The 288,358-nt window shown below is 43.2% G+C and overlaps 8 protein-coding genes across 11 annotated transcripts; 4 read left to right on the top strand and 4 right to left on the bottom strand.

Annotated features, from left to right (window-relative positions):
• Positions 1-5,020: 5,020 nt before the first annotated feature.
• On the bottom strand, positions 5,021-17,857 carry LOC139571032 (acyl-CoA desaturase-like). Of its 2 annotated transcripts, none has more exons than XM_071393511.1 (6): positions 17,728-17,857; positions 17,225-17,507; positions 15,632-15,762; positions 13,245-13,450; positions 9,130-9,362; positions 5,021-7,420 (listed from the first exon to the last, which is right to left on the bottom strand). In XM_071393511.1, the coding sequence occupies exons 2-6, from the start codon at positions 17,454-17,456 to the stop codon at positions 7,221-7,223; spliced, it is 1,002 nt and encodes a 333-aa protein (XP_071249612.1). In that variant the 5' UTR covers positions 17,457-17,507; positions 17,728-17,857; the 3' UTR covers positions 5,021-7,220. The 2 variants fall into 2 exon arrangements, with proteins under 2 accessions (XP_071249612.1, XP_071249613.1); XM_071393512.1 differs by having other exon boundaries at positions 17,225-17,502; positions 17,728-17,839.
• A 5,185-nt stretch (positions 17,858-23,042) lies between these two features.
• Positions 23,043-40,846, bottom strand: LOC139571030 (tRNA (uracil-5-)-methyltransferase homolog B-like). Of its 2 annotated transcripts, XM_071393508.1 has the most exons (3): positions 39,870-40,846; positions 37,503-37,742; positions 23,043-25,136 (listed from the first exon to the last, which is right to left on the bottom strand). In XM_071393508.1, the coding sequence occupies exons 1-3, from the start codon at positions 40,527-40,529 to the stop codon at positions 24,516-24,518; spliced, it is 1,521 nt and encodes a 506-aa protein (XP_071249609.1). In that variant the 5' UTR covers positions 40,530-40,846; the 3' UTR covers positions 23,043-24,515. The 2 variants fall into 2 exon arrangements, with proteins under 2 accessions (XP_071249609.1, XP_071249610.1); XM_071393509.1 differs by lacking the exon at positions 37,503-37,742 and having other exon boundaries at positions 24,364-25,136.
• Positions 40,847-40,900: 54 nt separating this feature from the next.
• Positions 40,901-53,830, top strand: dnajb12a (DnaJ heat shock protein family (Hsp40) member B12a). The gene is made up of 9 exons (XM_071393510.1): positions 40,901-41,090; positions 41,673-41,829; positions 42,179-42,324; positions 48,261-48,440; positions 48,702-48,784; positions 49,730-49,839; positions 50,330-50,502; positions 50,750-50,893; positions 51,491-53,830. Exons 1-8 carry the CDS (start codon positions 40,958-40,960, stop codon positions 50,869-50,871), a joined length of 1,104 nt encoding a protein of 367 aa, XP_071249611.1. The 5' UTR covers positions 40,901-40,957; the 3' UTR covers positions 50,872-50,893; positions 51,491-53,830.
• A 29,163-nt stretch (positions 53,831-82,993) lies between these two features.
• LOC139571049 (testican-2-like) lies at positions 82,994-144,652 on the top strand. Its single transcript, XM_071393531.1, has 10 exons — positions 82,994-83,308; positions 109,214-109,262; positions 132,279-132,393; positions 133,162-133,267; positions 133,739-133,850; positions 134,109-134,246; positions 134,708-134,926; positions 137,079-137,141; positions 142,457-142,594; positions 143,594-144,652. Exons 1-10 carry the CDS (start codon positions 83,120-83,122, stop codon positions 143,719-143,721), a joined length of 1,257 nt encoding a protein of 418 aa, XP_071249632.1. The 5' UTR covers positions 82,994-83,119; the 3' UTR covers positions 143,722-144,652.
• A 13,355-nt stretch (positions 144,653-158,007) lies between these two features.
• On the bottom strand, positions 158,008-176,665 carry LOC139571048 (small COPII coat GTPase SAR1A-like). The gene is made up of 7 exons (XM_071393530.1): positions 176,587-176,665; positions 165,275-165,347; positions 164,593-164,712; positions 163,595-163,660; positions 163,364-163,467; positions 158,790-158,921; positions 158,008-158,257 (listed from the first exon to the last, which is right to left on the bottom strand). The coding sequence occupies exons 2-7, from the start codon at positions 165,330-165,332 to the stop codon at positions 158,141-158,143; spliced, it is 597 nt and encodes a 198-aa protein (XP_071249631.1). The 5' UTR covers positions 165,333-165,347; positions 176,587-176,665; the 3' UTR covers positions 158,008-158,140.
• Positions 176,666-177,229: 564 nt separating this feature from the next.
• Positions 177,230-197,158, bottom strand: LOC139571047 (inorganic pyrophosphatase-like). The gene is made up of 11 exons (XM_071393529.1): positions 196,718-197,158; positions 195,850-195,914; positions 183,535-183,588; positions 182,495-182,614; positions 182,120-182,206; positions 181,645-181,771; positions 181,176-181,303; positions 178,760-178,845; positions 178,411-178,486; positions 178,185-178,224; positions 177,230-177,578 (listed from the first exon to the last, which is right to left on the bottom strand). Exons 1-11 carry the CDS (start codon positions 196,776-196,778, stop codon positions 177,547-177,549), a joined length of 876 nt encoding a protein of 291 aa, XP_071249630.1. The 5' UTR covers positions 196,779-197,158; the 3' UTR covers positions 177,230-177,546.
• Positions 197,159-206,731: 9,573 nt separating this feature from the next.
• Positions 206,732-214,354, top strand: LOC139571029 (eukaryotic translation initiation factor 4E-binding protein 2-like). Its single transcript, XM_071393507.1, has 3 exons — positions 206,732-207,087; positions 212,623-212,808; positions 212,995-214,354. The coding sequence occupies exons 1-3, from the start codon at positions 206,949-206,951 to the stop codon at positions 213,024-213,026; spliced, it is 357 nt and encodes a 118-aa protein (XP_071249608.1). The 5' UTR covers positions 206,732-206,948; the 3' UTR covers positions 213,027-214,354.
• Positions 214,355-244,621: 30,267 nt separating this feature from the next.
• Positions 244,622-250,659, top strand: LOC139571046 (small ribosomal subunit protein eS24). Of its 2 annotated transcripts, none has more exons than XM_071393528.1 (5): positions 244,622-244,763; positions 246,693-246,758; positions 246,981-247,190; positions 247,442-247,555; positions 250,576-250,659. In XM_071393528.1, exons 1-5 carry the CDS (start codon positions 244,761-244,763, stop codon positions 250,576-250,578), a joined length of 396 nt encoding a protein of 131 aa, XP_071249629.1. In that variant the 5' UTR covers positions 244,622-244,760; the 3' UTR covers positions 250,579-250,659. The 2 variants fall into 2 exon arrangements, with proteins under 2 accessions (XP_071249629.1, XP_071249628.1); XM_071393527.1 differs by lacking the exon at positions 250,576-250,659 and adding an exon at positions 248,671-248,691 and having other exon boundaries at positions 244,672-244,763.
• The last annotated feature ends 37,699 nt before the right edge of the window (positions 250,660-288,358 follow it).

Raw genomic sequence — 288,358 nt, 5'->3', positions numbered from 1 at the left:
GCTAAAGGGCAGAGCTGCCACTTTCAAGGTGCGGGACTCTAACCCGGAAGCTTATAAGAAATTCTGCTATGCCCTCCAACAAACCATCAAACAGGCAAAGCGCCAATACAGGGCTAAGATTGAATCGTACTACACCGGCTCCGACTGGCTCCGTCTTATGTGGCAGGGCTTGCAAACTATTACAGACTACAAAGGGAAGCACAGCCGCGAGCTGCCCTGTGACACGAGCCTACCAGACGAGCTAAATCACTTCTATGCTCGCTTCGAGGCAAGCAACACTGAGGCATGCATGAGAGCATCAGCTGTTCCGGACGACTGTGTGATCACGCGCTCCATAGCCGACGTGAGTAAGACCTTTAAACAGGTCAACATTCACAAGGCCGCGGGGCCAGACGGATTACCAGGATGTGTGCTCCGGCCATGTGCTGACCTACTGTCAGGTGTCTTCACTGACATTTTCAACATGTCCCTGATTGAGTCTGTAATACTAACTACCAATACTGTTTCAAGCAGACCACCATAGTCCCTGTGCCCAAGAACACTAAGGCAACCAGCCTAAATGACTACAGACCCGTAGCATTCATGTCCGTAGCCATGAAGTGCTTTGAAAGGCTGGTAATGGCTCACATCAACACCATTATCCCAGAAACCCTAGACCCACTCAATTTGCATACAGCCCAAACAGATCCACAGATGATGCAATCTCTATTGCACTCCACACTGCCCTTTCCCACCTGGACAAAAGGAACACCTACGTGAGAATGCTATTCATTGACTACAGCTCAGCGTTCAACACCATAGTACCCTCAAACCTCATCACTAAGCTAAGGATCCTGGGACTAAACACCTCCCTCTGCAACTGGATCCTGGACTTCCCGACGGGCCGCCCCCAGGTGGTGAGAGTAGGTAGCAACACATCAGCCACGCTGATCCTCAACACTGGAGCTCCTCTGGGGTGCGTGCTCAGTCCCCTCCTGCACTCCCTGTTCACCCACGACTGCGTGGACAGGCACGACTCCAACACCATCATTAAGTTTGCAGACAACACAACAGTGGTAGGCCTGATCACTGACAACGACGAGACAGCCTATAGGGAGGAGGTCAGAGACCGGGCCGGGTGGTGCCCGAATAACAACCTATCCCTCAACGTAACCAAGACTAAGGAGATGATTGTAGACTGCAGGAAAAGGAGGACTGAGCACGCCCCCATTCTCATCGAGAGGGCTAGTGGAGCAGGTGGAGAGCTTCAAGTTCCTTGGTGTTCCACCAAGACAGTCGTGAAGAGGGCACGACAAAGCCTATTCCCCCTCAGGAAACTAAAAAGATTTGGCATGGCTCCTTAGATCCTCAAAAGGTTCTACAGCTGCAACATCGAGAGCATCCTGACTGGTTGCATCACTGCCTGGTACAGCAACTGCTCGGCCTCTGACCGCAAGGCACTACAGAGGGTAGTGCGTACGGCCCAGTACATCACTGGGGCTAAACTGCCTGCCATCCAGGACCTCTACACCAGGCGGTGTCAGAGGAAGGCCCTAAAAATGGGCAAAACCCCCAGCCATAGACTGTTCTTGGGCGCATGGCAAGCGGTACTGGAGCGCCAAGTCTAGGACCAAAAGGCTTCTCAACAGCTTTTACCCCCAAGCCATAAGACTCCTGAACAGGTAATCAAATGGCCACCCAGACTATTTGCATTGTGTCTCGTCCCCCCAACCCCTCATTTACACTGCTGCTACTCTCTGTTTATCATATATGCATAGTCACTTTAAACATACCTACATGTACATACTACCTCAATTAGCCAGACTAACCGGTTTCCCCGCACATTGGCTCCCCGGGCTATCTGCATTGTGTCCCGCCACCCACCAACCGCCAACCCGTTTTACGCTACTGCTACTCTCTGTTTATAGTATATGCATAGTCACTTTAACCATACATACATATACATACTACCTCAATTAGCCCGACTAAGCGGTGCCTGTGTATAGCCTCACTACTGTTATTTTTCACTGTCTTTTTACTGTTGTTTTTTACATTTCTTTACTTATCTATTGTTCACCTAATACCTATTTTTTACTTAAAAATTGCACTGTTGGTTAGGGCCTGTTAAGTAAGCATTCACTGTAAGGTCTACACATATTGTATTCGGCGCATGTGACAAACTTTGATTTGATTTGAAATAGCTGTGCAGCAACACTCCCAATCTGACCTGACAGAGCTTGAGAGGATCTGCAGAGAATGGGAAAAACTCCCCAAATACAGGTTTGCCAAGCTTGTAGCGTCAAATCAAATCAACGTTTATTTGTCACGTGTCCTGAATACAACAGGTATTTCACTTTACAGTGAAATGCTTACTTACAGGCTCTAACCAACAGTACAATTTCATTATATATATATATTTTAAAGGAATTAGGTGAGCATTAGGTAAGTAAAGAAATAAAAACAACAGTAAAAAGACAGTGAAAAATAACAGTAGCAAGGCTATAACAGTAGCGAGGCTATATACAGGCACCGGTTAGTCGGGCTGATTGAGGTAGTATGTACATGATAAACACAGAGTAGCAGCAGCGTAAAAGAGGGGTTAGGGGGGGCATACAATGCAAATAGTCTGGGTGGCCATTTGATTACCTGTTCAGGAGTCTTATGGCTTGGGGGTAAAAATCTGTTGAGAAGCCTTTTTGTGATAGACTTACCGCTTGCCACGCGGTAGTAGAGAGAACAGTCTATGACTGGGGTCAAAATCAAGAAGACTCGAGGCTGTAATCCCTGCCAAAGGTGCTTCAACAAAGTACTGAGTAAAGGGTCTGAATACTTATGTAAATGTACATTTCAGTATTATTTTTATTTTCATAAAGGGTATCATAGATCAATTTGATCAGGGGCTTGTGGGGAACAATGTAATACCATCAAAAGTTTGCTACGCCAAAGTGGAAACATTTTTCCACTGGCCCATGGACTACATCGAATGATCCTGCAAATCCCCTCAGTATGCAGTCCAATCATAATAATCTAATTCTATAGCCTACACTTGAGACACTTGTAAGACTAAATTATATATATATATATATATATATTCATTCATAATACAATTTTAAAGCTAACAGCTGGCAAGAAAATCTTAAGTTAAAAAATGGCTGATTGTCTAATATTCTACCAGTGCCAACTGTCCTGCAGTAGGCAAGATACCCTGTTAAGAAACAAATACATAAAAAATACAAAAGTTAGCCTAGCCTATTTTCTAGGCTAATATTGCAGCCTAGGTCTAGTGTCCAGCAAAGCAGATTAGCGTTTGACAGTGCAGGGCTAAAACTGTCAGCCTGATGACCACACAAGCATTACATACAGAGTAGTGGAGTGGATGGTCTGACACCAGGCAGCCAATGGAGAGAGGGGTGATGTCGCTGGGAGCTGGCCAGCTCCCAGACAGACAGCGGTGCTGTAGTGGAGACACCCACTGGAACTGGACAGACAGACCTGGCTTCAAGCACTGTTTAAATTATTTCAAAAACTTTATCTGTACTTCATTGAGCTTGCCTGCTGCAATGAAACCAATAGAACATTCTCAAAAGTACAACCCCCACCTACCTGGCACTCTAGGCAGACTAAAGCAAACCATCAAAGTATTTGAAAGATTGCAAATACTATTTGAACCCAGGTCCGGACTAGTCAACCTGTTGCAACTCTGACACTGTTTGCATAAACTAAGTCTTCACTGTCTAGGCACAAACTGGCCATTTGGAATTAGCCAAAAATATTCTGTGTACTTGTAAATTGTTTTGTAATGACAGAGTAGGAGAGGAATGTTAGCTAAACAGACCACTACCCAGGCTAAAATATTGGTACAACATAAGAATGAATTAGTCTGTCTATATTTCATTAGAGTGAAGAGGGGTCATTTTCAGTGGTGGTTATTCTTGGCTTGAAACATTCCCCAGTAGGTGGTGCATATGCGCTAGCTTTCGAAGAGACGTTAGTCAACAAACTGAAACCGGTATTTTAGCAGTATATCAGAATGTTTCATTCAACTCGCGATCAGCCAATGCACTTAAATGAACCCGTAAAGCAAAGGCTCAAGACAAAAACCATAGATAGACCAAGACCCTGGCACACTGACGATGACCAGAGAAAACAGTAAAACAGTGTCTTGTTGCTGCCATTCAGTGTTGGTCAGAGAGAGAACACGCATAGCAATCTCACATGGTCTGATTGTGCGCGATAGGCCAGATAGGAGAACGTGTCAAGCATGACCAGCTCAAGATTGAACTGATAAGCAGATGGCTGTGGAACTAGTGGAATGTAAAAGAAGTTGGTAGCAAGCACACTATGTCCAGAGAGATTGAGATAATCAGTTACAACCTGAACAGTCCAGGGAGCCTAGGGGACCAACACAAAAACTTAGTTTGGCGCTTGGAAGTGATGGCATTTGACTATCAGCAAACAAGGTCAAGTTCTGGAGAAAAAAAACGTAAAGCCGACCGGTACATAGTGTCCGCATAGACGCCGTTTAAATGAACTGAACGGTTTGTTTCAGATGCAACCCTCATGTTGTGTTCAGGTTATGAATATGCAATGTAAATCAGTAAATGCCACATTCAAGAGAGCTGTTGAAGTGTTAGGACTTTTATTCTACTTGGTGTTGGGTTTGAGTGTAAAGTTTAAATTCTAAAATACCATGACACAACCCCCATATGATGATTCAGTGAGCAGTACGGGGAGGTTGTGAGCATAGGCCAGAGAATAGCCTGGGGACAAGGCCCGTCAGAATGGCTTTCTATGATAGCTGCAATGTGTTTCCCTAAAATGATTTAATATTAATGGGGAGAATAAATGCTGCTTACCACCTCAATAACATCACCAAGGGTGTATTCACTTGGAACCAAACAGGGAGGAACTAACCTGAACTTGTCCAAATAAGAAAACAAAAAAAAAGGTGTTTCCTGTTGCAAAACATTTATGGTGTGCACTAATGAATACACCCCAGTCACTTTGCAGAAAATTGTAGACATTGATGCAAAAGGACAAGTAAATGGTAAGACAATGACTTGTCTTTTATTCAATTAGAAATGGAGAGATTACAGAATTACAACAAACAGACAGCAGGACATGCTTTTCAACATGTAGAAAATTTGGTTTATTTACGGTACATACAGTGGGTAGAACATTCTTAGAAAAAAATGCTGCAGTTTTTTTTAAGGCATTCAGACTTCAAGAAGTTAACACTGCACAAAATAATTGCACTGAGAAAGGTAGACCAAAGTGTGACAAAATACATAACTAATCTGGAATCTTGTTTCTTCAGAGCCAAACACCACATTTGTTTAACTATTATGCAAAAATGTGTTCTTAATCCCTCAGAATCTGATACTGTACAGAATATCCCAAGGATGCAAAGCACATGGTCTATCCTTTTACTTTCGAGTTAAATAAGTTATTTCCATTACTTTCTCGCCAATATAGCTATTAAGAAATTCATTAAATAACTCAACCACAGCTCCAAAGCAAATATTCAAAATGCCATTTTCCCCCCTCAGTACTCGGAAGTAGAATTCCTATAGTTTCCCCCCTCACTCCTAGAGTGTTAACTTTCAATTGATGTACAACCAAATTAACTAAACCCCTGGCTGTCCTTTCCCTCCCCTGTCGCATCCATCTTTTTCTAGACATGTCCACATCTACTAAGCGCGCAAAGTACATAACATTACTTCCATAAGGCATCTTGGGCAAGAGTCGACTAAATGTAATTCAAGATACCGAGACGACACGTATGCAAATGCTCTCAAAGCCTCTTTCACCTTGACCTATTGGAGACCGAAGTCCCTTACTTTTAACTTCAGCTGCAGTAAGAGTAAAAAATACAAACAACTATTATTTTGTATAATAAAGACTGATCAGAGTTTGCGTTTTAACTACGTTTCAGTGCAGAAGTGTTTCTGAAGCAGGATGGAAAAAACCCAACCAACCAGGCTTCTGTTCGACCATCCGACTGTAGTCACAGGCACCGTCGCCCCCACAAAATATCCAGAGGTATAAATCGTGTTATACACAAATGAAGAGACCTTATGTACGTCCCAAATGGCACCCGATTCCATATACAGTGCACTACCTTTGACCAGAGCCCACAATGGGCCCTGGTCAAAAATAATGCACTACAGGGAATATATGTGCAATTTGAGATCTGATACCTTCCTTCATCCTCTTCTACAAGAGGAACTAATCTCCTGTGAAGAGCAACTTGGACAGGAGTCAACAACTGGTGCAATAATATGTAACGCTGCCGCATAACTGCACTTCTACACCAGCCTATATGGAATATGGTCTGGTATATAATGACAGCTCAACAGTATGTTGACTTAGAAGTAAGTAGGGCTGTTTCAACACAGCAGCTTATAGTAAAATAAGACTGAAGTAGGGTGGCTTAATAACAGCAAATCATGTTAAATATAAAACTTACATTTCATCTTAAACGTAAATGTAAACTTTTGACAAAAGGTAGACTTCCCCCAGGATTTTAAAGAATTTTAACTACTTCACACTTAGGGAATGAATGTCAACAAAGCGTGACTGATAGAAAGATTTGGATCCATATGTCAGGATCATTCAGCCCGAATTGAAATCGACACATTATCAAAACAAATTTCACCTACTTAGCCTAAAATGTGAAGAAACCTCAAACTTTTTTCACAATTTCAAAGGTGCCAGATGGTTAATTAATAATAGCTCATGAATAAATTAGAGGTTAACGTCCTACCATCTTCATTGTTGGTGCAGATGGCACAGGCAGGTAGTTTGGTTGGTGTAATAGTGTCACGCATTACAGCGTCCATCGCCGCCACACACTTCAGGTTTCCACCAATAGTGACTTACTCTTTAAATTTCTGTGCTAACATACCTAGCTTAGCCAGGCCATTAGATCACTTTCCTTAGTCACCTCACACATCATTCATTGGAGAGAGAAAAAAAAATAAAAAAAAATAGAAACTTTACTGAAAGGTCTAGGACCGATTTTAAAGCCAATATTAGTCTGAGGAACTCAAGTATAGGTTTTTAACTCATAACACAGAAGCAGACATCAATGGACCATGGTTTGATCACTACTAACTGCAGCACTACTAACTCCATCAATACTGCAATTTACTACAGCTACATTCTTTCATTGGTTTAGCCTGTTTTATCGTATCTGGCATCGGTCGCATCAAGTCCGTAACGGTTTGAGACAACATTACTCAGCCAGTCTTGTGGCTGCCGTCACCTGTTCGCTGGGCGCGGGCCGAAATGAGGTCGTGGGACACCCTCTTGCAGTCCTTGGCCAGGCCCAGAAAGCACATGAGGTCTATGAAGGCAGTGGTGATGTTCATCTTAATGCCGAACTCACTGGTGGCGTAGTCAAAGGGGAAGGTGTGGTGGTAGTTGTGGAAGCCCTCGCCTGGCAGGAAGGATACAAGGGGACAGGAAAGTCAGGTTAAAACCATAAACCAATAGCCAGTCACAGGTGACAGCAAAGTCTAGATTGAGAGAATAAAAAAAATAAGAGCTGGAATCCCCTTTACTCCATGCACCTGGTAATACTATAGGTGTGCATCTATGAAAGTTACAAAAAAAAAAAAAAAAAAGGATTCAAAACAATCTGATCACCATAATCGATATGTAAACTAAAGCACTGAGTCTGAAAAGTGCTACAATATGGATGGCTAACTTGAGTCCTGGAGGGCTGCTGCGTGCAACATTTTGTTCCAGTCAAGCATTCAAATACATGATTCAACAAAGTTAATTATGGTCACCAACTTGAACCAGAGCACTCAAACCTGCACAAACTACAGCAGCCTTAAGTCAAGTGTTGCAAGTCCCTGAGCCATATTCGTTTATAGATTGAACAAAAATATAAAAACGCAACCATTTCAAAGATTTTTTTACTCAGTTACAGTTCATAAGGAAATCAGTCAATTGAAAAAATAATTAATTAGACCCTAATCTATGGATTACACATGACTGGGAATACAGATAGGCAACTGTTGGTCACAGATAGCTTAAATGTTTTAAAACATTTTTATAAATTGGGCCTCAGGATCTCGTCATGGTATTGCCATCGATAAAATACAATTGTGTTAGTTTGTCCGTAGCTTATGCCTGCCCATACCCCCCACCACGGGGCACTCTGTTCACAACGTTGACATCAGCAAACTGCTCGCCCACATGACACCATACACGTGATCTGCAGTTGTGAGGCCTGTTGGACATACTGCCAAGTACTCTAAAATGTTGGAGGCGGCTTATGGTAGAGAAAATAAATTAAATTCTCTGGCAACAGCTCTGGTGGACCTTCCTACAGTCAGAATGCATATTGCATGCCCTAGACAACTTGAGACAGGTTGTGTGACAAAACTTCACATTTTAGAGTGGCCTTTTATTGTCTCCAGCACTAGGTGCACCTGTGTAATGATCATGCTGTTTAATCAGCTTCTTGACATGCCACACCTGTCAGGTGGATGGATTATCTTGGTAAAGGAGAAGCGCTCACTAACAGGGGTGTAAACTAATTTGTGCACAAACTTGAGAGAAATAAACTGTGTGCATCAAACATTTCAACTCATGAAACCAACACTTTACATGTTGCGAGATATACACACTGTAGGCTGAGACAATAACATCGCTCCATGGTAAAAAATAAGTATGAAAGAAGCACAACTGTATGCACTCACTACCATAAGTCACTAGATAAGTCTGCTAAAGGACTAAAAATGTAAAAATTACAAGTTCCACTCGTTTTAAGCTATTCAACTAAAACATGATGATTTTCACAGCTGACAAACAGGCAGCTATACAGACGAGTTTATAGTAGAACATGCAATCAGTCGGACCGAAGCTCTGATTTCACACAAACAGCAGGATCTCTTGCACAAAGTAAACACAGGCCACTGGATTAGCGAGTTCCGCCTACACTACACCATGCCAGGCTGCATCAGCAAGGATACAGTACAAGTGTGATGGTGGTTAGACACAAAATGGCATATTGGCTTTGTCCAAAACGGCAAACAGCCTTTTCCTATAGAGTGCAAGGCTCTGGCCAATAGTAGTGTTCCAGACAAATCCCCCCCCCCACCTTAAATATATATATTTTTTAAGTCAGATCCTTACCGATGGCACTGAAGGCCACGAAACGGTTCTCACTGGGGTTGATGTTATGGTCGTAGGGTCGGTTGCCCCACATGTGAGCTGCAGAGTTGACCAGCCAGGTAGAGTTCAGCACCAGGGTGTACCGCATGAGGACCGGGACGAAGTAGCCCACCCACAGGGACTCACCCCACAGGTACCAAGGCACCCACATGGGCACCAGGAAACACAGCAGAACCACAGAGAGCTTGTAGTACCTAGAGGGGACAGAGAGGGAAGAGATGAGGAGACATTGGTTTGGTGTATGTCAAATACAAAGAAAATCTATAGAGCTCCACCATTCATTTTTGGGGTGGGTGGGTGAGATTAGTACTGGAATTTATATGCGTCAAACAAAAGTAGCTGTGTTACTCAAGAGTTTGTAAGTAGAACTGGAACCATTCTGTTATGTTGAATCTAAATTAAATTTAAGTTACTAAAGCTGGGGAAGTGAACACCACCCCAAGCACCTAGATTCATAAACAGAGTTTCTAAACCATGGAAGGTCACACCTAGTTCAGTACATGTTTTGAAGAATTCTATTCAGTTGATTTAGTCTTCCACCAAAAAGTTAAAAATGACCCATTTCTGTGGTGCTACTAGTTTGGGACTACGTACACGAGTACCCACTGCCTGCTGATAAATGGCAAGCCAGTCACTGTACTTTGTGTGGGTATGGCTCAATCGAGACCCTGGCAGAGATGGCAGCTCTTATCAATAGATCAGTCAGCCAGCGTCGTCACGGACACCACAACCTATAGATGTAGGATCTTAATTTGATCTATTATTGTCACAGCAAAATAATCCTGAAGCAACCGGATTTTAACATTTAGTCCATAATGCTGCTTGATTGGTAAGGCTATTAGCTGGCTAAAAGTAAGCTACATGAAAAGTGCAATACTGTTAATATAACAGTGTGATACTGTGGGCTTTCATTGAATTTATGTAAATTAAAACGACAGCAACCCTGGAGCAATTGGGGTTAAGTGCCTTGCTGAAGGGCACACAGATTTTGTTCACCTTGTCAGCTCAGGGATTCAAACCTGCCACCCTCCGATTTATTTTACTATGTCTACGTTGTAAATGCTTTGGTGCCAAACTGCTGGCAGTTGTGAAAAAGTCAATAATTGGAAGAATTAATAAAAATGCCATTGTTGATTAGATGCTTTTTTTCAAATGATACATGTGTGGAGCATGCATGAGGAGAAATGTGGATATTTTTGGGACGTGAACAGGTGTTTGACCTGACAAAGATCCGTTTCGGATGGAAACGTTGTCAATAAAGCAGTGAATTGGGAGTGTTAACGGTGTGCGGGCTTTCTTGTTCTATACTAGTATTCTTTATTAGCCCAGCACCTATGTTTAAGGATGTGAGTATGACCAAAGTTTTCTATAGACGGTACTTTCTTTTCATACAGCAAGACTCCATTACGCACCGCCATTTGGGTGTCGACCAGAGATGGCAAATCCAATTGAAGAGGATGTTAACCTCCATAAGACATTTGAATTCACAACTGAAGACAATGCCCGTATGACAAGAGACTGTTTGACAATCATGTTGAAACAACGGAATCACTACAAGAGACTGAAACATCTATGCATCTCCACGCTGTCACTTTGAGCGACTATTTGCGCAAGAAATTGATCCCACAAAGCCTTAGAATCCAGAAGGCACCCACAATCAGCAGAGACTGAGAATCTGTGACCAGTGGTGCCAAATTACAAACAAATGCTCATTTGATCTGATGGCTCTTATTATCCAGGAAATAGCTGAGCAACTGGGTTGAATACGTGAGAAGATACAAGCGGTGCGATTACAACTGGGTTGAATACGTGAGAAGATACAAGCGGTGCGATTACAACTGGGTTGAATACGTGAGAAGATACAAGCGGTGCGATTACAACTGGGTTGAATACGTGAGAAGATACAAGCGGCGCGATTACAACTGGGTTGAATACGTGAGAAGATACAAGCGGTGCGATTACAACTGGGTTGAATACGTGAGAAGATACAAGCGGTGCGATTACAACTGCATGCAGCAATAACTGACCCTGAAACTCAAATATGGAGAGCACACTAGTGACTGTCAAACAAACCGACCATCTGGATTAAAGTTTCAGACAGCGGGGTTACCCAGAGGAATGGCTGCATGACGCAAGGGAATGTTAAAAAAATATGACCCACGATGACAGCCTCACGCCCAAACCTCCCCGCCATCCTGACCAACGCTTCCTTCTGTACCCCCCACTTGGTAAACACTGACCACATCATTATAAAAAAAAACGTTAAACAAAAAAACTAAACAGGTACATCTTGAGCACTGATCCACAACTGGAAAAGACGTTTAAAGAACCCTGTGGGTAGTCTTCAGACGCACCCCCAACAGCAGCCAAATGTTGGTGAGGTCTGATCTTCCACCAGTGCCAAGCAGTACCTTTCTAGACAACGTGCCGGAAGGTAACTATAGATGTGGCGGATGCACCCAGTGTAACTTCACGAACAAATGCAATGTCCAATAACCCCATTACAGGCAAGGCCATTAAGATTAAGGGCATCATCACATGTTCCACAAAATGTGATATACCTGATCAAATGTATTTGTGGTCTATGCTATGTTGGAAAAACAAAACGAGCTCTGAAAACAAGGATAGCAGAACACAGGAGTAATATCAGGACCCTTGACCAGAGAAACCCTGTGGCTGCACATTTCATGGATGCTTGTCACAACATTAGCTCTGAGATACATTGGCATCGAACATGTTAAGACTCCTAGGAGGGGCGGAGATACTGATAATCTATTATTGAGAATAGAATTGTTTTGGATTCGATGTCTCAAGAGCTTGATATCAGACCATTTTGTACCTGAATGTTACTATACTTTGATTCGTCTTGCCTTCCAGGTTACCCATTTGGTAATTATGTAAATATATATTATGTTCTGGAACCATTCCATGCACCCATCTCATTGTTATTTAATTATTAGTGATATGTAAATGTTTTTTGCACCCACCATGCGTCATGTGAGGTGAAATGTGGATATTTTTGGATGTGAGCACTCAGTGTGTTTGACCTGACAAAGATCCGTTTCAGATGGAAACGTTGTCAATAAAGCGGTGAATTGGGAGCTTTAACAGTGTGCGGGACTTGTTGTTCTATACATATGTGGCGCACTCAGTTTGGTTTACTTTAGATAGTCACGTATAGAAAATCAATTCAAATGAAACCTCAATATTGTCACGTCACTTGTGCTGGTCTCGTGGAACATACGTACAATGATGTGGAACACACCGGATTTGGTTGCTTGATTATTGCAGTGATAAGATCAATGTCTTATGTCCAGTGGCATAGCTGATGGTAGAGAGGAAATGCAAAACTCAATGTCATCTGATCACCAGTCACATGCAGTCCAAAACGTGATGTGCCATTAGTTCTCTAACCGTTGGTTTATATGGTGGATAGGATTTTATACAGAGCTCTTTCAAGTGTACAATGACTAAAATTGCCCCTTTGTGGCACATTCTGTGCATGCTACTGCCAATGGAGGTTTGTGCAACTGCCTCGTTGGGACAGGCTCGTAAGCAAACACTTCACAGTAAAGTCGACACCCGTTGTATTCAGGCATGAGACATTTTTTTTATTGATTCGGGGTAATGTATAAAAATGCCCAGTTGCCCATTATTTTGGCTACCATGGCTAGAAAATATCTGTGACTTTGAAAGAGGGGTCTCAACTGAGCATAGGGGGTTTTAAGGGTGTGGTTGTGTCAGTCACCAGATCAACCCAATTGAATACTTATGGGAGATTCTGGAGTGGTGCCTGAGACAGCGTTATCCACCACACCAAATTATGGAATTTCTTGTGGAAAACAAATTGTTGCATCCCTCCAATAGGATTCCAGACACCTGTAGAATCTAGGCCAAGGCACATGGAAACTGTGCTGGCCCAACACCCTGTTAAGACACTACGCTGGGGCCACCCATCCAAGTGGCTTATACATGCTCTATAAGCCACTTTCGATAAAAGCGTCTGCTAAAATGGCATATAAGAGAAGACATCAGATATGAAGGACTAGACAGGGCAGAGACCCTTCTCTACTTACTTTCTCTGGAACATGACGACTTTATCTGCCTTCAGGTCCGTCAGCTCCAGCTTCTTGCCCTTCTCGATCACGTCAGGGTGCTTGCGGACGAGCAGCCAGCCAATGTGAGCGAAGAAGAAGCCCCGCAGTGCATTGTGGGGGTCCGCATCCGTCTCGGAGTACTTGTGGTGAACCCGGTGGTCCCTCGCCCACTCGTAAATGTCATTCTGGAGGAAACAATAGAAATGTGGTTGTTTAGGAGGCACTTTATCCAACAATAATAACAGCAGCATGTACAGTAGTACAGCTAGGTGAAATGGGGAGAAGGAAAAAAATATATACACATACACACAAACTACTGTGATGGTTGTAACCAGGGTCAGCTGCAGACCACCACACTGGCTAATGATAGGAACTGGACCAGGATTGATTCCCTTTCTGCTTCAAAATACAGTTTTCCCTGATTAATTTATACATGGGATTGTTGTTGTAGCCTATAGCAACAAAAATAGGCGAAGACAAGCGTAGGGGAAATACATTTGGCCCTTATTGGGTTGTGCCGTGGCGGAGATCTTTGTGGGCTATACTCGGCCTGGTCTCAGGATGGTAAGTTGGTGGTTGAAGATATCACTCTAGCGGTGTGGGGGCTGTGCTTTGGCAAAGTGGGTGGGGTTATATCCTGCCTGTTTGGCCCTGTCTGGGGGTATCATCAGATGGTGCCACAGTGTCTCCTGACCACTCCTGTCTCAGCCTCCAGTATTTATGCTGCAGTAGTTTATGTGTCAGGGGGCTAGGGTCAGTCTGTTATATCTGGAGTACTTCTCCTGTCTTATCCGGTGTGAATTGAAGTATGCTCTCTCTAATTCTCTCTCTCGGAGGACCTGAGCCCTATGACCATGCCTCAGGACTACCTGGCATGATGACTCCTTGCTGTCCCCAGTCCACCTGGCCGTGCTGGTGCTCCAGTTGCAACTGTTCTGCCTGCGGCTATGGAACCCTGACCTGTTCACCGGACGTGCTACCTGTCCCAGACCTGCTGTTTTCAACTCTCTAGAGACAGCAGGAGCGGTAGAGATACTCTTAATGATCGGCTATGAAAAGCCAACTGACATTTACTCCTGAGGTGCTGACTTGTTGCACCCTCGACAACTACTGTGATTATTATTATTTGACCATGCTGGTCATTTATGAACATCTTGGCCATGTTCTGTTATAATCTCCACCCGGCACAGCCAGAAGAGGACTGGCTACCCCTCATAGTCTGATTCCTCTAGGTTTTGGCCTTTCTAGGGAGTTTTTCCTAGCCACCGTGCTTCTACACCTGCATTGCTTGCTGCTTGGGATTTTAGGCTGGGTTTCTGTACAGCACTTTGAGAGATCAGCTGATGTAAGGGCTATATAAATAAATTTGATTTGAGTCACCCACATTAGCAAACTTAGTTATTTAAAAAATTCACATCTCTTGTATAGGCGACATACCGTAATCAATGATAACAGAAAAATGCCTGTGATAAGTGAGCGGTATGGTTGGTGACAAATGTGTTTATTGTCCCAGCTCTATAGTACTCTATACAGTAGTACACGAGACCCATGGTGAGGGAATCTGGGGCCGTATGTATCAAGTGTTTCAGAGTAGACGTGCTGATTTAGGATCAGTTTTGCCGTTTAGATCACAATAAAATGAGTCTACATGGACAGGGAGAACCGGATCCTAGATTGGCATTCTTACTCAGATGCTTGATACAGTGCATTTGGAATGTATTCAGACATTTACTTTTCCACCTTGTTACATTGCAGCCTCATTCTAAAATGGCTTAATTACATCCCCCCCCCCCCCTCAATCTACACACAATACCCCATAATGACAAAGCAAAAACAGGTTTAGAATTTTTGGCAAATTTGTAAAAGAATATAAACCTTATTCACATAAGTACACAAACACTTTGCTACAAGACTCGAAATTGAGCTCAGGTGTATCCTGTTTCCATTGACCATCTTAAGACATCCCCATCTAACCTGACAAAATCTGCAGAGAAGAATGGGAGAAGCTCCCAAATACAGGTGTACCAAGCTTGTAGTGTCATACCCAAGAAGACTGGAGGCTGTAGTCACTGCCAAAGGGTACTTAAAGTACTGAGTAAAGGGTCTGAAAATATTTATGTTTTTAATACACTTGCAAAAATGTCTAAACCTGTTTTTGCTTTGTCATTATGGGTTGTGTGTAGTTTGAGAAAAAAATGTAATACATTTTTTGAATAAGCTGTAACAAAATGAAGAAAGTCAAGGGATCTGAATACTTTCCAAATGCACTGTGTGATACCCACGGTATGTATCCTATGCTGGTTACAAATACAATCCTCTCTTGAGGTCAATAAAGATTATTAAATTCAGAGATTTTGTTTGTTTACCTGGAAGGCCATGGAGTTGGCAAGGGCCAGGAAGACTCGCAGAGGGGTGGAGGCCTTGTAGGACTTGTGACTCCAGAGGCGGTGGGCCCCCGCAGTTATACCCAGGGCACTAAGCAAGAAGCACACAACAGCTACGGGAGGGAGAGCAAGAGGGATAGGACGAGAAAGAGATAAACAGACACCCATGTTTGGCACACTCACACATGTGCACAGAATCATGTCAAGCACAGATTTGACTCCCAGTAGATACAGGGGACATCATATCCCATCCCTGCCTTGTTGCTGTCGTGAGTTATTTCTGTTTGGGAGCTGGCAGTGGGAGTAGGTATGCATGTCTACTCCACTCATGGTTGTTGTTGTAAAAGTACTGAATGTGTAGCCAGACAAGGCTGCTTAGGATGTGAGAACTCTGGGCTGCCGAACAGCCCAGGCAGCAAAGATATTCTGTTTAGGTGCCATGCAGCCTCTCACAATGGAATGTCTATTGGAATGGCAATTGTTCTTCGTCTCACCCAGTGGAATAATATGCAGTTCAGCACTGCACACAGACAGGGGGGGATATGCAACAGGGGAAACAAAGTTTGGGTCGTTCCGTATAATCCAGGTCATGCGTCATCTGGCCAACTACCTATTCCAGCTATTCTTCCGCAAAAAAACCTGCACATATTGTCTCTGTCTAAACAAGCAAACAGATTGTTTCTTCATCAGAAAATAGCTACACCATTGTGAACCGAGGTGCCTCAAGTCTAGCCCAAAGGCCGGCAGATGGTGATATTGAGTCTCAATTTACCATCCAAAAGATGCAGGAAAGCCGACATACAGGAACACCCCGAATTGTGGGTGGCAGTTGCACACGTTTGTTGCCAGCGCATACAATGCGCTTGGACGGTAAGACCAAAACTACCCAATATCGCCATCTGCCGGCCTTTGGGCTACCTCAGGCCACTCATTTCAAAACATCTAGTTCTCCCTCTGCACCACAGTAGCCTGCCTATGAGCGCTTCAGTTGATAGGTGCATGCATGGTGTGATGATCAGGTGATAATGGTGTAGCTCAGGTTTCCCAAACTTGGCCCTGCCCCCTGTGCACGTTTTGGTTTTCCCCCTAGCACTACGCAACTGATTCAAATAACCAACTCATCAAGCTTTGATTATTTGAATCAGCTGCGTTGAGTTACGGCAAAAAAACAAAACGTGCACCTGGGGGGGGGGGAACAGGACCAAGGTTGTGAAACCCTGGTGTTAACTGTTAGGCTACATATTCCGTTACATATGACGAGAGAACTCATAGGTCCTATAGTATGAATGTGTTTATTATTTCCATGGGAAAAAATATTAAGTGGTTGTTCCTCAAATTAGATTTACCAACATTCAACACTATTCTCAGAGGGCAAGCAACATGTCGGTGTAACGCCACCAAACGTATCACCCAGATTCACCACATTCTGTTTTCTAATGTCGACCGGATTTTTTATTTTTTTTAACGCCGGATTAACTATACTGCGTAGTCAAACTAAAAATGGCGTAAACCCCCGATAAAAGGCAAAAATAAAAGGCAAATAAAACGGCACATTAAGTAAATGGCGATACTTACTCCAAGCCAGAGTTAAGGCCGAGGTGGAGGGCACGAGCATCAGTCCGTAAAGCGCTCCAGCATGTAATAAAACCATTAATATGACGTTTCTCCACACCAGTCTCATCCGCGGTTTAGGGCCCTCTTTTGCTTTATAACTATCATCAAAAACATCATCTCTCGTAGACGTTTCTGCCACCACAGCATCTCTGTTTTGTTGCTTGTTGGGGTTTCTCGTCTCCGTCGCTGTCATTTCTGCTGTGGGAGTCTGTAGTTAATACGCCGTGTTGAGATGAGATCTGTGCTAGAAAGAGGACAGATAGCTATTCAATTAACATGACAAACACGGGCATCCTCGTTCATCCCACCAAGGAATCGAGCAACTTTAACGTTAAGTTAAAGTGCGTGCTCGATTTCCTGGTGCAACGCTAGGATAGCATAGGCTACTATCAAATATGCACACAAATTGCTATCAACTGGCATCGAATACATAATTTACAGCGTAGAATGAAGAGAATCGTTACAATGTATCAAAAGGCGCACAACGACGAGATAGCTTCTTCGGGCGAACGTTGCGCAGCTCTACTCGTGATGATGATTCCGCCTCCCTAGCTAAGCCTGCTGCTGAGTTTCTTGTTCAGACGTCGTTTTAAAGACTCCAATTGGTCGAGGAGCATTTGACGCCACCTCTACCCTGACAGTTTCATTGGTTGCCTGATTATCTGATGTTTAACGTTTTACAACCCCTGACTGAAATGCTGAAAGTCATCCAGAAAAAGTAAAAAAAATAAAATAATTTTACAGTCACACATTATTTCACACTCCTTATGTATAAAATTACGCAACTTGTGTCAACGTGGTTGGATAGCTGCTGGTTAATAGGCGTAGTCATCTTTCCAGAGTCAGTGACCAGCAGTAACCTTTAGGCCCATAATTGGGTCATACTCATTACAATAAGGGACATTGCATTCTGTTGCTCATGGAGAGGATGTGGGATGATGGGAGTTGACTGAAACAATCCAACATTATGATTTATCCTGTTTGCTTCCAACACATCACTTGGACATATGAGTATAGGCTAGGCCTACTAATATAATATTGCAGCAAGTAATAGGCTAGGATATAAATATAATAACTATTAATATAATCTCATATACATATTCCAAATGTTCATTATTAAACTTGCTCCGGTACCGCTTTCCGTGCGGTAGCAGAGAGAACAGTCTATGACTTGGGTGGCTGGGAGTATTTGACCAATTTTAGGGCCTTCATCTGACACCGCCTGGTATAGAGGTCCTGGATGGCAGGGAGCTCGTACGCACTACCTTCTGTAGCACCTTGTGGTCAGATGCCAAGCAGTTGCCATACCAAGCGGTGATGCAGCCAGTCAATATGCTCTCAATGGTTAGCTCTATAACTTTTTGAGTCGTGCCCTCTTCATGACTGTGTTGGTGTTTGTGGACCATGATAGATCCTTAGTGATGTGAACACCGAGGAACTTGAAGCTCTCAACCTGCTCCACTACAGCCCTATTGAATGGGCGTGTGCTCTGCCTTCCGTTTCCTGTAGTCCACGATCAGCTCCTTTGTCTTGGAGGTTGTTGTCCTGGTACCACACTGCCAGGTCTCTGACTTCCTCCCTATAGGCTGCCTCATCATCGTCGGAGATCAGAGCTAGCACTGTCGTGTCGTCTATAAACTTAATGATGGTGTTGGAGCGGTCAAGCAGTCGTGGGTGAACATGGAGCACAGAAGGGGACTAAGCACGCACCCCTGCATTCTTTCATTGTTCCCCTCTAATCAGGGACTGATTTAGACCTGGGATACCAAATGGTTAATTAACAGGTAGAACAGAAAACCAGCAGGCTCCGGCCCTCGTAGGTTGTAAGAGTTGAATACCCCTGGTCTACAGCTTATCATGAGGTATTCGAATTCAGGCGATCAGAACCTTGAGACTTCCTTAATATTATATATTGCGCACCAGCTGTTGTTAACAAAGAAACACACATCTCCCCCCTTGAGTTTACCCGAGGCCGCCTTTCAATCCTGCCAATGCATAGAAAAAACAGCTAGATATATATTATCCATGTCCTTGTTCAGCCACGACTCTGAGAAACGTTTGTTAACAAGAAATTTGTGGCGTGGTTGAAAAACAAGTTTTAATGACTCCAAACCTAAGTGTATGTAAACTTCCAACTTCAACTGCACATGGAATTTACACTCTTGGTTGGATTTTAACCTGATATTTTCTGGTTGGTTTTTAACCATGTTCACTTGACTAAACACTGGATCTTTGGAAGGTTAACAGGCGTAGGTGTACACCTTTTAGCATAGAAAGCTTCACAGTGGAAGGCACATGTAATCATCAAAGAGTGGCCCATATTTGTCCTCTGAAAACTGCACATGTCAGGGCCTGTATTCATAAGGAGTTTCTGAGTAGAATTGTTAATCTAGGATCAGGGGCTTTAGGTATGAGAGTAAAAGTGCTGGTTTAGGATCAGTTTTAAAAATGTTACATCACAATGAATAAGATTACATGGACATGGGGTGACCTGATCCTAAATCTGCTTGAAACATGATTATAATAACTATGAATATAATCTCATACATATTAAACAAATAAAATATTTTAACTATCATGAAATCTCTTGAATCAATAGAATCCTCAATAGACTATTTTCTATAACAATATTGCTCATCCTGTAGCCTAGACCCATGTTTATATAATAGAGTAATTATGAATGAAATGACTTATATTTCAACAGGTGTTCAGGATCAAGCAAACACACCATAATAACACACCATATTTTACCTGTTAAAACATGACCTCAATACTGCAATGAGTCAACCAACCTTATATAGTTTAGACTACACTGCACTACAAATAAAGCAATTAAATAAGATCTGTAAAAGTACACAATAAAGTATATGGAAGCATCAAATATATTTTCCATATTGCACAAGTAGAGCACAATTGCTGTACATGGAGTTTCCTGCCTGGTTGAACTTTGACCTAGTATTTTCATATGCCAAAACCGGATCCTTGGAAGGAAAAAATACACCATATTTTAGGCTACCTGTTGGACCATGACAAGCCTTTAACTGCCCCTGCAATGCAATCCTAGAATACTTCCTTTATTGGTCCATTTACATGGCCCTAATGTATGTTTTGTGGTCACAGTACCCAACCTGACACATAACACACACGGGAGCAGCATAATTAAGGGCAGCTGGAGCAATTAGGGGTAAAGTGCCTTGCTCTAACGCACAACGGCGGTAAGTAGCATATGGGATGTTGAAATTCGGGACCCTCCGGCTGCCGTCTCATTCTTTGGAGATTTCCCCCCAGTCAGCTCCAGGATTGAAACCGGCAACCCTGAAGTTACCGACCCCTGTCTCTAATTACGAGGCTACCGCAGCCCGCGAGGTTGGTTGTCTCATGGCATGCAGATACACTGCAGATACAAATCTCATATCGCTGCTGAAAAGTACTTTTGTAATTACAAAGTACATGATTCTGTATTACAGAGCACAACCGTCATACATGAATTTTCCCTGCTGGTTGAACTTCAACCTAATATTTTCAACTTGCCAAAACTTGATCATTGGAAGGATCAAACACACAATTATAATCATGCTTCATATTTTACCTGTTGCAACAAGTCTTCAAAACTGCCATGAGCCAAACAATCTTACAGGTCACAACTCTTTGTAGGTAGAAAGAAACATACATTCTCTAATTCCATAAAGTAAACATACCTTTTTACTGGTCAGTTTGGACTGTCAGAATAAGGCCTTCAAGATAGGCTTGAATATCCTATAAAGTACAGTAAACGGTTGGATAATGAACTCTTTCTGTATTGAACAAGTAGGATAAACACAGCACACCCTTCATACATATAATTTACACAATTGGTTGGAATTTAACCTGATATTGTCTGGTTGGTTTTAAACCATGTTCACTTGCTCAAACACTGGATCCTTGGAAGGTTAACAGGTATAGGTGTGCCTGCACTGTGGAAAGCACGTTATCAAACAGTGGCTCATAATTGTCCTCTGAACACGGCATGTCAGTAAGATTGCTAATCTAGGATTTGGGGCCATATGGAAGATCTAAGGCCGTGTCTAGACTTGACAGTTCATACAGCTTTAGTATTCTGATGATAGATTTCTGATCATGGGAGTTCCAAACCCGTCATGTATCTACACACACCTACATTTAAATGTGTCTACCGGATTCCCTATTCCCGCACTGTATTCAAATGCCAGTATGCATTATACAAACGGTGGAATAGGTCAAATATGATACAAACACAACAACTGATGGCAGTAGCTAACTACTGTATGAGGCCAGCAAACACATTCCTCACATGCTAGGAACATATTTCCTCCAACGTTGTAATGAAAAAGTGCCTCTCGGTCCCAAAACACACGTTTTCTGGAGACTTGTAGGAGGGGTGCTGACATCGCCCACTGTATGCGCTTTCGGTAGCCTGATTGCTTTCGGTAGCCTGGTAGCCTGATTGCCAACCTGGCACTGTCCTCCTGAAGTGGTCAGCCAGATCGGAATACAATCAGACCACAAGGGGGGACCTGATCCTAGATCAGCGCTCTTACTCAGACACTTGATACAGCCCCAGGTCCCCCAGTACATTCATTATAACCTAAAAGGCTCAACTGATCCTAGATCAGCACTCCTACCCTGAGACACTTTATGATTACAGCCCTGATGTGATGTTGACTAATCAATATATTAGAGAACATTCTAGAAATGTTATCACTCTGCAATCTGATTCAAGTTTGATGCAAATCTAGCAAACAACCAGGTAACTCCCCTTGTAATACAAGTCATATACGTGGCACTGACTGGTACCTACGCCATAAAGATAAACAAAACATGCATGCTCATCTTGACCCTCTGGAATCCATTTATCTCTTTTTCAACTACGTTTGACCATGTGGTCATCTGTCTCGCCAACCTGTCACTCTTCTACTAGCCTGGTCCCAGATCAGTTTGTGCTGTCTTGCCATCTCCTATGGTCACTGTCACAAGACAGCACAAACATATCTGGGACCAGGCTACTTATCTCCTGGCTTAGGGGCCAGTCTGTGATTAGCCCTACTGGTCAGCAGCTCTGGTGGTCTAGGTCTGGCATGACATCATCCCTCTGACCACTTCTGGGGAGAAAAAAACACACGCTGTTGTCAGGCATGCCAAGGAGCACATTACGACACATGAACAGCGTAACCTCTGTAGCTCAAACAGGCGGTTTCTCCTACTCTGTATTTGAAACATTATTTGCACATTACGTGCAATAAGTCAATGAACTACAGTGGCAGTGAAGTACAGTGAACCAGTACCTTCAACCACAGCTCAAATTGAGGGGTTAAATTGAGGGGTTTCATTGTTAATGAAAATGGCAAAAAGCACACCTTTTAAGCTTAAGATTTTGAAGGGGGAAAAAGATATCCCTTTTATAAGCGTTATAAAAACATCGCTTAACTCTGTAATGCTTTAGGCTATAAACAAGCAGCAACTTTCATGAGAAAGGCGTGATTCTGATGCATATGGGGATATATTTGGTTCGAGGACTCAAAGCAAAGCAAAAATCGACTTTTCTTGGGAAGTAATCTAATGTGTGACTCTGTCAGCATCTATTGAGCGAATCTCTTTCTGAAGAATATGTTTAACTAATATACTTGATGGTTCATGTTAATTACAATATTATTATCATCATGAAATAGCCTACCCAAAATATGCCATGAGTCATGTTACAAAAGCCTGGGTAGAATTGTAGGAAATTTGCTTCTAAACCACAAAAATGTACTAGAGCAACCAATTTTTTTGGGGTGTAAAAACGTATTTATTCTTTCACAATAGCTTGTCAGTGGAACAATTATCATTCCTCACAATGGGCTACATATAGGGTGATTAGTGTGCTTCTGTCAGCAAGAACAGTATTGTTGTTCTCCATACTTCTATTATTCCACTTCTTCACAGTTTTGCTAGTGCTCCTACTTACTTGAAGCCTGACATACCTACTTGTGCCTTTGAAAATAAATCTAACGAGGCCAACATTTTTGTAGGCCTTTTCATCTAAGCTATGTCCTGGACAGTGCTGATTGTAAGTCATAAAAAATGAGAAAAGGCTATATTGAAATGCTTCTTGCCTCAAGTGTCTTGTTTTGTCCTTTTAGTACTTCAAACCAATTTGTAAAGTTGTGAATGTATATTCAACTTTTAAAGCATCTTAAATACATGTGATTTTATTTTAATTCCACCTTGGTCATAGACCTACGCCTCCCAGGAGTCCTCAGAACTGACCAATTAACAGCTGCTATCTATATGCATATGTCATAAATGATATATAAAAGGTGACATTGTCATTCCCACTGTAGAGTGAATTGCGAAATGTGACATAACGCAGTGTTTATACACCATTGATAGAATATGCGATACACTTATATGATTTGTGAAGCATTTATGTAGTGCTTATGAAGCCTTTATGTATGCTAAACTTTGTGAGTTGTATTTGGTTTAAAGCAGGACTGAAAATTGCTTACTTCCTGCATTGATCCCAAACTTGTCAAATATGTCCATGATTTATTTTGTTCTAAGTTTGTTATATGTTAACTATGGGTTTTTAGAAGGGAGAACTGATCAAATACTGTAGATTCCACCCTAGTTGATCAAGTTTATGGGTACCTTCTGTCTTGTATGTCAGCAATAATGGAAGATGTGTACCATACCTGAAGGCTACACAGTATAAGTTAACAGTTGGACCATTGGACTCCACAGCACCACCTAGTGTAGATATATAGACTTTATGCCTACTCAGTTCAGGCATGTAATGAAGTAACAGGAAATACAGCATGTGCATATGCCTCATTCAAATACAGAATACAGGAAGATAGTGTAGAATCTATACTTGCATTTTGTGAGCAAGCAACCCCAAACACACTTCCCCTGCTCTCCACTCATTTTCTACTTTTGATCCATTCACAAAAGGCAGGAAATGTTTTGCTTCACTGCTGCTGCAGGATATAGGAACACAACCCCCTCATTAGACTTGCATCTGTCTCTGAATAACACAACTTTCATTCAACATTCTACATGACATTGAAAAGCTCTCAGCATTTAAAAAAATGTAATAATCACTTTCCTTTTTGAGAGGATTTTGGAATTGAGTTTCCACTGATTTGACTGTTTTATCTCTGTAGTCATCACACAATCCAGAGGACACCATTCACTATGTGTAAAAATTCACTATGTGTAAGAAACTTGATATGGAAGTTGTAGTGGTAGTAATTAACTATCTTTCAAAGACCAGCAGCAGTTCGCAGTGTGGCGTGTGAGGGAACATATCCACAGGCACAGCCACAGTCGGCCTGAAAGCCTCGCCTGTCAGCTTCCTATGTGGGTCGGGACTGCAACACAGCTCCCTGAAGTTCCTCATGGCCTCTCCTTCGGGTTTGCAGGAAATATAGAGCAGCCTGCGGATGGATGAGTTATTCCTTAGAGCCCGGATCACACGATAATGCAGGCCAGCGCGGGCTGGGTTCACCACAGCCGTGAGGGGGCCTCCAGAGTCAGTGGTGGAGCCCAGGACCTCCATGAGCCCAGGAAGGACAACCTCGGCTTTCCCAGGGAGGAACTCACAATTCTGGATCTGGTTGAGGGCTGCGTTGTGCCTGGCGTCTTCCACGGCCTGCTGGATAAGTTCTATCCCGATGACCCGGTCCGCTCTGGGGGACATGGTGATACCGATGGCCCCCGTTCCACAGCACACATCCAAGAGTGTGCCCCCTCCTCCTCCCTCTCGAGCTCCATTCGGGAGGCCCATCTCTCTCACTGTGCGGTACAGCGAATCCGCCGCCCCTTGGTTCACCTGGAAGAAGGCGTCTGCCGAGATGCGGAACTTGAACCCCAAAATCTGTGGATGATATAAGTGCATGATAAATACATCTTAGGGATGCACATTTCTGTCAATTTTGCTGCCGACTTATTTATCCTCAATAACCGGTCAACAAACTGTACATTTTTTTGCAAACAATAAAATGAAGTGACCAACAGAAAATACTACCAGAGATCTGTGTATAATGACGAGATGCTTATGTTCTCGCCCTAACAATGGGAGTCGTCCCAAGGCGGGAAGGCAGGCGACAAGCTTAGGCCCAAAATAAGCCCATAGAAACGTATTGGGCTTATTTTGGACATATTTTGGCGAGAGAGAAACCTCGTTTTGCCTCATCCTCCCTGATACTATGCATTCATACAAGGACCGGATATTTTTTATTAAGAGCTAAATGAAAACATGCAACAATAGCAAGCCTATCGTCTTACAGTTCATACGGCTACAGCCTATTATTGAACATACAACTCCTGTAATGAAGCAGCTAACAAAAAGCCGACTCCAACGTCATTCTAGAGGATTTGGCAGTACGTCCAACCGGCCTCACAGCCGCAGACCACGTATAACCACGCCAGCCCAGGGTCTCCACATCCGGCTTCCTCACCTGCGGGATTGTCTGATACCAACCACCCAGACAGCTGATGAAACTGTGGGTTTGCACAACCGAATAATTTCTCCACAAACTGTCAGAAACGGTCTCAGGGAAGCACATCTGCGTGCTCGTCGTCCTCACCAGGATCTTGACCTGATTGCTGTTTGGCGTCGCTACCGACTTCGGTTGGCAAATGTTCACCTTCGAACTATACCGGCCAGATGGCAGACAGTGTGTATGGTGTTGTGTGGGGGAGCGGTTTGCTGATGTTAACATTGTGAACAGAGTGCCCCATGGTGGCAGCGGGGTTATGGTATGGGCAGGCATAAGCTACGGACAACGAACACTATTGTATTTTATCAATGGCAATTTTAATGCACAGAGACACCGTGACGAGATCCTGAGGACCATTCTCGTGCCATTCATCTGCCGCCATCACCTCATGTTTCAGCATGATAATGCACAACCCCATGTCGCAAGGATCTGTATACAATTCCTGGAAGATGAAAATGTCCCAGTTCTTCCATGGCTTGCATATTCACCAGACATGTCACCAATTGAGCATGGTTGAGATGCTTTGGATCGACGTATACGACAGCGTGTTCCAGTTCTATCCAGCAAATTCACACAGCCATTGAAGAGGAGTGGGACAACATTCCACAGGACATAATCAACAACTCTATGCAAAGGAGATTTGTCGCGCTGCATGAGGCAAATGGTGGTCACACAAGATACTGACCGGTTTTCTGATCCACGCCCCTACCTTTTTTTCAAGGTATCGGTGACCAACAGATGCATATCTTTATTCCCGGTCATGTGAAATCCATAAATTAGGTCCTAATGAAATTATTTCAATTGACTGATTTCCTTATATGAACTGTAACTCAGTAAAATATTTGAAATTGTTGAATGTTGTGTTCATATTTTTGTTCAGTGTAATAGTAACAACTACACTCTTAGAAAAAAGGGTTCCAAAAGGGTTCTCCGGCTATCCCCATATAAGAACCCTTTTTGTTTCCAGGTAGAAACCTTTTATGTTCCATGTAGAACACTTTGGAGAAAGGGTTCTACATGGAAACCAAATGGGTTCTACCTGGACCCAAAAGGGTTCTTCAAACAGTTTCCCTATGGGAATAGCCGAAGAACCCTTTAAAGTTCTAATACTACTATGATTGTGCCTTTGGATGATATGAAAACATATAGAACAGGAGAGAAATTCTGGTTAATGGCATGAGGAAGTCTTTATAAAATACACTATATATACACACAACATATCGAAAAGTATGTGGACACCCCTTCAAAATAGTGGATTTGGCCATTTCAGCCACACCTGTTGCTGACAGGTGTATAACATCTAGCACACAGCCATGCAATCTCCATAGACAAAACATGGCAGTAGAATGGCCTTCAAAGTGGCAGCGTTATATGATGTCACCTTTCCAACAAGTCAGTTCATCAAATTTCTGCCTTGCTAGAGCTGCCCCGGTCAACTGCGATGTTACTGTGAAGTGGAAACGTCTAGGAGCAACAACGACTCATCTAAGAACTGGTAGGCCACACAAGCTCACAGAACTGGACCGCTGAGTGCCGAAGCGCGTAAAGATAGTCTGTCCTCAGTTGCCACACCATTATTCCGAGTTCCAAACTACCTCTGGAAGCAACGTTAGCACAAGAACTGTTCATCGGGAGCTTCATGAAATGGGTTTCCATGGCCGGGCAGCAGCACACAAACCTAAGATCATCATGTGCAACGTCAAAAGTCAGCTGGAATGGTGTAAAGCTCACCACCATTGAACTCGGGAGCAGTGGAAACGCGTTCTCTGGAGTGATGAATCACACTTCACCGTCTGGCAGTCCGACGGACGACTGGGTTTTGAGGATGCCAAGAGAACTCTACCTGCCCCAATGCATAGTGCCAACAGTAAAGTTTGGTGGAGGAGGAATAATGGTCTGGGGCTGTTTTTCATTGTTTGGTCTAGGCCCCTTAGTTCCAGTGAAGGGAAAACTTAACTCTACAGCATACAATGACATTCTAGACGATTCTGTGCTTCTAACTTTGTGGCAACAGTTTGGGGAAGGCCCTTTTCTGTTTCAGCATGACAATGCCCCCGTGCACAAAGCGAGGGCCATACAGAAATGGTTTATCGAGATCGGTGTGAATAACTTGACTGGCCTGCACAGAGCCCTGATCTCAACCCCATCAAACACCTTTGGGATGAATTGGACTACTGACTTCGAGCCTAATCACCCAACATCAGTGCCCAACCTCACTAATACTAGTGGCTGAATGGAAGCAAGTCCCCTCAGCAATGTTCCAACATCAAGTAGAAAGCCTTCCCAGAAGAGTTATGGCAGCAAAGGGGGGACCAACTCCATATTAATGCCCATGATTTTGGAATGAGATGTTTGACGAGCAGGTGTCCACATGCTTTTGGTAATGTGGTGTAATTACCTCCACGTTTCTACGGTTGGATTTTCGCAAGGCTACTTTGAAGCAAGGTTAAACATGCCTCATTATTTGAAGGAAAGTAAAACGTTCAGGTTTCAAACAATTATACTGCCTCAAGCTCACATTGCAAAGGGGTGGGTGAAACACTGATATGTCAACGGTAGGCAGGCTATAGCCTATACACCCGAATGTCGATTGGGAGGCGCGTTTTAATTAAGAGTTGAGATATGATAAATAAAAATAGCTCCTTTTAATCCAGGCCACCAAAGTTAACACGCAATTGCATTTAGAATTGTTATTTGTTGTGCAATGACTGGGCTTACAGAAGCAGGTTTCACTCCAGTAGCCTACAGACTTTATGAGGAGCTACTCTCGCGCTGTCTGACAGGTGGTAGGCTATTCTACTTCTCAAACTAGGCTCTGTATGCTGTGCACGTTTGATAAATAATATGCATGACGACTAAGAAAATACACTTTAATTTAATTCCACACAATTATGCAGATTACCCTACAGACCGATAAGCATGACCAGTCAAATGTATTTCCGGCGGCTAACCGATTAATGATTAACATCCCTAATATATCTAATTTATAGTAATGACCTTTAAGCAAAATAGATTTAGAAATGTCACTGTCCTTCTTCCACAATAACCTACACTGCTAAACTCTATCAACATGTAGTTAAAAAGCACTATGGTACTTTTTAATGGTACATTTACAAATATAAATTATGATAGATTTGGGTAATTGGTGAAATAAGTATAGCCAGTTATAATTGTAATGGGTTAATAGATAATAAGAAAAGACAAACAATATTTACCTTCAACGCTGGTCCGACCAATCGGATTCCACACTTCAAGATTGCTTCGATCACGTGGACTGTGATATGTTCCGGATAGCCTCAGAAAACAACATTGATGTATACGCTGATTCGGTGAGCGAGGTTATTAGCATGTGCATTGGTGATGTTGTACCCACGGTGACTATTACAACCTTCCCCAACCAGAAACAGTGGATTGATGGCAGCATTCGCGCAAAACTGAAAGCGCAAATCACTGCTTTTAATCATGGCAAGGCGACCGAAAACAAGACCGAATACAAACAGTGTAGCTATTCCCTCCGCAAGGCAATCAAACAAGCTAAGCGTCAGTATAGAGACAAAGTAGAGTCGCAATTAAACCGCTCAGACATGAGACGTATGTGGCAGGGTCTACAGTCAATCACGGATTACAAAAAGAAAACCAGCCCCGTCGCAGACACCAACGTCTTGCTACCAGACAAACTAAACAACTTCTTTGCTCGCTTTGAGGACAATTCAGTACCACTGACATGGCCCGCTATCAAAACCTGTGGGCTCTCCTTCACCGCGGCCAACGTGAGTAAAACATTTAAACGTGTTAACCCTCGCAAGGCTGCCGGCCCAGACTGCATCCCTAGCTGCTTCCTCAGAGCATGCGCAGACCAGCTGGCTGGTGTGTTTATGGACATATTCAATCAATCCCTATCCCAGTCTGCTGTCCCCACATGCTTCAAGAAGGTGACCATTGTTCCTGTTCCCAAGAAAGCTAAGGTAACTGAGCTAAACAACTATCGCCCTAACCCATCTAGACAAGAGGAATACCTATGTAAGAATGCTGTTCATCGATTACAGCTCAGCATTTAACACCATAGTACCCTCCAAACTCGTCATTAAGCTGGAGGCCCTGGGTCTCGACCCCGCCCTGTGCAATTGGGTCTTGGCACCTCCGTACCTTCAGGCTCTGATCAGGCCCTACACCCAAACAAGGGCACTGCGTTCATCCACCTCTGGCCTGCTCGCCTCCCTACCTCTGAGGAAGTACAGTTCCCGCTCAGCCCAGTCAAAACTGTTCGCTGCTCTGGCACCCCAATGGTGGAACAAACTCCCTCACGACGCCAGGTCAGCGGAGTCAATCACCACCTTCCGGAGACACCTGAAACCCCACCTCTTTAAGGAATACCTAGGATAGGATAAAGTAATCCTTCTAACCCCCCCCCCTTAAAAGAGTTAGATGCACTATTGTAAAGTGGTTGTTCCACTGGATATCATAAGGTGCATGCACCAATTTGTAAGTCGCTCTGGATAAGAGCGTCTGCTAAATGACTTAAATGTAAATGTAAATGTCTTGGACTTTCTGACGGGCCGCCCCCAGGTGGTGAGGGTAGGAAACATCTCCACCCCGCTGATCCTCAACACTGGGGCCCCACAAGGGTGCGTTCTCAGCCCTCTCCTGTACTCCCTGTTCACCCATGACTGCGTGGCCATGCACGCCTCCAACTCAATCATCAAGTTTGCAGACGACACTACAGTGGTAGGCTTGATTACCAACAACGACGAGACGGCCTACAAGAAGGAGGTGAGGGCCCTCGGAGTGGGGTGTACGGAAAATAACCTCACACTCACTCAACATCAACAAAACAAAGGATATGATTGTGGACTTCACAAAACAGCAGAGGGAGCACCCCCCTATCCACATCGACGGGACAGTAGTGAAGAAGGTGGAAAGTTTTAAGTTCCTTGGCGTACACATCACGGACAAACTGAAATGGTCCACCCACACGTGATGAAGAAGCCGCAACAGTGCCTCTTCAACTTCAGGAGGCTGAAGAAATTTGGCTTGTCACCGAAAACACTCAAACTTTTACAGATGCACAAATCGAGAGCATCCTGTCGGGCTGTATCACCGCCTGGTACGGCAACTGCTCCGCCCACAACCGTAAGGCTCTCCAGAGGGTAGTGAGGTCTGCACAACGCATCACCGGGGGCAAACTACCTGCCCTCCAGGACACCTACACCACCCGATTTCACAGGAAGGCCAAAAAGACCATCAAGGACAACAACCACCCGAGCCACTGCCTGTTCACCCCGTTATCATCCAGAAGGCAAGGTCAGTACAGGTGCATCAAAGCTGGGACCGAGAGACTGAAAAACAGCTTCTATCTCAAGGCATCAGATTGCTAAACAGCCATCACTAACATTGAGTGGCTGCTGCCAACATACTGACTCAAATCTCTAGCCACTTTAATAATTAAACATTGGATGTAATAAATGTATCACTAGTCACTTTAAACTATGCCACTTTACATAATGTTTACATACCCTACACTACTAATCTCATCTGTATATACTGTACTCTATACCATCTACTGCATCTTGCCTATGCCGTTCGGCCATCGCTCATCCATATATATTTATATGTACATATTCTTATTCATTCCTTTACACTTGTGTGTATAAGGTAGTTGTTGTGAAATTGTTAGATTACTTGTTAGATATTACTGCACGGTCGGAACTAGAAGCACAAGCATTTCGCTACACTCGCATTAACATCTGCTAACCATGTGTATGTGACCAATAAAATTTGATTTGGCTTAAAGAGAAAGAACATCATATCTATTGTTTACAGAAAACTCATTCAACAATTTTAGATGAAGTTGTGTGGAAAAAGGACTGGGGGGTGAAATATATTTCTCCCAGGGGCAAAGAAACTCAAAAGGGGTGATGAAATAAATTAACAGTAATATTGATCCGAATGTGCAAAATTGTCCAAACAGATCCGCAAGGCAGATGGATGATATTACTTATGTTATTGGACCATAAACAGATATGGCTCATTAACCTTTACATGATGAGCCATGTTTCTTTGAAAATATAGATAATACATTATCAACCCTACAAGCAATACAAGACGCTATTATTATGGTGGGAGATTGTAATACTGTTTTAAATACCTCGATGGACCATAAAGGAAATCACACTACAAACTATCACCTTCATGCTCTTAAGGAAATCACAAATGTCATGGATATATTGGAACTAGTGGATATATGGAGGCTTAAATATCCTGACCTAGTGAGATATACATGAAGGAGGCTCAATCAAGCTAGTCGTCTTGACTACTTACTGATGTCATTCTCGTTGGCACCAAAAGTGTTGATAGGGGAGAGAATGCGGTCGAACTATCAGATAACATTACTCTTACTGAATTTCCACATGGGCGAGGATATTGGAAATTTCATAAAAGCCTATTGGATTATAACTTTTTTTATTTTTTAAACTAGGACAGAGGAATGTTGAACTAAAACGTACAGTTGAAGTGGGAAGTTTACATACACTTAGGTTGGAGTCATTAACACTAGTTTTTCAACCACTCCACAAATGTCTTGTTAACAAACTATAGTTTTGGCAAGTCGGTTAGGACATCTACTTTGTGCATGACACAAGTAATTTTTCCAACAATTGTTTACAGACAGATTATTTCACATATAATTCACTGTATCACAATTCCAGTGGGTCAGAAGTTATGAAAGAAATAAAAGCTGAAATAAATCATTATCTCTACTATTATTCTGACATTTCACATTCTTAAAATAAAGTGGTGATCCTAACTGACCCAAGACAGGGAATTTTTACTAGGATTAAATGTCAGGAATTGTGAAAAACTGAGTTTAAATGTATTTGGCTAAGGTGTATGTAAACTTCCGACTTCAACTGTATAACTAAAATACAATTTGATTTGAACTGAATTTTACCAACATAACATAGGTACAGCAGATCCCCTTATTGTATGGGACACTTTTAAATGTGCCTTCAGGGGCCATGCAATTCAGTACTAAAACAAAAGCAATTTAGGTCAAGCGTCCATATTAACAAAGGAAATAGAAGGTATAACAGAACAGATAGCAATAAAAAATGTACCATAGAGGCTCAGAATAAGTTAGAGGAAAAACAAAAATAAATGGAGGAACTTATTCAAGAAAGATCAAGTGTAATATATTATAAAAATAAAGAAAACTGGATGGAATATGGGGGAAAATGCACCAAATAATATTTTCATCTTCAACATAGAAATGCTACCAAAAAGAAATGAGTTAAACTTGCTACAAATGATGGAGTCACCCATGATTCACCAAATGAAATTTTGAAAGAGTAATTTAAACATATGTTTTTGTTTCAGTCTCCATCTCCTCTAACCGAAGCTAATCGTATGGATTTTATTCTATTAATAATGTAAAATTAACAGCTGTACAGAAATAATCATGTGAAGGTGAAATTACAGAGGAGGAACTTCTTGATGCAATTAAAGCCTTTAAATCTGGGAAAACTCCAGGGCTGGATGGCATACCAGTTGAGGTATACCAAACTTTTTTTTTTATATACTCAGAGGACCGTTATTAGCATGTTTTAACCACTCCTATGTAAATGGTAGATTATCGGACACTTAACAAGAAAGTCCGATTTAGGTATTCATTAATGAATGCATAATTCTTTGCAGCAATTTGGCAATGAAGGCCTCTATACAGTTGATGTTGATGTGTCTGTTACTTGAACTCTGAAGCATTTATTTGGGCTACAATTTCTTAGGTTTGTAACTCTAATTAACTTATCCTCTGCAGCAGAGGTAACTCTGGGTCCTCCTTTCCTGTGCCGGTCCTCATGAGAGCCAGTTTCATCATAGCGCTTGATTGTTTTTGCGACTGCACTTGAAGAAACTTTCAACGTGAAATTTTCAGCATTGACTGACCTTCATGTCTTAAAGTAATGGACTGTCTTTTCTCTTTGCTTATATGAAATGTTCTTGCCATAATATGGACTTTGTCTTTTACCAAATCTATCTTCTGTATACCACCCCTACCTTGTCACAACACAACTGATTGCCTCAAACGCATTAAGGAAAGAAATTCCACAAATTAACTTTCAAGAAGGCACACCTGTTAATTGAAATGCATTCCAGGTGACTTGTTGCTTATTTGAGCTGTTCTTGCCATAATATGGACTTGGTCTTTTACCAAATAGGGCTATCTTCTGTATATCACCCCTACCTTGTCACAACACAACTGATTTGCTCAAATGCATTAAGGAAAGAAATTCCACAAATTACCTTTTAACAAGGCACACCTGTTAATTGAAATGCATTCCAGGTGACTACCTCATGAAGCTTGTTGAGAGAATGCTAAGAGAGTGCAAAGCTGTCATTAAGGCAAAAGGTGGCTATTTGAAGAATCTCAAATATAACATATATTTTGATTTATTTAACACTTTTTTGGTTACTACATGATTCTATATGTGTTATTTCATAGTGTTGATGTATTCACTATTATTCTACAATGTAGAAAATAATGAAAATAAATAAAAACCCTTGAATGAGTAGGTTGTGTCCAAACTTTCACTGGTACTGTATATTTGCAAAAAAATATATGGGGGATTTGGAAATGATGCAGACAATTACATTGATGGAAGCTACAATCTATCTGCAATATTAAAGCTGATCTACCCCCTAAAAAAAATATATATATACAATAAATAAAAAATATACATAAAAAGCAGCTACTATGTAACTACATGTTAATACAATGTTGTTCTTGCATTTTTTACTGTGTAGTTTAATGCGTATAGTGCATTCGGAAAGTACTCAGAACCCTTGACTTTTTCCACATTGTTATTTTACAACCTTATTCTAAAATGGATTTAAAAATCCATCAATCTACACACAATAGCCCATAATGACGAAGCAAAAACAGTTTGACATTTTTGCAAATATATAAATAAAAGAACTGATATCATATTCACATAAGTATTCAGACCCTTTACTCAGTACTTTGTTGAAGCAACTTTGGCAACGATTACAGCCTTGAGTCTTCTTGGGTATGAAACTACAAGCTTGGCACAACTGTATTTGGGTAGTTTCTCCCATTCTTCTCTGCAGATCCTCTCAACCTCTGTCAGGTTGGATGGGGAGCGTTGCTGCGCAGCTATTTTCAGGTCTCTCCAGAGATGTTTGATCGGGTTCAAGTCCGGGCTCTGGCTGGGCCACTCAAGGACATTCAGAGACTTGTCCCGAAGCCACTCCTGCGTTGTCTTGGCTGTGTGCTTAGGGTCGTTGTCCTGTTGGAAGGTGAACAGTCGCCCCAGTCTGAGGTCCTGAGCACTCTAGAGCAGGTTTTCATCAAGTATCTCTCTGTACTTTGCTCTGTTCATCTTTCCGTTGATCCTGACTAGTCTCCCAGTCCCTGCCACTGAAAAACATTCCCACAGCATGGTGCTGCCACCACCATGCTTCACCGTAGTTTCCTCCAGATGTGACGCTTGGCATTCAGGCCAAAGAGTTCAATCTTGGTTTTATCAGACCAGAAAATCTTGTTTCTCATGGTCTGAGAGTCCTTTAGTTGCCTTTTGGCAAACTCCAAGCAGGCTGTTATGTGCCTTTTACTGAGGAGTGGCTTCCATCTGGCCACTCTACCATAAAGACCTGGTGGTGCTGTAGAGATGGCTGTCCTTCTGGAAGGTTCTCCCATCACCACAGAGGAACTCTGGAGCGCTGTCAGAGTGACCATCGGGTTTTTGGTCACCTCCCTGACCAAGGCCCTTCTACCCTGATTGCTCAGTTTGGCTGGGGGGCCAGCTCTAGGAAGAGTATTGGTGGTTCCAAACTTCTTCCATTTAAGAATGATGGAGGCCACCGTGTTCTTAGGGACTTTCAATGCTGCAGAAATGTTTTGGTACCCTTCCCCAGATCTGTGCTGACACAATCATGTCTCAGAGCTCTATAGACGATTCCTTTGACCTCATGGCTTGGTGTTTGCTCTGAAGTGCACTTTACCACAGGCAGACTCCAATCAAGTTGTAGAAACATCTCAAGGATGATCAATTGAAACAGGATGCACCTGAGTTCAATTTTGAGTCTCATAGCAAAGGGCCTGAATACTTATGTAAATGTGATATTTAAGTTATTTAAGTTCCTTATTATTTATAAATGTGCAAAAAAATCTAAACTGTTTGTGCTTTTTCATTATGGGGTATTGTGTGTAGATTGAGGGGGGAAACGATTTAATCAATTTTAGAATGAGGCTATAACGTAACAAAATGTGAGAAAAGTCAAGGGGTCTGAATATTTTCAGAATGCACTGTACATCCTGACCATGTTTGGCTTCACATACAGCTGTGAATCAGCCTTCCCCACAATTAACTTTATTCAAAACAAATACCGCACCAGGCTCACCAATGAACACCTGCACCAGTGTCTCAGAGTTGCTCTCATACCGTTTGTGTCAAAGTTCAAAGCATTGGCAGGAGACCGAAAGTGTAATTTCTCTCATTAATGTAGGTCAAGGCCCTGGGTGACATTCTGTGCATTCAGAATATTATTTTTGTTCAACTCTCCTTTGTTCTCCAGAAAACATGCACATGCCTCCATAAAAGTAAAACCTGGTTTTACTTTTATTTTATTTTTTAAAATAAAATAAAAGGCCTCCCAGGTGGCGCAGTGGTCAAAGGCACTGCATCGCAGAGTCTCTGTGCCACCAGAGACTCTGGGTTCGAGCCCAGGCTCTGAGGCAGCCGGCCGCAACCGGGAGGTCCATGGGGCGACGCACAATTGGCCTAGCATCGTCCGGGTTAGGGAGGGTTTGGCCGGTAGGGATATCCTTGTCTCATCGTGCACTAGCGACTCCTGTGGCGGGCCGGGCGCAGTGCACGCTAACCAGGTCGCCAAGTGCACGGTGTTTCCTCCGACACATTGGTGCGGCTGGCTTCCGGGTTGGATGCGCGCTGTGTTAAGAAGCAGTGCGGCTTGGCTTGGTTGGGTTGTGTTTCGGAGGACGCATGGCTTTCGACCTTCGTCTCTCCCGAGCCCGTATGGGAGTTATAGCGATGAGATAGTAACTACTAACAATTGGATACCACGAAATTGGGGAGAAAAGGGGCTATTTTTTTTTTTTTAATAATACAAACAAAAAAATGGTTCACAGTGCACTTTTTGCATAGACAATTATGCAACCACTTTTGTTCTTCAGCAATGTTGCACATGTTTACATTCGAAATAATGTAATTAATTAAAATTCTTAGTCTCATTTAATGTAATTAATGTACATTTTATATAACAACATGTTTCCTAAGTCGTAGACAACTATGTTTGTTACTACGCTGTACCACAGCGCCGATAAAGGACGATATCCATCCGGACCTTTGCCACCCTGGAAGTTTATGTCACTGAACCTTCTCAAATAGTAGTTGAGTACCCCTGCTGTAAGCAGTCTATGGACAAGGTATGATGACAGCAATCCCATGCTTTGGTTTTATTTACCTGGCCACTGCTTCCAAATGCTAAATTCTAATCAAATGGAAGTAAAATGGTATTGATTTTAGATTTTTTTGCAATTCATGTTCAAATCATGCTAAAGTATGAAAATGTATTGTGTAGCTCAATTAAGTTACTTATTGATGATTTGGACATGAAGCGTGAAAAATTATAATATCAGTACCATTGACTGCCAATTTGCAGAGGAGTACAGACTGCAGTGATATTGTATTGCATTGTATTGTATTCACCTCCTCGTGTATGTGTGGCTGGCCATGCAGCAGCTGGTAGGGGGATTCCTCGTGGCTGCAACGGGTCATGGAGCTCTCCTGGAAGTACAGGGAGTCTAGTTGGCAGATGGCACCAGGCCCCTGGGTGAAGTACTCCACCAGGGAGGACTTATGGACCTCTATCTCCTCCGGGGTGAGCCTCTGTGGGTGGAAATAGACGATGGCCATGGTGTGGCCTGCTGCGTTGGTCCTCACTGTCACCTGTGAGTGTGTAATAATTTATAGGGTTCATGTGTATACAGCAGTACTGTGTCGAAGACAATTTACCACCCCCAGGAACAATAAAGTATCGGCCTATCCTATCCCAGCCTTTTTCATTGGGGCGGCAGGTAGCCTAGTGGTTAGAGCGTTGGACTAGTAACCGAAAGGTTGCAAGATCAAATCCCCTAGCTGACAAGGTAAAAATCTGTCATTCTGCCCCTGAACAAGGCAGTTAACCCACTGTTCCTAGGCCGTCATTGAAAATAAGAATTTGTTCTCAACTGACTTGCCTAGTTAATAAAGGTCAAATAAAAAATCACAGTCCACCAGCAGTTCTATATATTTGAAGTATTCCAACACAAGAACAGCTGAAACACCTGTACCATTGGGCTTGTTCGACATCTGACTGACTTATCTACGAATCACCTTGCGTCATAAATAAACGACTAGTTATTATTTGTAGATGAGTCAGTCAGTCACAATTTACCCACAATGCATCATGGATTTGACACTCTTGAACACGGCTGTGGCGGTCATGAAATTTTGTCAGCCGGTGATTGTCAAGAAAATAACTGCCCGTCTAACAGTAATTGACCGTAATTAACTAAAACACATTTAGCATCTCCTGTGCCTAGCCTACAAGCCACTGATGAAGACCTTTGGAACATCTACATTTTAAAAAGTCGAATAAATCCATTTAATATAGCCTACACCCCTCAAACTCAACTCTGGACCTTAAAGCCAGTTTCATTACTTTTTTTCATTGATCTGGGACCGATTTAGACCTGGGACACCAGGTGTGTGCAATGAATTATCAGGTAGAAGAGAAAACCAGCAGGCGCCGGACCTTGTAGGGTAAGAGTTGAGTGGCCCTGGCCGACACTATCACAATAAAAAATACAATTGAACATAGCTGAATAAAATAGAAAGGATATTTTCTCCAAACGATTTCCAAGGAAGTGCACACATGCGACTATTCTGTGTTGAGCGGTTTACAAAGAAACAGCTCTTCCTATATGCTTAATTTAGAGTTATGTATGCAATTTTAGTTGTGATACAAATGTTGGGCTATATGTTAATACATTTTAAGGCTGCGTGATGCGACTCTAATGATGACTTGAAAAAAGTTGCATGAAAGGCATGAGCTCTGATTTGTTTGTATTGCAGGCTGCAATCTCAGCAGGCCTCGAATTTCCCGGCGGCATCCCCTTTGTGTGGCCGTAATGCCCCCTAAAAAAATCAATGCCTTCTGTGGCCGTTGTGCCCTTGGGCTGAATATAATAATTCCCTTCTCCCGGCTGCCGTGCTCCGAAGCACCTCTCACTCACATGGCTATCTCAGATATCTCATTAGCCAATGCCCATCACGTGATTGGGTCCTTCTCACAGGCATCTCAGCTGAGAAGTAGGCTACAAGTGAATACATGACACCCACCCTGTATTGAAGAACATGTTATGTCTAAACTGATGGCGGGCACAACTCGAAAACCTCAGATGAGCTAAAAACTACGAAATATGTGAATATGAAAAAAATCTGAATTTCCACTTTTTTTGATCATTGAGATTTAGGGGGGAAAGAAATGTAAAAGACAATTTATATGTATCAAAAAATTATCAAGAATTTATCAAATAGTTGACGACCCTGTTTGTAAGGTTTTAAAATATATCAACCTCAACCGTTTACATTTTCCAGTGATGAAGACATGGATGTCTCATGGTATGGTGGGTATGCAAAATAGGTCAACTTTGAGCACCTTTATCTCTTGAATGTTTTGGCATTCATGTCCAAAAAGTCACTTTCTGAGCACCATTATTATTTGTAGATCAGTCAAGTCAGTTAATTTACCTAAGATGCATCACAGTTTTGATGCTCTCAAAAAGGGCCGTTGCATTGCATCAACCAATGGTTGTTTGCCACTTCATCGACTGCACAGTCGGGCATCAGATTGCTTGCTATATCATATGATGTGGTTAGCTGATATGTTAAACACCTATACAAGTGTTGTGAGATCTGATCAAGAAGGAATGCCACCACTATTAATATGAATCAGTTGTGATGGTGTTAGGATACATCAAATATATGAAACTACTGGTGGGCCCTCTGAACTGGGTTTAGATACTATCCTACCTCCCTCCAGTGGCCTCCGTCGTGGAACAGCAGACAGGGCTCCAGGGCTGAAAGGCGGAGGAAGTCCTGGTAGCACCTGGCCACCAGCTTATGTCTCTCGGGCATGTTGAGGAGGTGGTCCCCGTTCACACACACAATGTTTCCCACCTTTCCCGTTCCCACGTAGAACCCCACCGTCTTAGGGTTGCCATCCACGCCACGGTTGACCGAGAAGGTAGACTTGTTGCGGTAGCCGTCCCTGACAGGTGACGGTAAGATAGGCAGCAGAGGGAAGCTGAGTTTGGTACTCCTGGGTGGAGAAGGACATTGTGTCAAGGCCTTATGTTGGGTCGACTCTCCACATAAGAGCTGATCTGAGAGCTGTAGTAGGATCCTCTCCTGGTGCTTCTGTTTCAGCTGGAGTTGATCGTAGTAACTCAGCCGCCACAGAGGAGTGACAGAGTCGGCCAATCTCTCCTCCCAGGGCAGGTGTTCATTTGATGCAGGCTTGTTCCTTAACTTCTTTCTCCATTTCTTCTTTGATAATTTTGGTGGTTTCCCTGGGTTGGTGGTGGTATCATCATCATCCTTGGCTCCCGAGCATAGACATGCCTTCACCAGAACATTTACTATCTTATGTTTTAGTAATGCTGGCCTTAAACCTGCTAGTATTAAAAGCATGGCAAATGGGGGACTATATGATTAAACTATACACAGGAACACACACGTTTTAATGGCTGTTGTACATACATTGGGATTATTGATCCTTGGACGCCTCCGTTGATCAGTTAGCTTGAACGAAGCTAGCTTTTTTTTTTTTTATTGTTTAGCCACTTATGTTACAATACATGTATTTCTGTATTTACAATTTGACAAATAGCTTAGACCACCAAACACATAAAGAATGGGTATATCGCAATGTATCACAATTCGCAATTTGAAGCCAACTATGTTAAAATGAATTAGTCACTGACCCTGAATGTACACATGTACACGGAGATTGAAATTCAATGACGTATTATTTAAGTTCCAAGTTTTTTTTTACCTTCCCGGTGACGCCATCATAGAGCGACCAGCTGGCGAGTAAACAGACTAGTTCCGCTGTCGCGATGGAATCAAACAAGGACGAAGCTGAACGGTGTATAAAGATTTCTATAAGTGCGCTCAGTAATAACCAACCAGACAAAGCTAAGAGGTTTCTAGAAAAGGCACAGCGTTTGTTTCCAACCGATCAGGCCAAAAGTACGTTGATTATCTATTTTTATGTGTGCAGTATTACCTGTCAGTTGGTGGTGGGCCAAAGTACACTCAGAACCAAATCTGCTAACTTTTAGCTAGCATGACATCGACCTCAGTTTTTGGAGAGGTGGTACTTGTAGTTCATTTTGTTATCAACAACTAATCTTTGTTATGGCATGTTGAGTGATTTCTCATGTTAATGATAAACATCTGAGATAGCTAGCAAGCTAACAACAAGCCTGTTAACGTTAGCTATCGACCCCGTTAGCTCTCGAGAAACCCATACCCAGCCCACCTAAGGCGCTTGCATTACAGTACATGAATGGCCAAGCTAGCTAGTAACTACTTCCCTAACTTTCTTGCTTGTGATATGCTGACACAGGTGGCACCACCAACATTGCTGTAATGTTGCATAGTTACAAAATAGTGTTGGAGATAAAATGTAGGCCTTACTGTACTGTGATGCACGTCTTACATTTGCCTTAGTTATGGGGAGAGAAGTGTAAGTTATATGGCTGCAGTGACATGCCAACGTTATCACTTATCATCTGCAGCTGTCCCGTAAACCTATTCCTATCCACCCAGGTTTACTAGAGTCCATCGAACAGAATAGGAAACCACCGGATGAAGAAGAGAGGCCTATGAATGGGGATGGTTCTGGAGTGAGACAACGTAGCCATGGAGACGAAGCCACAGACTCAGCCAAACCATACACATCAGATCAGCTGGATGCTGTTAAAAAGTATGTCTGTGTGTACTTATTACGTTTAACAGAGCCAGAATGAGTTCCCTAACCGCTGGTCCAGGATTTGGTATTTGTTTATCCTCTCTAATGGTTAAGGTTTGGAATCAGGATTGGGGTTGATTCAATTATCCTAGATCTGTGTTTAAGGGGAACATCTACTTTGTATACTTTGATAATTATAACCTCTGTCTAAATTATGTTTTAACACGCATACTTTAGAATGATTCAAACAACCTGAGATAGTGCTACATGGTTCATTGTTTGTTTCTTGCTCATTGCTCGACTAATTGGTTTGCTTCACTGACTTGTTTACTTTCTCTTTGCTTCTCTTATGCCATGTGTGTAGAATAAAGAGTTGTAAAGACTACTATGAGATTCTGGGAGTTGAAAAGGACGCCGGGGAGGAGGACCTGAAGAAGTCCTACAGGAAACTGGCCCTGAAATTCCACCCCGATAAAAACCATGCTCCAGGAGCCACAGAGGCATTTAAAGGTAACCTATTTTCTGGCAGTTGAAATTTCACTGCTTGCTAATAAGTACACAATGTCATATCTGAAGTATACCATCATGGCAAAGTATGTTTAAGTTCTTACGGCTGAGATCGGCTGAGATCCCGTTAACGGGATCGACTTGACAACAGCCAGTGAAAGTGCAGGGCGCCAAATTCAAACAACATTTTAATTAAAATTCCTCAAACATACAAGTATTTTACACCATTTTAAAGATAAACTTGTTGTTAATCCCACCACAGTGTCCAATTTCAAGAAGGCTTTACGACGAAAGCACACCATCTGATTATGTTAGGTCAGTACCTAGTCACAGAAAAACACAGCCATTTTTCCAGCCAAAGAGAGGAGTCACAAAAAGCAGAAATAGGGAAATCACTAACCTTTGGTGATCTTCATCAGATGACACTCATAGGACTTCATGTTATACAATACATGTATGTTTTGTTCGATAAAGTTCATATTTATATCCAAAAATCTGAGTTTACATTGGCGCGTTATGTTCAGTAATGTTTTGCCTCCAAAACATCCAGTGATTTTGCAGAGAGCCACATCAATTTACAGAAATACTCATAATAAACATTGATAAAAGACACAAGTGTTTCACATGGAACTTTAGATAAACTTCTCCTTAATGCAACCGCTGTGTCAGATTTCAAAAGAACTTTACGGAAAAAGCACACTATGCAATAATCTGAGTACGGCGCTCAGACACAAAAACAAGCCATACAGGTACCCGCCATGTTGTGGAGTCAACAGAAGTCAGAAATAGCATTATAAATATTCACTTACCTTTGATGATCTTCATCAGAATGCACTCCCAGGAATCCCAGTTCCACAATAAATGTTTATTTTGTTCGATAAAGTCCATAATTTATGTCCAAATACCTCCTTTTTGTTCGCACGTTTAGTTCAAAAATCCAAATTCATGACGCGCAGGACAGACAAAAAGTCAAAAAATTCCATTACAGTTCGTAGAAACATGTCAAACGATGTATAGAATAAATCTTTAGGATGTTTTTAACATAAATCTTCAATAATGTTTCAACCGGAGAATTCCTTTGTCTTTAGAAACGAAAAGGAACGCAGCTACCTCTCACAGGGGCACGCCTGAGTGAGCTCATGGCACTCTGCCAGACACCTGGTTGAAACAGCTCTCATTCCCTCATCCTTCACAGTAGAAGCCTGAAACAAGGTTCTAAAGACTGTAGACATCTAGTGGAAGCCTTAGGAAGTGCAATATGACCCCATAGACACTGTATATTGGATAGGCAAACCAACAAACCTCAGATTTCCTACTTCCTGGTTGGATTTTTTTCTCAGGTTTTTGCCTGCCATATGAGTTCTGTTATACTCACAGACATCATTCAAACAGTTTTAGAAACTTCAGAGTGTTTTCTATCCAAATCGACTAATAATATGCATATCTTAGCTTCTGGGCCTGAGTAGCAGGCAGTTTACTCTGAGCACCTTATTCATCCAAGCTACTCAATACTGCCCCCAGCCATAAGAAGTTAAAACTAAGCTGAAGTTTTTAGTTTTTAGTTTTTTTCCCCCCCTCATCTTTATTTAACCAGGTAGGCCAGGTGAGAACAAGTTCTCATTTATAACTGCGACCTGGCCAAGATTAAGCAAAGCAGTGCGACAAAAACAACAACACAGAGTTACACAAAAACAAATGTACAGTCAATAACACAATAGAAAAAGCTATGTACAGTGTGTGCAAATGTAGAAGAGTAGGGAGGGAAGGCAATAAATAGGCCATAGAGGCGAAATAATTACAATTTAGCATTAACACTGGAGTTATAGATGTGCAGATGATGATGTGCAAGTAGAGAAACTGGGGTGTAAAAGAGCAAGAGGGTAAGTAATAATATGGGGATGAGGTAGTTGGGTGTGCTATTTACAGATTGGCTGTGTACAGGTACAGTGATCGGTAAGCTGCTCTGACAGCTGATGCTTAAAGTTAGAGAGGGAGATATAAGACTCCAGCTTCAGTTATTGTTTTGCAATTCGTTCCAGTCATTGGCAGCAGAGAACTGGAAGGAAAGGCGGCCAAAGGAAGTGTTGGCTTTGGGGATGACCAGTGAAATATACCTGCTGGAGCGTGTGCTACGGGTGGGTGTTGCTATGGTTACCAGTGAGCTGAGATAAGGCGGGGCTTTACCTAGCAAAGACTTATAGATGACCTGGAGCCAGTGGGTTTGGCGACGAATATGTAGTGGGGGCCAGCCAACGAGAGCATACAGGTCGCAGTGGTGGGTAGTATATGGGGCTTTGGTGACAAAACGGGTGGCACTGTGATAGACTACATCCAGTTTACTGAGTAGAGTGTTGAAGGCTATTTTGTAAATGACATCGCCGAAGTCAAGGATCGGTAGGAAAGTCAGTTTTACGAGGGTATGTTTGGCAGCATGAGTGAAGGAGGCTTTGTTGCGAAATCGGAAACCGATTCTAGATTTAATTTTGGATTGGAGATGCTTAATGTGAGTCTGGAAGGAGAGTTTTCAGTCTAACCAGACACCTAGGTATTTGTAGTTGTCCACATATTCTAGGTCAGAACCATCCAGAGTAGTGATGCTAGTCGGGCGGGAGGGTGCGGGCAGCAATTGGTTGAAGAGCATGCACTTAGTTTTACTGGCATTTAAAAGCAGTTGGAGGCCACGGAAGGAGTATTGTATGGTGTTGAAGCTCGTTTGGAGGTTTGTTAGCACAGTGTCCAAAGAAGGGCCAGATGTATACAGAATGGTGTCATCTGCGTAGAGGTGGATCAGAGAATCACCAGCAGCAAGCGCAACATCATTGATAAATACAGAGAAAAGAGTTGGCCTGAGAATTTAACCCTGTGGCACCCCCATAGAGACTGCCAGAGGTTCGGACAACAGGCCCTCCGATTTGACACACTGAACTCTATCTGAGAAGTAGTTGGTGAACCAGGCGAGGCAGTCATTTGAGAAGCCAAGGCTATTGAGTCTGCCGATAAGAATGCGGTGATTGACAGAGTCGAAAGCCTTGGCCAGGTCGATGAAGACAGCTGCACAGTACTGTCTTTTATTGATGGCGGTTATGATATCGTTTAGGACCTTGAGCGTGGCTGAGGTGCACCCATGACCAGCTCAGAAACCAGATTGCATAGTGGAGAAGGCACGGTGGGATTCTAAATTGTCGGTGATCTGTTTGTTAACTTGGCTGTCGAAGATTTTAGTAAGGCAGGGCAGGATGGATATAGGTCTATAACAGTTTGGGTCTAGAGTGTCTCCCCCTCTGAAGAGTGGGATGACCGCGGCAGCTTTCCAATCTTTGGGGATCTCAGACGATACGAAAGAGAGGTTGAATAGGCTAGTAATAGGGGTTGCAACAATTTTCGTGGATAATTTTAGAAAGAGAGGGTCCAGATTGTCTAGTCTAGCTGATCTGTAGGGATCCAGATTTTGCCGCTCTTTCAGAACATCAGCTGTCTGGATTTGGGTGAAGGAGAAGCGGGGGGGGCTTGGGCAAGTTGCTGCAGGGGGTGCTGAGATGTTGGCCGGGGTAGGGGTAGCCAGGTGGAAAGCATGGTTAGCCTTAGAAGAATGCTTATTGAAATTATCGATTATTGTAGATTTGTCTTGGTGACAGTGTTTCCTATCCTCAGTGCAGTGGGCAGCTGGGAGGAGGTGCTCTTATTCTCCCTGGACTTTACAGTGTCCCAAAACCTTTTGGAATTAGTGCTACAGGAAGCAAATTTCTGTTGGAAAAAGCTAGCCTTAGCTTTCATAACTGACTGAGTATATTGGTTCCTGACTTCCCTGAAAAGTTGCATATTGCGGGGGCTATTCGATGCTAATGCAGAACGCCACAGGATGTTTTTGTGCTTGTCAAGGGCAGTCAAGTCAGGGGTGAACCAAGGGCTATATCTGTTCTTAGTTCTACATTTTTTTGAATGGGGCATGCTTATTTAAGCACTTTTGAAGAGCAACCAGGCATCCTCTACTGACGGGATGAGGTCAATATCCTTCCAGGATACCCGGGCCAGGTCCATTAGAAAGGTCTGCTTGCTGAAGTGTTTTAGGGAGCGTTTGACAGTGATGAGGGGTGGTTGTTTGACCACGGACCAATTACACACGCAAGCAATGAGGCAGTGATCGCTGAGATCCTGGTTGAAGACAGCAGAGGTGTATTTAGAGGGCAAGTTGGTCAGGATGATGTCTAAGAGGGTGCCCATGGTTACGGATTTAGGGTTGTACCTGGTAGGTTCCTTGATAATTTGTGTGAGATTGAGGGCATCTAGCTTAGATTGTAGGGCGGCCGGGGTGTTAAGCATGTCCCAGTTTAGGTCACATAACAGTACGAACTCTGAAGATAAATGGGGGGGCGATCAATTCACATATGGTGTCCAGGGCACAGCTGGGGGCTGAAGGGGGTCTATAACAAGTGGCAACGGTGAGAGACTTCTTTCTGGAACGGTGAATTTTTAAAAGTTGAAGCTCGATTGTTTGGGCACAGACCTGGATAGTATGACAGAACTCTGCAGGCTATCTCTGCAGTAGATTGCAACTCTGCCCCCTTTGGCAGTTCTATCTTGTCGGAAAATGTTATAGTTGAGAATGGAAATTTCAGGATTTTTGGTGACCTTCCTAAGCCAGGATTCAGACACGGCTAGGACATCCGGGTTGGCGGAGTGTGCTAAAGCAGTGAATAAAACAAACATAGGGAGGAGGCTTCTAATGTTAACATGCATGAAACCAAGGCTTTTACGGTTACAGAAGTCAACAAATGAGAGTGCCTGGGGAATGGGTGTGATGCTGGGTGCTGCAGGGCCTGGGTTAACCTCTACATCACCAGAGGAACAGAGGAGGAGTAGGATAAGGGTACGGCTAAAGGCTATAAGAACTGGTCGTCTAGTGCGTTCGGAACAGAGAGCAAAAGGAGCAGATTTCTGGGCGCGGAAGAATAGATTCAAGGCACAATGTAAAGACAAAATTATGGTAGGATGTGAGTACAGTGGAGGTAAACCTAGGGATTCAGTGACGATGAGAGAGGTTTTGTCTCTAGAGGCACCATTTAAGCCAGGTGAGGTCACCGCATGTGTGGGGGGTGGAACAAAAGGGCTAGCTAAGGCATATTGAGCAGGGCTGGAGGCTCTACAGTGAAATAAGACAATAATCACTAACCAAAACAGCAATCGACAAGGTATATTAACATTAGGGATAGGCATGTGTAGCCGACTGATCATAGGGTCCAGTGAGTAGCTAGGTGAGCTGGAGACACGCCGATTCAGACAGCTAGCAGGCCGGGGCTAGCAGATGGAACGTCGCAATGGAAGAGCCTGTTGAAACCCCCTCGGACGGTTACGTCGGCAGACCAGTCGTGATGGATCAGCGGGGCTCCGCGTCAGCATTAAAGGGTCCAGGCCAATTGACAGAAGTGGTATTGTAGCCCAGGAATTGGCTGATGGATCGATAGCCACTCGGATAGCTGCTAGCTCGCTGCGATGATCCGGTGTAAAGGTTCAGAACTTGCGGTAGGAATCCAGAGATGTGGTAGAGAAAAAGCAGTCCAATATGCTCTGGGTTGATATCACGCTGTGTAGATTGGCAGGGATTGATCGGGCTGAGGCTGGCTGATGTCCGAGTTAAGGGTGATGACCGCTAGCAGTGGCTAACTGACTACTAGCTAGTAGCTAGTTAGCTGGCTAGCTGCTGATGGGGTTCCGGTTCTAAAGTATAAAAATAGCAGATCCGTACCACATTGGGAGAGGCGGGTTGCAGGAGAGTATGTTCAGTCCGTAGATGGAAATTGGGTTATTGAGAGATTGAGATTAAAAATGTAAACAAAATATATATGAAGAAAACGATATATACACGGAACAAGACAAAACAGACGTCCGACTGCTACACCATCTTGGAATAATGGTTACTGTGTGTTTTTTTTGTTCCCCAGCCATTGGCAATGCCTACGCTGTACTCAGTAACACAGAGAAGCGGAGCCAGTATGACCAGTATGGTGAGGAGAGAGCTCACCCTACGAGACAACAGCACAGGCACCAGCGCCATGACTTCGAAGCCGACATCTCGCCCGAGGACCTCTTCAACATGTTCTTTGGAGGAGGTTTCCCATCACGTGAGTTGGGTCATATTATTAATTAGGCACCAAACGAAAGAAAGAAAATGGACTGAAACAGGGAGGGACTTCCTGGATTTCCCCAATAAGAAAAGCACATTTTTGTTTTCTGTGGCAAAATGTTTTGAAACATTATCGGTTGCATGCCCTAATGAACACAATCTTGGTTGTGGACAAAAATGTGGTCTAAATGATGTTCTGCTGGCCTGGATGTTTGGATGCTAATTGTTGTTTTATACTGTATGTTCTTCTCTCTTCCAGGTAATGTACATGTTTACAGAAACGGCGGAATGCACTTTGGCCATCAGCATAGAGCAGGACCAGAGAGGCGAGAACAGCGGGATGTAAGTGAAATCTGTAGACTCGTTTTTGTTGATCAATGGACACATTTCTTACATCCTCACTTCATGACAGAATGAAGGGTACTGACCATGACAATAGTCAAACTTATACAGTAGAAAGAGGAGGAAGGGAAGCGCTACTAAGGTACACAATAGTATATGTTGGTAGATAGAAGGTGCTCTTTGGTAAAAGGGGTAAATTGGTCATCAAAAAGAAAGGAGGACCAAGGCACTCTTCATATAATTAATTAAAATGCCTTTATTAGTATGGCATATTCAACAGAATACAGTGTTTAGTTATCTAGCTTATTCTGTGACGTGTGCTGAATTCAAAATGGAATCACCTGACCTCAACCCAATTGAGATGGTTTGAGTTAGATGAGTTAGACCGCAGAGTGAAGGAAAAGCAGCCAACAAGTGCTCAGCATATGTGGGAACTCCATAAAGACTGTTGGAAAAGCATTCCTCATGAAGCTGGTTGAGAAAATGCCAAAAGTGCAAAGGGTGGCTACTTTGAAGAATCTAAAATATATTTTGATTTGTTTAACACTTTTTTTGGTTACTACATGATTCCATATGTGTTATTTGATAGTTTTGATGTCTTCACTATTATTCTACAATGTAGAAAATTGTAAAAAATGAAGAAAAAACATTGAACGAGTAGGTATGTCCAAACTTTTGACTAGTACTGTATGTGCTGAATACAAAATCAACCCCTATCCCTAGAGACTTCATGTATATTTGAAAGCAATTGTTATAGTTCCATCTTACCCTCTGTCAGGCAGGTTGAGGTTCTGCCAATCCTTTCAGGTCTGCATAAACACCTGAAAGAAGGAGTAGGGGCTAGGAGTCAGTTTGGAATTCACATGGGGAGTGCTTGAGCAGGGTTGACTCTTATCTCACTCTCTTTCTCTCTCTGTATCTCTTTCTTTCTCTGTTCCCCTATAGGGAGGTTTTGCCCTGTTTGTCCAGCTGATGCCCATCCTCATCCTAATCTTCGTCTCCGCCCTCAGCCAGATGATGGTGACCCCTCCCCCCTACAGCCTTAGCCACCGCTCGTGAGTCTCAGTGTCCTCCTTTACACACTAACACTACTACTACTCACTTATAAAATAGTTATACAAACTTCTATACAGCTCTGCTACTTACTTATGATAGCAGTGTTTGACAGACGTTGTGGATCGTGACCCAGCATTTTCAGCTTGGGTCACAGCTTCAGAATAGATGAAACGTTAGTTTTGTCACAAGGAAATTTGAAAGGCTTTAGTTGAGTCAGTGTAAAAAATTATATTGATGAACAACATCTAAAGCATTTCTTGTTATTACTTTATCACATATAATTTATTACATCTGAGGGTATCAGTTATTACAACAGTTTAGCTTTTCTTGTGCTCGTAAGGGACCTGTGTGTCAAGATTTTGATTGTATGACTTAATTTACCTTTTTTTTCTTATAATTCTTTATGACATGATGTCACTTAGGAAGTTGAACCACCCTGTTTGTCACACTCTCACATCCTCTTTTATCACTTCCTGTGCTGCCCTGCAGAGGTGCGGGCCACATCAACCGGAGGCAGACACAGACCCTGAAGGTGTCTTACTACGTAGGAGCTAGCTTCACCAAGGAGTACTCTGGAAAAGACCTAAGGAATGTGGAGAGGAGCGTGGAGGAAGACTACATCTCCAACCTCCGGAACAACTGCTGGAAGGAGAAGCAACAGAGTAAGTCACAGCCCAACATTAACACAACACACATGCAAAGTTGGTACCCTTTTCACTGTATCATGCCATATTGTATTGTACTTTACTTTACTGTACTGGCTTGGCTATTTTCCTCTCACATTGTCCTCTCCAGCATTCTAGCAACTACTAACCAGGCCAATGCAGTGAAGTTATGCAGAAGGTAGCTATTTTTGATCATTTGCGTGATTATATTTTTCAATATATTGGATACGTTTTTGTCTTCCAGAGGAAGGCTTGCTGTACCGTGCTCGTTATTTCGGAGACTCTGACTTGTACCAAAGGGCTCAGCGGATGGGTACGCCTAGCTGCTCACGACTGTCGGAGATTCAGATCATGCTACATGGATAAGAACCCACAAACAAACAGAATGGTAAATTCGATATGATATCAATATCAATTGATACCGTTTTGACTTCGATATTGTTTGATATCGGTTTGATATCGATATGAGCAAGGCATATCTTGATATTGGTTTATCCTTTCTGTTAACCTAAGCTATTATGTAAAAAAGCATACATGACTGTTCCTCCATGCACAAAACCTTCTCGCAGATGTTCTCACATGCTCTCAATTTAGCATACTTAATTGCCTGCTGATGGGTTATCGTCGACAGTGGATGGGCTTTCCATTGCATTCAAACTGGTTGAGTAAGTTAGGCTCCCAGAACATTCACACCTGGCCCAATGGGCAACCAGTTGCCTAGACTTCACATAGCTGTGGAAGTGAAACGAAAAGTGAACTTTTACAGTTGCAATGTATTGTATTAAACCAATGTATAATTATTCTTTTTTTTACTGATATAGATTTTCCATTATCGATGCCCATGATTAATCGTTATCCTATTTGATGTGTGCTTGCATGACTTGCTGCCTGTATACTCTGATTTAAACCTCGATCTCAATGGTTTTGCTGTTGGAGATCCATTTGATGTTTTATTAATTGCTCCATACTTAATTTTCCCCCTCAGATTATTTGGTACTTGAATCGAATGAGAAGAAATCAATATACAACGCCCTATTCAAGCCCACACAAAAATTGGAGCAGCAATTTGAGAGAAACTGCCTTAGATCCATATGGTGGGTTGCAGACAGATATGGCCTGTCGGGGGGACCCCTCTCTGCACACTCCTGTGGTCAGTCTTAACTTTCTATAGAACTGTGAAACAGACGGACAAGGTGATAGCTGGTTTAAATACAAAAACACTTCAAGGCTGGCAGAACTAGACGGGTGTCATGGTTTTTTGAAAACGAGAGATTAAATGTATTTTTGAATGGTGCATTGCCTTCAGAAAGTATTAACACCCCTTGACTTTTCCACATTTTGTTGTGTTACAGCCTGAATTAAAAATGTGTTAAATATTGAGTCAATAAGTATTCATCCCCTTTGTAGTGGCAAGCCTAAATAAGATCAGGTGTAAAAAGGTGCTTAACAAGTCACATAATAAGTAATAGTGTTTAACATGATTTTTAATGACTTCCTCATCTCTACCCCACACACAAAATTATCTGTAAGGTCCCTTCAAACACAGATTCAACCACAAAAACCAGGGATGTTTTCCAATACATCGCAAGGGCACCTATTGGTAGATGGGTAAAAAATAACAAAGCAGACATTGAATATCCCTTTGAGGATGGTGAGGTTATTAATTACACTTTGGATGGTGTATCAATACACCCAGTCACTACAAAGATACAGGTGACCTTCCTAACTCAGTTGCCGGAGAGGAAGGAAACTGCTCAGGGATTTCACCATGAAGCCAATGGTGACTTTAAAACAGTTACAGAGTTTAATGGCTGTTTGCAACAAGGCACTAAAGTTATACTTAAAGAAATATGGCAAAGCAATTAACTTTTTGTCCTGAATACAAAGTCTTATGTTTGGGGCAAATCCAATACAACACATTACTGAGTACCACTCTCCACATTTTCAAGCATAGTGGTGGCTGCATCATGTTATAGGTATGCTGGTAATCGTTGAGGACAGGAGTTTTTTAGGATAAAAAATAAACGGAATTGAGCTAAGCACAGGCAAAATCCTAGAGGATAACCTAATTCAGTCTGCTTTCCATCAGCCACGGGGAGGTGAATTCACCTTTCATAAGGACAATAACCTAAAACACAAGGCCAAATCTACACTGGAGTTTCTAGCCAAAAAGTCAGTTAATGTTCAAGTGGCCAAGTTTACAATTTTGACCTAAATCTGTTTGAAAATCTATGGCAAGATGTGGAAATGGTTGTCTAGCAATGATCAACAAACAATTTGACTGAGCTTGACGAATTTGAAACAATGATTAATGGGCAAATATTGTACAATCAAAGGTGTGCAAAGCTCTTTAGAGACTTACCCAGAAAGACTCACAGCTGTAATCGCTGCCAAAGGTGATTCTAACATGTATTGCCTCAGGTGTGTGAACACTAGATTTCAGTTTTTAATTTTCAATAAATGTGCAAACATTTCTAGAAACATGTTTTCACTTTCATTATGGGTTACTGTGTGTAGATGGATGAGAACATGTTTTTATTTAATCCATTTTGAATTCAGGCTGTAACACAACAAAATGTGGAACAGGGGTATGCATAATTTCTGAAGGCACTGTATACTGCTAAAGCTGCTAAAATAAAGCTTCCTTTTCCCTATTATGTTTTGATAAATATTTTGAAGAACCAACTCAAGGCCTTCTGTTATAGACATCTAAACCAATAATTATTTTTATATATATATAGTTCATACTTGTATATACTATACATCGTAATTTTTAACAACACAGTGTAGATGGCGTTAAGAAGCTAATGTCATTTACTATATCATTTAATGAACCCTGTGGATTTGCTTGTAGCTCATTGGATTATGGAGATGACCATTGAAAATGATTGCACAAATGAAAATCTGTATTTATTAAAATTTAACACAAATCAGTCTCTTCCTTTTATAGTCACAATTATGACTTAATGTGGTGCCACTGAAATATTACAGAGACAAATATTTGATCCATTAACAAAGTACTTCATGTGGATATTTCATTAGAAAAATTATTAATTTCTTTATTAATTTTAAAGTTCTTGAAGGAAAGTACAAAAAGCAGTACAGATTAACAGGTGAATATTTGTGTATCAAAGAAATATGTCTAATCAAATGCATGGTTTAAAAACAGCAGTTTTGCATTGTAATGCCCATATCTTACATTTGATTGTCCCTACATGTCAATTGATGTGGAAAAGCTGCCATTAACAAGATACAGTATGTTCCCTTAAACATTCAAATGTTTGGTTTAAGAATAAAAAATAAACTACATTTGATGCATAGTAAACATTGTTGCACAATATTTTCTTGCCCCACTATGGGAATAAAAAGAGTATCCACTTCAGGGTTTGGCTATATGATGTCTAACATCCTCAAAAGTGGAGTGAGTTCTTTTTAGGTACATTGGTGACCACATTGGTACAGTATTTCTGAATTCATTTCTGCTATCACACAGAGGAATACAAGGCTTATCTCACTGTAGTTGAGTCCTCAGTCCAGAGCTTAGTCAATGCATATCAGACCAGAGTCAATCTATTGAGGTGCGCTTGATTTGCACTTTTGGGACCATTACATCAGATCCATTTTACCGGGCAAACCAAACAAAGCACAGCATATTAAGTATATCAACATATTATTAGACCCAAGTCTGATATATCTACTACACCTATAGCTCTGGCCATGTCAGCACTCTAATGAACTATACAGCTTTCTTTTGATGGCTCTGAACCCGGTACTGAGCCTGAGAGTGTGTGGGTGTCTCCCATTCTGCCTCTGGGGGGACCCAGGCCCTAAAGAGCCTCTGCAACTTGGGCCACAAACCCCCCCCCCACCACCACCTCTGGCCGTAACACCAGGGTGAGTTGGAAGGTAGGAACCAGGTTAGGGTCAATGATTATATTCTCCACACTACACAGTCATCCCCTGAATTCCCTTTGTTGGTCCCCCTGCTCCACACACAGGTCAATGAGCGCCCTCTTCAGGCCGCAAGGCTCATTAGCGCTAGATGGGGCAGCTCCTGGCTGATGTTGGGCAGGAGAAGATCTGGTAGGAACAGTGCAGGACAGTGTCTGTGGCATCAGAGAGGCTCTCAACAATGGGCTGACTACAGCCCACTGTCAGATTCTGATATCACGGAGATGTCTATGACTGATCCTGGAACAGAGAAGAAAACAATAGGGTTACTTTTAATTCATTGTACAGTGCTGTTACAAGCGAACTTAGGATCAATTTCAAAATGAGATTTCATATGAAGCCTGTGGATAAGCAACTATTGGAAAACTGTACATGCAAATGTTTTTGGCAAAAGTGTTATGCTTTTCAGATCTATTTTGAATCAATATTAGACTGACTATTGCTGCATAGCTTTTGTGTGATACATTATTTTGTAACTTTGTAGCAACCTTCCTAAATAAAGCAAAGACCGTACTCCTCTCTCAGTGAGACAAAGGGCTGCAGCGCTACACACTAATTTCACTGTTGCTACCGCAATAATGGCACCGGAGGAGATGGCTGCCATTTTACGGTCCCCTAACAAATTGTGCTATTGTGTGTGTTTTTTGTGTTATTTGTAACTTATTTTGTACATAATGTTTCTACCACCGTCTCTTATGACCAAAAAGAGCTTCTAGATATCAGGACAGCGATTACTCACCCCGTACAGGAAGATTTCTTTCTTTAACAAGTCGGACGCGAAGGATTTACTTCAGACGCCCGACAAGGCCCTGATCCTCGTCATTCATAGGAGAAAGAGACGGAGATATTGGGAACGTAGGTCTGGGTGCCTTGTAAGGATCCAACGGCGAGTGGGTAATCTGCCTTTACCATCAGTCCTATTAGCCAACGTACAATCATTGGATAATAAAATAGATGAACTACGAGCACGTATATCCTAACAACGGGACATTAAAAACTGTAATGTCTTATGTTTCACCGAGTCGTGGCTGAACAACGACATGAATAGCATACAGCTGTTGGGTTTTACGCTTTTTCGGCAGGATAGAACAGACGCCTCTGGTAAGACAAGGGGTGGCGGTCTGTGTATATTTGTAAACAACAGCTGGTGCACAAAATCTAAGGAAGTCTCAGGGTTTTGCTCCCCTGTGGTAGAGTATCTCATGATAAGCTGTAGACCACACTAATTACCAAGAGAGTTTTCATCTATATTTTTTGTAGCTGTCTATTTACCACCACAAACTGATGCTGGCAATAGGATTGCACTCAATGAGCTGTATATGGCCATAAGCAAACAGGAAACCGCTTATCCAGATGCGTCGCTCCTAGTGGCCGGGGACTTTAATGCAGGGAAACTTAAATCAGCTTGCCTAATTTCTACCAGCATGTTACATGGGGAAAAAACTCCAGACCACTTTTACTCCACACACAGAGACGCGTACAAAGCTCTCCTTCGCCCTCCATTGGGTAAATCTGACCATAATTCTATCCTCTTGATTCCTGCTTTCAAGCAAAAACTAAAGCAGGAAGCGCCAGTGACTCGGTCAATAAAAAAGTGGTCAGATGAAGCACATACTAAGCTACAGGAATGTTTTGCTAGCACAGACTGGAATATGTTCTGGGATTCTTCCGATGTCATTGAGGAGTACACCACATCAGTCACTGGCTTCATCAATAAGTGCATCAATGACGTTGTCCCCACAGTGACTGTATGGATTACAGGCAACATTCGCACTGAGCTAAACGGTAGAGCTTCCGCTTTCAAGACTCTAACCCGGAAGCTTATAAGAAATTCCGCTATGCCCTCCGACGAACCATCAAACAGGCAAAGTGTCAATACAGGACTAAGATCAAGTTGTACTACACTGGCTCTGGCGCTCGTCGGATGTGGCAGGGCTTGCAAACTATTAGACTACAAAGGGAAGCACAGCCGCGAGCTGCCCAGTGACAAGCCTGCCAGACGAGCTAAATAACTTCTATGCTCGCTTCGTGACAAGTAACACTGAAACATGCATGTGAGCATCAGCTGTTCCGGACGACTTTGTGATCACACTCTCCACAGCCGATGTGAGTAAAACCTTTAAACAGGTCAACTTTCACAAGGCCGCAGGGCCAGACGGATTACCAGGACGTGTACTCCGAGCATGCGCTGACCAACTGGCAAGTGTCTTCACTGACATTTTCAACCTCCCTGTCTGAGTCTTTAATACCAACATGTTTCAAGCAGACCACCATAGTCCCTGTGCCCAAGAACACTAAGGTAACCTGCCTAAATGACTACCGACCCGTAGCACTCACGTCTGTAGCCATGAAATGCTTTGAAAGGCTGGTGGCATGGCTCACATCAACACCATTATCCCAGAAACCCTAGACCCACCCTAATTTGCATACTGCATCAACAGATCCACAGATGGTGTAATCTCTATTGCACTCCACACTGCCCTTTTCCACCTGGACAAAAGGAACACCTACGTGAGAATGCTATTCATTGACTACAGCTCAGCGTTCAACACCACAGTGCCCTCAAAGCTCATCAGTAAGGTAAGGACCCTGGGACTAAACACCTCCCTCTGCAACTGGATCCTGGACTTCCTGACGGGCTGCCCCCAGGTGGTAAGGGTAGGTAACAACACATTCGCCACACTGATCCTCAACACGGGGGCCCCTCAGGGGTGTGTGCTCACTTCCCTCCTGTACTCCCTGTTCACTCATGACTGCACAGCCAGGCGCGACTCCAACACCATCAATAAGTTTGCAGATGACACAACAGTGATAGGCCTGATCACTGACAACAATGAGACAGCCTATAGGGAGGAGGTCAGAGACCTGACCGTGTGGTGCAAGGACAACAACCTCTCCCTAAATGTGATCAAGACAAAGGAGATGATTGTGAACTACAGGAAAAGGAGGACCGAGCACGCCCCATTCTCATCGACGGGGCTGTAGTGGAGCAGGTTGAGAGCTTCATCATCTTGGTGTCCACATCACCAACAAACTAACATGGTCCAAGCACACCAAGACAGTCGTGAAGAGGGCACGACAAAACCTATTCCCCCTCAGGAGACTGAAAAGATTTGGCATGGGTCCTCAGATCCTCAAAAGGTTTTACAGCTGCACCATCGAGAGCCTCCTGACGAGTTGCATCGCTGCCTGGTATGGCAACTGATCGGCCTCCAACCGCAAGGCACTACAGAGGGTAGTGCGTACAGCACAGGACATCACCGGGACCAGGCTTCCTGCCATCCAGGACCTCTATACCAGGCAGTGTCAGAGGAAGGACCTAAAAATGGTCAAAGACTCCAGCCACCCTAGTCATAGACTGTTCTCTCTGCTACCGCACGGCAACTGTTACCGGAGCTCCAAGTCTAGATCCAAGAGGTTTCTAAACAGCTACTACCCCCCAAGCCGTAAGACTCCTGAACATCTAATCAAATGGCTACCCAGACTGTTGCATTGCCCCCCCCTCTACACTGCTGGTACTCTCTGTTATTATCTATGCATAGTCACTTTAATAACTCTACCTACATGTACATATTACCTCAATTACCTCGACACCAGTGCCCAACACATTGACTCTGTACCGACACCCTTACTTTTTTTGTTGTTGGTAGTTTTGTGACTACCTGGACCTACCAACTGTTTTTTAAGTATTTAAACCAAACCATATGGATTTAAATTAAACGTATTTGAAAGAACATGAAAAGGTGAATGTAAGAAGCGAACATAATTTCAAATAGGATATAAGTCATATTAAACAGCATATAAACACTCTAAATAGGTCAGGAGCCAGACTAGGAGGAACGAAAATGAATTATTTAGACTATATTATTTAAATTATTTCAAGGCTATAACCTACAAAGAAATACATTGTGAAGCATTTGCCAGTGCGACACAATAGGCTGGTAGGGACATAAAGTGCTCAGCGGTTAAACTACATTTTGTTGTATTAAATCATTACAGTCTATAAATTGCGCATATAGGCCGTGACTTACTTATAATTAATTTACAAATTAAACGAAAACTGACTTATTAGTGCATTTGAATTCATTTTAGAAACACGATTTTGGCCAGTCTTGTGATGGTGCCTGGAGAGCCGGCCGGCAGCAGAGAACACTTGCAGAGCCACTGGGGATGCTAAACACTCTTTTGGCCACTCTTGCCAGGCTGGGCAGAGATGCAGAGTTGTTTATTTGTAACAGTTTAACTTTAGACCGTGCCCTTGCCCCGACACGGGCGCGAACCAGGGACCCTCTGCACACATCAACAACAGTCACCCACGAAGCGTCGTAACCCATCGCTCCACAAAGGCCGCGGCCCTTGCAGAGCAAGGGGAACCACTACTTCAAGTCTCAGAGCAAGTGACGTCACCGACTGAAACGCTGCTAGCGCGCACCACCGCTACCTAGCTAGCCATTTCACATCGGTTACATATAGGTAGGCATAAAGTGTTTTAGGCAAAATAACCCAATCAAAATGTACAGCTCCTTAAACGTGGGAATATGCCAGGCCTATTGGGCCAAAATCAATTATGTTCTATTCTATAGATAACAGAATGAAAATGAACAAAACCTTAAAGAGATCAGATTTTTTTGTTTATAAATACTTTGCTACAATGACACACTTAGTTATCTACCCACCTCGTTCCTTTCTTTTAGCATGTGCACGTAGCATGCTTTTGGGATACATGGCTTTTCAGATTACACAATGGTTATTTATTTGTGAACACTACATCACCACACTCCCTCTCTTGCTCTTGGTCCTAATCTTTGTAAATCACCTTGATTTAGCACCTGTGTGTTTTATCAGTTTATTTATGAACATTATTAGGGAACTTCGTGACAGTAGCTAAAGCAAGGGGCTATCGCAGCAAACAAGTAAATGCATGCTGGGGCGGGCATTCCCTGAGTCAGTGAAGTGAGCGCTACTGGAGCGAAATTGGAGTGGGCGAGAAGGCCGAGGCTCCAGCCTTTGGGAATCTCCCTCCACGCTCCAGTCAGATTGGGAACCTTCCACTTCTCGCTCCGCTCCAGCTCAGCTCTGCTCACATACTCTGGTTGGGTTACATTTGCTACTGTAGCTAGGTGGGACAACCACATCACAGTCATAGTAAGTCAATATTTTCTCAAAATAGCCATCAGCAAAGTCAGAGCTAGTAAGCGATGAAAAAAGTCAAGTGTGAGTGTTAGTTGACAAAAAAATATTTTTATTGGGAGGGGTGAGGAGGAGAGGGTGGGTGCTGTTTTCTTTGAAGAGGTAGGGTTTCAGATGTTTTTCGGAAGAAGGGGCTGGGATTCTGCTCTCCTAGCTTCAGGGGGAACCTGTCCCACCATTGGGATGCCAGGACAGAGAAGAGCTTGGACCATCCCGTAGGGGTGGGAGGGTCAAGAGACCAGAGGTGGCAGAACGTAGTGCTCGTGTTGGGGTGTAGGGTTTGAGCATAGCCTGAAGGTAGGAAGGGGCAGTTCCTCTTGCTGCTCCGTAGGCAAGTACTATGGTCTTGTAGTGGATGCTTGCTTCGACTGGAAGCCAGTGGAGTGTGCGGAGGAGCGGTGTGACATTGGAGAACTTTGGAAGGTTGAACACCAGGTGGGCTGCAGCATTCAGGATAATTTGCAGGGGTTTGATGGCACAAGTGCTGAGCTCAGCCAACAGCTCGTTGCAGTAGTCCAGACGGGAGATGACAAGTGCCTGGATTAGGACCTGCATCGCTTCCTGTGTGAGGTAGGGTCGTACTCTATGGATGTTGTAGAGCATGAACCTGTAGTAGCGAGTCACTGCTTTGATGTTTACAGAGAATGACAGGTTGTTGTTGAGGGTCACGCCAAGGTTCTTTACACTCTGGGAGGGGGACACCGTGGAGTTGTCAACTGTGATGGAGAGGTCTTGGAGCGGACAGGCCCTTCCCCGGGAAGAAGAGCAGCTCCGTCTTGTTGTGCTTGAGGTGGTGGGACAACATCCACGCTGATATATCTGCCAGGCACAGACATGATTGTCGCCACCTGGGTGTCAAATGGGGGAAGGAGAAAGGGCTAGAAATTAACAGTAGAACAGACAGTTCACCTTTTCCATTGACCTGTAAGCTACTACTGTACGTCTGAATACTGTCATTTCTACTCAATGCATTATAAATTGCCGCCGAGGATGATTTCATCAAAAGTGCATTGCAGTGGCTTGGAAATACAATGGCATTTCTAAAGGAGGCAAATAATTAGTAGGAAAAAACTTTTTTAATCATTTTAATGTCGCCAGAAAGACTTTAGATGCAGTATAACGTTCACTAGCCAGCTAAGATTGAGGGGGGACCACCGGATCTTAGATAGCTAACGTGAGCATTGCTAGCTATTTTTGACGCCATCTGTCTACAGTACATTTGACGACATGATAATGATGACAAAGTTGTTTCCTACTAAATATTTGCCTACTTTAGCAATGTTATCATATTTACAGGCCACTATTGTGTAATTTAGACAAAACAACCACTAGCCCCCGTTCAGAATGACTGGGTTTATTACGACTTTTGGGCACCACTATGGCAGAGGGCGGCTTGAAAGCATTCATAACAATGGCTTGATGTGACCGAGTGGCGGAGGTGCAACCTATGAATATACTCCCATCTGTATTTATTTGGACAGCCAAGTTAAAACTTCTTATGGCTGCAGGGGCAGTATTGAGTAGCTTGGATGAAAAGGTGCCCAGAGGTGCCCTGAGTAAACTGCCTGCTCCTCAGTCCCAGTTGCTAATATATGCATATTATTAGTATTGGATAGAAAACACTCTGAAGTTTCTAAAACTGTTTGAATGATGTCTGTGAGTATAACAAAACTCATATGGCAGGCAAAAACCTGAGAAAAAAATCCAACCAGGAAGTGGGAAATCTGAGCTTTGTAGGTTTTCAACTCATCGCCTATCAAATACACAGTGGGATATGGGTCAGTTTGCACTTCCTACGGCTTCCACTAGATGTCAACAGTCTTTAGAACCTTGTCTGATGCTTCTACTGTGAAGTGGGGCCGAAGGAGAGGGGAATGAGTAAGGTCTGCCATGACCTGAACATGCACTGACCATGCGCGTTCATGTGAGAGCGAGCTCTGTTCCATCGCATGGAATTGGAATTCTCCGGTTGGAACATTATTGAAGATTTATGTTAAAAACATCCTAAAGATTCATCGTCAATACATCGTTTGACATGTTTCTACTGACTGTTACGGAACTTTTTGACATTTTGTCTGCTTTTAGTGAACGCGCTTCGTGACTTTGGATTTGTTTACCAAATGCGCTAACAAAAGTAGCTATTTGGACATAAATGATGGACATTACCGAACAAAACAAAAATGTATTGTGGAAGTGGGAGTTCTGGGAGTGCATTCCGATGAAGATCAGCAAAGGTAAGTGAAGATTTATAATGCTATTTATGACTTTTGTTGACTCCAGAATTTGGCGGGTAACTGTATGGCTTGCTTTTGTGGCTGAACGCTGTTCTCAGATTATTGAATATTGTGCTTTTGCCGTAAAGCTTTTTTGATATCTGACACAGTGGTTGCATTAAGAACAAGTGTATCTTTAATTCTATGTAAAACATGTATCTTTCATCAAAGTTTATGATGAATATTTCTGTTATTTGATGTGGCTCTCTGCAATTTCTCTGGATATTTTGGAGGCATTTCTGAACATGGCGCCAATTTAAACTGAGGTTTTTGGATATAAATAGGAACTTTATCGAACAAAACATATATGTATTGTGTAACATGAAGTCATTTGAGTGTCATCTGATGAAGATCATCAAAGGTTAGTGATTCATTTTATCTCTATTTCTGCTTTTTGTGACTCCTGTCTTTGGCTGGAAAAATGGCTGTGTTTTTCTGTGATTTTGCTGTGACCTAACTTAAATGTTTGAATTTGGCACTATACTCCAGCATTTTGGATTTGAGATCAAATGTTTCATATGAAGCGACAGTACAGAAGGTCACCATTTTATTTGAGGGTATTTTCATACATATTTGTTTTACCGTTTAGAAATGAAAGCACTTCATCTATCTAGTCCCCCCATTTGAAGAAGTCATAAGTATTTGGACAAATTCACTTATAATGTAAAAAAGTAGTCAGGAGTTAAATTTACTCAGACAGAGTTAAATTAACAGTCATTGTGTAAAATAACCCCTGTGTTGGTGTTAATAACCATTGTTTTACACAGTGGAGAGTGAAACAATCCCATCAAAACCACACCCGTCATTATCATATTTCCCAGCATGCTATGAAGGTATATATTTTTTTCAGGATTGTTTTAATATCTGTGTTTTTGAATGTACATTGATTGATTTAATCTTATGCTACACAAAGTTAAATAAAACAATTCTAAACGAATCCAATCAGTTAGTTAGATTTATTGCACCCGTTACTGAAATGGTTGTTCCCATTTAAATAGTTTAGTCTCCTGTACCAAAGATTCTAACCCTGGATGTAATTCTGAATGCAGGTTGTGGTTGAATATAAAATTCCAACTGTTGGATATCCTAACTCTGACAGGATTCCAAAAGGAATTACACATCAATTTGCCAGCTATTATAATGTGAATTGCAGTCCTGATGTGGCCTGTAATTTGTAAACCAGAATTTTCCAAACACCACTGTGTTAGGTTAAAACAAAGCCAACAAAGAAAGGACTTATGATTAATTGCCATAAAGTTATGAAAACATTTCCTTAGGTACTCATTTGGTGGAAGCCACAGGCCTTTAAAAGGAAATAATTCAACAATCATGTCTCTGTCACAAACAAAATACAGTCGGTAACTTTACAATTCACTCAAAGAAAAGGCACCATGGGAAATATGCAAACACCATATAGTGTTAAAACAACACTCAAAATCACTTACTGAAACAGTGTTTTTGCATTATACTAATAGGAATTAACTCTGGATTAAAGGGATACTTCGGGATTTTAGTCAAACATACACTATTCTATGTATTTATCAAAGTTAGTAGACAAGACACACTGCTTTTATTTTTATTTTGACTCCAGTGGGACACAATGACCACAGAGAAACAATCATAAAATTGCAACCATTGATGGCCACCAGATTTATGCCATTGCCCAGTTTTTGAAATGTTTTCATCAGAATCAGAATGATCAGGATTCTGTAATCCTCTTTTTTTGTGTGAAAATAATCGGATAGGATCATTCTGATCCAGATACCACAATATCAAATTCCATAATACAGATTTTCAGTGCTTTGAACAGGCCTACACCATGCCATTGTTACGAGACAGATGATGTACTATTTCTACACTGTCATAGGGAAACAGAAATTAGCAAACCACATGAATAAAGGTACCTAAAATAAAACATAATAGAGCCTGCATTTACAGTTGAAGTCAGAAGTTTACATACACCTTAGCCAAATACATTTAAACCCAGTTTATCACAATTCCTGACATTTAATCCAAGTAAAAATTCCCTGTTTTATGTCAGTTAGGATCCCCACTTTATTTTAAGAATGTGAAATGTCAGAATAATAGTAGAGAGAATGATTTATTTCAGCTTTTATTTCTTTCATCACATTCCCAGTGGGTCAGACGTTTACATCCACTATATCAGTATTTGGTAGCATTGCCTTTAAATTGTTTAACTTGGGTCAAACGTTTCGGGTAGCTTTCCACAAGCTTCCCACAATAAGTTGGGTGAATTTTGGCCCATTCCTCCTGACAGAGCTGGTGTAACTGAGTCAGTTTTGTAGTCTTCCTTGCTCACACACGCTTTTTTAGTTCTGCCCACAAATTTTCTATAGGATTGAGGTCACGGCTTTGTGATGGCCACTCCAATACCTTGACTTTATTGTCCTTAAGCCATTTTGCCACAACTTTGGAAGTATGCTTGGGGTCATTGTCTAATTGGAAGACCCATTTGCGACCAAGCTTTAACTTCCTGACTGATGTCTTGAGATGTTGCTTCAATATATCCACATAATTTTCCTTCCTCATGATGACATCTATTTTGTGAAGTGCACCAGTCCCTCCTGCAGCAAAGCACCCCCACAACATGATGCTGCCACCCCCGTGCTTCACGGTTGGGATGGTGGTCTTCAGCTTGCAAGCCTCCCCCTTTTTCCTCCAAACATAACAATGGTCATTATGGCCAAACAGCTCTATTTTTGTTTCATCAGACCAGAGGACATTTCTCCAAAAAGTACGATCTTTGTCCCCATGTGCAGTTGCAAACCGTAGTCTGGCTTTTTTTATGGCGGTTTTGGAGCAGTGGCTTCTTCCTTGCTGAGCGGCCTTTCAGGTTATGTCGATATAGGACTCGTTTTACTGTGGATATAGATACTTTTGTACCTGTTTCCTCCAGCATCTTCACAAGGTCCTTTGCTTTTGTTCTGGGATTGATTTGCACTTTTCGCACCAAAGTACGTTAATCTCTAGGAGACAGACCATGTCTCCTTCCTGAGCGGTATGATGGCTGCGTGGTCCCATCGTGTTTATACTTGCGTACTATTGTTTGTACAGATGAACGTGGTACCTTCAGGCGATTGCTCCCAAGGATGAACTAGACTTGTGGAGGTCTACATTTTTTTGGGAGGTCTTGGCTGATTTCTTTTGATTTTCCCATGATGTCAAGCAAAGAGGCACTGAGTTTGAAGGTAGGCCTTGAAATACATCCACAGGTAGACCTCCAATTGACTCAAATTATGTAAGCTTCTAAAGCCATGACATCATTTTCTGGAATTTTCCAAGCTGTTTAAGAAAAAATATTTGTCCAGTTTGAGGTGAATAATCGTTGTTCTGATATCCAGAAGCTCTTTTCTTCTGGAATTTTCCAAGCTGTTTAATGGCAGGGTCAACTTAGTGTATGTAAACTTCTGACCCACTGGAATTGTGATACAGTGAATTATAAGTGAAATAATCTGTCTGTAAACAATTGTTGAAAAAATTACTTGTGTCATGCACAAAGTAGATGTCCTACCGACTTGCGAAAACTATAGTTTGTTAACAAGACATTTGTGGAGTGGTTAAAAACTAGTTTTAATGACTCCAACCTAAGTGTATGTAAACTTCCGACTTCAACTTTACCTTAAGTACATTCATTTATTTATTTGACACTTCTCAATATAAAAACTGACCTCATACCTATACTTCAGTTAATTTACCATAATGAACCTTTGGTTTTCAGATGTAATAACGTTTTTTAAACCTCACCTTAGTTACATGGACATTTCTTGTTTGTAGTGCCTTTCACATTTCTGAATCTACCCTTGCAGTGGATCAAGATTATCCAGATTTTTGGCAACAAAACTATCCTAATCACTACTTTTGAATGAAATAACAAAAACAACGCTTCTAGAAACGTACCGCAATTGAGAATCGATTCACATTTAGATGGAGTATTTGGCGGTTTTGGCTTCCAGAACCAATTCGCCTTTTAACAGAACATGTAAGGTCTTAAGGAGTAATGTTAGGCTCCTTTAGTCCAAAATTGGGCTATGTGCAGGGGTATCAGGTATTTGAGGAAAATATGTACATAAAGGCAGGGCAAAGTGACTAAGATAGATAATAATAAAAGTGAAGTAAGAACAGAGTTGCAGCAGCATAGGATGAGTGTGAAAGTGTATGTGCGCGTATGTAGTGCATGTGAATGTGTCGTTTTTGTGTGAGTGTCAGATCCATCATGTAGACTACCCTAGCCGCAGTCTATCTGCGAGCTGTTGGCTAGAGCAACAGTTTTTGTACGCTACTGGTAGGGAAATGCTGCGTATTTCATAATGCAAATGTTAGAATAGTCACATAAAAATCTATCGCCAATTGGATGGGAGGTTTCCCATCTGACATTTGGAAGGGAGCTATAATCCAGTTATAATAAAAATAAACTGTGTGTCGTTATTGTTCGAAATCAAGTTTGGCTGCACTACTTTCCGTACCCCGCTCCTCCTCGCACACGTACATTTAGTTGAAAACGGCAGTGCCACTGTCATGTGGATCGATTTGTAGTCAGAGATGGCAGATAAATGAAGATCGTTCACTCTCAGCCCTTTTGCCACTGAAAATAATTCAGTTCCGGTAAATTAAGGGGTTGGCTCTCCCATGGACACCAATGCGATATCAGCTGTGTCTAGTCTACTTAGTTCATTAACTTCCATTGAAACAGAAAAAATAGGGTGTTGGATGTCTATTCTTTTGTAACTTTTTTGAGTAATGTTTACTGTTCATTTCTAATTGTTTATTTCACTTTTGTTTATCTATTCCACTTGCTTTGGCAATGTAAACATTTTTCCCATGCCAATAAAGCCTTTTGAATTTAATTGTTTCCCTTCCTCTTCCATCTATTTTGTGAGAACCTTGGACAACATCAGAGATTCCTATTTTGACTGTAGAAAAACAGGAATCTCTGAAGTTGTCCCAGCTGAGGCAGGCATGCAACGGAGGTGCAACTGCAAAGACGCAGGGAATCGTTTTAAGCAAAGGAACAAGGCCTTATTCTTGTGGGTTTTTTGGTTGCAATCAAATTTGCTTTCGCACGCATGTGCATGTAATCTCCCATTCGTAGGGTTGTAAGAAATCCAGCGGTAATGGCAAAGATGGTGGATAATGAAGATGTCGTTTACCATTGATAAAATTGGTCAATGTTCTTGTCTGTAAGTGGGCGTTCCTTCTCGCGCATGAGCATGTGTTCAAACATCCTCAGATATGGTCACACGAGAGAGGGAATACCCAGAGGCAATGGGAAACTGCCCAATAACAGCTGTCTGCTCTTATTATTCCGTCTCTGATAATGGCTATGTTCGAGAGCATCACATTCATGATGCATTGTGGCTGAATAGTGACTGACTGAATGATCTACAAATAATAATGAGTCGTTATGATGCAAGGTGATTTGTAGAATAGTCTGCCTGCACTGTCGGTTGGAATGTCGAACAAGCCCATTGCATAGCACAGAGCTACATTGGTTGCAATTGGCCACTTGCAGTATGTCTCTACTTGGAAAGTCGACCATTTGCAGATTTGCATGCCCCATGTAATACTGGATCTGTCCAGAGGATGGCCTCAGTTTATCACTGCACCACCTTTGCATTGAACCCAATTTAAACATCCGTACCTGGTTGGACTGCAGTTTCCGATGCCTTGATCCAGGACTCCAAGGCAATCCTGTCAGAGTGTCAAATCCATGGAGATTTAACACTGATCAGTATATATATATATATATTTCAAATTAAATTAATTTATATAGCCCTTATTACATCAGCTAATATCTCAAAGTGCTGTACAGAAACCCAGCCTAAAATCCCAAACAGCAAGCAATGCAGGTGTAGAAGCACGGTGGCTAGGAAAAACTCACTAGAAAGACCAAAACCGTCTGTGCCGGGTGGAGATTATAACAGAACATGGCCAAGATGTTCAAATGTTCATAAATGACCAGCATGGTCAAATAATAATAATCACAGTAGTTGTCAAGGGTGCAGCAAGTCAGCACCTCAGGAGTAAATGTCAGTTGGCTTTTCATAGCCGATCATTAAGAGTATCTCTACCGCTCCTGCTGTCTCTAGAGAGTTGAAAACAGCAGGTCTGGGACAGGTAGCACGTCCGGTGAACAGGTCAGGGTTCCATAGGCGCAGGCAGAACAGTTGAAACTGGAGCAGCAGCATGGCCAGGTGGACTGGGGACAGCAAGGAGTCATCATGCCAGGTAGTCCTGAGGCATGGTCCTAGGGCTCAGGTCCTCCGAGAGAGAGAAAGAAAGAGAGAAAGAAAGAGAGAATTAGAGAGAGCATACTTAAATTCACACAGGACACCGGATAAGACAGGAGAAGTACTCCAGATATAACAAACTGACCCTAGGCCTCTGACACATAAACTACTGCAGCATAAATACTGGAGGCTGAGACAGGAGGGGTCAGGAGACACTGTGGCTCCATCCGATGATACCCCCGGACAGGGCCAAATAGGAAGGATATAACCCCACCCACTTTGCCAAAGCACAGCCCCTACACCACTAGAGTGATATCTTCAACCACCAACTTACCATCCTGAGACAAGGCCGAGTATAGCCCACAAAGATCTCCGCCACGGCACAACCCAATAAGGGCCAAATGTATTTCCCCTACGCTTGTCTTCACCTATTTTTGTTGCTATAGGCTACAACAACAATCCCATGTATAAATTAATCAGGGAAAACAATGTGTATTTTGAAGCAGAAAGGGAATCAATCCTGGTCCAGTTCCTATCATTAGCCAGTGTGGTGGTCTGCAGCTGACCCTGTGCCTCTCAACCCTTGTGTGTGTCTAGGAGTGTATTGATAAAGGCACAAGACTAAGAATTTCCACTCTAACCAAATGGATGATGAAGTATATTTTATTGTATATTATTCTATTGCATCCTATTCTATTTGGGTGTAGAGAGCCAGCAGTGTGGTAGTGGTTTGTACTGTTGGCGTATAGTGCCTGGGGTAGAGAGTTAACTGTAATGTTACGAAGGAGAGGAAATCAAGAGTGACAAGGCTTGTGTTGTTCTTACAGTCTGCTAGCAGGCCTGTGAGGGATGTTAGGCTGCTTTGGACGGCCCCAGGTCAGGCAAGCCATGAATAATAAATGATTACACTGGCAAACGGATGGTTAAGTATGGAAAAGTGTTCTACATCAAGGTACTGGGAGTGGTTAATTGTGGCACACTGAGCTGAGCACTCCGTGTGTACATTAATTACAATAAGCTATTCAGAACAGCCATTGGCATTCAAACAATCTCTCTCACTCTCGCTCTCGCTCTCTCTCACTCTCTCTGTCTCCTTTAGTTGATACAGTAACTATTGAGCTCAGATATACAGTATTTGCATTCATTTGGATCCCTGGTCTCCTAAAATCAAGACCTGTACTGATTTTATCAGCATCACAAGCAGGAAATAGACTTATGGCCAATGATGTGCATAAACCCTGGATGACTGACCATATTTTAGCATATAGCATATTGAAATACGGTAGAATTCCATTCATTCCTATGGAGGACTGCTCCTACTGGGAAGTGCCAATATGACTGACCGGTGGATTCAAAGCCACTGATCTTTTTGGCCTTCCTGTGACATCGGGTTCTGTAGGTGTCCTGGAGGGCAGGTAGTTTGCCCCCAAGCGCCTCATCTGGAGGAAACCTGGCACCATCCCTACAGTGAAGCAGCATCATGCTGTGGGGATATTAATCAGCGGGTGGGACTGGGAGACTAGTCAGGATAGAGGCAAAGATGAACTGAGCAAAGTACAGAGAGATCCTTGATGAAAACCTGCTCCAGAGCGCTCAGGACCTCAGACTGGGGCAGGACAGCGACCCTAAGCACACGGCCAAGGCAACGCAGGAGTGGCTTCAGGACAAGTCTCTGAATGTCGTTGAGTGGCCCAGCCAGAGCCCGGACTTGAACCCGATCGAACATTTCTGGAGAGACCTGACAATAGCTGTGCAGCAACACTCCCCATCCAACCTGACAGAGCTTGAGAGGATCTGCAGCGAAGAATGGGAGAAACTCCCCAAATATAGATGTGCCAAGCTTGTAGAGTCATACCCAAGAAGACTCGAGGCTGTAATCGCTGCCAAAGGTGCATCAACAAAGTACTAAGTAAAGGGTCTGAATACTTATTTTTGCTTTGTCATTATGGGGTATTGGTGTGTAGATTAGTGAGGGTAAAAAAACAATTTAATCAATTTTAGAATAAGGCTGTAACATAACAAAATTTGGAAAAAGTCAAGGGGTCTGAATACTTTCCAAAGGCCTGTGCATCATTGTTTACAGCATAGTTGGCCGTAACCATAGAAATCCCATACTTTTGTGGAGTGAGGGCCTCCAGGTACGAGAAGGGCAATGGTTGGAAAATGATGACTGTGGATGTGTTTTAGAATTGAGGTGTGCTGTGTTGGATGGGAGTAATATAATGTATTGTGTTTACTTGTTTTGTTTAAGCATGTTTTTAACAGAATCTCCCCCTCCATTTGGACAGTGGCAGCAATACTTGGAAAGTCAGGGGTGTACTTAGCTTAGGCTGTCCCAATGCTGGCTAGCCTAACATTGCATAACGCTGCAGATAGAAACAGAGTTTACAGATTGGATATGGTTCTCTCCATGCTACTATATCTGTCTGTAGAACATTGCAGTGTTCAACCAATTAGTTTCATCCCAAGTTCTCCTGAAAGAGTTTTCTCTTCACAGTAAAATACTTATGACAAAAGGATTATAACAGAACATGTATGCATTCCAAATGGCACCCTTAGGGCTCTGGTTAAAAGTAGTGCACTATTAGGGAATAGGGTGGTTTGAATTACCAAGTATAAACGTATAAAATATTGCCATTGACTGCCCAGGGTTTCCGTTGGGAAAATGTGGCGCTGGACAACGTGGCCGGCAAGATTTTAATTGACCAAACATTTGAGAAATTTACCGGACATCCATATCCATTGGGTGCTTAACGCATTAGGACGTCCACCTACGGTGCTGAAAATCACATTTAGATTATTCTAATTAATCTTAAAAGAAATAGAAATTAGCCTGTAAAGTTGTAATAAAATAAAGTAGAACGATGTTCTTATACCAACATGAAAGGTTTTATTGAAAAGCAAAACATTGCCTGTTGCATCTTCATCATAAATTATAACTGAATATCATTAAAAAAAACATTTAAAAAAACATTTAGCCTAGAAGAACAAGTCCCCTACACAGTAAAAAACACAACTTCAAAAATATAATATTTGTATAATATAATTTGCTGTTGGTATGAACATTTTTAATTAATAAGTAACAAAACACAACTGTTTTCTAGGCATCTCTAATTGAATTTAGCCTAGGCATGATCATTTTAATTAGGCCTAATAAATAACAAAACATGGCTGTCTACAAACACCAGGACCGGCCCGCCCCATTCCCCATTCCCGCTGCGATTCAGCACCACAGCAGTGGAAAGAGTGCTGAAAATGAAGAAATGAAGAAAATGAAGAAATTGTAAAGGCTGGTGCATTGAGAGAAAGATTATTTTACAATAATCCTGTGAAACGAGGCCCGCCCATGCATTTATGAAAGCACTTGTTTCCAAAGCTCAAATTATATCAAACTCTTTTTACAGCTGTACTGGAAGATGTTAATAAATGTTCTGTTAATTGTAATTTATGATCTACGTGGCTTATTGATAACTCTGGTTCCTACAATAGGCAGTTGGCTGCCTAGAGATTGCAACATTGTAACTCTCCAATGTGAATAGTTGGCAACGATGTTTCGTTTCCATGTGCTACTGAATAAGCTCATCTGAAATGCACCAATTGCGCATGATTGACATCATTACTCTACTCTAGTTTATCAATCCATTCCCCCAAACTATGTTTTACTATATATCCATTCCCCCAAACTATGTTTTACTATATATGACACAGGCGGCATATGCTGATCTTGTCTGGTGCAGCAGCAGAACTGCTAGGACTGGGCCTGACGAACACAATGATTTGCCTCATATTTACTGCTCAAAGGGAGCCGCTGCTGTTGTGAAGTTTAAACTGTCCAACTCCTTGGAGCAACTTGTGACGCGCATCAGCCTCCTTTGTCCTCAAGAAGGTGCGATCTTGAGGCCGTCTTTACACTGTTTCGGAAGAAACAATCCCCTCTCAGCAGGCACACTGGAAACGGGGATAATCAACACAATCATTGCCAATTTTGCCCAGTCGGGGTAGCTGAAGTCCCTTATGAGGACCTCGTAAAAATACAAACACTCATTTCCAAGCAGCTTGAGGATTTGTCAGCCTGTGAAGTATATTTGCCTTTTAAGTTGGATCACATCGACAGATATCTCCATCAATAAATAAAATGATTATTTTGTAATGGATTACATTTTTCCTGACAATTTGGCCGGCACAATTTTATTATAGACTTTTTAATTTTAAAAAATCGGCCAGAAGCCTGCATTTACATGCTAAAGGAAAGCATGTAACTGCCATGCTTTCTTTACCAGATAAGATTTGTTTTGATAAGTGAACACCTAGGATGGCAACAGTTCAAGATATTAACCCCTAAAACGAGTCCAGTCCAGAATGCCCAGATAGTCTCCAATTACTATACATTAGGATTAAAGCGCACCTAGGCTATATCTAAAGTTGCTGTGGGCAGTGTAACACAGTGTTGTGGTGGGATAAAGAACAGTGGGTCTCAGCAAGATTCGCCAAACATCACAGTTTCTCCTGTCCCCCCAGGGAGAGCAAAGCAGATTTGTTTCTGCCTCCTCAAGCAATAAATCACACAACCCTAAATGGTGCATTGCCTCCACTCCAGTCACAAAGGCAGAGGCAGAGTCAGACAGATTCAGAGTCAGACAGAGGCAGAGGCAGACAGAGGCAGAGGCAGACAGAGGCAGAGGCAGAGTCAGACAGGGGCAGAGTCAGACAGTCAGACAGAGGCAGACTAAGGCCGAAAGAGTGACTTTTGCTCTGCTCACGGCTACAATATTTTTTAATTGAGGATTGCCTCTGTTCCAAACTCCAGATAATTCCAGAGGAAGAGACAGGGAGACAGGGAGACAGGGAGACAGGGAGAAAGGGAGAAAGAGAGAAGCAGTGACAAAGACAGAGGCAGACAGAGGCAGAGACAGGGAGACAGGGAGAAAGGGAGAAGCAGTGACAAAGACAGAGGCAGACAGAGGCAGAGACAGATATTTTCATAGTATTACTACACAGACATACCATGTCTGCATAATATATTCCCTTCAGATGTTTTCTCCATACAATGTCTGTGTAATAATACCTGATCTGTCCCTTCAAGCCCTAGGCTTTATCTTATATAATTAAATGGGTCTCTTCAGTACTGAGTCATGCAACAGGAGCCCAGAGGATTGTCATGGACTGAATTGTCCTCATTATTAGACCTTGAGAGAGGGAGGCTTTGTCTATTTGATCACATAACAACTGTCTCCTGCTTAGTTCCAGTTCATTTCGACCAGATATTTTTGACTATTTTCAGATCGAGGACTTTTCTATGACCGTATATTCTTCATAGAATCAGTAATACTGTATGTACAGTATGTGCTGAGAAATACATGGGTATGGGAAATGTAAATTCAAGACAATTTGTAAAGGGTTAATATGTGCAAAGGGTGTGACAGTACACTGTGTCTTGCATAGCTCCCATTCATAACGACAAGAAATGTATTTCAGACGTGGAACTTTTGAATTTAATAATACATTATATAAGCACATTTAATGCGTAATGAGCTATGCATGTTTTATCATGTTTCATTTTTCTCATAATACATTTCTCACAAAATAAGTACGATGTGCCGAGAAATACATGGGTATAAAATAGATCACTTCGGGACAACTTTCAGTGTAAATGGATCAAACCTGGGTTCAAATACATGTGTATTGGCCTCTTGAGTGGCACAGTGGTTTAAGGCACTGCATTGCAGTACTACAGGTGTCACTACAGACCTGTGTTCGAGCCCAGTCTGTGTCACAACTGGCTGTGATTGGGAGTCCCATAGGGCGGCGCACAATTGGTCCAGCATTGTCGCACTCTAGCGACTCCTTGTGGTGTACCGGGTGCCTGCAGGCTGACCTTGGTCGTCAGTTGAACGGTGTTTCCTCCGACACATTGGTGTGGCTGGCTTCACGGTTATGCGGGCGGCTGTTAAGAAGAGTGGTTTGGCGGTGATGATGTGTCCAGTGTCTGTGTTCTTTTGGCCATCATAATCTTTTATTTTTATTGGCCAGTCTGAGATATAGCTTTTTCTTTGCAACTCTGCCTAGAAGGCCAGCATCCCGGAGTCACCTCTTCACTGTTGACGTTGAGACTGGTGTTTTGCGGGTACTATTTAATGAAGCTGCCAGTTGAGGACTTGTTTTCTAATGATAAATTAGCCTTTTAAAATGATAAACTTGGATTAACTAATACAACGTGCCATTGGAACACAGGAGTGATGGTTGCTGATAATGGGCCTCTGTACACCTATGTAGATATACCATTAAAAATCATCCGTTCCAAGCTACAATAGTCATTCACAACATTAACAGTGTCTACATTGTATTTCTGATCAATTTGATGTCATTTTAATGGACAAAAAACTTTGCTTTTCTTTCAAAACAAGGACATTTCAAAGTGACCCTAAACTTTTGAACGGTAGTGCACACACACACACACACACACACACACACACACACACACACACACACACACACACACACACACACACACACACACACACACACACACACACACACACACACACACACACACACACACACACACACACACACACACACACATATACAAATATGACTACACCTCCTGGTCTAAAATAGCATTAAAAAAGTAAAGGTATGGGGTCCATCTGATGAATAACCTTCTATAACAAAATGATTACATCATGACACCAAGCCAGTCACAGCAGCAGTCATTTGCGTTGATTGATTTATCTCTGAGAATATATTATGAATGTATCCAAAAGTAGTGCACTATAAAGAGACAATCCTATATTTTAAATAATGTATAGGTGGTGCTGAAGAGAGAGACGGCATCATGGAACAGCTTGTGCTGTTCGAAGCGAGAGAGAAGTCAAGGTAAGGCTAGCTGCTTATAAATTATGATCATCATCGTTTTCCTTCCTGTCCTTGGCCTTGATGTCATGCTGCTAGCAGAGCTCGCTACATAGGCTACAGTACAGTGGGGTGTCTTCCTCTCTCCTCCCCCCCCCCCCCCTCCCTCTCGCACTTAACACCTACAGTAGCTTTTTCCTCTTTACTGACATTGATTCAATATCAATGACTCACCCAACCTAACAGCTCTTCTCTTCTAAGCAGGGAGGAAAGGGCTGTGTGTGTCGTGCGTGGCTGTGTGCGTGCATGCGTGTGTGTTTTTCCCTCCTCTCAGCACTTCTGAGGGACTGCACCAACCGACCTCCGTGTGACTTTTTCGAGACCAGTTAAATGCTGCAGTGAGTAGAGTAGCCTGCCAGCTAGTTCCCACACATTAGTTTTACAGTGCTTGATCTGATAACTGTGATGATGTGGCTCAGTTGGTAGAGCATTGCGTTTGCAATGCTAGGGTTGTGGGTTCGATTACAAATAAGTACAGTACAAATAAGTATAAGTATGAAAATATATGCACTCACTACTGTAAGTTGCTCTGGATAAGTGTTTCTACTGAAAAGGAATGATGAATAAACACATTTCAGTTTTCACATAGAAATAAGTTACATTTGCAAAGTATTTTAAAAAATCTGGAAAACATATATAAAGCAAGTGTTTTTATATTCCACAAGTATTATCAGATTAACTGTTTTGTACAGATAATTATCAGACTCAAGTTACAAATACTGGTAAACAATACAAATACATTTAGTTTAAATTGCTTCACAAAAGTAGTGCACTGGGCCTTTCCTAGTCTTGTATTAGCAGACTGATATACTGATATAGACTTCTTCAATGCAGGCAATTATTATTTTTTGCATTCCCTGTCTGCAAAAATAGATCACAGCAGCCCACCCTCAAACTACTTCCTGCAGCTATGGTAGAAGCTATAGAATTAGAGATCACATCCTTACCTTTGGGGGAGCATTTAACCTACTTCAAGTACAGTCTGTTAACATAAAATGAGTTGTCTGTTAATGACTTTTTGAGGTCAACGTAACTGGGCCTAATGCATTAACTGTCTTACCTTACCTTTGGGACTGCTTCCTCTAATGGCTTACATGGTTCCTTTAACACGCACACACACACACATTGCTAATTCACATGTATTAATTTGTTTATTTCTCAGAAACCAAGTGTATGTTCCAAATGGCAGTCTATTCCCGATATAGTGCCCTTGGGACCTGATCAAAAGTAGTGCACTACATAGGGAATAGAATGCCATTTAGGATAGCGGCATTGTAATGGGGACTCACTGAATATACCTAAATAAACAACTAATGAAAAACACAATGAAAGAACACTGGGATTAAAACCACTTAAGTGTCAACAATCACTCTTAGAGAACTCTCTGCATTCATTTCTGATACTGATTCCATTGGTTGCCCATGGCTACAGTTTCAGTACTGACCATAACTCATATTTTCATAGGAGGCATGTTGAAGGTCTTGTTCATCATGAAGTACATCCAGGGCATGTTTTTTTAATAAGCCTCATTGGATCTCCGGATTTCACATCTCTCGACCCTGGAGCCGAGCAGCATTCCAGTTATTCTCCCTCTCCTTGAGAAAGAATGGGACCCGAGGAAACTGGAATTGCAGGGATTGTCATCATGATCGCAGCCATTGAGAGACAATATTTAGTCCCATCTGCTGTAAGGAGGGTATACTTGATCTCCAATCTCCCCACCCTGAACCCAAGCATTCCCCCACCACCATCAGTTTCTCTATCTCTCCTTGAGAAAGAATGGGACCCAAGGAAACTGGGATCACACGATTGACCATGTTTATTATTCCCAGCTGATGTACTAAGGAGGGTACCTGAAACTGAGACCAGGATTACTCAGCCTTTTCTTCTGGCTGACTCCTCTATTAAATAAGAGGATCATTCCTGGCCTATCAGTCGTCTAGGACATAGAAATATAATTACTAGAATAGACGATAATGCCGGTCCACCCATCATGAATTGAATGGGGATATCCGTTCTAGTAATTAATTTCTATGGTCTACGCCTCTTCTTCTGTTCCTACTTCCTATTCTCTCTGTCTGTGACATCTATTTCTATGTCTAGGCCTCTCTCATATCCTCTACCTTTCGCATTTAATCAGTCCAGAGTCCTTGAATGCAGTACAGAGTGGTTACAGGAGGCTAGGCCTGTTTTCCAACCATGTGTGTTGGGTACAAGGACCATACAGCAGCGAGTAAGTAGGTGGTGGATGCAATTTAGAAAATTCTAATATTCTACATGGATGTATACTGAACAAAAATATAAACTCAACATACAACAATTTCTAAGATTTTGCTGAGTTACAGTTCGTATAAGGAAATCAGTCAATTGAAATAAATAAATAAGGCCTTTATCTATGGATTTCACATTACTGGGCAGGAGTGCAGCCATAGGTGGGCCTGGGAGTGCACAGGCCCACCCACTTGGGAGCCAGGCCGACCGACTAGGGAGCCAGGCCCAGCCGATCAGAAAGAGTCCCCCCGACGATCTCACAGGTGAAGAAGCCGGATGTGGAGGTCCTAGGCTGGCGTGGTTACACGTGGTGTGCGGTTCTGAGGCCGGTTGGATGTACTACCAAATTCTCTAAAATGATGTTGGAGGTGGCTTATGGTAGAGAAATTAACATTCAATTATCTGGCAACAGCTTTGGTGGACACTCCTGCAGTCAGCATGCTAGTGTAACGGATGTGAAATGGCTAGCTAGTTAGCGGTGGTGTGCGCCAATAGCGTTTCAATCGGTTACGTCACTCGCTTTGAGACCTTGAAGTAGTGGTTCCCCTTGCTCTGCAAGAGCCGCAGCTTTTGTGGAGCGATGGGTAACGATGTTTCGTGGGTGACTGTTGTTGATGTGTGCAGAGGGTCCCTGGTTCGAGCCCGGGTATGGGCGAGGGGACGGACATAAAGTTATACTGTTACATTGATGCTGTTGACCCGGATCACTGGTTGCTGCGGAAAAGGAGGAGGTCAAAAGGGGGGATGAGTGTAACGGATGTGAAATGGCTAGCTAGGTAGCGGTGGTGCGCGCTAATAGCGTTTCAATCGGTTACGTCACTCGCTTTGAGACCTTGAAGTAGTGGTTCCCCTTGCTCTGCAAGAGCCGCGGCTTTTGTGGAGCGATGGGTAACGATGCTTCGTGGGTGTCAGTTGTTGATGTGTGCAGAGGGTCCCTGATTCGCGCCCGGCTCGGGGCGAGGGGACGGACTAAAGTTATACTGTTACACCAATTGCACACTCCCTCAAAACATGAGACATCTGTGGCATTTTGTTATGTGTGGCCTTTTATTGTCCCCAGCACAAGGTGCACCTGTGTAATGATCATGCTGTTTAATCAGCTTCTTGATATGCCACACCCATCAGGTGGATGGATTATCTTGACAAAGGATAACATCCTCACTAACAGGGATGTAAACAAATTTGTGCACAAAATCTGAGAGAAATAAGCTTTTTGTGCATATAGTATAGAACATTTCTGGGATATTTTATTTCAGCTTATGAAACATGGGACCAGCACTTTACATGTTGCGTTTATATTTTTGTTTAGTGTATTGCATTTGATGCTTCCTTAAAACCTAGAAGTACTGTATCCCTAGATCCATAAATGCCTTGCCTTTTTACACCTCACTCATTTTGTGACTTGTTGGTCTAGCATCCTCAAGTAGGCAACCTTATTACTAGTAGATGTATCCTTATCATTCTGTATATTTGAGGTACTGTTGTTAAGATTCAGTTACTTGTTTGATTGATGTATGGTGTTGATCACTGTACCAGTAGCAGTGCGTGGGTAAAATCACTGTGGAGGCCAAGCCCCCCCAATAAGAAGACATAGTGGCAAAATAAATTCTACCACACCTTTTGTTTTTATCACAAAACCGGATAGCAACCTCTGTCCAGTGGAGTCCACAAAGCATATTGCATGTACAGTAACAGACAGTTACATGACCTACAGCATGGTCAAGCAAGTTAATGTTTCTGACATTTTTGGACCACAAAACAACTATTGATTTAGAACCACCAAGAGTTACCAGGACAGGATCTGCCATCACTATTCCAGCACAATTTCAACTTCAACATTTCAACATCATCAATTCACCTATGCTTAGTCTAATACAGTGACAACTAAAAAAATCCCCAAAACAATATAGTCCAATCAACGTAAGCTAAATATGTTCACCCACGACTGCGTGGCCATGCACGCCTCCAACTCAATCATCAAGTTTGCAGACGTCACAACAGTAGTGGGCTTGATTACCAACAACAACGAGACAGCCTACAGGGAGGAGGTGAGGGAACTCGGAGTGTGGTGTTAGGAAAACAACCTCTCACTCAACGTCAACAAAACAAAGGAGATGATCGTGGACTTCAGGAAACAGCAGAGGGAGCACCCCCCAATCCACATCGATGGGACAGCAGTGGAGAAAGTGGAAAGTTGTAAGTTCCTCAGCGTACACATCACAGACAAACTGAAATGGTCCACCCACACAGACAGTGTGGTGAAGAAGGCGCAACAATACCTCTTCAACCTCAGGAGGCTGAAGAAATTTGGCTTGTCACCTAAAACCCTCACAAACTTTTACAGATGCACCATTGAAAGCATCCTGTGGGGCTGTATCACCACCTGGTACGGCAACTGCACCACCCTCAACTGCAAAGGCTCTCCAGAGGGTGGTGCGGTCTGCACAACGCATCACCGGGGCAAACTACAAGCCCTCCAGGACAGCTACAGCGCCTGATGTCACATGAAGGCCAAAAAAATCATCAAGGACAACAACCACCCGAGCCACTGCCTGTTCACCCCACTACCATCCAGAAAGCAAGGTCAGTACAGGTGCATCAAAGCTGGGACCGAGAGACTGAAAAATAGCTTCTATCTCAAGGCATCAGACTGCTAAACAGCCATCACTAACACAGAGAGGCTGCTGCCTACATACAGACTCTAATCAATGGCCACTTTAATAAATGGATCACTAGTCACTTTAAATAATGCCACTTTAAGAATGTTTACATATCTTACATTACTCATCGCATATGTATATACTGTATTTTATACCATCTATTGTATCTTAGCTATGCCGCTCGGTCATCGCTCATCCATATATTTACATGTACATTCTTATTCCATCCGTTTAGATTTGTGTACAAGCTTTCTTCTTTTCACCCTGTTATTTAGGTTAGTATTATAGAGTAACTACAATGTTGTTGATCCATCCTCAGTTTTCTCCTATTACAGCCATTAAAGGTGCACTATGCAGAAATTTCTCCAACATCTGGTTGCTAAAATTCGAATAGTTCGCCTAATTTCAATTTATGTGACAAAACAAGCAAGTATAGTGTAGAGAATCATTGTACCATCTAAACCGCTGTAAAATATATTTTTCATATCCAAAAACATAGTATTTTCAGCCGTTTTAAGCTGGTGTACAAAACCGAAAGTACAAGATGCAAAAACTAAATTTAAACGGAAAAAGTGCACATAGAACATATCCACCTCTTCTTAGACTTGCTTTCAATGAGAATGACAGATCTATAACTCACTTTTCTATGTGAATATTGTAGCTTTAAACTCTACCTGTTTTAATGTCACCATTGGCCTCATGGTGAAATCCCTGAGGATGGATCAACAACATTCCTCTCAACTGAGTTAGGAAGAACACCTGTATCTTTGTGGTGACTGGGTGTATCGATACACCATCCAAAGTATAGTGAATAACTTTACCATGCTCAAAGGGATGTTCAACTTATGTGACTTGTTAAGGAAACCTTTACTACTGAACTTACAGTATGTAGGCTTGCCATAACAAAAACACTGAATACTTATTGATTCAAGACATTTCAGCTTTTCATTTTGAATAACATTTGTACAAATGTATAAAAAAACATAATTACACTTTGACATTATGGGGTATTGTGAGTAGGCCAGTGACAAAAAAAATCTCAATTGTATCTATTTTAAATGAAGGCTGTAACAAAATGTGGAAAAAAGGGGTATCAAATCAAATCAAATTGTATTGGTCAATACACATGGTTAGCAGATGTTAATGCGAGTGTAACGAAATGCTTGTGCTTCTAGTTCCGACAGTGCAGTAATATCTAACAAGTAATCTAACAATTCCACAACAACTACCTAATACACAGAATAAAATATTCCAGAACATGCATCCTGTTTGCAATAAGGCACCAAAGTAAAACTGCAAAAAAAATTGACAAAGAACTTTTTGTCCTTAATACAAAGTGTTATGTTTATGGAAAATCCAACACAACACATCACCGAGCACCACTCTTCATAATTTCAAGTATGGTGGTGGCTGCATCATGTTATGCATATGCTTGTCATTGGCAAGGACTGGGGAGTTTTTTAATATAAAAAGAAACGGAATAGACCTAAGCACAGGCAAAATCCTAGAGGAAAACCTGGTTCAGTCTGCTTTCCAACAGACACTGGGAGACAAATTCACCTTTCAGCAGGACGATAACCTAAAACAAATATACACTGGAGTTGCTTACCAAGATGACATTGAATGTTCCTGAGTGGCCTAGTTCCAGTTTTGACTTAAACCGGCTTGAAAATCTATGGCAAGACTTCCAAATGACTGTCTAGCAATGATCAACAACCAACTTGCCAGAGCTTGAAAAATGTGCAGATATTGTACAATCCAGGTGTGCAAAATATATATTTTTTTTAAATGTTAGAACTTTTCTTCCACTTTGACGTTAGAATATTTTGTGTAGATCATTGACAACAAAAATTACAATTAAATCAATTAAATCAATTTTAATCCCACTTTGTAACACAATAAAATGTGAAAAAGGTAAAGGGGTGTGAATACTTTCTGAAGGCACTGTAAGTACTTTCCCTCCACTTGCAGTTTGTGATGAATGTGAGACATGCAAAGTCTTAACAATAAAGACAAACCCGCGATAGGCTATATGTAGGCCTACTAGTCAGTCACAATTCCCATCTGAATTCAATTTAGCTCTGTGTACTCGTGTGTGCGTTTTCAATCTAAACGATTTTCTCCCCCCTCGCTCTTTTGCTGGAAAACTGATTGCTTTCTGTGGAGAGATTAGATTATCCCCTTCGAATACTGCCTTTAGAGAGAGGAGCAATAAAATGGTATATTCAGTGAAGGAATAGTAAAGACGGCATCCGTTAATCCTGTATTATAATTACAGCGCGTCTACAACATAACTCCCTTGGGGCTGGCTAGTCCCACCTAGCTCAGCGATATGCAGGTAGGAAAGTGATAGAGGAAATTAAATAGGCACGATAGTAATAGATAGGAGACTGATATAAAGTGATAAGCGATTCCCAGCTGTGAATTATTTGCACAGACTCATGATCTCTGTTACATCTGAACATGACCAAACGGGTATTGGGTTGTCCGTGTACCTCGAGAGTGACTGTGTTATCCCACTGAGCTAAAGCAAATGGCAGTGGCACTGTCTTTTCTGATAACGTCTTTATTGAGGAAAATGTACTTACTACGACTGTGATGTGGTTATCTTCAGATGAATGCACTACCTGTAAATCGCTCTGGATAAGAGCATCTGCTAAATGACTAAAATGTCAAATGAGTGGTTACAAGAGGACGTTTTAACTGAATGATGTATTGCTTTCTTTAAGACAAGTGGTATATCTAGATCATAGGCTACAATTAATCAGTTAAATGAGGTAAGATATGATTACACCATCCACCATTTATCAATTGGTGCATGTGTAATGTCCTTATATAGGTCATATTCAATGGGAGCAATGGGGGGAAATGTCATAACAGTAGACATTATTGTACCTTTAATGCGTAACCTCGCCAGGTGCTATACATTTCGTAACACATGAAAGCGTCCCCCCCCCCCCCCCCCCCTCTCTTTCTCCCTCTACCCTCTCCTTTTCGCGGCAGCAGTAGTACGAAGGCGCATCTCCGCAAACAGGTCACATTTCCCTCTAGTCGCATCCTCGTCTTCTTCTCCAGAAGAGAAGCTATTATCGAGTGCCGCGCGCCTACCATGGTGATAATGACCGAATTGGGGGTCCTTCTCGTCCCGGTGATGATGCTGGTGGGATCCACCTTGCAGGCGGAAATTAAGAACGGGAAAGAGGCTGAAAAAACTGGGAATTTCATGGAAGACGAGCATTGGCTGTCCACCATTTCACAGTACAGCCGCAAGATCAAGCACTGGAATCGCTTCAGAGACGTGAGTCGCTGTTTTGGTTGTTTGAGAGATCCGCGGTAATGCGGTAAGCTGTGTTGATAGGGCAACGGATGCCAGCGGTAGGATTCCGCCCGAGGCACGTCTTTATAATAACCATGTAGTTATTCAAAATATCGCCTAGTCAGACTATTATTACTGTTCCAGCTAGCTGATATGCTTTATTATAGGTAATGTTAAAGGGATTCATCGGGATTTTGGCAATGAGGCTTTTTATCTACTTCCCCAGAGTCAGATGAACTCGTGGATACCATTTTTATGTATCTGTGTCCAGTATGAAGGAACTTAGAGGTAGTTTCGCGAGCGAATGCTAACTAGCATTAGCGCAATGACTAGTTGATGGGTATCTGCTAACGTGCTCATTTGCAAACAGGGACAGTTTCGTTGCACACAATCCACACTGATTTGGCATTGGATAAATGATAAGATTAACACAGGCATATATCTCTGTCCATTCTTAGCCTGTAATTTCAGTAATTTGTGTGGTATAAAAAATATTCTGCTTGTAAAATTATGTAGAATTGCATGAAATGTTTATAAAAGGCAATTGTTTTCTCTGATCGGCAAATACGATGATTGATGCTATAATTTTACTATAAAGGAGCTCTATCCACCCCTACTCTTGTCCATGGTGGTCTGTGAACCCGCAACCTTCTGGCCCGCAGCCCTGTGCGAAATAAAAGTTCCTGCGTTCACATGTAATGCTGACAGGACGAAGAACAGTTTCTTAAACTGCATATCTAAGGCTCTAGTCTGTCCAATAAATTAGGGTAAATGGTAGACGTTCTCTGCTGTCCACTTTGTTTACATTATTATTTTGGTTATAGGGGAGCATCACTTGTTTTGTTTTTCAAGCGTTCGGGGAGGGTTTAGGTAAAATATTTCCCTGATTGGGGGCGCCATCCATTTTCATTTTTGAGAGGTCTGATTTTCTCCAGGTAACCCTTATTATAAATAACGTTCACTCCCCAACCTTTAATTAGCATACTTCTTCAATTCCCTACTTGGAAGACAACAGGTATTCTAAACTTCCACACAGAATTCGGCACAGAATCTGCAATTCTCTTGTAGTGTGATATGTGCAACGACAAGTAAAAAAAAAAATAGTATTCTGAACTAAAATATAAACGCAACATGCAACAATTTCAACGATGTTTCTGAGTTACAGTTCATGTAAGGAAGTCAGTCAATTGAAATAAATGTATTAGGCCCTAATATATGGATTTCTCATGACTGGGAATACAGATATGCATCTGTTGGTCACATATACATAAAAAAAAGGTAGGGACATGGATCAGAAAAACAGGCAGTATCTGGTGTGACCACCATTAGCCTCATTCAGCGTGACACATCTCCTTCGCATAGAGTTGATCAGGCTGTTGATTGTGGCCTGTGGAATGATGTCCCACTCCTCTTCAATGGCCGTGTGAAGGTGCTGGATATTATCGAGAACTGGAACACGGTGTCGTACACGTCGATCCAGAGCATCCCAAACATGCTCAATGAGTGACATTTCTGGTGAGTATGCAGGCCATGGAAGAACTGTGACATTTTCTACTTCCAGGAATTGTGTACAGATCCTTGCAACATGGGGCCGTGCATTATCATGCTGAAACTTGAGGTGATGGCGGCGGATGAATGGCACGACAATGGACCTCAGGATCTCGGTGTCTCTGCATTCAAATTGCCATCGATAAAATGCAATTGTGTTCATTGTCCATAGCTTATGCCTGCCCATACCATAACCCCACCGCCACCATGGAACACTCTGTTCACAACGTTGACATCAGCAAACCGCTCGCCCACACAACGCCATACAGCATGTCTGCCATCTGCCCGGTACAGTTGAAGCCGGGATTCACCCGTGAAGAGCACACTTCTCCAGCATGCCAGTGGCCATTGAAGATGAGAATTTGCCCATTGAAGTCAGTTACGACACCGAACTGCAGTCAGGTCAAGACCCTGGTGAGGATGACAAGCACACAGATGAGCTTCCCTGAGACGGGTTCTGTTGTCTGACAAAACTGCACAGTTTAGAGTGGCCTTTTATTGTCCCCAGCACAAGATGCACCTGTGTAATGGAGAAATGCTCACTAACAGGGATGTAAACAAATTTGTGCACAACATTTGAGAGAAATAAGCTTTTTGTGAGTATGGAAAATGTCTGGGATCTTTTATTTCAGCTCATGAAACATGGGACCAACACTTTACATGTTGAGTTTATGTTTTTGTTCAGTGTAGAATACACCAGGTGCAATTTTGAAATGTGGTTGTGCATCATCAGTTTTTCTCTTGTTATGTCAGGCACTGGTAGTCAGCTAACAATTTTTTGATCGCAATTTGTTCCCCTTTAAAGCACTGCACCCACATTCACCCCTTATACGGTTTGTCACGTCCACTTTCTCACAATATGCATTCTGGCCTGCTGTCATCCTGCTATTGACTCAGCCAAGTGTTTGCAAATGATCTGTTACAAACAGAATAGGCACAATGCAATAATGCAATTATAATACAAGTTCTGATCATTGATTACCAAGGTAATGCAGTTAGCTTCAAACTGAATCCGGCTGTACCGATACAATTTTAGCCTAAATGGCATGTAGATATTGCTTTGTCTACGAATATTTTGTGTGTGTGTGTGTGTGTGTGTGTGTGTGTGTGTGTGTGTGTGTGTGTGTGTGTGTGTGTGTGTGTGTGTGTGTGTGTGTGTGTGTGTGTGTGTGTGAAATCCTGCCTCTATCCTGCCTCAATATGATTACCAACAATCACAGCATGACTTGGACGAGAGGCCTGTTGGATTATACACTGAGTGTAGAAAACATTATGAACACCTGCTCTTTCCATAACATAGATTGACCAGGTGAATCCAGGTGAAAGCTACAGTATGATCAACTCAATATTATGAATGTGTTCTTAATGTTTTGTACACTCAGATTATTTTCAATAATTATATTCCCTCAGAATCCTGTTGTTTTAATTGATCCCATAACTAGGTTGAGGGATTATGTCTTAATTGGAGCATACAACACAATACCAGCTTTTTTTCTCTGAGTTAATTATTGCAAGGAAATGTGTGGAAATAGTCCTTATTTCTGTATTGAGGAGATGGTTGGCCCCCTCCATGTCCAATATAATTAAATAATGTGTCATTGTAAAGGGCAATTCTAACATTAACGGAATTACGCTTTGACTCAGACTTTCCACTTTAAAATCTCTTAGATGTAAGGTCCCCTGTTTAGGGTACCTCCGTGGTTCTGGTACCGGTTCCGACTGACATTTTTGCTTATAAATCGATCGGTGGACACCATAGATAAAAATGGCTTGGTTTGAGCGATGTCCGCGGGAACCAGGGCTATCAAAGAAAGCACCAGAACCACGGCGAAATCAATGGGATCTCGCATTTTGCAACACACGGTTTGAAAAAGCATGTGATCAAACAAAGCTTCGGACATCATTGATGACGACCTTCTGATAAAGTGATACACGCATCTGCACACTGCTTCAAAGTTAGCTGCTTACGCTTCGATCACACCGACAGCGTCCTTGTGCAAAATAGTACGCAGCATCATCTGGTTATGTATGCAACAAAAGTAAAAAATTCACCTTCTGCTACCATTTCTGTCAAGAGGTTTATGCATACAGTTTAACACATACGTTCGATAAATCCAACGTATGCACCGAGCGCACTGCAACTGCCTCTGCAACGCAATGCTGCAAGGCAAACGCAGCGTTTCATTGGAAATTTATGTAATTCTGGTGTACCAAAATGCAAGACCCTGTCGGTGTGATCGAAGCTTTAGCGATTTCGATGCAAGCCTTGGAGCTCCGGTATCAAACGTAATATCACTAGCCAGCATCCCATATGCCTAATGTTTGAAGTTATCTCTGCCACGGGATAAGATAGTATCTTCCCCAGTTATTTAAGTTGAAGTTATTGCCTTAAAGGTTGACTTAGTGAAATGACGTTGCCATGAGCAGCAACGCAGATGTTGAGATGAGCGAGATGCAATACTTCGCTCTCACACATAAACACACTATCTGCGCTTGTGCACATGTTCACAGCGTGTTAGCCAGGGCACCAAAACAGCAGAGAAGTTGAACCTTGCGCTTCAACACTTAGTTGTTGCTGAAATTGACCCACTATGCCAGGGGTGTCAAACTCATTCCATGGCAGGGCTAGTGTCTGCGGGTTTTGGGGTTTTCCTTTCAATTAAGACAGACAACCAGGTGAGGGGAGTTCCTTACTAATTAGTGACCTTATTTCATCAATCAAGTACAAGGGAGGAGCAAATAATGTGCAGATACTCGACCCTTTGTGGAAAGAGTTTGACACATGCATTATGCTGTTTACTTTCTGCATCTAGGTCATATTGCTGAGTATACCTTTAAAAGGGCCAGTAGTTGATTTTGAAGGTTTGCCATGTTTCTTTGAGTAAGAACATCTTTTGGGACCTGAAGGTTCCCCTAGCTACCTGTCAAGCCTTTTGAGTTAAATAAATCCCAATTTGAGAACGGAATTGCCTTGTCTGACTCTTGGTTTTGCACTACCACAAATGTGACACAGTCCTCCACCTATGGAGTGGTGACACATCTTTGAACAGAAATAAATGGAAAATGCAAACAATTGGAAAACGAGTTAAAAGGCAGTTTTTCAGGAAATTACTTGGTTATTCTATGAAGGATCACCCATGACACTGTTAAATAAGCCAAATTACTCAAATGAATGCTGACCCTCCTTTGAGGGGCAGAAAGTTTAATATTAATGCAACAATGGAAAGCAATAATTATAAGCAGATCATAAGAACATGCACACACAGTATATACACACAACCACAAAAACATACATGAATATTAAATATGTATTCTATTTCAAAATTAAGACCTACAGTATGCAGAGCTTGCAGAGCTTGCATTGGATTGTTTGCGGCCGACGGCTGTTTCGCATTTGATAAAATCTCATCCCCCAACTCTAAATAGACTTGATTCTTGTTCTTTCTATATTCCTGGTATAGTCAGTGTCTTCTGTAACCTAGCGTGATTCACGGTTGAGCCAACATGCTTTATCCCCTGGCCTCCTCTTCAAATGGCCATTGTGATGATGAAACAGTCCATTTGCACTCAATTAGTAGTCCATGTTCAATTTGAACTCTTAACACAAAGCAAACGGACACTGAAAGAGGCTGTTGATCCAGCAAATGAAATTGTATTGGTCGCATACACATATTTTGCAGATGTCATCGCAGGTACAGCGAAATGCTTATGTTTCCTCTTTGTCTCAGACTCCATTAAATGTCTCAAACTCTCCTTTTCCACCCAGGTTTCACAGTCACACAAACTGGTTAATATGGTAAGATGTTCAATGAGACTCCATTATAGGGGTGATGAGCTATGATTGCTGTTATTACTCTATCAACCGGGATCAAATTCAGATAGGCTCATCCGATGAGTCCGGCTATGTCTTAAATTGCACCCTATTCCCTATGTAGTGCACTACTTTTGACCAGGACGTATAGCATTATATAGAAAATAGGGTACTATTTGGGGTGCAGCCTCCATCATTGTGTAGCAGCTTACCAGTCAAGCCACCATCTTATCCATTCTTGTTATAAAAATAAATTAGATGACACTGCATTATTGAAATTGCAGTCATTCTGCACGTTATGCATAATTGATCGGATTTAGTCTCTCTGATTGCAGAAGCCAAATCAACAGTGAATACAATTTTATGCTCAACTAACTTCCCCTTATTAACGTCACATTGTGAAGTCATACTTTCGAATCAGTCTGATCAGCATTGGAGACAGTGGTCTTGTCCCAAATGGCACCCTATTCCCTACATAGAGCACTACTTTTGGCCAGAGCCCTATGGTGTTTTCTATCGTTGATGATGACATAGAATAGATCAGTTTAGAATGTTCATCAGACTGCTAATGAGACGCACCTGTGGGAGAGGATCACACATACTCATTCTTTTTAGGAGAGTGTGTAGTGTCACCGAAACACACGAATGCACTCACACAGTAACACACTGTTGGAATAAAAACAAGCAGAGCTGACCTATCCTTAGGTATCTCTCTCTCTCTTTCTCTCTCTCTCTCTCTCTCTCTCTCTCTCTCTCTCTCTCTCTCTCTCTCTCTCTCTCTCATCAAATCGGTTCAATCTGCATTCCCCCTCCAACAATTCTTCCCTCTTTCTCTCTTTATATCCTACTCCTCATCACCCCTCTCTCTCTGTGCTGGTTAGAAGTAGCAGTAGTTCTAGCTCGTTAGAGCGCAGCTCTCTTCCACAGCAGCGGGTCAGGGCTGTGCCACTAAGTCCCTGCCTGCACCTGTTCTTCTCCTCCACTTCAATTTTAATGAACAGAAAACGTTCTGTGCATTCACACAAACCTCAGTCCCCATGCAGTCGATGCCAGCCAAATAAAAAATTCAGGATGGCTGGGCACGCAGGTAGGTGGGTGGGGGGGGTGTAGACAGTTTGGTTGTCGTAGCGACGCTCATTATGAAGATTCAGTTTGCCAGCTTGATCATCAAATCATGTGGATGTCGTTTCGCTTGTGTTTGTGAACCGTTAAAGCTAGAAAGCAATGCAAGCAGTTGGCTTGGTGGCTAAAGCAATATAACCTGCTACATGGAGCCTAGCGTTCACCTGGGCTCCGAGACAATGATCTTTATGTCAGGGTGGTTGCATGACACATATAGGTTGCTCCCAAATGGCACCCTATTCCATATATAGTGCACTACTTTTTACTAGAGCCCAAGTACGGAATAGGATGCCATTTGGGATGCATCCACACACAGTCTTGGACGAAACAAAACACACACAAAACAAAGGTTGTTTGATAAACGCCAACCATGGCACCTGTTCCTCTTTTTGTCTGATGTTGGCACAACAAACACCCGCCCCTTCAGTCCCCCAAACAGAAATTGTTAAGACCACACCGTAAAATTGAAACAGAACCCATTGGCCTTATTCAAATACTTCAGAAATGCATCCTTCCTTGAGGAATACCACCTTATTACTTTCACCAATCCAACCAAATGAGATCTGTGATTACTTCAAGGAAGGATGCATTTCTGAAGTATTTGAATAAGGCCAATGGGTTCTGTTTCCATTTTACAGTGTGGTCTTAACAATTTCTGTTTGGGGGACTGAAGGGGCGGGTGTTTGTTGGTGACAGTGCAGCCAAATACTCAATTTAAGATGATTCAGGAGATTACTGTGTGGGTGATGTCAGGGAATTATTACTGTAGCCTACTGTACCAGTCCTGGATATTGCCCTTGATCGGAATGTCACAGAGAAACTCTATGCATACTTTCCCTTTAACAGCTGTTTATTTAATTATTATTTATTTAAAGTATGTTTATGTTTTTAGATTGAGATATGTCATGTACTTCCCTCATTTGGTTAGTATTTACAGCTTTGTCAAGAAAGATCCCCTCACCAACATTTTGTTGTCTTGTGAACATAGATCAGCAGGCATGGCGTAGTAGATAGTGTGCCTAAATCAGCATCTAGATAGCGCTGTTGGGTGTTTTGGCCCAGCACCAGAAGTTGTGGGCTCTTGGGAAGTCTGCGTAGATTGAGTGCACCTAGATCAGCAGGCATGGCGTAGATTGAGTGCACCTAGATCAGCACTGACAGAGAGAGGGGTTGAGAGCATCATGCTGCTCTGTGGGGTGTTTAGGCTCGGCATCAGAGGTTGAGAGCACAGTGCTACACTGTGGGGTGTCTTGGCCCAGCACGAGAGAGATGGGTGGGATGGAATTGAGTGAGAACAAAACAAAATATCCTTTCATCATCCTCCACTATGCACTCCCAGACAGCATTCCAAATGACAACCTATTCCCTGTATAGTGCACTACTTTTGACCAAGGCCCATAGGGAAAGACACAATAATTATTGTGAATTGCTGTAATTTCCTGGAAAGACACAATAATTCATAATAAGTGTCCTAGTCGGTCTCTGAAATGCCACTGAAGTTGTTGTGTTGTTTTGCCTTGAGGCACTTGGGCCCTGGTCAAAAGTAGTGCACTGCATAGGGTACAGAGTACCACTTGGGAGACAGCCTGTGTGTTTTGTGGAAGACAACTGCACTGAAATATTCACAAAAGTCAATATTTCACAACTGGATTAACCAAGTATTCTTGTTTGTTCTACTTGTCTTTAATCTCACTATACTACCCTCTGTCACTATTGTAGCATTAATGCAGTGACGGGTCATACACTCCTATGAAATGGTATCAGGCCTGATTAGATGTGAATCACTTTAATTCCCTTGCTGAGTCCAGAAAGGGTTCTAAATTCAGCAGTATTTAGGATGGCCTACCCGGCCGAGGCTGCAAGCAGCAGCAGCAAGACACGCAATCTATAATCAATTACAGCTGGATACTGTGACAGTACTGTGTGTGTGTGTGTTTGACAGCACTAGGGGACATTAATAACACAGCATGGGGGGAAATGGAAACACTTAGAGGATTTAAAATGTTCAATCGCTTTCTGCTCTTTTCTTTTTTTCTTTTTTTTCTCTGGTTCTCCTCTCTCTTGCTCTACCGCTCTTTCTCTCTCATCCCTCTTTCTCTCTGTCTCTCTCTGCCACCCTTCTTTCTCACATGCTCCCTGTCACTCATTCACCCTCTTTCTCTCTTCATCTCTCCTTTTCCCACTCTCCCTCTGTATTCTCTAAGTCCGACTCCCCCAGAGGTACTGAACACCTCTCACCTCGCCGCTCTGACAGCTCTCATATAGCCCTCTCTAGCCTCTTCTCTCTACCTCCCTACCCTCCCTGCCATCCCTAGCCTCTACTCTCTACCTCCCTACCCTCCCAGCCCTCTAAGCCCTCCCATGATCAGCAGCTTCTGAGCTGGATCCCCCCACACAAGACCTGACCCTGCCTCCCTACAGCTGCTTACACTTCCCTACAGCCAGAGGGAGGTGTATAGATGTATATATTTTTAATTCCATTCCTTTACTTAGATGTGTGTATTGGGTATATGTTGTGAAATTGTTAGATATTACTTGTTAGATATTACTACACTGTCGGAGCAAGAATCACAAGCATTTCACTACACCCGCAATAACATCTGCTAAACACGTGTATGTGACCAATAACATTTTATTCTGATTTGATTTGAGAAGAAGAGTGTGCTGGTGATGCTGCTACTGCAGTGTGTGATCTGCCTCCATTCACTCCACACTTTTAATCTGGAAACCCCTGGTTGGAAACGAGGGAGACCCCTGTGTCCATATATACACACATCCATGCATATCGACCAATTAGTAGGCTCTCGTGATCTTTAAAAAATATATATTGATTTTAGATCACAACAGAATCACAACAAAATATATATACATTTACATTTAGGCTCTAGTGAGCAAATCCGTGCTTCACAGCTCCTGTGAACAACACACTGCTGACATAGCAACACACTGCTGACATAGCAACACACTGCTGACATAGCAACACACTGCTGACATAGCAACACACTGCTGACATAGCAACACACTGCTGACATAGCAACACACTGCTGACATAGCAACACACTGCTGACATAGCAACACACTGCTGACATAGCAACACACTGCTGACATAGCATAACACTGCTGACATAGCATAACACTGCTGACATAGCATAACACATTGGAGGAGAGAAGAAAGTATACAATGTTCTGGAGTCCAGAGAGGATGTCCCATGTGTTCTCCTCTTGGACCATGACTGATTAGATCCACAATCAAAGGGGGGAGTCTGTGTTACTTATCGTGAAGAGTCTGTGTCTAGTTCTCAGGAGACTAGAATATAAGAACATGATGTAGCACAAAGCCTGTACATATGTAGCAAAGCAGTACTGCAGTAGAGGCTCCTACAGATGGAACTGAAGGTTTGGTTCTAAACTTTCATCTATTATCAAATCAAATCAAATTTTATTGGTCACATACACATGGTTAGCAGATGTTAATGCGAGTGTAGCGAAATGCTTGTGCTTCTAGTTCCGACTATGCAGTAATATCTAACAAGTAATCTAACAACTACCTTGTACACACAAATACACACAAATGTAAAGGGATGAATAGAATATGTACATATAAATATATGGATGAGCGATGGCGTGCGGCATAGGCAATATGCAGTATATACAGTTGAAGTCTGAAGTTTACATACACTTTAGCCAAATACATTTAAACTTTCACAAAAAATATTTCACTTTCACAATTCCTGACATTTAATCCTAGTAGAAATTCCCTCTCTTAGGTCAGAAATTTACATGCACTCAATTAGTATTTGGTAGCATTGCCTTTTAATTGTTTAAGTTGGGTCAAACGTTTCAGGTAGCCTTCCACAAGCTTCCCACAATAAGTTGGGTGAATTTTGGCCCATTCCTCCCGACAGAGCTGGTGTAACTGAGTCAGGTTTGTAGGCCTCCTTGCTCGTACACGCTTTTTCAGTTCTGCCCACAAATTTTCTATAGGATTGAGGTCAGGGCTTTGTGACGGCCACTCCAATACCTTGACTTTGTTGTCCTTAAGCCATTTTGCCACAATTTTGGAAGTATGCTTGGGGTCATTGTCCATTTGGAAGACCCATTTGCGACCAAGTTTTAACTTCCTGACTGATGTCTTGAGATGTTGCTTCAATATATCCACATAATATTCCTTCCTCATGATGTCATCTATTCAGTAAAGTGCACCAGTCCCTCCTGCAGCAAAGCACCCCCACAACATGATGCTGCCACCCCCGTGCTTCACGGTTGGGATGGTGTTCTTCGGCTTGCAAGCATTCCCCTTTTTCCTCCAAACATAACAACGGTCATTATGGCCAAACAGTTCTATTTTTGTTTCATCAGACCAGAGGACATTTCTCCAAAAAGTGCGATCTTTGTCCCCATGTGCAGTTGCAAACCGTAGTCTGGCTTTTTATGGCGGTTTTGGAGCAGTGGCTTCTTCCTTGCTGAGTGGCCTTTCAGGTTATGTCGATATAGGACTCATTTTACTGTGGATATAGATACTTTTGTACCTGTTTCCTCCAGCATCTTCACAAGGTCCTTTGCTGTTGTTCTGGGATTGATTTGCACTTTTCGCACCAAAGTACATTCTATCTCTAGGAGACAGAATGCGTCTCCTTCCTGAGTGATATGACAACTGCGTGGTCCCATGGTGTTTATATTTACGTACTATTGTTTAGAGGTCAACCGATTAATCGGAATGGCTAATTAATTAGGGCCGATTTCAAGTTTTCATAACAATCGGAAATCGGTATTTTTGGACACCGATTTGGCAGATTTTTTTATTATTTTTTATTATTATTATTATTATTTTTACACCTTTATTTAAATATTGCTGTTACATTGTACAATCTTCAATGTTATGTCATAATTATGTACAATTCTGGCAAATTAATTACGGTCTTTGTTAGGAATAAATGGACTTCACACAGTTCGCAACGAGCCAGGCGGCCCAAACTGCTGCATATAACCTGACTGCTTGCACGGAACGCAAGAGAAGTGACACAATTTCCCTAATTATAAGAAATTCATGTTAGCAGGCAATATTAACTAAATATGCAGGTTTAAAAATATCTACTTGTGTATTGATTTTAAAGAAAGGCATTGATGTTTATGGTTAGGTTTGGTGCAACGACAGTGCTAAATCATCACCCATTTGCCGAAGTAGGCTGTGATTCGATGAGAAATTAACATTTACATTTACATTTAAGTCATTTAGCAGACGCTCTTATCCAGAGCGACTTACAAATTGGTGCATTCACCTTATGATATCCAGTGGAACAACCACTTTACAATAGTGCATCTAACTCTTTTAAGGGGGGGGGGGTTAGAAGGATTACTTTATCCTATCCTAGGTATTCCTTAAAGAGGTGGGGTTTCAGGTGTCTCCGGAAGGTGGTGATTGACTCCGCTGACCTGGCGTCGTGAGGGAGTTTGTTCCACCATTGGGGTGCCAGAGCAGCGAACAGTTTTGACTGGGCTGAGCGGGAACTGTACTTCCTCAGAGGTAGGGAGGCGAGCAGGCCAGAGGTGGATTAACAGGCACCGCATCGATTATATGCAACGCAGGACACGCTAGATAAACTAGTAATATCATCAACCATGTGTAGTTAACTAGTGATTATGTGAAGATTGATTGTTTTTTATAAGTTTAATGCTAGCTAGCAATTTACCTTGGCTTCTTGCTGCCCTCGCGTAACAGGTAGTCAGCCTGCCACGCAGGCTCCTCGTGGAGTGCAATGTATGGCAGGTGGTTAGAGCGTTGGACTAGTAACCGGAAGGTTGCAAAAACTAATCCCTGAGCTGACAAGGTAAAAATCTGTCGTTCTGCCCCTGAACAAGGCAGTTAACCCACCGTTCCTAGGCCGTCATTGAAAATAAAAATGTGTTCTTAACTGACTTGCCTAGTTAGACTTAGGGATGCCACCCATTAGATAAAATACGGAACGGTTCCGTATTTCACTGAAAGAATAAACGTTTTGTTTTCGAAATGATAGTTTCCGGATTCGACCATATTAATGATCGTATTTCTGTGTGTTATTATGTTATAATTAAGTCTATGATTTGATATTTGATAGAGCAGTCTGACTGAGCGATGGTAGGCAGCAGCATGCTCGTAAGCATTCATTCAAACAGCACTTTAGTGCGTTTGCCAGCAGCTCTTCTCAATGCTTCAAGCATTGAGCTGTTTATGACTTCAAGCCTATCAACTCCCGAGATTAGGCTGGTGTAACCGATGTGAAATGGCTAGCTAGTTAGCGGGGTGCGCGCTAATAGCGTTTCAATCGGTGACGTCACTCGCTCTGAGACTTGGAGTAGTTGTTCCCCTTGCTCTGCAAGGGCCACGGCTTTTGTGGAGCGATGGGTAACGATGCTTCGAGGGTGGCTGTTGTCGATGTGTTCCTGGTTCGAGCCCAGGTAGGAGCGAGGAGAGGGACGGAAGCTATACTGTTACACTGGCAATACTAAAGTGCCTATAAGAACATCCAATAGTCAAAGGTAAATGAAATACAATTGGTATAGAGAGAAATAGTTCTATAATTCCTATAATAACTACAACCTAAAACTTCTTACCTGGGAATATTGAAGACTCATGTTAAAAGGAACCACCAGCTTTCATATGTTCTCATGTTCTGAGCAAGGAACTTAAACGTTAGCTTTTTTACATGGCACATATTGCACTTTTACTTTCTTCTCCAACACTTTGTTTTTGCATTATTTAAACCAAATTGAACATGTTTCATTATTTATTTGAGGCTAAATTGATTTTATTGATGTATTATATTAAGTTAAAATAAGTGTTCATTCAGTATTGTTGTAATTGTCATTATTACAACAACAACAACAAAAAATCAGCCGATGAATCGGTATCGGCTTTTTTTTGGGCCCTCCAATAATCGGTATCGGCGTTGAAAAATCATAATCGGTCGACCTCTACTATTGTTTGTACAGATGAACGTGGTACCTTCAGGCGTTTGGAAATTGCTCCCAAGGATGAACCAGACTTGTGGAGGTCTACAATTTTTTTTCTGAGGTCTTGGCTGATTTCTTTTGATTTTCCCATGATGTCAAGCAAAGAGGCACTGAGTTTGAAGGTAGGCCTTGAAATACATCCACAGGTACACCTCCAATTGACTCAAATGATGTCAATTAGCCTATCAGAAGCTTCTAAAGCCATGACATCATTTTCTGGAATTTTCCAAGCTGTTTAAAGACACAGTCAACTTAGTGTATGTAAACTTCTGACCCACTGGAATTGTGATACAGTGAATTATAAGTGAAATAATCTGTATGCAAACAATTGTTGGAAAAAATGACTTGTGTCATGCACAAAGTAGATGTCCTAACCGACTTGTCAAAACTATAGTTTGTTAACAAGAAATTTGTGGAGTGGTTGAAAAATGAGTTTTAATGACTCCAACCTAAGTGTATGTAAACTTCCGACTTCAACTGTACATATGAGATGAGTAATGTAAGATATATAAACATTATTAAAGTGGCGTTATTTAAAGTGACCGGTGATACCTTTATTAAGTCAATTTATTTAAGTGGCCAGAGATTTGAGTCTGTATGTTTGCAGCAGCCTCTCTATGTTAGTGATGGCTGTTTAACGGTGATGTCCTTGAGATAGAATCTGTTTTTCAGTCTCTCGGTCCCAGCTTTGATGCACCTGTACTGACCTCGCCTTCTGGATGATTGCGGGGTGAACAGGCAGTGGCTCAGGTGGTTGTTGTCCTTAATGATATTTTTGGCCTTCCTGTAACATCGGGTGCTGTAGGTGTCCTGGAGGGCAGGTAGTTTGCCCTCGGTGATGCGTTGTGCAGACCTCACTACCCTCCGGAAAGCCTTGTGATTGAGGGTGGTGCAATTGCCATAGCAGGCGGTGATACAGCCCGACAGGATGCTCTCGATTGTGCATCTGTAAAAGTTTGTGAATGTTTTAGATGACAAGCCAAATTTCTTCAGCCTCCTGAGGTTGAAGAGGTGCTGTTGCACCTTCTTTACCACACTGTCTGTGTGGGTGGACCATTTCAGTTTGTCTGTGATGTGTACACCAAGGAACTTAAAACTTTCCACCTTCTCCACTACTGTCCTGTCGATGTGGATGGGGGGGTGCTCCCTCTGCTGTTTCCTGTAGTCCACGATCATCTCCTTTGTTTTGTTGACATTGAGAGAGAGGTTATTTTTCTGACACCACACTCCGAGGGTCCTCACCTCCACCCTGTAGGCCATCTCATCATTGTTGGTAATCAGGCCTACCATTGTAGTGTCGTCTGCAAACTTGATGATTGAGTTGGAAGCGTGCATGGCCACGCAGTCGTGGGTGAACAGGGAGTGCAGGAGAGGGCTGAGAACGCACCCTTGTGGGGCCCCAGTGTTGAGGATCAGCGGGGTGGAGATGTTGTTTCCTACCTTCACCACCTGGGGCGGCCCGTCAGAAGGTCCAGGACCCCAGTTGCACAGGGCGGGATCAAGACCCAGGGTCTCGAGTTTAATGACGAGTTTGGAGGGTACTATGGTGTTAAATGCTGAGCTGTAGTCAGTGAACAGCATTCTTACATAGGTATTCCTCCTGTCCAGATGGGTTAGGGCAGTGTGCAGTGTGATGGCGATTGCATCGTCAGTGGACCTATTGGGGCGGTAAACAAATTGGAGTGGGTCTAGGGTATCAGGTAAGGTGGAGGTGATATGATCCTTGACTAGCCTCTCAAAGCACTTCATGATGACAGAAGTGAGTGCAATGGAAGATGAACTAAGGGGTACGGTTACAACCTCTACTCAACGGCTGGATCAGTGTTAAACTGGGACTGTATGTTATCATCAGTGATAGAACATGAGAGAGGGAATGAAAGAGGGGAAGAGTAGTTTGAGATGCAGAGGAAGGAAGATGGGAATTAAGAAAGAGGAGAGGGGGATGGAAGAGAGGTGAAAGGGGATGAGATAAAAGAGAGTGAGAGAGAGAAACAGAAGGAAAGAGAAGACAGAGAGCATCACATATAGAGAATAAAACCGAGACGGCGAGAGGAATGGAAATGAGGACAGTGCAGTCTTACATGGTCTAAAATCATCTTTGTGCCGGCGGTCGGGTGCCAGGCGAAATGAGAGCTGCCCAGCAGGTAGTGTGAAGCAGCAGGGTGGAACTGAATTTAGTCTGAACCAGAGAGGCAATGCAGAACTCACTTTATTTTCCTCTCTCTGTCATCTCAAAGGGTAATAGCTTCTATAAAGAAATAACCCCCATTTACCTCAATGATGAGCGGTTGTAGACTCAGTTGGTAAGAGTGTGGTGCTGGTAACCCCATGGTTGTGGGTTCACTTCCTGCAGAGAACAAATACACATACTGATACTGCAGTCCGTCATTGAGTAATGTTAGAAAGGAAGGTGTTGAGAAGGTCATTCCCTATGAGATTAGTGTTGCTAATTGCTCGTGTTTTAAATGCCTCCTCTGATAAATTACTGATGTTTTCTCCTTCCTCGTCTACACATGATGGAAGATCTTTTGGATCACCAATAGTGTATGGATAGTCATGCATACATAGATTATCATCAGAGGTGCATGTCCCACTACCTTCTGTTTTGGTATTGTGATCCACCCCATCCCCAGTACTTTCTTTGGGACAACTGAACAGGATACAGCATGTGACAGCTGACGTCTACTTAGAAATACCTGTCATTCACAGACTAACATGTGCACGTGAGCACATCCACACACACAGGCTGAGTCTCGTCCCAGTGATATGAGGGATTATAACCTGTCAGTCAGGGTGTGGATACACAGCAAGGGGTGGAGCTGTCTGCCATGTCAGATACTGAGACACCCAAAGTTAAGTGGATTCCTGTCATATACATGTAGCTACTCCCCCCCCCCCCCCCCCCACACACACACACACAGAGAGAGTAGACATCACTGAGGGATTCTTACATGACATCAGGTGTTCGGCCCATTCATTTAAAATGGTTCAAACTGACAGTTTTACTATATCCCGCTTTCAACAGACTTGTGATACGAGTGGATTTTTGTCATAATTGTGGATTTTGTGTTAGCTGGATGCATGCATATGCATCCTTGAAGATTGGCAGGCATTTGCATACCAGAATGATTTGTGATATCGTGACCCTCTTTCACCCTTTTGACATTGCCTAGTTGCCACAAACTGCAATTAAACCTTGTGACATTTCCCCAAATGATAATGTCACCTTGCTACCGTGTGAACTTAAGCCACTATATGTGTGTCGCAGTCGATGTCCATGATACATGTACACAAAGTAATACATTCTCCCTGAATAAATGTTTTGTAGCCTTCCCTTCATAAAAGCATTGATTTCCACTTCTTGACAGAAGGACACCTATTACACTGGGCCTGGCAGAATACCAAAAACCACACACACACACACACACACACACACACACACACACACACACACACACACACACACACACACACACACACACACACACACACACACACTTTAAATAATGCACGAGCTGCAGCATCAATAACAAGAACATCAGAGGTGTCCGATTTAATGGTTGGGTCATAAACTCTGTGACACACACAAGGCCCAGCTAATGTGTGACTCCATCAGGTCCGGATAAGGTTAAACTACGAGAGCCAGAAATTCACAGAGCCAAACAGCAAAGGTAGATTTAAAGGCAATGTACAGTCAAAATCATGTTTTTCATGAAATTGGATGATATTTAGATGAAACCAGATCAAAGTATGATGACCAAAGTCAGAAAAATGACTGTTGCTTCTACATTGATAAAGTTTGTTCATAAAGTTACTGGTCCGATCCCCCGTGTCAAACACTTGGATTCAGGAGGCGGGATTGTTAAGAGGATAGGATGGCATGACCTTAACTCTCATTTTAATACACCAATTGTAACATGCGTGTTTGCAAAGGGGTGTGGTTTATATAGCTAGATACAGTGCATTCGGAAAGTATTCAGACCCTTTGACTTTTTCCACATTTTGTTACATTACAGCCTTATTAAAAAATGTATTACATTGTTTCCCCCCCTCAATTTAAACACAATACCCCATAATGACAAAGCAAAAACAGGTTTAAAAAAAGTAAAAATAAAATGATATCAAATTTTATTTGTCACATGCGCGTGTAGACCTTACAGTGAAATGTTTCGTTATAAGCCTTTAACCAAAAATGCAGTTCAAGAAATAGAGTTAAGAAAATATTTACTAAATAAACTAAAGTAAAACATTGTAACACAATAAAATAAAAGAACAATAATGGGGCTATATACAGGGGTACCGGTACCGAGTCAATGTGTGGGGGTACAGGTTAGTCGAGAGGGAGGGGGGGGGGGGTGGTGTCAATGAAAATAGTCCGGGTGGCCATTTGATTCATTTTGCAGCAGTCTTATGGCTTGAGGGTAGATGCTGTTAAGGAGCCCTTTTGGTTCTAGACTTGGCGCTCCGGTACCGCTTGCTGGAGTATTTGACAATTTTTTGGGCTTTACTCTGACACCGCCTAGTATATAGGTCCTGGATGGCAGGAAGCTTGGCCCCAGTGATGTATTGGGCCATACGCACTACCCTCTGTGACGCCTTACGGTCAGATGCCGAGCAGTTGCCATACCAGGCGGTGATGCAACCGTTCAGGATGTTCTCGATTGTGCAGCTGTAGATCGTTTTGAGGATCTGGGGACCCATGGCAAATCTTTTCAGTCTAATTTCATAAGTATTCAGACCCTTTACTCAGTACTTTGTTGAAGCACATTTGGCAGCGATTACAGCCTTGATTCTTCATGGGTATGACGCTACAAGCTTGGCACACCTTTGGGTAGTTTCTCCCATACTTCTCTGCAGATCCTCTCAAGCTCTGTCAGGTTGGATGGGGAGCGTCGCTGCACAGCTATTTTCAGGTCTCTCCAGAGATGTTCAATCGAGTTCAAGTCCGGGCTGTGGCTGGGCCACTCAAGGACATTCTATCAGGCTTGAAGGTAAGACCCAGATGTAGACTGTGTCGGAGTAACAATGTTTATTACAGGCAGCAGGGCAGGCCAACGACAGGTCAAGGCAGGCAGGGGTTGATAACCAGAGTAGTGGGGTAAAGGTACAGGACGGCAGGCAGGCTCAGGGTCGGGTCAGGCAGAGGTCGGTAATCCAGAGGTGGGGAAAAGGTACAGGATGGTAGGCAGGCTCAGGGTCAGGGGCAGGCAGAGTGGTCAGGCAGGCAGGCTCAGAGACGGGACAGGCAAGGGACAAAACCAGGATGGCGAGAAAAAGAGAGACTGGGGAGAAGCTGGAGCTGAGACGAAAAGCTCTGGTTGACTTGACAAACAAGACGAACTGGCAACAGACAAACAGAGAACACCGGTAGAAATACACAGTGGATAATGGCGACACCTGGAGGGGGGTGGAGACAATCGCAAAGACAGGTGAAACAGATCAGGGTGTGACAATACCCCCCCCCCCCCCCCAGGGGCCTGGCATCCTACCTGGGCGCATACCTGGTTGACCGGGGTGCCAGCAGTGGAAGTCGGCGATGAGGACTGGGTCCAGGATGTCTCTAGCGGGGACCCAGCACCTCTCCCTCCCAGTCAACCAGGTACTGGAAACCCCTACCCCACGGTCGCACAATCAGGAGGCATCTCACAGTGTAAGCCTGTTGGCCGTTGATGAGACGGGGGAGAGGAGTGGGCCTAGAAACAGAAGACAAAGGTCTGTGAGACATGGGTTTAACTCGGGACACATGAAAGGTGGGGTGTATACGAAGGGTACGGGGCAACAGAAGACGAACAGCAGAGGGACTAATAATTTTAGAAATGGGAAACGGCCAATAAACCGGGGGGAGAGTTTGGATTTTAGCCCTGATGTCCTTACACAGCTCTCTGGTCTTGGCCATTGTGGAGAGGTTGGAGTCTGTTTGATTGAGTGTGTGGACAGGTGTCTTTTATACAGGTAACGAGTTCAAACAGGTGCAGTTAATACAGGTAATGAGTGGAGAACAGGAGGGCTTCTTAAAGAAAAACTAACAGGTCTGTGAGAGCCGGAATTCTTACTGGTTGGTAGGTGTTCAAATACTTATGTCATGCAATAAAATGCAAATTAATTACTTAAAAATCATACAATGTGAATATCTGGATTTTTGTTTTAGATTCCGTCTCTCACAGTTGAAGTGTACCTATGATAAAAATCACAGACCTCTACATGCTTTGTAAGTAGGAAAACCTGCAAAATCGGCAGTGTATCAAATACTTGTTCTCCCCACTGTATATATTTTTTTATTACCTTTTTTTGCCAAATTTGGTCTTTAATAAAGAGTAGACAAACAAGTTCCCTACCTTCTTCCACTTGCCTCCTCCATTTTTGCGGTAATGCTGCAATCAGTTGGTTGTAATTTTGGATAGAGCAAACATTTCCATATATTTTGGTTAACTGTACATGTGACATTACTCCACCTTTTCTATTCATAATATCATTAACAAAGATAGTTCGTGATTTTTTAATGTTTCCATAAATAATTTTAAAAAATTCATCAATTAGTATATTTGAATGTAATATTTATTTTCTGAAGGATGAAACTGTAATTGCAACCAGCTTTGTATGACTTGTTTTACAAATGGCGATAATTTAAATATTTTCAGATAACTGAAAGTGAGAGGTTGTAATCTGGTTAAAGAGAAAAATACCGTATTTGAACAAGGGGTGAGCCATTCTTACTAATCTACTGGAGAACCAGTTTGGGTTTAAGTATAACTTTTGTATGCTTTTAGTGAGAGGCTTAATGCTTTAATATTTAATCACTTTAGCCCCCCAAACTTACTATCAGTATATAAATAAGCATGTTTAATTTTCTCTTGCTTTCCGTTCCAAGTAATTAAAAAAAATCTCAAATAATTTAAAATGATAAAAATCTGTCGTAAATAGGTAAACTGGGATATATCTAAGTAATTAATCAGGGTGATTTTCCCATAAATAGACAAGTATTTACCTTTCCATGGTAGCAAGATCTTAACTATTAACTTCCTATTAAAATGAGTTGTACTACGTTCCTTTATTTCTTTAAGGATATGAATAACTGTGTCTGATGTTAGCTAGTTACAGGCTAGAGGGGTCTTCAGCCAGCATGGAACAAAGGGGGGGAAGGGTCGTTCAAAACTCAGACGCGGTTGTCAAGTCAACACATCCATCAGTGCTGCTGTGAACCACATCACATTTTTTACATCATTAGCTAGGTTTCCATCCAATTTGTGACAGATTTTCATGAGAATATTCAAAAATCTGCATAAAGAAAATATTTGCATTTTACCACCCAACAAACTTGTTGTGGATAACAGTCAGTGCGTGATGACGTAGTGCACACAAAATGTACTTTTTCTCTTAAGTTTTCATGTACCGAATACATTTTTTAAGTTCAATGTGTTTCCAGTGCATTTTCAACTCAACCTATAGTTTTTTTCACAAAAACTGTTGCATTAAATAGAACATTTAAGCGTTTCCACCACCATTTTTTGCATAATTCATTTTACAGACACAAAAAGATCCCACCATGTAGAATTAACAAATGATCTGTCCGCATTTATAAAATTGTACCGAAACAACATGTTTTTTGTACACTTTTATTTATGATTTATATATTTTTTTATACAAAACATCCACATACAAACTACAACATACAGAGATACACAAACATTCACAACATCACCCCTGCCCAGATTCACCTGCTCACACCCCCATCTCCATCGCCCGTATCACTCTCTGCCTCAAACTGCACCATGTTGTTTCTCTCCGTCGCGCTTGCACTTTCAATATTTAGATAATAAAACCTTGACCTTTCCATTGTGTTAACGATGGAGGATTGGTTGATTTCCAGTTTTTATATATACTTTAAAAAAAAAGTAAATTTACATCGTACTACTTCTGACAGCCAACTTTCTAACTTTGCCCATAACTTTTGAACTTTATAGCATGCCTAGAAGGCATGGCTTATTGAGTCAGTGTTTTTTTTTTTATACGGTATGACTTTACTCACATAAAAACTGTGGATGGAAACGTGGTTAGTGATGCAATTTCAATGTTGATTGAGTAGCTTTGTGTACCATCAAATTAGCTTGAGATGATTTTACTGCAACATTGCTCACTGCATCCAAGTTACTTGGCATTTGAAAGATCTGTCAGTCAAGGCGAGCTCATGAATATAATCTCCCTGCCCACTCAGCCTGTCTTTTCAAACTTTCTGGTACTTAGCCATGAGAGAAAAAGAACAAATTCTCAAATTTTGAGCACTTCTATCCAAAACAAATATTATTTATGATGTTTTAGTCACTCAAAAGGCTATTTTACATGTGCATCAGGATGACTGTTTTGAGACTTTTAAATTCAGTTCCTCCCCTTGTCAGAGACACCACCCAGTTTACTGTAAGTACTCTGGCTGGGACTGAGGAGGAGAGAGGGATGTGGACAGATAGGGGAAGAGGAGAGAAATGGGTTCAGGGAAATCAGCTCATTCCCATTGGAGGGAGAGAGAGAGAACAGTAGTGTTGTGGTCTGGGAGGTTCTAAATGGCAGAGTTGAATCTCTGCCATTAGCTAGGTTAACAGATTTTCATACCAATATTCTAAAATCTGCATAAAATAATATATGTGCATTTTCCCACCAGAGATGTGATTCCATTAAATTGACTTGTTGCGGATAAAAGCCTGTGCGTGATGACGTAGTTCACATTACATTTGCGGTTAAATTCCCATGTACCAAAAAAAAAAAGGTTAAATGGGTTTCCATTGCATTTTCAAATCTGCTGATGGTTTTGTCACAAAATGTTTTGCATTATATAGTGAATGTTCCCACTCTGGTATTGACACATGCGCTCTAGCCAACAGCTGGCAGATACAGTGCGGCTAGGCTCTACAGGCAGTGTTGCCAACTTAGCGACTTTGTCGCTATATTTAGCGAGTATTCAGACCCCTCTAGCGACACATTTTCAAAAAATCGACTAGCGACATTTTTTGGAGACTTTTGGAGACTCTGACATGAAAGCACGTATCGTTCTTACTCTTGTCAACGAGCAGCAGGTGCTGCCGTGGGCCCCATCCCCGTCCCAAAGCACTCACAGGCGGCTCAGTCCTCGCGCCCCTCCGCGTCCAGACTGCAAATGAATCGCGCATGCGGGAAGCCGCCGCTGGCTGATTCCTGGCTTACATTCAAGGCGGGATGTAAATGTAAAATGTTCTTTGTCTAAAATAAATCACTGCAAAAAAAATCAATCACTGCATTTGAGTCACACAGCCTCAGTCACTTACTCACGTTGTCCACTGTGTGTGTGCCTCTCTGTGACATAAGCTAAACATCTAGCTGGCTAGCTCATCATGTCTGTCTAAACTGTACACTCAAAAATACAGAAAGGAGTGGGAATCAAACCCTGAATTCCAAAGGCTGGTTGAAGCCGTTTATTGGAGATGATACACGGCCATACTGCCTGTATTGTAAGGCTGATTTCTACACCAAACTTAGTGAAGTAAAAAAACACATGACAACTCAAAAACATACTCAAAAGGCAAAGCCTTATAACAGTTCCACCCAAAACAAGCTGCCATTTATGGTTTAAAAAATTGACTCTGCAAAAAACACTGAGGCCACCATGGCATTAGCTATCGCTGAACACTGTTCCATGCTGGCATGTGATCACATTGGAGAAGCATGTAGAGCTGCTTTCCCAGACTCCACTGCTGCTACCCACTTGAAAATGCACAGGACAACGTGCACAGAAATGATTAATGGTGTTCTAGCACCATACTTTCTGAAAAAGTTGGTCGCAGATGTGGGTGATCAGCCTCCTGCTTGATGAGTCCACGGATGTAAGTGTTTCTAAGTACCTGGGGGTTGTGATAAGGTACTTTAGTGACACCAAGCAGACAATTGTATCAACATTTCTGGGGCTTGTTGAGTTGTAGGGAGGAGATGCCAAATCTATAGCCCGTGCTGTTGTGGCTTTCCTCGAGAAGTGTTGTCTTAAAAAAGAGAAACTCCTGGGGATAGGGACTGACAATGCCTCTTTTATGACGGGGATTAACAATGGGGTCCATAAAGTGCTGAAGGAGGAGTATGGCCTCAAATATCTGGTTCATATTCGCTGTGTGTGCCACTCTCTGCAGCTTGCTCATTTGTAGTTCTAAACATATTTAGGGTGTTTTTTACTCACTTTTTGTCTCTCCCAAGACGTTATTCCTTTCACCTACAGCGTCCATCACAGTTACATGCACATGGCCAATTATGCAAATTAGGCGATGACGTCATTTAGAGACTTCTAGCGACTTTTAGGACAGCCAATAGCTACTTTCCTTACTGAGGTGTTGGCAACACTGTCTACAGGTAGGCTAGTCTACTTGATGAGATTATTATCGATAAGAGCTAAATACTTTTTTTGTCAAACAGCAGCCAAGCATCGATCATCATGTCACCAGAATAAGACCCTTAATATTTATTGAAATCAGCATCAAGCTCATCACCCTGTGAAGTTCATCACCACTTATTTCATCTGTAGCCTAATAAACTGCATGCTTTCACGAGTCGTCGTGGGAGGACCACACAACATATCATCGCGTGACTCCAATTTTACATCGATATGATGGTTAATATATCAATATTTGTTCATAAAAGCAATTCCACTGCCATTTCTTGCATATTTAATTTTACAGACACAAAAAGATCCCACTTTATATAGCATATTTTGTTTTGCTGTTTCCATCAGACCTGTCGTGTCATTTGTTATCCGACATGTACTTTACTCTCATAAAAAGGTTGTATGGAAACCTGGTTATAGACGGAAAATATTTACCTCCATGAAAACAGCCCCAAGGAGCAGAGAGGGAAGACCCCAGTATGCCTTTATGAGGGTGTCACGCTTTATGGCTTCCATTGGGAGCTTTTTGGCACCTCTTCTTCCTGTACAGTAAATGTTTATGGTGATGTTTTTCCTACGGAGTATACCATCGCTAAGGAGGGAGACCATATATTTCACCAAATGGCTGCTATTTACTGTTCTGAGGCCAAGAGATAGGCCTAAGCCAATATGCTGAATTTCTTTGCTGTTTGCTATAGAGCATATTCACAACCAAATAGATACAGGGAGGATATCACAATGTAAATTTGTGTATATTTATTGATACTGGGGAAATATGCTTGCTCTTTCTTTTACTTCTGTTGTGCATTCCGTTTTATGAGGATACAAATGCTTTGAACAATATTGTTTTTTCTCTGCCTGTTGCAGAAGCAATTATATGTGAAGTCACTGCTAACAAAAGCTGGTTGTTATTTATTGTGTCTTTGTGGAGACCTTAGCACGAATCAAGAGACGCTGTATACTGAAGATGGTGATGAATGTTGATTAATACACTTCGATATATTTGATGTTACACTTCTTATCCTCAAACTATCCCTCTGTTTTCTTCTCTTTTGCATCTCGTTCCACCAGGAAGTAGAGGTCAGTTTCTTTTTCATCTATATTCTACTCTTCCCGTTTTCTTTTGTCTGATGTCTTTAAAAAAATACTTGTAACTCACTTTCATTGTGTCTCTGTCTCTCTCTTTATTGCAATTTCCTCACTCTCCCGCCCGCCCTAGACACGTTCTCTCTCTCTCGCTCCTTCAATTTGTCAATTTTAATGAGGATGGTTACTGTTGTAATGAAAGGAAAAATCACTCCACAACTATCTTTTGGTATTTTTTTAATTAGTCCACTGTTGATACAGTCGCAACATGTTTTGCATGTCAGCAACGACATTTTCAAGATATAGGACTTTCAAAAAGCAAATTGTCATTTGCCGCATCATCATGATGATGGAAATGACTTCATATGATGCAAAACGCATCATTATGATGATGTGGCAAATGACAATTTGCTTTTTGAAAGTCCTGTATCTTGAAAACGTCATTGCTGACATGCAAAACATTTGGGACTATATCAACAGTGGACTAATGGAAAAAATACCAAAAGATAGTTGTGGAGTGATTTTTCCTTTCATTACAACAAGTATAAAAAGTAAGGATTACAATTCAAAGCCCGCTTCCCCCTGAAGCCATATGTTCCACAGCCATTGGATGCATACCAAATGCATCCAGACTCCATTCCCTATATTGTGCACTACTTTTGACTTTACACAAGAGCCCCATGGGATAAGTAGTGCGTTATATAGGGAATAGGGTTCCATTTTGGACACACAGTGTGTGCAAGACTATTCTGGTGAATTACTACAGGCTGCCATGCAGCTCCTTAAATCCCCATGCAGACCCATAGGGCTCTGGTCAAAAATAGTGCACTATATACCGAATAGGGTGCCATTTGGGAAGCAACCATTGACTCACTCACTCAGTTAATCATGATGCTTATTTTACTGTGGGTTAACTTGGAACTCTCTGTCTCTGCAGGATGACTATGTGCGGACCTTGGATGAGAATCAGGGAGGCTCTAATGAAAGTACGTTTCACCTAAGTTCTTTCAAGTACCCTTTTATCTATTACAGTGCCTTCAGAAAATATTCACACCCAAAGATTGTTGTGTTACAGCCTCAATATAAATGGATTACATTTCGATTGTGTGTTCCTGGCCTACACACAATACCCCATAATGTCAAAGTGGAATTATTTTTGGGGAAATGTTACAAATTAATTAAAAATGAAAAGCTTAATAAGTATTCAACCCCTTTGTTATACCAAGCCTAAATAAGTTCAGGAGTAAACATTTGTTTAACAAGTCACATAATAAGTTGCATGGGCTCACTCTGTGTGCAATAATAGTGCTTAACATGATTTTTGAATGACTACCTCATCTCTGTAGCCCACACATACAATTATCTGTACACAGATTCAACCACAAAGACCAGGGAGGTTTTCCAATGCCTCACCTATTGGTAGATGGGTAAAAAAAAAAGCAGACATTGAATATCCCTTTGAGCATGGTGGTTACTAATTCAAATCAAATCAAAGTTTATTTGTCACGTGCGCCGAATACAACAGGTGTAGACCTTACAGTGAAATGCTTACTTACAGGCTCTAACCAATAGTGCGAAAAAGGTGTGTGTGTGTGTGTGTGTGTGTGTGTGTGTGTGTGTGTGTGTGTGTGTGTGTGTTGTGTTGTGGTGTGTGTGTGTAAGTAAAGAAATAAAACAACAGTAAAAAGACATTTGAAAATAAGAGTAGCAAGGCTATATACAGACACCGGTTAGTCAGGCTTATTGAGGTAGTATGTACATGTAGGTATGGTTAAAGTGACTATGCATATATGATGAACAGAGAGTAGCAGTAGCGTAAAAAGAGGGGTTGGCGGGTGGTGGGACACAATGCAGATAGCCCGGTTAGCCAATGTGCGGGAGCATTGGTTGGTCGGACCAATTGAGGTAGTATGTACATGAATGTATAGTTAAAGTGACTATGCATATAAGATAAACAGAGAGTAGTAGCAGCGTAAAAGAGGGGTTGGGGGGGGCACACAATGCAAATAGTCCGGGTAACCATTTGGTTACCTGTTCAGGAGTCTTATGGCTTGGGGGTAAAAACTGTTGAGAAGCCTTTTTGTTCTAGACTTGGCACTCCGGCACCGCTTGCCATGCGGTAGTAGAGAGAACAGTCTATGACTGGGGTGGCTGGGGTCTTTGACAATTTTTAGGGCCTTCCTCTGACACCGCCTGGTGTAGAGGTCCTGGATGGCAGGCAGCTTTGCCCCAGTGATGTACTGGGCCGTACGCACTACCCTCTGAAGTGCCTTGCTGTCGGAGGCCGAGAAATTGCCGTACCAGGCAGTGATGCAACCAGTCAGGATGCTCTCGATGTTGCAGCTGTAGAACTTTTTGAGGATCTCAGGACCTATGCCAAATCTTTTTAGTTTCCTGAGGGGGAATAGGCATTGTCGTGCCCTCTTCACGACTGTCTTGGTGTGTTTGGACCATTCTAGTTTGTTGTTGATGTGGACACCAAGGAATTTGAAGCTCTCAACCTGCTCCACTACAGCCCCGTCGATGAGAATGGGGACATGCTCGGTGCTCCTTTTCCTGTAGTCCACAATCATCTCCTTAGTCTTGGTTACGTTGAGGGATAGGTTGTTATTCTGGCACCACCCGGCCAGGTCTCTGATCTCCTCCCTATAGGCTGTCTCGTCATTGTCGATGATCAGGCCTACAACTGTTGTGTCGTCTGCAAACTTAATGATGGTGTTGGAGTCGTGCCTGGCCATGCAGTCGTGGGTGAACAGGGAGTACAGGAGGGGACTGAGCATGCACCCCTGGGGAGCTCCAGTGTTGAGGATTAGCGTGGCAGATGTGTTGCTACCTACCCTCACCACCTGGGGGCGGCCCGTCAGGTTGTCCAGGATCCAGTTGCAGAGGGAGGTGTTTAGTCCCAGGTTCCTTAGCTTAGTGATGAGGTTTGAGGGTACTATGGTGTTGAACGCTGAGCTGTAGTCAATGAATAGCATTCTCACATAGGTGTTCCTTTTGTCCAGGTGGGAAAGGGCAGTGTGGAGTGCAATAGAGATTGCATCATCTGTGGATCTGTTTGGGCTGTATGCAAATTGGAGTGGGTCTAGGGTGGTGTATCAATACACCCAGTCACTACAGAAATGCAGGCGTCCTTCCTAACTCAGTTGCCGGAGAAGAAGGAAACTGCTCAGGGATTTCACCGTGAGACCAATGGTGACTTTAAATCAGTTACAGAGTTTAATGTCTGTGGTAGGAGAAAGCTGAAGATGTATCAACAACATTGTAGTTACTCCACAATACTAACCTAAATGACAGTGAAAAGAAGGAAGCCTGTTTGCAGTAAGACACTAAAGTAAAACTGCAATAAATGTGGCAAAGAACTTAACTTTATGTCCTGAATACAAAGCGTTATGTTTGGTGCAAATCTAACACAACACATCAATGAGTACTATTTTCAAGCATGGTGGTGGCTGCATGTTATGGGTACACTTGTCATTGGCAAGGACTAGGGAATTTATTTAGGATAAAAATAAACAGAATGTCGCTAAACAGAGGCAAAATCTTAAAGAAAAACCTGGTTCAGTCTGCTTTCCAACAGACACTGGGAGAAAGAAATCACCTTTCAGCAGGACAATAACTTAACACCTATGGCTAAATTTACACTGGAGTTGCTCACCAAGACAACATTGCATGTTCCGGAGTGGTATAGTTACAGTTTTGGACTTAAATCTGCTTGAAAATCTATGGCAAGACATGAAAATGGTTGTCTAGCAATGATCAACAACCACCTTGACAAAGCTTGAAGAATTTAAAAAATAATAATGTGCAAATATTGTACAATCCAGGTGTGCAAAGCTCTCAGAGACTTACCCAGAAAGACTCACAGCTGTAATCCCTGTGAATACTTATGTAAATGAGATATTTCTGTATTTAATTTTCAATCAATTTGAAAACATTACAAAAAACATGTTTTCACTTTGTCATTAAGGGGTATTGTGTGTAGATTGGTGAGAATAGTTTTAAATTCATGCTGTAACACAACATAATGTGAAATAAGTCAAGTGGTATGAATACTTTCTGAAGGCACTGTATGTTTGTGTGCTGTCCATGTAATTTACTATGAACTTTATTTAGGATGATGCATCGCCCAATCAGTTTTCTTTTTCTGAATCAAAAAGGGGCTTCGGTGGTGGGCATGGCAAGGGTGGTCAGCGCAGTTACATTATTGAGAAAATGTTTGAATCCCCCATCTGGGCAGTGTAGAGACATTTTTGCATGTACAAGCCAATTTCCTGTAATTCTATACATTTTGCCATGCAGCTGCGAGAGAACTTTGCAGTTTTAAAGCAAATTTCCTATGATTCTACATATTCTGCCATGGAGATGAGAGAACATTTAGCAGTTGTAAAGCTATTTTCCTGACATTGTACCATGGCTAATGCTGTGTTCTATTGATCAAACATAATAACATAATTTATACTGGTAAATGCATTTATTTTGTTATTTTCCCTGAATGTCTATCTTTTTATTTTGGTCGTTGTTTTGTTCTCAAAGATTATATTACTAAAATATATATAGGTCCATTATCTTTTCTACATACTTTATATCTGTTTTTAGTTGTTTAAGTTAACACTGAAAGTGTTTTTCCATCCCAAAAAATAATTTCAACCCCCCCCAAAAAAATATATACTGTATAGTGCATTCGGAAAGTATTCAGACCACTTGACTTTTTCCACATTTTGTTACGTTACAGCCTTATTCAAAAATTGATTACATTCGTTTTTTCCCTCTACAATCTACACACAATACCCCATAATGAAAAAGAAAAAAATGATTTTTAGAAAACTTATTGTACATTTACATAAGCACTCAGACCCTTCAAGCTGTGATTGCAGCTTGAAGTCTTCTTGGGTATGACGCTACAAGCTTGGCACACCTGCATTTGGGAAATTTCTCCCACTCTTCTCTGCAGATCCTCTCAAGCTGTTTCAGGTTGGATGGGGTGTGTTGCTGCACAACTATTTTCAGGTCTCTCCAGAGATGCTCGATCTGGTTCAAGTCTGGGCTCTTGCTGGGCCACTCAAGGACATTCAGAGACTTGTCCCGAAGCCACTCCTGCGTTGTCTTGGCTGTGTGCTTAGGGTTGTTGTCCTGTTAGAAGGTGAAGCTTTACCCCAGTCTGAGGTCCTGAGGGCTCTGGAGCAGGTTTCATCAAGGATCTCTCTGTACTTTGGTCCATTCATCTTTCCCTTGACCCTGACTAGTCTCCCAGTCCCTGCCGCTGAAAAACATCCCCACAGCATGATGCTGCCACCACCATGCTTCACTGTAGGGATGGTGCCAGGTTTCCTTCAGACGAGACGATTGGCATTCAGGCCAAAGAGTTCAATATTGGTTTCATCAGACCAGAGAATCTTGTTTCTCATGGTCTGAGAGTCGTTAGGTGCCTTTTGGCAAACTCCAAGCAGGCTGTCATGTGCCTTTTTACTGAGGAGTGGCTTCCGTCTGGCCACTCTATCATAAAGGCCTGATTGGTAAAGTGGTGCAAAGATGGGTTACCCATCTCCACAGAGGAGCTCTGGAGCTCTGTCAGTGACTCTCGGGTTCTTGGTCCAAGGCCCTTCTCCCCCGACTGGTCAGTTTGGCCGGGCGGCCAGCTCTAGGAAGAGTCTTGGTGGTTCAAACTTCTTCCATTTAAGAATGATGGATGCCACTGTGTTCTTGGACTTTCAATGTTGCAGACATGTTTTGGTACCTCGACACATTCCTGTCTCGGAGCTCTACGGACAATTCCTTCGACCTCATGGCTTGGTTTTTCTCTGACATGCAATGTCAACTGTTGGACCTTATATAGATAGACAGGTGTGGGCCTTTCTAAATAATGTCCAATGAATTGAATTGAAATTGACTCCAATCAAGTTGTAGAAACATCTCAAGGATGGTCAATGGAAACAAGATGCACCTGAGCTCAATGTCCAGTCTCATAGCAAAGGGTCTGAATTCTTATGTAAATAAGGTATTTCTGTTTTTATTTTATTTTTATAAATTAGCAAATATTTCTAAAAAACAGTTTTTGCTTTATCGTAATGGTGTATTGTGTGTAGATCGATGAGTAAAACATTGATTTAATCAATTTTAGAATAAGACTTTAACGTAAGAAAATGTGGAAGAAGAGAAGGGGTCTGAATACTTTCCAAATGCACTGTATTTACACCGTTTGGACTTATGCGACCCCAAACAATGCTTAAGTGGCCTGACAAAGGATTTAAATGGCAGGAAAAAATCCTGCCAACCACTCTTGAGAGCTGACTAAATCAGTGTAGGCTAGCTAGCTAACCATCTGAGAGACCGTTCAGCAACATCACAAGGACCAGTGCTGGGCAAGAAACTGGGGGTTGAAGATCACTGGGTTTATCAGACACGACACAGTACATAGGAATGAGAATCAATGCACCACGACGCGCTCAAGCCCAGGTTGGATAAAAGGGAGCAAAAAGGTACTCAACTGAGGAACGAAACGCTACTCTGGTGTATTAGACACAACAGGGTGAATGTTTGTTTACAATCCCATTTGTATTCTTGGGTCAGATGTTGTCCACACGTGTAGTGGCCGCTCAGTGAAAAGTTCAAGTGATGTTAGAGATGTAAACTCACTGTAGCAGCAGCCGTCTGACTGTCTCTCTCTCTCTGTGGAGGTTCTGAGCTCTGCTGTCGACCACCTACCAATCAACATTGAGTACACTGTGTTTTCTCTACTCCTCTGTCTTTAATTCAGCCACAGGCAGATAAAGTCATGACATCCAGGTTGCATCCCAAATGACACCCTATTTCCTATATGGTGCACTACTATGGGCCCTGGTCAAACATAGTACGCTATATAGGGAATAGGGTGCCATTTGGAACATAGACTGAAATCATGTCCATGACCATTGTCTTGATTTGCAGCTCAAATAAAGTAGTGGGAATGAAATGGCTGAGTCCATTAGTACTGCTATATCTCTCCGAGCTTAATTAGTGGGTAATTATGACTTCCTGTAGAGGGCTGGAGAGAGAAGGGGAGAGGGAGAGGAGGGAGAGTGGAGGAGGTAGAGGGGGAGAGAGAGATTGTCTTGCTGGAGTCCATTTTGTGTCCATTGTATTTTATTATAATCAATAATTGAAATATCAAACGATGCTGTAGAAATTGTTGGAGCTCTCATCTTAATAATCTATTGATAGGCTTTCCTCTAAGGCTGGCTTAATGAGGCAATGGAGAGAGGGATAGAGGGGGAGAGAGAGAGGGAGGTAGAGAGAGAGAGAGGGGAAGAGAGATTGAGATACAGAAAGAGTGAGAGAAGTGGAGAGGGGGAGAGATTTTGTCCCTCAGACATCTCTAGAGTCAGTGTGATGTCTTCACTGTAGAGCCAGGCTGATCAGACACCATTTCATGCCTCGTTAGTCTAAACCCAGAGAGGATAGACAACCAATCCCACTCAATACTGTCACACACTCATGGTGTTTACACAGATTTTTCTTCCATAGGCCTATCCTATCTTTTTTACTGACTGTCCACACGGAGTTTTACATTTGACCTATTACAGATTTGCTCACTCAAAAGATGTAGCATGTGAAATAGCATACAGACGCTATGCTCATTTCTTGTCACTGTTCCTTTAAATGTTGAGGGGGTTGTCTTGGTAACGGTAGGTTATGTGCAAAAACAAATATGCTTCATAGCAAAAAAATCTGATCTGAGAATCCAGACAGAAGTCACATGTGGAGGATCGGGTTTGTATCAGGATTTAAATCCACATATAGAGGTGGTATAAATCGTCAGTAAAAAGATCAGATTCCATGTGTTTTTTTTGCTGTTTACACATTAGGGAAAAGATCAGATAGGTATCAGATATGCAAGTAATTGGCAAAATAATTGGGCTGACTGTGTAAACACAGCCATATGAATGTAGTATAAATCGCAAGTCAAAAGATCATGGAATAATTGTTATTTAGTAGACTCAATAGACACAACTATTGTAGAGAACGCAACACTGTCACAAAAGCAGGAAGGCACTGCCAGGTCACAAATAACATTGTTTACATATAGGCTCCAGTTATACACATAAATAATATCACCCTAATACATCCCTCCATGCAACAAATACAATACCTATGGCTTTTTCATCAGTGTTTTCGTGATCATGTGTCAGGCTTTTAAAGCTGGAGGATTCATCCAGTCCTCTAGGTTCCTGATAGCAATTTGCTTATCTTTGTTTACTCAGCAACTGGTTTGACCCAGGGAGGACAGGTGAGCCGACGTTCACTCTCTGACTAATCAATGACCTTGAATCAATTTCCTCAAATCAGTGACGGTGAAACAATTATGTACTCTAAGGAGGTAGGGAAACTAGCTGACTCTGCAGCCCCCAGGTCTATAGTTGAATACCCCTGCTATAGGGACTGTAGGGTATCGATAAGGAGGCAGGTCATGGTGTATGTGAAGGCTGCTTAGAAACACACAACCATGGTTGAGTGCTGTGTCTTTGTGTGTCTGTGTGTGTGTATTTCTATGTGTGGTTCTGTGAATGTGCGTTTATACACGCACGTGAGTGAGCACACACTGTGTGTGTTCATAAACTAAAGATATCTGAGTAATAGCTCCGTTTATCTATTTCCAGGAAAAAGCAATATGCAGTAGCTGATGACATTAGTAGCAGAGAGTTTGTAAACAGAGGATGAGAGATGACGATGAGGCAGTGGACTGAGCTGAGCTCCCCATTCTCCAGCTCCAATATGCAGGGATTAGCCTGATGATAATCTGTATTAGGATGGATATCCACATACAGGGCCTAATTTGGGGAGTTTATAGCAGCACACTCTTATGGTATAACAAGGATAGAGATGGAGAGCGATGATGGGAAGAGGAGTGAGAGATGATGTGAGGAAAATACAGAGGGAGAAGGGTATAGAGTGTGAGACTCGGGATGTAAAAGAGACTGTTGAGAGAGACCATGATAAAGAGAGAGTAGATGTGGAGACAAAGAGACAAAGGGAGATGGTTGTTTAAAGAGAGGGAGCGTGGGAGGAAGAGGAAGGGGGGGACAGGGGGTACTGAGAGGGAGAGAGTGAAAGAGAGAGAGAGTTCTCAGTAATATAGCAGATTGAGCTGCAAATCACATTCAGTCCAAAAACTAGACCCCCATCAGACCGCAGTGCACAGAGCCTGTTGCTATGGAGACGTCATCGTTGTGGTGCAGGCACTACTTTAATCCATGGAAGCCTGTTAAATTATCACTGGGCTAAGGCAACCACCTTATGCTATTGTACAACACACAACGCAACTCCAAGCCTGCCAGCGCCAGTATTGTGGCTGCTGCTATACCAACAAGATTTATTTACAAATGTTTTCTATAAACATTACGAGGATTGTCTTTTCTATTTGCATGTATTTTCTTATTTCTTTAGCTAAGGTTAAATCCTCGGGAGGGAGGGAGGGAGGGAGGGAGAGAGGGAGGGAGGGAGAGAGGGAGAGAGGGAGAGAGGGAGGGAGAGGAATGACCAGTTGATGACAGACTGAAAGGGTGATGATCTTGGTCATTTTGTAAATATATATTATTTTCTGGAACTACTACATTTACCCAACTCATTGTTATTAAATTATTAGAGAAACCCATTGTTTTTGCACCCACCATGCGTCATTTCCGCAATGGTCATGTGAAGTGAAATGTGGATATTTTGGGATGTGAACACTCAGTTGGTTTGTTTGATCTGACGAAGAGCCGTTTCAGATGAAAACGTTATCAATAAAGCGGTGAATTGGGAGCTTCAACAGTGTGCGGGCCTTCTTGTTCTTTACAGGATGGATCTTCACCAAGACTCGTCTGTGGCTCTGACGTGTGCACATGCATGCAAGTGTGAGGCACAACAGGCCCGTGGCGGGCGAATAGGGAGTGTATTGTTTTGGATTTGCTTTTCCAATCTGATCTGTGGGTTTGCTCTGATAATCTACAATCTGCTGCAGAACTCTGTTTTACTGATTTAGTCTTCTTCATCCTACAATGCCATAACATGAGATGATACCGGTCACCACAGGCATAGATATAAGATGACTATGTGTACATGTGAATACAGTATGCCTCTGTGCATCACAACATCTGCTCTAACTGTGCCATAAGAGCTGATTTAGAAGAGAAGAGAGAACAGCAATTCTGTTATGACAATGATCGAGATGTGAGAATGAATATAAATGTCAAGGGATTTAAGTCTTGCTAATTGATAAAGCACTAAGTGGTATTGTTTTGTAAGGACCCAGTTGCCTGCAGTAGCCTAAGGTATTGATGGATAGTGTGGCTGAATAGAGGTGGGGGAGGGAGAGAATATGTCATCCGGTTCAGGATTTGGTGGGCTTGGTAGTTGCATACAGTGGTAACATATAAGTGTGTGCGTCATCCGGTTCAGCCTCGGGGGGCCTGTTAGGAAGACGTGTGTGTGTGTGTGTGGTGCCGACACACAGCCACTGGCGTACCGGACACTCCCACAAGGGGGTTTGACCTTTACTGGTACACAATAGCAAGTACACATTCTTGGTCCCCGGCCCCAGTATGCCCACATGTGTTCAGAGAAAACAGTGCTCTGCTCACTGAGAAAACAGTGCTCTGCTGTCTCTGATCAATATGATGCACACTTGGGTGAGTTTGGTTACATACACTGCATTTGAGACGCCTATTGCAGTCTCTTGTGCCCACTTGACAAGCAACCAAAACAAATTCCCTTTTCCTTTAGGAAACCAATCTTCTCCCTGTGGCTCCTTTTCCTAAGTTGTGGACACAGCTCCAATTTGTGACGGCCGTTACACAACAGACGTGTGATGTGTTGGGTTTGGGTGGGTGGGGGGGGGGGGGGGGGGGGGGGGTTGCTGTGGTGATGACATGCTGGTAGCAAATCTGCTCCCTGTGTATTTGTGAATAGACGTGTGAATGAGCCTCGACGTTTGGCCTTTGAGTCTTGCTTCTGGATTGTATAGGATCTATTCTCACCTGTTTTTCCATGAACAGGATGAGATCAAGTAGTCCAGCACGCCTGCTCCTGTAACTCACAAGCAACTGACCTCCACCTCTCCCTGACTTTGTAGGGTAATTACAGGATGATGTTCTTTAAGCTGGAGGCCAGATCCATCTCGTCCATATCTACCATTGCATTACAACAACCTCTGAGCATTTCGCTACACCGGCCATAACATCTGCTAAATATGTGTATGTGACCAATACAATTTGATTTGATTTGAGGTATAATGCATAGGCCTGTAATGCCTTGTGGTCTTCGGATTTGATGTTAGGCCAGCTAAAAGCCTTCTCCATGCATTGGCAATCTTGTATTCATTACCGTAGTTCTCCTTTAATAAGCCCTTGTCTTTCTGATAGCCTTATCTGGAGCCATATGTTGGCAGCTCCTAACCAGCTCTCGAGGCTGCACTCTGGTTTACTGTTCGAGGAAGTGTCGTTTGTGTTGACTAGTTTGGCCTATATACCATGTTCTAATGACTGAATGAAGGACCTGTACTGTAAAATGTCACCATCAAAAAGAGTAATTTCTCTGGGTGGCAGAACGGAATGATGTTGCTGTTTGACTAGCATAGCAGTAACCTCATTCTGTCTTTGGAGAATGGTGATGAGAGGGTTTTCAATGTTTTCCTGTGAAATGTCCTGTGAATTGGAAAGTCTTGACTGTTCTCCCCATGGCACTCTATGTGAGTTGGTCAGCACAGAGGGGCCTTGTCCTGTATAGGCCTGCAGACTTGGGTTTGAGTCTTGTGCAGCAGTGTGCTCTCCATGAGCTGCTGCCTGAATCACACTGTGTCCTGACTGTTCTGATTGAGCTGAAACACTGTGAGCCTGGGCTGATTGAAGGTCAATGTGCTCAATGAATTGGGGTCCTTCTTTGGGACGCATACTTGGTGCATGCCTGGCAGAAGTGTCCCTCTGCCCTGTGTGAAATTCAAGGTCATAGATCTTGTATCTCTCTGCCGTTTCCTCAAAGTAGTCATTCATGCCATCTATTATTGAGTTGGCCTTTCTCTCCCTACAGATGTCTAGACTATGAGCTTTGCTGAGGCAGCTGCTATTTCAGTTTGCAGCTCAAGAGTCTCCCTTCTTTTCCTCAGTTCCATCTTTTGTTGGTTTAATTCCTCCTCCCTATTCTCTAGAAGGTGTTTGAACTTGAGAGCAGCAGCCTTTGTTATTAATGCTGCTCTGTCGGCCTCTGGTCGGATGCAGGCTGAGGATGTGGAGGATTCACCTGAGCGTGAACTCCTGTTAGACCTGCGGCTGGAGGTTTGGCTGGAGGTTTGGGACACACTGTCAGTAGGTTTAACATCTTTCTCATCAGTGCATTCATCAGGTTTCTCTGGTGCTGGGGCTGCACCTGCAATCCGTTTCAAATCAAATCAAATTGTATTGGTCACATACACATATTTAGCAGATTTTATTGCGGGTGTAGTGAAATGCTTGTATGTTGGACACAGAACTAGAAATGCGTGAATATGCTGCCATTTGGGTTCCAATTCAGCATATCATTTTTTCTTTCATCCTCAGGTATCATGTGATGATAGGAATGAATCAAATCTTTGAATCCATTCAACATTTCATTGAACTGAAGCATGTTTTGTTTTTTTACAACTCAGTCATCAGATCAGTAACAATGTTCATTTTTCTAGTCAGCATTGCCAGTTTACCCCTTCTGGACTTGCACATTTGGGAAACGTTCTCCTTCAAGGCGTTTTCTGATAAAGGCTCCTCCATTAGCGCCATATCGCCCCCATACACAACTCTATCTGCAGTGGTAGAATTCTCTTCAGCCATATTCCATCAATAGGCTATCACAGTAATATCTATATCAAGAGATGCATATGTGTATTCCCTGTCATGTGAAATCCATAGATTAGGGCCTTATGAATTGATTTCCTCATATGAACTGTAACTCGTTAAAATCTTTGAAATTGTTGCATGTTATGCTTATATTTTTGTATTTCCCCTAATGTTATTAGTCTACCTCCACTTTCTCTCTCTAGTGTTGCTTCATTCCTTCCTCACTCTCAACAGTTAAATGAAATACGTTTCGATGCCCTTATTTTCATCATTCTAATGACATCCTTTAATAATATTGGACTAGAATTAGATGCAGAAGGCTTTCACTTCTCTTCAAGAAGAATGGTTATGGGTCTGAATAAATAACTGCTATAGCCTTCCGCCATCACGCGTTCGCTCTTCTTTCAAACTACCCGTGAGCTCTATTGGCTGCTGTATTAAACATTCAGCAAAAAAGAGCTTGCGTCCCTCTTCGAATAGTCTGTTGGTAGAAGAAATACTAAAAAAAAATAAAGTCCAGCAAGCTATTCTAGTCTAGCTTTTCCTGCATTGGACTTGTTGTAACGGCGTTCCTCCTCCTCTTCATCCGAAGAGGAGGAGCAGGGATTGAACCAAACTGCAGCGTTGTATTTAGACATAATGAATTCATTTAAGTGTAGACGAAAAACACGAACTTCACTTGAATACTTACAAAACAACAAAACGAATGTAGACAAACCTGAACATACGAACTTACATATAACACGAAGAACGCACGAACAGGAAAAATGACTACATAAAACGATGAACGAACGAAACAGTCCCGTATGGTGCAAACAAACACAGACATGGAAGACAACCACCCACGCCAAACAATGTGACAACACCTACCTTAATATGATTCTCAATCAGAGGAGATGAAAACCACCTGCCTCTAATTGAGAACCATATTAGGTCACCCATTAACCAACATAGAAACAGAAAACATAGACTGCCCACCCAAACTCACGTCCTGACCAACTAACACATACAAAAACTAACAGAAAACAGGTCAGGAACGTGACACTTGTTGTGTTGTGTTCATCACTGATTGTCTAGTATAGCATCCATGATTCGTATCATTGATTGGACAGTCTATTTTGTTTATATGTTTTTTTTATCTGAAATGACTAGGTGATTTGGTGGTCCTATTTACGTTTTTTTTTTTAGATGCTACTCATTGAGATAAACGTCAGCTTCAACTGAGAACAAGTGTTTATTTTTTTATCTTTTTTAAACATAGCATTTGGCGAAGGTGGATGGCTGAAAGTATTTCTACAATATCTCTACCAGTTCTTTCCTCACGTGGGTGAACCAACAATCCCATGGGACAGATGGAAGTTGTTGTTTGAGACGTACATGCTACCAACCGGACTGGATGTGGTTAGCCCTGAGAGGAAAAGGGCCATTCTTCTCCGCTGTCTCGGCGCCGAGGGCCTGCACATCCTCCAAACGCTCAGGGAAGCACACACATATGATGCAGCTGTTGAACTTTTGGATGGACATTTAGCAAAGAAACTCTTCTTCTGAAGAGGCTGAATTTTCGGTAGTGCGCACAGCGTGTGGGTGAGTCGGTGACCTTAAAGGGCTAGCGCAGTCATGTCCGTTTGTTTATCTTAAAGATGAAATGATCAGGGACCAGTTCATTGAAAGATCCTCCAGCTCACCCGTGTGGGAGAGGCTTCTCCTTGAAGATGATGATCGGACTTTAGTAAAAGCTGTAGCCATAGCTTCCCAAGTGGAATCAGCAGCTCACTGTGCAACTAAGATCTCTGAGGCACAGACACGTGCTTCCATGTTCAAGCTGTGCAGCAGTCTCAGTGCTCAGACTGTAGATGTCACTCAGACATATGAGTGCCTCAGTGCAGTTAATGAGAACCCAGGGGCGTCAACGGTGTGCCAACTGTGGTTCCAATAGACACAAGTCGCGTGCCCCTGACTGCCCCGCTCGTGGACAGACATGTAGACGATGTCAGAAACCAAACCATTTTGCAAAGTGGTGTAGGTCAGCTCCAGCCCCCCGTGCACCAACGCTCACACCCCATGGACACACCACCTGCTGTCAGTCACACTGTTGGCTCAAACCCAGCTGGGTTTTCCACCTGTGCTGTATACCTGGGTGACTCCTGCATTCCTCTCGTGCTAGACACAGGAGCAAAGGTGTCGCTCTTCAACATGGCTACCTACGAGCAGTTCTTGTCCCACCTGCCACTCCAGCCACCCAGCCTTAGCCTGTACGGATATGGGTGCTCTGTGATTGATGTTATCGGCTTTATATACTCACCTGTGCAGTATGGCAACAAGACCTTCACAGTTCCCCTTCCACATCACACGGCAGGGCACTAATATCTTACGTTTAGACCTGTTCACCAGCCTGGGGTTCTCTCTGTTGGCAAGAGCAATGGCCCACCCTCTTCAATGGCGTAGGTGTCCTGACAGCGTTCACACATAAGCCCTTCCTCGTCCCTACCGTGACTCCAGTCATTCAACCTCTACGCCGTATTCCACTGGCTGTATATGTGAGGAGGTCACTAAGGATCTACAGAAGCAGCTGGAGGGTGGATTCATCGAGCCAATGGATGCCTCCCCATGGTTGTCCAACTTGGTCATTGCTAAAAATAAGTCTGGAGAGCTGCGGGTCTGCTTTGATCTAGCCAACAAGGCCATCATTCCTGATCGGTACCCACTGCTGACTATGGAGGAACTGACCACTCACTTCTACGGGTCGACGATCTTCACAAAGCTGGACCTTCGCAAGGGCTACCTCCAAGTTCACCTACACCCAGAGTAGGAACCTGACAGCCTTCGTCACTCATAATGGGGTGTTCCCCGACACCCAGAGAGTAGGAACCTGACAGCTTTCGTCACTCATAATGGGGTGTTCCCCTACACCCAGAGAGTAGGAACCTGACAGCCTTCGTCACTCATATCAGGGTGTTCCCTGACACCCAGAGAGTAGGAACCTGACAGCCTTCGTCACTCATATCGGGGTGTTCCGCTACACAAGGATGCCTTTTGGTCTCAGTTTGGCCCCCAGCTGTTTCCAGAAGATAATGACCACCATCCTTGTTGGGGTCTCTGGAGTGGCTGTCTACTTGGACAACATCGTCGTCCATGGTAAACGTCTGCAAGCAGCCTTCTCGGGACTCGGGCAACACAACCTCACACTCAACACTGAGAAGTGCCTGTTCTGAGTGCCAGAGATCGACTTTGTCGGGTTCTGCGTGTCAGCCTGAGGTCTCTCACCGCTGCAGTCAAACGTGGAAGCCATCCATCGTGTCCCAGAACATACATCTGCTACACAACTTGCCTAATTTCTGGGAATGACGGGTTACTACATGCGCTTCCTGCCCCAGTACTTGGGAATCACTTCCGCTCTGCGTCAGCTGTTGAAGAAGGAGGTGTACTGGGCCTGGACACCCGACTGTGCACAAGCTGTCCACTCTCTCAAAGAACTGCTGACCACCTTCTGTCCTGGCCCACTTTAACCTCACCAGCCCACCTCTGGTCACCTGTGACGCGTCAGCTGCAGCAGTGAGAGTGTAACTTTCTCAGCTTCAGGACGGTGTTGAGAAACCAGTGGCTTGTGGATCTCGCCCCACTGAACAGAAGTACTTCGTTCAAATCAAATCAAAGTTTATTTGTCACGTGCGCCGAATACAACAGATGTACACCTTACAGTGAAATGCTTACTTACAGGCTCTAACGAACAGTGCAATGTCTAAGTAAAAAAAAAAGGTATTAGGTGAACAATAGATAAGTAAAGAAATAAAAACAACAGTAAAAAAGACAGTGAAAAATAACAGTAGCGAGGCTATAACAGTAGCGAGGCTATGTACAGGCAACGGTTAGTCGGGCTGACTGAGGTAGTATGTACATATATGACAAACAGAGAGTAGAGGGGGTGGTGGGTTGCGGAGCACAATGCAGATAGTCCGGGTAGCCAATGTGCGGGGGCACCGGTTGGTCGGGCTAATTGAGGTAGTATGCACATGAATGTACAATTAAAGTGACTATGCATATATGATAAACAGAGAGTAGCAGCAGCATAAAAAAGAGGGTTTGGGGGGCACACAATGCAAATAGTCCGGGTAGCCATTTGATTACCTGTTCAGGAGTCTTATGGTTTGGGGATAAAAACTGTTGAGAAGCCTTTTTGTCCTAGACTTGGCACTCCGGCACCGCTTGCCATGCAGTAGTAGAGAGAACAGTCTATGACTGGGGTGGCTGGGGTCTTTGACAATTTTTAGGGCCTTCCTCTGACACCGCCTGGTGTAGAGGTCCTGGATGGCAGGCAGCTTAGCCCCAGTGATGTACTGGGCCGTACGCACTACCCTCTGAAGTGCCTTGCAGTCGGAAGCCAAGCAGTTGCCGTACCAGGCAGTACCAGGCAGCTGTAGAACCTTTTGAGCATCTGAGGACCTATGCCAAATCTTTTTAGTTTCCTGAGGGGGAATAGGCTTTGTCGTGCCCTCTTCACGACTGTCTTGGTGTGTTTGGACCATTCTAGTTTGTTGTTGATGTGGACACCAAGGAACTTGAAGCTCTCAACCTGCTCCACTACAGCCCCGTTGATGAGAATGGGGGCGTGCTCGGTCCTCCTTTTCCTGTAGTCCACAATCATCTCCGTAGTCTTGGTTACGTTGAGGGATAGGTTGTTATTCTGGCACCACATGGCCAGGTCTCTGACTAACTCCCTATAGGCTGTCTCGTCGTTGTCGGTGATCAGGCCTACCACTGTTGTGTCGTCTGCAAACGTAATGATGGTGTTGGAGTCGTGCCTGTCCACGCAGTCGTGGGTGAACAGGGAGTACAGGAGGGGACTGAGCACGTACCCCTGAGGGGCTCCAGTGGTGAGGATCAATGTGGCAGATGTGTTGCTATTTACCCTCACCACCTGGGGGCGGCCCGTCAGGTTGTCCAGGATCCAGTTGCAGAGGGAGGTGTTTAGTCCCAGGTTCCTTAGCTTAGTGATGAGGTTTGAGGGTACTATGGTGTTGAACGCTGAGCTGTAGTCAATGAATAGCATTCTCACATAGGTGTTCCTTTTGTCCAGGTGGGAAAGGAAAGTGTGGAGTGCAATAGAGATTGCATCATCTGTGGATCTGTTTGGGCGGTATGCAAATTGGAGTGGGTCTAGGGTTTCTGGGATAATGGTGTTGATGTGAGCCATTACCAGCCTTTCAAAGCACTTCATGGCTACGGACGTGAGTGCTACGGGTCTGTAGTCATTTAGGCAGGTTGCCTTTGTGTTCTTGGGCACAGGGACTATGGTGGTCTGCTTGAAACATGTTGGTATTACAGACTCAATCAGGGACATGTTGAAAATGTCAGTGAAGACACCTGCCAGTTGGTCAGCACATGCCCAGAGCACACATCCTGGTAATCCGTTTGGCCCCGCGGCCTTGTGTATGTGGACCTGTTTAAAGGTCTTACTCATGTCGGCTACGGAGAGCGTGATCACGCAGTCGTCCGGAACAGCTGATGCTCTCATGCATGCCTCAGTGTTGCTTGCCTCGAAGTGAGCATAGAAGTAATTTAGCTCGTCTGGTAGGCTCGTGTCACTGGGCAGCTCGTGGCTGTGCTTCCCTTTGTAGTCTGTAATAGTTTGCAAGCCCTGCCACATAAGACGGAGCCAGTCGGAGCCGGTGTAGTACGATTCAATCTTAGCCCTGTATTGGCGCTTTGCCTGTTTGATGGTTTGTTGGAGGGCATAGCAGAATTTCTTATAAGCTTCCGGGTTAGAGTCCCGCACCTTGAAAGTGGCAGCTCTGCCCTTTAGTTCAGTGCGAATGTTGCCTGTAATCCATTGCTTCTGGTTTGGGTATGTACGTACAGTCACTGTGGGGATGACGTCCTCGATGCACTTATTGATAAAGCCAGTGACTGATGTGGTGTACTCCTCAGTGCCATCGGAAGAATCCAGGAACTTGTTCCAGTCTGTGATAGCAAAACAGTCCTGTGGTTTAGCATCTGCTTCATCTGACCACTCTTTTATAGACCGAGTCACTGGTGCTTCCTGCTTTAATTTTAGCTTGTAAGCAGGAATCAGGAGGATAGAATTGTGGTTGGATTTACCAAATGGAGGGCGAGGGAGAGCTTTGTACGCGTCTCTGTGTGTGGAGTACAGGTGATCTAGAATTTTTTCCCTCTGGTTGCACATTTAACATGTTGATAGAAATTAGAAATAGAAATCCACTCCGTTGGAGAGAGGGAGGCACTAGCATGTGTCTGGGCCTGCAAGCGGTGGCAAATTTACCTCTACGGACGTTCTTTCACCCTTAAGCACCGGCCACCAGGCACTCACAACCTTGATGTCTACCTCAGGGTCGGGTCACAAGCCCCACCGCATGTACCGCTGGTCAGACCGCCTCCAGCAGTATAACTTTAATCTGCAGTTTACGCCGGGCAGGGACAATGTGGTGGCCGACCTCCTTTCGTGCTCAGTTCCCTCAGACTCTGCCCAGGTTAACTCCGAGGAGGACCTAATCCAGCTCCTACACTCACCTCTCCAAGATACAGTGTCGCTCAAGGAGCTGACCCAAGAATCAGCCAACGACCCCACCTTCACGACCTTACAGTAATACGTAGCCAATGGCTGGCCTGCACAGCTCCCGTCGGAACTCCAACCATATGCCAAGTTCGAACATGAGCTGTCATGCTGGAATGACATATGTCTGGGTCGTGGAAACTGCACTCTCATACCAAGCAGCCTCAGAGGACGAGTGTTGGCCATGGCTCATGAGGGCCACCTTGGCATTGTGAAGCTAAAGTAGCGCTGCCGGGACCTGGTGTGGTGGCCTGGCATCGATCATGATATTGAAGGGCTAGTACGTGACTGTGCTCCGTGCCTTGTCAGTGGAAAGACAGGCCCACCTCTGCCATCACCACTGCAGACACTGGCCTGGCCCTCCCGTCCATGGGAACATATCCAACTGGACATCTGTGGTGATCTCAGCCCAGTCAAAACTGTTCGCTGCTCTGGCACCCCAATTGTGACAATACAGAGGCGGATGCAAGATGCAAGCAACGATGGTTTAATGAATACAGTTTACAGCAGCAACAGGACAGACAGACTGTACTCAGACGGAATCCGACCCAGGGACTAGGGCGCATCTTCCGATGATAGCGTGCTGAGAAATCCAGGGGAGTGTGTCCGGATGGGTAGGAAGGAGCACAGAAGATAATCCACACAAGGGCGGCGAGAGAATGAGCACGGACACACAACACAACCTCAGGGAAGTAACAACGATCTGACAACAAGAAACACTGGTTACAGAACATATAAAGGGAAGATAAGTGATTCCAGCTGGCGCAGACAATCAGGCCGAGATTGGGAACCACGCCCACACAAACACGGGAGAGAGAGAGAGAGAGAGAGAGAGAAAAAGAGAAAGAGAAAGAGAAAGAGAGAGGGAGGCAGTGGATTCATGAACCGTGACACCAATGGTGGAACAAACTCCCTCACGACGCCTGGTCAGCGGAGTCAATCACCACCTTCCGGAGACACCTGAAACCCCACCTCTTTAAGGAATACCTAGGATAGGATAAAGTAATCCTTCTAACCCCCCCCCCCCCCCCCCCCTTAAAAGAGTTAGATGCACTATTGTAAAGTGGTTGTTCCACTGGATATCATAAGGTGAATGCACCAATTTGTAAGTCGCTCTGGATAAGAGCGTCTGCTAAATGACTTAAATGTAAAATGTAAATGTAAATCTCTACAATGTGCCACATCACCAATGCTTCCTGGTGGTTGCGTATGACCTACATTCAAAATGGCCAGAGGTCACACCCATGGGTTCTGTCACATCAGGGGCCGTTATAACCTTCCTGGATATGCTCTTTTCTATCTGGGGACTGCCTGCAACTCTGAACACGGACACTGACCCCTCAGCTGGTAAAGGCCGAGTTCAGCACTTACATCCAAAGCAAGGGGATCAAGCACATCAGAACATCCTACTCCCTCCCCCAGGAAGAGGTTCAATCAAACCCTGAAAAATGAACTGAGGGCTCACCTAACTCAGGGTTGCTCCTTCACTGAGTCCTTGTCGCAAACTCTGCTGCACTATAGAGCTGCTCTGCACCTTCTTGTCAACACCGTGTCAAGTTCGACGTCAGCTGGGCCCAGCAACATTTCAACTGACTGACGGCTCTTGCTGGCATGCCAGCCGACTGAGGAAGGTGCCACCTCCTGCATGTCCCCACTCTGCCATTGATGCCACCTTGAGTGGTTCACTACCGGTGGCAGACGTTCCCTTGGCCCCACAGGCACCTGTTGCTGTCGCTGCAGCACCCGTTCTGAAACATCTAAGGGTGCGCTCTAGACCTGTTCACCTTCACTTTATCACCTCCTTTCATGCCTAGTTTAAAAGCGGTGGGGATCACTGATTGTCTAGTATAGCATCCATGATTCCTATCATCAATTGGACAGTCTATTTTGTTTATATGTTTTTTATCGGAAATGACTAAGTGATTTGGTGGTTCTATTTCTGTTGTTTTTTGAGATGCTACTCATTGAGATAAACGTCAGCTTCAACTGAGAACAGGTGTTTGTTTGTTTAAAAAAACCATAACAGGACTTGCTAAGGAGCGTTTTGTAAGGAGAGAGGCCAGCGTGTGTATTGTGCAAGAGACATAGGCTGTACATTAGAAGCTTATTATGCATTATATTACTGTAGAATAGGCTATGCTGCAGCAAATGTAGGCCTACCTGTCACAAGGAAAAAGGTTACCATGATGAGATAGCTCTACATGCATTGTGAACTGCGCTCCATAGGGAGATGGGCTGTCTGTCCTCACCCTGAGCGTTGATCATTCATCATGCAGAGAGAAGGCCGGGGAGAAGCCAGATGTAGACATTGCATATCATTTAACAGTTCCCTTTCATGTCATGCTGTTCATGTAAATCATTTATTATAATTTACCGATTTCTCTCAGTTATTTATCCCGGGAAAAGGGAGTGGTTTTGGGTGGTAAATCTCGGCAACCAGGTTCAAGCTATTCAACCCTAGTCTGGTCAAAAGACTGTGCTGCCATTCCAGTCCCTCCCAGTAGGCCTTGGAGTATTTGTATGTTTTATTTCAACTTTATTTAACCAGGTAGGACAGTTGAGAACTAGTTCTCATTTACAACTCCGACCTGGCCAAGATAAAGCAAAGCATTGCGACACAAACAACACAGAGTTACACATGGAATAAACAAACGTACAGTCAATAACACAATATAAAAGTCTATATACAGTGTGTGCAAATGAAGTAAGATTAGGTAGGTAAGGCAATAAATAGGCCATAGTGGCGAAATAATTACAATTTAGCAATTAAACACTGGAGTGATAGATGTGCAGGCCTTGGAGCATGTATTCATTTTAACAGTTTTCTCCATTGGCCTGTAGAGGGGGTACATACGCTTGACAGGGGATTAGTGGCAAACACACATACAACTGAAATTCATCATGAATTGGTATAATTGGACCAATTTAACCTATTTGGCTCCTACACCGTTCACAGCACAAACAAAATGGTGCACTCATAAGTTTAATGCAACAGCAGTAATGGAGTTTATAGAAATGGAAATGTTTATACTTGGCAGGCATGAATGGAGAATGGTGGTTCAACGTGATTAGAGAGCTTGTATCATCACACAAGCCGTTGTTTATAGGGATTATATCTGTCTCATAATTGGCCTGGACTATTGTTTGCATTCAAGACCAGGTCGTTTTTATTGCTCTGTTTGTCACTGTCAGAGTAGCCACTCATTTCTGTTAGTTGTGTGGTATTAAAAATGATTATGCTAATGTCATCTATCATCCATCATGTAAAAAATTAATTAAATCCAGACCCTGCACATTTTTTTTTAAATGTGGAAATCCTAGAAACTTGCCTGCTCAACTGTATTCCACTACGCAAATGCAATTATAGATGCATGCAATGCTTTATTATGGGCATTTTTTACACCCCTCTGGCAGCACCAACCAACTCTAAATGTCTTCCCTCAGCCATGCCAGGGGACTTTCCTCTTTTGTTCTCTTTTGCTCCTCTGTTGTTCCTCAAGTAGGGGGGGGGGGGGGGGGGGGGGGGGGGCAGATCACGGATTCCCATCAGACCAACTCCTTGAATGCCCTACTCCTTGAAGTTTGAAGTTGTGTTTAAAAAACACTATTTTGCTCAAAACATATTTTTTTACCCTTTAGTGTGTGTACTTTACTGTATTTATACTTGGGATATCGCTTTTCAACAGGAAAAGTATAAAAATCGCTGGAGGACGTCTTTTAATCCATGAGATTCAGCTGGGTTCCCTCACAAGCCAGCTGGCACGCACCTTTCTGATTACTTCTAGCTTCAGGTGCAGGTGAGGGCGTGGATATGAAGTTGCTACCCCTCACAGCACCACAGGTAGAATAAATACCATTCTAGACCATCTACAAAATCCATGTAGGCCCCTTGAAGAAAAAACATAATTGGGCCTAGGTCTTCCTCTACATAACATACTGTCTAGTCTCTATACATGCAATGCTCACCTACAGAGGAAGTGTTAAATGCATGGTTTTAGCATTGAACCACATGCTAATTGTCACGTCAGAACACAAGAGCAACACCACCTGGAACAGACCCATTGACAGAGCAGAGCAGAGGGGGCCTATAATTGACAGCGTCTGGACCTGGAAGGCCTGTTGATTGGCTTTATCTACTGGGTAGTGACGTTGATGTCCATGTCACTGTAATGGCTATATGAGGAACCTTCAGACATGTAAATATTGCCATTATTTGCCAAATGAATGAATAGTTATGTTGAACTGCACTTAGACTACCACCATCCGACATACAAATGCTTACATTGTTTTTCAACTAGTCAGTTAATGGAAGGAAAGTAACTTAGAAAATAGAGATGGGGAAGGGAGGGGTGGAATACAGAAAGAAAGAACATGGAGAAAGTGGTCACAGCAGAAGGTTTACGTCAAGTTTGGAAAGAGGCAAGCAAAGAGCGAACGAGAACTGGATAGTCACAGGAAGAGAGAGCTGGTGAGAAACATACATACTGTAGGAAGAAATATTGCTCTTCTCGTTTCCTCAGAAAAGGGCACGGAAAATGAGATGGGTAAAGGGGAGGGAGAAGGCGAGAAACACCAAGAGATTTCTATCGTCTGATCTCCTTGTCTGTCCATAGATGTTGACACCACCAAGGACCCCTGTCAGAAGGTGAAGTGTAGCCGACACAAGGTGTGTATCGCCCAGGGATACCAAAGGGCTGTGTGTGTCAACCGCAAGAAGCTTGAGCACAGGTGAGTGTGTCTAGCCCGCAAGAAAGATGGTTGATGAATTTGACTTGCCATGCACTCAAAGAGATAAATGTGTGAGCGCACACACACATACTAACGCAAGCAAGCACGCACACACTCACATGCACACACGCACACACACTGTGGCCTTCAAGGACTAGATACAGTGTGCTGTCACAAAATGAGAGTCTATTTCTATGGTTAGCGCCCTAAAAGTGCTTTTCCCTCATTACAGCCTGAGGTTGAAGGATTCTGCTGCTGTGCTGTAGACGGATGATTAAACACCTCTAGGCGTACTGTACTGCACAGTTACTGTACGTTCTCAGGTTTAACTCTAGCTCTATAAATACCCTGTGGTTGTTATGATACGAGGAAGGATCCTCAGGACATGTCTGTGGATGTGTTACCGGGTAGAAAACAGCACAAGCTTTGACTAAATATAATATGAATATATAGTATTATTATGAGGTGGAATTCATTCAAAACAAACTGATGTATACAACTCAGTTTACTGTAATGTTTCACAGGGGTAAGTACTTAATTGTAGCCACCAAGCCATGGTAAGCATTATAGAACCTCTGTTCCCTCTGTGTACTGGGTGAAGCATCCTGCTAACTACTGTGTGTGTGTGTGTGTGTGTGTGTGTGTGTGTGTGTGTGTGTGTGTGTGTGTGTGTGTGTGTGTGTGTGTGTGTGTGTGTGTGTGTGTGTGTGTGTGTGTGTGTGTGTGTGTGTGTGTGTGTGTGTGTGTGTGTGTGTGTGTGTTCTGTAGACTGAAGCAGCCTTCCCTGAGGTCTCCTGAGGGAGGATGCCGGCCCTGCCCCATCTCCTCCTCTGTTGCTGTGTGTGGCTCTGACGGACACAACTACGCGTCACAGGTATAGCAACACACATAGTGACGGGGGAATTTAGTTAAATCCCAGATACAGATTAAATATTCATAAAGGTAACTGTCGACTGACTGTACACCTTAATTCGAATCTCTCTCTGAAACGAGCCTTTAGATGAATAGAGCATAGTCTTTTCATTTCCTGTTTCCTCTTCAACATATCATTTCTCAACAAGGTCAGAGACAGTCCCAGAAGACAAAGCATAAATCACTAAAAACACATGCGAGAGATGCCTCACCACAACAACCCTCTGGTTTTCCTGTTCCTCTGAGGCTATTTATCACGACCCTTTGTCATTGTGTTGTATATCTTTGGGCATGTTCACCTCTAACAGTATCTATACCATTATATACATGTTCTAGTTTCAGGAGAGACAACACAACAGCCATGTTTTAACTCACTGATAATTACCACAAAACACAGAGAAACATAGCCTGGTAAGAGATGTGTGTGTTGCAGTGTAAACTGGAGCAGCAGGGGTGCCTCACAGGGAAGGAGCTGACTATGAAATGTTCAGGTCTTTGTCCCTGTCCAACCACAGCGCCCATCACAGAGACAGAGGTCAAGCATGGTAAGTACGCACATGCAAACACAAAAATGTGCACACACGCCCAAATGCACACACATGCTCACACACACAAAACTGCAATGCTATACAATTTCTCTTTCTCTTTCTCTCTCTCTCTCTCTCTCTCTCTCTCTCTCTCTCTCTCTCTCTCTCTCTCTCTCTCTCTCTCTCTCTGTCTCTGTCTCTGTCTCTGTCTCTGTCTCTGTCTCTGTCTCTGTCTCTCTCGCTGTCTCTCTCGCTGTCTCTGTCTCTGTCTCTCAGAGAGTTGTACAGGGCAGGACCTCTCTGATCTGGGGGAGAGGCTGAGGGACTGGTTCCAGCTGCTGCAGGGCAATGCCAAGCTGAACAACAACAGCAAGACTGGAGGCAGCAACCCAGCAGGGGCTAACACTGGATCAGGTAAGAGATAGATCCGATGCAGAGCCTGGGGTCTAGAGGTAACGTATACTCCTCTCCCCGCCAGAGATGGTGGTTCAAATTCCGCTCCAACCCTTTCATCTCCTTATCCCACCTGTCTGTCTCACCCTATGTCATTGCATAAATGTCTCAATAAAGTAAACAAATACAGTAGACAAGAAGAAAGAAAAAAGAGACAGTTAAGTTATTATAGGGCTAGCACTGCATCAGGTCAGATTAAAATAGGACCAGCAACATACTGTATCAGATGCAACAGTGAAGACATTCTCCTTTCTTTTGCACTCTAGTGACATTTTGACTCACTGTAATCCTGACGTCTACCACTGTTATAAATATTTGATCTGTATATGTGGATTATAACTCATTCCCCCTCCCCCTTTTCACTGTGTGTGTGTGTCTGTGTCTGTGTCTCTCTAATATGTGTCTCATATCTCTGTCTGTAGTCATGGACAGGAATGTGGTGGCCAGCTGTAAGGACTCTATAGGTTGGATGTTCTCAAAGCTGGACACCAACAGTGATCTGTATCTGGACCAGGCCGAGCTGGCAGCCATTAACCTGGACAAGTATGAGGTCTGCATCCGACCCTTCTTCAACTCCTGCGACTCCTACAGGGACGGGAAGGTTTCTACAGCCGAGTGGTGCCTCTGCTTCTGGAGACAGAGTGAGTATACTGTGGGGAGAGGAGTGTGTGTCTGTGAGGGAGTGACAGAGTGTGTGTCACTGTGGGGAGAGGAGTGTGTGTCTGTGAGGGAGTGACAGAGTGTGTGTCACTGTGGGGAGAGGAGTGTGTGTCTGTGAGGGAGTGACAGAGTGTGTGTCACTGTGGGGAGAGGAGTGTGTGTCTGTGAGGGAGTGACAGAGTGTGTGTCACTGTGGGGAGAGGAGTGCGTGTCTGTGAGGGAGTGACAGAGTGTGTGTCACTGTGGGGAGAGGAGTGTGTGTCTGTGAGCGAGTGACAGAGTGTGTGTCACTGTGGGGAGAGGAGTGTGTGTCTGTGAGGGAGTGACAGAGTGAGTATACTGTAGGGAGAGGAGTGTGTGTCTGTGAGGGAGTGACAGAGTGTGTGTCACTGTGTGTGTGTGTGTGTGTGTGTGTGTGTGTGTGTGTGTGTGTGTGTGTGTGTGTGTGTGTGTGTGTGTGTGTGTGTGTGTGTGTGTGTGTGTGTGTGTGTGTGTGTGTGTGTGTGTGAGAGAGAGTGAGTATACTGTGGGGAGAGGGGTGTGTGTCTGTGAGGGAGTGACAGAGTGTGTGTCACTGTGGGTGGGTGGGTGGGTGTGTGTGTGTGAAAGAGAGTGATTATATTGTGGGGAGAGGGGTGTGTGTCTGTGAGGGAGTGACAGAGTGTGTGTCACTGTGGGTGGGTGGGTGTGTGTGTGTGTGTGTGTGTGTGTGTGTGTGTGTGTGTGTGTGTGTGTGTGTGTGTGTGTGTGTGTGTGTGTGTGTGTGTGTGTGTGTGTGTGTGTGTGTGTGTGAGAGAGAGAGTGAGTATACTGTGGGGAGAGGGGTATGTGCCTGTGAGGGAGTGACCGTGTGTGTCACTGTGGGTGGGTGGGTGGGTGTGTGTGTGTGTGTGTGTGTGTGTGTGTGTGTGTGTGTGTGTGTGTGTGTGTGTGTGTGTGTGTGTGTGTGTGTGTGTGAGAGAGTGAGTATACTGTGGGGAGAGGGGTGTGTGTCTGTGAGGGAGTGACAGAGTGTGTGTCACTGTGGGTGGGTGGGTGGGTGTGTGTGAAAGAGAGTGATTATATTGTGGGGAGAGGGGTGTGTGTCTGTGAGGGAGTGACAGAGTGTGTGTCACTGTGGGTGGGTGTGTGTGTGTGAAAGAGAGTGATTATATTGTGGGGAGAGGGGTGTGTGTCTGTGAGGGAGTGACAGAGTGTGTGTCACTGTGGGTGGGTGTGTGTGTGTGAAAGAGAGTGATTATATTGTGGGGAGAGGGGTGTGTGTCTGTGAGGGAGTGACAGAATGTGTGTCACTGTGGGTGGGTGTGTGTGAGAGAGAGTGAGACGCTAAGGTCTGCACCGTTGCCTGGTAACTCTGTTTCCAGAGAGAGTGAATATGGGGGATATTGTGTGTGTAGATGGGGGGTGGAGTGTGTGTGTGTCCGTGTGCAGTTATGTGTGTTTTTCATGTAACCTGGCATTCAGAGTTCCCTACTGTGACCATGGCTACACAACGTACAGGTATAGAAAACTCTGTGTCCCCTCTCGCCTCTCTCTCGCCCCTCACCCTTTTTGCCCCTCTCACAGTTCGTCACAGTTTGTCTCCCCCATTGTTGTTTTGGGGGAATGGCCACCATTGTGGAGTAACAACATGACTGTAGCTTGTTGACAGGCTGGTCCTCCCAGAGCTCTCACAGACTGTATGTGTGTCAGCCAAGCAGCCGAGCAGAAACCAGACGAGACCTGTGTTTACCACTGGACCTGGCTGGAGCCACTGTCTGTGTTCCAAATGGCACCTTATTCCCTGTGTAGGGCACTACTTTTTGCCAGAGCCCATTAAAGTAGTGCACTATGTAGGGGATAGGGTGTCATTTTGGGCACGGATTCTGTGCAGTCCAAATTCACTGCATAGCCTACAGAGGGGGGAACCTGAGAAACACAGTAGTAGCATTTAAATCATGCATAATAATGGGAGATTTGTGTGAATGTTTGACTTCTGAATTATTTTCTACAGATTTCCTACGCCTTGATTTCAAAGTTTACCGTTGACTTACCAATAAAAGCTCAACCCAATGTGTCCACACGCACAAGTGTGCTTTAGTGTTTGTGTGTATTGGAGTGATGTACTGAAGCGTTGATGTGTTTCCCTCTCAGAGCCCCCCTGCCTGGCGGAGCTGGAGAGGATCCAAGTACAGGAGGGAGGCAAGAACAAACTGGGTATGCATTATGTTCCTGCATGATTCACATTTCCCAGATGAACATGTGTGCTTTGTGCTTGAGTGAACATTTGTGTACGTGTGTGTGCCATGTGTGCCACACGTTAGAGTGCGTATGCGCACAATGTGTGTGTGTGTGTATCACTGATAGAGGAGTTTCATTAAACAGATGCCAAGCAGAAGGCAGGGATAATCCCCTGATCAGCCCGGTGGATTATAGCTCCATACAGACAAACGGCTAGGGTCTGCAGGAACCAGGAACCAGGGTGTGTGTGTGTGCAGTGGTGGAAAAAGTACTCAATTGTCATACTTGAGTAAAAGTAAAGCTACCTTAATAGAAAATGACTCAAGTAAAAGTGAAAGTCACCCAGTAAAATACTACTTGAGTAAAAGTCTAAAAGTATTAAGTATCAAAAGTAAATGTAATTGCTAAAATATACTTAAGTATCAAAAGTACAAGTGAAAATATATGTTTCTTATTCCTTATATTAAGCCAACTAGACAGAAAAATGCTCTTGTTTTTATGTATTTATGGATAGCTAGGGGTACACTCCAACACTCAGACAACATCGACAAATAAAGCATTTGTGTTTAGTGAGCCAGATTAGAGGCCGTAGGGATGACCAGGGATTTTCTCTTGATAAGTGTGTGAATTGGACTATTTTCCTGTGCTGCTAGGCATTGAAAATATAACAAGTACTTTTGTGTGTCAGGGAAAATGTATGGAGTAAAAAGTACATAATTTTCTTTAGGAATGTAGTGAAGTAAAAGTTTAAGTTGTCAAAAATATAAATAGTAAAGTAAAGTACAGATACTCAAGAAAGGTACTTAAGTAGTACTTGAAAGTATTTTTCATTAAGTACTTTACCCCACTGTGTGTGTGATGCTAACCACATGGCAGTGTGTGTCTGTGACACAATGCGGACTGTGCATGTGTGTGTGATGCAATACACTGAGTGTACAAAACATTAGGAACATGACATAGACTGACCAGGTGAATCCAGGTGAAGGCTATGATTCCTTATTGATGTCACCTGTTAGATCCACTTCAATCAGTGTAGATGAAGGGGTGGAGACGGGGTTAAAGAAGGATTTTTAAGCCTTGAGACAGTTGAGACATAGATTGTGTATGTGTGCCATTCAGAGGGTAAATGGGCAATACAAAGATTTAAGTGCCTTTGAACGGGGTATGGTAGTGGGTGACAGGCGCACCGGTTTGAGTGTGTCAAGAACTGCAACACTGATGTTTTTCACGCTCAACAGTTTCCGGTGTGTATCAAGAATGGTCCACCACCTAAAGGACATCCAGCCAACTTGACACAACTGTGGGAAGCATTGGAGTCAATGTGGGCCAGCCTATCTGTGGAATGCTTTCGGCACCATGTAGTCCATGCCCCGATGAATTGAGGCTGTTCTGAGGTCAAACGGGGATGCAGTTCAGTATTAGGATGGTGTTCCTTGTTAGTAGACTCAGTGTATATCGTGTGTGAGGTTTTCGTGTTTGTGTGTGTTTGCATGTTCGTGCGTGCTTGTGCATGCATATCGTGGGTACTGTGTGTGTGTGTGTGTGTATACTGTATGTGTGTGTGTTGCTGACTTGGCTAAGCTGTGTATCAAGGCTCTTCAAGGACACGGAGTGGAGCAGAGAGGAGGCTGGGCAAATTCTGCCAGTGATACTCAGACACAGTTCCCTTGAAAGCCAATCACTCAGGGACTAGAGGGCTGCCTCAGCTGATAAGAACACAACCCAATGCAACGTTATGTCATTTATTTACATGAACACATTTTTCAATTTATTCTGCCCTTACATTATAGAAGTCCTATGACATCCTCTCCCAATGTCATTCCTTTTTGGGGAGCAAATTCTTAAATAGTAATGCATATATTATATTATTATAACATACAGTAGATGCTGATATATTCCAAAGTGTCTCAGCAGTCTTGTAAAGGTTAACTAGTCCAGATTCAGAGCATGTCTGTCCTTGTTCTCTTGTCATTAGCCAGCCCCCTGGTGCAGCAGTAGTATGCTGACCATAGAGTATTAGAATTAGATTGTCATTCTATCTCTATGGTACTGACTACAGTTTTTCACCTCCATCCCCTTGACTCCTTAATGAATGGATATGTGTTCATGAAATGTGAAATATGGCTGATGGTTTGCCAGAATGTATAGCTTACTGGCCTACAGATGGAGGATCTTAATCACCCTGTTGAAGGAGAACTTTCCTGCAATGCATGACATTTCTAACTTGTATTGTGTTTAAGATTTTAAAATGCTTTTAAAGTTTGTAATTTTGACTTTTTCCATTAATTATTTTCCTGCTGTAGCAAACTGGCTCAAATTAAGATCTGCCATCTGTATGCAGGTCTAACTGTAGATGTTAACCTGCACACATCAGCAAGTCAAATGCTTTTTGAACATGGAACTCTTGATTCAACAGAATAAATTAAGAAAAATTAAACTCACAATTAACATTTTATTTACAAATAGCCTGATTCTCCAACAGTGATAAAAAAAATAAGCACCAAAGACCGAAAATAACAAACCAAAAAATTATGAACAATGCAGTAAGGTGCCATGAACAGGTGTGCCAGTTGAGAGTTGCTCTCTGTTCTCATAAGTGTTGCAGGGCAGTAATTGTCCTGTGTGGTTGAAGGTGGCGATGCCTCTCAGGTACTCAGCCAGTGGTTTATTCTGGCAGTCCTCCACGAGCTGCTTCAATTCCTGCTGGCTGCTGCGCAGACGTTGCAACTTTAGTAGCGGTTGACTACCAGCGAGGTACTGCTCCTTCTGCAGTGTCATCCTATGCTGCTGTAGTTGCAAGGCATCGAAGAACTAACAACTTGTGGGTTTTGTCACTGTGGAATAGGTAATATGCCCCACAAACGACCGACAACAGCCCGTTGTGATGTTATTGGCCTTCCCCATGTCCTTCAGGACAGCATCTTAGTAGTTCCACGTTTCTGAAATCCAAAGATCGAAACATGTTAAACACCCATTTGCCATTGTGTTTAACCTTGTTGCAATAGCCTATTATACATATTATACTCACATTATTATTAGTATATAATTATTAGCCTATTAGTAGGGCCTATTTTGTTAGATTATTTAGGGTTATTAGTAGTATAATAACATTGCATGTCCTAATGAAATGACTGGCCTACAGACATCAAGACAAGTACATACCCATGGCAAATTCGGTGCTCTTCTTTGTTGTTTTTTACCCTTGCCCATCGGGTGCCCAATCCATGTGTCCTCAAAGTTGGCCACAAATGTGAACAGCGCCGGGTCCTGAAAGAACAGATTTTCCTTCATCTCCTTGAAACATCTCACCACATCAGCGGGCGGGACGAATGTCAGCCTGTGAAACATCTTGATGTGGAGGGCGAAGTCGGGGTCTCTCCAGGACTTTGATGCCACTTCAGGACAGTGGGGCAGTTGCTGCCTAAAAAGTGGACCCAGATGGAAGAAGCATCACTGGTTGTGGATTCCCGGAAACACCTTCTTGAAGGCCTTTACGGGAGCTGCTGGCTTGAAGTCAGTCATGACGGATTCTGGTTTCAGATCCAGGTTCAAGTTCTTCAGTGCAAGGAAGGCACGAGTGTATGTCCGCAAAAAAATATAAAATAGTAGGCTGTTGTATGTTGATGTTTACCCCCCATTCAAAAACATATTTTATGGTTTTGAATGCCTCACTAACTGAAACTACCCATTTCCACTAGCATTGCTACGTTCTCCAAAAATGCTAGCCAGATTCGTATTCTTATTCTCAACCTTGCATAATAACCAGCTAACAAATGTTTTAAAGGTTTGGAGGAAACAACCACAGCCCAGGGATGTCGGAAAAAAAGAGTCAACTATCCCTTTAAAACAACTTCAATAGGCTAGTGAATGATGATGCCTATCTCAGAATTCTCGGGCAACATAATAATGGCTGCTGCAATCACGTGCTCCTGTCGCATCAGGTCGTTTTCATTTGGTGAATATGTGGGAATTCCGCGGATGGTATACACCTGCTGGAACAGATGTGGGACCTTCTTGAATGTTCCATTGGCAAGCCAGGGATCGCAGTTGCACAGGAATTCCAAGTTGTCTTTGGTTGTTAAGATCAGAAGCCTGTCTGGGCCTGGCCCACTGTTGTGCTGGAGGAACAGGTCTCCACAATGCGTGGTTTGGTAGATCTCAGATATTACGAGGTTGGAGAGGGTTGCAGGTCTAACCTGGCCTCCACACTGCCGTACCATTGCCCCCAGGAGCTGGAGCCAGTACCGGCGACATCTGCTTGTCTTTGTTCTTTTGCCGGTGCCTCTGAATACACCTTTTCAAGTTATTTTCTGAAGGCAAATAATGCCTTACAACACCTGTCACGGCCGATGTAGCAGGCTCCAAAACACGCAGCGTGCTTTCCTCAGTCTCCAAACTCTTCTTCTTCAAGTTGTTCAGTACCTGTCGGACTTCAATCTGCTTTCCATCGTTTCTTTCCACGTTTCTTTCAATAGGTGTATCCGCCATGCCCCAGGATTCTGCTTCCACGCACAGAGAGGACAAACTTGAGTTCTCTAGTTACAAAATTGGGTCTCATTAGGACCTGCTCAGAAATTAAAGACTGCTGAGGAAAGATTTATTTTGTAAAACAATCTTGGGGTTATTAGCATACTAGTGATTTGCCGGTCTATTGTTGGACTATCAAGGTCCCTCCACACAATGGGCATGTGTCTATTCAGTATGCATTATGTTCCTATTCAGATGCATTTCAGAAGTGTTAATGTTGGGAAAGAATGTGCACCTATAGCTGCACCCACCGCAGTTAGGCCTATTATAGGCCCCAGGTGTTCATGTTTGGATCACCTTCATGACTATATATTACTTTCTACAATCATGTGAAAACCAGCCTTCATGTCATGTGAAACGACCAAGCTGTCTTGTAATGCAAACCACAAAATGTATAATTAAATATATAAAATCATAGGATAATGAATAGTCAATAATAGGCTTGGAAACACAAGTGACTAGGAAGTCAGTTAAGAACAAATTCTTATACACAATAACAGCCTAGGGACAGTGGGTTAACTGCCTTGTTCAGGGGCAGAACGGCAGATTTTTTACCTTGTCAGCTCAGGGATTTGATCTGGCAACCTTTCGGTTACTAGTCCAACGCTCTAACCACTAGGGCTACCTGCCGCCCCATATATGTAATGGAGTAGGCTAATGAAAATGTAACATCACATACACCGCAATGCAAATATAGATTTATTCGGTCTAAAAAAGCATATGTGCCTCCGTATGTAACCTCCCTTTGTTTGTGTGTGTCTTAGGCTTGTTCATCCCTAGCTGTGATGAGGATGGATACTATAGAAAGCTACAGTGTGATCAGGCCAGGGGAGAGTGCTGGTGTGTCGACCAACACGGTGGGGAACTAGCCAGTTCCAGAATCCATGGCAACCCTGACTGTGGTAAGACACCATCAGGGTTCAATTGCTCTCAAATCTCAAACTGATGGTGAAAACCCTGGCACACACTCCATATAGAACCTCACGCACATACTTGGGTTGGCTACAAGACCATCACACACAAGCGGTACGCCAAAACACACACACACCCTCACACCCTCACTATTGATACCCATACACTGTCGAATGATCAGTATTGACCCATCACACACACTCTGTACCCCAACACATGCTCAAACACTCATTGCAGAACCTCGACACACACAGTCTATATTGATTGTCATACACACTCGATACAGATCCCTACACACACTCGGTACAATGCACCCTTTATGCGTCAGCTAGGGCTCAGATCCACAGCACCACTAGCAGTCAGACACAGTGCCACATTCAAATCATGTTGTCAGGGATCATTTGCATTCTAAAGGGCCGCTTGTCGCTGAGAGAAAAGTCTTTCAAGATAAATGGTTGTCTGGCTGGACGGAACCTGCTCCTGATAAGAATGGCTCCCCTGGCAGGGTCCAGAAATAGCCATTAAAACCCAGACAAAGTCAAACACATGCCCTTTACTTCACCACTGTCAAATTCACTCAGTGTTTTTTTTAACAAATGTATTTCTCGGATTAAATAGATGGAATTGCTCAAAGCTGGGAAGTATACATGCAGGGAACAGAAGTCAACTTCGAATGAAATATATCATATTATATCATATTTGGATACAGGTACATTGATTAATTCAATCTCTCTCTTCCTTTTCTCCCATCCCTCTGTCTCTCTCTTCATTTTCTCCCATCCCTCTGTCTCTCTTCCCCTTCTCCCATCCCTCTGTCTGTCTCTGTCTCCTTGTCTCTCTTCCTCTTCTCCCATCCCTCTGTCTGTCTGTCTCTCTGTGTGTCTTCCTCTTCTCCCATCCTTCTGTCTGTCTCTGTTTCTCTGTCTGTCTTCCTCTTCTCCCATCCCTGTGTCTGTCTCTGTCTCTTTATCGCTCTTCCTCTTCTCCAGATGAGGCGCTGACATATTCAGGTGATTTTGGCAGTGGGGTAGGATGGGAGGATGAGGAAGAGAAAGAAGCGGAGGAGAATGAAGAGGAAGAGGAAGGAGAGGCGGATGACGGGGGATATATTTGGTAGAGGTGAAGAAATAATGGAGTCTAGCTGGTCCAACATTACTACCGGAGCATCTCAACTTCTCTTGCTTTCTCTGTCTCTTACATACATACATACACACACAAATAATGATCCCGAAAACCTGAAGAGAAAACACACTCTGAACAACACTGAATCAGTCCTGGACTAAGGGAGGGGGTTGGAGGGACAGATGGGGGGTGGGTGTGGTGGCGTGACAATGTGTGATATCAATAGCTAGCAACTGTGGTCTGACGAGTCAGGAGATGTGTCCTAAATACCTGGGAATATCTTGGCTCTTTTTTCTGTTGTATGTACAAGACAACTTTCTCATGGAGCAGTTTTTAGCAGCTTAAAATGTTTTATTAAAGGCAGGAAGCAACTGGAGGTTATGTGTTCATGTTAGGAACTGGAGACGCAATTGGGCGCATCTCAGTAGTCAAAAGTGGCATCCTCCCCTTGCTTCTGTTCCTTCATTTCCTCCTTTCTCTGCACTGATGTGAACAAACTGGACAGGTAATTATAGTCAGGCTTTCACCTTACTGTTTTCACCAACCCGGGGCTTTCAGATCAGGGCAGATGGAGGGGAGACAAAGAGAGGAGTCCACTTTAGACTAATTGCATATTCCTATTGCATCCTTTGACTTTCCCCATTCCATCCCGTATGCTTCACCTCACATGACAGTAGTGCTCTGTCTCATCAAGTCTAATAGAATAAAGTTTCTCACGCTACACTCCTAAATGTGAATAAACTGTGTATCTAAAGACAGATTTGCCACTATTATTATTATTATTATTAGTCCTGTATTGCTAATGCCTTGAGAGACTGGCAGACTGTACTGCTTGATTGACAAGTGTCCATTGTATTATCTGCAGATCAACATTGTGTTTAATAATAAAATGTATTGGTTCTATGTGGCCCAACAAGGCCACCATATTCCTCTGTCATGCTGTTCTTCCCTTGGCTAAGAACTGACGCCGGAGATGAAAAGCAGGTACGGGAAGTTGAACATTTAATGTAGGACAGACATGGAACAGGACAAGAACAGTGTCAGAACCAGGTAACAAAATGACATTAATGCAGCTGTGGGGGAACAGAGCTGGGGAACTGACAAATACAGAGGAGGTAATAAACAGGTGATTGAGTCCAATAAATCGCTGATGCGCGTGACGAGATGAGGGAAGGCAGGTGTGCGTAATGATGGTGGCAGGAGTACATAATGCAGGGCAACCTGGCGCCCTACATTTCGCATAACCTTTTTCTGCAGTTTCTGAGGCTTACATCTATAGGAGGCTAGAAAACATATATTACAGTGTATGTAAATAATGTACATTGTGTGTACACTTTTTAGCTGAAACATGATCTAGGTCGTATATTGCACATCTGCAATTCTAGCAAAACAATACCATAGATGCCCCCTTCTACCCAGCATCCTGAAGGCATTTCGCAGCTCCTTTACCTGTAAACTACTGCCATGTAAACCAGTAACCGTGGCGCTTTATATTGTCATATGTATGAGCCTTCAGCTTTCCCAGTCCCCTGTAGCTCTACTGCCTGGTATTGTGCTATTTGAAATGGACAAGTAATCAATCATTTTAAATCATGTTTCTCAGCATCATATTTCTGCCATGATGGAATCCGGTAATGGCCCGGTGGGGTCAAGAAGAAGACGTAACGTATGTTACCTCAGAGTCTACAACAGATCTGGATTCAAATGCTATTTAAAATCTTTCAAAAACGTTGTGCATTCATGAAGTGCAAGTTGGGTGAGGTTTTCAGTTTTGTGACTATTCTATTGGTCCTTTGCATCAGGCAAGATCAATCAAGCCTAGCTAAAGTATTTTCAATTACTTCAAATAGTACTTGAACCCAGGTTTGGCGTCTATGCCTTTTTTCTGCTCCTTTCCGAGTGCAGGGGAGAGAATAACATGTGTGACAGCTTTTATATCTGAGCTACCCAAAGATGCCAATAAGTCTGTGCAACATGTCAGATAATCAGATTTCTCATCCCATCCCGCCTGGCCGGATGCGAGCCACATGTAACATTACCAGGTGTAAATCTCACACTTGAGAGGTCGATGCGATGGTTTTAGTTTTACATCCAGACTAAAGTGTACGGTACAGTATGAAAGTAGAGAAGATGAGATGGTGGAAACCACTGAAAGTGTTAGATACTAATCTGTAGCAGAGATTGTATATCTAAAGCTTTATGTGTGCTCTCATGCTGTGAATACTCACCCTGTCAGTTTGTGATGCAAGAGCTCTGATAGGTTGGAGGACATCCTCTGGAAGTTGTCATAATTACTGTTTAAGTCTATGGAAGGGGGTGAGAACCATGAGCCTCCTACGTTTTGTATTAAAGTCAATGTACCCACTGGAGGATGGAAGTTAGTTGTCCTCTGGCTACACCATGGTCCTCCCCTACAGTGCTGTTGAGGCTACTGTAGACCTTCATTGCAAAACAGTGTGTTTTAAATAAATTATTTGGTGACATTTGAATATATTTAGTATAGTTTTATCTAAAAAGGATAACTTTTTAAATGTTTTACAATTCTTATTTTTATTAAATTCACTGAAGAGGATGGTCCTCCCCTTCCTCCTCTGAGGGGCCTCCAATGGTGTACAAAACATTAGGAACACCTTCCTAATATTGAGTTGCACCCCTTTTGCCCTCAGAACAGCCTCAATTTGCCTCCCGGGTGGCGCAGTGGTCTAAGACACAGCATCGCAGTGCGCGCTTTGTCACTAGAGATTCTGGGTTCGAGTCCAGGCTCTGTCGTGACCGGGAAACCCATTGAGCGGCGCACAATTGGCCCAGCGTCGTCTGGGTTAGGGGAAGGTTTGGCCGGCAGGGATATCCTAGTCCCATTGCACACTAGTGACTCCTGTGGTGGGCCGGGTGCAGTGCACGCTGACACAGTCGCCAGGTGTATGGTGTTTCCTCCGACACATTGGTGCGGCTGGCTTCCTGGTTAAGTGGGCATTGTGTCAAGAAGCAGTGCGGTTGGGTTGTGTTTCGGAGGATGCACGGCTCTTGACCTTCGCCTCTCCCGAGTCCGTACAAGAGTTGCAGCGATGAGAGAAGACTGTAACTACCAATTGGACACCACAAAAAGGGGTAGAAAAATAAAACAAGAACAGCCTCAATTAGTCAGCGCATGGACTCTACAAGGTGTCGAAAGCTTTTTACAAGGATGCTGGCCCATTTTGACCCAAATGCTTCCCACAGTTGTATCAAGTCCTTTGGAAGGTGGACCATTCTTGATACACACGGGGAACTGTTGAGCGTGAAAAAAACAGCAGCGTTGCAGTTCTTGACATACTCAAACCGATGCGCCTGGCATCTACTACCATACCCTGTTCAAAGGCACTTAAATCTTTTGTCTTGCCCATTCATCCTCTGAATGGCGCACACACACAATCCATGTCTCAAGGCTTAAAATCCTTCTTTAACCTGTCTCCTCCCCTTCATCTACACAGACTGAAGTGGATTTCACAAGTTACATCAATAAGGGATCATAGCTTTCACCTGGTCAGTCTGTCATGGAAAGAGCAGTCAAGATAATGTTTTGTATACTCAGTGTATTTTCTATGGTGAACAAGTGCCCCCCAATGTTCAAAAAGGGTATAACTCTTTCAAAATCAGTGGTTGCCACCATCCCACCTTGAGGTTTTTGACTTGGTGGTAAACAGCTACGACCGGTAGCAGGTTAGGAGAGTTAACATAGCAGGTTTGCATTAGCTAAAATGCTCTCCTAACTTGTTATAAAAAGTTACTTCCGATCATAGTTGTACTCCATCTAGTCACTATCCTCCTGGAGAGCTGTGTACAGGCTTTTGTTCCAGCCTTGGCCGATCATCAGGGCCTTGACCCTGAATCAGGTGTTTTAGAGCAGGGCTGGAACAAAAGCCTACAAACCCAGTAGCTCTCCCAAGAGTAGGGTGGCCTTACCTAGCGTCTCTCCTGATTCTGCACGCACTACAGCTCCCCCGCTGGTGCCTGCCTGCACTGCAATTGTGGTATGCAGCATGATGGCCGTGACAGCTGAAGGCCCTGGACAGGATGTCACTGGCCAGAGAGGGAAAGCAGCGCTGGCCGAAGGCTCCGTAACCCACCCCCACCACATCCTCACCTGGGGACAGACCCAGGGAGATATTTCTCAAATAACACCCTAGCACCTATTTCCAGATCATTTCAATCTCTCAATCACCTTTTGTTTATAAAGCACTTTAAAGTAACTCGGCTTAGTAGACATATAGACCCTAAAGAGAGATCAGAAGCACAATGGCAAGGAAAAACTGCCTGGTAGGAGGAAACGGTGAGAAGATCCTGACGTGGCAGAATGGCCCATCCTCCTCTGGCTGTCCTCTTGTGCAGAGAACAAAAATGTCCCGCCCTGAAGACGTCTATATCTGTCCACTAATGCAGGACTAGTAAAACCCCAGTGCAATACTTTTGTGAAAATATATTTTTCAAACTACATTTTTTAAATTATTATTTATTTTTTATTCTGCTGTAGGACCCTCAACACCCCTACTTCCCGCAGCTTGCCAACACCTGGGAGAGGGTGGTTCATAGTGGTAAAATAAACATTTAGTGAACCAATTTTTTTTACAATATACTGTACATACAAATACAGTGCCTTCGGAAAGTATTCAGAACCCTTGACTTTTTCCACATTTTGATAAATTAGCCTTATTCTAAAATGTATTATATAAAATAAAATCCTCAGCAATCTACACACAATACCCCATATTGGCAAAGCGAAAACAGGTTTTTAGAAATGTTTGCAAATCTACAAAATAAACTAAAACAGAAATACCTTATTTACATAAGTATTCAGACCCTTTGCTATGACACTTGAAATGAAGCTCCGATGCATCCTGTTTCCATTGATCATCCGTGAGATGTTTCTTCAACTTGATTGCAGTCCACCTGTGGTAAATTCAATTGATTGGACAGGATTTGGAAAGGCACACACCTGTCTATACAAGGTCCCACAGTTGACAGTGCATGTCAGAGCAAAAACCAAGCCATGAGGTCGAAGGAATTGTCCGTAGAGCTCCGAGACAGGATTGTGTCGAGGCACAGATCTGGGGAAGGGTACCAAAACATTTCTGCAGCATTGAATGTCCCCAAGAACACAGTGGCCTCCATCATTCTTAAATGGAAAACATTTAGAACCACCAAGACTCAGCCTAGAGCTGGCCGCACGGCCAAATGGTCACTCTGACAGAGCTCTAGAGTTCTTCTGTGGAGATGGGAGAACCTTCCGGAAGGACATCCATCTCTGCAGCATTCCACCAATCAGGCCTTTATGGTAGAGTGGCTAGACGGAAGCCACTCCTAAGTAAAAGGTACATGACAGCCTGCTTGAAGTTTGTACAAAAGCACCTAAAAAACTATCAGACCGTGAGAAACAAGATTCTCTGGTCTGATGAAACCAAGACTGAACTCTTTGGCCTGAATGCCAAGCGTCACGTCTGGAGGAAACCTGGCACCATCCCTATGGTGAAGCATGGTGGTGGTGGCAGCATCATGCTGTGGGGGTGTTTTTCAGCGGCAGGGATTAGTCAGGATCGAGGCAAAGATGAACGGAGCAAAGTACAGAGAGATCCTTGATGAAAACCTGCTAGAGCGCTCAGGACCTCAGACTGGAGCTAAGGTTCACCTTCCAACAGGACAACGACCCTAAGCAGACAGCCAAGACAGCGCAGGAGTGGCTTCGGGACAAGTCTCTGAATGTCCTTGAGTGGCACAGCCAGAGCTCGGACTTGAACCCGATCAAACATCTCTGGAGAGACCTGAAAATAGCTGTGCAACAACGCTCTCCATCCAACCTGACAAAGCTTGAGAAGATCTGCAGAGAAGAATGGGAGAAACTCCCCAAATACAGTTGTGCCAAGCTTGTAGCGTCATACCCAAGAAGACTCAATGCTGTAATCACTGCCAAAGGTGCTTCAACAAAGTACTGAGTGAAGGGTCGCAATATTTTTGTAAATGTAATATTTCCATTTTTTATTTTATACCTTTGCAAAAATGTCTAAAAACCTGTTTTTGTTTTGTCATTATGGGGTATTGTGTGTAGATTGATGAGGGGAAAAAATGATTTAAAACATTTTAGAATAAGGCTGTAACGTAACAAAATGTGGAAAAAGTCAAGGGGTCTGAATACTTTCCGAAGGCACTGTACATATTCAAATATACAGATCTGCAGAATAAACTCGAAAAATAGCATTTAGGTATCATAATGACATGTAAGAAATGTTGGCGCATTTAATTACACAGTAGGGAGACGATGGATTGATGGAGTACAGGACATCACCCACCACAGCATGAAACCTATAGGGAGGAAAAAACTACTTTAAGAGTGATGGAACTTCCCTTTGATCGGTATAATGTTGTGTGCACTACTTTCGTCTTCATGATGGTCTTCATGCTGGTATGGAATAAATGTTACTTTATGTTATGCACCGGGTTTCTCTTTTATATAGCAGCTGATATATAAAAGAGAAATCCAGGGCATAAAATAAAGTGGAACTTGAACCAACAACCCTGTAGTACATCTGTCACGCCCTGACCTGAGATATCTCTGTTTTCTTTATATTTTGGTTAGGTCAGGGTGTGACTAGGGTGGATTACGCTAGTTTTTGTATTGTCTAGGGGTTTTGTATGTCCAGGGTTTTGTAGGTCTAGGTATTTGTATGTTTATGGTGGCCTGATATGGTTCCCAATCAGAGGCAGCTGTTTATCGTTGTCTCTGATTGGGGATCATATTTTGGTAGCCATTTCCCCTTTGGTGTTTGTGGGTTCTTATTCTATGTTTAGTTGCCTGTCTGCACTATTCATATAGCTTCATGTTTCGTTCGTTTTGTTGTTTTGTTAGTTTGTTCAGTGTTCTTTCTTTAATATAAGAAGAATGTACCTATACCACGCTGCACCTTGGTCCGATCTTTATGACGAACGTGACAGAAGAACCCAACAAAAATGGAGCGTGTTCAGGAGGACCTGGGAGGAGATTTTGGATGGAGCAGGACCCTGGACGCAGGCTGGGGAGTATCGCCTTCCGAAGGAGGAAATAGAGGCAGCGAAAGCGGAACGGCGATATTACGAGGAGTTATACCAACGAAGTAGGCCATAGAAACCCCAATAATTTTTGGGGGGGAGGTACATGGAGCAGTCGGCGGAGCCGAGGAGCGAACCAGAGCCAGTCAGGGAGTCGTATGAGGAGTTCGACGCAAGATTCCGGAGAGAGGTGCTAGCATTGAGAGGGCTGCAGAGCGGGCGTGCTGAGGTGTGTGTCATCAGCCCGGTGTCACATGTACCGGTCCCACGCATCAGGTCTCCAGTGCGCATTCATAGCCCAGTGCGTCCTGTGCTAGCTTCCCGCACTTGCCGGGCTGGAGTGAGCATCCAGTCAGGAAGGGTGGTGCTTCCTCTCCGCACTCGTCCTGAGGTGCGTGTCATCAGCTCGGGGCCACCTGTACCGGTCCCACGCATCAGGTCTCCAGTGCGCCTCCACAGTCCAGGACGTCCTGTGCCTCCTCTCCGCACTCGCCCTGAGGTGCGTGTCCTCAGCCCGGTACCACCTGTACCGGTCCCACGCATCAGGTCTCCAGTGCGCCTCCACAGTCCAGGATGTCCTGTGCCTCCTCTCCGCACTCGCCCTGAGGTGCGTGTCCTCAGCCCGGTACCACAAGTTCCGGCACCACGCATCAGGCCTCCAGTACGCCTCCACAGTCCAGTACGTCTGGTGCCTCCTCTCCGCACTCGCCCTGAGGTGCGTGTCATCAGCCCGGTACCACCAGTTCCGGCACCATGCATCAGGCCTCCAGTGCGCTTCCACAGTCCAGTACGGCCTGTGCCTCTTCCCCGCACTCGCCCTGAGGTGCGTGTCATCAGCCCGGTACCACCAGTTCCGGCACCATGCATCAGGCCTCCAGTGCGCTTTCACAGTCCAGTACGGCCTGTGCCTCTTCCCCGCACTCGCCCTGAGGTGTGTGTCCTCAGCCCGGTACCACCAGTTCCGGCACCACGCATCAGGCTTCCAGTGCGCTTCCACAGTCTAGAGCTTCCGTCGACAGTTCCCAGTCCAGAGCTTCCGGCGACAGTTCCCAGTCCAGAGCTTCCGGCGACAGTTCCCAGTCCAGAGCTTCCGGCGACAGTACCCAGTCCAGAGCTTCCGGCGACATTTCACAGTCCGGAACCTCCAACGACGGGCCACAGTCCGGAACCTCCAACGACGGGCCACAGTTCGGAACCTCCTACGACGGGCCACAGTCCGGAACCTCCAACGACGGGCCACAGTCCGGAACCTCCAACGACGGGCCACAGTCCGGAGCCTCCAGCGACGATCCCCAGTCCGGAGCCTCCAGCGACGATCCCCAGTCCAGAGCCTCCAGCGACGGTCCCCAGTCCAGAGCCTCCAGCGACGATCCCCAGTCCAGAGCCTCCAGCGACGGTCCCCAGTCCGGAGCCTCCAGCGACGATCCCCAGTCCAGAGCCTCCAGCGACGGTCCCCAGTCCGGGGTCTCCAGCGACGGTCCCCAGTCCGGGGTCCCCAGTCCGGGGTCTCCAGCGACGGTCCCCAGTCCGGGGTCTCCAGAGACGGTTCCCAGTCCGGGGCCTCCGGAGATGATCCGCAGTCCAGAACCTCCGGTGATGATCCACGTTCTGGCTCTACAAATGCGGAGGGATCAGCGTAAAGAGGGGGGGCGGCGTCCAGAACCAGAGCCGCCACCAAGGGTAGATTCCCACCCAGACCCTCCCCTAAGGTTCAGGTTTGCAGCCGGGAGTCCGCACCTTTGGGGGGGGGGGTACTGTCACGCCCTGACCTGAGATATCTCTGTTTTCTTTATATTTTGGTTAGGTCAGGGTGTGACTAGGGTGGATTACGCTAGTTTTTGTATTCTAGGGGTTTTGTATTGTCTTGGGTTTTTGTTTGTTTTGTTGTTTTGTTAGTTTGTTCAGCGTTCTTTCTTTAATAAAATAATAATGTACTAATACCACGCTGCACCTTGGTCCGATCTTTATGACGAACGTGACAACATCTCTTGTACCATGAAGGCCAAGACCTCTTGGCTGTTGCACTACACTTGGGTCGTTCCACGAAATGAGTGCCTTTTGCGTCCCTTTGATATTTTAAGTAGAAATTGTCCACAAATTTTGAATTTTAAAAGCCTGTTAAATGAAACGAAGTGTCATTTAATATAGACCACATGGACAATTCAATAAATCCGATTTTTTTATATGAATAAAGACTTGCTAAAGTGCACAGACGGTATTACAGGGTGCGTTCTCCGAGCATGCGCAGAACAGCTGGCAGGCATATTTACGGTCCTTTTCAACAACTCCTTGTCCCAGTTGGTAATTCCCATGTCTTAAGCTGACCACCATCATTCCTGTTCCAAAGAACTCTAAGGCTTCATGCCACAATGACTACCGGCCTGTAGCACTCCCATCTGTAATCATGAAGTGTTTTGAGAGGCTGGTTATGGCACATAACTCCATCATCCCATACACCCTAGACCCATTCCAATTTGCATACCGACAGTGGTGGAAAAAGTACACAATTGTTATACTTCAGTAAAAGTAAAGATACCTTTTAATAGAAAATGACTCAAGTAATTTCACATTATTTACAAAAAGGATAAAAGGTACCCACTATCTACTGCACTCTCAGATATTGTGTGTCTGTCAAACAAAGCCTATTATATTTAGTACCACACAAGTACTCTCATAAACTCGGCAAAAAAAGAAACATCCTCTCATTGTCAACTGCGTTTCTTTTCAGCAAACTTAACATGTGTAAATATTTGTATGAACATAACAAGATTCAACAACTGAGACATAAACTGAACAAGTTCCACAGACATGTGACTAACAGAAATTGAATAATGTGTCCCTGAACAAAGGGGGGGGGGGGGGGGGTCAAAGTCAAAGGTAACAGTCAGTATCTGGTGTGGCCACCAGCTGCATTAAGTACTGCAGTGCATCTCCTCATAGACTGCACCAGATTTGCCAGTTCTTGCTGTGAAATGTTACCCCACACTTCCACCAAGGCACCTGCAAGTTCCCGGACATTTCTGGGGGGAATGGCCCTAGCCCTCACCCTCCGATCCAACAGGTCCCAGACGTGCTCAATGGGATTGAGATCCGGTCTTGCAGGAAATCACGCACAGAACGAGCAGTATGGCTGGTAGCATTGTCAAGCTGGAGGGTCATGTAATGATGAGCTGGCAGGAAGGGTACCACAAGAGGGAGGAGGATGTCTTCCCTGTAACGCACAGCATTGAGGTTGCCTGCAATGACAACAAGCTCAGTCTGATGATGCTGTGACACACCGCCCCAGACCATGACGGACCCTCCACCTCCAAATCGATCCCGCTCCAGAGTACAGGCGTCGATGTAACGCTCATTCCTTCGACGATAAACGCGAATCCGACCATCACCCCTGGTGAGACAAAACCACAACTCGTCAGTGAAGAGCACTTTTTTCCAGTCCTGTCTGGTCCAGCGACGATGGGTTTGTGCCCATAGGCGACGTTGTTGCCGGTGATGTCTGGTGAGGACCTGCCTTACAACAGGCCTACAAGCCCTCAGTCCAGCCTCTCTCAGCCTATTGCGGACAGTCTGAGCACTGATTGTGCATTCCTGGTGTAACTCGGGCAGTTGTTGTTGCCATCCTGTACCTGTCCCGCAGGTGTGATGTTCGTATGTACCGATCCTGTGCAGGTGTTGTTACACGTGGTCTGCCACTGCGAGGACGATCAGCTGTCCGTCCTGTCTCCCTGTAGCGCTGTCTTAGGCGTCTCACAGTATGGACATTGCAATTTATTGCCCTGGCCACATCTGCAGTCCTCATCCCTCCTTGCAGCATGCCTAAGGCACGTTCACGCAGATGAGCAGGGACCCTGGGCATCTTTCTTTTGGTGTTTTTCAGAGTCAGTAGAAAGGCCTCTTTAGTGTCCTAAGTTTTCATAACTGTGACCTTAATTGCCTACTGTCTGTAAGCTGTTAGTGTCTTAACGACCGTTCCACAGGTGCATGCTCATTAATGGTTCGTTGAACAAGCATGGGAAACAGTGTTTAAACCCTTTACAATAAAGATCTGTGAAGTTATTTGGATTTTACAAATTATCTTTGAAAGACGGTCCTGAAAAAGGGACATTTCTTTTTTTGCTGAGTTTATTATAGCTATGAGCAGCCAATAGTCACCAAGTACTTATTTTACAGTAACAAAAACCATTTATACAGTTGGTAGACTATAGGAAATTGCATACATTATCTGTAACCTACAACGTTGTGATAAAACCCTGGTATTACAAAATACTGCACTTTTGTATTAAACAATAATTTATAAATAAAAAGTGTTAATGCACTTGTAGTCACATTCATGTCATCGGTTGGTAGTGAAACAACTTGAATTTATCAATACAAAAACAGTCATTTATGAGAAAACAACAACTTTGTCCTCGTTGGTAAAACGAGTCTGGTATGTAACTATTTCTAATGGTCAAATAACCTCAAATAGCATGTCTTGAGGGGTGCTGCTATATTAAGGAGTGAGACCATAGTATTACATATAGAACAGAATAATAGGATATCTATATATTCTTGAAGGAAGCGGAATTCTACTGGAATAGCCATGTAATAAAACATCAATTATCATCTGCATAGATTCCATGTCTTGATTTGTACAGTAAAATACATTTAGGGCACCAATGCTTTCCTTTTATAATATGCATTTGAAAAGAGAAATGCTTAGAATAAATGTAAGGGTGTAGGCGCCTATATGCTTTGGCAGTTATAGAAAAAAGTATTTGGCCTGGTTGGTATAGCAGACCTAGCTTAATTACAATTTTAAATCATTTAAAATACTTCCGCTGTGCTTGTTTGAGCTTGTATGTTGCAATAGAACCAACAGAAAAGTCCCAGAAGTACAAACCTGGCAATCCAGGCAGGCTAAAGAAAAAGCTAAAAGTATTTGAAAGATTTCTAAAAGTATGTGAACCCAGGCCTGGTATGTAGTAAAGTTGAAGTCGGAAGTTTACATACATCTTAGCCAAATACATTTAAACTCAGTTTATCACAACTCCTGACATTTAATCAGAGTAAAAATTCCCTGTCTTAAGTCAGTTAGGATCACCACTTTATTTTAAGAATGTGAAATGTCAGAATAATAGTAGAGAGAACAATTTACTTCAGCTTTTATTTCTTTCATCACATTCCCAGTGTGTCAGAAGTTTACATACACTCAATTAGTATTTGGTAGCATTGCCTTCAAATTGTTTAACTTGGGTCAACCGTTTCAGGTAGCCTTCCACAAGCTTTCCACAATACGTTGGGTGAATGTTGGCCCATTCCTCCTGACAGAGCTGGTGTAGCTGAGTCAGGTTTGTAGGCCTCCGTGCTTGCACACGCTTTTCAGTTCTGCCCACAAATGTTCTATAGGTTGAGGTCAGGGCTTTGTGATGGCCACTCCAATACCTTGACTTTGTTGTCCTTAAGCCATTTGGCCACAAGTTTGGAAGTATGCTTGGGGTCATTGTCCATTTGGAAGACCCATTTGTGACCAAGCTTTAACTTCCTGACTGATGTCTTGATGTTGCTTCAATATATCCACATAATTTTCCTCCCTCATGATGCCATCTATTTTGTGAAGTACACCAGTCCCTCCTGCAACAAAGCACCCCCACAACATGATGCTGCCACCCCCGTGCTTCACGGTTGGGATGGTGGTCTTCGGCTTGCGAGCCTCCCCCTTTTTCCTCCAAACATAACGATGGTCATTATGGCCAAACAGTTCTATTTTTGTTTCATCAGACCAGAGGACATTTCTCCAAAAAGTACGATCTTTGTCCCCATGTGCAGTTGCAAACCGTAGCCAGGCTTTTTTTTACGGCGGTTTTGGAGCAGTGGCTTCTTCCTTGCAGAGCGGAAGTCGATATAGGACTCGTTTTACAGTGGATATAGATACTTTTGTACCAGTTTCCTCCAGCATCTTCACAAGGTCCTTTGCTGTTGTTCTGGGATTGATTTGCACTTTTCGCACCAAAGTACGTTCATCTCTAGGAGACAGAACGCATCTCCTTCCTGAGTGGTATGACGGCTGCATGGTCCCATGGTGTTTATACTTGCGTACTATTGTTTGTACAGATGAACGTGGTACCTTCAGGCGTTTGGAAATTCCTCCCAAGGATGAACAAGACTTGTGGAGGTCTACCATTTTTTTCTGGGGTCTTGGCTGATTTCTTTTGATTTTCCAATGATGTCAAGCAAAGAGGCACTGAGTTTGAAGGTAGGCCTTGAAATACATCCACAGGTACACCTCCAATTGACTCAAATGATGTCAAGTAGCCTATCAGAAGCTTCTAAAGCCATGACATCATTTTCTGGAATTTTCCAAGTTGTTTAAAGGAACAGTACACTTAGTGTATGTAAACTTCTGACCCACTGGAATTGTGATACAGTGAATTATAAGTGAAATAATCTGTCTGTAAACAATTGCTGGAAAAATTACTTGTGTCATGCACAAAGTAGATGTCCTAACCAACTTGCCAAAACTATAGTTTGTTAACAAGAAATTTGTGGAGTGGTTGAAGAACGAGTTTTTATGACTCCAACCTTAAGTGTATGTAAACCTCCGACTTCAAATGTACGTGGAAGGAGAGAGCAGCAATGTCGAAAAGACACAAACGCGGAACTGTTACACCAATAACCCCTCTGAAATCCAATGCCAGCGACTTAAAAATAAACCAGGGTTATGAACTGGTTCAAAGCGATGACATGTCCCTGTAACTTCATCATAAGTGGGAGGGGAAATAATACTGTAATAATAAAACTGTTTGACTGACATCATGTGAGGTATGATTCAAAATGCACACCACCACAGTACTTTCAGAAAGTAACAGATAATTATTGAAAATGACGCAACGTGTAAACTACACAATATTGGGTTTGCAGGTTTTGAAGTTTGAATTCACTACATAGGGCTCAGACTATAAAATGGTGTACCAATTATTCATAGATTTTACTATTCTACTATCAAACAATTACTAATCCTGCATATTTCAACACTGTTTGAACCCAAAGAAATATGTCCAAAACACAAAGAGTATAAATACTGTATCAATAAAAATATATTTTTCTTAGAAATATATTTACTTATTGAGGTCACACTTTGTCAAACGTAAAAATTACAATAAATATAGCACGCTAGCAGTTAATAGCTTTTCCAGCGGGTAGATTCGTGAGGCATGTCCTCTTATGTACTTGGCTGACCTGAACTTGTTACACATCCATCATAGTTGCTTGAACCATGCTGGAAATGACCATTTTATTTTGAAATAATCTAGCCCACCCAGTAAGGTTTGGGTTGGCTGTATAGTGTGAATCTAGTATGAGAAATAGTGATGGATCGATCAGTCAATGTACTGTGAGAGCCAGCGGAAACCGTCTCCGTATCCCTGCCTCTTCAGAACACTACACATGAAGATCTCCATGGGCCTCAGGTTCAGCTCCTTCAGTGACACATTTCCCTGAGGAGAGAAACACATAGGCAGAAGAGACAAGTAAAGATTACCCTCCATTCCAACCTTTTCCTTTGCATTGGAGTCAATGTGAGACTACAGAGTTACCATAATAAACTACTACAATGAAGTGGATCCTAACTGTACTCTAAATCAGTCATTTGTCATCTAGTCATTGTCAATACTAGACCCAATTGCCTAGCTCTGTAGTAGTGTTCTCACAATACCAGTATTGCAATACTATGATACCAGATTTACTTGGCAACTAGGAAATTACAAAGCAGACTTAACTCTATGGTCCTTCAAAAACCGATTAAAAAACGTATGGAAAATAGTGTCGATTGTATGCTTTCAAAATAAACCAAATGTGACAACATAATGCTGTTTTTTTCAACATTAGGACTGCTTTATGTTTTGTTTCTTTTTCTTCTTTACTTCCTAGTATGATGGTACTGGTACTATCTGATGTCAGTTGCTCTGGAGGCTGCTGCTCTAGAGGGTAAATGATGTTGTGTGCATTCAACAGTAAGCCCCTCCTCACCTTTCCGGTAGTGTGTCCAATGAGTCCGAACATCCCTCGGAGTGCGTCTTCACTGATTGCCTCTTGACGGTCGATCTTATTCCCGAGGATAAGTACAGGCACGTTGTAGATGGTCTCATCTGTTAACAGCGCCTGGAGAGGGAGAATGTAGAGGGCCAGTTAAACCTCTAAAGGTTCTACTAAGGTAACATATGATATTGTTTAAAGATGGTCATACCATGGATCCTTTAGCCATTTCAGTTGGAATTTTAGGACCCCTTTAGGTATAAAACTAATTATAAAAAAATATCCTATAAAGTATTTACATTTGGCCTTTACTACTATTGCCCTTAGAAACGCATTGAATAACACATGCGTAAATGGCAAAAAAGACAGTCAAAAAAGAAATACAAGGAATAAGCTGTCTGTCCTATATCTAGGAGATATAAGAAAGCTCACAAATAGTTGTTGTTTTAGATACATATTTAACCGCTTATTTTTGTTGGCCCAAAACTACCTCCATTAATTTGTATTGGTTACCTTGAGACCAGTTCTGTGACACTTGTGGGGTTCGTGTTCGTGAGAGTCTCATCTTTCCATAGAGTGGTCATATTAGTTAGTAGGCCAAACCTTTCAGACGCTACAGACGTTTTCGTGACGAGACCGATTTTCGGGATGTCTCCTGGTATGACAAACAGCTCTGTAATGCTGCCACTTTCCACCGCAGATGCGGAAGGGCGACATAGGCGGATGCAGTGGATTGGGACGCAGCCCATGCAACTGATATCTAGCTTAAAGACGCACTATGCAGAAATCGCTCCGACATTTCCTGGTTGCTAAAATAGTAATAGTTCGCTTAATTTCAGTTTATGTGACAAAACAAACAAGTATAGTCTGGAGAATCATTGTACCATTTAAATGGCTGTGAAATACATTTTCCATAACCAAAAATATAGTATTTTCAGCTGTTTGAAGCTGGTGTACAAAACCGAAAGTAAAAGACTCAAAAGCTAAACCCCAAAAAACTGGAAGCATAGAAATACTCTAAGAATGGTGCCGGAGGGGATGACCAACTGATGACTAACTCCTAACCAACTGTGCTATTTTGTTATTTTTTTCACGTTTGTTTCACGTTTGTAACTTTGTTTTATACTTATTTTGTGCATAATGTTGCTGCTACCGTCTCTTATGACCGAAAATAACTTCTGGACATCAGAACAGCAATTACTCACCTCGAACTGGAAGAAGACTTTTTCTTTAACGAGTCTGACGCAAAAGATATCCTGCTTTCTCGGGAACGGGCCCAAATCCCCGTCATTTGCGTGAAGAAAAGACGGAGAAAAAGGGGGTGGAGGTAAGGCTGCCTTCTGAGAATTTGTAGGCGAGTGAGTAAACCTCCACTACCATCTGTTCTATTGGCCAACGTGCAATCATTGGAAAAGAAAATGGATGATATACGATCAAGACTATCCTGCCAACGGGATATGAAAAACTGTAATATCTTATGTTTCACGAGTTGTGGCTGAACAACAACACGGATAATATAGAGCTGGCGGGATTTTCCATGTATCGGCAGGACAGAGCAGCTACGTCTGGCAAGACGAGGGGCGGGGGTGTGTGTCTATTTGTCAACAGCTGGTGCACGATGTCTAATATTAAAGAAGTCTCAAGGTATTGCTCGCCTGAGGTAGAGTACCTTATGATAAGCTGTAGACCACACTATATACCAAGAGAGTTCTCATCTATATTTTATTCGTAGCTGTCTATTTACCACCACTAAGACAGCACTCAACCAGCTGTACAAGGCCACAAGCAAACAAGAAAATGCTTATCCAAAAGTGGCGCTCCTAGTGGCCGGGGACTTTAATGCAGGCAAACTTAAATCCGTTTTACCTCATTTCTACCAGCATGTCACATGTGCAACCAGAGGAGAAAAAAAAAACTCTAGACCACCTTTGCGCCACACACAAAGATGCATACAAAGCTCTACCTCGCCCTCCATTTGGCAAATCTGACCATAATTCTATCCTCCTGATTCCTGCTTACAAGCAAAAACTAAAGCAAGAAGTACCAGTGACTCGCTCAATACGGAAGTGGTCAGATGACGCGGATGTTACGCTACAGGACTGTTTTGCTAGCACAGACTGGAAAATGGTCCGGGATTCATCCAATGGCATTGAGGTGTATACCACCTCAGTCATCGGCTTCATCAATAAGCGCATCGACAACGACGTAGTCATCCCCACAGTGACCATACGTACATATCCCAACCAGAAGCCATGGATTACAAGCAACATCCGCATCGAGCTAAAGGCTGTTTATGTAATGCGGATGTTGCTTGTAATCCATGGCTTCTGGTTGGGATATGTACGTACGGTCACTGTGGGGACGACGTCGTCGATGCACTTATTGATGAAGCCGATGACCGCTAAGCCCTCAGACGAACCATCAAACAGGCAAAGCGTCAATACAGGATTAAGATTGAATCCTATTACACCGGCTCTGACACTCGTCGGATGTGGCAGGGCTTGAAAACTGCTACGGAGTACAAAGGGAAACCCAGCTGCGAGCTGCCAAGTGACACGAGCCTACCAGACGAGCTAAATGCCTTTATGCAACACTGAAGCATGCATGAGAGCACCAGCTGTTCTGGACGACTGTGTGATAACGCTCTTAGTAGCCGATGTGCGCAAGACCTTTAAACAGGTCAACATTCACAAAGCCGCAGGGCCAGACGGATTACCAGGACGTGTACTCAAAGTCAACTGGCAAGTGTCTTCACTGACATTTTCAACCTCTCCTTGACCGAGTCTATAATACCTACATGTTTCAAGCATACCACCATAGTCCCTGTGCCCAAGAAAGCAAAGGTAACCTGCCTAAATTATTACCGCCCCGTAGCACTCACATCGGTAGCCATGAAGTGCTTTGAAAGTCTGGTGATCAACACCATCATCCCAGATACCCTAGACCCACTCCAATTTGCATATCGCCCCAACATATCCACAGATGATGCAACCTCTATTGCCCTCCACACTGCCCTTTCCCACCTGGACAAAAGGAACACCTATGTGGGAATGCTGTTCATGGACTACAGCTCAGCGTTCAACACCATAGTGCCCACTAAGCTAAGGACCCTGGGACTAAAAACCTCCCTCTGCAACTGGATCCTGGACTTCCTGACGGGCCGCCCGCAGGTGGTAAGGGTAGGCAACAACACGTCTGCCACGCTGATCCTCAACACTGGAGCCCCTCAGGGGTGAATGCTTAGTCCCGTCCTGTACTCCCTGTTCACCCACGACTGCATGGCCAAACACGACTCCAACACCATCATTACGTTTGCTGACGACAACAGTGGTAGGCCTGATTAGCAACAACGATGAGACAGCCTATAAGAGGAGGTCAGAGACCTGGCAGTGTGGTGCCAGGACAACAACCTCTCCCTCAATGTGAGCAAGACAAAGGAGTGATCGTGGACTACAGGAAAAGGCGGGCCGAACAGGCCCCCATTAACATTGACGGGGCTGTAGTGGACCGGGTCGAGAGTTTCAAGTTCCTTGGTGTTCACATCACCAACGAACTATCATGGTCCAAACACACCAAGACAGTCGTGAAGAGGGCACTATACCTTTTCCACCCCAGCAGACTGAAAATATTTGGCATGGGTTCCCAGATCCTCAAAGTTTTGCAGCTGCACCATCGAGAGCATCCTGACAGGTTGCATCACCGTCTGGTATGGCAACTGCTCAGCATCTGACCGTAAGGCAGTGGTAGTGGCTTCCTGCCATCCAGGACCTATATACTAGGCGGTGTCAGAGGAAAGCCCAAAAAATTGTCAAAGACTCCAGTCACCCAAGTCATAGACGATTCTCTCTGATACCCCACAGCAAGCGGTACCGGAGTGCCAAGTCTAGGACCAAATGGCTCCTTAACAGCTTCTACCACCAAGCCATAAGACTGCTGAACAATTAATCAAATGGCCACCCGGACTATTTACATTGACACATCCCCCATTTGTGGCTACTCGCTGTTTATTATCTATGCATAGTCACTTTACCTTTACCTACATGTACAAATTACCTCGACTAACCTGTACTTCCTGTATATAGTCTTGTTATTGTTATTTAAATTGCGTAACTTTTTTTCATTTTTTTCTTCCTTTAATAACTGCATTGTTGGTCAAGGGCTTGTAAGTAAGCATTTCACGGTAGTCAGCGCATGTGACAAATAAAGTTTGATTTGATTTGAAATAGCGCACATAGAACAGATCTACCGTGTCTTAGACTTGTTTTCAACGAGTGACAAATCTATAACTCAAATTTCTATGTGACTTTTTTTCGGGGGTCGCCCAAAAAGTTATTGCAGCTTTTAAACTGATAGATTTCGATCAGGATTTTTGTATTATGTTCATTAAGTTGATGCATGGGTGCGTCAATAGACTCTTAAGGATTAATGCCCTGCTCATCAGTGAAAAGCAATGGTGTATTGATTAGCATTTAGCCATACAATAACTACTGGGTGTAAGATACTGTATACTGCTTATTTACTACGACTATTTATTTTCTTTGTAGAATTGTGTTGGGGGGGGGGCTTACATCCAGTTCAATTTTGGCTTCTTGTAGTCTCTCATGGTCTGCACAATCCACCAGGTAGACTATACCATTTATAGCTGGGAGGTAGTTCTTCCAGATTCTTCTGGCTGTGAGTGAAAATCAAAGCAGTTTCATTGATCACAAGTGACTTGTCACTGCCACTTAAGCCTTAGTATCACCTGAAGATTTCAAGACTTAACCATAAATGAACCAAGTTTGAGTTCTAATGTGTACCTTGTGTGTGACCACCAAGATCAAATGTTGTGAATGTCATCCCAGCAATGGTTAACTCTTCTGATGCTGTGGGACAGAGGCAGACAAATAGACTACTTTAGGAACACCAGACAAAGGTCATTCAATGAGAGCACTTAAAAGAGAACGATGGACAGCCATAGGTAAGCCATAGGTAAACTCTACTCAGCAAACTGGATGCAGTTTATCACAGTGCCATCCGTTTTGTTACTAAAGCACCTTATACGACCCACCACTGCGACCTGTATGCCCTAGTCGGCTGGCCCTCGCTACATGTTCGTCGTCAGACCCACTGGCTCCAGGTCATCTACAAGGCTATGCTAGGTAAAGTGCCGCCTTATCTCAGTTCACTGGTCACGATGGCTACACCCACCCGTAGCACGCGCTCCAGCAGGTGTATCTCACTGATCATCCCTAAAGCCAAAACCTAATTTGGACGCCTTTCCTTCCAGTTCTCTGCTGCCTGCGACTGGAACGAATTGCAAAAATCTCTGAAGTTGGAGACTTTTATCTCCCTCAACAACTTTAAACATCTGCTATCCGAGCAGCTAACTGATCGCTGCAGCTGTACATAGTCCATCGGTATATAGCCCACCCAATTTACCCACCTCACCCCCCATACTGCTTTTATTTATTTACTTTTGCACACCAGTATCTCTACTTGCACATGATCATCTGATGATTTATCACTCCAGTGTTAATCTGCTAAATTGTAATTATTCGATTTATTGCCTACCTCCTCATGCCTTTTGCACACATTGTATATAGATTCTCTTTTTTTCTACCATGTTATTGACTTGTTTATTGTTTACTCCATGTGTAACTCTGTGTTGTTGTCTGTTCACACTGCTATGCTTTAACTTGGCCAGGTCGCAGTTGCAAATGAGAACTTGTTCTCAACTAGCCTACCTGGTTAAATAAAGGTGAAAAAAAGAAAGAAAAAAAAAGTAAGCAAGATGTCTGAACCTCCTTTGCCTTACTGGGATGTAGTGTTGGCACATGCTGTCCCAGTCGGTCATCTCTGAGCATGTGCAGTAGTGTTGTTTTTCCAGCATTGTCCAAACCAAGGAACACCAGCTTCCCAGACTTCTTATACAAACCTGGAGGGAGATACAAGCGAAGAGACAGTCTATTTACCATCAAATTTAATGTAGGAAAATATGATGCTGACAATACGACATGGGATTGAATACCTGATTTGACCATAATATGATTAGGTTAGGAATGTGCTTAAGAAAGAAAACACAGTTATTGGTACAGCATGAGTCAAACGCTACAGATACACTCAGAAATAATGTTGATCACTCTTCAGTAAGTAATTCATCTTTCTTCAGTAGTTAGTTTTAATGATTGAATGGTTTAAATTGTATTATAAACTGGGTGGTTCGAGCCCTGAATGCTGATGGGCTGACAGCCGTGGTATATCAGACTGTATACCATGGGTATGACAAAACATTTATTTTTACTGCTCTAATTACGTTGGTAACCAGTTTATAATAGCAATAAGGCACCTCAGGGCTTTGTGATTTATGGCCAATATACTACGGCTAAGGGTTGTATCCAGGCACTCCCTGTTGCGTCATGCGTAAGAACAGCCCTTAGCCGTGGTAGATTGGCCAAATACCACACCTCCTCTAGCCTTATAGCTTAAATGCACTGTACCTAGTAACTGCAGCACACCACTGAGGCCTCTGTAGATCCAGTTAAATATAAACGACATGTCTGTTATCTTCACCTGAAACAGAACGGTTAAATAACAAACAGTCACTTACAGTGTTAATGAAAATCCTGACGGTACTTACCTCTTAACTATACTCAGCTTCATTCATTAGAGGACAGACAAGGGCCAACTACAACTCTGCCACGCAAGAGAAAGTTAGACATAATGCTTCTACACATTGCTTCTGGCTCTACCCATTTCTATACCCATATACTAAACATTATTTGTGAAAGAGCAAGTAAAGTGCTGGCCCCAAGTGTCACGCCCTGACCATAGTAAGCTGTTTTTTCTCTGTGTTGGTTGGGGCGTGATAGTGACTAGGGTAGGTCATCTAGGGTTTTTGTATGTCTATGTTGGCCGGATATGGTTCCTAATCAGAGACAGCTGTTTATCGTTGTCTCTGATTGGGGATCATATTTAGGTAGCCATTTCCCTTTTGTGTTTGTGGGATCTTGACTATGTTTAGTTGCCTGTCTGCACTATTTTGTATAGCTTCACGTTTCGTTTGTGCTTTATTGTTTTGGTGAGTTTTCAGTTTATAAAAAATATGTGGAACTCTACTCACGCTGCGCCTCTCACTCATACAATGATCGTGACACCAAGTTTCCCAGACATTTTCCATATGCATCGAATTTCTCTCAAATTTTGTGCACAAATGTGTTTACATCCCTATTAGTGAACATTTCTTCTTTGCCAAGATAATCCATCCACCTGACAGGTGTGGTATATCAAGAAGCTGATTAAACAGCATGACACAGGTGCACCTAGTGCTGGGGCCACTAAAATGTGCAGTTGTCACACAACACAATGCCACAGATGTCTCAAGTTTTGAGGGACCGTGCAATTGGCATGCTGACTGCAGGAATGTCCACCAGAACTGTTGCCAGATATAGAAATGAACATTGAATTATCATAAGACGCCTCCAACATCGTTTTAGAGAATTTGGCAGTACCGCCAACTGGCCTTATAACCGCAGACCACATGTAACCATGCCAGCCCAGGACCTCCACATCCGGCTTCTATGGGCAGGCATAAGCTATGGACAACGAACACAATTGGCAATTTGAATGCACAGAGATACCGTGACGAGATCCTGGAGGCCCATTGTCATGCCGTTCAGCCGCTGCCATCACCTCATGTTTCAGCATGATAATGCACGGCCCCATGTCGCAAGGATCTGTACACAATTTCTGGAAACTTGAAAACGTCCCAGTTCTTCCATGGCCTGCGTTCTTACCAGACATGTCACCCATTGAGCATGTTTGGGATGCTCTGGATCGCTGTGTACGACAGCGTGTTCCAGTTCCCGCCAATATCCAGCAACTTCGAACAGCCATTGAAAAGTAGTGGGACAACATTCCACAGAACACAATCAACAGCCTGATCAACTCTACGTGAAGGAGATGTGTCGCGCTGCATGAGGCAAATGGTGGTCACACCAGATACTGACTGGTTTTATGATCCACGCCCACATTTTTTATTTTTATTATCAACAGATGCATATCTGCATTCCCAGTCATGTGAAATCCATAGATTAGGGCCTAATGAATGTATTTCAATTGACTGATTTCCTGAACTGTAACTCCATAAAATATTTGAAATTGTTGCATGTTGCATTTATATTTTTGTTCAGTGAAATAACAAAACTAACAAATTAGAGGTGATACAATTTGTTTATCAACGAAACATGACGAAATAAAAATACAGAAATAGTCAATTGAAATAATAACAGCTAAATCACAAATCACACAGCGCAATAGACTTAGTCACACCTATATAACCTCCAATAGAGCCCCACAGTGGAGGTGTCATAATACCCATAAAACCTAGCGGTCAAACAAGGACATGGTTCCAATCATTTTTCCACCATTAATTTATTCATTTTAGACACACTTAAAATAAGTGCTGTGTTTCCTTGTAGGTTTACCCTAGCATGACGTTTTGATAACCATATAAATCGCTCTAGAACAAGGTTACTTTTATCAATATTAGAGGTTGACCGATTATGATTTTTCAATACCGATTATTGGAGGACCAAAAAAAAGACGATACCGATTAATCGGCTTTTTAAAATGTTATATATATATACATATATATATATACAGTATATATCTTTGTAATAATGACAATTACAACAATACTGAATGAACACTTTTATTTGAACTTAAAATAATACATAAATAAATTTAATTTAGTCTCAAATAAATAATGAAACATGTTCAATTTGGTTTAAATAATGCAAAAACACAGTGTTGGAGAAGAAAGTAAAAGTGCAATATGTGCCATGTAAAAAAGCTAACGTTTAAGTTCCTTGCTCAGAACATGAGAACATATGAAAGCTGGTGGTTCCTTTTAACATGAGTCTTCAATATTCCCAGTTAAGAAGTTTTAGGTTGTAGTTATTATAGGAATTCTAGGACTATTTCTCTCTATACCATTTGTATTTCATATACCTTTTGACTATTGGATGTTCTTATAGGCAATATAGTATTGCCAACCTAATCTCGGGAGTTAATAGGCTTGAAGTCATAAACAGCGCTGTGCTTCAAGCATTGCAAAGAGCTGCTGGCAAACGCAGGAAAGTGCTGTTTGAATGAACGCTTACGAGCCTGCTGCTGCCTACCACCGCTCAGTCAGACTGCTCTATCAAATATCAAATCATAGATGTAATTATAATATAATTAACACACAAAAATACGAGCCTTTGGTCATTAATATGGTCAAATCCGAAAACTATAATTTCGAAAACAAAATGTTTATTCTTTCAGGGAAATATGGAACCGTTTCAGATTTTATCAAACGGGTGGCAACCCTAAGTCTAAATATTGCTGTTACATTGCACAACCTTCAATGTTATGTCATAATTATGTACAATTCGGGCAAATGAATTACGGTCTTAGTTAGGAAGAAATGGTCTTCACAGTTCCCAACGAGCCAGGCAGCCCAAACTGCTGCATATACCCTGACTCTGCTTGCACAGAACACAAGAGAAGTGACACAATTTCCCTAGTTAATATTGCCTGCTAACATGGATTTCTTTGAACTAAATATGCAGGTTTCAAAATATATACTTGTGTATTGATTTTAAGAAAGGCATTGATGTTTATGGTTAGGTACATTGGTGCAACGATTGTGCTTTTTTCGCGAATGCGCTTTTGTTAAATCATCACCCATTTGGCGGAGTAGGCTGTGATTCGATGATAAATTAACAGGCACCGCATTGATTATATGCAACGCAGGACAAGCTAGTTAAACTAGTAATATCATCAACCATGTGTAGTTAACTAGTGATTATGTTAAGATTGATTGTTTTTTATAAGATAAGTTTAATGCTAGCTAGCAACTTACCTTGGCTCCTTGCTGCACTCGCGTAACAGGTGGTCAGCCTGCCACACAGTCTCCTCGTGGATTGCAATGTAATCGGCCATAATCGGCGTCCAAAAATGCTGATTACCAATTGTTATGAAAACTTGAAATCGGCCCTAATTAATCGGCCATGACCGCTAATCAATATATTCAGCTATTTACTCAGATTCTAAAATGCTAATTAGCATCAAAGTAGACATCATGCAAGACTACAAATCTGCAGTTCCTGCACTTCATCTCTAGCTGACACCTTTGCTAACAGGTAGTGTCAATTTAAAACTTGCACAAGACAGCTCACAGAATTGTAAATTTAAAGAAATGTAGCCAATTTATTAACTGCTAAATGTTGCTAACATTAGATAGTTAATCCAGAGATTCTTACATTTGCCTCGATTTGGTTTGCTCATCCAGATCATCATGGCATTTGTAGTTTTTTATGATAGCCACATTAGCATTTCATTTTTGGGGTGGAAAATACAGGTGAACATATTGTTAAGTCACCTTGTCCTAGAGAGATTTGCACGTATATCAAAACGTCATGCCAGGGTAAGCCTACACAAAACACAGACCTTATTTTATGGTGGAAAAACCGCTAGGTTTCATGGGTATTTCGAACAATGTTCCCTCAAATTTTTTGGGCACTGAGCAGATTTCAGGTCCGCTGAGAGCAAATTTCAATGACTTGTGAAATTTCTGTGCAACTTCCAGCATGTGTTTACTGTGACCACTGAGGCTGAACCCACTTTAAGTTAGTTTTAAGTGGCCATGTAGGCTACTGTGGCTATTTGATCATAATGTACGCCTACCATCAAAAACTATGGAGAAAATGCATCCCATTACATTTTAACATGGAAATAGCTGTTCTACCATTCAGCCTACAGTAGCAGCCAATGTGTGGTGTTCAATGTAGGCCTATATACCATGAGACTTTTGAAGAAAAAAAACAACACTTTACAAAATAAAATGCATTATTTTCTAGCCACCGTGCTTCTACACCTGCCTTGCTGTTTGGGGTTTTAGGCTGGGTTTCTGTACAGCACTTTGAGATATCAGCTGATGTAAGAAGGGCTATATAAATACATTTGATTTGATTTATTATTCCCATTCTATTATTAAAGAGAATCAGACAAATTTTATTGGCAAATTATATTTGATTCGCTTTTCAAAGAGGTCTAGAAATGTATACGTTTTGTGCTCTTGTAGGAAGCAATCACAGCCCTATTGCTGACTACAAATGATCTATAACTGGGCTAATATCTCACTAACTAGCAAAGGACATGAACAAAATGTGCACACGTAGCTACATACATCACTTTGATCTCAAATCAAGCTCATCTACTCACGACCGCTCATTCTGTAAACACAGTCTCTGTAGAGTAAGGGCTGAGTAGTGCATGTCAACTCAATAGAATCCTACTCCGATGCGTTCTGACAACAACAAAATCTCTTGCATAGTTCATTTTGTATCGGTATGTTGCATTGAAAGTGGCTAATATTGCATTGATGCTTTCTGGTAAGTTTTGATTACAATACTGTGTGGGGTAAATATATTTTATATGACATACATAATTTTTTTGTTAACTACTAAATAGGAACCTACAGCAAAGTGTGTTTAAATCATTTCTAACTTGTTAACAATTTCTGCTGGTTAGTTTTTGCTACCATGTGGGTTTAGCTTGCTTGAGCCTGCTAACTGAGTGTTAATTCACCTGTTTCCATACATGTTTCATTTTAAAATATGTATCTTACAAAGGAGTTGTTTAATCTAACTGTTTAAATATTTATCTGTACATGTAATTGTATTTGATTTTTAAACATTTCTTTGTACAATTTTTACATGAAAATGCCACAGGCACTATCTGATGTGTGGAGACATTTCACTGCAGCTAATGTAGAAGGAAAAGCTGTGTACATTTACAAATATTGTGCCAAATCCCTCTATTCGAGATGAAAATGATGAATCAGACACCTTATCGATAGCAACAGCTCATGGTCCTCCTGGAATCAGAAGTTTTTTTGACTCAATGGAGGAACGTAGTCAGGGAAATGCTGATGAATGTCTTGCTCGAGCTGTGTATGCAACTGGTTCACCTCTGATGCTCACAGGCAATGTGTATTGGAAGAGATTTCTGAATGTTCTTTGCCCAGCATACACCCCCTCCAACCAGACATGCTTAATCTACTCATTTGCTGGATGCAGAGTTCAACAGAGTTCAAGTGAAGGTCAAGCAAATCATAGAGAAAGCAGACTGTATTGCAATCATCTCTGATGGGTGGTCGAATGTTCGTGGGCAAGGAATAATTAACTACATCATCTCCACCCCTCAACCAGTATTCTACAAGAGCACAGACACAAGGTACAACAGACACACAGGTCTCTACATTGCAGATGAGCTGAAGGCAGTCATCAATGACCTTGGACCACAGAAGGTATTTGCACTGGTGACAGACAATGCTGCAAACATGAAGGCTGCTTGGTCTAAAGTGGAGGAGTCCTACCCTCACATCACACCCATTGGCTGTGCTGCTCATGCATTGAATCTGCTCCTCAAGGACATCATGGCACTGTAAACAATGGATACACTCTACAAGAGAGCCAAGAAAATGGTTAGGTATGTGAAGGGTCATCAAGTTATAGCTGCAATCTACCTCACCAAGCAAAGTGAGAAGAATAAGAGCACCACATTGAAGCTGCCCAGCAACACCTGTTGGGTGGAGTTGTCATCATGTTTGACAGTCTCCTTGAGAGGAAGGACTCTCTCCAAGAAATGGCCATATCACAGTCTGCCGATATGGACAGCCCCATCAAGAGGATCCTCCTGGATTATGTATTTTGGGAGAGTGGTAAGCAGCCTGAAACTCCTGAACCCTATAGCAGTAGCCATTGCACGGATTGAGGGAGACAATGCCATCCTGTCTGATGTTGGAGGTTGGAAAGTGACAGTGAAGATGAGGCCTCCGAGTCTGATGTTCAAGAGGGGGACATTGCGGAGGTCTAGGGAGAAGTAATGGAAGCCTGAGAGGGAGACAACCAAAGCTTTAGTTTCTAGACTATCATTTTACAGATGTATGTTGAAAACGTTTTTGGGAGATGCGATGGATCATTGGGGATCATTCAATATTCCCTTTCTTTTGTTGTTCAGTGAAATCCTCCCATGTGAAGAGTCAACTCATTTAATTAAAGTTCAATTTGTAACTAATTGTTTAAAATATATATATATTGGAAGGATTTAACAATTTGCAATTATGTGTACTTATGATAAGGTATCAGTTTTATGTTTCTGTCTCCATATGATATGGTAAATATATCCAATGAAAAAAAACATCTACATTTAAATGGTATTAATATTAATTAGCATATTCCCACGTAAAGTTTCCACCTCTGAATATTCCTCAAAATGTGCAACCCTAGTAACATAAACTCACGTAAACTCGTACATCGCCTTGGTCCATACAATTGCCCTTATTTTAGCGCCCCAAAAACGTAATACTTCCAGATCAACTGTAATGTCAATAACATTGTAAAGCACAATTTCTCCCCTTTCCAACAGAATCAACTACATGACCTAAACACTGCCCATTTCTGCATAATTCAAGCAGGCAATGAGCCCCGTCGGGTCTTTTTAAAAATGGCGGTTGGGGAAGCGAAACTAATGCGTGATAGTGAGAAGGAGAGATGTCGTGTGGGAAAATTGCTTTTTTTTCACTCGATCTGTCCAACTTATCACCTTATCGCCTCTAAAATGTAAATAAAACACTATAAAGAGTTTATATAATGTGTCATTACATACCTATTTGAAGGTTTGTGTCGAATTTGAATCGGGTTTTTAGGGCGGTGCTAAAGTGATCTTAGAAGTAAACAGCGGCTTTGAGAATGATGATCGCATGCAATGATGACGAAAAAAATGACTAGGTATCCCCCCTTACCCCGTCACTGTCCATTTCTTGTTTTTAAAGGATGAGAGAAGTGCTACACCTGGTGGAGAGATTGTAAGACAGAAATAGTTGCTTTATGCTTGCTGTACTTTACGACATGACACCCCACGATGTAACGGAGGGTCCGTTTTTTCAACTTTTCTCCAATACTATAGAGCCATTACCATGTCGATCAACGCTTGAATAGAAACCTAGTTCACACCCCCGATTTTGAGGTCAACACAGTCGCTACAGTCCCATTAGTTTTCTTTGTAGCCTCGTTTGAATGTTGCGGTTGAGCACATTTGTACGGAATGGTGTGAAGGATGGTTTTGTTCTCTTTTTAACAAAAATATATGCCTTATAGAAATAGGACATGTTAATCACAAAACATAGCTTGAATGCAGAAAAGCTGTTGTTAATCTAGGGTGTCGACTGTGCAAACCAGAAGGTTGAGACAAGATGGAAAAATGCTGAATAACAAGAAAACAGGAACTGAGGAATGTGTAGCCACCGACAACTCAGCTCAAACTTCACAACAAACACTTCCGGATATCTGGATCCTGTGTGCTGTGAGGCTGGGACCAGCCTGGGCATCACCGATAGGCTAGCAAGTTTAAACCACGCTAAGCCTCTACTGTGACAGGCCAACTCTAAAGTTGGAACTACCTCTGTCACAGTATAAAAGAGGATGTCTGTACTATTTCAGTCAGTTCTCTGCTTTACCCTGCGTGGTGATACAGTGAACCCGTATATACGAAAATTGCATTTACCATTTATCGCTTATGTTAAATAAAAAATACTTAAAGTATATTCGGTGACTCTGAATCACATTTTATCCTGATACCAGATTCGATTGACGCAAACTTTTACAATGGGGTGAGTTTACGTTAGTGGCACCTTTCCTAATAGTATAGGGTGAAAAATTACAAATAACTCACTGTATGCAGCCCCTCAGATTACGTGGTTAATAGCAATGGAGCATCCACCCGCAATACATCCCAATACCTATGACAGGTTAGGCCTCTTACCCCAAGGCAGTAGTAATTTAAAAATAGTTCTGCTTTAAAATAATGAAAATATATTGCCAGTTTTAGGCAACACAACAGGCACAATTTCACAGAATAACCTACTGTAACCTACCTCAGGTGCAAGGTTAGCCTAGCTTGAAGACACTATATCAGATATCCCAATAACAAACAAAAATAACGAACGACACCCGTTAGTTACTGTGTTAATTGGGTCTGTATGAGGGCTAATATAAGTAGTCTGCAACGTTGTCACGGTAATATTATTCTCCTTTGATTGGCTAATTAGGCCTAAATGTTCAGTATTAAGTGTCCCTTCTTATCCTTGCACTACTATGTAATGTCAAACAACTGAAAAGTCCCCAACTTTAGATGTCCTCTTCTTTCAGGTCATAAACAGAAAGTGCAATTACTTCCACGGGAATCTTTTATAACTAAATCACTTCAACTCACGGTAACAATTATTTGATGTCCATCACTCCAGTGGGTAACGTTAGACAGCTAGCATCACTCTGGCGAAAATGACAGTCATTCGGTGGTATGGAACAATCCTCTTCCAGAACTAGCACGTCCTCTTTCTCCAACAATACTCAGACGTAAGGTACTTTCTGAATTCGGCTCCTTTCTACTCGTTATCGTTCTTTCTCTCCTCCTTTTACAACACACTTGCCTGCGCACTCCCTCGCGTCATCTCTCCCGGGGACCTTTTTAGAACAGGCGTTGTGCGAAAATCTCCCCCCTGTCAGAATTCTCCCCCCTTCGCGTTCTTCATTGCTGCGACTTGCTTGCTAGTTGACACTTCTGCTCTTCACTCCGTTGTACATTTAGCCTACATTTCACTGATCTTAGTAGCAGAAAGCATTTTTGTCTGCAGTTTTCAGTAGCAGAAAGCATTTTTGTCTGCAGTTTTCGGTTTGGCTATTTGTTTCAAGTGTATGGGGCGGTTATAGCTTGTATGACGCCCTGGGCGAACCCCCCCTTCAGCGCCCGCCCTCCCACCCGCACCCGGGGGACAAGATGTTGCGCTGGACAGCTGCCCATGTCGCCCGTACCTAAATCCGCTACTGATTTGTATTAGTCTATAAATAAATCTCTTTGCCAAAATTCGTCATCTCTCCCATGTCTTATTCGACAAGTATTTTTGAAAGTGTAAGATAATTCAGCCATAGTTGTTCTGAAATGTTTATTGCTTGTCAACATTTTACTCCCTCTATGTTTACACATACATTAATTATTAATTTCGGTTGCCTATCCGGACGTGAAGTTTGTTCTATAGAAACTATTTGACTCTAACCACATAATTAAGGAAATTAGAAGGGAGGGGGGGAATTCTGGCAGGGGGGAGATTTTCGGCACAACAGCGGCGGTGATGTCACCTGGCTCACAATAGTCTTGGAAAGCCATATTCCTAGACTCCGCCACATGAGCAGACATTTAAATAATTTTATTTTTCTGGGCTGATGGTGCCTGCATATCTGAAGGTCAGTCTGCCTCTCAACATCCCTCCACTCTCCCTTTCCTCCACTGACACTGACCAAAAAGGGCCACCATCTTCCAGCTGATGGCGACACTCGAGTCACATGGCATTATTTCTGCAACATGCACAAATTCATGTTACTCCTATGAACAGAGAAAGTGAAATATTCCTTGACAAACTCCCCAAGCCACTAATAATAACACAAGCCACTTTCCTACACACTCATTGCTGCTGCAGTGCTTGTTGTTTCGCTGGGTGGAAATAGGAAGAACACACATTTTATGGCTTATAAAAGTGTTGACAGTGCTGAGTAAGAACTTAAACATGAACTCGCTAATAAAAACAGCATCTCTTTGCTGTATTTTGTTGACAGTCTCTGCATTGTGCATGGTTATCTTAGGCTTGTGTGCAGCTTCTCAGCCATGGAAACCCATTTCATGAAGCTCCTGAGGAACAGTTCGTGTCCAGAGGCAGTTTGGAACTCAGTAGTGAGTGTTGCAACCGAGGACTGACCATTTTTACATGCTTCAGCACTCAGTGGTCCCATTCTGTGAGCTTGTGTGGCATACCACTTTGTGGTTGTGTTTGTCTATGAAGATTGCATGGCTGTGTGCTCGATTTTATACACCTGTCAGCAACAGATGTGGCTGAAATAGCCTAATCCACTAATTTGATGGGGTGTCCACATACATTTGTATATATAGTGCAGGTAGACAACTGTCACCCATTCACACTTCACACTAACTGGGAGCTGGCTTACTGATCATAGCAGTCAGACTGTCCATAAAAATAGTCCAGCAAGAACAAATTGTGGCTACAGATGACATTTGATACCTCTGGGGCAGCCATGACTGACTGATACACACGTCACATTCTTGATAGTGTCTACTAACTTACTGTGTGAATATCATGACAGTGACCTTAAGGAATGCAACAACTAATTCTAGAGTTTACCTATATCTGCCCGGCTATGATAAAATTCAAGGTTATTGGAGTTAGATTTGTTATTGACTACAGATATACAATGGACAATATAATATCATAGCTACATTGTATATAGACTTATTTTTCACTGTATTATTGACTGTATGTTTGTTTTACTCCATGTGTAACTATGTGTTGTTGTATGTGTCGAACTGCTTTGCTTTATCTTGGCCAGGTCGCAATTGTAAATGAGAACGTGTTCTCAATTTGCCTACCTGGTTAAATAAAGGTGAAATAAAAAATAAAAAAATAGGACTACTGTTGTTGACACCATATAGAAATCCAGTCTGGAAGCAGGTGACTGTAAACTTGCAACATCAGCGTTGCTGGAATAAACATCAGTGTAAACAAGCCGAGGCAGAAAAGGTCGCAAAACAACCCACTCCAATTGATCAAACTCAAAACATACTGGCCTGATTTTCTGATAAACAAGTGTGTAATGTTGATTTTCATGGAACTGATGGCAAAAATTTGATCATTTACCTTGTGTCCGTGGCTCTAACACTCCGTCCCGTTACTTTTGGTCAAGGCTTTTTTCCCGTGAATGACTGGTCCAAAAATAATTTGACAGTTTACCGGAACTGCGTAACAACTGCTATTGGGACAGGCGTCACGTCAAATTACGATCCTATACCTTTATAATTTGATTTTCTAAGACAAGGAACTCAGAATCTCACATCAAAACAAAGTTTATATATTTTTCAAATCTAAAAATACACGAATAGCAATTTATAGCACCACTACTATGCAGAGAATGTCCCATAGGGCGGCGCACAATTTGCCCCAGCGTCGTCCGGATTAGGGGAGGATTTGGCCGTCATTGTAAATAAGAATTTGTTCTTAACTGACTTGCCTAGTTAAATAAAGGTAAAAAGTTTTAAATAAAATGACAATTCCTGCGCGCCTTGGTATAGAAAATGACCGCTAGATGGCAGTAGAACACAACATACAAACGTGCATTTTCCACAGTACAGTATTCGACTGTTCTAGCAAAGGGTAACCAAATCAGCCCTCATCTACATGTCAGCTGGGTAACAGAGTACAACTTCCTACAAAATAATGTCAGACAAAATCAAATTTAAAGTTATTACAATTTTTTCCATTATCCAACAAAACGATCATAGTATTTTTGTTTTACAGATAAAGCTTTATTAAAGGAATTACGACCCCATACAGTACATGAGTAGCTAGCTATAGGAAGCACACTACCAGTACTATCTGTTCGACAGCACATCTCCAATGAGACATTTGTTAAATAACAGTAACAACACATTTCCTCAGACATTATTTCACTATTTTTGTCCCATCTTCTCTTATCTTCAGAGTATGGAGAAGAGAGTCTATTCTTTCGCAGCCACACCCCCAACTGTCATTAAGTCTATGATCTTCAAGTACACTTGCTAAACAGGTGAGACACTGGTCCATTGAGTCTTCGACTTAAAGTTACTCCTTCTCATAGTAGAACCATTTATCCACTGGAAATAGAAAATCACATGATTAGATGTGTACAGAGCAAGTAAAGTTTTTCTTGCAACCTTTCGGTTACTAGTCCAACGCTCTAACCACTAGGCTACCTGCCACCCCAGTGAATTCACATAAATCCATTGGGTCAATTCCATTTCAATTCAAGAAATAAACTGAAATTCCAATTTTCCCCACTGACAAAAAATGTAATTGGAATCCTAGCTTACTTCCTGAATAGCAATGGAATTGACCGTCATAAAATAAAATACGTGTGTACAACCATGCAGTCCTTTCCTATCATTCCAGGTTGGTCATAAAGTGGCCATAAAGAGTTGGAGGTTTACAATATGTCAAATAAATATCTGAGTCAAGGCAGGATCCAATACGTAAATATATGATCATAGCAAGGATCATTCTTAACTATGGGAGTTATTTAATTTTTGTTGATTCATTTAGATCCGTTTTTATTATATGTTCAAGCAAATAGGCAGAATCAACCAAATAACAATTGCATTATCAGCACCCGTCCAACACATTTTCACGATATTCAATAAAACAAAGTACATTCAGAGTACGTTTCACAATCTTGAGGTAAAAAATATTTTAAAGAGACATACCTGAGCAGGGGATAGGATCTTCGGTTCCACAAGGGGTTGTCTAAAAAAAATCCAAACATAAATAAATAAACATAATTGGATGGTCTGATTGAGCAATTTATAAATGTATATGCTAGACATGTTTGTCCACAGCAGAGGCATGTAGGAGCACAGCACATAAAGGAGACGGGTCTGACCCGACCCTGAAGTTCTAGAAACTAGCCATAGAGAAGCAGAAGGTACTGACCCCTTCTATGACAGCCTTGGCCTCGTCTGTTGAGCAGCAGAAGGGGCTGTCGTCAGCTGACACACACGTGTTTTTACTGCAGGATTGGAGAAAAAGGTCACATCAGTCAGGTATTCATTAATTTTGTATTCAGATTCAAACAAGTTCTTGCTTGTTGCTTTAGTTCTTCAAAAGTAAGGTCTAATTTCACAAATTAAGTGGCGGGGCTTACATGTTGGAATTACGGATTGGGCCTTTAAAGATTGATCTAATTTACAGTAATGATTTTAAGATGATGGGACTGTAACAAATGCCAGTTTTAGAGATATTTTACTGTACGAGGATTGCAAATCGTGTATGCTCTCCTCACCAGTTGAGTCCTCCAGAGTTGGTCTTCTGAGAGATAAGTGCCTTCCAGAAGCCATGGGTGCTCTTGATTGTCTCAATGGCAAATTCCTGAGAAGGGGAAACACAGAGTTGAGGCTGTTGTAGGGCAAGGAAACATCCAGTTTGGGGTGATTTTCCGGACACAGATTAAGCCTACTCCTGGAAAATGCAAACTCAATGGAGAATCCCAAATGTGAGTGCATTTTAGTCCAGGATAGTCTTCCTCTATGTCCGTGAAACCAGCACTTCGCATTTCTGTATTTTAGCTGAACCGATCACTTTAAAACAAGCCTGTATTGAACTTCATTGGACACTGTATATTGTAAAAAGGTTATCGCATCCTCAGGGACATACTATGTTACAACAGGATAATACAACCTTATGGGTCTTGCTAAATAAATGTCAGTTCTTGTGCAACAAACTGAATTTGCCTCTATCTGGCGGACGCAATTTAGCCTTGGTACCAGACTTTACTTGCATTCAACAACGCAACATTTAACAAGGCTATTGCAGAAAGACTGACATTCAGGCTAAACGACTATCCATGAACAGTTGAAGTCGGAAGTTTACATACACTTAGGTTGGAGTCATTACAACTCCTTTTTCAACCACTACACACATTTCTTGTTAACAGAACGTTAGTTTTGGCAAGTCAGTTAGGACATCTACTTTGTGCATGACAAGTAATTTTTCCAACAATTGTTTACAGACAGATTATTTCACTTATAATTCACTGTATCACAATTCCAGTGGGTCAGAAGTTTACATACAACAAGTTGACTGTGCCTTTAAACAGCTTGGAAAATTCCAGAAAATTATGTCATGGTTTTAGAAGCTTCTGATAGGCTAATTGACATCATTTGAGTCAATTGGAGGTGTACCTATGGATGTATTTCAAGGCCTACCTTCAAACTCAGTGCCTCTGCTTGAAATCATGGGAAAATCAAAAGAACTCAGCCAAGACCTCAGAAAATTAATTGTAGACCTCCACAAGTCTGGTTCATCCTTGGGAGCCATTTCCAAACGCCTGAAGGTACCACTTTCATCTGTACAAACAATAGTACGCAAGTATAAACACCATGGGACCACGCAGCCGTCATACCGCTCAGGAAGGAGACGCATTCTGTCTCCTAGAGATGAACGTACTTTGGTGCGAAAAGTGCAAATCAATCCCAGAACAACAGCAAACGACCTTATGAAGATGCTGGAGGAAACAGGTACAAAAGTATCTATATCCACAGTAAAACAAATCCTATATCGATATAACCTAAAAGGCCGCTCAGCAAGGAAGAAGCCACTGTTCCAAAACCGCCATAAAAAAGCCAGACTACGGTTTGCAACTGCACATGGGGACGAAGATCGTACTTTTTGGAGAAATGTCCTCTGGTCTGATGAAACAAAAATAGAACTGTGTGGTCATAATGACCATCGTTATGTTTGGAGAAAAAAGTGGGATGCTTGCAAGCCGAAGAACATCATCCCAACCGTGAAGCACGGGGGTGGCAGCATCATGTTGTGGGGGTGCTTTGCTGCAGGAGGGACTGGTGCACTTCACAAAATAGATGGCATCATGAGGGAGGAAAATTACGTGGATATATTGAAGCAACATCTCAAGACATTAGTCAGGAAGTTAAAGCTTGGTCGCAAATGGGTCTTACAAATGGACAATGACGCCAAGCATACTTGCAAAATGGCTTAAGGACAACAAAGTCAAGGTATTGGAGTGGCCATCACAAAGCCCTGACCTCAAGCCTATAGAAAATTTGTGGGCAGAACTGAAAAAGCGTGTGCGAGCAAGGAGGCCTACAAACCTGACTCAGTTACACCAGCTCTGTCAGGAGGAATGGGCCAAAATTCACCCAATTTATTGTGGGAAGCTTGTGGAAGGCTACCCAAAACGTTTGACCGAAGTTAAACAATTTAAAGGCAATGCTACCAAATACTAATTGAGTGTATGTAAACTTCTGACCCACTGGGAATGTGATGAAAGAAATAAAAGCTGAAATAAATCCCTCTACTGTTATTCTGACATTTCACATTCTTAAAATAAAGTGGTGATCCTAACTGACCTAAGACAGGGAATCTTTACTAGGATTAAATGTCAGGAATTGTGAAAAACTGAGTTTAAATGTATTTAGCTAAGGTGTATGTAAACCTCCTGACTTCAACTGTATCTAGATTGAAAAAGCTGTTTTAGATGAGGGTGGATGTGGTACAAGGTAAATAGATAAATGAAAAGTATGTTGATGAGGATGGATGTAGCTACTGTAATAAGGCTGTGACAACTTCAAGGCTACAATACCTTGCCAAATACTACAGAAACAGGAGATGAGCCATTCCGTCTCGGGCTAAAAGTTTACAGAACACAAACTCCTGTGTATGGGGTACAAGATGGATACCTTGTCTTTGAACTCTCCGTTGAAGGCAAACTGGTTCTCTGGTTTCCCATCTGGTACCTTGTACCTCCTGAACCAGTCCACGGTGGCCTCCAAGTAACCTGGCTTCAGCCTCTGGATGTCACCGATGTCTGAGGTACACAAGATAGGGTGACAGGTGAGGGAAAAGGAGTGGGGGGATGACTTGTGGCAATAGGAGTAGACACACATGCACGCAGCCACACACACCTACATTTGGGAAAACATAGATTTATTGCATTCTTCACTTGCAGATGACTGTGGCAATAGGAATACACACACACACTTGGGGGGGGGGGGGGGGGGAATTGTTCAATCACTGCATTCTTCACTTGAGCAATCATATTACAATACTACTATATGCAGTGACTGGGCTAAATGGGCACTTTTAAGGAATGGCCTGTTATATTAGGGATTCTCTGTTTAGTCCACATCTAGCTCCTCCAATGCTTACTGTTCAGGTCCTTAGCTTCAGGGTCCTCCACGTTGATGGCTATGACCTTCCAGTCCGTCTCCCCCTCGTCGATCATGGCCAAAACCCCCAGTACCTTCACCTTGATCACCTCCCCACGCAAACACACCTGGAGGAGGAGGCAGATTCATGATCAGTACAGCATAGAAAAGTAAGATATTGGTCACTTTCAATGATGGTCAGAAAGCAGATCACATGCTGAAGGAAAGTGCATTTCATCACGCAACCATAAACAAATCTCATAACACAACATCTGTACAGGCAGCTGATGTAACAAACCCAGCTAAATTGTCGGGCATACTTTCTCGAAATTGGACACCTTGCTTAGGTGACAAAAAGCTGCTTTGAATGACACCTTAAGCATGTAGGAATGGCAGAGATTGAATGGAAGAAACAATATCAAGATCTTAAAAACGGCTCCAAAGGTTAATAGTAGTTAGAGGATAAAGTGCTGTACCTTGGTACCGATTTCACAGACGTCGATGGGGTCGTTGTCACCACAGCAGTCAGTGTCTTCATCTTTGTGCCCGGGATCCTCCCAAGTCTACCAAGAAAGAGAAATGTCACAGTCAAAAGAGATTGTGATATTTAGTTCATATGACAGAGAACTAGGCAATCATGGCCATTTCATCTCTAGGTGATCAATGAATTGAGTTGAACATGTAGCGTGGGTCTGCTTCTACAAACGTATTAGTCTGCATTGTAACATGTTTGAATGCAGAAACAGTGACACACTACAAAGATTATGTTGGAATGCCAAAAGTCTTGTAAATGTACAGTCGCAAGCCTGTACTTGCATTTATGACCATTTGCAGTTTGGTGACTGTCTGACCTGAGGTATTGCTCCATAGTTCCAGATGTAGCCTTTGTGGGGGAAAACATTGGCGACGTAACGCAGGTTCCCCTTCTTCACATCCTGCTTGATCGGGTTCAGGGGGTCTTTGGTTGCAATCTGGAAGTAGAAAAGTCAAACATTATTGAATTATCTCTTGTGTCTTATTTTGCTTGACTAGCCAGAGAATCTTGTTTCTTATGGTCCGAGAGTCTTTAGGTGCCTTTTGGCAAACTCCAAGCAGGCTGCCTTTTCCTGAGGAGTGGCTTCCGTCTGGTCACTCTACCATAAAGGCCTGATTGGTGGAGTGCTGCAGAGATGGTTGTCTCCCATCTCCACAGAGGAACTCTAGAGCTCTGTCAGAGTGACCATCGGGTTCTTAGTCACTTAGACCCTTCTCCCCCGATTGCTCAGTTTGGCCGGGCAGCCAGCTCTAGGAAGTCTTGGTGGTTCCAAACTTCTTCCATTTAAGAATGATGGAGGCCACTGTGTTCTTGGGGACCTTTAATGCTGCAGAAATGTTTTGGTACCCTTCCCCAGATCTGTGCCTCGACATAATCCTGTCTCGCAGATCTACGGACAATTCCTTCGACATCATGGCTTGGTTTTTGCTCTGACATGCACTGTCAACTGTGGGACTTTATATAGACAGGTGTGTGCCTTTCCAAATCATGTCCAATCAATTGAATTTACCACAGGTGGACTCTAATCAAGTGGTAGAAAGATCTCAAGGATGATCAATGGAAACAGGATGCACCGGAGATCAATTTCGAGTCTCATAGCAAAGGGTCTGAAAACTTATGCAAATAAGGTACCTGTTTTTTCTTTTTAATACATTTGCAAAACATTCTAAAAACCTGTTTTCGCATTGCCATTATGGGGTATTGTGTGTAGATTGATGAGGAAAAACATTTGATCAATATTAGAATAAGGCTGTAACATATCAAAATGTGGAAAAAGTGAAGGGGTCTGAATACTTTCCGAAGGCACTGTATGTATTGTTTTTAACTGGTTAATAAAATCAATCAAGGTGAACCTACCTCCATCTTTGCATTTGTCCATCTTGGTACTTCAACAACCACGTGGAAAATGTTCTGAAAGAGAAGAAAGCAATGACTCATACTTCATTAGTAGTAAACAAAGGTGTTTGTTCGCTGTTGGCTGAGCTCCCCACTTGTGCCATCAAACCCCTGCAACTCATCCAGAACCCTGCAGACCGCTTGGTGTTCAACCTTCAAGTTCTCCCATGTCACCCCCCTCCTCCACACACTCCACGGGCTTCCAGACAAAGTTTGCATCCACTACAAGACCATGGTACTTGCCAACAGAGCAGCAAGAGGAACTGCCCCTCCCTACCTTCAGGCTATGCTCAAACCCTACACCCCAACCCGAGCACTACGTTCTGCAACCTCTGGTCTCTTGGCCCTCTTGGCTCCCGCTCAGCCCAGTCCAAGCTCTTCCTTGTCCTGACACCCTAACGTTGGAACCAGCTTCCCCTTGAAGCTAGGACAGCAGAGTCCCTGTTCCTGCCCCTGCCCTGAAAACATCTGAAACCCTACCCCCCCCCCCAAAAAAAGCATTTTGTGAACTAACACTCACACTCCCCCCCCCCCCCCCCCCCCCCCTTACTAGTTAGTTCTGGCTTTGCGGGTAGCTACTTTGAGGGAAAAAAGTACTTAGTATGACTATGAAATGCGGTTGTCCCACCTAGCTAACTGTTTGTCGCTCTGAATAAGAGCATCTGCTATGTGACTAAAATGTGCACACGAACTGAGCATTAACAACCATGGACATTTTTTGGTTGTTACATTAACTTTTTAGTGATCAAGCAGAAGCGCTTATCCAGAACAACTTACAGTAGTGAGTGAATACATTTTCATACTCGTTTGTCACATATAATATCAATATACCCAGCAATAATTTATTTATGCCTATGGATATGTTGGAGGAAAGGAAAGGCCATCCAACTCTGATATATTACTCCAGAGAGATAAGACAATGATTAAAGAGTTCAGTGTTCGAGTGGTAAAGACCGTTGATTTGACAAACAGACTATGACCTTGCTAGCGGAACTCCTACTCTCCCACACGCATAGGTAACAAAAATGAATACATTACAAACAATTCCAACCAAGAATGCTATGGAGATACAATAACTCAATGACATCTTTAAAGGTGCAATATGCAGAAACCACTCTAGCATTTCCTGGTTGCTAAAATTCTAAGTGATAACGAATACAGTTGTTTGTGTCATTCGTTTCGGGAAAGTACTTGCATAATTGTGCACCCAACTCACTCAGGTGCTTCGCTATATCACATTTGACATTGTCCTTAAGCTTGAGTTCATTTGCACACAAAAAAAATCATACAATGATGGAAAGACCTGTGTGTTGTCCTTGTTAATGCAGACAGAGAAGAGCTCCAACTTCTTAATCATAGCCTCAATTTTGTCCCGCACATTGAATATAGTTGCAGAGAGTCCCTGTAATCCTAGATTCAGATCATTCTGGCGAGAAAAAACATAACCCAGATAAGCCAGTCGTGTGAGAAACTCGTCATCATGCAAGCGATCAGACAAGTGAAAATTATGGGTCAGTAAAGAACTTTAAGCTCGTCTCTCAATTCAAAAAAACGTGTCAATACTTTGCCCCTTGATAACCAGCGCACTTCTTCTGTATGTTGTAAAAGCGTTACATGGTCGCTGCCCACATCATTGCATCGTGCAGAAAATACACAAGAGTTCAGGGGCCTTGCTTTAACAATGTTAACCATTTTCACTGTAGTGTCCAAAGTGTATTTCAAGCTGTCAGGCATTCCCTTGGCAGCAAGAGCCTCTCGGTGGATGCTGCAGTGTACCCAAGTGGCGTCGGGAGCAACTGCTTGCACGCACGTTACCACTCCACTATGTCTCTGTCATGGCTTTTGCGCCATCAGTACAGATACCAACATGAGCAGCAGCTACGTTTGGCTACATATGGACCGTTAGTGGAATTCCCGCAAGAGAGTTACGGTTAATGTGATTGGATGTTCATTATTTGGAGGACCTGTTGTCCGGACTTCTGGCAGTCTCTATGGGGGTACCACAGGGTTCAATTCTCAGGCTGACTCTTTTCTCTGTATATATCAACGATGTCACTCTTGCTGCGGGTGATTCCCCGATCCACCTCTACGCAGACGACACCATTCTGTATACATCTGGCCCTTCTTTGGACACTGTGTTAACTAACCTCCAAACGAGCTTCAATGTCATACAACACTCCTTCCGTGGCCTCCAACTGCTCTTAAACGCTAGTACAACCAAATGCATGCTTTTCAACCGTTCGCTGCCCGCACCCGCCCGTCCGACTAGCATCATTACTCTGGACGGTTCTGTCCTAGAATATGTGGACAACTATAAATAACTAGGTGTCTGGCTAGACTGTAAACTCTCATTCCAGACTCATATCAAACATCTCCAATCCAAAATCAAATCTAGAATCGGCTTCCTATTTCACAACAAAGCATCCTTCACTCATGCTGCCAAACATACCCTCGTAAAACTGACTATCCTACCGATCCTTGACTTCGGGCGATGTCATCTACACAATAGCTTCCAATACTCTACTCAGCAAACTGGATGCAGTCTATCACAGTGCCATCGGTTTTGTTACCAAAACCCCTTATTCCACCCACCACTGCGACCTGTATGCTCTTGTCGGCTGGCCCTCGCTACATATTCGTCGCCAGACCCACTGGCTCCAGGTCATCTATAAATCTATGCTAGGTAAAGCTCTGCCTTAGCTCACTGGTCACGATAACACCCACCCATAACACGCACTCCAGCAGGTATATCTCACTGGTCATCCCCAAAGCCAGTACCTCATTTGGCCGCCTTTTCTTCCAGTTCTCTGCGGCCAGTGACTGGAACGAATTGCAAAAGTCGCTGATGCTGGAGACTTACATTTCCCTCACTAACTTTAAACATCAGCTATTTGAGCAGCTAACCGATCGCTGCAGATGTACATAGTCCATCTGTAAATAGCCCACCCAATCCACCTACCTCATCCCTATATTGTTTTTATTTACTTTTCTGCTCTTTTTCACACCAGTATGTCACAAAGGCGTGTATAAGTGGCAGAGGAAGTCAGGCGCAGGAGAGTCAAATTGAGTGTAGAATGGAGTACTTTAATTAAAGTCCTAGTAATCTGCTCCATAACACTCACGGAAAAAATATAAAACAAATCTGGGTACGAAGACCCGTCGCACACCTATACACAATTAACACAACACATGACAACGAACAATCTCTGACAAACACATGAAGGGAAACAGAGGGTTAAATACACAACAGGTAATGAATGGGATTGACAACAGGTGTGTGGGAAGACAAGACAAAACCAATGGAAAATGAAAAATGGATCGATGATGACTAGAAGACCGGTGAAGTCGACCGCCGAACACCGCCCGGACAAGGAGAGGCAACGACTTCGGCAGAAGTCGTGACATTACCCCCCCCCTGACGCGCGGCTCCAGCAGCGCGTCGACACCGGCCTCGGGGACGACCCGGAGGGCGAGGTGCAGGGCGATCCGGATGGAGGCGGTGGAATTCTTTTAACATAGAAGGATCTAAAACGTCCTCCACCGGAACCCAGCATCTCTCCTCCGGCCCGTACCCCTCCCAGTCCACGAGGTACTGAAGGCCCCTCGCCCGACGTCTCGAATCCAAAATGGATCGAATAGCGTACGCCGGGACCCCCTCGATGTCTAGAGGAGGCGGAGGAACTTCACGCACTTCAGCCTCCTGGAGCGGGCCAGCCACCACCGGCCTGAGGAGAGACACATGGAACGAGGGGTTAATACGGTAATTAATGGGCAGTTGTAATCTATAACATACCTCGTTCACTCTCCTCAGGACTTTAAACGGCCCCACAAACCGCGGACACAGCTTCCGGCAGAGCAGGCGGAGGGGCAGGTTTCGGGTCGAGAGCCAGACCCTGTCCCCTGGTACGAACACCGGGGCCTCACTGCGGCGACGGTCTGCGCCAATTTTCTGGCGCCTTATGGCACGCTGAAGGTGGACGTGGGCTGCCTCCCAAGTTTCCTCAGCGTGCCGAAACCAATTGTCCACCGCAGGAGCTTCGGTCTGACTCTGATGCCAAGGAGCCAGAACCGGCTGATACCCTAATACACATTGAAAAGGGGTAAGGTTAGTGGAGGAGTGACGTAGCGAGTTCTGGGCTATCTCTGCCCAGGGCACGAACTTCGCCCACTCCCCTGGCCGGTCCTGGCAATAGGACCGCAGAAACCTGCCCACATCCTGGTTAACTCTCTCCACCTGCCCATTACTCTCGGGGTGAAAACCTGAGGTAAGACTAACCGAGATCCCCAGACGTTCCATGAACGCCTTCCAGACCCTTGACGTGAACTGGGGACCCCGATCAGACACTATATCCTCAGGCACCCCATAATGCCGGAAAACATGTGTAAACAGAGCCTCCGCAGTTTGTAAGGCCGTAGGGAGACCGGGCAAAGGGAGAAGACGACAGGACTTAGAGAACCGATCCACAACGACCAGGATCGTGGTGTAACCCTGTGAAGGTGGAAGATCAGTCACAAAATCCACTGACAGGTGCGACCACGGCCGTTGAGGAACGGGTAAAGGTAAAAGCTTACCTCTAGGCAGGTGTCTGGGAGCCTTGCACTGGGCGCACACCGAACAGGAGGAAACATAAATCCTCACGTCCTTAGCTAAAGTGGGCCACCAGTACCTCCCATCAAGACAGCGCATCGTCCGACCTATCCCAGGATGACCAGAGGAGGGTGATGTGTGAGCCCAATAGATCAATCGGTCGCGGACAGCAGACGGAACGTACAGACGACCAGCTGGACACTCAGGAGGAGAGGGCTCTGCACGTGACGCCCGCTCAATGTCCGCGTCCAGCTCCCACACTACTGGCGCCACCAAACACGACTCTGGGAGTATGGGAGTGGGATCCATGGGTCGCTCCTCTGTGTCATACAGCCGAGACAATGCGTCTGCCTTGACGTTCTGGGAGCCTGGTCTGTAAGTAAGCGTAAACACAAAACGAGTGAAAAACATGGCCCACCTTGCCTGGCGAGGATTTAGTCTCTTCGCCTGCCGGATGTACTCCAGATTGCGGTGGTCAGTCCAGATGAGAAAAGGGTGATTAGCCCCCTCAAGCCAATGCCTCCACACCTTCAAGGCTTTTACGACAGCTAACAGCTCTCGGTCCCCCACATCATAGTTACGCTCCGCCGGGCTGAGCTTCTTCGAAAAGAAAGCACAGGGGCGAAGCTTCGGTGGCACACCCGAACGCTGAGAGAGCACTGCTCCTATCCCAGCTTCGGATGCGTCCACCTCTACTATGAATGGCAAAGAGGGATCCGGATGAGCCAACACAGGCGCCGAGGTAAACAGAGCCTTCAGTTTACCAAAAGCCCTATTCGCCTCGGCCGACCACTGCAAGCGCACCGGTCCCCCCTTTAGCAGTGAGGTAATGGGAGCTGCAACCTGACCAAAACCCCGGATAAATCTCCGGTAGTAATTGGCAAACCCTAAAAAACGCTGCACCTCCTTTACCGTGGTTGGAGTCGGCCAATTACGCACGGCTGTAATGCGATCGCTCTCCATTTCCACTCCTGAAGTGGAAATCTGATGCCCTAGGAAGGAGATAGATTGTTGGAAGAACAAGCATTTCTCAGCCTTGACATATAAATCATGCTCCAACAGGCGACCAAGCACCCTGCGCACCAAGGACACATGCTCAGCGCGTGTAGCAGAGTATATCAAAATATCATCGATATACACCACTACACCCTGCCCATTCAGGTCCCTGAAGATCTCATCTACAAACGATTGGAAGACTGATGGAGCATTCATCAACCCATATGGCATGACCAGGTACTCATAATGACCTGAGGTGGTGCTAAATGCCGTCTTCCACTCATCCCCCTTCCTAATACGCACCAGATTGTACGCACTCCTGAGATCCAATTTTGTGAAGAAGCGGGCCCCGCGCATTGACTCCATTACTGTATTAATCAAAGGTAGCGGGTAACTATATTTTACCGTGATTTTATTAAGGTCTCGATAATCAATGCACGGGCGTAAACCGCCATCCTTCTTCTTCACAAAAAAGAAACTCGAAGAGGCGGGTGAAATGGATGGCTGAATGAACCCCTGACGCAGGGATTCAGAGATATAATTATTCATAGCCACTGTCTCCGCTTGCGACAGAGGATACACATGACTCCTGGGATATGCAGCGTCTACCAGGAGATCTATCGCACAATCCCCCTGTCGATGGGGTGGTAATTGAGTCGCCTTCTTTTTACAGAAGGCGAGTGCCAAATCGGCATATTCTGGGGGAATGCGCACGGTGGAAACCTGGTCTGGACTTTCCACCGTAGTAGCACCAACGGAAACCCCTACACACCTACCTGAGCACTCTCGCGACCACCCCGTGAGAGCCCTCTGTGGCCAAGAAACAGTGGGGTTATGAGTAGTTAACCAGGGTAGGCCTAACACCACAGAATACGCAGGAGAATCAATAAGGAAAAGACTAATCTTCTCCTTGTGACCCCCCTGCGTTATCATAGACAAAGGTGCAGTGACCTCCCTGATAAACCCTGACCCTATTGGTCGACTATCTAAGGCATGAATAGGGAAAGGCATATCCACAGAAACAATAGGAATCCCTAAACTATAAGCTAAATTTTTATTAATGAAATTCCCAGCCGCGCCTGAATCTACTAGCGCCTTATACTGGGAATGCAGGGAAAAATCCGGAAAGGTGACAGAGACAAACATAAGTGCAGCAGAGGGCTCTGGATGAGTATGGTGCCTACTCACCTGGGGTGATGCCAGAGTGCCCTGCCTGCCTTCTCTATTCCCAGAGGAACCAACCCGGCACCGATCAGCAGTGTGATCTCTGCGATCATAGATGGTGCTCGAGCGGGTACCCCCTCCGGTCTCCCTGCGCACCATCCCTCCCAATTCCATAGGTTCGGGAGAGAGAGTGCGGGAGGATGGAACAACCAGACCCCGATCTAGACGTCCCCGAGTAGCCAGCATGTTGTCCAGCCTGATGGACATATCCACCAGTTGGTCGAAGTTGAGGGTGGTGTCTCTACAGGCCAGCTCCCGACGGACGTCCTCGCGTAGACTACAACGGTAGTGGTCGATCAGGGCCCTGTCGCTCCATCCAGCGCCGGCAGCCAAAGTCCTAAACTCCAACGCGAACTCCTGAGCACTCCTCTTCCCCTGCCTCAGATGATAGAGGAGCTCACCTGCTGCTCTGCCTTCGGATGGGTGGTCGAATACCTTCCGGAAATGGCAGATGAGCTCCTCAAAATGGTCCAACGCCTTATCCACTCCACACACAGCGTTGGCCCACTCCAGGGCTTTCCCGGTAAGGCAGGAGATGAGGGCGAAGCTTTTCTCACGGTCTGTTGGTACTGGAGAGACCGTGGCCAGATACAAGTTCAGTTTTAGGAGAAAACCCTGGCAGCTGGCAGTATCTCCATTGTATCCTGTGGGTAGGGATAACTGGATCCTGTTCTGTTCCGGAGGGGAAAAAACGTTCGAAGGAATTCCAGGAGGTGGTGGAGGTACTGGACACGCTCCCTGTCTCTCCAAGCGATCCATACTCTGGATAATACGATCCATGGCAGCGCACAGACTGTCAATCTCCGCCGCGTGTTCCAGGACGCGTTCCTCAACCTCCATTAGTGAAGTGCCTCCTCCTGCTGACTTCATTTTTTAGGTCAGAGATTCTGTCACAAAGGCGTGTATAAGTGGCAGAGGAAGTCAGGCGCAGGAGAGTCAAATTGAGTGTAGAATGGAGTACTTTAATTAAAGTCCTAGTAATCTGCTCCATAACACTCACGGAAAAAATATAAAACAAATCTGGGTACGAAGACCCGTCGCACACCTATACACAATTAACACAACACATGACAACGAACAATCTCTGACAAACACATGAAGGGAAACAGAGGGTTAAATACACAACAGGTAATGAATGGGATTGACAACAGGTGTGTGGGAAGACAAGACAAAACCAATGGAAAATGAAAAATGGATCGATGATGACTAGAAGACCGGTGAAGTCGACCGCCGAACACCGCCCGGACAAGGAGAGGCAACGACTTCGGCAGAAGTCGTGACACAGTATCACTACTTGCACATCATCTGCTCATCTATCACTACAGTGTTAATCTGCTAAATTGTAATTACTTTGCTACTATGGCCTATTTATTGCCTTACCTCCTCACGCCATTTGCACACACTGTATATAGACTTTCTTTTTTTTCTATTGTGTTATTGACTGTACGCTTGTTTATTCCATTGTTTTATTCGTTGTTTGTGTCGCACTGCTTTGCTTTATCTTGGCACGGTCGCAGTTGTAAATGAGAACTTGTTCTCAACTAGCTTACCTGGTTAAATAAAGGTGAAATAAAATAAACAATTTGACTTGGCTACCTGTATTTGACATTGTGTTGTTATTTCGCTGAACACTAGATGGCTTCATTTTATTTTTGGCAGTGAAACGAGGCTACTCAGGCGAGAAAACCTCACCCAAATGTATAGCCCTGTTGGAAAATATAAATGGAATCACATTTTTATTTGGCGTACCCCCGTACCCAGTTTGGGAATACCTGGTGTAGAGAATCACTGTACCATCTAAACTGCTGTGAAATATATTTTCATTGTATTTTCAGCTGTTTGAAGCTGGTGGAGAAGGGGGTAGCTGCATCCCAATATGGTAATTGGTGTATGGGCGGGTGGGTGTGTCGAAAGGAAAGTAGTGGGTGTATCGAGACCGCTCTGCTATAGGTTAGACGGTTTTGATTGAGCTGTTGTTTTTTGTGGTGAATGACTTCAGGATTTTTGGTGTCGGCTCCGACTTCTGTAGGTAGAGTCGCAGGAGTTGACTCTTGCTCGACTCCCAAAACACGCAGAAACGAATGCGCACACTAGGAAGACATTTGTGATCAAGAGGACTGACATGAGCATGATGCTGCCCATTTGCCTATAAAAAGAGCTATTTTGTTTGAATATATAAATACTATTTAAGCAATATCTTATGGGATGATATATACAGATTACCAAGATACAATATAGCCCAGTGGTTCTAGGACCCCTGCCCTGGGAGTACTTGTCCTATCCACAGGGGGTACTTGAACTAATGAGACCGTAGGCCTACTGGTAAAATGTACATGAGGAGGACTTCAGGGGTACTCCGGGCAGAGCAAAATTCAGTTGGTGGTACAGTAACCCAAAAAAGTTGGGAACCACTGGTATAGCCTGTGCTCACGGTTCTGACCGTCTCTCTGCCTGCCCCGATCCGAACTCTCCCTCACCTGCTCTCCTTTCTGTTCGCTATGAAAAACTCTAGTATGTGTTTGGTTTTTGGTCTGTTACGTGTAGAATAGCTCAGCATACTCACTGATATCCCCTACTTTGGTGAACTTGCTCAAGACCTTGCAATCCAAGAAATTGCAAAATACAGCATTGCGATAGCCTATAGCCTACATCTTTTGATTACCAATGCACTGTTCTGAATGTCTGCCTGGTGGCCGACATGTCTGCCTATGCCCCTCCCATCCCTCGCTAGCTCAGTCTTTCTTTGCTGTGAAAGATGAGAGTTTGTGTTCTCCAAGTAGACCACGTAAAATAGTTCTCTGTTGCAAAAAATACAGAATCTTAAGAGTCGAGGAGTCGAAGCTTGACACCCAGAAATAGGAGTCGACGGGCAAGGAGTCAGGGATTTGATACTTTTGGAGTCGACTCCCCACCAGTAGTTCTCTCCCCAGGCAACTACTATATATTGAACTACCGTACCACGAGTCAGGACTTCTGTTTTTAAGTCTGAGGACGAGTCATATTTCACTGTTAGTTTCACACATAATGTATATTTTCTGTTATAAAACTGACGACTGTTTATTAGTTATTAAAATGATTGATGATGGGTGTACTTGTTTCATGCGTTGCATGTGTGTGCTTACTATGACTGTCACCATGATATTGGCTATTAGGTACTTGTCGAGCGGGAGCAAAGGGCACTGTGCCCCGGTGTTGTTACTGTATTATTGCTGTTCATGCCCTCCCCATTGAGTAGTTGACTATGTATGTATGTAATCAAGGTGACATCTAGATGGTTATCAATAGGGTTGAACTTTTTGGGGAATATTCAGAGGTGGAAACTTTGTGGGAATTCATGGAAATATATGCAAATGAATACCATTAAATGTAGATGTTTTTTGCATTGGATATATTTACCATATCATAATGGAGACAGAAACATAAACCTTTTACCTTATCATAACTAGACATAATTGCAAATGATTAAATCCTTCCAATAGAAGTCAAAAAAACAATTTAGTTATGAATTGAACTTTAATTAAATGAGTTGACTTTTCACATGGAATGATTTCATTGAACAACAAAAGAAAGGGAATATTGAATGATCACCAATGATCCATCACATCTCCCAAAAACGTTTTCAATATACATCTGTAAAATGATAGTCTAGAAACTAAAGCTTTGATTGTCTTCCTCTCAGGCGTCCATGTCTTCTCCCTGGACCTCCTCAATGTCCACCTCTTGAACATCAGACTCTGAGGCCTCATCTTCACTATCACTTTCCAACCTTGTTGAGGATGGCCCGTTGTCAGGCTCAAATTAGCCCGGATGGCCACCAATTTTTCAACCCTGCAGTTTCCTCTGCTTGGAGCGACAGTGAAGTGGTCAGGACAGTACGTATTTATTCTCTTACATCTGCAAGCAGAGTCTGAACATCAGACAGTATGGCATTGTCTCCCTCAATCTGTGCAATGGCTACTGCTATAGGTTTCAGGCTGCTTACCACTCTCCCAAAATATATAATCCAGGAGCATCCTCTTGATGGGGCTGTCCATATCGGCATTCTTCACATATGATTTGGCACAGTATTTGCAAATGTACACAGCTTTTCCTTCTACATTAGCTGCAGTGAAATGTCTCCACACATCAGAGTGCCCGTGGCATTTTCCTGTAAAGATTATTAAAAAATTGTAAATAAATAAAAAATACAATTCCATGTACAGATAAATAGTTAAGCAGTTAGATTAAACAACTCCTTTGTCAGATACATATTTTAAAACGAAACATGTATGGAAACAGGTGAATTAACACTCAGTTAGCAGGCTCAAGCAAGCTAAAACCCACATGGTAGCAAAAACTAACTAGCAGAAATTGTTAACAAGTTAGAAATGATATAACACACTTTGCTGTAGGCTATTTGCTAGTTAACAAAAAAGCATGTATGTCATAAAATATATTCACCCCACACAGTATTGTAATCAAAACTTACCAGAAAGCATGTAGTCCTTGGCTCAGACAGTGTAGTAGTGTGGGCTCAAAGCATCTCATTAGTGTGCAAGTCCTTGAGAATCAGCTGTACATGTGATGGAAGAATGCACTGTGCATGCAGAGGGTTGCAATTCCATTGAATTGGGGATAGTTTAAACAAAATATGCCACAAGACCTAGAATTGCCGTATGTGTATCCCACAAAAAAGGTTCAGTTATAAGCTAAACTTTTTGATGAATTTAAGCAAAATTCCCAGGCTTAAATTCCCATGGAAAATACCCGGAAACCCTTTGCAACCCTAGTTATCAATTTGAGTTATTTCTTGTGTACTCTGCTATCCTACTTGAAATAAAATTCCACGTAGCTACTGCCAGCGACACAATAATAATGTTACCCATTAGGAAGCACAACACCTAGCCGGCTTACTATCAACTCGTAGTGCAGCCCAATCAGCCACGCAAAACGGTCTTGAGTGGCAACAAATCTGCCCAAATAGCTGATTTGCTTTCCATACATCTATTCCTTTAACCCGGACGACGCTGGGCCAATTGTGCGCCACCCTATGGGACTCCCAATCACGGCCAGTTGTGATACAGCCTGGAATCAAACTAGGGTCTGTAGTGACGCCTCTAGCACTGGGATGCAGTGCCTTAGACAGCTGCACCACTTAATAAGTTTGCTAGAGCTGGTGTACAAAACCGAAAGTAAAAGATGCAAAAATGAAACTTAAGAATGAGAAGCATAGAAATAGAGAACATAAAAACAACATATACCACTTCTTAGATTTGCTTTCAATGAGAATGACATATCTACAACTCACATTTCTATGTGCATTTGTTCAGGTCACCCAAAAAGATTAATATTGCAGATTTAACCATGAGTCAAAAGTTAGACTAAGTGGGTATCTTTCTATAAAGAAGCGGTTGAATTGATATCCCATCTCCATTCAGTGTGTGTGTGATATGTAAATGGGGCGTTGTAGCAGGATAAAGGTAACATACCTGGCTCTCATCAGCATACATAGGTATGTCATGGAATGGGGAGACATACTTTCCATCAGCATTTTCTACAGAGAACAGACAACATACATCATGAGAATGGGAGAATATGAGTGACCTTTAAGTTTAGTGTGTGTAAATGTATGAATGTAAGTAAGAAAATCAACCACTTACACATGATATTCATGATGCAATTAACCCCCAGTGTAATGGTAATTAAATGCGCAATCATAAAGGCTGCACTGTACGCAACAAATTTGAAAGACTGCTACATCACATTTGAACAATAACACATTCAGGCTAACACTGGTTACATGAGAAACACCTTTTGTTTGACAGGTCTTAAAGCCTAGTCTTGATCTTAGAAACTGAAACTGGGCGTAACCCACACGTACAGTAGCTAAACTATGATTTATCGAGGTTACTGTTGTGGTATCCCAACAAGACCGGCTAACTAATATCAGAAATACCACAATGACAGGATATATTTAACACACTAAAAAAGCTGAATTGGATCTTGATACCGGTAAGTCAAATTCATGTCCAGCAAACCGGCAAAACTGGTCCATGCAATTGCTAGTTACCGTATGTCTGCTCAACTAAAATGGGGAGCAAAGGTCAAAGCGCTGATGCATGCATATACTCAACGATCCTAACTAGGTGCAAATACCTGTGAAATCTACACTTGAACTTGACATTAGGAGTATAAAACCAACGCGAAATTAATGAATAAGTGACACGTGGGAGGTGGGGCCCGATCCCACTAGTAAGCCGGCAAATCCACAATGGACTCGATCCTTGCCGTATTATAGCTAGCTATTAACTAAGCTAACTTAAGCTATATTTCCATTAAAAAGAGGACCACACTTACTGAAAAACAAACGATAGCTCAAAGTATTGGGTTTTCCCCTCTCTTCGACTGTGAAGCTCATGTTTAGTCTGTGGTGGGCCGAGGATGCAGTGATGGCTAGTGCACTGAGTGTTCCAAAGAAGTTCACCTAGAACTGTATTGCACATGCGCATTTCTAGACAGAAAGCTTAGAAAGTGTGCTGCAACTGCGCATAATGAATAATCATAAACGCATGATGGCGAGTTCACGGGCTATCAAAATTCAGAACCTCCGAGTTAAAATAAACCTAGTTATTTGCTTTGAGCTTTCTATTGGTTGATTCTGATACCTTTCAAGTGGGAAACGTGGGTATTATCTTTCTACAACGAGTTTCCCATTCGGAAACGTCTGCGTTTTCTATTTCTGAATAGCACATCTGAGTTGCCTATTAACGCAGCATCACAAACAAAATGTTATGCTGTGTTCTTAACCGAGTGGGAAGGTGGTATTTACCACATACGACTGTGAAAAATCCACTTAAATGCCCCTCCAACTGGTAATTACTAGTGGGAAACTCGTCTATTATCCCTGATGCTGCGTTCAAGACAACTCGGAAGTCAGAAACTCTGTGATTTGCAATCTCTTGGAAAGTATCAATGAACCACTTGGAAAGTATCAATGAACCATTAGGAAGCTCTACACAAAAAAAACGATATGCAAACTTTAACTGAGGTTCCCGAGTTGCCACACTCAAAACGTTACCTTTATTTAACTAGGCAAGTCAGTTAATTAAGAACAAATTCTTATTTACAATGACGGCCTACACCGGCCAAACCCGGGACGATGCTGGGCCAATTGCTCGCAGCCCTATGGGACTCCCAATCACAGCCAGGTTGTGATACAGCCTGGAATCGAACCAGGATGTCTGTAGTGACACCTCAAGCACTGAGATGCAGTGCCTTACACCGCTGCGCCACTCAGGAGCCCCTATGTCCGACATCAGTGCGTTCAAGACAACTGGGAACTCGGGGAAAAAAATATGGAAAAATAATTTTGACCGGTCATCCAACTCAGAATTTCAAGTCAGAAACTCGGGCATCTTTCTAGAACTCGAGTTCCAGGTTATCTTGAAAGCCCCACAACTTCTCCCACATGTTGACCGCTGACATCATCTTCTAAGGAAATTAATTAAATATTTTATTTTATTTGTCCCATGCTTCGTAAATAACAGGTGTAGACTAACAGTGAAAGGCTTAGTTACATGCCCTTCCCAACAATGCAGAGAGAAAAATATAGAATAATAGTTAAACGAGGAATACATACACAATGAGTAACGATAACACAGAGTTTCTAAACCCAGAGGTGCAACATCGCAAGACATCTGGAAATGCTTGCGAAGCAGACCAAACAGACCAGGCCAGGATCAAATCAAATCAAATTTGATTGGCCACACACACATGGTTCAAATCAACAACAAAAAATGGTCACTTGCGCCGAATACAACAGGTGTAGACCTTACAGTGAAATGCTTACTTACAAGCCCCTAACCAACAATGCAGTTTAAAAATACAAATAAGAAAAATAAATATTAAAGAAACAAGTAATTAAAGAACAGCGGTAAAATAACAAAGCAAAACTATATACAGGGGGTACCGGTACCGAGTCAATGTGCGGGGGTACCGGTTAGTCGAGGTAATTAAGGTAATATGTACATGTAGGTAGAGTTATTAAAGTGACTATGCATAGATATTAACAGAGAGTAGCAGCGGAGTAAAATGGGAGGGGGCAATGCAAATAGTCTGGGTAGCCATTTGATTAGATGTTCAGAAGTCTTATGGCTTAGGGGTAGAAGCTGTTTAGAAGCCTCTTGGACCTAGACTTGCCGTGCGGTAGTAGAGAGAACAGTCTATGACCAGGGTGGCTGGAGTCTTTGACAATTTTTAGGGCCTTCCTCTGACACCGCCTGGTATAGAGGTCCTGGATGGCAGGAAGCATGGCTCCAGTGATGTACTGGGCTGTACGCACTATCCTCTGTTGTGCCATGTGGTCGGAGGCCAAGCAGTTGCCATACCAGGCAGTGATGCAACAAGTCAGGATGCTCTTGATGGTGCAGCTTTAGAACCTATTGAGGATCTGAGGACCCATGCCAAATATTTTCAGTCTCCTGAGGGGCAATAGGTTTTGTTGTGCCCTCTTCACGACTGTCTTGGTGTGCTTAGACAATGTCAGTTTGTCGTGATGTGGACACCAAGGAACTGGAAGCTCTCAACCTGCTCCACTACAGCCCCGTCGATGAGAAGGGGGGCATGCTCAGTCCTCCTTTTCCTGTAGTCCACAATCATCTCCTTTGTCTTGATCACGTTGAGGGAGAGGTTGTTGTCCTGGCACCACACGGCCAGGTCTCTGACCTCCTCCCTATAGGCTGTCTCGTCATTGATCAGGCCTACAACTGTTGTGTCGTCAGCAAACTTAATGACAGTGTTGGAGTCGTGACTGGCCGTGCAGTTATGGGTGAACAGGGAGTCCAGGAGGGGACTGAGCACGCACCCCTGAGGGACCTCTGTGTTGAGGATCGGCATGACGGATGTGTTATTACCTAACCTTACCACCTGGGGGCAGCCCGTCAGGAAGTCCAGGATCCAGTTGCAGAGGGAGGTGTTTAGGCCCAGGGTGCTTAGCTTATTGATGAGCTTTGAGGGCACTATGGTGTTGAACGCTGAACTGTAGTCAATGAATAGCATTCTCACATAGGTGTTCCTTTTGTCCAGGTGGGAAAGGGCAGTGTGGAGTGCAATAGAGATTGCATCATCTGTGGATCTGTTAGGGTGGTATGCAAATTGGAGTGGGTCTAGAGTTTTTGGGATAATGCTGTTGATGTGAGCCATGATCAGCCTTTCAAAGCATGGCTGCAGACGTGAGTGCTACGGGTCGGTAGTCATTTAGGCAGGTTACCTTAGTGTTCTTGGGCACAAGGACTGTGGTGGTCTGCTTGAAACATGTTGGTATTACAGACTCAGACAGGGAGAGGTTGAAAATGTCAGTGAAGACACTTACCAGTTGGTCAGCGCATCCCGGTAATCCGTCTGGCCCTGTGAATGTTGACCTGTTTAAAGGTCTTCTCACATCTACGGAGAGCGTGATCGCACGATCGTCCAGAACAGCTGATGCTCTTATGCATGTTTCAGTGTTACTTGCCTCGAAGCAAGCATAGAAGTAATTTAGCTCGTCTGGTTGGCTCGTGTCACTGGGCAGCTAGCAGCTGTGCTTCCCTTTGTAGTCTAAGAGTTTGCAAGCCTTGCCACATCTGACGAGCATCAGAGCCGGTGTAGTACGAGTCGATCTTAGTCCTGTATTGATACTTTGCCTGTTTGATGCTTTGTCGAAGGGTATAGCGAGATTTCTTACAAGCTTCCGGGTTAGAGTCCGCCTCTTTGAAAGCGGCAGCTCTACCTTTTAGCTCAGTGCGAATGTAATCCATGGCTTCTGGTTGGGGTATGTACGTACAGTCACTGTGGGGACGACGTCCTCGATGCACTTATTGATGAAGCCAGTGACCTATGTGGCGTACTCAATGCCATCGGAAGAATCCCAGAAAATATTCCAGTCTGTGCTAGCAAAACAGTCCTGTAGTTTAGCATCTGCTTCATCTGACCACTTTTTTATAGACCGAGTCACTGGTGCTTCCTGCTTTAATTTTTGCTTGTAAACAGGAATCAGGAGGATAGAATCATGGTCAGATTTGCCAAATGGAGGTCGAGCTTTGTACGCGTCGCTGTGTGTGGAGAGGTCTAGGGTGGTCTAGAGGTCTAGGGTGGTCTGGAGTTTTTTTTCCCTCTGGTTGCACATTTAACATGCTGATAGAAATTTGGTAAAAACAGATTTAAGTTTCCCTGCATTAAAGTCCCCGGCCCCTAGGAGCGCCGCATCTGGATGAACGTTTTCCTGTTGTAGCGGCTTTCGTCGTTAGGTGGAAGAGAGGAGGACCAAATTGCAGCGTGGTACGTTTCCATATTTATTGGAAACACTTAACAACATGAACAAAACAATAAACAGAAATGAAACTAACGACGCTACAGACCTGAACATGTGAACATAGAGACATCGAACGCAACGAACAGGAACAATCACCCACAAACAAACAGTGAGAACAGCCTACCTAAATATGGTTCCCAATCAGAGACAACGTAAAACACCTGCCCCTGATTGAGAACCATATCAGGCTAGTTGACAACCCTAAACCAAACATAGAAACACATAACATAGAATGCCCACCCAGCTCACGTCCTGACCAACTAAACAAGACTGAACAAAGGAAATAAGGTTAGGAACGTGACACCTGTTTGCTTATGGCGGAATGAGTGCGGTCTTAGTGCCAGCATCGGTCTGTTGTGGTATGTAGACAGCTATGAAAAATACAGATGAAAACTCTCTAGGTAGATAGTGTGGTCTACAGCTTATCATGAGATACTCTACCTCAGGTGAGCAAAACCTTGAGACTTCCTTAGATTTTGTGCACAAGCTGTTTTCTTACAAATATACATAGTCCGCCACCCCTTGTCTTACCAGATGCCGCTGTTCTATCCTGCCGATACAGCGTATAACCAGCCAGCTGTATGTTGATAATGTCGTTGTTCAACCACAACTCCGTGAAGCATAAGATATTACAGTTTTTAATGTCCCATTGGTAGTTTAATCTTCCTCATAGATCGTCGATTTTATTTTCCAATGATTGCAAGTTAGCTAGTAGAATAGAAGGCAGTGGAGGTTTCTTCGATCGCCTACGAATTCTCAGAAGGCAGCCCGACCTCCGTCCTCTTTTTCTCCGTCTTCTCTTCGTGCAAATAACGGGGATTTGAGCCTGTTCCCGGGAAGCAGTATGTCCTTCACGTCGGTCTCGTTAAAGGAAAAAAAGCTTCTGCCAGTTTGTGGTGACTATTTGCTGTTCTGATGTCCAGAAGTTATTTTCTGTCATAAGAGACGGTAGCAGCAACATTATGTACAGAATAATTTAAAAAATACAAATAAAAACAATGTCAGCCATCTTCTCCGGCGCCTTGATACATGGTTAGCAGATGTTATTGCGAGTGTAGTGAAATGCTTGTGCTTCTAGTTCCGACAGTGCAGTAATATCTAACAAGTAATCTAACAATTCCACAACAACTACCTAATACACACAAATCTAAGTAAATGGATGGAATAAGAATATATACATTTAAAAATATGGATGAGCGATGACCGAGCGGAATAGGCAAAATGCAAAAGATGGTATAAAAATACAGTATATACATATTGGATGAGTAATGCAAGATATATAAACATTATTAAAGTGGCATTATTAAAGTGATTAGTGATCTATTTATTAAAGTAGCCAATTTATTTCAAGTCTGTATGTAGGCAGCCTCTCTGTGTTAGTGGCGGCTGTTTAACAGTGATGGCCTTGAGATAGAAGCTATTTTTCAGTCTCTCGGTCCCAGCTTTGATGCACCTGTACTGACCTCACCTTCTGGATGATAGCGGGGTGAACAGGCAGTGGCTCGGGTGGTTGTTGTCCTTGATGATCTTTTTGGCCTTCCTGTGACAACGGGTGCTGTAGGTGTCCTGGAGGGCAGGTAGTTTGACCCTCGGTGAAGCGTTGTGCAGACCGCACCACCCTCTAGAGCCCTGCGGTTGTGGGTGGTGCAGTTGCCGTACCAGGTGGAGATACAGCCCGACAGGATGCTCTCAATTGTGCATCTGTAAAAAATGGTGAGGGTTTTAGGTGACAAACTAAATTTCTTCAGCCTCCTGAGGTTGAAGAGGTGCTGTTGTGCCTTCTTCACCACACTGTCTATGTGGGTGGACCATTTCAGTTTGTCCGTGATGTGTACGCCAAGGAACTGAAAACTTTCCCCCTTCTCCACTGCTGTCCCGTCGATGTGGATAGGGAGGTGCTCCCTCTGCTGTTTCCTGAAGTCCACGATCATCTCCTTTGTTTTGTTAATGTTGAGTGAGAGGTTGTTTTCCTGACACCACACTCCGAGTGCCCTCACTTTCTCCTTATAGGCTGTCTCGTCGTTGTTGTTAATTAAGCCCACTACTGTTGTGTCGTCTGCAAACTTGATGATTGAGTTGGAGGCGTGCATGGCCACGCAGTCATGGGTGAACAGGGAGTACAGGAGGGGGCTGAGCACCCACCCTTGTGGGGCCCCAATGTTGAGGATAAGCGAAGTGGAGATGGGCCGCCCCAAGTGGAGATGTTGTTGCCTACCTTCACTCCCTGGGGGCGGACCGTCAGGAAGTCCAGGACCCAATTGCACAGAGTGGGGTTGAGACCCAGGGCCTCAAAGTTAATGATGAGCTTGGAGGGTACTATGGAGTTGAATGCTGAGCTGTAGTCAATGAACAGCATTCTTACATAGGTATTCCTCTTGTCCAGATGGATAGGGCAGTGTGCAGTGTGATGGTGATTGCACCGTCTGTGGACCTATTGGGGTGGTATGCAAATTTAAGTGGGTCTAAGGTGGCAGGTAAGGTGGAGGTGATATGACCCTTGACTAGTCTCTCAATGCACAGAAGTGAGTGCTATGGGGTGATAGTCATTTAATTCAGTTACCTTTGCATTCTTGGGTACAGGAAGAATGGTGGCCATCTTAAACCATGTTGGGACAGCAGCCTGGGATAGGGGGAGATTGAATATTTCCGTAATATGTCCGTAAACACACCAGCCAGCTGGTCTGCACATGCTCTGAGGATGTGGCTAGGGATGACGTCTGGGCCGGCAGCCTTGCGTTGCGAGGGTTAACTCGTTTAAATATCTTACTCACGTCGGCCACGGAGAAGGAGGGAGCTGGAAGCAAGACCGTGACATGGCTGATTTTCTTTTTGTAGTCCGTGATTGCCTGTAGACCCTGCCACATACTTCTCGTGTCTGAGCCGTTGAATTGTGACTCCACTTTGTCCCTATACTGATTTGGGGTTTAAGAAGTCAATGAGAGAAGGGAAAAAATCTTCCTTAGTTGTTCATTTTCTCTTCAGTAATTTAACATAGTATAACTCCAACTTCATGAAAATGACAAACTGACATGTTTGAATTTTCTTCAAAAACAACTTTATATGGAAGGAGTACCTTTGATTTGACGGCCTGCATATGCGCAGATCAACGCGAGGCAACCATTAGACCTGATGAAGTGTTTCTGCACATGAGCTTAGCTTGCCAATTTCACCATTACATCGCCTACAAGCGTGATTGGGGATTTCTATTGGAGAAGCAGTTTCTGCCTATCTTCATATTGTATGGTCTTTGATGATAGCTTGGCTATATACACGGGGTACCTGTACCGAGTCGATGTGCAGGGTACGAGGTAATTGAGGTAAATATGAACATATAGGTAGGGGTAAAGTGATTAGGCAACAGGATAGATACTAAACAGTAGCAGCAGCGTATGTGATGAGTAAAAATAGCTAATGCAAAGAGGGTCAATGCAGATAGTCCGTGTAGCTATTTGGTTAACTATTTAGTATTCTTATGGCTTGGGGGTAGAAGTTCAGGGTCGGGTCCTATTGGTTCCAGACTTGGTGCATCGGTACTGCTTGCTGTGCGATACCAGAGAGAACAGTCTCTGACTTGGGTGGCTGGAGTCGTTCAACATTTTTAGGGCCTTCCTCTGACACCGCCTGGTATAGAGGTCCTGGATGGCAAGGAGCTCGGCCCCAGTGATGTACTGGCCCGTACGCTCTACACTCTGTAGCGCCTTGCGGTCAGATGCTAAGCAGTTGCCAAACCAAGCGGTGATGCAGCCAGTCAAGATGCTCTCAATGGTCCAGCTTTAGAACTTTGAGGATCTGAGGGCCCATGCCAAATCTTTTCAGCCTCCTGAGGGGGAAGAGGTGTTGTCTTGCCCTCTTTACGACTGTGTTGGTGTGTGTGGACCATGTTCATTTCTTAGTGATGTGGACCCCGAGGAACTTAAAGCTCTTGACCCGCTTCACTACAGCAGGTGGAGAACTCGATAACAGCATTTCCGGCAGTTAAATGTTACAAAACATTATTTATAAAAATATCTATATTGAATTATTAGTGTGTATGTACTGATACTGCAGTTCATTTATAAGAGTTTATCAATGAGTATGTTTACATGCACAGTAATAATTAGACAAATTGATTTTGAAAGTAAGCATTTTTTTCAATAGTAATGTAAACACCATACTCTGTATCTTAATCGGCGTAAAATCTAAATTGAAGTAAGCATAAAACACCTGCCTGGTTTTCTGATCTATTAGGACATGCGTTCCATAAAATATGCTTCCCAAAAATAACATGGTCACTGTGGTAGAACGTTCATTTGAGTTGATTATTTTCTGCATTTGTCACGGCTGTTGAAAGGAGAGGACCAAGGTGCAGCGTGGTGAGCGTACATTTTCTCTTTATTGATAAAAATGACACCGAACAAAACAACAAACACTACAAAACCTAACCGTGAAGCTACAGGCTATGTGCCCTAAACAAAAGTCAACTTTTCACAAACACAGGTGGAAAAAAGAGCTACCTAAGTATGGTTCTCAGAGACAACGATAGACAGCTGCCTCTGATTGAGAACCACACCTGGCCAAACACAAAGAAAACATAGAAATAAAGAAACTAGAATGCCCACCCTAGTCACACCCTGGCCTAACCAAAATAGAGAATAAAAACCTCTCTATGGCCAGGGCGTGACAGCATTCATCAAAGTGCCATCAGGTAGCCTGATTTCAGATGTGTCCATGGAAACCGAATTATTCGGGAAAGCATGTAAACATTTTAATCAAACTATTATATTAATCGGACTATCCACCAAGGGCGTAACTTTGGTTTTAGAAGTGGGGGGGGGACATAATTATTATTGTTTATTTTTTATCCAGTCGGATAAACACTCCAAACAGCCTACCCGACCAGGATAAAAATGCAATTTTAGAATGTGGGGGGGTACATGACCCTCCTGTCCCCAGTGAAAGTTGTACCCCTGCTATCCACAATAATAGCATTATTGTGTGCATGTAACCATAGGTTTTTTGCAAACCAGCTGAAAATAAGTCAGGTCTCCAACCCATTCTACTGTACATTTTCTTCAATATGGGAGATATCATGATATCTTCTATCTTGATAACATATGAATCCACTAAAACTATGCATTCTTCTTCTGCCATAAATCAGACTTTCGTTTGTTAAATGTAGATCGCGTGCTACATGGAAACGGTAAAGCAACATTGCCCGGAACCAGAGAAGAAGATGCACTTGGCCTCAACAATTATTATTACAGTCTATGGCAGGAATCATCAACTACACTGAACAAAAATATAAACCCAACATGTAAAGTCTTGGTGCCATGTTTCATGAGCTGAAATAAAAGATCCCAGAAATGTGCAGTTTTGTCACACAACGCCACAGATGTCTTAAGTTTTGAGGGAGCGTGCACTTGACATGCTGACTGCAGGCATGTCCACAAGAGCTGTTGCCAAAGAATTTAATGTTCATTTCTCTACCATATGCCGCCTCCAAAGTCGTTTTAGAGAATTTGGCAGTACATCCAACCAAGTGTAACCACGCCAGCCAAGGACCTCCACATCCGACTTGTTCACCTGCGGGATCGTCTGAGGGCAGCCACCCGGACAGCTGATGAAATGGAGGAGAATTTATGTCTGTAATAAAGCCCAGTATAGATTCAACCGTGGGGGATTTTTCGATGGTCAGACTGCAAATTGACCGCAAGAATCCCAAACAGATATAATATTTGACTAAAACATAATAATTTAAAACTTTGCTTACATTTGTATACAATCACATATATCTCTCTATTGTGTGTGGGAATACTTTGGAACAGATTTCCAAACTTAAAATCACTTGGAGCTGATTTGCTGATGTTTTTACAGTCTTTTATGTCCCCCCCCCAAAAAAAAATGCATACTTTGGGGGGCCCAATAAAATCACCTACGGGCCGCCAGTTGGCGAACCATGGTCTATATGGCCTCAACCTACATCAAATATATATATATTTTTTAATAATATTTTTCTTTCTTAACACGTGTGGTGGCTCTCGTTCATTGACATCATATCCGGTCTGCTTGTGTTGTTTTTCCTGCCTGGCGGAGGGAGTGGGGATGTACTGACGGCTGGGAGGAAGAGAGGAGCGACAAGAAAGCCTTGGGAAGAGATAAGATAGAAAGGGAAAAGGTCCTGGGTTCCACCGTCCGTCAGGTTAGGCATCAACCACCTACAGATTGCAACACCGTCTGACCAGTCACTAAACCGGGGGTGAAATGTCGTCGTCTACCAGTCGTCAGCTTAGCGAAAGCAGGGCCATTCCAACCAGGACGGTGTTGATCAACGATAGAACACAGCTACCTCATGATTATTGCACCACCCCTGGAGGCACTTTATTTTCAACAACTCCGGGAGGTAAAATCAACCCGAACCGATAAATTGTATCTTATTACTGATATGATGTATGTTTCAGCAACTGTCGCCATTTCGCTATGCACTGTCGTGCATTGTGGCCTACAGTAGCTAGACCGATTGCATGTCAAGGCATCCTCCAAGCGTTCAAAACAAAAACAAAGGTTTGCTCAGACCCTGCGGTCACCTTTGGCAATGTGATTGGTTGGTGTTCAACGCAATGATTCTGAATCATGTTGGCTACATTTGTAACAGTGCAATATGTTATTTATTACAATGCCTTCAGAAAGTATTCAACCACCTTGCCTTTTTCAAAAAAAAATGTTACAAGGTGAGATTAAAATGCATTTCAATGTCATTTTTTCGTCAACGATCCACACAAAATACTCTAGTGTTAAAGTGGAATTCAATTTCGAACATAAAAAAAGAATATATATACAGTATATACAGTGGGGAGAACAAGTATTTGATACACTGCCGATTTTGCAGGTTTTCCTACTTACAAAGCATGTAGAGGTCTGTAATTCTTATCATAGGTACACTTCAACTGTGAGAGACGGAATCTAAAACAAAAATCCAGAAAATCACATTGTATGATTTTTAAGTAATTCATTTGCATTTTATTGCATGACATAAGTATTTGATCACCTACCAACCAGTAAGAATTCCGGCTCTCACAGACCTGTTAGTTTTTCTTTAAGAAGCCCTCCTGTTCTCCACTCATTACCTGTATTAACTGCACCTGTTTGAACTCGTTACCTGTATAAAAGACACCTGTCCACACACTCAATCAAACAGACTCCAACCTCTCCACAATGGCCAAGACCAGAGAGCTGTGTAAGGACATCAGGGATAAAATTGTAGACCTGCACAAGGCTGGGATGGGCTACAGGACAATAGGCAAGCAGCTTGGTGAGAAGGCAACAACTGTTGGCGCAATTATTAGAAAATGGAAGAAGTTCAAGATGCCGGTCAATCACCCTCGGTCTGGGGCTCCATGCAAGATCTCACCTCGTGGGGCATCAATGATCATGAGGAAGGTGAGGGATCAGCCCAGAACTACACGGCAGGACCTGGTCAATGACCTGAAGAGAGCTGGGACCACGGTCTCAAAGAAAACCATTAGTAACACACTACGCCATCATGGATTAAAATCCTGCAGCGCACGCAAGGTCCCCCTGCTCAAGCCAGCGCATGTCCAGGCCCGTCTGAAGTTTGCCAATGACCATCTGGATGATCCAGAGGAGGAATGGGAGAAGGTCATGTGGTCTGATGAGACAAAAATAGAGCTTTTTGGTCTAAACTCCACTCGCCGTGTTTGGAGGAAGAAGAAGGATGAGTACAACCCCAAGAATACCATCCCAACCGTGAAGCATGGAGGTGGAAACATCATTCTTTGGGGATGCTTTTCTGCAAAGGGGACAGGACGACTGCACCGTATTGAGGGGAGGATGGATGGGGCCATGTATCGCGAGATCTTGGCCAACAACCTCCTTCCCTCAGTAAGAGCATTGAAGATGGGTCGTCGCTGGGTCTTCCAGCATGACAACGACCCGAAACACACAGCCAGGGCAACTAAGGAGTGGCTCCGTAAGAAGCATCTCAAGGTCCTGGAGTGGCCTAGCCAGTCTCCAGACCTGAACCCAATAGAAAATCTTTGGAGGGAGCTGAAAGTCCGTATTGCCCAGCGACAGCCCCGAAACCTGAAGGATCTGGAGAAGGTCTGGATGGAGGAGTGGGCCAAAATCCCTGCTGCAGTGTGTGCAAACCTGGTCAAGAACTACAGGAAACGTATGATCTCTGTAATTGCAAACAAAGGTTTCTGTACCAAATATTAAGTTCTGCTTTTCTGATGTATCAAATACTTATGTCATGCAATAAAATGCAAATTAATTACTTAAAAATCATACAATGTGATTTTCTGGATTTTTGTTTTAGATTCCGTCTCTCACAGTTGAAGTGTACCTATGATAAAAATGACAGACCTCTACATGCGTTGTAAGTAGTAAAACCTGCAAAATCGGCAGTGTATCAAATACTTGTTCTCCCCACTGTATATATTTTATTATAATAAAATATAACACTAATATATCTTCATTACATAAGATTTCAACCCCCTGAGTCAATACATGTTAGAATCACCTTAGGCACCGATTATAGCTGTGAGTCTTTCGGGGTAAGTCTCTAAGAGCTTTACACAACCGGATTGTACAATATTTGCAAATTCTTCAAGCTCTGTCAAGTTGGTTGATGATCATCGCTAGACAGCCATTTTTATGTCTTGCCATGGATTTTTAAGCCGATTTAAGTCCAAAACCTTAACTAAGCCACTCAGGGACATACAATGTCGTCTTGGTAAGCAACTCCAGTGTATATTTGGCCTTGTGTTTTAAGTTATTGTCCTGCTGAAAGGTGAATTTGTCTCCCAGTGTTTGTTGGAAAGCAGACTGAAACAGGTTTTCCTCTAGGATTTTGCCTGTGCTTAGCTCTATTTCTTTTTATCATAAAAAAAACTCCCTAGTCCTTGTCGATGACATTCACACCCACACCCATAACATGATGCAGCCACCACCATGCTTGAAAATATGAAGTGGTACTCAGTGACGTATTGGATTTTCCCCAAACAACGCTTTGTATTCAAGACAAAGTTCATTTCTTTGCCACCTTTTTTGCAGTTTTACTTTAGTGCCTTATTACAAACAGGATGCATGTTTTGGAATATTTTATTTTCTGTACAGGCTTCCTTCTTTTCACATGTATCAATGTTGTTGATACATCCTCAGTTTTCTCCTATCACAACCATTAAACTCTAACGGTTTAAAAGTCACCACTGGCATCATGGTGAAATCCCTGAGCTTGTTCCTTCCTCTCCGGCAACTGAGTTAGGACGCCTATATCTTTGTCGTGACTGCATGTATTGATACACTATCCAAAGTGGAATTAATAACTTCATCATGCTCAAAGGGATAGTCAATGTTTGCAACAACAACAAAAAATTCACCCATCTACCAATAGGTGCCTTTTGCAAGGCATTGGAAAACCTCCCTGGTCTTTGTGGTTGAAATGCTTGACTCAGGACCTTTTTACATTTGAGTCATTTAGCAGATGCTGTTATCCAGAGCGACTTACAGTGCATTCATCTTAAGACAGCTAGGTGGGAGAATCACAGTGATAATAAGTCAAATGTTCCTCAAAGTAGCTATCAGCAAAGTCAGCGCTAGTAAAGGGGAAAAGAGTCAAGTGCGATCGTTAGTTCACAAAAACATTTTTTCTTACCTTACAGAAAATGTAATGTGTGGGGTACAGAAATTAGGTAGTCATTCAAAAATCATGTTAAATACTATTATTGCACACATAGTGAGTCCATGCAACTTATTATGGGACTTAAGCACATGTTTACTCCTGAACTTATTTAGGCTTGCAATAACAAAGTGTAATTATTGACTCACGACATTTCATTTTTTATTAATTAGTAAAAAAATCTTACAACATATTTCCACTTTGACATTATGGGGTATTGTATGTAGGCCAGTGACACAAAATCTCATTTTAATCCATTTTATATTCAGACTGTAACACGTGGAAGGCCAGAGGACAAATTAATTTAAAAAAATTGTTCCCTCGTTATGTCGATCACAACGTATTTATCTTATCACTACATAACAAAAGTTGTTTTGCGAAGATCACAAGATAATCAAAAGTACCATGCATCATCCATTCATTTGTTCAGATGCAAAATAACAACTTCATCAAGGAGCCCTATGGCTTTGTTGAGTGCAATGTGGGGCATTTGAGCCCTGAATGATACCTGACAAGCAGCACTGTCTCCTAAGCTGCGTGCCGCCCCCAAGACCACAGTCAATCGCATGCAAGGAACTACAGAGCTAACCTGGCTAGTTTTGTGAGCTAGCTAGATAGTCTTGTTAGCTAGCTTGTTATCTATGCTGGTTGTTAGCTTGCATAATTGATATGTGTATAATTATAAGGGATGCTTCATGTTTGTGGGTAATATTTACATTGGGTGAGCCCCATGCCTGACAGGCTTATCCGATTAAATTTCAGCCTCAGAGGCTGATAAGTCAGGAAGCTGCCTTAGAGGCTGTTTTTATAGGCAAGTCTTATTGCAGGTAGATTAGCTGTGAAAGTGCTTTATAGCCATATGCATATCTGATCCAGGGGGTGAGCTCTATTCCTGGCAGGCTGATCAGATTCAATAGCAGCCTCAGCAGCTGATGTCAGGATACTTGTAGACTGTTTCATGTGTAAGGCTCCTTGCAGACAGCCAACTAGGTAGCATCCTGCCTCATCAGCCTCTGAGGCTTCTAATGAATCTGATCAGCCTGTCAGGAATAGAGAGCACCCAGTCTTGATCATATAGATAATGCATCCTGACTGCTAATCTGCCTGCAAGGAGCTTTACCTATGAAACAGCCTACAAGGTAGAATCCTGACTTATCAGCCTCTGAGGCTGCTATTGAATCTTATCATCCTGTCAGAAATGGAGCTCACCCACTCTGTACATTTTAAATATTATCTATAAAACATAAAGTGTCCCGTACAATTATAAACATATGTTATGAAAGCTAACAACCAGCATATATAACACGCTAGCAACAAAGGCTAACTAGCTAGCTCGCTCACAAGACTAGCCAAGTTAGTTACATTGTTGCTTCCATGCGGTTGACTGTGGTCTTGGGGGTGGCATACAGCCTGGGAGACAGGGCTGCCTGTTAGGCATCGTTTGGGGCTTAATTGCCCCACGAAGGCTCAGATGCCCCATGAGCTCTTGGCTCAAGATAAGACATTTAGCTTGTTAACATTCTAACTTATAAACTGATAATGAGTGCCAAACACAAATGAAAGCATGATGTTAGGATTAAATGTACCATCCCTTAGTGTAGCAATCAATAAAAACATATGCGCTGATCCACCATGGGCTCTGCCTCCTCAGCCATACTGTCAATCATCAATGCGTCTATTTGTATTTATAGAGTTAATCTTGTGATCTTGACAAAAACAACTTTTGTGATGTCGTGATCATGAGATAAATAAGTTGGATTCTCAACATAATGAGGGTATATATTTTTTTAAATTCATATGATCTCTGGACTTCCGTAGTAACACAACAAAATGTGGAAAAAGTGAAGGGGTGTGAATACTTTCTGAAGGCACTGTAGGTAGTTACAATGTATTCATATATTCATACATGCATGGCTGGTTTGAGGAAGTATCTGAATTTCATTGTCCCAGACAGTGCTTTTGCATTTAAATAAATATTGCACTTTTATTGAAATAATGTTTATAGAAAGTTAAGGCCTCTGCTTTTTGTTTACAGCTTTTTGTTTGACGATACTGTAAACAATTATCCCAGCATCTGATGTAGGTGCCTAGGCCATGTTGTACATGACACGCCATCTTTTGATTAAAATGGGTATTTACAGTAAATATGTAACGAACTAAACAGGTTTATTTCTATACATTCGATGGTTGTAACTAATATGTCAGATGTTATTAAATAATCACTCTCCTCTATCATAGGGACCAGGATCATCTACGACCGTAAGTTCCTATTGGACCGGCGTAACTCCCCCATCGCCCAGACCCCCCCGGCCCATCTGCCCATCATCCCCGGGGTGACCAGCCTCAACGTCCTGACCGAGAACAGAAGGAACGAGGCCAACAACCACATCAAACCCCACAACAGTCATGGCAAGACAGCCACCGGTCAGTGGGTGCCATATCCTCTGACTACTGTTGTCATGCCATACAACATGCTCTCTCTCTCTCTGTAGTCCATGTCAACCATGTTTTATCATGGAACCCCTGAGTCAAATTAGTAATAACAAAGGTATTACACCCCCTGCTTTAGAGTACAGATGACATTGTATTTGTGTTCTTGTGTTTTAAAAGGTGAGGATGCTCAGTTTGAGATGGACATCTGACCTCACCTGAGGAACCACACCGGAACAGAAGAAGAAACAAACCTGGTTCCTGTGCTGTGCGCCAGTGGCTTGGCTTGTAGAAACCAATGTTGTGAGCTCTCACAGCAGCCATCTTCTTTAGCTCTCTGTCTCGCCGTCACTGGGTGTGATGTATGTAAACCACGCAGAAAAACTATACCATGTAATACGTTAACTGTACGGCCAACTTGGCCCCATACTGTGGCTCTGTTTCAATGTCCATGCTAGCATACCACTTAGAATGAAGCAATGTATTTGACATGCATCCTAAGTGGTATGGTAGTGTGGATATTGGAATGTAGCCTGCATGTGTTGTTGCCAACTCTTCTATCGTTGTCAAGCCATAGTTTGGCATGACAATGAAACACAAAGAGGAGTTGGCTACAATACAAACTGACTGGGCTACCAGGCTATGGCTAACCCTGAGACCTAGCGGAAGACTCTGCAGGTCTATTTGAATAGGTCTCAGGGTTACCAACTGCCGTATATGTATTGTATGTACTTCAGCCACACAACAAGGAAAAGAGTCTAAAGGTAACCAGAGATATTCTTAACCATTAACAAAATGTAGACGCCCAAGTCAAGGCAGTAATCTAAACTGACCATTCTGTATGTGTCCTTAATACCAGAGTACACTGTAAACAAAGCCGTCTTTACTGCTTTAGACATTTTATAATGGGGCCTAAGAAACTGTACAACATCTACTACTTTGTAGATCAAAGTACTGGCCTTAGAATCCTCTGTCAAAGGGATTGATATTACTTATCCTTTTCAGAACCTTTGTCATTGTTTGGGTAAAATGTTCATAAAAAAAACAAAAATGGATATGCTCTTACCTGCCTGTTTTGTAGTCCGTTAGTTACCAGCAATTAAACTCATAAGGGATGATGTGACTGATTTAAATTCTAATTAGCTGAGAATTTCATCATTCCAAGCCTTGAATATCTATCCATCACCAATACAAGCCTGACTTTGTTGCGTTTTGGGTCTTTCTGGTAAAGGATTTTATAAAGATTTACCATTTGGAAAACTGGCTTTCCGTTTGTGGTCATGGTTTGATAGATTTGCAAAATTAAAGGAGAAAATGAGTTTATACATTATTTCAGGCTATTCTAAATGTTAAACATAATCCGATAATTACTAAATAAATTTGAATTAGCTACATGAATGGTTTGTATTTTGTCGCAAAAGAGATTTGAAACTACAAACCTAACTGCTGTTCTAATTTGAATTAACTTCATTTTTGGGAGAAATTTCAATGCCAGTGGACACTGTTACAGCAAGATCAATAAAGTTCCTTATGATGAGGATTATGCTGTTCTCCCTGTTTTGTCTGTACACATGGTTTCACATGGTTGTGATCACATTGATAACAAAAGTACACGAATGTCCAACACATTTGTCTTCTACTTTATCCCAGTCCCAACCCCTCCAAAAGACAGATATACACACAGAGAGGAATATACATACATCCAGTTGCTTTGAGCAGGTGTTGGAGATTAGAGTGTACACAGTATGTTCAATAAAAAGAAAAGACTCCACATACTGCAATCTATTTTCCCAGGTGTGTTCAATGTCACGCTTGGGTACACTGCATACAGTGGGGAGAACAAGTATTTGATACACTGCTGATTTTGCAGGTTTTCCTACTTACAAAGCATGTAGAGGTCTGTAATTTATCATATGTACACTTCAACTGTGAGAGACGGAATCTAAAACAAAAATCCAGAAAATCATATTGTATGATTTAAGTAATTTGCATTTTATTGCATGACATAAGTATTTGATCACCTACCAACCAGTAAGAATTCCGTCTCTCACAGACCTGTTAGTTTTTCTTTAAGAAGCCCTCCTGTTCTCCACTCATTACCTGTATTAACTGCACCCGTTTGAACTCGTTACCTGTATAAAAGACACCTGTCCACACACTCAAACAGACTCCAACCTCTCCACAATGGCCAAGACCAGAGAGCTGTGTAAGGACATCAGGGCTAAAATTGTAGACCTGCACAAGGCTGGGATGGGCTACAGGACAATAGGCAAGCAGCTTGGTGAGAAGGCAACAACTGTTGGCGCAATTATTAGAAAATGGAAGAAGTTCAAGATGCCGGTCAATCACCCTCGGTCTGGGGCTCCATGCAAGATCTCACCTCGTGGGGCATCAATGATCATGAGGAAGGTGAGGGATCAGCCCAGAACTACACGGCAGGACCTGGTCAATGACCTGAAGAGAGCTGGGACCACAGTCTCAAAGAAAACCATTAGTAACACACTACGCCGTCATGGATTAAAATCCTGCAGCGCACGCAAGGTCCCCCTGCTCAAGCCAGCGCATGTCCAGGCCCGTCTGAAGTTTGCCAATGACCATCTGGATGATCCAGGGGAGGAATGGGAGAAGGTCATGTGGTATGATTAGACAAAAATAGAGCTTTTTGGTCTAAACTCCACTCGCCGTGTTTGGAGGAAGAAGAAGGATGAGTACAACCCCAAGAACACCATCCCAACCGTGAAGCATGGAGGTGGAAACATCATTCTTTGGGGATGCTTTTCTGCAAAGGGGACAGGACGACTGCACCGTATTGAGGGGAGGATGGATGGGGCCATGTATCGCGAGATCTTGGCCAACAACCTCCTTCCCTCAGTAAGAGCATTGAAGATGGGTCGTGGCTGGGTCTTCCAGCATGACAATGACCCGAAACACACAGCCAGGGCAACTAAGGAGTGGCTCCGTAAGAAGCATCTCAAGGTCCTGGAGTGGCCTAGCCAGTCTCCAGACCTGAACCCAATAGAACATCTTTGGAGGGAGCTGAAAGTCCGTATTGCCCAGCGACAGCCCCGAAACCTGAAGGATCTGGAGAAGGTCTGTATGGAGGAGTGGGCCAAAATCCCTGCTGCAGTGTGTGCAAACCTGGTCAAGAACTACAGGAAACGTATGATCTCTGTAATTGCAAACAAAGGTTTCTGTACCAAATATTAAGTTCTGCTTTTCTGATGTATCAAATACTTATGTCATGCAATAAAATGCAAATGAATTACTTAAAAATCATACAATGTGATTTTCTGGATTTTTGTTGCAGACCTCTACATGCTTTGTAAGTAGGAAAACCTGCAAAATCGGCAGTGTATCAAATACTTGTTCTCCCCACTGCACATCATTCCTATAGCTTCTTGCCCTGTCCGCAGCCACACTAGGTACAGCATATACTGTACAAGCAAACACTCACCAAATACTATGCATTTAACTTGGTTTGACCGTGTAATGTGCAACCAAACACTCACATCTTATATTCACTGTGCAATATAATATGATATCCATAAACAACTCTGGCCTCTTTCTAGAGCTCTGACTTTCCTGCTTGAAGATCACTGGCGTCATGATTTAACCTCATTTTTTTAGTTCCCAGTTGTCTTAAACACCCAATAATTAAATAACGGACATTTTAATAGTAATACAAGTCCTCTGCAAATATGACACCATAAGGCTATATGGGTAGTAGTTCCTCAGCCCTAGGGTCAGTTATTGAATAGCCCTGGTGCAGGATATTGTTTTGACCACTAGGTGGTATGCAATGTCAAGTGTTTCAAGTACAGCAAATACTTTTGGTCATGTAGTGTATGTGAACACATGCTCGTCGAACATCTCAGTCCAAAATAATGGGCATTAATATGGAGTTGGTCCCCCCTTTGCTGCTATAACAGCCTCCACTCTTCTGGAAAAGGCTTTCCACTAGATGTTGAAACATTTCTGCGGGGACTTGCTTCCATTCAGCCACAAGAGCATTAGTGAAGTCGGGCACTGATGTTGTGCGATTAGGCCTGGCTTGCATTCGGCTTTGTAATTCATCCCAAAGGTGTTTGATGGGGTTAAGTTAGGGCTCTGTGCAGGCCAGTCAAGTTCTTCCACACCGATCTCAACAAATCAATACTGTATATACCTCGCTTTGTGCACGGTTACATTGTCATGCTGAAACAGGAAAGGGCCTTCCCCAAACTGTTGCCACAAAGTTGGAAGCACAGAATCATCTAGAATATCATTGTATGCTGTAGCGTTAAGATTTACCATCACTGGAACTAAGGGGCGTAGCCCAAACCATGAAAAACAGCCCCAGACCATTATTCCTCCACCAATTAGGCCTGGCTCGCAGTCTGGCTAGCATTCTCCTGGCATCCGCCAAACCCAGATTTGTCTGTTGGACTGCCAAATGTTGAAGCGTGATTCATCACTCCAGAGAACGCGTTTTCACTGCTCCAGAGTCCAATGGCTGCGAGCTTTACACCACTCCAGCTGACGCTTGGCATTGCACATGGTGATCTTAGGCTTGTGTGCGGCTGCTCGGCCATGGAAATCCATTTCATGAAGCTCCCGACGAACAGTTCTTGTGCTGACGTTGCTCCCAGAGACAGTTTGGAACTCGGTAGTGAGTGTTGCAACCGAGGACAAACATTTTTTACGCACTATGTGCTTCAGCAGTCGGCGGTCCCGTTCAGTGAGCTTGTGTGGCGTCTCCCATTTCGCAGCTGAACCATTGTTGCTCCTAGATGTTTCCTCTTCACAATAACAGCACTTACAGTTGACCAGGGCAGCTTTAGCATGGCATACATTTGTTGGAAAGGTGGCATCATATGACAGTGCCATCTTGAAAGTCACTGAGCTTTTCAGTACGGGCCATTCTACTGACAATGTTTCCCTATGGAGATTACATGGCTGTGTGCTCGATTTTATACACCTGTCAGCAAAGGGTGTGGCTGAAATAGCTGAATCCACTCATTTGAAGGCGTGTCCACATACTTTTGTTTATATAGTATATATCCAAGTGATGTGTGAGTGTGTGTTTTATGTGGCTGTGTGTGTGAATGTGTGTTTTATGTGGCTGTGTGTTTTATGTGGCTGTGTGTGTGTGTGTGTGTGTGTGTGTGTGTGTGTGTGTGTGTGTGTGTGTGTGTGTGTGTGTGTGTGTGTGTGTGTGTGTGTGTGTGTGTGTGTGTGTGTGTGTGTTTTGTGGCTGTGTGTGTTTTATGTGGCTGTCAATTCAAGTCTATGGGCGAAATATCCCCTCCCCTATCGGAATTTGAATGTTTTGAACACCTGCGAAATCATGATTTGTCCAAATGATTAGTGAAGAAATATCTGCACACCTTGTAAGTCATTGGATCCCACAGTCTATTGACACACGTTACGATTAAGCAATAAGGCCTGAGGAGGTGTTGTATATTTAAGTAATAAGGCCCAAGGGGGTGTGGTATATGGCCAATATACCACGGCTAAGGGCTGTTCTTAGACATTACGCAACGCGTAGTGCCTGGATACAGCCCTTAGCCGCTATTATAAGCGGGTTACCAACGTAGTTAGAGCAGTAAAAATACATGTTTTGTCAATCAGCATTCAGGGCTCGAACCACACAGTTTATAATGGCCATTATAAACTGGGTGGTTAGAGCCCTGAATGCTGATTGTCTGACAGCCGTGGTATATCAGACCGTATACCACGGGTATGACCCCCAAAAATGTTTTACTCTTCTAATTACGTTTGTAACCAGTTTATAATAGTAATAAGGCACCTCGGGGGTTTGTGGTATATGGCCAATATACCACGGCTAAGGGCTGTATCCAGGCACTTTGCGTTGCGTTGTGCATAAGAACAGCCCTATTGACCCCACCCCCCGGGACTTATTGCTTAATTATGAACCAGGTGGTGCAAGCCCTGAATGCTGATTGGCGGATACGACCCAAAAAATTTTTTTACTCTTCTAATTACATTGGTAGTTTATAATATCAATAAGGCACCTCGGGTGTTGGTTGTATATGGCCAATATACCACGTCTAAGGGCTGTTCTTAGGCACGACCACACCCCCTCATGCCTTATTGCTTAATTATAAACTAGGTGGTTCAAGCCCTGAATGCTAATTGGCTGACATCTGTTGTACATCAGATTGTATACCACAGGTATGACAAAACATGTATTTTTACTGCTCTAATTATGCTGGTAACCAGTTTATATTAGCAATAAGGTACCTCGGAGGTTTGTGGTATATGGCCAATATACCACGACTAAGGGCTGTATCGTGCCTAAGAACAGCCCTTAGCCATTGTATATTGGCCATATACCACATCCCCTTGGGTCTTATTGCTTAAATAAACCACCCCTGATGCTGCGTTCATAACCAAGTGGGAAGGTGGTATTAACCACATACTACTGGGAAAAATCCACTTGAACACCCTTCCAACTTGTAATTACTAGTGGGAAACTCGTACATTCTTGATCTCCGACTTCTCCCGCATGCTGTCCTCTGACTTCACCTCCTAAGGAGGTTAAATGTAACAGCAAAACATTATTTATAAAAAGCAATCTATAAATATGGTCGACGGTATCAGTATAATCATGTCTGAACCATTATCTTCCTTAATTTTCAGCTGTTATTTTACCCAAAAGCTTCTCGTTGTTTTTGAGTTGTGTTAAAATATGTTATTCATTGTTATTTTAATTTGTTAGTAACCATTTTATAAAAGCAATAAGGCACGCGAGTCTGTGCTATATTTTGAATTTAGTCACAGGCAGGAAGTGGGGGGGACATTATTTTTTACATATATTTTTTATCCAGCAGGATAAACACTCCAAACAGCCTACCCGACTGCTCGGAGAAGTCCGCATGGTCCTGAAGCAAACCATTGCCTCGTTTTGTATCACATTCCAATGATAAAACTGTGGGGGACAAAAATGCAATTTCAGAATGTGGGGGGGACATGTCTCCCCCTTCCCCAGTGAAAGTTGTGCCCCTGGTCACAGGTAAATAGTTTGACTGGCCCTCTGCCTCGTGTCGGGTTAAACACCATTTACCTATGACTATATCATGAAATAGCATGGCCTCTTGAGCCTTATTGCTTAATTACCTTAATGTAGCTCAGATCTGTCTTATACAAAAGGACGGAGGCCATTTTGATTGAATGTTTGAAGACAGGAAGTCATGAAAGGAAGTCTTGTTTTAGAAAAGAGCCTCAAAATTGTGGTGTTGAATTTCCTAATTACTGTAGGCTAGTTCAGGTCAGCCTTACCTGAGAAGACTGAGCTAATTTTAAATTATGTTTGATGACAGGAAGTTACAAATGTTTTAATTGTATCTTTATACTGAGGTGTTCTTCTTGTTCTACATTCTGACAATAACAACATGATGATCAACACGTGGGTATGGGTGTGTCTACGTAAAACCTGAAGGTCATTGAGTAATTCAGAAACTATCCTTTTCTGATTCATCATCAGTTAATCCCGTTGAAAAGACATGGGGAGAATAAGGCTTTACAGAAGACTGTCACGCCCTGATCTGTTTCACCTGTCCTTGTGCTTGTCTCCACCCCCCTCCAGGTGTCACCCATCTTCCCCATTTTCCCCTGGGTACTTATACCTGTGTTCCCTGTTTGTCTGTTGCCAATTCAACCAGTGTTTTGTCTCAGCTCCTGCTTTTTCTAGTCTCTCTTTTTCTCGCACTCCTGGTTTTGACCCTTGCCTGTCCTGACTCTGAGCCCGCCTGCCTGACCACTCTGAGCCGTCCTGTACCTTTGCCCCTACTCTGGATTACCAACCTCTGCCTGACCTGACCCTGCCCGCCGTCCTGTACCTTTGCCCCTACTCTGGATTACCAACCTCTGCCTGACCTGACCCTGCCCGCCGTCCTGTACCTTTGCCCCTACTCTGGATTACCAACCTCTGCCTGACCTGACCCTGCCCGCCGTCCTGTACCTTTGCCCCTACTCTGGATTACCAACCTCTGCCTGACCTGACCCTGCCCGCCGTCCTGTACCTTTGCCCCTACTCTGGATTACCAACCTCTGCCTGACCTGACCCTGCCCGCCATCCTGTACCTTTGCCCCTACTCTGGATTACCAACCTCTGCCTGACCTGACCCTGCCTGCCGTCCTGTACCTTTGCCCCACTACCCTGGATTATCGACTCCTGCCTGCCTTGACCTGTCGTTTGCCTGCCGCTGTTGCTGTAATAAACATTGTTACTTCAACACAGTCTGCATTTGGGTCTTACCTGAAACGGGATAACGACTGTATGGAGACAGGATTAGTATACAACAAAGTACATCAGTACTCAGAAGCATAGATGTCAGCATCTGTGTCAGGCACTGGCTTTGCTAGTGTCAGTTTTTAAGTAGTTTTTCCACAGGCCGATGTACTGCCGGCAACCAGAAAACTGATGGTTTCAGATACCAGGTAGCCTATACCATCTCCTGCTGTTGTGCCCTTAAAAAAGGTGTTTACCAGTGGAAGACCCCTAAACTAGCTCCAGGGGGACATCTGTCACGAACGTCATAGTGAGGAGACCAAAGCGCAGCGTGATGTGAATACATCTTCTTTAATGAAACGAAGAACACTTAACAAACTAATACAAAACAACAAAACGAACGTGAAGCTAAGTATAACGATGGCAGACATACAACATCTCATAGACAATCACCCACAAACCAAACTGGAAAATGGCAACCTAAATAGGATCCCCAATCAGAGACAACGATAAACAGCTGCCTCTGATTGGGAACCAATCCAGGCCACCATAGACCTACATAATGCCTAGACTACACACACACACCTAGACATACCCAAAACCCTAGACAAGACAAAAACACACATACCACCCTCGTCACACCCTGACCTAACCAAAATAATAAAGAAAACAAAGATAACTAAGGTCAGAGCGTGACAACATCCAAATGCTTACTTATAGGCCCCTAACCAACAATCCAGTTTAAAAAATATGAATAACAATAAAAAATAAAAGGAACAAATAATTAAATAGCAGCAGCAAAATAAGAAGAGTGAGACTATATACAGGGGGTACCGGTACAGAGTCAATGTGCAGGGACACCGGTTAGTCGAGGTAATTGAGTTAATATGTACATGTAGATAGAGTTATTAAAGTGACTATGCATAGATTTTTTATTTAACCTTTATTTAACTAGGCAAGTCAGTTAAGAACAAATTCTTATTTACAATGACGGCCTACCCCGGCCAAACCCGGACAACGCTGGGCCAATTGTGTCCCTATGGGACTCCCAATCACAACCGGGTGTGATGCAGCCTGGATTTGAACCAAGTACTGCAGTGACACCTCTTGTACTGAGATGCACTGTCTTAGACCACTGCGCCTCTCGTTAGCCCACTGCGTCACACGGGAGCCCAAGATAATAACAGAGAGTAAAAGCAGCATGAAAGACGGGGTGGGGAGGTGGGCAATGAAAATAGTCTAGGTAGCCATTTGATTAGATGTTCAGGAGTCTTATGGCTTGGGGGTAGAAGCTGTTTAGAAGCCTTTTGGACCTAGACTTGGTGCTCCGGTACTGCTTGCCGTGCGGTAGCAGAGAGAACAGTCTATGACTTGGGTGGCTGGAGTCTTTGACAACTTTTAGGGCCTTGCGGCCTGGTATATAGGTCCTGTACAGTGATGTACTGGGCCGTACGCACTACCCTCTGTAGTGCCTTGCAGTCGGGGGTCAAGCAGTTGCCATACCAGGCAGTGATGCAACCAGTCAGGATGCTCTCGATGGTGCAGCTGTATAATCTTTTGAGGATCTGAGGACCCATGCCAAATCTTTTCAGTCTACTGAGGCGGAATAGGTTTTGTCGTGCCCTCTTCACGACTGTCTTGGTGTGCTTGGCCAATGATAGTTTATTGGTTTATTGGTGGACACCAAGGAACTGGAAGCTCTCAACCTGCTCCGCTACAGCCCCGTCGATGAGAATGGGGGCCTGCTTAGTCCTCCTTTTCCTGTAGTCCACAATCATCTCCTTAGTCTTGATCACATTGAGGGAGAGGTTGTTGTCCTGACACCATACGGCCAGGTCTCTGACCTCCTCCCTATAGGCGGTCTCGTCGTTGTCGGTGATCATTATGTCATCGGCAAATTAATGATGGTGTTGGAGTCGTGCCTGGCCGTGCAGTCCCTAGTGAACAGGGAGTACAGGATTGTATTGAGCACGCACCCCTGAGGGGCCCCTGTGTTGAGGATCAGCGTGGCGGTTGTGTTGTTACTTACCCTTACCACCTGGGGGCGGCCTGTCAGGAAGTCCAGGATCCAGTTACAGAGGGAGGTGTTTACACCATGCCCAAACCGGACGCGCGCGTACGTTCGCGTGCGCCATCGTGCGCCATCGTGCTCCATCGTGCGCCATCGTGCGCAAATTGATTTAGTCCCCCCCACACCAAACGCCATCATGACACGTAGGTTGAAATATCAAAACAAACTCTGAACCAATTATGTTAATTTGGGGACAGGTCGAAAAGCATTAAACATTTATGGCAATTTAGCTAGATAGCTTGCGGTTGCTAGCTAATTTGTCCTATTTAGCTAGCTTGCTGTTGCTAGCTAATTTGTCCTGGGATATAAACATTGAGTTGTTATTTTAACTGAAATGCAGAAGGTCCTCTACTCCGTCAATTAATGTCACGAATCCCGTTTCCTGAGTCGTTTTTTTGCCTGTGTTCTGTCCTGGAGTGTTTTTTCCGGCGTCCTGGAACGCACCCTGTCTGGTTGCCGGGCAATGTAGCCAGTTGGGAGTTCTGATTACCCGCACCTGTATCCCATCAGCTATCTGCACACCTGGTCCTGATCATCATCTCTCCTCTTCATAAGCCCGGACCTGACATCCATTCCCTGCCGGATCGTTAGCCATGAACAGTATGTTGTGCCATAGTATCAGCCTCAAGTTGGATAGAATTTGTTTTGTTGTTTTTTACGTATTGCTTGCCTTAAACTTACCTCCGTTTGTTTTGTCTTCAGTTACTCACCCGGATCATTTACCCCATTCCCGCCTGGTTGACGGAGGATTCCGCTACCCCATTGGATTCACCTATTTACTCCCATCAACTCACCACCGCTGCCCGCTACGCCACCTGGATATATCTACCCATTCACATTCACTTGTAAATAAATACTCACCTTCTTCCTACACTCCTTGTCCTGGTCTGCTTCTGGGTTCGATTTTGAAAGAACGTGACAGAATGATCCGGCCCAGGATGAACCCAGCGGACCTGGACTCCGTTTGCCATGCCATTACCCAGCAGGGGAAGACATTGGGACAACACAAGACGGCGCTACAGGAGATAGCGGGTTCAATCCAGAACTTATCTGCTAGCTTGACACAAATCCAGGATCAGCTCAGTTTGCCGGCGATTCATTCACCACCTGTTTCACCCATCTCACCTGCCGTGTCTGGAGCGGTTTCCTTCCGTGAACCCAAGGTACCGACGCCTGATAAATATGAAGGGGATTTGGGAAGATGCCGTTCGTTTCTTATGCAGTGTGGGTTAGTGTTTGATCTGCAGCCCCATTCTTACGCCACTGACAAGGCTAGGATAGCCTTTGTTATTGAACTGCTGCGTGGAAGAGCTCTGGAATGGGCTTCAGCCGTTTGGGGACGACAGGGGACCTGCATGGCTTCATATCAGGAGTTCACGGGAGAGATGAGAAAGCTTTTTGACCATCCAGTCCGAGGTAAGGACGCAGCTAAACGTTTGTTCACTCTTCGCCAAGGAGCTCGCAGTGTGGCAGACTTTATGATCGAGTTCAGGACATTGGCTGTGGAGAGTGGTTGGAATGAGGAGTCACTACAAGCGGCTTTTTACAAGGGGTTGTCGGAGCAACTCAAGGACGAGCTGATATCCTATCCACAGCCTAGTGACCTAGACAGCTTGGTCACTTTATCTATTCGGGTAGATAATAGAGTCCGAGAGAGAAGGAGGGAGAAGCAGTGGGGTCCATCCAATCAATCAGCAACTCGGGTACCATTCGGTTCAGGAAGTGAACCAGAACGTATTGATCGTTATTCCCCACACGGGATTAGTGGAGGGGTCTTGCCACCAGATTCTGAACCAATGCAAGTGGGGCGACACGGGCTAACTAAGGAGGAGCGCCAACGTAGACGTGAGACCAACAGCTGTTTCTACTGTGGTAGCTCGGGACATTACATCTCCGCTTGTCCACAGCGCCCGTTAAACTGCCCGGCTCGCTAGTTTCGGGAGGAATGTTAGCGAGCCAGTTTCAACCTCTCAAAGATCCTGTCAGACCCCGTTTTCCTGCGACCCTTATGAATAAGGATCAGAGCTTAAAGATGAACGCTTTTATCGATTCAGGTGCCGATGGCAGCTTTATTGATGCCGACTTGGTGGAACAGCTGGGGCTTTCCAAGGAGCAATTGCCGGAAGCCATTGAAGCAACCACTCTGAACGGCAGTAGTCTGGCACGGATCACTATGAGGACTGAACCGGTTAAGATGTTGGTGTCGGGGAATCATTCAGAGTTTATCTCCTTCTTCATTCTGTCCTCGCCCCATGTTCCTCTGGTTCTTGGTTACCCCTGGCTGAAGGAACACAATCCCTCGTTTGATTGGGTGACGGGTAAGGTAACTAGTTGGAGCATTGAGTGTCATGCTAACTGCCTTAGGACTGCCTGTTCTCCTGCTGTTTCCAGTCAGGTCAGTGACTCTGCTCCTCCTGATTTGTCCCTGGTTCCAGAAACATATCACGAGTTGGGTGAAGTATTCAGTAAACAGAAGGCTCTGTCCCTTCCTCCCCACCGACCTTATGACTGTGCGATTAATCTGTTTCCTGGAGCTGCCTTTCCCAAGGGACGGTTATACAGTATCTCTCGACCTGAACGTGAGGCCTTGGAGACCTACATCAAGGAGTCTTTAGCTGCAGGTCTCATTCGGCCCTCGTCATCACCTCTGGGAGCAGGATTTTTTTTTGTGAGCAAGAAGGATGGCTCTATTCGACCGTGTATTGATTATCGGGGTTTGAATGATATTACGGTCAAGAACAAGTATCCCCTGCCCTTGATGAGCTCGGCTTTAGATTCCTTACAGGGTGCTACGGTTTTTACGAAGCTTGATTTACGTAATGCTTATCATTTGGTTCGGATCAAAGAGGGGGACGAGTGGTTGACTGGGTTCAATACTCCGATGGGACATTTTGAGTACCAGGTGATGCCGTTTGGACTGACCAACGCTCCTGCTGTGTTCCAAAGTATGGTGAATGACGTTCTGAGAGATATGATTGGTATTTTTGTGTTCGTTTACCTGGATGATATCCTCATCTTCTCGAAGGAGCTTTCTAGCCACGTTCAGCATGTCAAGCAGGTCCTGCAGCGGTTATTGGAGAACCGTCTGTTCGTCAAGGCTGAGAAGTGTGATTTTCACGCCCACACGACGTCCTTCCTCGGGTACATCATCTCCAGGGGAGAGATCAAGATGGACCAAGAGAAGGTTCGGGCGGTTCGGGATTGGGTCCAGCCCGGTACGAGATTGCAGCTCCAGAGATTCCTGGGGTTTGCGAACTTCTATCGGAGGTTTATCCGTGATTACAGCCGGGTGGCCGCCCCTTTAACTGCCCTGACGTCTTGCACCAGAAATTTCTGTTGGACTCCTGAGGCAGACCGAGCATTTCTGGACTTGAAGAGCCGATTCACCAACGCCCCAATTCTCTCTCAACCTGACACTTCCCGTCAGTTTGTTGTTGAGGTGGACGCGTCTGATGTGGGGGTGGGCGCCATCCTGTCCCAGCGTAGCTCCACTGACGGTAAACTCCATCCCTGCGCCTTCTACTCTTGTCGTCTTTCTCCAGCTGAAAGAAACTACGATGTGGGTAACCGGGAGCTTCTCGCTGTGAAGCTTGCCTTGGAGGAGTGGCGTCACTGGTTGGAGGGAGCGGAGCAACCGTTTGTGGTCTGGACTGACCACAAGAATCTGGCTTACGTGCAATCGGCTAAACGTCTCAACTCCCGTCAGGCCAGGTGGGCTTTGTTTTTTGGACGCTTCAATTTTTCCATGACGTTCCGACCTGGGTCGAAGAACGGGAAGGCGGACGCCCTGTCCCGGATGTTCTCTAAAACGGAGGAGAGTGGGGCCAAGACTGAGACGATTCTTCCCCAGAATGTTGTCGTGGGAGCCGTTACATGGAGGATTGAGGAGGATGTGATGGCGGCCCTTCGGACGCAGCCCGGGCCCGGTAACGGTCCACCCGGTCGGTTGTTCGTGCCTGAGTCGGTCCGTTCTGCTGTCCTTCAGTGGTCCCACGCCAGCAAGATAGCTTGTCACCCTGGCGTTGCTCGGACTATGGCGCTACTGCGCAGACGATTTTGGTGGCCTGCTATGGGAGAAGATACCCGGAGGTTTGTTGCTGCTTGTCCTGTTTGTGCGCAGAATAAGAGTACCAATCGGCCCAGCTCTGGGCTTCTTCACCCTCTACCTATTCCCCGGCGACCTTGGTCGCATCTGGCCCTGGACTTTGTCACGGGGTTGCCCTCTTCTGTTGGTAACACGGTTATTCTGACCATTGTGGACAGATTCAGCAAGTTTGCTCACTTTGTCCCCCTCTCCAAGCTGCCTTCTGCCACTGAGACGTCCGAGATCCTGGTTAGGGAGGTTTTCAGGGTCCACGGGTTGCCCTGTGACATTGTTTCTGACCGTGGTCCTCAGTTTACCTCTGCTGTCTGGAGATCCTTCTGTTTGGCCATTGGAGCTACAGTCAGTCTCACTTCTGGATTTCACCCCCAATCTAATGGTCAGGCGGAGAGAGCCAACCAGAAGATGGAGTCCACGCTGCGCTGTCTTGTTTCCTCTGATCCCACCTCTTGGTCCTCTCAATTACCCTGGGTCGAGTATGCCCATAACACTCTCCCTTCATCTGCTACTGGGATGTCTCCCTTCCAGTGCCTGTACGGTTACCAACCTCCCTTGTTTCCTTCTCAGGAAAGGGATCTCTCGGTTCCCTCTGTCCAGACCCACATTCGTCGTTGCCACCGGACCTGGCATCGGGCCAGGAAGGCTCTCCTTAGAGTTTCTGACCGGTATCAGATCCAGGCGAATCGTCGCCGTATTCCTGCCCCCCCTTATACGGTCGGAGATAAGGTTTGGTTGGCTACACGGGATCTTCCTCTACGGACTGAGTCGAGGAAATTGTCACCGAAGTTCATTGGTCCGTTTGTAGTGGAGAGAATCATTAATCCTGTTGTGGTTCGACTCAAGTTGCCTGCAACACTTAGAGTACATCCCACCTTTCATGTCTCCTGCCTCAAGCCGGTTCACCTCAGTCCTCTGTTGCCCCCTCCTCCTCGTCCTCCTCCTCCTCGGATGATCGGAGGTGGTCCTGTCTACACGGTGCGCCGCATCATGGACTCCAGACGGCGGGGTCGAGGGTACCAGTATTTAGTGGATTGGGAAGGATATGGTCCTGAGGAGAGGAGTTGGATTCCTCGGCGTCAGATACTTGACGATGACCTGCTTCGTGACTTTTACCGCCTCCAACCTGGCGCTCCGGGTAGTCCGCCCGGTGGCGTTCGTCGGAGGGGGGGTACTGTCACGAATCCCGTTTCCTGAGTCGGTTTTTTGCCTGTGTTCTGTCCTGGAGTGTTTTTTCCGGCGTCCTGGAACGCACCCTGTCTGGTTGCCGGGCAATGTAGCCAGTTGGGAGTTCTGATTACCCGCACCTTTATCCCATCAGCTATCTGCACACCTGGTCCTGATCATCATCTCTCCTCTTCATAAGCCCGGACCTGACATCCATTCCCTGCCGGATCGTTAGCCATGAACAGTATGTTGTGCCATAGTATCAGCCTCAAGTTGGATAGAATTTGTTTTGTTGTTTTTTACGTATTGCTTGCCTTAAACTTACCTCCGTTTGTTTTGTCTTCAGTTACTCACCCGGATCATTTACCCCATTCCCGCCTGGTCGACGGAGGATTCCGCTACCCCATTGGATTCACCTATTTACTCCCATCAACTCACCACCGCTGCCCGCTACGCCACCTGGATATATCTACCCATTCACATTCACTTGTAAATAAATACTCACCTTCTTCCTACGCTCCTTGTCCTGGTCTGCTTCTGGGTTCGATTTTGAAAGAACGTGACAATTAATCCACACATAAAACGGTCAACCAAATCATTTCTAGTCATCTCTCCTCCTTCCAGGCTTTTTCTTCTTTCGACTTTATATGGCAATTGGCATCTAACTTTCATAATAAGGTGTATTAATACAACCGATTGACCGACCTCTGTTCAGCTTTCAAATCCCCCACGTGGGTATAACCAATGAGGAGACGGCACATGGGTATATGCTTCTATAAACCAATGAGAAGATGGGAGAGGCAGGACTTGCACCGCGTTCAGCATCACAAATAGAACTGACTTCTATTTTAGAGCTTGGTAACGCAGACGCTCGTTGGTGCTTGTTTGTTATTGACCAAATACTTATTTTCCACCATAATTTGCAAATAAATTCATTAAAAATCCTACAATGTGATTTTCTGGATTTCTTTTCTTCTCATTTTGTCTGTCATAGTTTAAGTGTACCAGGCCTCTCTCATCTTTTTAAGTGGGAGAACTTGCACAATTGGTGGTTGACTAAATACTTTTTTGCCCCACTGTATGTGTACAATTATTTTGCAACGCTCGCGCATGCGACACGAGCGGTGTGTTCAGCAGGTTAGTCCCAGGGTCCTTAGCTTATTGATGAGCTTTGAGGGTACTATGGTGTTGAACGCTGAGCTGTAGTCAACGAATAGCATTCTCACATAGGTGTTCCTTTTGTCCAGGTGGGAAAGGGCAGTGTGGAGTGCAATAGAGATTGCATCATCTGTGGATCTGTTAGGGTGGTATGCAAATTGGAGTGGGTCTAGGGTTTCTGGGATAATTGTGTTGATGTGAGCCATGACCAACCTTTCAAAGCACTTAATGGCTACAGACATGAGTGCTACGGGTCGGTAGTCATATAGGCAGGTTACCTTAGTGTTCTTGGGCACAGGGACTATGATGGTCTGCTTAAAACATGTTGGTATTATAGACTCGGACAGGGAAAATGTCAGTGAAGACACTTGCCAGTTGGTCAGCGCATGCTCGCAGTACACGTCCTGGTAATCCGTCTGGCCCTGCGGCTGTGTGAATGTTGACCTGTTTGAAGGTCTTACTCACATCGGCTGCAGTCACCCGGAACAGCTGGTGCTCTCATGCATGGTTCAGTGTTATTTGCCTCGAAACGAGAATAGTAGTAGTTTAGCTCGTCTGGTAGGCTCGTGTCACTGGGCAGCTCTTGGCTGTGCTTCCCTTTGTACAGTCAAGTACAGTAAAGCTACATCCAGGAGAAAAACTCACCGGGAAAAGGGGCTTAGAATACAATTTGATCATTAAAAGACCAAAACATTTATACAAGGTATTTGACCGAACCAAGAACCTAATCTGGTGAAATGAGATTTGAGTCAACACTTACACGTTTCCAGCCTCGACCGCTCCATAGGTCCACTGTGCTTTGATCTCATCCAGAAAATATAAAATCAATATTACACATTTATTAACAGAGAGATGTAGACTGAATATGAACATGCAGATTACATTTTCAAATACATTCCACCATCTATCCAATGAATAAATCAGTTCTGAAAAATGAAAGGAGCTAACATAGTTAGAATGCTATGTCTGTTTCATGATCTGAAATAGTTTTCACAGTCACAGCTAGATAGCTGGTTAGTGCTTAATTAATCATTAGTGAAAGTGTAGGCTACAGGTAGCCGGGAAGGTGGCAAGACTGTAGTAGACTGTTGGTGTGTTGGTTTTAGAGGTTGAGCTTTTGGGATGGATGAGGAAGTTTTAAAACATAAACATAGCCTACTTTAGTCCGCTGAGGCTCCTATACATACATTTCCAAGTTAAACAAAACAAAATATTATTGTTGTTCACCTCCCTAAGAGACCAGGCAGTACTAGACACATCTGGGGATTTGGAATGAGACTATGATTACACCCAATCTTACAGAAAGAAACAGATTGCTATTTTCTTCCTGCTGAAACCTTGTTTATAACAGGCATAATCAGAGGAGTAGGTCTGCCCTGGCCCCTAAGACAAGGCCTGAAAATACTAGTGCATTGGCACACAAACACACACACAGGTGGTCTTCCGTAGAGGGTACGAAAAGTGTTCTAAAGCCGCCAAACAACTCGTTATATAACTGTGTTGGGTAATTGGAAATTCATTCTATTTTGATGAAACTGTTTTCTAGCTTCAAATTAAACTGTTGTCTAGTTTTGTGAAGCGCAGTGGAAATTATTGGCACAACAACTGAATCTTGCAATGCCTGGGAATCTGCCCACATAGGAAAGGACTGGGGACAAAATCAATGCAGTGAAATTGGGGTTCCCTGGGGTTTGTCCAAACATCAAAACACTATCAGAATTCTAGATCAGTAAAGTTTGAAAACTAGCTCTCCAAATGGAGATAATAAGTGCATTCTACGAAGACAGAGAAAAGCAATTAAAATGACAGACGATCCTATTTAATGTGTACAACAAAGTGTCAACTAGACCAAGACAACTTTTGATTAAAACCCCAAACTTTCCATAGCTTTCATGTGCAGAAGGAGTGATATCACATTTCATATTTTCAAATATGATTAGTCTAGGTTTGAAGACAGCAAAGTGCATAACAAAGTAATGTAGAGAGACATTTCACTGTCGTCTTTGATGTCTGCTAATGATGAATTGCAGACACATCTATATTGTCTATATTATTGTGCAGGTCAATTAAAGCAGAATTAATATATTCATGCTTTATACTTTATGCATAGTGTTTGGGCCCAGACTAAATTAACTAAATGAACAAAGGAGCTCTGAAATAAAGGAGCTTTTCTCTCTGAGTGACAGTTCATACACTGAGTCTGTGTTCCAAATGGCACCCTATTCCCTATACAGTGCACTACTTTTGACCAGGGCCGATAAAAATATTGCACTATGTAGGGAATAGGGTGCCATTTGGGATGAAACTTCCCAACCATTATGACTGCCTCTCAAGTCTAAGAGTCTCCACACAAGGCTCCAGCAGTATCCATGTACAATACCTGATTCAAATCCAGAGACTGTGTTTATGTCTGTGATAGCACACTACAATGATAGATGGATTGCATTTGAAAAGCGCCACTTACTGATTCTGCAAACACCCTCAACCGAATGGCTCTCCAGAGGGTCATCCCAACGCATCACTGAGGACACACTGCCTGCCCTCCAGGACATTTACACCACTCAGTGTCAAAGGAAGGCCACGAAGATCATCAAGGACCTCGCCACCCGAGTCACGGTCTGTTCACTCTGCTACCATTTAGCAGACAGACAGTACAGGTGCATCAAGGCCGGGACCAAAAGACTGAAAAACAGCTTTTATCTCCTGGCCATCAGACAGTCATTGCACCATCTCCTGTACTAACAGACAAAGGTAGACTCACTTACACAAAACACACACACAAGCTCTCTCTCTCACACACACACACACACACACACACACACACACACACACACCTACCTTATACACATGCAGACTCCTGTTCTCACATATAAACACTCACACACACACATACGCCCATACTCACAAACGCACACACACAAACACACTCACACAGCCAATGCTGCTGTCCCATGTACAGTTGAAGTCGGAAGTTTATGTACACCTTAGCAAAATACATTTAAACTCAGTTTTTCACAATTCCTGACATTTAATTATAGTAAAAATTCCCTGTCTTAGGTCAGTTAGGATCACCACTTTATTTTAAGAATGTGAAATGTCAGAATAATAGTAGAGAGAACGATTTACTTTTATGCTTTAATTTCTTTCATCACATTCCCAGTGAGTCAGAAGTTTACATACACTCAATTAGTATTTGGTAGCATTGCCTTTAAATTGTTTAAAACTTGGGTCAAACGTTTCGGTTAGCCTTCCACAAGCTTCCCACAAAAAGTTGGGTGAATTTTGGCCCATTCCTCCTGACAGAGCTGGTGTAACTGAGTCAGGTTTGTAGGCCTCCTTGCTCGCACATGCTTTTTCAGTTCTGCCCACAAATTTTCTATAGGATTGAGGTCAGGGCTTTGTGATGGCCACTCCAATACCTTGACTTTGTTGTCCTTAAGCCATTTTGCCACAACTTTGGAAGTATGCTTGGGGTCATTGTCCATTTGGAAGACCCATATGTGACCAAGTTTTAGACTAATATCTTGAGATGTTGCTTCAATATATCCACATAATTTTCCTCCCTCATGATGCCATCTATTTTGTGAAGTACACCAGTCCCTCCTGCAGCAAAGCACCCCCACAACATGATGCTGCCACCCCGTGCTTCACGGTTGGGATGATGTTCTACGGCTTGCAAGCCTCCCCCTTTTTTCCTCCAAACATAATGATGGTCATTACGGCCAAACAGTTATATTTTTGTTTCATCAGACCAGAGGACATTTCTCCAAAAAGTGTGATCTTTGTCCCCATGTGGAGTTGCAAACCATAGTCTGGCATTTTTATGGCGGTTTTGGAGCAGTGGCTTCTTCCTTGGAGGTCTACAATTTTTTTTCTGAGGTCTTGGCTGATTTCTTTCGATTTTCCCACGATGTCAAGCAAAGAGGCACTGAGTTTGAAGGTAGGCCTTGAAATACATCCACAGGTACACCTCCAATTGACCCAAATGATGTCAGAAGCTTCTAAAGCCTTGACATTTTCTGGAATTTTCCAATCTGTTTAAAGGCACAGTCAATTTAGTGAATGTAAACTTCTGACCTATTGGAATTGTGATACAGTGATACACATTTCTTGTATCACTATCAAATAGATGTCCTAACCGACTTGCCAAAACTATAGTTTGTTAATAAGAAATTTGTGGAGTGGTTGAAAAATGAGTTTTAATGACTCCAACCTAAGTGTATGTAAACTTCCGACTTCAACTGTAAGTATGAATGTTGGACAACTTTAAAAGTATTTTTACTGCTACATTTGTTTAATTCCTATATATTTGAATGAACAGTATAAATTTAAGCTAGACAGGGAATCCATAATGAGAGGGAAAGGGTTAGGATTGGATGAGGGTTTGTAAGCTTCCATCTCCATTCCAGACACTGCACAAAAAACACACACACACAATCCGTATCTCACCTGATCTAAAATATTCCTTGGAAGTCGTTTATGGAGCTTTCTATAAAAAGAGGTACATTAAGTTCCACAATTGACAACACCGTGAAGAGAGGAGACCGTGAGTGAGAGTGAGAATGAGAGTGAGAGTTTTGATCAGACTCAAACTGGGAGAGCTTAGTGCTCACACGAAAAAATACGATACTCAAATCAAATCAAATGTATTGGTCATACACATACTTAGCAGATGTTATTGCGGGTATAGCGAAATGCTTGTAAATATATATGGTATACTATGGTAGGAATAATATAGTATTCACTGTAGTGTTTTTGCAGACTTTACTGTAGTATTTACTGTATTTTACTGTAGTATTTACAATTGACTACAGTATAAATGATGTAGTATTTTTTGGGGAATATACCATATTAATTACTATAGTGTTGTTGCGGTCTGTAGTATACTGTAGTATTTACGTTGTGTTTTTGCTGTCTGTAATATACTGTAGTATTTACTGTAGTATTTTTGCAAACTGTAGTAATGTTTACTCTAGTATTTTGCAGATTGTTCCCTACTGTAGTATTTATTGTATTGTTTTGGGGGATATTACTGTAGTCTTTACTAAAGTGTTTTACAAATACTGAAAGAGAAACATTTCCATAACCTGTAGATAGGTAAGATTGCATTCTGCCCCCACATTCTGAAATTGCATTTTTGTCCCCCCCAGTTTTATCATTGGAATGTGATACAAAACGAGGTAATGGCGTGCTTTAGGGCCATGCTGACGCCTCCGAGCAGTCGGGAAGGCTGTTTGGAGTGTTTATCCGACTGGATAAGAAATTAATAAAATACAAATACATTTTAAAATGATGTACCCCCCACTTCGACATTTTCTCTGTGAAGTAGGCTAGCTGACTGATATCTGGAATCTATCTATTTTGGATTTTTCTCGCTATAGCTATTGGATCTTTCCTGACTCTTACCATCTGATTTGTATTTTTATTTATTAAGGATCCCCATTGGCTGCTGCCATGGCAGCTACTCTTCCTGGGGCCCAAACACATTAAGGCACTTACATTACACATAACACAAAAAGATAAAACATATAACATTATTACATCACTACATGTCTACAATAGAAAAGGAATAATACCACCAACAACAATCGACCTGTCATGCTAAATAATGTCTCCCGGCCAAATAGTGTCCCCCTCTGCGTCACAATGGAATTCGATAAACTATTAGCGTCCGTAGCTATATCAACGGTGTGATGACCTGATTATTAGAATTTTGGAGATGATTACAGCCTAAATTATGTTATTTTCATCATCGCTATGCAAACAAGGCTGATTTCCGCCACAATTTTGCTGTTTAAACAAGTTTTGTTTAGCTAATAAAATGAAAACATTAATTCAAACTACTTTTGGGTACCTTGTTAACATTACAACATGAAATCCATGTCTTAAACATTGCTACATTTTGGAAATGGCAAAGAAATGTGTAATCTGCTTGACACATTAAAGTTACTTACCTTACAGATCCCAAAGTCAGTTAATTTCCACTCCATTCATATGCAAATCCGTTAGATTCATACACTGGCTTGTCTGGCTGTCATGTTTTTATTTTAACCTGCCCTTCCCTTATCTACACTGAAATAATATAATTTCAGTAGTCCTCTATTATGATTTTATTTTCTATCTCGCATAGCTCATCAGTACACCCTTGTGGTTGAATATATATGTATCTATTGTAGGTCCTAGGATACAACAATGAATAATGTGGAACAAATAAATACCATCAAAGGACAACTTACAACTTATTATAATGAACACCTTGTGAAACAGCTGTGAAAACCAACCTGGCAATATTTAAGATTTTAATACATAAAGTTTGATAGTTTTTGGTACAGTTGTGTCATTAATTTATTTTCACAGATTTTTTTTGTACACTCGCATGGCAATCGTAGACTAAAATACTGCATTCTGGTGTGTGGAAAATAGATGAGGTGGTTGCTGTGTGGGTGGGAGGTTCTGCCTGTCACTTGTTCTCAACAGGCAGCCAGTCTCGGAAGGCGGACTTGAAGAGGGAGACTGCAAAGTCCAGGCACTGCTGCTCTCTTTGTTCTGAGTGTTTGCAGTGCTAGTGTTTTTAGTTCATCTGTGTATCTCACATATTATGTGCCCAGTATGATAGAGCAAAACAACTTTCTTAGCAGATAATAATAACATGACAACAATGGCTGTAGATGATGTAATGAAAGGTTGGAAGGTGGTTGGTAATGGAAGACATCAGGTGGATCCATGTCTGGGTGTTGGGCAGAACCCCTAGATCCTGGAGAACAGGAGCATAGTTAAAAGGAGCAGGGTAGGAGACAGAGACGTAAACAAGCAAATGCAAAGGTTGCACTTTACTGTGAGAAAATGTGATGGATTAGTACAGTGTTATAAATGGGAGATATGTACATTTTAACACTTTTGGAAGGTATAGCCTACCTCGAACTGGTCCCCCTTCGACTCAGGGTACATAGAATCAGACTGATCTGAACTCCCTGGTTCTGGTGGATGGGGTCCATCCTGGGGGGCTTGGACAGTCGATGGTCCTAAAGTCATTTGGAGAGGTAAATTGAAGAGGTACATTTTTTATAAGCTCAGCCATTTCTTGCATTCTCAAATGTCAACCAAAGCTTAACATACTTTGTCTATTGGGCTTCACTGAAGTGTAGGGTGTCAGTGCTTTCAGTGGTCGACCGTCCAACTGCTCCAACTGTAGAAGATTGTTGGCTTTCACCAACGAGGTAAGCCTAGGAAGACAAAGACAAAAATATCAGTGTTAGGGAAACTAATACTAGCTTCAGGTTATTTTGTGTGCAAATCATTTTTTATATTCACTTTAACAGATGGTGACCCCAGCTAAGAGCGAAAGAGCAGCGATGTTTCCCAGGTCTCACATTCCTTTCGTCCTTCTTCCAAACCAAGTAATTCGCCCGGATGTCATAGCACTTGGTCTCCTTCTTGATTCTGCTACAGTAGCTCTCATTCTGTTCCTCCTGCGCCTTGTCCATGTTCAGTTTCACCTTGATTGATAACAGGAATAAATGCAATTATATTTCATATTACAAATACATTTCTTACATATCTCTTGGCGGGTCAGAAAATAAATTGACAGTGGACAATCATTTTTACCTGGTCAAAAACTTCCACATCCTTCTCAGTCCGTGCCTGAAGGTGGTCCTCGAAGGCGTTCTGATCTGGTTCGACAACTTCCACCACATCAGGTGGGGTTTCAGTGATCTGAAAGTACGTTATACAAAAATAGCAATAGACAAACAACAACACTAAGTCAATCACACATTTTAAAGAATACATCCAATAATTATATATACAATTGCATTGTTTACCTCAGTCAACAGCTGCGGCTCCCGTCCATACTGGGTGGAGGCCTGGATGCTGCTTTTTGTGCAAAGCTAATTACCTTCAGGTTGTTCTCCAACTGTCACACCCTGACCATAGAGAGCCCTTGGTTCTCTATGGTGTAGTAGGTCAGGGCGTGACTAGGAGGTGGTCTAGTATGTCTATTTCTATGTTGGTGCTAATATGGTTCCCAATTAGAGGCAGCTGTTTATCGTTGGCTCTGATTGGGGATCATATTTAGGTAGCCATTTCTCCATCCTGTGGTTTGTGGGATATTGATTGTTTGTGCTAGTGTGTTTGGGCACTACTACTTCACGTTCTTTGTACGTTTTGCTGTTTTGTTTCCAGTTTCACTTTGTATTAAAAAGATGTGGAACTCAATGCACGCTGCGCCTTGGTCAACTCATTTTGAAGATCGTAACACCAACCCTTCCTTGTACCAATCAAGGGACTTGCTCATGGCAATCTTGAGGGTCTGGTTGGTCCATTCACCAAACCTGAAGGAGAGGTTAGGAAAGTGATATCTATTGACAATGTAAGATATTGAAATATATCGGATTATGTACCATGGAAAAACAAATTGTAAAAAATAAATAAACAAACCATTGGTGACAGAATATAACCTATAACATCCGTACCTTGTTCCAGCGTTCATGACCTCGGTCACTCAAGATGACCTCAGGAGAACCGTGGGTGTTGAAGATGTCCACCATCGCCTTGGAGATGGCCTTGCCAGTCTCGTCCTTGATAGGTATCATACAAAACAAATACATTTTTGGTTCCAAGCACCCTTTTTAAGAGTTAAAGAAGGGAATTTAGAGTTAAGCACGTACTCTTCCTTTACTGACCTTAATGGGTATTGCCTCCACCCACTTGGTAAAGTGATCGGTCGCCATCAGACACCAGCTGTTGCCATTCCTGGATTTCGTGACGAGTCCGATGAGGTCCGCCCATAATATTTAAAGTGTTAGAGAGAAGATGACTTTATTCTTACCCTTATTTGTGTCATACAGTCTGCACATTTTCATATTTGTAAGGATACTGACACACACACACACACACACACACACACACACACACACACACACACACACACACACACACACACACACACACACACACACACACACACACACACACACACACACACACACACACACACATTCTATAATATTGAACTCTGCTGTGGTCAAATAAAGCAACCATTACAAAACAACTTATCAGGGGAAAATTTGAATTGGGACACTTACCGATCATGTGCCATGGTGAAACAACTTTGATGGGCTTCAACTCTGTTGCCACAGTCTTCGCCCTCTCAAACTTCTGTCAGGCTAGACAGGGTACTGACCTTTAAGCAAAAAGTGACATATTGAAACATTTTGTGCTCTCTGATATGACGTTCATTGAAATCCTAATAATTTCTGATGTAATATAATGTGATTGATAAACAAAAGGTTATTTCACTTGCCCAGCTGTCTACTTCCCCATCAGAAGAAACGTAGTTTGATTTTGGCAATCATGCGCTTCACTCCGAAGTGGCTAGTAGGCATCTCAGTCAACACAGCCTCCTTCTCCTCCTTAGTAAATGTCACCCTTCTGTGTGGCTGGCAATCCTTCCCCATAGGTAGATAGGGGCAGCAGGTACCCTAGTGGTTAGAGCGTTGGGCCAGTAACTGAAAGGTTGCTGGCTGGAATCCACGAGCTGACAAGGTAAAACCTGTTGTTCTGCCCCTGAACAAGGCAGTTAACCCACTGTTCCCCGGTAGTCCGTCATAACTAACTTGCCTAAAAATATATGAGGACTGTAAAAGTGTTTATGCCGGTGAAATAGAACTAGAACTGCCCGCATCCTCCTTCCTTCGCAACCACTGCGAGGTAAAATAGAGCCAAGCAACCAGCATTGCAACCAGCATTCTGATCGGTTTTATATAATAGCTCCAAAAATTTTAGCCATACAAGCCCATCAATGTTCCTAGAACAGGTGAAATGTTCACTTCCTTTCTCAGAACGTTTAAAAAACATTCAGTTTTACCGGTCAGGAAACTTAATTCTCAGAACCAATGGTAAATCAAAAACTTACATTCCTACAGCTTCCAAGGAACCAATGTGCTAGCTGAGAAGTGTCCATTTATATTCTTTACACTTGAAATCCGTTTTCTTTCTTTTGGACGTTGAAACGTTTTAAGGGGTTAGTAAAGGCTATGCGATTAAGTTGTCAGATGCCAACTTTACTTTTATCTTCTTCTGTTTTAACTTTCTTTCCTTTCAGTTGTGTTGTGAAAAGGTAGTGGTGGTATACAGAAGATAGACCTATTTGGTAAAAGACCATGTCCATATTATGGCAAGAACAGCCCATCATTACTTTAAGACATGAAGGTCAGTCAATGCTGAAAATTTCAAGAACTTTTAAAGGATCTTCAAGTGCAGTCGCAAAAACCATCAAGCGCTATGATGAAGCTGGCTCTCCTGAGAACCGCCACAGGAAAAGAAGACCCAGAGTTACCTCTGCTGCAGAGGATAAGTTCATTAGAGTTACCAGCCTCAGAGTTCAAGTAGCAGACACATCTCAACATCAACTGTTCAAAGGAGACTGTGTGAATTAGGCCTTCATGGACAAATGTTTTGACTGGTACTGTATTTTACGAATTGTAATTCGGAACATATCATATCGAATGAATGATGGACATCCACAAATGAATACATACCATATGAAACGTAACATGTGTCTCGGATTTACATACAGAATAATAGGAAATGCTCTGAGACAGGATGGGATATAACACCGTCCTTGAACCCTAAATAGCCACTCCTCTCTATCCCATGATGATTTCATTGCAGTTCTAGGTTATATGAGGTGGTTAAATGTTCTCCTATCAACGTCCTATAGCCTAATGATGCTTGAGTGATGATGCAACATGCCAGCGTGCGATACAGTGGTGGTCAAGGAGAGCTAGTAGCACAACAGGAGTGTCTCCACACTGAGAGAGGAATAGGCTATACTCACGTATTTACGCATACGTCTCCGGTGATGCATGGGACACAGCAGGGATATTATCTTGACTTAGGCCTATCGCTTCAATAAGTCTCAAATAAGGACTCCAACCTGCCTAAATAAATATGAAAAAAATAAGCCTATATACAGCAAATGAAATAAGTGGAATACGTCACTAATTTTAGCCATACAAGCCCACATCACCTCATGCGCACCCGTACCCCATGCTAGTTACACACAAAGGAAGTAATGCTACTGACATGTAACATAGGCAGTACACTATAGTACAGTGTTCCTCAACTTTTACTGTATCATTGACCGGTGAAGCATAGTCCTCCTCCTTTCAACTCACCACTATAACCGGGCACTTCGTAGCCTCCCTGTTTTTTGTCTCTCTCTGCATATATTCTCTGCTGTCACTGTCTCTGTCTGTCTGTTTTTGTGTCTGTCTGTCACTCTGTCTGTCTGTCACTCTGTCTGTCACTCCTAAGTGTTAATTGCTATTACATATAGATCCAACATATTAAGGAACTGGAAGTACATGTGTGTCTCTCTGATTTCTTCTGGTTACACCAGTTAGGGGTAAAAAGTTTATATTTAATGCTAGGTCGGGCATAGCTACATCCGACTTTGGGATCAGAATTTATACCTGTTGTACCAACCAGAAAATAAGACTTGTCGTAGCTAAGTCTGGCGTAAGCAACACCTTCACAAGATTTATGCTTCATAATGATGGTTGATAGGCAGCACCAGTTACTAGGATGTTACCATCCTCGTGGCAGTTCTTAACATTGTGAGGCATGTCGCTTCGCACATGACTTCACAAAGCCTACCACTATTCATGCATGTTTTCTTAACCACAACTTAAATCAATAATTACTGTGGAAATGAATATCACTGAATGACGAAAATATTGGAAAAAAGTAGGCTAATACCATTGAAGACATTTATCATATTGTTGCTTACTGAAACTCCCATGGTCATCCAACCGTTTTAAATACTTTAAAGAAATAGCTGTGTGTGGTCAACCATAATTTCAGCTACGTTATGATTGGGACAGTGTTATCGCGCTGCTTTGAGACAAGCATGGACTCGTCATGATAAATCAATCAATGTCAGATTTTTGTTTTCATGGAATCTACATGTCTGACTGTGTGGCTACGCACGTCTTCAACTCAATCCTCATGTTTGCTGACAATACAACAGTGGTAGGCCTGATTTGCTGTTTTGCTATCACAGACTGGAACATGTTCTGGGATTCTTCCGATGGCATTGAGGAATAAACCACATCAGTCACTGGCTTCATCAATAAGTGCATCGAGGACGTCGTCCCGACAGTGACTGTACGTACATACCCCAACCAGAAGCCATGGATTACAGGCAAAATTCGCACTGAGCTAAACGGTAGAGCTGCCGCTTTCAACGAGCAGGACTCTAACTGGGAAGATTGTAAGACATCCTGCTATGCACTGAGACAAACCATCAAACAGGCAAAGCGCCAATACAGGGCTAAGATTGAATCGTACTACACCGGCTCTGACTGGCTCCGTCTTATGTGGCAGGGCTTGCAAACTATTACAGACTACAAAGGGAAGCACAGCCGCGAGCTGCCCAGTGACACGAGCCTACCAGACAAGCTAAATCACTTCTATGCTCGCTTCGAGGCATGCATCAGCTGTTCCGGACGACTGTGTGATCACGCTCTCCGTAGCCGACGTGAGTAAGACCTTTAAACAGGTCAACATACACAAGGCTGCAGGGCCAGACGGATTACCAGGACGTGTGCTCCAGGCATGTGCTGACCAACTGGCAGGTGTCTTCAATGACGTTTTCAACATGTCCCTGATTGAGTTTGTAATATCAACATGTTTCAAGCAGACCACCATAGTCCCTGTGCCGAAGAACACAAAGGCAACCTGCCTAAATGACTAGAGACCCGTAGCACTCACGTCCGTAGCCATGAAGTGCTTTGAAAGGTTGGTAATCGCTCACATCAACACCCTTATTCCAAAAACCCTAGACCCACTCCAATTCGCATACTGCCCAAACAGATCCACAGATGATGCAATCTCTATTGCACTCCACGCTGCCCTTTCCCACTTGGACAAAAGGAGCACTTATGTGAGAATGCTATTCATTGACTACAGCTCAGCGTTCAACACCATAGTACCCTCAAACCTCATCACTAAGCTAAGGATCCTGGGACTAAACACCTCCCTCTGCAACTGGATCCTGGACTTACTGACTTGCCGCCCCCAGGTGGTGAGGGTAGGTAGCAACACATCTGCCACCTGATCTTCAACACTGGAGCTCAGTCCCCTCCTGTACTCCCTGTTCACCCACGACTGCATGGCCAGGCACGACTCCAACACCATCATTAAGTTTGCAGACAACACAACAGTGGTAGGCCTGATCACCGACAACGACAAGACAGGCTATAGGGAGGAGGTCAGAGACCTGGCCGGGTGGTGCCAGAATAACAACCTATCCCTCAACGTAACCAAGACTAAGGAGATGATTGTGGACTACAGGAAAAGGAGGACCGAGCACGCCCCCATTCTCATCAACGGGGCTGTAGTGGAGCAGGTTGAGAGCTTCAAGTTCTTTGGTGTCCACATCAACAACAAACTAGAATGGTCCAAACACACCAAGACAATCATGAAGAGGGCACGACAAAGCCTATTCCCCCTCAGGAAACTAAAAAGATTTGGCATGGGTCCTGAGACCCTCAAAAGGTTCTACAGCTGAAACATCGAGAGCATCCTGACTGGTTGCATCACTGCCTGGTACGGCAATTGCTCGTTCTCTGTCCGCAAATCACTACAGAGGGTAGTGCGCACGGCCCAGTACATCACTGGGGCTAAGCTGTCTGCCATCCAGGACCTCTACACCGGGCGGTGTCAGAGGAAGGCCCTAAAATTGTCAAAGACTCCAGCCACCCTAGTCATAGACTGTTCTCTCTACTACCGCATGGCAAGCGGTACCGGAGTGCCAAGTCTAGGACAAACAGGCTTCTCAACAGTTTTTACCCCCAAGCCATAAGACTCCTGAACATCTAACCAAATGGCTATCCAGACTATATGCATTGGCCCCCCCCCCTCCTCCTTTACAACCCTGCTAGTCTGTTGTTATCATCAATGCATAGTCACTTTAATAACTCTACCTGCATGTACATATTACCTCAATTACCTCGACTAACTAGTTCCAACGCACATTGACTCTGTACCAGTACCCCCCTGTATATAGTCTCACTATTGTTATTTTACTGCTGCTCTTTAATTACTTGTTACTTTTTAATTATTATTCTTATTCGTGTCATTATTTTTAACTGCATTGTTGGTTAGGGGCTCGTAAGTAAGCATTTCACTGTAATACACCTGTTGTATTCGACGCATGTGACTATTGGTTTGATCCCGGGCTGTATCACAACCGCTCGTGATCGGGAGTCCCATAGGGTGGCGCACAATTGCCCCAGCGTCGTACGGGTTAGGGAAGGGATTGGCCGGGATAGGCCGTCATTGTAAATAGGAATGTGTTCTTAACTGACTTGCCTAGTTAAATAAAGGTTAAATAAATCTTTGACCAGGCTGTCATTGACGCTACTTTACTGACATCTAGCGGTACCGGTAGGAATTACACCTTATGGAACAGCAGGAACTGTGAAGAGGCGCACAGAAGCGCTAGCATACACACTCCACACACACGTATATTGTTGTATGGTGGTATTATACATTTTGTATTGTAGATATGTAGTGGTGTAAAAATGTTATATAATGTACTGTTTTATATTTTGTTTTATATGTAAGTGCCTTAATTCATGTGTTTGGACTCCAGGAAGCATAGCTGCTGCTTTGGCAACAGCTTATGGGGATCCCTAAAAATACAAATACAAATTCAAAAATTGCGCTCTATGTTTTGTCTACTACCGTCCATTTCCATGAACCATGTGAATAAAAATACTTACGTCGTTCAATAATAAACAAAATTATACATAAACATATACTGAATAATACTGTGGTGGGCTACTTTTGGAAAAAGGGCATCAGGGCATGATTGTGTACCTGCTAGATTAATAAAATGTCATCAGTTAATACATTTGTAATGAACAAACATGTTATTCATACTGTATTGCATACATTCATGTGTTTTGCCAAAATTACATGGGTATTTATTTGATTGAGTGACGTTGCTCTAAAGTCATATACACTTGAAAAAAATAATACATAAAAAATACAAAAACGACACGTTCTATTTCCATATGTGGTCTCTCAAATAATTTGAATTTACTTTTATTCAGGCAAGTATTCAGGTCGCACGGCTTCCATTCAGGCGTTTGGTTGGCCGGCATCGGGTCCTTCCTCCTTTTCCTCGTCCCTGAGAGGCTGATGTCAATATGGTGAGTCTTGTGGCATAAAATCTAGAATTAAATCCTTTGTTTATCGTCACCATCCTCTCATCGTTGTTAAAATCACGAAGTCCAAATACATTTATAAGCCATCCCTGTAGGAATATTAGAATATTGAAATGGTAAAAGTAGTTTTTAGTCTTTTATGAACTGATGAATTTCGGTGGCCTAGCCGAGCGCTCGGCTTTTGGACCTGTTCAGTTGTACAAACCATTCAGTAAAAGTTTTGTAGCACATGGCTTCTTATTTTCCACTACTACGTGTTGGCGGCTACATTGTGGTTTTGTCCAGTCTTGTATAATAGTATTATTTGGCCAGCATAGGCAATGTGGCTAGCTACATGCTAAAGTATGTGCTAGCAAGGTGTCTTCGACTGCTGTGGCTAGTGAGCCTCTGGCACAGTATGTCACTTGTAAAGTGGTATTAGGATTCTGAAAACTACCTAGCTAGTTCCGACAAGATAACTAACGCTAAGTTACCACAAATGCATGGTTTCTGTCGTGTACCTTGTAGTCAATCTGTCCAGAAGTGCTCCGGTGTTTGAAGTGGTTCGTTTACATGATTTGAGTAGATGGAAGCTAAGTTAGTTAACTTGCCTTGGTTGGCTACAGTAGATAGCCAGGATGTTAGTTATTGATTCAGTAACCTGTCGGTATGATTTGGTTTAGGACTGTCTCCTCAAAAGTATATATTGGACCTGTCACTCGTGTATCTAACTAGCTACTAAATGTTACTTGTGTAGGTAGTTAAATCCAAGTAATGTAGTTCGCTAGCTACCTCTTGTTGCATGGCATGATACGTTTGATGACATGACGGTGGTAGGCCTGATCAATGATGAGACAGCCTATAGGGATAGTCAGATACTGCCAGGAGAACAACCGCTCCCTCAATATCAGCTTGACACGAGCTGATCGTAGACTACAGGAAATGGAGGGCCATGCACACCCCCATTCATATCGACTGGGCTGTAGTGTAGCGGGTCGAGAGCTTTAGGTTCCTCTGTCCACATCATTAAGGATCTATCGTGGTCCACATACCAAGACAGTTGTAAAGAGGGCACGACAAAGCCTTTTCCCGCTCAGGAGGCTGAAAGGAATTGGCATGGGCCCTCAGATCCTCAAAGTTATACAGCTGCACTATTGAGAGCATCTTGACTGGCTGCATCAGCGCTTGGTATAGCAACTGCTTGGCATCCTACTACAAGGCGCTACAGAGAGTAGTGCGTACAGCCCAGTACATCACTGGCGCCAAACTCATCCAGGACCTCTATACCAGGCTGTGTCAGAGCAAGGCCCTAAAAATTGTCACTCCAGCCACTCAAGTAATAGACTGTTCTCTGTTATCACATGGCAAAAGGTGCCGATGCACCAAGTCTGAAACTAACAGGACCCTGAACAGCTTCTAACCTTAAGCCATAAGACTGCTAAATAGTTAGTCCGGGTAACTATTTGGTAAACTATTTAACTATCTGCAGTAACTTTTTTGACTCATCACATGCTCTGTTTATCCTGTTGCCTAGGCACTTAATTCCTAGTTATATGTATATATCTACCTCAACTGCCTCGTACCCTTACACATCAACTCGGTGCTGTTATCGTGTGTATATAGCCACGTTATTGTTACTAATTGTTTTACCTTTTTATTGCGTTTCAATTTTTTCCCTCTTCTTTCTCTGCATTGTTGTGAAGGGCCCGTAATTAAGCATTTCACTGTTAGAGTAACAGTTGATTTGTGATCTGATGTGTAATTGTAATGCAACAAGTAACTTTTCTTTATGGCCTGCTAACTAACTTGCTACCTGACAAAGCCAACGTCTTGTTTAAATACTTGTGTTGATGTATACTACTTGTCTTGCTACGTGTGTGTATAGTATCTAGATGTGTGTAGGGTCCCTAAACTCTGTTCCCCATCTACTTTCAGAACGACACAGTGACAGTCAGAACCCGGAAGTTCATGACAAACCGGCTGCTTCAGAGGAAGCAAATGGTAAGCCTAAATGTTTTTCCTACCACTGTATACCAACAAAACATCTCTTCATACTGAGTGTTCAGCTGACCTCTATCAGTAGATCAAAAGACCGTCATGATCTGCCCTGATGGTCTATTGATTAAATGATCTGTTAAAAGTTAGGACGCATCAAGATCACCAGTGTGCTAGTTTTCTAGTGCTGCGTGGTCTTAAACTTTTGTCCATTGTCTCCGCTTCCAGGTTGTCGATGTCCTCCATCCGGGCAAAGCCACAGTCCCCAAGACTGAGATCCGGGAGAAGCTGGCCAAAATGTACAAGACCACCCCTGACGTTGTGTTCGTCTTCGGCTTCAGGACCCAGTTTGGTGGCGGCAAGACGACGGGCTTCGCCATGGTCTACGACTCTCTCGACTACGCTAAGAAAAACGAGCCCAAGCACAGACTGGCCAGGGTAAGTAGATGCTGGGAAAATGGAAACAAGTGGGGCTTTGCTTGTGGAAAGCACCAATTGAATGGATATAGCTGTTTTTAGGCAATATTCTCTATTTGTATGACACTACGTCTGTACATAGTTTCTATGAGTCCCATCATTATCAATTACTGTCTGCCAGTGATACCCACATTGATGCTGAATAATGGAAAGATAACACAATGGAAGCAGTGCTGTTTGGTTAAAATATTTGGTTTTCTCTGTTCTCACAGCACGGTCTCTATGAGAAGAAGAAGTCCTCCAGAAAACAGCGCAAGGAACGCAAGAACAGAATGAAGAAAGTACGAGGCACCAAGAAAGCCAGTGTGGGCGCTGCTGGCAAAAAGGTAATGTGGCCATTCTCCCTATGGTACATTCCTCTTGTTCGAGGGTGGGTGCATTTCAATAGTCACATTTTTACAGTAGCTCCTTTTATTCTCCTTCATCTGCACTGTAAATCAGCAGAGTTGGTGAATGCATAATACTGGATGGCTGCATTCACCCAAGCGAAATTCACATCAGTGCAGATAGAGGGAACTTCTTGAGACTATTGAAACGCACCCCAAGTTTCACTTATTTCGTATTAGTTAATCATTAATTACATGCATATCTTTCCTTCTTCCCAAGTCTGTTAGTGCTGTCTTTATTTATACGTTCTTACTGTTTTAATATACATTGTCATCTTCTCTTATCTACTGTTCTTCGGGACTGTAGAAGGTAAATGATGTTTTCATCAGTAGACTAACTGCTGTGTGCAGATACTACTACTTAGGAGTGATGTTCCTAGCTAACTCCTGTTAGACTTCATCCCAATCTTCCCATTATATAACCAAAAAAGCTATGGTGCCTTTTTACATGTGGATTTATCTAACATCCACATTGGGTTTTAGTTCAGGTACCTACCAGTTGATACTTAGCTGCTCATTCTAACTCATGACACTAATGTTGGCGAGTGTGAACTGAGCACTAATAGTGGTTTAGATCCCAGGTTGAACCGTATAGTGTGGTCTTAAGACTCAACAGTATGTTGCCTAGTGGATCTCTGAAAGACTAGGAACTAGAGCAATTTCTCAATTCATTCCTTGAGGGCCCCAATGCAGTACACATTTTTGTTTTAGCCCAGCACTAACACGCATAATTCAATTAATCAAGTCTCAGTGCTGGGCTAAAACACAGATGTGCATCCCCAGGGATCCTGCAGGAATGTATTGAGGGACGTATCTAGAAGCTGCATTTGTGTGCATTTATTGACATGTCCGCATCTGGTGCTCAGCATTCAGTTTTGACTTTGTATTCTTTTCCTGGGTGGAATTGGGCCCCAACTGAATGAAATTCATCTATGGCTCAAATCTTATGCCATTCAGAGATCTACTATAGGAGTTAATTATTTTAAGTAAAAGTTTAACGTAACTTTTTTCATCCTTTTGCCTTTTATTTTGCCTCCCATGGATTTTTTTTACAGAAATGAGGTGTCTGTTACAGGTATAAAGAAAACAGGGCATGGTGTGCTATATTGTGTTGAATTGCACATTGAATCTTCTCTTGGTACCTCACCTGTAGAGATCTCACCTGTCGTCTTCCAACAACCTTATCTACAAGCACGCATCCTTACTACTTCAACCCATCTTCCATCCCCCTTTTTCCCCAAACTCCTAAACTTACCCTGGCTGGTGGTACTTATTCTCGAACAAATATTATAATATCAACTAACGTCATATCAACAACAACAAAACGATTTAATTGCTTCTAAACGATTATCCATTCTTATTCTCCTATTAAACTATTTTATTATGACTATGTGCATTATGAGCGGTGACCTTTGGTGGTTGTTTATTAAAGCATGTCTAGGATAATAATTTATAGCCCAATGTCTCGATGTGGGACAACTGAACCACATGCCTACTCATGACTTTTCTCTGAAATGTTAAAGTTCCTAGTTTAATTTAATACAATATACAGTTGAAGTCAGAAGTTTATATACACTTAGGTTGGGGTCATTAAAACTTGTTTTTCAACCACTACACAAATTTATTGTTAACAAACTATAGTTTTGGCAAGTCGGTTAGGACATCTACTTTGTGCATGACACAAGTCATTTTTCCGACAATTGTTTACAGACAGATTTTTTCACTTATAATTCACTGTATCACAATTCCAGTGGGTCAGAAGTTTACATACACTAATTTGACTGTGCCTTTAAACAGCTTGGAAAATTCCAGAAAATTGTCATGGCTTTAGAAGCTTCTGATAGGCTAATTGACATAATTTGAGTCAATTGAAGGTGTACCTGTGGATGTATTTCAAGGCCTACCTTCAAACTCAGTGCCTCTGCTTGACATCATGTGAAAATCTAAAGAAATCAGCCAAGACCTCAGGGGGAAAATTTGTGGCCCTCCACAAGTCTTGTTCATCCTTGGGAGCAATTTCCAAACGCCTGAAGGTACCACGTTCATCTGTACAAACAATAGTACGCAAGTATAAACACCATGGGACCACGCAGCTGACGAAGGAGATGCGTTCTCTCTTGTGAAGATGCTGGAGGAAACGAAAAATAGCTTAAGGACAACAAAGTCAAGGTATTGGGGTGGCCATCACAAAGCCCTGACATGACATCAATCATATAGAAAATGTGTGGGCAAAACTGAAAAAGCGTGTGCGAGCAAGGAGGCCTACAAACCTGACTCAGTTACACCAGCTCTCAGGAGGAATGGGCCAAAATTCACCCAACTTAATCTGGGAAGCTTGTGGAAGGCTACCCAAAACATTTGACCCAAGTTAAACAATTTTAAAGGCAATGCTACCAAATACTAATTGAGTGTATGTAAACTTCTGACCCACTGGGAATGTGATGAAAGAAATACAAGTGAAAATAAATAATTCTCTCTACTATTTATTCTGACATTTCACATTCTTAAATTAAAGTGGTGATCCTAACTGACCCAAGATGGAATTTTTACTAGGATTAAATGTTAGGAATTGTGAAAAACTGAGTTTAAATGTATATGTAAACTTCTGACTTCTACTGTACTTTGATATATACTTCAATATTATTTTATACTCCACTGCCCAATAAATTCTTCACTGAGCTGAAAAATGTCAGTTACACTGTAATATTGCAGTTTTCATTTGGATGCATTTACTATTTAAAAAAACAACAAAAAAACAAACATGTAGGTTGAGCTCCATCTCTAGCAAATGCATCTGTTCCCAATTTCAAAACTATTACCCTTTGGACCCTCAGCCCAATTACCCCTCTTCCTCTAGTTGAGTTGCGCCCCCCTCCCTTGAGTAGAGTTGTTGTAAGTGGAGATGGTGAATTTCTGTTTTGCAGGTGAACTAACTTCTCTTCCTCTGTGTTTCCCTACAGTGAGCCTGGAGAATCTGGGATGTTCCTCGTGCTCAAGATGTTCTTGTATATTGTCATCGAATAAAAAAACTTAGGGTGAAAAAAGTCAAACTGTCCTGTTTTTGTAATTTCCTCTACATGTCCTGGATTGAAAAGCATATATATTTGACATTTTTATCTGTACACTATTACATTTGCAGTGTGCTTGAATATGTTTATGTTCAAAGTCGTTTTTGGGATATTGGTAGTCTGGCGCATACCTCATACCAAAGTCTTAAATCACACTGACTTCGGTCTGGAAAGGCTGTTTTGATGCAGTGGCATGATACGTCAATTAGGAAGGTGGCTGTGCTTTTACGTCTTCTCGCGCAAACAGCCACGCGCCGCCGCTTGCATTACACAACTGTTGGTTTTTCAAATCCACCAAGAAAAACATTTGAGAACCAATCAATACATCCCCTTAATTTGAGCGAATCTTGCATTAAAGGCCTCCTGACCAGACGTCTGTATTGTTGACTATGGCTATATTATCCTTTAAAAAATGTTGAATGGTGTTCCCATTAAAACAGTGTGAATACCAACGTTACCGAATACATTAAATGGTGAATTACTGAGGTGTGTTGTGTATAGCCTGTGATGATAGTCTCATACGCCGGTCCTGTGTTTTTCTCTTTGTAGACATTAAGTGCGTATGACCTGAATATTTCTAATGCATTTTCTCACAACGATAAGACTTAAATGAAGTGGTGTGAGTTCAGAGCCGAACCAATGGTGCTACGATGCAGACTACTGCAACTCACGCGGAATCGTCTCCGGCTATGCACTCTTTTCGTTGGCATCATACCTGGCACCTTACTGCTGCTGTCTAAGGTTACTAGCTCCCCTTTGGTTCTCTGTACACAAACTCACCTGGTCCTTCTATCACAACCTCAGCCTCATAACTTACGCTGATGGCACTCAACTCTTGCAGGTAGGATTTCTGTGTGGCTGGCCTGGCAGACGTCTCCGCTCTGATGTTGGCCCACCACAAGCTAAACAATATTGCACTTCTATTCATTCCTGGGGGAAGCTTGCCAGCTCCTAGACCTCCATCACTGTTGACAAACTCCATTATGTCCTTCCAGACTGCGAAAAACCTCTGTGTGACCTTGGGCGACACCCTATTGTGTTCAAAGCCAAACTGATGCTGCTACGATACAGAGACTGCGTCAACACAGAGATTCAACCTGTACATTTATATTTAATCCGCTCTTCACTTTTTTAAATCAATTTGACAAGTGACGTGAAACAACATGATCTTGTTATATCAGGCTAGTTTAACGATGCTAGCTTTGGTATAACTGGGTAGTTATGAAAACAGGAGCACCCAGACCTTCGCTACCTAACTGGCAAACACGATATACATCAACCAGTACATAAAGTAACAGTTAGTGACTCGCAGATAATCAGGTTATTTCAACAGGATACCATTTTCTAACCAGCACCCAACCACTTACATTTTCGTAATTTCAACAAAAAGGTGAAGAATATGATTTGCAGTTAATTAAACATGAGAGGGCACCCTGGACGTCTTCTGGCACCACACACATTGAGTGGAGCTAGACAGCATTATGAGACTCTGAATGACCCAACAGACTTCTCTTTGGAGGCATTGAATTTACTTTCATCATTAGCATAGCAGTAAACACTAATCAAATATGCACATAATCAGTGCAGTTAGTGACACATATCCCCTCAGGACCTCCGAGGTTTGCATTGCATTACATTTGGGAAACAGCCAATGTTTATTGTCTAAGCAGATGCCCCTACTACCGATGGCAGCGCATAATAATTATCGTTATAACATCCACCTTACAAAGACTAGTGTGGGCCCAGTTACAAAGGCACTTGTAAAGCGGATTTTAATGTATTTGAACGAGCCAAAAGATGCAGTGCAAACTGATTTGATCATAGACCTAGTAGAACTCCTGTGTTTAGTGGTTTGTAATAGAGGTGTGCAATCCATTCCTGTGGGATGCTAACAGGATACCCGTTTTTGTGCTTACCCAGCCCTCGATGAGTTGAATTATAGTGCTTGGCTAGCACATAAATGTGCAAACCCTAGCCAGGCTAGGAATGGATTGAGAAACACTAACGTAGAGCGGTTGGCGTTGATAACACGCACAGGTTGTAGTAACAGAAGTTGCCACACGAGAGCTCTCTTTTCCTATCTGTCAAGTGTTGATACTTTGTAAAAGACACACACAAACACACCCTCCCAGCTGCAGGCCTGATTCAATATGCATGGCAATCCTCAGGAATAGCAGAGAAAGGACAGAATGGGGGCAGGGTTGTGGTACGAAGAAATACCTACATCCACAGTGTCACTGCAGCAATTTTCTGAAGCCTCAGTCAATAATATATTGAGCAACAGCACAGTCACCCACAGTTTGACACACTTGGGAGAGGTACCACTCTATAGTCTAAAGTTGCCTCCTGTCCTTAATCTCCTTCTCTTGTCTCCTTTTCTTCCCAGTAGGCTTCCACTATATTGCTTTCCCCATTCCTTTGTTTATGGATAAATGCAGAGGGAGAGGAGACGAGGAAAGGAAGCCAGATGGAGTAGAGAGGAAGCCATAAGGAGAAGAGATGAGGGGAAGAAGCCATGCTAGCCGTGCTAGACTTGAGATGCACCCTGGGTCTGTGGCGGCTGCACAACAGACAGACATAGGAGGAGAAGCGAGGTGAGACGTGTAAACTGCTGATTGGTAACGCTCTGTCTGACTGCAGTCATTTGACTTGACGCCCTGTCTGTCCCTCTTAGTTTTCATTCAGTGTATTGTGTAAATTGGAAAATATGCCATTTGTCTGGTCTGAGCGATGTGTTACTGTGGATTATCATCCTTGTCAGTGACTTGGAGCTCTGGCCAAAAGTAATGCACTATATAGGGAAAAGGGTACAATTTGGGACGTAGCCAGTCTTTGGAACAGAACACATCTCCTTTGTTTTAGTGTGACCTTTTTGGTGTAAGTTGTATTGAAATACCCTGGGAGAGAGAGAAGGAGAATCTAAATAAAGTGATTATAGTACCAGGGGGATCAATGTCTCTCTCGCTCTCAATTCAATTCAATGTCAATTTAAGGGCTTTATTGGCATGGGAAACATATGTTTACATTGCCAAAGCAAGTGAAATGGGGTGGCAGGTAGCCTAGTGGTTAGAGTGTTGGGCCCGTAACCGAAAGGTTGCTAGATGGAATCCCCGAGCTGACAAGGTGAAAATCTGTCGTTCTGCCCCTGAACAAGGCAGTTAACCCACTGTTCCTAGGCCGTCATTGTAAATAAGAATTTGTTCTTAACTGACTTGCCTACTTAAATAAAGGTTACAAATAGATAATAAACAAAAGTGAAATAAACAATACATTTTTTACAGTAAACATGACACTTTCAAAAGTTCCAAAATAATAGAGACATTTCAAATGTCATATTATGTGCAAATAGTTAAAGTACAAAAGGGAAAATAAATCAACATAAATATGGGTTATTGTGTTTGTTCTTCACTTTCCTTGTAGCAACAGGTCACAAATCTTGCTGCTGTGATGGCAACAGCATATGGGAGTTTATTAAAATTGGGTTTGTTTTCAAATTCTTTGTGGATCTGTGTAATCTGAGGGAAATATGTGTCTCTAATATGGCAGGAGGTTAGGAAGTACATAGTCAAAGCTTTCCTTAAATTTGGGTCAGTCACAGTGGTCAGGTATTCTGCCACTGTGTACTCTCTGTTTAGGGCCAAATAGCATTCTAGTTTGCTCTGTTTTTTTGTTAATTCTTTCCAATGTGTCAAGTAATTATCTTTTTGTTTTCTCATGATTTGGTTGGGTCTAATTGTGTTGCTGTCCTGGGGCTCTGTGGTGTCTGTTTGTGTTGTGAATAGAGCCCCAGGACCAGCTTGTAGGTGATGGCTTTGTTATGGAAGGTTTGGGAATTGCTTCCTTTTAGGTGGTTGTAGAATTTAACGTCTCTTTTCTGGATTTTGGTATTAGCGGGTACCTAATTCTGCTCTGCATGCATTATTTGGTGTTCCGTTTGATGGCATAGGCCCTTCCTGCCTTGTCTCTCAGATCTTTCACAGCTTTGTGGAAGTTACATGTGGCGCTGATGTTTAGGCCGAGGTCTCTCTCTCTCTCTCTCTCTCTCTCTCTCTCTCTCTCTCTCTCTCTCTCTCTCTCTCTCTCTCTCTCTCTCTCTCTCTCTCTCTCTCTCTCTCTCTCTCTCTCTCTCTCTCTCTCTCTCTCTCTCTCTCTCTCTCTCTCTCTCTCTCTCTCTCTCTCTCTCTCTCTCTCTCTCTCTCTCTCTCTCTCTCTCTCTCTCATTGTTCTTTAGTGAAATATGAAATGTATTTTCCCACCTAAAGAGAGTTACTACAATTGACTTAATTAAAAGTTTTACATTGTGCCTCAACTAAATGTTGATCTAATGGAATCTATTCAAGTTATCTAAAGGTTGTAAGCGGATAGTATATTTCCAACAGCATGATCAACCTGCATCGTCCTACACCTATCCTTGCATGCCAGGCTTTAAAATAATACCATTGCACCTAGGGACTGCACTCAACCACAAAGGTTGTATTTTTGGTCTCGAACCCAGGGATTTGACACACTTTCACGCCTTAACAAACTCTGAATGTAGGCCATCCAGACAACTCTCCAAGTAAAGTGTCCTCCCCTACTGTCTGGTCCTCTGAGATGTGTGGAGAAAAGAAATGTGTGTGTGTGTGTGTGTGTCTGTGTGTGGAGAGAAGAAACAGTGTCTTGGAGGCACAGTCATTGACACATTTTCTGAGCACTGAATTTCCTTCCCAGAATTCCCAGTAGGTCACCATGGCTTCCCCTATGTGGGCTAATCTTCAATAAACGCTGTCCAACCAGATTAAACAAAGTCTGTGAATCAGGGCCTGTATTCATACAGCGTCTCAGAGAAAGAGTTCAGATCTAGGACCAGTTTTGCCTTTATATCATAATTGATATGATTATATGCACATGGGGGGACCTGATCCTAGATCATCCCTCAAGATGCTTTATGAATATGAAACCTGGATCTCAATTCAAACTCATAGAAAGCACAAGAGACCATGTAACCGTGTAAAATATCTTTACATCCTCTTTACACAATAAACTACTTCATCAGACTAATTCCATTAACAACAGGCTCCTATATAGCCACAATGTTACATCAAACTCTGTAATACCTCTGTATGTACATGCTTTTCCACAAGGCAGTACAACACAGACTTTAGTCTTACTGGGTGACCTACAAACAGGTTGGCAGCTTCATTTATCTCAGCTGTGTACTGCTAAAGTGTTGGGTTATGCCCACTGTTTAAATCACAGCGTCGGGTTGACACTGAGTGGGTGGGTGAAGACTGTGAGCTGCTGTACGATGGAGAGAGACAAAGCAAAGAAAGACAAAGAGAGAGAGAGAGAGAGAAGAGGGAGAGAAAGGGGTGAAGAGAGACAGAAGAGACTGAGTGGAAGAACAAATAGAGAGAGGGAGAGAGAGAAGGAGAGTACATGACCACATGTAGACTCGTTAGTTATGCACGGTGTCTCTGCTGTGTTCTGCCTGTGTGGCATTGGGAAGTTCCACATAAGTGGAGCTTTCAGCTCAAACATTTCATTTTATTCGTCACATGCTTCGTAAACAACAGGTGTAGACGAACAGTGAAATGCAGCCACACACAAGCCTAGGATCACCATGTGCAATGCCAAGTGTCGACTGGAGTGGTGTAAAGCTCGCCGCCAAGGGCTCTGGAGCAGTGGAAACTCGTTCTCTGGAGTGATGAATCACTCTTCACCATCTGGCAGTCCGACGGACAAATCTGGTTTTGGCGGATGCCAGGAGAATGCTACCTGCCCGAATGAATAGTGGCAACTGTAAAGTTTGGTGGAGTAAGAATAATGGTCTGGGGCTGTTTTTCATTGTTCGGGCTAGACCCCTTAGTTCCAGTGACAGGGAAATCTTAACGCTACAGCATACAATGACATTCTAGACGATTCTGTGCTTCCAACTTTGTGGCAACAGTTTGGGGAAGGCCCTTTCCTGTTTCAGCATGCACAAAGCGAGGTCCATACAGAAATGGTTTGTCGAGATCAGTGTGGAAGAACTTGAATGGCCTGTACAGATCCCTGACCTCAACCACATCGAACACCTTAGGGATGAATTGGAATGCCGACTGCAAGGCAGGCCTAATCGGCCAACATCAGTGCCCAGCCTCACTAATGTTCTTGTGGCTGAATGGAAGCAAGTCCCCGCAGCAATGTTCCAACATCTAGTGGAAAGCCTTCCCTGAAGACTGGAGGCTGTTATAGTAGCAAAGGGGGGACCAACTCCATATTAATGCCCATGATTTTGTAATGAAATGTTCGATGAGCAGGTGTCCACATACTTTTCAGACTGTTAAATATCAATCACTAGCCGGCTACCGTCTGGTTACTCAACCCTGCACCTTAGAGGCTGCTGCCCTATATACATAGACATGGAATCACTAGCAGCTTTAATAATGGAACACTAGTCACTTTAATAATGTTTACAAACTGCTTTACTCATCTTATAGGGTGTATTCTATTCTACTGTATTCTAGTCAATGCCACTCCGACACTGCTCAATCTAATATTTATATATTTCTTAATTCCATTCTTTTACTTTTATATTTGTGTATTGTTGTGATTTGTTAGATACTACTACACTGTTGGAGTTAGGAACACAAGCATTTCGCTACACCCGCAATAAGATCTGCTAAATATGTGTATGTGACCAATGAAATTAGATTTGATGTATTGTATGTACATATAACGAGGAATAAAGTTACAGATAGTAAACAGTATCTTTAGAATGGTGCTCAGTTGCACAGCAGCCGTTTTACGGGCTCCTGACTAAATGTGCTATTTTGTGTGTTTTAGCACAAGGGAGTGTATCTTTGTTAACAACAGCTGGTGCGCAATCTCTAATATTAAGGAAGTCTTGAGGTTCTGCTCGCCTGAGTTAGAATACCTCATGATAAGCTGTGGATCATACTATTTACAAAGAGCGTTTTCATCTATATTTTTTGTAGCCGTCTATTTACCACCACAAACCGATGCTGGAACTAAGACCGCATTCAACGAGCTGTATAGGGCCACAAGCAAACTAGAGGCGGCACTCATAGTGGCCAGTGATTTTAATGCAGGAAAACTGAAATCCGTCTTACCTCATTTCTACCGGCATGTCACGTGTGCAACTAAAGGCAAAAAACCCCTCTAGATCACCTTTACTCCACACACAGAAACGCATACACAGCTCTCCCTCGCCCACCATTTGGCAAATCTGACCATAACTCTATCCTCCTGATTCTTGCTTACAAGCAAAAGCTCAAACAGAAAGTTCCAGTGAAGGGGCCCCTCAGGGGTGCGTGCTTAGTCCCCTCCTGTACTCCCTGTTCACCCACGACTGCGTGGCCGCGCAGGGACTGGTAACAGATGGCGTTGGGAAATGAGGCTCATCTATGCAGCCATCCAGTCAGGCAGCAGCCCTTTCTCTGTCACTCTTTCCCAGGAGCATATCTCTGTCTCTGCCCCCCTCCCTTTCTCTCTCTCTCTCTCTTTCTCTCTCTCTGCCCCTCTCTCTCTCTTTCTCTCCTTGCTTCTCACATTCTCTACCTCCCTGTATGTCTCTTTTCGTCCCTGCACATTCTCTTCCTCACTACCTCACACTCTTCATCTCTACCTCCATCTCTCTCCCTCTGCCTCCCTGCACCCCTCTCTCTCTCCCCCTCCCTATCTCTCTCCTTGCATCCCTCTCTCTGGTGCTGCATATTAAACAGCCCTCTGTCTCACGCTGTCTGTCCCTCTCTCCCTCTATCTGACTGCTCTTTAACTTCTCCCCTGGTAAAAAGATAGAGAGAGAGGGATGTACGGAGGTAGAGAGGGATGCAGGAGAGAGAGAGGCATACAGGGAGGTTGAGAGGGGGGCATACAGGGAGGTAGAGAGAAAGAGGGGTGCAGGGACGTAGAGAGAAAGAGGGGTGCAGGGACGTAGAGAAAGAGGGGTGCAGGGACGTAGAGAGGGGGCTGATGCAGGAGTCTGGGCTGGGATATGGTCTCTGTCATCTGGGCCTCTTTTCTGCCTCACTGGGCCCCCAGCACCAGATGGCGGAGCTGCGCCAAAGGCCTCCAGGGGCCAACAGAACACAAGCAATATAAAGAGAGAGAGTTTCATTAAAATGTTTTCCAGAGGTCTTCATTCTCTCACTACATGAGACATTAGACAATGTTGGAGAAAGGCATCTGTCAAATGTACTTCTTTTGGATGTGGCTTAGGTGCTGGTGTGTGTCTAAATAGAGCTGTTATCCTTCCATTGTGTGTTTATTAGACACAGGATGTACTTGGATTTATCAGGCCAGGCTTGATCCCAACAAATGATTAAATGAATGATTGTACAATTAATTGTAAAGTCACTCTTGTCAGAACAGTGCACATATTTTGGGCTGTAGCTAAATGACAACAGTAATTTCTAATAGTGTAGTAATGGTGTATTTTATAATAAGGTAACCTACCGCTGTTGAGTTCCCCTCAGTCAACGGATTATCTCTGCTCATCGGGCAGTCCTGCATCAGCCTATCAGTCCCACCAGCAGTAGTATCAGTCCCAGAAGCAGACAGATACTCTGCATCGCAAATGTACACTATTCTCTACATAGTACACTACTTTTGACCAGAGCGCTATGGGCTTTTGGTCAAAAGTTGTGCACTTATAGGTAAAAAGGTACCATTTGAGATGCAGCCATACTCTTCAGTACAGTACAGCTGGCAGTTGCTAGGAGCTGATATGTAAGCTGATCCCCTCTTCTGTGGCCCCAGAGCACTAGGGATGTGATTTGCTATTGAGGGCAAGCTGAGTTTGGTGTGAATCCTAATCATCCCCACCACACCTCAGGCCAGATATCATTCACAACCTCCATCAGGGCCGGTGTGTGTGTGGTTCTGGATGTATGTGAGTGGTGTGTGTCTCTTTTCTCTCTCTCCCCCTCTCGCTCTCTCTCTCTCTCTCTCTCTCTCTCTCTCTCTCTCTCTCTCTCTCTCTCTCTATCTCTCTCTCTCTCTCCTTCTCTATTTCTCACTCTCTCTGTTTTATGTGTGTCCGTGCGTGTGCGTGTGGCATCGGGCTGCAGTTTATCCTCTCTGAAAATGGGAGTGAGGAAAACGACCTGTAGGGACCACAAACCGATGCTGGCACTAAAACCTCACTCAACAAGCTGTGTAGGGCCATAAACAAACAAGAAAATGCTCACCCAGAGGCAGCGCTCCTAGTGGCTGGTGATTTTAATGTAGGAAAACTGAAATCTGTTTTACCTAATTTCTGCATTTACTCCATACGCAGAGACGCATAAAAAGCTCTCCCTCGCCCTCCGTTTGGTAAATCTGACCATAACTGTATCCTGCTGATTCCTGCTTACAAGCAAAACCTCAAACAGGAAGTACCAGTGATGCGCTCAATACAGAAGTGGTCCGATGAAGCGGATGCTAAGCTACAGGACTGTTTCTAGCACAGACTGGAATATGTTCTGGGATTCATCCGATGGCATTGAGGAGTTTAACACATCAGTCCCCCGGCTTAATTAATAAGTGCATCGATGATGTCGTCCCCACAATGACCATACGCACATATCCCAACTAGAAGCCATGGATTACAGGCAACATCCGCAGTGAGCTAAAGAGTAGAGCTTTTGTTTCAGGGTGCGCAACACTAATCTGGACGCTAATAAAAAATCCTGCTACGCCCTCCGACAAACCATCAAACAGGCAAAGCGTTAATACAGGACTAAGATCGAATCGTACTACACTGTCTCTGAAGCTCGTCGGATGTGGCACGGCTTGCAAACTATCACAGATTACAAAGGGAAACTCAGCCGCGAGCTGCCCAGTGACACAAGCCTACCAGACGAGCTAAATGCCTTCTAAGCTCACTTCAATGTTAGCAACACTGAGCCATGAATGACAGCACCAGCTGTTCCAGATGACTGTGCGATCATGCTCTCCGTAGCCGATGTGAGTAAGACCTTTTAAAAAGGTTAACATTGACAAGGCTGCAGGACCAGACTGATTACCTGGACGTGTACTCAGAACATGTGCTAACCAGCTGGCAAGGGTCTTCACTGATATTTTCAACCTCTCCCAGACCCAGTCTGTAATACCTGCATGTTTCAAGCAGACCACCATTGTCCCTGTGCCCAAGAACGCCAAGGTAACCTGTCTAAATTACTATCGCCCCGTAGCACTCACATCTGTAGCCATGAAATGCTTTGAAAGGCTGGTCATGCGTCACATCAACATAATCATCCCGGACTCCCTGGACCCACTCCAATTTGCATACCGACCCAACTGATCCTCAGATGACGTAATCTCTATTGCACTCCACACTGCCCTTTCCCACTTGGACAAAAGGAACACTTACATGAGAATGCTGTTCATTGACTACAACTCAGTGTTCAACACCATAGTTCCCTCCAAGCTCATCACTAAGCTAAGGACCCTGGGACAAAACACCTCCCTCTGCAACTGGATCCTGGACTTCCTGAAAGGCCGCCCCCAGGTGGTAAGGTTAGGCAACAACACATCCACTGTGCTGACGCTCAACACGGGGCTCCTCAGAGATGCGTGCTTAGTCCACACCAGTACTAACAGTTCACCCACGCACGACTTCAACACCATCATTACGTTTGCAGATGATACGTCGGTGGTAGGCCTGATCACAGACAGCCTACAGGGAGGAGGTCAGAGACCTGGCAGTGTGGTGCCAGGCCAACATCCTTTCAAGACAAAGGAGCTAATTGTGGACTACAGGAAACAGAAGGCCGATCACACCCCCTTCCACAGGGCTGTAGTGGAGCAGGTCCAGAGCTTCAATTTCCTCAGTGTCCACATCACTTTTATTTTACCCTTATTTTACCAGGTAAGTTGTCTAAGAGCACCTTCTAATTTACAATAACAACCTGGGGAATAGTTACAGGGGAGAGGAGGGGGATGAATAAGACAATTGTAAGCTGGGGATGATTAGGTGACAGTATGAGGGACAGATTGGGAATTTAGGCTGGACACTGGGGTTAACACCCCTACTCTTACAATAAGTGCCATGGGATCTTCAGTGACCACAGAGAGTCAGGACACCCATTTAACGTCCCATCTGAAAGAGAGCACCCTACACAGGGCAATGTTCCCAATCACTGCCCTGGGGCGTTGGGGTATTTTTTTAGACCTCCTACTGGCCCTCCAACACCACTTCCAGCAGCATCTGGTCTCCCATCCAGGGACCGAGAGAACCAACCCTACTTGGCTTCAGAAGCAAGCCAGCAGTGGGTTGCAGGGTGGTATGCTAAGGACCTATCATGGTGCATACACACCAACACAGTCGTGAAGAAGGCACGACAACACCTCTTCACCCTCAGGGGGCTGAAAAGATTTGGCATGGGCCCTCAGATCCTCAAAATGCTATACAGCTGCACCATTGAGAGCTTCTTGATTGGCTGCATCACCACTTGGTTATGCACCTGCTTGGCATCCGACCATAACGCGCTACAGAGGGTAATGCGTACAGCCCAGTACATCACTGGGGCTGAGCTCCCTGCCATCCAGGACCTTTATACCACTCGAGGAAGGCCGTAAAATTGTCAAAGACTCCAGCCACCCAAGATAATGGATTACCAAGAAAACAAAGGAAAGGAGGGGTGTTCAACAACAATGACAAAAATCATGAGAATGGCTTACCAAGAAAAAATTCCAAAAGGACTAATTCGAGGTAAAAGGAGTTGGAGCACTCAACAAAAAAAGGCAGAGACTAATTTGTTATTGCTCACTTTAATCCCTTGCATCTGCAGGGCTGCTTATATTGGTCAAACTAAACACGCATTGAAATTTCGCATTGCAGAACGTTAAGGCTGCGATTTTTATATTTTACTGCCCTTTTCTCCCCAATTTCATGATATCCAATTACGATCTTGTCTCATTGCTGCAACTCCCAAACAGGCTTGGGAGAGGGGAAGGTTGAGTCATGCATTCTCCAAAACATGACCCGCCAAACCGCGCTCTTAACACCCGTCCGCCAGCTGCACCAGTTCAACTGACGACCGCCGTCAGCCTGCAAGTGCCCGGCCCGCCACAAGGAGACGCTAGGGAGCAATGAGCCAACTAAAGCATCCCCGGCCAAACCCTCCCTTAACCCAGACGACCCTGAGCCAATTGTGCGCCGCCCTATGGGACTCCCGGTCACAGCCGGTTGTGACACAGCCTGGGATCGAACCCAGGTCTGTAGTGAGGCCTCAAGCACTGTGATGCAGTGCCTTAGACCGCACCGCCACTCGGGAGGCCAAGACTTCTATTTTAAATAAAAACACGGACTATGCTATTACGCACCACTGCATCAAAGCAATCCATGGTTCACATTCCTCCATGCGCTTTGTAGCCATAGAACACATCCACATTTCACCAAGAGGAAGTCATATCGTACATAAACTAAAACAAAGAGGCATTCTGGCAGTACTCCTCAGACCCTGTGGATCCAAAGGGGCTAAACAATGATTTTTCACTGTCCTTGTTTCTATTATGTTGTTGCCTTGATTTTTGGGGTCTCTGTGTCTCCGGATTCACAGACACCCAAATATCACCTGTATATTTTGACATTAACTATTGATTAACGAGACACACTATTTATCTTTATATTTTGTCCAATAATTTGCCATTTACCTTGAAACATATTATCGTTATAATTTTGTTATGTTGTTGTGTCTCAATGAGCCACTAGGCTACAAATAGGAGCTAAGTGCAATGGTCAGGTCACTCACCTGTTCGAATCCTATACAATGGATTACCTCAAATTAGTCCTTTTGGAAGTTTTTCTTGGTAAGCCATTCTCGGAAGCATGAAGGCCCACCTGAACTCCAGCCACCCAAGTCCTAGACTGTTCTCTCTGCTACCTCATGGCAAGTGGTACCAGAGTGCCAAGTCTGGTCTCCCAAGCCATAAGACTGCTGAATAGTTAATAAAATGGCCACCCTGACCCTCTTTTCAATTGCACTGACTCTCTTGCATCAGCTCTATGCACACTCACTGGACTCTACCCACATACTACAACACACACACTACATACGCTCATGCATATTGACACCACACACACGCACATAGACATACTTTCACACTCTTCACATATGTTGCTGCAGCTACTCTGTTTATTATCTATCCTGATTGCCTAGTCGCTTTTTTATTTATTTATTTAACTAGGCAAGTCAGTTAAGAACAAATTCTTATTTACAATGATGGCCTAGGAACAGTGGGTTAACTGCCTTGTTCAGGGGCAGAACAACAGATTGTCAGCTCAGGGATTTGATCTAGCAACCTTTCGGTGACTGGCCCAACGCTCTAACCACTAGGCTACCTGCCACTACCTTACCCCGCCTACACAAACATATTACCTCAACTACCTCGTATCCTTGCACGTTGACTCTGTACCGGCACTCCTTGTTTATAGTGTTATTTAGTGTTATTATTTCCTTTTTTCTTACTTTTTAACTCTGCATTGTTGGGAAGGGGCTCGTAAGTAAGTATTTCAGGGTAAAGTCTACACCTGTTGTACTCAGCGCATGTGACAAATATTTTTTTATTTTTAAATTTGAGCTACAGTATGTCAGCTAGCTTCAGCCAACAGCTAAAACAGTAGAGCATTGTTCTTTAAATGTTACGTTCTATCTACTCAAAAGTAGTGCAATGTGTTATTTTTATTCTACTTTCAGAGGTTCTGGAGGATGTGCTTCCAAAGGTAGGGGGTGAGAAGGGAGTGGGAAGTGAGAGGGGGATATAGGGGGAGGATATGGTTGGGAGAGACAGGGAGGTAGAGGAGGAGAAGGGGAAAGAGAGGGATAGTGATTGGTAATGAAGGGCTGGAGGAGAAGGAGGAAGGCAACAGAAGAGAGAGAAAGTGTGTTAGGTAGAGGAGAGCAGGGGAAATAGAGGAGTAGGAGAAAGGGAAACTGAGGGAAGGAAGAAAGGGAAGGGTAAGGAATGGAGAGAGGGAGTGTAGAAAAGAGAGGTAGTGGAGGACGAGAAAGGGAAATCGAGGAAGGGAGGGAGTGATAATGAGGAGGCAGCAGATGTGAGTGACAGTATGATGGACTGGGAGGTGTGTGTGGGCAGTCACCAGGGAATGGTGTTTGCGTGTGCATACACGTGTGTGTACAGCCTGGTATCATAGACTAGACGTAACATAGTAAACAAAAATCCTGGACACTCAAATTAGTATGATATGTTACATTTTGTATGGACAGAAGGTTACATAAGGTAAAAACTAAAGGAGGGAGGGTGGTTGATTGTTATACGCCCACCCATCCACCCCAACCAAACGGCTATTTTTGAACTGATCTTTTTTGTGAACTTTGGGAACCGAATTGCATCGGTGAAAGAGTTGTTCAGAAACAGAGTATTGATTGCGAGATACATCATCAGAGTGCACAGCTGAACACTGTATGCTGTAAAATACTCGGTTTGTTAGTTTCGATTCAAACGAAACCGCTATTAATTAAATACTAATACCAAACGTGTTTTTGCGTGGATTCCGCGAGTGCTCGCTGGCTGTACTACAGACACCTGTCGTTGTCGTGGGAAAGACTCATTGTTATCTTTTCGTAAAACAACTGGTTGCAGTAAAGAGCTAACCTGGATACTAAGGAGATCCTGAGGGAAATCGATGAATACCAACAGCTTTATGCTATGGAGGAATAACATACTCCATCATGGAAGATCCGACTACCTCACAAAATAACTTTAACCCAACAAAAAAAAGAAAAACAGATTAATCTACAGACACGGACAATTGACTTACCATTGAAGAAGAGGCTAGTGCTCTGGCTGGAATCCATGCAACACTGGAAAATTTGTGTGAGGAGGTAGCAGGGCTGAGGGGGAGTTTGGAGTTTAGCCAGAGTGAAATTATCATGCTCCAAGGAGAGAACAAGGCACTCACAGCCAAGGTAAAAATCCACGATTACAACATAGATTGTCTACTCAGGGAAAACAGGGTGATGAAGGAGTCGCTACTAGACATACAAAGTCAAAGCATGCGTGAAGATCATTTGTTTTCTGGTATTCCTGAGGACGCATCCAATAATCCAGAGGGCGCGATCAGAGAATTCATGCAATCCACCTTGAAACTTCCTATAGAAACTGTAAACAAGGTGGTTTTCCACCAAGTACACAGACTTGGAGCTCGGAGTGACAAGACCAAGGGTCCCCGACCGATCATCGCAAAATTTGAACACTACCAACAAAGGAGCTGATCAAAAGCAGAGGAAGGGAACTTAAAGGGACCAAATACCAATTTCCAAGGGAGATAAACGAACGTCGTAAGAGACTGTATCCGGTATAGAGGCAACAGAGGGAGAAGGGTAAGCGTGCCTTTCTCATTGTGGACAAACTCTTTATAGATGGACAGCTATTCCCGAGACAGCTTCATAACACCATGGATGTACTAAATTCTACAGGGACTATAAAAATATCTGAACACTATGAAGTGGATATAAACACACACGTACTCAATTACATGCTCGCTTACACATACAGACTTATACATACAGTACACATACACACCTGATCTCGCTCTCTTCTCTCACTCTCTCTCTTCATTTTTTCTCTTTTCTCTTCTCTTCTCTCCCTCTCACCTCTTTCTCTATTGTCAAGAACTGTTTTATAATTTAATATGTTTCTTTTTCGTCTATCTTTTTTATGTATTTGTCTACATGTTTATATAAACTCAGAAAAAAAAGAAACATATTAAATTTTTAAAAAACTGCTTTTATTTTCAGCAAACCTAACATGTGTAAATATTTCTATGAACATAACAAGATTCAACAACTGAGACATAAACTGAACAAGTTCCACAGACATGTGACTAACAGAAATGGAATAATGTGTCCCTGAACAAAGGGGGGGGGGGTCAAAATCAAAAGTAACAGTCAGTATCTGGTGTGGCCATCTCCTCCTCATGGACTGCACCAGATTTGCCAGTTCTTGCTGTGAGATGTTACCCCACTCTTCCACCAAGGCACCTGCAAGTTCACTGACTTTTCTGGGGAGAATGGCCCTAGCCCTTACCCTCCGATCCAACAGGTCCCAGACGTGCTCAATTGGATTGAGATCCAGGCTCTTTGCTGGCCATGGTAGAACACTGACATTCCTGTCTTGCAGGAAATCACGCACATAACAAGCAGTATGGTTGGTGGCATTGTCATTCTGGAGGGTCATGTCAGGATGAGCCTGCAGGAAGGGTACCACATGAGGGAGGAGGATGTCTTCCCTGTAACACACAGCGTTGAGATTGCCTGCAATGACAACAAGCTCAGTCCGATGATGCTGTGACACACCGCCCCAGTCCATGACGGACCCTCCACCTCGATCCCACTCCAGAGTACAGGCCTCGGTGTAACGCTTATTCCTTCGACGATAAACGCGAATCCGACCATCACCCCTGGTGAGACAAAACCACGACTCGTCAGTGAAGAGCACTTTTTGCCAGTCCTGTCTGGTCCAGCGACGGTGGGTTTGTGCCTATAGGCGACGTTGTTGCCTGGTGAGGACCTGCCTTACAACAGGCCTACAAGCCCTCAGTCCAGCCTCTCTCAGCCTATTGCGGACAGTCTGAGCACTGATGGAGGGATTGTGCATTCCTGGTGTAACTCAGGCAGTTGTTGTTGCCATCCTGTACCAGTCCCGCAAGTGTGATGATGGGATGTACCAATCCTGTGCAGGTGTTGTTACACGTGGTCTGCCACTGCGAGGATGATCAACAGCCCATCCTGTCTCCCTGTAGCACTGTCTTAGGCATCTCACAGTACAGACATTGCAATGGCCACATCTGCAGTCCTCATTTCTCCTTGCACCATGACTAAGGCACATTCACACAGATGAGCAGGGACCCTGTAAACCCTTTACAATTTTACCTTTATTTAACTTGGCAAGTCAGTTAAGAACATATTCTTATTTTCAATGATGGCCTAGGAACAGTGGGTTATCTGCCTTGTTCAGGGGCAGAACAACATATTTTTACCTTGTCAGCTCAGGGATTCGATCTTGCAACTTTTCAGTTACAAGTCCAACGCTTTAACCACTAGGCTACTGTGGCGGATGGATCAGAATTAGTTGTGTAACATAGATAATTAAGATGTCTTATCTGCATAATATGCTTATGTGATATACTTGTTATTAGAATATATCCCTTCGGACTCTCTGGGGCCCAGAGAGGGGAGAGGTCAGGTTTGTCTTTTACATGTCCCTGGAGCTATGCAGAATATCAGAAAGGGAAGAGGACAGGAGGGAACATTGTCTTCATATATGAATGTGTCTTTACCTATTCTAAACCATGTGAAGGGATGGCATGATTAATGGGGAACCAATTACTGGTTTACACAATGTTTGTGTGCCAGTCACTCCCTCCTTTGGCCTTGGGGGATGTGTGTGGTAGTGTCTGGAGTTGACAATTGATTTATGCCAATGGTCGAGTTGGTGTTTTTGTGCTAGGAGTAACAGGAACGAGATAGGAACCTCATCTTAGGGACCAAACTGAACGATAATTTATAGTGAATGCTATCTGGCTACGGGATACTCCTTTCTCATTTAAAAAGTCTCACCTTGTGACCCATTCTATGTATCTGTTGTTCGTCATGTAGGTTGAAAGGGGTGTATCTTGGCTATAAAAGACCTTTGTACTTTTGTCTCGCCACTTTCAACGGATCATTAGAAATGGTGAATTGTTGACAAGTCATTGCTATTGCAAAGCTATCATTATTAAAGATTTAGTTTAAGTGTAACTCTGACTTGTGTGATAAGTTTGTCTCTCCTCATTTGATAGTAAAGAAATGAACCACCACACTACCTGCCACCCGACGATGAATGTCTGTGAAGTTATTTGGATTTTTACAAATTATCTTTGAATGACAGGGTCCTGAAAAAGGGACGTTTATTTTTTTGCTGAGTTTATGTTTACAAAATGCAAGGGGAAGGTATCAGAATAGGAGCATTGGGGAATAATAACATATTGTACGGAATACAATACTGTAGTGAAGCTGTCTCTATAGTAATGCAAGGTCTCTTTCATGATCATGTGAAATGTCAATTGTTATGGAAATGCTGGGATGTGTTTTTCAATGATGTTAAAGGTAATTATGATGCAACTATGACGGTGATACGTATGGATTACAATTATCATCATGAATATTAAGGCTATACGCACTACATGTTACACACAGACACTCAACCATGCAAATTGGCGGAGTTATTATTTATTTGGAAGTCACACATTATAGTCTTACTCTTATACAGACATCGTATACACTCTCACTAAATAATATTCAATATCATACACATCAACCTACTCAGATTTACTACACACATAATATCTTGTCTCAATTTTCTAACATCTGTGGCATTGACTCACAGGCAAACAGGCAAGGGAATAAAACAAATATTGCTACAACCTATTTCTTGAATCCTAAATATCAGACAATTGAAAGCTCTAATTTTGACCGTCATAATACCTCTGATGGCAGTAACTTTACAATCACTAATTATGGTTAATTTAGACTGAGAATAGTATCTAGTTATGGTAAGGTGGAAATAAGTATAGCCAGTTATAATTGTTGATATTAATTAACAAAAATTTCAATCTGAATGTGCAAATAGTCAGGAATGATTTGCAAGGAAGGTGGATCTTTTTGAATATGAAAGTGGACGAAAAAGAGATTTGGCTCATTAACCTATATGGTCCAAATCAGGATGATCCATTCTTCTTTCAAATATTTAGACCAATTTATTGAACTTACAGGCAACAAATGATCAAATCATTATGGTAGGAGACTACAATACTTTGTTAAGTACCTCAATGGACCGTAAAGGAAATCACCCTACAAACTATCATCACCGTGCCCTTAAGAAAATCACAAATGTTATGGACACATTAGAAATAGTGGATATTTGTAAACTAAAAAACCCTGACCTAGTGAGATGTACATGGAGGAGACTTAATCAAGCTAGTCATCTTGACTACTTTCTTGTCTCTTTCTTTCTTGTATCAAAGGTTAAAAAAGTTTTAATAGGAGACAGAATGCAACCGGTCAGGAGAGCATCCTGACCGGTTGCATCACTGCCTGGTACGGCAATTGCTCGGCTTTCGACCGCAAGGCACTTCAGAGGGTAGTGCGTACGGCCCAATACATCACTGGGGCAAAGCTGCCTGCCATCCAGGACCTCTACACCAGGCGGTGCCAGAGGAAGGCCCTAAAAATTGTCAAAGACCCCAGCCACCCCAGTCATAGACTGTTCTCTCTACTACCACATGGCAAGCGGTACCGGAGTGCCAAGTCTAGGTCAAAAAGGCTTCTCAACAGTTTTTACCCCCAAGCCATAAGACTCCTGAACAGGTAACCAAATGGTTACCCGAACTATTTACATTGTGTGCCTCCCCCCCAACCCCTCTTTTACGCTGCTGCTACTCTCTGTTTATCTTATATGCATAGTCACTTTAACCATATCTACATGTACATACTACCTCAATAAGCCTGACTAACCGGTGTCTGTATATAGCCTTGCTACTCTTATTTTCAAATGTCTTTTTACTGTTGTTTTATTTCTTTACTTACCTACCTACACACACACACACACACCTTTTTTTTCGCACTATTGGTTAGAGCCTGTAAGTAAGCATTTCACTGTAAGGTGAAAATACCTGTTGTATTCGGCGCACGTGACAAATAAACTTTGATTTTATTTTATTTGATCGGATCATCTAATTGGTCTTCACATAACTCTTAAAGATTTTCCACGTGGACAGGGATATTGGAAACTGAATCAAAGTTTACTGGAGGACAACTTATTTTTAACTAAGACAAAATAATAATTTACAACTGAATTTTTCCAGTATAATATAGGTTCAGCAAATCCCCATATTGTTTGGGATACCTTTAAATGTACCTTCAGAGGTCATTCAATTCAATATTCATCAATAATAAAAAAAAGCAGTTTCTGGCTAAAGAGACAAGACAAACAGGGCAAATACATGAACTATTAGTACAGCTAGACAGCAATAAAAATGATACTACATAGATACTAAATAAGTTATAAGAAAAATAAAAAGAACTTGAGGAACTTATTCAAGAACGATCTAATGTAATCTATTAAAAAAATAAAGTAAATTCTTCTTGAATCTCCAATACAGGAACACTAACAAAAATAATTTGCAGAAACTCATTACTGAAGATGGAGTCATCTATGATTCCCCGAATTATATTTTAAAAGAGGAAGCTAAATATTTTAGGCAAATGTTCTCTTTTCCGTCTCATCCTCTCCCACTGAGGGAAGATTACGGTAAGGAATTCTTTCCAAATAATGTAAAAAATTGAAAATTAACAAATGTACAGGAAGATCAGTGCGAAGGCAAAATTACAGAGGAATAACTTTTTGAGGCTACGAAATCCTTTCAGTCTGGAAAAACCCCAGGGCTTGATGGCATACCGGTAGAGGTATATCAAGCCTTTTTTCATATGCTAAAAGCTCCATTGTTAGATTGTTTTTAACTACTCCTTTAGAAATTGTAATCTGTCAGGTACTCAGCAGGAAGGTCTGATTTCTCTATTATTAAAACAAGACCCAGATGGCAAATATAAAGATCCAGTATATCTAAAAAACTGGAGGCCCCTTACACTTCAATGTTGTGATGCAAAAATACTAGCGTAGCACTCAGAATTAAAAGGGTTTAACCAGATATTGTTCATCCTGATCATACAGGTTTTTTACATGGTCGATACATTGGAGATAATATACGACAACTACTAGAAATAATAGAACACCATGAAACATCTAAGAAGCCAGGCCTGGTATTTATAGCAGATTTTGAAAAGGCATTTGATAAAGTAAGACTGGATTCTATTTATAAATGCCTGTATTTTTTTTTATTTCAGTGACTCTCTTATAAAATGGGTAAAAATAATAATATAGCAACCCCAGGTGTAAAATAGTAAATAACACTACTTCTCGGATAGTTTTGAATTGTCAAGAGGAGTTAAACAAGGGTACCCGCTGTCACCATATCTATTCCCTATGGCCATCGAAATGCTCGATATTAAAATCAGATCCAATAACAGCATTAGAGGATTAGAAATCCAAGGCTTAAAAAAAGGTGTCCATGTATCCCGATGACTCAAGTTTTATATTAAGTCCGCAAGCTAGATCCCTGCAATGTCTCATTGAAGATCTAGATAACCTTTCTGTACTCTCTGGACTAAAACCTAATTATGATAAGTGCACAATATTATGTATTGGATCTTTAAAAAATACAACTTTTACATTATCCTGCAGTTTACCTATAAAATGGGCTGATGGTGAAGTAGACATACTTGGTATTCATATCACAAAATATATAAATAAGCTCTCCACAATGAATTTCAATAGAAAACTTTTTTTTTTAAAGCCAAGATCCTGCATCCATGGAGAGGTAAATACCTGTCTATTTATGGAAATATTTCCCTGATTAATTCCTTAGTCATATCTCAGTTTACTCATTTACTTATGGCGCTGCCTACTCCTGATGATCCATTTTTCAAATCATATGAGCAAAACATATTTCGCTTTATCTGGGACGTGAAACCAGACAAAATAATGCTTGCCTATCTATATAATGAATATGAATTGGGTGGGTTGAGATTATTAAATATAAAAGCACTAAACCTCTCTAAAAGCTTCACTTATTCAAAGGTTTTGCTTGAACCCTAAATGGTTCTCAAATCAAATCAAATTTATTTGTCACATACACATGGTTAGCAGATGTTAATGCGAGTGTAGCGAAATGCTTGTGCTTCTAGTTCCGACAATGCAGTAATAACCAACAAGTAATCTAACCTAACAATTCCACAACTACTACCTTATACACACAAGTGTAAAGGGATAAAGAATATGTACATAAAGATATATGAATGAGTGATGGTACAGAACGGCATAGGCAAGATGCAGTAGATGGTATAGAGTACAGTATATACATATGAGATGAGTAATGTAGGGTATATAAACATAAAGTGGCATAGTTTAAAGTGGCTAGTGATACATGTATTACATAAAGATGGCAAGATGCAGTAGATTATATAGAGTACAGTATATACATATACATATGAGATGAGTAATGTAGGGTATGTAAACATTATATTAAGTGGCATTGTTTAAAGTGGCTAGTGATACATTTTTACATAATTTCCATCAATTCCCATTATTAAAGTGGCTGGAGTTGAGTCAGTATGTTGGCAGCGGCCACTACATTTTAGTGGTGGCTGTTTAACAGTCTGATGGCCTTGAGATAGAAGCTGTTTTTCAGTCTCTCGGTCCCTGCTTTGATGCACCTGTACTGACCTCGCCTTCTGGATGATAGCGGGGTGAACAGGCAGTGGCTCGGGTGGTTGTTGTCCTTGATGATCTTTATGGCCTTCCTGTGACATCGGGTGGTGTAGGTGTCCTGGAGGGCAGGTAGTTTGCCCCCGGTGATGCGTTGTGCAGACCTCACTACCCTCTGGAGAGCCTTACAGGTTGTGGGCGGAGCAGTTGCCGTACCAGGCGGTGATACAGCCCGACAGGATGCTCTCGATTGTGCATCTGTAAAAGTTTGTGAATGTTTTAGATGACAAGCCAAATTTCTTCAGCCTCCTGAGGATGAAGAGGTGCTGTTGCACCTTCTTCACCACACTGTCTGTGTGGGTGGACCATTTCAGTTTGTCTGTGATGTGTACGCCAAGGAACTTTCCACCTTCTCCACTACTGTCCCGTCGATGTGGATAAGGGGGTGGTCCCTCTGCTGTTTCCTGGAGTCCACAATCATCTCCTTTGTTTTGTTGACGTTGAGTGTGAGGTTATTTTCCTGACACCACACTCCGAGGGCCCTCACCTCCTCCCTGTAGGCCGTCTCGTCGTTGTTGGTAATCAAGCCTACCACTGTAGTGTCGTCCGCAAACTTGATGATTGAGTTGGAGGCGTGCATGGCCACGCAGTCGTGGGTGAACAGGGAGTACAGGAGAGGGCTCAGAACGCACCCTTGTGGGGCCCCAGTGTTGAGGATCAGCGGGGTGGAGATGTTGTTACGTGCGTGTTTGAATCTCAGCATTAGCATTCATAACATATCATATCAAAATGATGATGGACATCCAGAAATTAATACCATACCAAATGTAAATTTTGTGTCCCGGATTTTCATTTAACTATGTTACGTTTACCCATGAGTCCAGGTTGTTGTGTATGCCTGCTTGTTCACTGTGTGCATGCATTTGTGTATGATAGGCTTAGAGGCCTTAATACACTTACACACAATTTCCTGAGCATGTTCCTCAAGTAGATTACTAAGAAAAGCTCATCCATTGTTTAAAAATAACCTTTCTAAAATGGCCTTATATATATATATATATATATATATAACATTAAATAAATAAAAAGAGTTATTCATTTGGCCCCCTGATTTGTATTCTGCCACTACTGCTTTTTGAGCTCAAAATAATGTTTTTTTTTACAGGTAAGTTAGAAGAAGAAAAATATCTAAAAAGGGTGAATCCTCACAACAGAAACAATAAATAATGAGGAGAGTGCGATCTGGTCCACGCTGATTTTTTTCCAGTGTGTAATAAAAACATTCGTTTTTTTCAACCATCTTATAATTTGTCCAGGTATAAACATTGTAAATCCGCATTTCACGATCTGACATAATGGTAGCCTATCTTTTGGACTTTACATTGGATATTTGCAAATTTTTCAGGGTTCTACGTAGATTTTTAAGCATTTTGAGTGAAGAGCCATTTGGGAGCCAAATTAGCCGGCTCTCTTGAGAGAACGGTGCCAAATGAGCCGGGTCACCAAAAAGACTCAGAATGCCCATTAATACGTATAACGCGAACGCCTAGCAACCTAAAGGTTGCGTGTTTGAATCTCAACATTAGCATTCATAACATATCATATCAAAATGATGATGGACATCCAGAAATTAATACCATACCAAATGTAAATTTTGTGTCCCGGATTTTCATTTAACTATGTTACGTTTACCCATGAGTCCAGGTTGTTGTGTATGCCTGCTTGTTCACTGTGTGCATGCATTTGTGTATGATAGGCTTAGAGGCCTTAATACACTTACATACAATTTCCTGAGCATGTTCCAGACATGATATATTTTAAACATACTCACTGCTCCCCTATAACAGGACCCCCGGTGCACCCCCCAAAGTCTTCCCACTCCTCCTGGCTCTCTGGGGACTCCCACAACATGTTCCTACTCTCTAGGTTCCTGTTATTGCAGTTACCTGGCTGTGTGGGATCCAGGCAGGCAGGCGGAGAATGTGACCCTCCAGATGTGAGGAAAGTAAAGAGAGAAAAACCTGCCCTGCAGTGTGTGTGGGGTGGGTCAGTGTGTGTGTGTGTGTGTGTAGTGGCGGCTTCCTTTACTATGATTAATTCAAGCTGGTTCTGGAGACATACAGAGTCCCAAATGGAACCATATTCCCAATTTAGTGCTGCTGCACTTTTGAACAGGGCCCATAGGCATCTAATTTTGATGTAATTGTTAATAGTTTCTGACTGGAGAGCAAAACACAGCATTAATTATGAACAAAATGTACAGAATTATAATTGAACAGTTTTGAATATTAATCGTCGATTGTGACAGTCAGTTGTGTGTTTGGTAGCTGTAGCTGTGATACACTAGATACTAGGTACATCTCAGTGTGACACGTAGCCTAGCGGTTAAGAGCGTTGTGCCAGTAATCAAAAGGTTACTGGTTTGAATCCACGAGTTGACTAAGTGAAAAATCTGTCGATGTGACGTTGAGCAAGGCACTCAACCCTAATTTCTCTGGTTAATAGCTTCTGCTAAAAAATTACTCAAACTAAAATTCTCACAGCAATGCTGTGGTATCAGTGCTTTTGAACAATAAATGACATATTTAGAAGCCTTTTTAGGAAAATTCTCTGCGACAAGAGAGTGATTAAATTAAGATAGAAACTGCACATATGAAAACCGTGTTGTTATATCATTACACACACACACACGCCGGGAGCTCTCTCCACTACTCATTGGCTATTCCTGTTCATATTACCCTCTTCAATCACTTGCGGAAAAACTCAGATTAATGGCAACCGTGTGAGCGATCTCTCAGGTTACGTTCAAATTGGCACCCTATTCCCTACATAGTGAACTACTTTTGACTAGAGTCTCTAGTCAAAAGTAATGCACTATGTAGGGTATAGGATGCCATTTGGGACATAATCTCTGTGGTTCATTAAACGAGGAATGGCATGAATAAAAAGGCAGATCTGCTTTGATACTGTGAACCATCAGATCCTCCTCTCCACCCTCTCCGAGCTGGGCATCTCCGGCGCGGCCCACGCTTGGATTGCGTCCTACCTGACAGGTCGCTCCTACCAGGTGGCGTGGCGAGAATCTGTCTCCGCACCACGTGCTCTCACCACTGGTGTCCCCCAGGGCTCTGTTTTAGGCCCTCTCCTATTCTCGCTATACACCAAGTCACTTGGCTCTGTCATATCCTCACATGGTCTCTCCTATCATTGCTATGCAGACGACACACAATTAATCTTCTCTTTTCCCCCCTCTGATAACCAGGTGGTGAATCGCATCTCTGCATGTCTGGCAGACATATCAGTGTGGATGACGGACCACCACCTCAAGCTGAACCTCGGCAAGACGGAGCTGCTCTTCCTCCCGGGGAAGGACTGCCCGTTCCATGATCTCGCCATCACGGTTGACAACTCCATTGTGTCCTCCTCCCAGAGTGCTAAGAACCTTGGCGTGATCCTGGACAACACCCTGTCGTTCTCAACTAACATCAAGGCGGTGACCCGTTCCTGTAGGTTCATGCTCTACAACATTCGCAGAGTACGACCCTGCCTCACGCAGGAAGCGGCGCAGGTCCTAATCCAGGCACTTGTCATCTCCCGTCTGGATTACTGCAACTCGCTGTTGGCTGGGCTCCCTGCCTGTGCCATTAAACCCCTACAACTCATCCAGAACGCCGCAGCCCGTCTGGTGTTCAACTTTCCCAAGTTCTCTCACGTCACCCCGCTCCTCCGCTCTCTCCACTGGCTTCCAGTTGAAGCTCGCATCCGCTACAAGACCATGGTGCTTGCCTACGGAGCTGTGAGGGGAACGGCACCTCCGTACCTTCAGGCTCTGATCAGGCCCTACACCCAAACAAGGGCACTGCGTTCATCCACCTCTGGCCTGCTCGCCTCCCTACCTCTGAGGAAGTACAGTTCCCGCTCAGCCCAGTCAAAACTGTTCGCTGCTCTGGCACCCCAATGGTGGAACAAACTCCCTCACGACGCCAGGTCAGCGGAGTCAATCACCACCTTCCGGAGACACCTGAAACCCCACCTCTTTAAGGAATACCTAGGATAGGATAAAGTAATCCTTCTAACCCCCCCCCCCTTAAAAGAGTTAGATGCACTATTGTAAAGTGGTTGTTCCACTGGATATCATAAGGTGAATGCACCAATTTGTAAGTCGCTCTGGATAAGAGCGTCTGCTAAATGACTTAAATGTAAATGTAAATGCTCATATTGCCTCTCACATCCTATAGTATTCTGCTCCTGTCTCAGGATGGATGGATAATTAAGTATGTTGTCAAGGGCAGCGGGCAATGTCCATGTCTACAAATACATAGTTATATCAGACATGGCTTCAAATACTACTCTAAATCTTTCAAATACTTTGAGCATTTGCTCTAGCCTGCCTGGAGTTTCAGATGGGCGGGGTTTGACAGGGTTTTGGGCTATTGAATTGGTTCCATTGCGCCAGGCAAGCTCAATCAAGCACAGCTAATGAATTTGAAATGATTTCAAAATTGTATTTGAACCAAAAAGAGCAGTCACGTGACCTCGCCACACTCTATTGTAATGACAACAGAGACCCCCTGGCAGTGGTGGAAAAAGTACCCAGTTGTCATACTTGAGTAAAAGTAAAGATTCCTTAATAGAAAATGATTCAAGAAAAAGTGAAAGTCATAAGGTAAAATACTACTGTACTTGGGTAAAAGTCTAAAAGTATCTTGTTTTAAATGTGGTGGACAAAGTACTAAATTGTCATTCTTGAATAAAAGTACAAAGTAAAAGTAAACGCTATACATCAAATTATATTAAGCAAACCAGACGGCACGATTGTATTGTTTTTAAAATGTACGGACAGTCAGGGGCACAGTTCCTGTTGCCCTGGCACAGTCCAACTCTGACATAATTTACAATCACAGTATTTGTGTTTAGTGATCAGAGTAAGTAGGGATGTCAACACATTATATTGATAGGTGCGTGAATTGGACCATATTTCTGTCCTGCCTGAGCATTTGAAATGTAACGAGTACTTTTGGGTGTTAGGAAAAATGTATGGGAGTAAAAAGTACATATTTTCTTTAGGAATGTAGTGGAGTAGAAGTAAAAGTTGACAAAATATAAATAGTAAAGTACAAATAATGAAGGAAAAAAACGACATAAGTAGTACTTAAAAGTATTTTTACTTAGTTATTTTACACCACTGCTACCTGTGGGGAGTTCATTGGTTGGATGTTGGAAAGGACATTCACTGCATATCATTTTGGAGGATATCATTGGTTGTAAATGTTAGCACTATTTTCTGTATTCATATATATATATATATATTGAATGCTTTGGACACCAACCTAATTCTCCACACACATCCCAGTTTGTTGAGTGTGTCATAAAGATGGCCACAGTAGGTGTATGTTAAGCTCCAGTTGTTAGTATTGAGTGGTGATGAGACAGTGGAGGGTGTGTTGTTGTTTTTTTACACTGAGCAAAAATATAAATGCAACATGTAGTGTGTTTGGTCCCATATTTCAAGAGCTGAAATAAAATATCCCAGAAATGTTCCATACACATAAAAAGCTTATTATGTGCATCTCTATGACACACTCAACAAACTGGGATGTGTGTGGAGACATCTGTTACATCCCTGTTAGTGAGCATTTCTCCTTTGCCAAAATAATCCATCCTTCCACCTGACAATTGTGTGGCATATCAAGAAGCTGATTAAACAGCGTAATCATTATACAGGTGCACCTTGTGCTGGGGAGAATAAAAGGCAACTCTAAAATGTGCATTTTTGTCACACAGCACAATGCCACAGATGTCTCAAGTTTTGAGGGAGCGCTCAATTGACATGCTTGACTGCAGGAATGTCCACCAGAGCTGTTGCCAGATAATTTAATGTTAAGTTCTATACCATAAACTGCCTCCAATGTCGTTTTAGAGAATTTGGCAGTACGTCCAACTGGCCTCACAAGCTCCGACCACGTGTATGGCGTCGTGTGGGCGAGTGGTTTGTTGATGTCAATGTTGTGAACAGAGCGCCCCATGGTGGCAGTGGGGTTATGGTATGGGCAGGCATAAGCAACGAACAACGAACAACGAACACAATTGCATTTTATCGATGGCAATTTATATGCACAGAGATACCGTGACGAGATACTGAGGCCCATTGTTGTGCCATTCATTCACCGTCATCACCTCATGTTTCAGTATGATAATGCACTGCCCCATGTCTCAAGGATCTGTACACAATTCCTGGAAGCTAAAAATGTCTCAGTTTTTCCATGGCCTGCATACTCACCAGACATGTCACCCATTGAGCATGTTTGGGATGCTCTGGATCGACGTGTACGACAGTGTGTTCCAGTTCCTGCCAGCTAACCTAGCGGTTAAAAGTGTTGGGCCAGTAACTGAAAGGTTGCTGGTTCGAATCCACTAGCTGAATAGGTGAAAAATCTGTTGATGTGCCCTTGAGCAAGGCACGTAACCCTAATTGCTCCTGTAAGTCGTTCTGGATAAGAGCGTCTGCTAAATGACACAGCCATTGAAGAGGAGTGGGACAACATTCCATAGGGCACAATCAACAGCCTGATCAACTCTATGCGAAGGAGATGTGGCACGCTGCATGAGGCAAATGATGATTGGATCCCGTGATGTGGTTGGCATCATTTTCTGGGACCACTACTATCTTTCCAGTGATCCTGCTGACCAAGGCTGGGTCTGAGGAGCTGTTTGACGTAGCAGCTCTCTTAGCTGCCTATCAAGCTAGCAGGGTTTTCTTGAGGGCTTGAACGCAGCCCGTGGCGCTGTTAGCCATTGTGGCTGGGACCGTGGATTTTCCCAGGCTTGTGGCTGTCTAGACCCCTGTTGTTTGTTGTTGTTTTCAATCGTCTTTGCGACCTGCCATGTCTGAAACTGAGAGGAGTAACAGCGCAACCTTCATTGTTACCATGACAAAGACCAAAGCCGCATGAGTACTGTTGAGTACAGTGGTGTCTCTATCACAGGTGAAGGATCTTTTAAACAAACAAAAAGAGTTCTACAAGCAGTTGTTGCAACAACAAGAAAATAGCTTAAAGTGTTTTGTCCAAATACTGGTGGAGTCAACCAATAAAATATTGGACTACCTGACCAGAAAGGTCCAGGACCTGAAGAACAGTTTGTAGATCTCTCAGGGTCAGCTCAATGAGTTTAAACAGGAGAACAGCAAGATGACAGCGATCTGTAAGACATTGAGAGTACATCAGTTCTGTATGTGAATCCATGATAATCTGATTTATCCGTCAATGTTATCTTGAGGAACAGTAAACTCGGAACAACATGGTTGTGGACGGAATTGCAGAATCTCCACATGAGACCTGGACGGAGTCTGAAGATGGACCACAGGAAGATTGAGGTTGAGCGCGCCCACAGAACTGGAACACCCAGCACTGGCCCAGGTGATAGTGGTCAAGTTCGTGAGGTTCAAAGACAAGGTAGCTGTTCTGGAAAGAGCCAAGACTTGAGAGGAACATATATCTTCCTAAACAAGGACTATCCTGAAGCTGTGCACCAGAAAAGGTAAGAACTTATCCCAGCCATAAAAGCTGCCAGAGTGCGTGGGGACATTTCTTACATCTGCTATGACTCTTGTCCACCCTCCCTCCCAAAAGCTTGGAAGGGATGAGCGAGCCAAGCCTATGGGTTTAAAGCTTCAACATGCAGCACACACACACTTACAGACACCAACTGATTAATGGACTGCTGAATGTATATTTTTTACTCTTGCTTTGTTTGCTCTTTTCCATATTATGTATATCTCTAATAAGCTACCCAGGAAAGGGCTGAAAATAGCCCATGTGAATATATGTAGCCTTAGAAATAAGGTTTGTGAAATCAATAATTTTAGATAACATTCATATATTAGCCATTTCTAAGACTAACTTAGATAATTAATTTGATGATACAGCATTAGCAAAACAAGGATATAACATGTATAGAAGAGACAGGAATGCTTATGGGGGAGGTGTTGTTGCATTTTCTGTATTCTGAGCCATATCCCTGTAATGCTGAGAGAAGATCTTATGTTAAGTGTTATTGAAGTGTTGTGGTTGCAGGTTCACCTGGTACATCTAAAGCCTTGTCTTTTGGAGTGTTGCTATAGGACACAGAGTGCTAACAGTCTGAATCTAAATAATATGTGTGAAATGCTTGATAGTTTATGTGATGTAAACAGAGGTCTACTTTCTTGGGGAACTGAATATTGACAGGTTTTCATCAATGTGTCCGCTCAAGAGGAAGCTTTTCACTGCAACCAGTGCCTTTAATCTGGTTCAGGTTATTAATAAACCTACCAGGGTCCAAGATCCAAGATTGGTCCAACAGGTCCAAGATCATCCACATGTATTGATCACATTTTTACTAATACTGTAGAACTGTAGAACTTTCTTCTAAAGTTGTGTCCATACCCATTTGATGCAGTGATCACAAGGACAAGGTAGCTTTTCTGGAAAGAGCCAAGAACTTGAGAGGAATGTATATCTTCCTCAATGAGGTCTATCCTGAAGCTGTGCGCCAGATGAGGGAATAACTTTTACCAGCCATGAAAGCTGCCAGAGCGCGTGGAGACATTGCTTACATCCGCTATGACTCTTGTCCACCCTCCCTCCCAAAAGCCTGGAAGGGATGAGAGAGCCAAGCCTATTGGTTCAAAGCTTCAACCTGCAGCACACACACACATTTACACACACCAAATGATTAATGGACTGCTGAATGTATATTGCGGCTATATCCAGGAAAGCCAAAGTTCCAAAAGCTGGGACTAAAATAGTGTACAAAAGATCATACAAAAGTTTTTGCTGTGACTCTTATGTGGATGATGTAAAAAATATTTATTTCGTCTGATGTGATTAATAAGGAGCATCCAACGCTGCACTTGATCAATTTATGAAATTGCTTCTTCCAATTATTGATAAACATGTGCCTGCTAATTAAGAAACTGACTGTTAGAACTGTTAAGGCTCCATGGATTGATTAGGAATTGAAAAACGGTATGGTTGAAAGAGATTGGGCAAAAAGAGTGGCAAATAAGTCTGGCTGCACATCTGACTTACTGCAAATTGAGAAATTATGTAACTAGACTCAACAAAAGAAGAAGAAATCGTATTATGAAACCAAGATCAATGATATAAAGAATGATGGCAAAAACTTTGGAGTACTTTAAATAAAATGATGGGCAGAAAGACAAATTCTACTCCATCTTTCATCGAATCAGATGGCTTATTCATCACAAAATCATTTGATGTTGCCAATTATTTTGATGATTACTTCATTGGGAAAGTGGGCAAACTTAGGCAGGAAATGCCAACAATGAACATTGAGCCATTGTACGTACTCATGTATATAAAAAAATATAAAAAAATTTAAGAAAAGAATTACAAGTTTTGAACTTTGTTAACTTAGTGTTGGAGAGGTGGAAAAAAATGTGTTGTCGATCAATAATGACAAACCTACTGGCATTGACAACTGAGATGGAAAGCTACTGAGGATGGTAGCTGACTCTATAGCCACTCCTATCTGCCATATCTTTAATCTGAGTAGAGGAAGGTGTGTCCCCCCAGGCCTGGAGGGAAGCAAAAGTCATTCCGCTACCCAAGAGTAGTAAAGCGGACTTTACTGGTTCTAACAGCAGACCTATCAGGTTGCTGCCAGCTCTTCGGGAAACTGTTGGAAAAAATTGTGTTTCACCAAATACAATGCTACTTCTCTGTAAACAAATTAACAACAGACCTTCAGCATGCTTATAGAGAAGGGCACTCAACACAAATGACTGATGATTGGTTGAAAGAAATTGATAATAAGAAGATCGTGGGAGCTGTACTGTTAGATTTCAGTGCAGCCTTTGATATTATTGACCATAACCTGTTGTTGAGAAAACGTATGTGTTATTGCTTTTAAACCTCTGCCATATTGTGGATTAAGAGCTATCTATCTAATAGAACTCAACTGGTTTTCTTTAATGGAAGCTTCTATAATGTCAAACATGTAAAGTGTGGTGTACTGCAGGGCAGCTCTCTAGGCCCTCTACTATTTTCTATTTTTACCAATGACCTGGCATTAAACAAAGCACTGTGTCCATGTATGCTGATGATTCAACCATATACCCAACAGCAACCACAGCTAATGAAGTCACTGAAACACCTAACACAAAGTTGCAGTCTGTTTTGGAATGGTTGGCCAGTAATAAACTGGTCCTGAACATCCCTAAAATGAAGAGCATCGTATTTGGTACAAATCATTCCCTAAGCTCTCGACCTCAGCTGAATCTGGTAATGAATGGTGTGGCTGTTGAACTCTGGAGCTCTGTCAGAGTGACCATTGTGTTCTTGGTCACCTACCTGACTAAGGCCCTTCTTCCCCGATTGCTCAGTTTGGCAGGGCAGCCAGCTCTAGGAAGAGAATTGTTGGTTCCAAACTTCTTCCATTTAAGAATGATGGAGGCCACTGTGTTCTTGGGGACCTTAAATGCTGCAGATTTTTTTTTGGTACCCTTCCCCAGATCTGTGCCTTGACACACTCCTGTCTCAGAGTTCTACGGACAATTCCTTCGACCTCATGGCTTGATTTTTGCTCTGACATGCACTGTCAACCGTGGGACCTTATATAGACAGGTGTGTGCCATCATGTCCAATCCATTGAATTTACCACAGGTGGTCTCCAATCAAGTTGTAGAAACATTTCAAGGATGATCAATGGAAAAAGGATGCACCTGAGCTCCATTTCGAGTCTCATAGCAAAGGCTCTGAAAACAGTTTTTTGTTTAACATTTTTTATTAATTTGCAAACATTTCTACAAAAAACTGTTTTCACTTTGTCATTATGGGGTATTGTGTTTAGATTGATGAGGAAAAACAATTATTTTATCAATTTCAGAATAAGGCTGTAAAGTAACAAAATATGGAAAAAGTCAAGGGGTCTGAATACTTTCCGATTCAATGGTTGTAAAGATTGGGAGAGGTCTGTGTGTAAACACCAGTCTCAATGTCAACAGTGAAGGCAGAGTTCCTCTGTCTAGAGTCTGTGTTCTTTTGCACATCTTAATCTTTTATTTTTATTGGCCTGTCTGAGATATATATTTTTCTTTGCAACTCTGCCTAGAAGGCCAGCATCCTGGAGTCGCCTCTTCACTGTTGACGTTGAGACTGGTGTTTTGCAGGTACTATTTAATGAAGCTGCCAGTCTAACGTACTTGTCCTCTTGCTCAGTTGTGCACCGGGGCCTCCAACTCCTCTTTCTATTCTGGTTAGTTAGAGCCAGTTTGCGCTGTTCTGTGAAGGGAGTAGTACACAGCGTTGTACGAGATCTTCAGTTTCTTGGCAATTTCTCGCATGGAATAACCTTCATTTCTCAGGACAAGAATAGACTGATGAGTTTCAGAAGAAAGTTATTTGTTTCTGGCCATTTTGAGCCTGTAATAGAACCCACAAATGCTGATGCTCCAGATACTCAACTAGTCTAAAGAAGGACAGTTTTATTTCTTCTTTAATCAGGACAACAGTTTTCAGCTGTGCTAACATAATTGCAAAAGGGTTTTCTAATGATCAATTAGCCTTCTAAAATGATAAACGTGTATTAGCTAACACAACGTGCCATTGGAACACAGTAGTGATGGTTGCTGATAATGGGCCTCTGTACGCCTCTGTAGATATTCCATTATCAGCCGTTTCCAGCTACAATAGTCATTTACAACATTAACAATGTCTACACTGTATTTCTGATCAATTTGATGTTATTTTAATTGACAAAAACTAGCTTTTCTCTCAAAACAAGGACATTTCTAAGTGACCCCACACTTTTGAATGGTAGTGTATGTATATTTGTAAAGAACCGCTGGTGCACGAAATCTAAGAAAGTCTCGAGGTTTTGCTACCCTGAGGTAGAGTATCTCATGATAAGCTGTAGACCACACTATTTACCAAGAGAGTTTTAATCTGTATTTTTCGTAGCTGTCTACATACCACCACAAACAGATGCTGGCACTAAGACCATACTCAATGAGCTGTATACGGCCATAAGTTAACAGGAAAACGCTCATCCAGAGGCGGCGCTCCTAGTGTCCGGGGACTTTAATGCAGGAAAACTTAAATCCCGGAGTGGAACAGTGGTTTAAGGCAGTGCTAGCTGTGCCACTAGAGATTCTGGGTTTGAGTCCAGGCTCTGTCGCAGCCGGCCGTGTCCGGAAGACCCATGGGGCGGCGTACAATTGGTCCAGCGTCGTCCGGGTTAGGGGAAGGTTTGGCCGGCAGGGATGTCCTTGTCCTATCGCGCACTAGTGAATCCTGTGGCGGGCCGGGCCCAGCGCACGCTGACACGGTCTCCAGGTGTAAGTTGTTTCCTCTGGCACATTGGTGCGTCTGGCTTCCGGTTTAAGTGGGCATTGTGTCAAGAAGCAGTGCGGCTTGGTTGGGTTGTGTTTCGGAGGACTCACGTCTCTCGACCTTCGCCTCTCCCGAGTCTTTATGGGAGTTGCAGCGATGAGACAAGACTGTAACTAACAATTGGATACCACGAAGTTGGGGAGAAAAAGGGGTAAAAAAAACAAAACAACTCTAGACCACCTTTACTCCACACACAGAGACGCGTACAAAGCTCTACCTCGCCCTCCATTTGGCAAATCTGACCACAATTCTATCCTCCTGATTCCTGCTTACAAACAAAAACTAAAGCAGGAAGCACCAGTGACTCGGTCAATAAGAAAGTGGTCAGATGAAGCAGATGCTAAACTACAGGACTGTTTTGCTAGCACAGACTGGAATATGTTCCGGGATTCTTCCGATGGCATTGAGGAGTACACCACGTCAGTCACTGGCTTCATCAATATGTGCATCGATGATGTCGTCCCCACAGTGACCGTACGTACATACCCCAACCAGAAGCCATGGATTACAGGCAACATCCACACTGAGCTAAAGGGTAGAGCTGCCGCTTTCAAGGAGCGCGACTCAAACCCGAAAGCTTGTAAGAAATCCCGCTATGCCCTCCGACGAATCATCAAACAGGCAAAGCGTCAATACAGGACTAAGATTGAATCGTACTACACCGTCTCCGACACTCATCGGATGTGGCAGGGCTTGCAAACTATTATAGACTACAAAGGGAAGCACAACCACGAGCTGCCCAGTGACACGAGCCTACCAGACGAGCTAAATGACTTCTATGCTCGCTATGAGGCAAGTAACACTGAAGCATGCATGAGAGCATCAGCTGTTCCGGACGACTGTGTGATTACGCTCTCCGTAGCCGATGTGAGCAAGACCATTTAAGCAGGTCAGCATTCACAAGGCCGCAGGGCCAGACGGACTACCAGGGCGTGTACTCCGAGCATGCCCTGACCAACTGTCAGGTGTCTTCACTGACATTTTGAACTTGTCCCTGGCTGAGTCTGTAATACCAACATGTTTCAACCAGACCAAGAACACTAAAGTAACCTGTCTAAATGACTACCGACCCGTAGCACTCACGTCTGTAGCCATGAAGTGCTTTGAAAGGCTGGCATGGCTCACATCAACACCATTATCCCAGAAACCCTAGACCCACTCCAATTTACATACCGCTCCAACAGATCCACAGATGATGCAATCTCTATTGTACTCCACACTGCCCTTTCCCACCAGCACAAAAGGAACACCTATCTGAGAATGCTATTCATTGACTAAAGCTCAACATTCAACACCATAGTGCCCTCAAAGCTTATCATTAAGCTAAGGACCCTGGGACTAAACACCTCCCTCTGCAAATGGATCCTGGACTTCCTGACGGGCCGCACCGAGGTGGTAAGGGTAGGTAACAACACATCTGCCACACTGATCCTCAACACGAGGGCCCCTCAGGGGTGCGTGCTCAGTCCCCTCCTGTACTTTCACTCATGACTGAATGGCCAGGCACAACTCCAACACCATCATCAAATTTTCCGATGAGACAACAGTGATAGGCTTGATCACTAACAACGATGAGACAGCCTATAGGGAGGAGGTCAGAAACCTGGCCGTGTGGTGCGAGGACAACAACCTCTTCCTCAACGTGATCAAGACAAAGGAGATGATTGTGGACTGCAGGAAAATGAGGACCGAGCACGAACCACTCTCATCGACAGGGCTGCAGTGTAGCAGGTTGAGAACTTTAAGTTCCTTGGTGTCCACATCACCAACAAACTATCATGGTCCAAACACACTAAGACAGTCGTGAAGAGGGCACGACAAAGCGTCCTCCCCCTCAGGAAACTAAAAAGATTTGGCATGGGTCCTCAGATCCTCAACAGGTTCTACAGCTTCACCATCGAGAGCATCCTGACTGGTTGCATCACTGCCTGGTATGGCAACTGCTCGGCCTCCGACCGCAAGGCACTACAGAGAGTAGTGCACACGGCCCAGTACATCACTGGGGCCAAGCTTCCCGCCATCCAGGACCTCTATACCAGGCGGTGTCAGAGGAAGGCCCAAATTTTTTCCCTGCTATTTAATAAAAGGCATGACCTACTCCTATAAAATAAGTAAATTTAAATTCTTCATTTCTTAACTAACTCATCAACATGCTTTTTGAAAGATAAGCGGGGTACGATCAATGAGGGCACCATCAAATGTACATATGCATTAATCATCAGATACAATTGTACGTGATTTGGAGAATAACATATGCTTGGATTTACCTGCATTAAATACCAATTTCAGGTCAACAAAGGCATTAAAGGCAGATTGAAGCTCCGATAGAGCCAGTGTCATCTGCATACAGGTGCATGTAAAAAAAAAAATGCAGATAGTGTCACGCGGAGCGGAACAGGTGAACTCAAGAGCAGACTCAGACGAGGAGACTGGGATGAGGTAACCAAGGTATTTATTGAAACACGGGGGGAAGATTGTCATAGTCTATAACACTCGGTCGGGTAGCCGGACACCAGGTGTTGAGGCTGGAGCAAGAGGTGTTGGGACAGGGTAAGCAGGTCCGGAGGGGAATCCAAGGGAGCGTAGAGTGGGGAATCCAGGACAGAGTAGCAGGACTGACGAGAAGTCGGACTGGAGACGGGGACCAGAGTCAGAGCGGGCAGAATGAGCAGAGATTACGATTTGGCAGTGTGGAAGTGGCAGGACTGAGTATTTGTAGAGGTCTTGATTATGGAACAGGTTGCAACTGGTGGGGATCTGCTCTGACTCCTGCACACCTGTCTCCGCCCACACACACACACACACACACACACACACACACAGAGAGAGGGAAAGAGCACTGGGTGAGTGGCGGCAGGTCAAGGAGACACAGGATGAGCACGAGAGGGCGTGGCAGGAGCAGATGTGACAGATAGACCAACATTGTTTATATAGAGAAGACAGTAAAAAGTACAAGACCGAAACTCGATCCTTGTGGGACACTTTTT

Source organism: Salvelinus alpinus, chromosome 3 (genome assembly GCF_045679555.1).
Source record: "Salvelinus alpinus chromosome 3, SLU_Salpinus.1, whole genome shotgun sequence".
NCBI lineage: Eukaryota > Metazoa > Chordata > Actinopteri > Salmoniformes > Salmonidae > Salvelinus > Salvelinus alpinus.
This window is presented reverse-complemented; position numbering and strand designations above follow the sequence as displayed.

Coding starts and splice junctions, on each gene's coding strand:
- LOC139571048 (XM_071393530.1), bottom strand. CDS start 165,332: ATGTCGTTTATATTTAACTGGATCTACAGAGGCCTCAGTGGTGTGCTG. Junction 163,661..164,592: donor TGTGCCAACACTACATCCCA/GTAAGGCAAAGG, acceptor TCTGTCCCACAG/CATCAGAAGAGTTAACCATT. Junction 158,258..158,789: donor TTGGACACACTACCGGAAAG/GTGAGGAGGGGC, acceptor TTCTCTCCTCAG/GGAAATGTGTCACTGAAGGA.
- LOC139571029 (XM_071393507.1), top strand. CDS start 206,949: ATGTCGTCGTCTACCAGTCGTCAGCTTAGCGAAAGCAGGGCCATTCCA. Junction 207,088..212,622: donor ATTTTCAACAACTCCGGGAG/GTAAAATCAACC, acceptor CCTCTATCATAG/GGACCAGGATCATCTACGAC. Junction 212,809..212,994: donor TCATGGCAAGACAGCCACCG/GTCAGTGGGTGC, acceptor GTGTTTTAAAAG/GTGAGGATGCTCAGTTTGAG.
- LOC139571047 (XM_071393529.1), bottom strand. CDS start 196,778: ATGAGCTTCACAGTCGAAGAGAGGGGAAAACCCAATACTTTGAGCTAT. Junction 182,207..182,494: donor ACTATGGAGCAATACCTCAG/GTCAGACAGTCA, acceptor CTTTCTTGGTAG/ACTTGGGAGGATCCCGGGCA. Junction 178,225..178,410: donor CCAAGGCTGTCATAGAAGGG/GTCAGTACCTTC, acceptor GATTTTTTTTAG/ACAACCCCTTGTGGAACCGA.
- LOC139571049 (XM_071393531.1), top strand. CDS start 83,120: ATGGTGATAATGACCGAATTGGGGGTCCTTCTCGTCCCGGTGATGATG. Junction 133,268..133,738: donor GACACAACTACGCGTCACAG/GTATAGCAACAC, acceptor TGTGTGTTGCAG/TGTAAACTGGAGCAGCAGGG. Junction 137,142..142,456: donor GGGAGGCAAGAACAAACTGG/GTATGCATTATG, acceptor TGTGTGTCTTAG/GCTTGTTCATCCCTAGCTGT.
- LOC139571046 (XM_071393527.1), top strand. Junction 246,759..246,980: donor TGCTTCAGAGGAAGCAAATG/GTAAGCCTAAAT, acceptor CTCCGCTTCCAG/GTTGTCGATGTCCTCCATCC. Junction 247,191..247,441: donor CCAAGCACAGACTGGCCAGG/GTAAGTAGATGC, acceptor CTGTTCTCACAG/CACGGTCTCTATGAGAAGAA.
- dnajb12a (XM_071393510.1), top strand. CDS start 40,958: ATGGAATCAAACAAGGACGAAGCTGAACGGTGTATAAAGATTTCTATA. Junction 42,325..48,260: donor AGCCACAGAGGCATTTAAAG/GTAACCTATTTT, acceptor TTTGTTCCCCAG/CCATTGGCAATGCCTACGCT. Junction 50,503..50,749: donor CTGGAAGGAGAAGCAACAGA/GTAAGTCACAGC, acceptor TTTGTCTTCCAG/AGGAAGGCTTGCTGTACCGT.
- LOC139571032 (XM_071393511.1), bottom strand. CDS start 17,456: ATGACAGCGACGGAGACGAGAAACCCCAACAAGCAACAAAACAGAGAT. Junction 9,363..13,244: donor GTCGTCATGTTCCAGAGAAA/GTAAGTAGAGAA, acceptor TGTCCCCTCTAG/GTACTACAAGCTCTCTGTGG. Junction 7,421..9,129: donor CGTGGCCTTCAGTGCCATCG/GTAAGGATCTGA, acceptor CCTTCCTGCCAG/GCGAGGGCTTCCACAACTAC.
- LOC139571030 (XM_071393508.1), bottom strand. CDS start 40,529: ATGCTTTTAATACTAGCAGGTTTAAGGCCAGCATTACTAAAACATAAG. Junction 37,743..39,869: donor ACGGAGGCCACTGGAGGGAG/GTAGGATAGTAT, acceptor ACACACTCACAG/GTGACAGTGAGGACCAACGC. Junction 25,137..37,502: donor AGCCACACATACACGAGGAG/GTGAATACAATA, acceptor TATCATCCACAG/ATTTTGGGGTTCAAGTTCCG.